Raw genomic sequence first — 288,358 nt, 5'->3', positions numbered from 1 at the left:
CCTGCATGAAGTGGAACATCTCTCAGGTCCACGCGGACGTTAGTTTGGTATTCTATAATGTCAAGGCAGTCGTGCCCTGGATTCTGAGGAGAGTCTCCTTCCCCTTTCCAAAGAAAGGCAGCTGGATTTAAACAATTGTTCGTGACCAACATGAGATCATCCTTTTCTATTAATATTACCTCATATTTCAAAATCTGCGAGTCTGTCAACCATCGCCCAGCTTTTTGGTTTAGGATCGTTCTCACTTGGTGTGGGGTGCTTACTATTAGGGGTCCCCCAAATGTAAGCTTTCTGCTTCCCTCCACCAACAGTGCAGTGGCAGCCACAGCCTGCACACACTCAGACCATCCCCGGGATACTGGATCCAACAGCTTCGAAAGATGTGCTACTGGCTGTTTCATTCCTCCCCACCTCTGGGATCATACTCCCAAACCCGCTCCCTTATCTACAGTAGCAAAGAGGTGGAAAGGTTTATCTAGAGAAGGTAAGGCTAACATGGGGGCATGGATCAGATCTCTTTTGAGTTCCTCAACTAGTTCTTTTTCCTCATCATCCCAACTAAGACATTTTGGTTCCTCCTCCAATAGTTTGAGATATTTTTTTTTAGTCTTTTGAGCATAGGAATCAATCCACAGCCTGCAATATCCCGTTAGACCCAAAAATTTACATAACTCCTGTTTAGTCCTGGACAGTGGCATCCCCACTATTCCCTCTATCCATTCCGGGCTTATCTTTCACTTTCCCTCACTAACTAAATGTTCCAAGTATTTCACTTCTCGCTCCACATATTGTAGTTTTTTCTTAGATACTTGCAGTCTCTGCTGGCCCAGGAAATTAATAATTTGTTAGTGGCTTCTACTACTCTTTTTCTTCTTTTTCCTGTTACTAAGAGGTCGTCTACAGACTGCAACAGGGTAGTCCCCTTGGGGCTGCTAAATTTCTCCAATATTTGTTCTAACATCTGTCCAAATAAATTCGGGGATTCCGTAAACCCCTGGGAGAGCACAGTCCACCAGTGCTTATACCTAGTGTTTGTACAGGCATATCTAGCTTAACTGCCTCTCCTTACAGCACTTTATCTAGTCGCCTGTAATATCTACCATTGTTTTGCAGTCCCGTTTCTTTCTTGCATGCACTTTCAGCTAATACAAAAAACAATTATGCATTTCCTCCACATAGTTTCCATTCTTGTTGACTCAGCTCTTGGCTGAAACAATTACACACTGGTGTGAGTTCATTTACTTTGTATAAGTTGCTATAATTGCAGAAGTAACATTACTTGACCTATATCCCACAGCACATGCACAACGTTGTCAGGCATTAGCACATACACAATCTTGTTTGGCATTAACACATGGAGTAATAGTGTCATAGAGACGTACAGCATGGAAATTGACCCTTCGGTCCATCCCGTCCATGCTGGCCAGATATCCCAACCCAATCTAGTCCCACCTGCCAGCACCCAGCCCATATCCCTCCAAACCCTTCCTATTCATATACCCATCCAAATGCCTCTTAAATGTTGCAATTGTACCAGCCTCCACCACACCCTCTGGCAGCACATTCCATACATGTACCACCCTCTACGTGAAAAAGTTGCCCCTTAGGTCTCTTTGATATCTTTCCCCTCTCACCCTAAACCTATGCCCTCTAGTTCTGGACTCCCCAACCCCAGGGAAAAGACTTTGTCTATTTATCCTATCCATGCCCCTCATAATTTTATAAGCCTCTATAAGGTCACCCATTAGCCTCCGACACTCCAGGGAAAACAGCCCCAGCCTGTTCAGCCTCTCCCTATAGCTCAGATCCTCCAACCCTGGCAACATCCTTGTAAATCTTTTCTGAACCCTTTCAAGTTTCACAACATCTTTCAGATAGGAAGGAGACCAGAATTGCATGCAATATTCCAACAGTGGCCTGACCAATTTCCTGTACAGCCACAACATGACCTCCCAACTCCTGTACTCAATACTCTGACCAATAAAGGAAAGCATACCAAATGCCTTCTTCACTATCCTATCTACCTGCAACTCCACTTTCAAGGAGCTATGAACTTGCACTCCACGGTCTCTTTGTTCAGCAACACTCCCTAGGCCCTTACCATTAACTGTATAAGTCCTGCTAAGATTTGCTCTCCCAAAATGCAGCACCTCACATTTATCTGAATTAAACTCCATCTGTCACTTCTTAGCCCATTGGCCCATCTGCTCCAGATCCTGTTGTAATCTGAGGTAACCCTCTACGCTGTCCACTACACCTCCAATTTTGGTATCATCTGCAAACTTACTAACTGTACCTCTTATGCTCGCATCCAAATCATTTATGTAAATGACAAAAAGTAGAGGGCCCAGCACTGGTCTTTGTGGCACTCCACTGGTCACAGGCCTCCAGTCTGAAAAACAACCCTCCACCACCACCCTCTGTCTTCTACCTTTGAGCCAGTTCTGTATCCAAATGGCTCGTTCTCCCTGTGTTCCATGAGATCTAACCTTGCTAATCATATAGATCACATCTACTGCTCTGCCTTCATCAGTCCTCTTTGTTACATCTTCAAAAAACTCAATCAAGTTTGTGAGACATGATTTCCCATGCACAAAGCCATGTTGACTATCCCAAATCAGTCCTTGCCTTTCCAAATACATGTACATCCTGTCCCTCAGGATTCCCTCCAACAATTTGCCCACCACCGAGGTCAGGCTCACCGGTCTATAGTTCCCTAGCTTGCCTTTACCGCCCTTCTTAAACAGTGGCACCACGTTCGCCAACCTCCAGTCTTCCAGCACCTCACCTGCGACTATCGATGATACAAATATCACAGCAAGAGGCCCAGCAATCATTTCTCTAGCTTCCCAGAGTTCTTGGGTACACCTGATCAGGTCCTGGGGATTTATCCACTTTTAACAGTTTCAAGACATCCCGCACTTCCTCCTCTGTAACTGGACATTTTGCAAGATGTCGCCATCTATTTCCCTACAGTCTATATCTTCCATATCCTTTTCCACAGTAAATACTGATGCTAAATATCATTTAGCATCTTCCCCATTTTCTGTGGCTCCACACAAAGGCCATCTTGTTGCTCTTTGAGGGGCCTATTCTCTCCCTAGTTACCCTTTTATACTCAATATATTTATAAAAACCCTTTGGATTCTCCTTAATTCTATTTGCCAAAGCTATCTCATGTCCCCATTTTGCCCTCCTGATTTCCCTCTTAAGTGTACTCCTACTTTCTTTATACTCTCCTCAGGATTCACTCGATCTATCCTGTCTATACCTGACATATGCTTCCTTCTTTTTCTAAACCAAACCCTTAATTTCTTTAGTCATCCAGCATTCCCTGTACCTACCAGCCTTCCCTTTCACCCTGACATGAAATTACTTTCTCTGGATTCTCATTATCTCATTTCTGAAGGCTTCCCATTTTCTAGCCATCCCTTTACCTGCGAACATCTGCCTCCAATCAGCTTTCAAAAGTTCTTGCCTTATACCATCAAAATTGGCCTTTCTCCAATTGAGAACTTCAACTTTTACATCTGGTCTAGCCTTTTCCATCACTATTTTAAAACAAATAGAATTATGGTCGCTGGCCCCAAAGTGCTCCCCCACTGACACCTCAGTCACCTGCGCTGCCTTATTCCCCAAAAGTAGGTCAAGTTTTGCACCTTCTCTAGTAGGTACACAGGCATTAACACACGCACAATGCTGTTTAAAATGTACCCACATTGCATGCAAGATTGCCGGATTTTTTTGTTCATTATCTTCACCCTTAAATGATTTGGCATTCCAACTACTTTTTTTCAGAAGATAGCCTGTCAGGTGACTAGTCTTAGAGAATTTCCTCAATAGGGCATCTATTCCTCCAAGATCGGACAAGAATTGAAGATAAGTCTCTAGCATTCTGCTGTCAGTCACACCTGATAGAGAAAGGAGCTTTTAGGGAAGGAAAATCTCCCATCCTTATCTGAGCTGTCCTACATGTGACCCCAAGCCCACAGCTGGAGGGTCATTGCAGTAGCAAAAGCAAAAATAGCAAAGAATGTCAACTCCAACCCAAGCCTGCCCTTATTGCATCACATTCTCAAACCACCAGCATTATGCCTTCCGTCTTACCCACATCACTAAACCCACCACACTGAGGAGTAACGGCTGACTAACTGCAAAAGAAGGGTTTTCAGGGGAAAGCATCAAACATTCTACACCCCACCACCTGTCCACCTGACTTTGATTGTCTATGGTGACAGTGGGCCATTTTCAACCATTCCCAGACTAACCAAGACCTCTTACAGCAGCCTTACAGAAATGATAGAGAGTTGTGAACATAGCCCAGTCCATCACACAAACCAGCCTTCCTTCTGTTGACTCTGTCTACACTTCATCACCATGAAGCAGGAAAGCAACAACATAATCAAGACCCCTCCCATTTAGATTATATTCTCTTCCACTCTCTTCCATCAGGCAGAAGAAACAAAACAGATTTAAGAACAGCTTTTTCCCCGCCGTTATCAGACTTCTGAATGGACCTCTCATATATCAGAATTGGTCTTTCTCTGCATCTTCTCTTTAGCTGTTATGCACGACATTATGCATTCCAATCTATTACCATGACGTACTCATGTGAAGCATGATTGGTCTAGCACGCAAAACAATACTTTTCACTGTAACTTGGTACATGTGACAATAATACATCAAATCAAATCTGTGTAGCTAGTGAGTCACCAAAACCACCCTGGCTGCATCTGTGGTGTAATCCACATACATCAAGTCACATTGTTGAGGAGAGTCCATTGACTGCCCGTAATGGAGGGAATTAAAGAGTTCCCACTAGCCACTGACAAGGTTATTGCTTGGCTCTGTGACCATGCAGTCCCTCTGAACTGAGGAGTCCAGGCATACACTTTTATACAGGAAACTCAAGATTCGAGTTAACAGCAACAATTTGTATTTTTATGAAGACATTAACATGATGAAATATCCCAAGATGCCTCAAAGGAGTGCTAAAGAGCTAACAGGAGCAGTGACTAAAAGCTAGGACAATGTGGAAGATTTAAGGAAAGTCTTAAAGGAGAAAAGAGAGACACAATGACTTATTCCAAGGATTAGAATCTGGGCAGCTGTAGGCATAATCAGCAATGGTGGTGAAGCAATGGAATCAGGAGACTTAAAGGACCAGAATTGGAAGGACATCCATTTTGTTGGCAGTTCAGACGATGACTGCGCATATTAATTTTCATTTCAGTGTGGAAGCAGGTCACGTGGTTCATTCCAACCCTTCGTACAGCATCTCACCCAGACCTACCCCCACCGTCATCTCTGTAACCCAGCATTACCCAATCCACCAACCTGCACATCCCTGAACACTATGGACAATTCAGTACGGCCAATCCACACAACCTGCACATCTTTGTACTATGAGAGGAAATGAGCCCCTGGAGGAAACCCATGCAAATGCCGGGAGGATGTACCATCCCCATACAGTTACCCGAGGCTGGAAACAAACCTGGCTCCCTGGTGCTGCGAGGCAGCAGTGAGAAAGGAGAAAAGTGAGGACTGCAGGTGCTGGAGATTAGACTCGAAAAGTGTTGTGTTGGAAAAGCACAGCTGGTCAGGCATAACCCAAGGAGCAGGAGAATTGATGTTTCGAGCATAAGCTCTTCATCAGGAATTCATTATGAAAAGCTTATGCCTGAAATGTTGACTCTCCTCCTCCTCAAACGCTGCCTGACCCACTGTGCTTTTTCCAGCACCACACCTTTTGACACTATCCACTGAGCCTCCATGCCACCCCTTTCGGTCTGGATACAAGTGTGGTAGACCAAAAAATTCTCATTTTGATTCACATCCTGTACAAAGTCAACAAAAATGAGCAGGACAGCAGGAGAGAAGTTGCAGCTGGCTGCACCAGCCCAGGAATGTGAAAGGGAAAACCCAGTCAAAATTGATTGGCATCTAGTGATCCATCTCTGCATATTTCTTACGTGGGCGTTGAGTGAGGACAATTTTGGGCTTAATGGCTATAATTTCTGTGGTCTAACAGCCTGTTTCAAAACTGAATAAAGAACAATTCAGCCCAGGAATTCACCTTTCAGCCCTCGAAACCTGCACTAACATATTTTGCCCTTCTATATGAAAATTGTCTTCACTTACACACACACACGCACGTGCGCGCACACACACACACACACACACACAGTCTCTCTCTTTTTCTCTCTCTCTCTCCCTCAACCCCCTCCCTCACACGCACGCACACACAAGTCTGTGGGCCGAACTTGTATTTGCAGATTTGTATTTGCAGATACAGTCTATTTTGTTAAAAAGTGCACAGTCTGTCGGTGGTCAGTTCACATAATAATTTATGAATTCCTACTTTGGAAATAGAACAGGTCTGACACAAGGTTGGAATACAGCCTCAAACCTTTAATGCTTTGTCTGAGCTGACCTGTCACCTGTTTTTATAAAAGGTCAAAGGGCCTGTCTCTGTGCTGTAGGAATCTATGACTCTAATGTTCCATCAGCAATGTTCCAGAGAGATTCTTGCTCCCAGCCTGTTGGTAATGCCAATTATGGGCAGTACATTGACAATTCAATATCAATGCTGACAAAAGATAGCGAGGCTGCTGTTGCATTACATAGCATGGTACATGGGAATTAAAGTATGAATTAGGGGCTGAAGTAGGACATTGAGCATTTCACATTTGTGTCAGCATTCAATAATGAAGTTTGATTTATATTGGAGAAACTGTGGACTGCAGATACTGGAGAACAGAGTCAAGAATGTGGTGCTGGAAAAGCACAGCAGGTCAGGCAGCATCCGAGGAGCAGGAAAATCGATGTTTCGGACAGAGACCTTTCGTCAGGAATGAGGTCTGATGAAAATCATATGCACAAAACATCAATTCTCCTGCTCCTCGGATGCTGCCTGACCTGCTGTGCTTTTCCAGCATCACACTCTCAACTCTAATCTCCAGCGTCTGCCGTGCTCACTTTCGCCTGGTTAACCTGAATCAATCAGGGAGCCTTGGCTTACAGATATAAACAGGAATTTTCCAACTCTATTTTGATTTAATCCCTGCCCTCCCCTTCACTGATCACACAGCATTGCCCTTTGAGGTGAAGGGCACTGCTTGTCACTGGCCGCTCGGGTGTTTTCCTATTTTCCTGGTGGTGGAAATTGAATAAAGATTTGTACACTTTGTGTCTTTCACTGCGTCTCACACCTGCACACACACACCATGGGTGCTGGGGAAAAAATAAGCACTACTGCAGTTAGGCGGTAGTGTCGGGTATAAAAAAAAGCAAATTGTTGATTACACAGAAAAAAAAGAGAAAAATTATATAACCAAGACATTTCCCTGCCCACCCCTTCACTGTTTGATCACACAGCATTTCCCATTGAGGTGAAGGGCACTGCTTGCCACTGGCCACCCGGGTGTTTTCCTGCACTGACTGGTGATCACAAGGGGGCAGTTGGTCCAACTGTTCTTTGAATCATTGGCTAAGGTTGCCTGGAGGTATATGTACTGAACTGCTGGGGATAGTAGATAAGCTCCTTTGGGACAATGCTACTTATTGTACCTACACTATCACATAAGGCCATATCTTCTTCACAGGAAGAATTTTAGATGACCCATCTTGTTTTTAATCTATTTGCATTGAAAATATGGAGTGGAAGGAAGTACACTCATTACTGGGTGTGTGACACTGAGAATTTGTACAGTAGGCCAAGCATGTCTGGACTCTTGCACTGAAGCCAGGAATGTATTTATCTTCAAAAGTGGATTTGCTATATGCACTTTGATTATTTAAGTTGTCTATCCTGTATTTTTTGATAATGGGGAATAAATTTCAATGTGAAGCTGATCTCACAGTCTTGCCCCAACTCGCTCCTGACCTCACATACAGGTCCAAGGGGGACATCTCAGTAAAATCTTCATTCTTTTTCTATGTTATACACTGTAAAGGTTCTTAAGGGGTTAAAGACCATGATATATTGGCAAAAAAAACAAACAGGAAATTCAGAGGGGCTCTTCAAGCTACAGACTAGCTTTGAGATGGCTGGTCACAGCCCATGTACAGTGCACCCGTAAGTAAAGTATGACTTGGTGATGGGATATTGGCTTTTGTGTAATTATTTCAATGTATCAAAGTAGTAAACCTCTCCGGAACTATTTCCAATGCATTTACATCCTTTCCTAAAAAACTGTGCACAGTCCCATTTACCAGCACTTGGTCCATATCCCTCTAAACCCTTCCTATTCATATACCTATCCAGATGCCTTTTAAATGCTGTAATTGTACCATCTCCTCTGACAGCTCATTCCATACACGCACCACCCTCTGCATGAAAATGTTGCCCCTTAGATCCCTTTTATACCTTTCCCCTCTCACTCGAAACCTATGTCATCTAGTTTTGGACTCCCACACCCCAGGGAAAAGACTTTGTTTGTTTATCTGAAATATGCCCCTCATGATTTTATAAACCTCAATAAAGTGCCCCCCCCCCATAAAGGTCATGTGACCAGCAGGCCCAGCTGATGGCAAGGCTTGCTGTAGTAGGGTCTGTAGCCATCCTGAATCTCCTCAGACATTGGGTTTCTGACCTATCAATGAAGTGGAACCTCTACCTGAGGAGCCGGTGTGCTGGGGTCTCCTGTTAGCTGCTCCACCCTGCTGATCTTGACAAGCTGCAAGTCTTCGAGCTCCATAAGATATAGGAGTGGAAGGAAGGCCATTCAGCCCATTGAGTCCACTCCACCATTCAATCATGGCTGATGGGTATTTCAAAGCCACTTACCTGCACTCTCCCTGTAGTCTTTAATTCCTTGCAAGATTAAGAATTTATCAATCCCTGTCTTGAAGACATTTAATATCCTGGCCCCCACTGTACTTGATGGCAATGAATCCCTCAGGCCTATCAATCTCTGGCTGAAGAAATGTCTCCACATTTCAGTTTTAAAAATTGACCCCTTCTAATTCTAAGGCTGTGCTCATGGGTCCTGGTATCCCCGCCTGATGGAAACAATTTTCCAGCATCCACCCTTTCTAAGCCATGCATTATCTTGTACGTTTCTATTAGATCCCCTCAACCTTCTAAACTCTAACGAATACAATCCCAGGATCCTCAACCATTCAATTGGATGTTAGCTTCTGTAGAGAAGAAGTTAAAGCCAAGTCAATTGACAACCCACCTCCATCAAGGCCATAACGTTTATAGGTAGAAAGTAATGCCACCTCTCCTCTTCCCTTCGGCTGGGTGTCAGGCTCTCACTGGTTTACAGAAATAGAGGATCAACCTATTAATGTTTTTTTTTAAACAAGAAAAACCTCTTGTATTAATAAATATGAATGGCAACAATTAGATTCAAGTTACATTAATTAGTAAGGGCAGCATTGGTACAGAGACCTGTGCATTTTAGGTTTGTACTGTCTAAGATCCTAAGATAGTCAAAGTTTGGGAGAAGTTTTTTAGCTCGGGTGCTCAGTGTTGTGGTTCTGTTCACCGAGCTGAGAATGTGTGTTGCAAATGTTTTGTCCCCTGTCTAGGTGACATCCTCAGTGCTTGGGAGCCTCCTGTGAAGCGCTTCTGAGATCTTTCCTCTGGCATTTATTGTGGTTTGTCTCTAACGCTTCCGGTTGTCAGTTCCAGGTGTCCACTGCAGTGGCCGGTATATTGGGTCCAGGTCGATGTGTTTGTTGATAGAAACAACAACCAGGGAATTCCTAGAGGCATGGCACTCATCCACAGATGCTAAGTGCCATGCCTTTAGGAATTCCCTGGTTGTTGTTTCTATCAATAAACACATCGACCTGACCCAATATACCGGCCACTGCAGCGGACAGCTGGAACTGACAACTGGAAGCGTTAGAGACAAACCACGATAAATGCCGGAGGAAAGATCTCAGAAGCGCTTCACAGGAGGCTCCCAAGCACTGAGGATGTCACCTAGACAGGGGACGAAACGTTTGCAACACAAATTCCCAGCTCGGCGAACAGAACCACAACATCCTACGATAGTCAAAAGTTGTACAGCATGGAAACAGACCCTTTGGTTCATCTCCATGCTGACCAGATATCCTAAATTAATCTAGTCCCATTTGCCAGCACTTGACCTGTATCCCTCTCAACCCTGCCTATTCAAGTACGTGTGCAGATGCCTTTTAACTGTTGTAAGTGTACCAGCCTCTACCACTTCCTCTGGCAGCTTATTCCACACGCACATCATCCTCTAGCTGAAGAGAGTTGCCCCTCACCTGTCCCCTACTATTACACCTACTTATATCAGGACCAATTTTAACCCCATTTCCATGACAGAACCCATGCAATGGGAAGTCAAAATAATCCCAGCTTATGCCTACTAATGACATTGCTTTACAATCCATAACAATTTTAAAATTAAAATGGTTATTTACAATGGCAACTGCCAAATTCTTTATTTGCATAAAATAAGCAGAGATCACTTGAGTATGATTAACCACTATACAAAGGAATTCAAGCATTCCCTTTTCATATAAAAGCAATGGGGCCCTGCTGTTAGACTGGAGTAGGCAAGGTCAGAAGACACCAGGTTATGGTTAGGTGATGAAGGAGCAGTGTTCTGAAAGCTTGTGATTTCAATTAATACTGTTAGACTGCAGCCTGTCATCTGACTTCTGACCATAAAAAGAAACAAATTGAACACTCTGAAATTTGAAAGTTACTCAAACTATCTTTACAACGTTAGAAAGGTCACACGACACCAGGTTATAGACCAGCAGGCATATTTGGAAGCACTAGCTTTCAGAGCACTGCTCCATCATCAGGTGGTTTGGAGTACAAGATCATAAGATACAGGATTTAGTGTAAATGTTTACAGTGTGATGTAATTGAAATAATATTGAAAGAGACCTGGAATGTTTGTTAAGTCTCTCATCTTTGAGAATGATGTTAGTTTCAGTTCTTTCATATGTAAATCCCAGAACTTTAAAGTTCCAGAGCTTGTCAATACTTTACTTAAGATCACTTCAGATTAAGTTTCGCTTTACTCAGCAGATGTGCTGTCACAGCAGAATCTTTTTAGTTACCCAAGCCCACAAGATCCAATGCGATGTCTTAGTTCATTCATACTGATACTGAAATAACTGCACAGAGGCTGCTATCCCATCACCAAGTCACCTTTTATTTATATGTGCACAGTACACTGGCTATAGCCAGCCAGCTTAGAGTCAGTCCCTGACGTGAGGAGATTCTGAATCTTTTTATTAATAAAATTACAAAACAGTTTTTAAAAAACACAGTTAACATTTACAACTGTATACAGAGAAACAGCAATTTTACAAGGGAAAAGAGCAGCAAAGCCAGGCCCCAAACCCCATCATACAACCAGTTTACAGGGAAAGGAGGACAAACCTCAAATCCCAGTTTCAAATATGAAAAGACAGCAACAATGACATTTGTACATGAGGCAATACATAAAAAAGTGCAGGCAATACAGACCCAGCAAGCCCCCGCCCCTCCCACCTTCCGACCACTCTAAGGCAGCCTGCCCCTACACACCTTCTGGCTCTCGGTCCACCCCATGCCCCTTCTAGTTCATGGTCCACCCTGGCACAGCCCACCCCGGTACCCACCCAGGGTGACAGCACTGAGGACAGCTACCTGCCTTTTGGCTCTTGGTCTGCCCTTACATACCATTAGGCTCTCACCCACCCCGATGCACCATCCGGCCAGTGGGCTACCTTGACACCTTCTGGCCACCTCTAGGACAGCGCATCCCCTTCCCTGGGATGACAGCACACAGGGCAGCCCACAACCCTTCCGGATCTCAGCCTGTCCCTACGCACCTTCTGGCTCTCGGCTGCTCTGACACCTTCCGACCACCTCTAGGACAGCCCACCCCGATTACCCCTTCTTGGGACAACAGCACTCAGAACAGCCTACCCGCCATCTGGTCCTCCAGGCAACTGGCATCAGGATGGCCTACCCACCCTCCAGCTTTCAGGAGGGCCTACCAACCTTCAGGCTCACAGGATGGCCTACCACCCTCCAGCTCTCAGCTTTCAGAATGACCCATGAGCCTCCCAACAAGGTCTGCCAGACCCAGGGACATGCAACAGTGCAGGTGATAACCCAACAAGAAACATGGTAGAGTTAATTGTGAACAAAGAGTCCTTTCTGGCACACACAGAGTCCAAATAGAGCCATTAAAAAAAAGAGTCCACTCCAGTTTACAACATGCATTGTCAGAAGTGGAGTCCACTCCAACTGGAGAGTCAATCACTAAAAACAGGATCCACAACCAAGGACAGAGTCCACTCCCAAGGGAAGCAAATGCACACCTCGCAGCACACAGGTGTTCAGTCTCCATGGAGCCCTGGCACATCCTTGGAGAGCCAGGGCCACTCACAGGAATGCAGTACACTTTAAAGGTGGTAACTCACAGGGGTTCAGGCCCTCCTGAATGAAAAGGTCTTCTCCAAAACTCCAGGATACAGCAAGTGCTCACCTCCCAGCACACACAGGTGTTCAATCTTCAGAGGCCCAGTCCCAGGGCTCAATTTCCTCACAGGAACAGCTCCTCTGGTAAAAAAAAATGTACGTCTTCTACAAGGGCTCAGTCCAAACACCAGAAGTGAAGACATCTGTAGAAAAGAAAAAGAGAAAACTAGAGTCCAAGGGCTAAGCCCGACCATAAAATTAACATCTTACTTTTTGAGAAAAGGACAAAGAGAGAAAAAAAGTAACACATAGGCTGTAACCAGCCAGGGAAACAACAATCCCCTAATGAGAATTGAGTCACACCAGAAGCACATTGTGTGCATCAGGAGTTTAGAAATCAGTCCTCACTAAAGGAATACCAGTTAACAAATTGGCTAAATAATTCAGGAATCAGGTTTCCACCCTCTTAAAAAAAAAGCAGAACCCGACTACAACAGTAACACACTGACTTAGCTTAGCCAGGACAAAATCAGTCCCTGACATGATGAGATTCTGAATCTCATGTTCATATATGTCAGGCAGGGCTTCGTGTTGTCCCAGCTTAACAACCCCACTTAAGGACAGTCAATAAGATCCACCTGGTTCCAATCACTACATGGACATACTTTGCTTCTCTTCCTGAGCGTTTGTATTAAAAATATACTGTTCACTGTGACATTAGTATGGGGTTCAAAGTGATTGTTCAGAATGTTACCAGTTATTTTATTTGGTTCCTCAGTCAGGTCAAATATGCAATATAGCTTATTGTTTCTTCCCAACACTGACCACAGATGTTACTCATTTTTTTTTCTTTGATTCTGTAGGAATGTCAAAATTCTGTCATTAGGACAATGAGAATTTCCAATTCACTCAAATGTCCCTTCTGCCAAGTGCTGGAAAATTCAAAGTCGTAATGACTCATCCTGGACAAAATAGCAGACTTGAAATTGTAATTATGCTCTGTCTTTCTTTTACAACTGCCTGCAATGAAAATCCACTCTGCCCTGGCCACATGCTTCTGACACTGTGTTCCTTGTGGTGAATCAAACAGACACAGCCCAAAATTTTTATTTGCATAACATTACATTAGAGGACACACAGGTATGCCAAGTCATGGCGTAGATAGTTATTTATCAGAATACACTTGCTGTCTTGTACAAATGAGGAGAAAATAATTTTAAGACAATGGAATTTTTCCTTAAATACACAGACTTGGACCAGCCAATGTCATGAGGGCAGAAACTATGAGCTGAATTTAAGTTGTTGCGTTTCCTTATTATTAACAAGGTGAGCGCATTTTTATCCTTTGAGGTGAAGTCAGCGTTTAGGACAAACATTTTCATTTGTCTAAGGTGTTTTTGCAGGAGCATTATCAGAACATTTGAAACATAAGGTGACATTAAGGGGGAATTTTAATGCAGACGGCGGGTTGTTTTTGGGAGTGGAAGGAGCCCAGAAACAACCTGTGAGTTTATTGAGCAGCCAGCTCAATAAACCTGCGAACGTATTGAACAAATCAAGATGGCTATTAAGTCTTTAATCAATTAGAATGGAGGTGCAGGTTTCGATTGATTAATATGCAAATCCCTGCCCCAAGATAGCTTCAGAATAAAGGCAACACCTTAGACCAGATGATGCATTTTAGGTATGAGGCCATGTTTTAGTCTGTTTGTACCTCATCCAAGAGTCAGACTGGTTTTATTTCCAAAGTAAGAATTTATAGAGTGCCACACTGACTGACCGGTTACAACTTGTATGCTTTATGTGTGTGTATACGTGTGTGTGTGCGTGCATATGCATGCACAAGTGTATATTGGGGGAGAGAGTGTGTGCATGCAAGAAGGTGTGTGTATGGGGGTGGGAGATAGAGAGACTGTGTATGTGCACATGTACGTGCTCTTGAGAGAGAGGGGGTAGCGTGTGTGTGCTTGAGAGGGAGTGTGTGTGAGTGTGAGGGAACATATGTGTGTGAGAGCAAGCGTGTGAGTGTTTGCAAGAGTGTGTGTGCTTGACAGACAGTGTCCGTGAGTATGAGGAAGTAATTTCTGTAAGACTGTGTGAATGCCAGAGTGTGTGTATGAGACCTGGCATGGCAGATGGTGAAAATTGAATTCAATAAATATCTGGAATTAAAAGTCTAACGATGACTCTTGTCGATTGTTGGAAAAGCCCATCTGGTTCATTAATGTCCTTTAGGGAAGGAAACTGCCATCCTTACCTGTTTGGAGCTACATGTGACTCCAGGCCCACAGCAATGGGGTTGACTCATAACTGTCCTCTGGGCAACTGATAGCAGGGAATAAATACTTCCTGGCCAGTGATGCCACATTCCATGAATAAATAAAACAGATTCTGCTGGTATGCTGTAAAAACAACATATAAAAACAAAAATTGAGATTGATGCTGTTGTGATAAATGATTGCATGAAATAGTGTCAGGTGCAGGTTGCAATCATTTACTTTGCCAACTTGTTGGGAAAGTTCTCCTTCAGAAAGATTCTGAAACAGGCATCTACCCAATCAAGAAATCAAGTATTTCTACATTACTTGAATTCCAACATGGTCTGTTATAGACTTACATTAAACAAACTATCTCTGTTGCAGATATCGAAGAGGCAAGGAGTCTGCTCCACCTGGTCTTGTCTATCATCCCTATCTCCCAGTTGTTGTCTTAATCTCTCCCCGGCAATCTGCTTGCTATTATTGAGTTAACCTGGTCGCCTTGTAAGGCCAACATTCTCAAGGCACCATGTTGTTGACCAGCGCAAAATGGTACAGATATCATGATGCATTCAGCCCATTGTTAAGACAAAGGATCTCAGAGGTTACTTGCAGATCAGGTGTGAATGTTGCCAATCAGCATTGTTTAGATTAATTCGGAAACCATTTTTAATATAAGCAAATGGAAAAAATGAACTTTTCAAATGAATCCTTCTAGTTAAAGTAAATAAATTCCTCAGTGGTCTCTGATATAATAACTTAGCCACATTTAAGATCTTTAACCATCATAATTGTTTCTTTCCCCAGTTAATTGCTGGGGGATAATTCATATTTAATATGTCGGATATAGGTTTGCTCGCTGAGCTGGAAGGTTCATTTCCAGACATTTCGTTAACCTTCAATGGGCCTCAGACGAAGCAATGCTGAAAATTCCTGCTTTCTATTATTAAGCAGGAATTTTCAGCATTGCTTTGCCTGAGGCCTACTGAAGATGTTACCTAGTAGGGTAACGAAATGTCTGGAAGTGAACCTTTCAGCTCAGCAAGCAAACCTATATCCAAAACCTCAGGCTGAGCTACAAATCTTCTCAAAACTCATGTTCCCCTTACATTGCTGTACCTGACAATAGACAATTGACAATAAGTGCAGTTGTAGGCCATTCTGCCCTTCGAGCCAGCACCACCATTCATCATGATCATGGCTGATCATCCACAATCAGTATCCTGTTCCTGCCTTATCCCCATAACCCTTGATTCCACTATCCTTAAGAGCTCTGTCCAACTCTATCTTGAAAGTATTCACTGGCCTCCACTGCTTCTGGGACAGAGCATTCCATATATCCACCACTCTCTGGGTGAAGAAGTTTCTCCTCAACTCTTCTAACTGGTCTACCCCTTATCTGTCCTCTGGTTCTGGACTCACCCATCAGCAGAAACATGCTTCCTGCCTCCAGAGTGTCCAATCCTTTAATAATCTTATACGTCTCAATCAGGTACCCTCTCATCCTTCTAAACTCAAATGTATACAAGCCCAGTCTCTCCAATTTTTCAACATATGATAGACCTGCCATTCCAGGAATTGACTGCGTGAACCTTGGCTGCACTCCCTTGGAGAACATTGCATTGTCGAAAGTGCAGCCTTTCGTTTGAGATGTTAAATCAAACCTCACCTACCTGCTCATGTAGATGACACCATTTTGAAAGGAGATCAATATTCATCTCTCCTTCCACCTCAAAACAGATTAAGCTGGTCATTATTTCATTGTTGCTTGTCGAAATTTTGTGCATGCAAATTGACTGCTGGGACCATAATACATAGGCCTATTTGGCTTATTCAATGAGGTCATGTTTCCTATATTACGGTCATGACCATATTTCAAAACTTCTTTATTGTCCATAAAGTGCATGTTAAGGTGGCCATTAGAAGCATTATGTAAATGCAAGCCTTTCTTTTTCCAACCCAATCAACACATTACTGGGTCAAACATCAAAGATCATACAAAGGATGTGAGTGGAATGTCGACAGGCTGAATAATAGGACTCTGCAAGTTATCAAGAGTGCCAGATGGTGTGAGTAAAGTGTAAACATTTGGATAGTAAGTGAAGGGATGACCTATAATCCAATTAATTGAGGCAGAGAGATAATTATAAAAAAATTAAAATAAGGCACTGTTGGGTGGCCTCAATTGTGATCTGGGTTCATGTTGTGCTATATGTGACCCCACCATGCTGTCATGTAAAATCTTCCTTCCTGTCCTGTTATGACACCATCACCTTGATAACCTGTTATGATCTCTCCACCTTAATTAGTTTGTACAGTTTTGGATTACTTGTTATTTTGGTTAGACCCTCAGCAAGTGACTTCTATACCTACCATGTGATTCCAGTGATTTGGTTTATTTCCAGCACCACCTTATTTTTACATTTTCAGAATTATCTCACTTAATTGGATTGTAGGTGATTGCTTCACTTGTTATTCAACTGTTGACAAATTACTCACAGTGTCTGGCATTTTGGAACACCTGCAGAGAGTTATTATTCAACCCTCCTCTCGGCCCATTTGTGCAATCTTTTGATCTATATGCCCTTGATCTCGCTGCTAATAAATTCTGTATCTGTGTGCTTCTCTCTTACTTCACCTGATGATGGGGCTATGCTTCGAAAACTTGTGATTTCAAATAAACCTGTTGGACTATAAGCTGGTGTTGTGTGACTTCTCACCTTATCCACCCCCAGTCCAACACCAGCACCTTTCCATCATAACATGTTACTGTATTTCTTTCATGTTCTGCCATGCACATAGATACATCCACATCATGCAAGCTGAAACAAATAGGAAAATTTATTTGAAGGTTAGAAATAAGCAAAATGGAAATGAAGACAGCAAATACATTTAAAGCAAAACGCTGCAGGAAATCTAAAACAGATTCACAAGTAAAAAGTTATGAACAGGTGGGGAGAGGTGGGACAGTTCCCCTCTCTCCCTAGAGTCATAGCATCATAGAGATGTACAGCACAGAAACAGATGGTTCAACTCATCCATACTGATCAGATATCCTAAATTAATCTAGTTCCCATTTTCCAGCGTTCGGCCCATCTCCCTCTAAACCCTTCCTTTTCACATAGCCATCCAGATGCCTTTTAAATGCTGTAATTGTACCAACCTCCACCACTTCCTCTGGCAGCTCATTCCACACACGGACAACACATATTGCCCCTTATGTCCTACTTCTGCTTTGCTGGCAACAGCTCATTTTTATAATAGGATATGCTTGGCTATTCAGTTAGTGTTTAACTGTTTGTGTGATGTGACTATTGAATATGTAAGCAGACAGGACTTTTAAAAAGAAAATTGGATTCTATTTCTTTGTATTTAACAGAGTCAAAAATAAATAAAATGCTCCAACTTGTGCACATTTTCACACATTCAGTTTCACAATTTCATGCAAAAAAGAGTTTTCAAAGTAAAGGGATAGATTAAGAAATAATTTCAAAGTCCAATAAAGATGAAATAAAGAGGATCATTGGTATAAATGATCTAGTGATACCAATATCATTTAGATATAGACAGACAACTTATCAATTGTTCTGGAGAACAGCAGCTGCTGTAATGAGTTCTTCAAAAAATGTTTCTGCTTTGCAGTACACACATTGCCAAAACCAATGGACAGTGTTCAAGCTCATAGGTAGAGAGTGAGAGGGAAGCCAATACTGGGATCATCTGCTCAATTCCAGACTGGCTGTATCTCCTTGCTGCTTGAAGCAAGTAAGATTGGTTCTGTAAAACCAGTTTTAAACAGGTAACTAACTAATCAATCCACCTCTAATATTTACAGAAACAGGTGAAGTTAAAAACCATTGCTCCAGCATGGGGAGTTCACTGTTCACACCTACTTCTGTGCTATTAAATCCTCTAGTCCTCTCTTTAAATTCCAACTGAGGATACAATGTATCTAGCAGTCCATCAATTTTGAGTGTTGGTAAGTCCGTAGATAATAGAAGACATGAATTCCTGAGATCTAATTGCCTAACCCTGTCCATTCAAGGAAGGTCATTCCACACAGCGTCATTTAATTAAGGACTTTTCAGAATCTTGAGTGATTTTATCGTGCCCGTCTCTACCATCTCCACTGGGAAGGCATTCCAGGAACTCACCACCCTCTGCATAAAGAACTTTCAATGTATATTTCCCTTAAACTTCACCCCTCTCACCTTGAACTCTTGACCTGTCGCAATTGAGTCCCCCACTCTGGGAAAAAGTTTCTTGCTATCCACCCTGTCTACCCCTCTCATGATTTTGTAGACCTCAATCATGTCCCCCCTCAACCTCTGTCTTCCTAATGAAAATAATCCTAACCTACTCAACCTCTCTCCATAGCTAGCACCCTCCATACCAGGCAACATCCTGGTGAACCTCCTCTGCACCCTCTCCAAAGCGTCCACATCCTTTCAGTAATGTGGCAACCAGAACTGTACGCAATATTCCAAATGTGGCTAAACCAAAGTCCTATACAATTGTAACATGACCTGCCAACTCTTGTACCCAATACCCCATCCGATGAAGGAAAGCATGCCATATGCCTTCTTGACCAATCAATTGACCTGTGTTGCCACCTTCAGGGTAGAATGGACCTGAACACTCAGATCTCTCTGTACATCAGTTTTCCTCAGGGCTTTTCCATTTCAGGGATCTTCTGAAATAAATCACCTCGCATTCGCCTAGATTGAACTACATTTGCCATTTCTCTGCCCAACTCTCCAATCTATCCATATTCTGCTGTATTCTCTAACAGTCACCATTCACTATCTGTTACTCCACCAATCTTAGTGTCATCTGCAAACTTGCTAATCAGACCACCCATACCTTCTTCCAAGTCATTTATGTATATCACAAACAACAGTGGCTGCAGCATGGATCCCAGAGGAACACCAATGGTCACAGTTCTACATTTTGAGAAACTCCCTTCCACAATACTCTCTGTCTCCTATTGCGCAGCCAGTTCTCTATCCATCTAGCTAGTACACCTTGGATCCCATGCAACTTCACTTCTCCATCAGCCTACTGGGGGAACCTTATCAACACCTTACTGAAGTCCATGCATATGACATCTACAGCCCTTCTCTCATCAATCAACTTTGTCACTTCCTCAAAGAATTCTATTAAGTGGGTAAGACATGACCTTCCCTGCATAAAACCATGTTGCCGATCGCTGATAAGCTCATTTTCTTCCAAATGGGAATAGATCCTATCCCTCAGTATCTTCTCCAGCAGCTTCCTTACCACTGACATCAGGCTCACCAGTTTATAATTATCTGGATTATCCTTTCTACTCTTCTTAAACAAGGTGACAACATTAGTTATTCTCCAGTCCTCCAGAACCTCACCATACTTAAGGATGCTGCAAAAATACCTCTTAAGGCTCCAGCTATTTCCTGTCTTATTTCTTTCAGTAACCTAGGGTAGATCCCATCCAGATGTAGGGATTGTCCACCTTGATGCCTTTTTGAATACCCCAACACTTTCTCCTCCTTATGCTGACTTCACCTAGAGTAATCAAACATCTATCCCTAACCTCAACATCAGTCATGTCCTCACCTTGGTGAATAGTGACGCAAAGTGCTCATTAAGAATCTCACTCATTTTCTCTGACTCCACACATAACTTTCCTCCTTTTGGGGACTGGTATCACAAAGAGAATTTTGCAGCAGGTTACGAATTCACAATTGACTCAGGAGGCAGCTCAGGAACTTCCAGATGTTTGATCCTCCTTAGAAAGGCAACAGTAATATATGAAAAGAAACAACGAAATTTCTCTGAAAACCAACCCTTTCTCTAGTTACCCTCTTGCTCCTTATATACAAGTAAAAGGCTTTGGGATTTTCCTTAACTCTGTTTGCTAAAGATATTTCATGACTCCTTTTAGCCCTCTTAATTCCTGTTTCAGTTTGGTCCTACTTTCCTGATATTCTTCCAAAGCTTTTTCTGTGTTCAGTCACCTAGACCTTATGGATGCTTCCTTTTTCCTCTGAACTAGTCGAAGAATTTCACCTGTCATCCATGGTTCTGTAATCATGCCATTTCTATCCCTCATTTTCACAGGGACATTTCTGTCCTGCACTCTAATTAACCTCTCCTTAAAAGCCTCCCACCTCAAATAGCTGCTCCCAATTCACATTCGCCAACTCCTGCCGAAGTTGGCTGTAGTTGGCCTTCCCCGAATTTAGCACTCTTCCTTTAGCACCACTCTCATCTGTTCCATGAGTACTCTAAACCTTACAGAATTGTGATTACTTTTGCCAAAATAAACCCCCACTGAAACTTCAACCACCGCACAAATAGGAAAGTTTACTTGAAGGTTAGAAATGAGCAAAATGGAAATTAAGACAGCAAGTAATCAGTAATACAATAAAGGCAAAACACTGCTGGAAAACTAAAACAAATTCACAATGCTGGAGAAACTCAGCAAGTCTGGCAGCGAGATGAATAAAGTTAATGGTTCGAGTCTGGCATGACTCTTCTTCAGATGCTGCCACATAATGCCATAATATGGCCATCCTAACAGCTTGCTGTTTTGATCCCTTTAAAACTTGGTCAGAGATTTTCTCCCAGTAAAGGCAGTTGTTTTGCTTTATAATGCCTGGCTTTCTAATGATTAATATATTGTGTGTAAATGCCAAAGTCTAATTCAGCTTCACCAAGAGATTACAAAAGGACACCTTCCAGTAGACTGGCTCCATGGTTAGCACTGCTATCTTAGAGTTACAGGGACCCTGGTTCAATTCCCCCCTTGGACAACTGTATGGAGTTTATGCGTTTGCTCTAGGTGCTCTCATTTCCACCCAAAGTCTAAGGATGTGTAGATTAGGTAGACCGGCCATGGGAAATGAGGGGTGGGATACTCTTTGGAGGTCAGTGGGGGCCAATGGCCTGTTTCCAGACTGTAGGGATTCCATGACTGATCCACAGTGCAGTACAAGGAGTGAACAGGGCCACTCTAGTGCAGGGAAAGCCAATTGATTTATTAATGCTTTAACTTTTGACACTCCAGATCAAAGCTTTCACACTCAGCATGCCTCTTTGCACATAACCCTAAATCTTTGTCAAGAGATAGATAAATAGACCATAAATTATTGCTGTTAAAACTCAACAGGTCTGACAACACATGTGGAGAGAAAGTGGAGCTAACATTTCACGTTCTGTGACCCTGCTTCAGAACTGCTTTTGACTTCCAGCATCCACAATTCTTTGTTTCTTTTTCAAAAGATTACTATTGCTTTTCTAAGGGGTATAAAACAATCGTTCCTGAGCTGCCTCCTGAGCCAGTCGAGAATTTGGAGCCTGCTGCAAAATTCTCTTTGTGACACCAGCCCCGATCAGTCTGTTTTACATCACCATGTTACATTCACACAAATAACACAAGCTCAGGCTTTAGCCAAATGTATGTGATTTCAAATTTCAGATAGGTCTATTAACAAGGGGGAGCTGCTACTCTCTCTGATGCTAAAAGTGATCTCTGGATAGGCTTGGCCTAAGGCAGAGGAATGCATATTAAAGTTTTCAATGTTAAATGTGTGAGATACTTGTTTGTCTAACATTCTTGAGAGACAAAGATTATAATCCAGTTTGTTTGAAGTGTTATGTTATACTTCAGTCTTAATTGTCATTAGCTATGACCATGCCATTGATAATGAAAGCAGCCTGATCTAACCTATCTTTAAATGTCTAAAATTAACACAAGGATAAAATTGCATGTAAACAAAATGATTTTTTTTTGTTTTTGTCATTCATTCATGTAAGGTGAACATCATTAGCATTTATTGCCCATTCCTAATTACCTAGAGGACATGTAAGCCAGAGCGGGTAAGGATAACACCTTCCTTCCCTGAAAGGCATTAGTAACACAGATGATTTTTTTTCCCTGGGTTTCATGGACAGGAAGTGAGATGGCCAGAACAGAATTCCAGGGACCTAGGTTCAATTCCTTTCACCCAGACCCCTACTCTATGTTTACCCCACACCAATGCACCTAACACTATGGGCAATCTAGCACAGCCAATTCACCTAACCTGCACACCTTTGGATTGTGGGAGGAAAACAGAGCACCCAGAGGGGTCCCACACAGAGAGAATGTGCAAACTCCACGCAGACAGTCGCCCAAGGCAATAAATGAACCTAGGTCCTGGTGCTGTGAGGTAGCAGTGCTAGCTACTGAGCCACTGTGCCACCCTTTCTTTGAATATAAAATATCCTATGGCAATGTTGTTGGATTATGTTCAAATCACGATCAAAATTGACGAGTGGTGAAAATAGCCTCCTTTATTCAGCAACTACAAGTAGCACAAATTCAAGATGGCAATAGAATCCTGAAATACCATCCTTACGGTAATCTTATTATACACGAATCTTTTCTTTATTCGTTTAGAAATTGATTGGGCTTATGCTAATGATTTGGTATTTTGGACTGTAGCATGAATTTCAGCCCCTCAAAAGTAGTATCCATGTAATAGTCAACCTTAAAAAATTTCTAAAAAAATTCAACCTTCACACAAGTACCACCCTCTGTGTGAAAAAGTTGCCCTTTAGGTCCCTTTTAAATCTTTCCTCTTAAACCTATGCTCTCTAGTTTTGGACTCCCCTATCCCACAGAAAAGACTGTGTCTATTTACCCTATCCATGCCCTCATGATTTATAAACCTCCCCTACCTTGGGACTACTCACCCTATCCATTTCCCATGATTTTAAAGAACACTATAAGGTTCACCTCTCAGCCTCCGAAGCTCCTGGGAAAATTGCCCCAGCCTTTTTTGCTTCTGCATATAACTCAAACCCTCCAAGCCTGACAACAAACTTGTAAGTCATTTCTGAACCCTTTCAACTTTACCACCCACTGAGTAAAAAGAATTCTCCTCTCGCATCTCCTTTAAACTTACCCACTTTTATCCTAAACCTATATCCCCTAGTAATTGACATTTCTACCCTGGGAAAGAGTCCCCAACTAACCATTCATAGAACATAGAAGATAGAACATTACAGCGCAGTTCAGCACCACCCTGTGAAAACAATCTGAAGCCCATTCAAGCAACACTATTCCATTTTCAACTCTTACGTCCATCCAATGACTATTTAAATGCCCTTAAAGTTGGCGAGTCTACTACTGTTGCAGGCAGTGCGTTCCACATCCCTACTACTCTCTAAGGAATGAAACTACTTCTGATATCTATCCTATATCTTTCGCCCCTCAATTTAAAACTATGTCCCCTCGTGCTAGCCATCACCATCCAAGGAAACCTGGGAAAACCTCCGTTATCTCCGTGCCTCTCAAAACTTTATGAACTTTTATCAGTTCATCCCTCGTCCATCAATGTTCAAGTGAAAACAAAACCAAGTTTGTCCAATCTCTTCTCATAGCTAATACCCTCCAAACCAGGTAGACTGTTTCCATACCCTCTCCAGAGCCTCCACATCCTTCTGGTAGTGTGGTGACCTGAACTTGACACATGGTTCCAAAATAAAACCAATGTGGTCTGGTTGCTGAGAATCAGAAACAAAAACAGAAACTGCTGGAAAAATTCAGCAGGTCTGACAGCATCTGTGCAAAGAAAAAGGAGTTAACATTTCAGGCCCAGTGACCCTCCTGCAAAACTTATTTTAGCGAGGAAAATGTTGGCATATATGCTGAAGATGGGGTGAGGAGGGGTTAAACAATGGTTGGAGATGGAGCCCAGTGAGAGAGAGAGAGAAAAGCAGCTGGGCAAACAAAAGAACGGGTAAAGGTCAGCCTGGGAGAATTGAAGAGCTGCTAATGGGGGCAATTAGTGGTTGACAACGGGGTGGTTGTGGTAGCAGCCCATGTGATGACATGGCCGGGTGTGCAGGGGTTAGGGTAAGGACATGGGATAAAGTGCTCATGTCCTAAAATGATTGAACTCTGTATTGAGCTCAGAAGGTCTCAGGGTCCACCAATTGGAAGAATTATTTTATATGTTAGAATCCCTACAGTGTGGAAACAGACCATTTTGGCCCAACAAGTTCACACCGACCCTCTAAAGACTAACCCACCCAGACCCATTCCCCTACCCTACTTCCCTACTTTCCCCTGAAACTGATGCACCTAACCTATACATCCCTGAACACTAAGGGGCAATTTTAGCATGAAAATGTGTTGCTGGTTAAAGCACAGCAGGTCAGGCAGCATCCAAGGAACAGGAAATTCGACGTTTCAGGCCAGAGACCTTCATCAGAAATCCTGATGAAGAGCTGTGGCCCGAAACGTCGAATTTCCTGTTCCTTGAATGCTGTCTGACCTGCTGTGCTTTAACCAGCAACACATTTTCAGCTCTGATCTCCAGCATCTGCAGACCTCACTTTTTACCCCAATTTTAGCATGGCCAATCCACCTAACCTGCAAATCTTTGGATTGTGGGAGGAAACCGGAGCACCCAGAGAACACCCATGTAGACACGGGGAGAATGTGCGAACTCCACAAGGACAGTTGCCCGAGGCTGCAATCAAATCCAGGTCCCCAGCACTGGAATTATTTTCTTATTTTCCACTTGCAACTCCAGGCCCTTCATGTGGCAAATCTGGAACTTCAGCTGAATATATTCCCTGCATATGAGGTCACCATGGAGACCAGAAGTTTCCCACATATTGCAAGAGCAGCACTCCACGGGTTCTCCTGCCATTGTTAACCTGATCGACTTACATAACTGTATCAACTACAGTCAATAATCCCAGAACTGATTATAAAACCTTGCCCACTCATCACCAAGCTCAGGTTTCTCACTCCTGCTCTCGATTCATACCTCACTACAACTAGAAAAAGTACTTTATCGCTCTCCAAACACCACTCACTCGGTTATCAAACCTGGTTCCTGAGCTTAGTGTGGGATGGGGGTGAGTGAGCCCACTGTGGGGGGAGAGTGATTGTCATCTGTGGGGAGAGTGAGCCCAGTGTCGGGGGAGAGTGATCATCTTCTGTGTGGAGAGTGAGCCCAGTGTAGGGGGAGAGTGATCCTGCTCTGTGGGGAGAGTGAGCCCAGTATAGTGGGAGGGCGAGCCTAGTCTGTGGGGAGAGTGAGCTTTATGTTGGTGTGGGGTGGGAGGTTGGAGGGGGTAGGGGAGGAGACTGAACTCAGTGTGTGGGGAGAGAGTAAGCTCAGTGTATGGGGAGAGTGAGCCCAGCTTGAGGAGGGGGAAGTGTCAACACTGCGTGTTGGGAAAGTGAGCCTAGTGTTGGTGGGGGAGTGGGAAGTGAGCCCAATGTGGGGGAAGGGGGGGGTGGATAGTGAACCCAGTGTGGGGGGAGAGTGAGTCTAGTGTGGGGAAGGGGGTGAGTAAATCCAGTGTGTGTGGGGAGAGTGAGCCCAGTATTAGAGAGGAGAGAAGTGGGGTGGGAGAGTGAGCCCAGCATGAGAAGGTGGGAGTGTGAACAGAGAAGAGGGGGAGAGAGTGAACCTAGTGCAAGAGGTGGGGGGGGGGGGGGGTGAACCCTGAGGTAACCCTGGAGTCAGCGTAGTAGGCCCAGCGATGAAAGGTGGTGCCTGAGGATCAGCGGCTTTGCCTTGTACTGGCGGCAATGAAGTGAAGGTGGGAGCATCAAACGTGACAATAGTCTTCAACCTTGGTATGCCCAGTGTGGATTGTGGCAATCAGCCTCGCGGGGAAAGGTGATATCTGAAGATCAGCAACTTCAACGTTAGTTGAGTCTGGAGTAAACATCAGTGAGGCAATGGTGGTCCTGAGCCCAGAACTCGTCTGTGGATGAATGTCTCTTTAAGATATATCTTTTCATTTTCTCTTATTCTTAAACTATCAAATTGGTGCCGGATTTTGGCAACAAATGAAAGCTTTTCATGTGTTTTATTGTATTTCACTGCAAAACATATGACAATAAATCATTCATTCATTGAAGGATGACATCTGATGGTTTCAGGCGCTGGTCATCAAGAGCACAACTACAATTTACTAACTTTGTTCACAGCACTGCAAATACACAAAGATAACTACAAGAACATTCCGCTAGTACGTGGGTGGTGTCCCCTTTGAGACACAGATTATCGCTGTTTGTTCACCCAACCATCACAGAGGCTATCGACAAGTTAGATTAGCAGGAGGCATACAGCTTTGAAAACAATTGTTACACCTTAATTTTATAACAAGGTGCAACAGTGCATTGGTGTATTGGTTGACTTGGAAGTAGTCTGCTGATATGACAATCACATCAAAAGAGACAGGTCCCTTGAGAACGCCACTGACATTGCCAATTCCGGTTTGAAAGTCACAAATAGAGGATAAGAGCATTAGTTTAAATGCCAAGTGCAGTTCTGGCTGCCTATTTTGGGGTGTTTAGATTGAGCTGTATTGCCCAGGATGAAACAAGACTTGTGAAACTTTAATTTTCAGAAAATAATTTAAGATATTAGGATTATGTCTATTGGAGCAGAGAAGACTAAGAGTAGTTTAGAAGGTTTTTGGCTGAGTTGTAGCATTCCCAGCTTTGTGTTAGGAGCTTATACAGAGGAACCTCGATTATCCGGCATTCAATTAGCCGAATATCAGAATAATCCGGGAAGATCGCAAGGTCCCGATGCTTAGCTAAACAATGTTATCCAGCATTCGATTAACCAAATGAAATACTCTCCACCCATGTTCTTTGGATAATCAAGGTTCCTCTGTAGTTCAGAATAGCTTCAACAAACAAACTTGGAGACTGTCTTTAAACATTTGACAACAAAACTAAAAGTCACTAATAACTCAATTGTGTGGGAGGCAAAGTGGACTGAAAATAGCATCTCGCTTCTGGGAAATGCCACTTGTGTTGGGAGTGCTTCATGGCAACATGAAATGTCTTGCTGGTAAACTGCTAGTGTGATGCAAGACTGTATGTCCCAATGACTGGTTAATGAAATCAAAACACATGTTCCTCTGGATGTACCTGGGAGGTTGAGTACAGAATGTACTCATGCCCACACTTGCAATATGCAACATCTACTTTTTTATGAGGTTCTGGGATTAACAGCACTTGCAAAAACAATCTCAAGTGTGTTATTAATCTGCACTAACAACCAATTAAAAGTAATCGGTCCAGCTCAACAATGCTCGTGAGAAGTGATGTGCATGTAAGTGCAAGGATCCAGTCTCTGAAAACAAAAGGGAGATTTTCAAACCTTTGCCTTTTCAGAGTTATCTGGAATCCTGAGGCGCTGGTAGTTTCCTGTGGCTTTCTCCATGGCTTTGCCTCAGCCAGAACCAATTTGCAAACCAATCAGCACTCCTTTCTTCCTGTTGTATAAATTGTTGTGTTTTGTTTGAAAGATTGCATTCTTGTTTGTGTTCTGATGAGTGCAATATTAAAAGCTTTGGCACCTCATTTTTCTTTTCAGGATATCAAATTTAAATTAATGATCTTTTGTTGTTGTCTTCTCTGCTGGAGAAAATAACGTTTCCTTGTTCACATCATTAGATGTTGGTTTAGCTCAGTTGGCTGGATTGTTGGTTACAGAGCAGTGTGATACCAACAGTGTGGGGTCAATTTGCATCACTGGTTTGAGGTTACTGTGAGGGACTCTCCTTCGCAACCTCTTCCCTTACCCAAGGTCTGGTGGTAAAAACAATGGCTGCAGATGCTGGAAACCAGATTCTAGATTATAGTGGAGCTGGAAAAACACAGCAGTTCAGGCAGCATCCAAGGAGCAAGAAAATTGATGTGTCGGGCAAAAGAAGATCTGGTGGCCCTCAGGTTAAATCATCACCAGTCACTTCTCTCTAATGGTCTGGTAAGACTATGGTGATGCAACCAAATTAAATACCTTTAATTAATGGAGTGCTGGATAACATAGTTTAGCCAAACATCAGGATCTCGCGATCATGCTGGATTATTCCGATATTCGGTTCATCTGGATAAGCTCCTAACATAAAGCTGGAAATGCTACAACTCAGCAAAAACGCACTCTGTTAAATTATACGCCAATAAGTACTTATTTTCACAGAGGGCCGAAGGGTCCGTTTCATGCTGTACATTTCTATGACTCTATGACTCTAATAGACTATGAAAAGCTTTTGTAAATATGAATTCACTGCGGACTGAATTAGACAAATTTGTGACAATCGTCTCACGATACCAGGTTACAGTCCAACATGCTTATTTGTAATCACAAGCTTTTGGAATGCTGCCCCTTTAGCAGGTCAAAGCTTGTGATTTCAAATAAACCTGTTAGACTATAACCTGGTGTCGTGTGACTTCTGACTTTGTCCACCCCAATCCAACACCGGCACATCCACTTCTTAACAAGTGAGAATATGCTTTCTTAATAAGATCACATGCGATATACCTGATTTTATTTTTCCCTATGGTTTTCCTGGTCTTACTTGATTGTCTACAGGGCTCAGAGAGAAATTGCTGATTGATTATTCCGATTTTGGATGGAGACTTTTCTCCAACCTTCCACTTTGCAATTTAGGAGAGGGACTGCAAGTGGATTAATGATGTACAATGGCTGCATTCTGTTTAGATGGGAAAAAAAACTTGATGAATCATTGTGCCCAAGCGAGCCCCTAATCTGCCTGTCCAAACGTTCTGGCGTGGCTTGTTGCATTTCCCCAACAAATAGTCAATGCAGCAGAAAGAAAGGGGAACAGTTTTGTCCCTGAGCTCATTGTTGCTTGAAATTTACTTGGCACAAACATTTTCTGCCAGATGAAAGAGGAGAATAAAGAAAACTAAAAATATGATTATTGTGACAATGAGATTGTGCACACAAGAGGCACTGTATTTCAAGATGGCGCCGACACTAGGTAAGTCTTTCTGAGGTCTCTGCAGCAGATCTTATTCTCACATTCTGTTCTGCACTTCTAAACCTAAATTCTAAGTGTGTAAAAATTACTAATAATGTTTTTTAAATCTACTTACCTTGCTAATGTTGATCTTGCTTCGTGCACCTCCTCTGCAGCCGTAACTCTGTATACCTCATTCTGTCTCAGAGCCCTATGATGTGTACTTTGTTGTTTGCTCTGATCTGCCTCGACTGCTCACAAAACAAAGCTTTTCACTATACTTAGGTAGAGTCATAGAAATGTACATTCCCTTCGGTCCAACCCGTCCATGCCATCCAGATATCCCAACCCAATCTAGTCCCACCTGCCAGCACCCGGCCTATATCCCTCCAAACTCTTCCTATTCAAATACCCATCCAGATGCCTTTTAAATGTTGCAATTGTACCAGCCTCCACCACATCCTCTGGCAGCTCATTCCATACACATACCACCCTCTGCGTGAAAAAGTTGCCCCTTACGTCTCTTTTATATTTTTCCCCTTTCATCCTAAGCCTATGCCCTGTACTTCTGGACTCCCCCACCCCAGGGAAAGGGCTTTGTCTACTTATCCTATCCATGCCCCTCAATTTTGTAAATCTCTATAAGGTCACCCCACAGCCTCCGACGCTCTAGGGAAAACAGCCCTAGCCTGTTCAGCCTCTCCCTATAGCTCAAATCCTCCAACCCTGGCAACATGAATATGTATCTACAATAAATTAGATCAAATCAATGCAAGTGTGCTCTTTGTTGCTGTCTTGGGAAGGTTGGACAAATGCAGTAAAATGGAAAGTTAATGTGTTTGTTCAAATATGTGTCCATATTGTCATCTATGGCACACAAAACTTTTCCATCATTCTCTTAGATTCTGGCTGACTTAGTCCAACTTTCATCATCTCTAACAAAAGTGCTGTAGATCTTTAAATGACACATTTTGATTCATTTCTGAAAAACCAAGCTCTAAAGAAGAATTGGATCAGACTTGAAATGTTAACATGAAGGAGTTAGATACAGTTCTTAGGGCTAAAGGACTCAGAGTAAGGGGCGAAAGTGGGTCTGAGTTCTATAATGCATCCAAGGAGCAGGAGAATCGATGTTTTGGGCATGAGCACTTCTTCAAGAATCTACCATTCCTGAGGAAGGGCTCATGCCTGAAATGTCGATTCTCCAGCTCCTTGGATGCTGCCTGACCTGTTGTGCTTTTCCAGCAACACATTTTCAGCTCTGATCTCCAGCATCTGCAGTCCTCACTTTCTCCCTGAGTTCTATAATCACCTGTAATTATACAGAATGGTGGAGCAGTCTCAAAGAGTTGAATGTGCCACCCCTGCTCTTATCTTCTGTGTGTCTATATCTCAAGCTCCAAAGTTATCTCACATCAGACATCAACTGACTTCAACCAATTCCAGATGGGCTCCCAAGAAAGCATTTTTGTTTATCTCGCTACCTTACCCTACAAGAAACAGATTGCTATTCATTCTGCACATATGACTTGACCAATCAGCAGCAAGAATGTTAACATATATTGGCCAACCACAGAAACACAATAGACTGCTTAATCAGGATTAAAATTGCCTCCATTTTCCCATCCTCCACTAAGTCTTCCAAGCACACTGGAACACCTCCAGCAAAATCCCCTCCAAGCCACTCACCATCCTGACTTTGAAATATATCGCAGTCACTTTAGTGAAGCCAAAATCCTGGAATTCCCTCTTTAATGGCATTGTGGGTCTAACATGGACTGCAGCAGTTCAAGATGGCAGCTTACCACTGCACACCTCCCCCTCTTCCAGTCATTCCTTCAGACTGTAGGCACAGTGTTTGTCTGAAATATTGAGGCCCATCAGTTCTCCTCAGAAACTCTTTTTAGATAATAGGTGCTCTTTTCAGAGTAACTTTCTGCATGTGGTAGAATTAAAATAGTCTCATTTTTCTGGTATCTGTATTCTGTTGCGAATGCCTCACTGACTCATCCTTTCACCCAACCTTTCCTTCCTCTTGCAAAGTACAGAATTCAAAACCACCACTTCTCCATTTCATGCAACTGTTTACCTTCCCTGTTGGCTGGACATTAACCTCAGAGTGACCTTTGTTTCTTACCTATTAAAAATAACGCAGGGAATTCACTGCGAGTTTTATATTGCTGGCAGTTATGTTGGGTTTTTGTTATGACTCAAAACCCATCCTACAAGCCAATGATATATTCTGGTGGCTTGTTACACTGTGGGAACAAATCAGTCATAGCAGTTAGGGCCTTACATTGTTTCAACTCATATTAGAGTCAGAGAGTCATACAGGCACAGCCTCTTAGGTCCAACTAGTCCATGCTGACCAGATACCCAAACTAAACTGGTCCCACAGCCTGTGCTTGACCCTTATGCGTCAAACATTTCTCATTCATGTAGTTATCTAACAATCTTTTAAACATTGTAACTGTACCCACATCCATTTCCGCTGAAAGTTCACTGCACACATGAAAAAATTGTTCCTCAGTCTTTTTTAAATCTTTCTCCTCTCACCTTAAAACTATACCCTCTGGTTTTGAAATCCCCCACTCTACAAAAAAAACACTTGAGAATAACTCTATCTATACCCCTCATGATTTTATCAACCTCTATAAGGTCACCCCTCAACCTCCTATGCTCCAGTGAAAACAGTACCAGTCAATCCAGCCTCTCCTTATAACTCAAACCCTCCACTCCCAGCACCACCCTAGCAAATATTTTCTGAATCCTCTCCAACTTGAAAATATTCTTCCTATATCAGGGTGACACAGTACTCCAGAATAGGCTTCGCCAATATCCTTTGCAACCTCAGCACATTTTCCCAACTCCTATACTCAAAGGTCCAGGCAATGAAAGCAAGAGTGCTCAAAACCTTCTTAGCCACCTGTCTATCTGTGATGCAAATTTAAAAAATTAAGTGCCTGTTCTACAAAACTACCCAAGGCCTTACATTTAATTGTTTAAGTCCTGCCCTTGTTTATTTTATCAAAATGCAACACCCTTGTATTTATCCAAATTAAACTCCATTTGCCACGCTTCAGCCTGGTCCACCCTAGTCTATCTATCCAAAGACATGCCATCCACATCTTTAATTATTCTTAAAGACCTTATCAGGTCACAGACAATTCTACACTGATTTAATTAGGATAAGGCAATTAAGCAGAGGTCTTTAAGCTTGGAAGTATTCCAGAAACTCTCCCACAGAACAATTTCAACATTACTATGTCATTTACCATGAGAGAGAATACATCAGGGCTCAGGGCTCTGCACAATCGGGGGATCTGTGGCAGAACAAAATGGTGTCTCTCCTTTATGTCTGCAACTTGGCATTTTCAATTATTTTCTCTTTTCCTGATGAAGGGCTTTTGCCCAAAACATCAATTTTCCTACTCCTCGGATGCTGCCGGACCTGCTGTGCTTTTCCAGCACCACTCTGATCTAAACTCTGGTTTCCAGAATCTGCAGTCCTCACTTTTGCCCATTTTCAATTATTGTCAGGAGAATTTGAAGGAATCCTCTATGTAAATGTTTCTGTAGCTAGTCCATTCACAGGAAGTGGTGGAGCCCAGAGCCAAATGGAATCAACATAATCATCCCGAGGACATGTACCTATGGGTGGCACAGAGGCTCATCTACGGTATCCACCGAGCTAGCCACAGAATCCATGGTTGACTTCAACATTCAAGTTCCAGCAGTGGGCTACAATCCCATTAAGGTTGGAAGAACACTCATCCAATGCAACAGCTCCCTGTTACACTGAACTACCTACACTGACTGGGTAAAAACAATGACTGCAGATGCTGGAAACCAGATTCTGGATTAGTGGTGCTGGAAGAGCACAGCAGTTCAGGCAGCATCTGAGGAGCAGGGAAATCGATGTTTCGCGCAAAAGCCCTTCATTAGGAATACAGGCAGAGAGCCTGAAGGGTGGAGAGATAAGTGAGAGGAGGATGGGGGTGGGGAGAAAGTAGTATAGAGTACAATAGGTGAGTGGGGGGAGGGGATGAAGGTGATAGGTTGGGGGGGAAGGATGTAGTGGATAGGTGGAAAAGAAGATAGGCAGGTAGGAAAAGTCATGGGGACAGTGCTGAGCTGGAAGTTTGGAACTAGGGTGAGGTGGGGGAAGGGAAAGTTGAAGCCCACATTGATGCTCTGGGGTTGAAATGTTCCAAGGTAGAAGATGAGGCGGTGAGGGAGCGGAGGTGAAGGAGGCCGAGGACCTCCATATCCTCAGCAGAGTGGGAGGGGGAGTTGAAATGTTGGGCCACAGGGCGGTGTGGTTGATTGGTGCGGGTGTCCTGGAGATGTTCCCTAAAGTGCTCTGCTAGGAGGCGTCCAGTCTCCCCAATGTAGAGGAGACCGCATCGGGAGCAACGGATGCAATAAATGATATTGGTGGATGTGCAGGTAAAACTTTGATGGATGTGGAAGGCTCCTTTAGGGCCTTGGATAGGTGTGAAGGAGGAGGTGTGGGCACAGGTTTTGCAATTCCTGTGCTGGCAGGGGAAGGTGCCAGGATGTGAGGATGGGTTGTAGGGGGGCGTGGACTTGACCAGGTAGTCACGGAGGGAACGGTCTTTGCGGAAGGCGGAAAGGGGTGGGGAGAGAAATATATCCCTGGTGGTGGGGTCCGTTTGGAGGTGGCGGAAATGTCGGCGGATGATTTGGTTTATACGAAGGTTGGTAGAGTGGAAGGTGAGCACCAGGGGCGTTCTGTCCTTGTTACGGTTAGAGGGGTGGGGTCTGAGGGCGGAGGTGCGGGATGTGGACGAGATACATTGGAGGGCATCTTTAACTACGTGGGAAGAGAAATTACAGTCTCTCAAGAAGGAGGCCATCTGGTGTGTTCTGTGGTGGAACTGGTCCTCCTGAGAGCAAATACAACAGAGGCGGAGGAATTGGGAATACGGGATGGCATTTTTGCAAGAGGTAGGGTGGGAAGAGGTGTAGACGGAGGAATTGGGAATACAGGATGGCATTTTCATCTTCCAACTCAGAACACTTCAAACCCAGGAAATCAATGTGGACTTCAACAGTTTCCTCATTTCCCCTTCCCCCACCTCACCCTAGTTCCAAACTTCCAGCTCAGCACTGTCCCCATGACTTGTCCTACCTGCCTATCTTCTTTTCCACCTATCCACTCCACCCTCCTCCTTGACCTATCACCTTCATCCCCTCCCCCACTCACCTATTGTACTCTATGCTACTTTCTTCCCAACCCCACCCACCTCTCACTTATCTCTCCACCCTGCAGGCTCTCTGCCTGTATTCCTGATGAAGGGCTTTTGCCCGAAACATTGATTTTACTGCTTCTCGGATGCTGCCTGAACTGTTGTGCTCTTCCAGCACCACTAATCCAGTACCTACACTGACTGCTGGTATATCAGAATGCTTGCTGTTTTGAAAAATGGACTTCTAAAACTTTGTTTATTGTTTCTCTCACAAGAGCAAAACTCCAGCATTCCCAACAATCACCTGGACTGTCCATTCACTGAGTAATGCATTGAAATAAAGAGCAAATCCTTAACTTGGCTACTCTGGTAAGGTCATTGAATTTCCTCCTATGATGCCACACAACTAATCTGTCTGGATACCCATCAGAAGGGAAAAGGAGTATCCCTTCCTAGCCTTATTTTTTCCACCAGAAGCACCATGGGGAGGACACAAAATTGGGCTTCTGTCAGCATATAAAGAATGGCCTAGTGGTATTATCACTGAAGTATTAATCCAGAGACCCAGATGATATTCTAGTGATGTGGGTTCAAATCCCACCATGACAGATGGTAGAATTTGAATTCAATTGAAAGTCAAATGATGACCGTGCAACCATTGTTGAAGAAAAGCCCCTCTGGTTCACTAATACCCTTTAGGGAAGGAAACTGCCATCTTTGCCTGTTCTGGCCTCCATGTGACTCCAGACCTGCAGCAATGTGGTTGACTCTTAACCCCCCTCTGGGTAATTAAGGATGAACAATGAACACTGGCCCAGCCAGTGACTGCTTTGTTCCGTGAATGAATAAAAAAAAAACAACTGCTGACCACCACTAATAAGTCAACTCTCCTTTAAGAGGTGCTTTAAATACATGACAGGAGTCAGAGAGTGGTAGAGCCATACAGTATGGAAACACAATGTTCCCACACTCCCAAGGGATAAGCTTCCATTGAGCAGCATGATCTGTATTGACACCTCACCCACCAGGTGTCAATGGAGTCCAACTATAAAATGGACCAGGCAGTAGTGCATGGTACCATTGTTCAGTCCACTACCTGTCCATACATTCACTGTTGAGTGAAGATGTAAAGTGTCTGAGGTCCAATCTCAACTTGGAGTTGACCTGATTGAAACATACAAAATCCCAAAGGGGTTCGATAATGGGTAGTGGGCTGTTCTGCTGCTCTGGCACATGGTTACTAGAGGGAAGACTTCAGCATTGATAAGAGGAAAAATCTCTTCTCTCCAAGCGCTGTGAATCTTGGAGTTCTCACCCCAGCCTCTTTGAACACTCGATTGTTGAATCTATTTAAGTCTGAGACAGACAAATCTTTGACCATCCGGAAAACGAGAGATATGAAAGCAGAAGAGAAGGTGAAGCTGAGTCAGAAGGTTACCTCAACTGCAGTTATGGCAGAACAATCTCAATGTTCTGTTTGCTCCATTCTGGCTCCTATTTCACAAGCTCTTCTGTTCAGAACATCCCAAACGTTGAGGTTAGCACAGCTGTGGGAAGACGTTACAATAAAAAGAGGTTAAAAAGTGTTTCACTTCTGCTTTTTCACTTTCAAACGCAATGCCTTGGACTTAAAATATAATGGGAGAGAAACACAGTGGGAGACAGTAACTCACAGTCAACCACAAAGTCATAAAATTAGTACATTCTTCAGCCCTTAGAGTGTTGTGTGGAGAGATTGTCAGTGCGATAAATTCAACTTTCTCACACCGGAGGATGAGACCAAACGAATGACAAGAAAGTATCTCTCTATTCCCAGAACCACTGAATCGTAGAATGTTCCAGAAAGAAACCGTTTGGCACATCATGCCTCTGCCCGCACTTTGAAAGGTCCTTGTTCTTTGCTCTTTCCCCATAAAACTGCAAAGTTCCTCTTTTCAAGCACTTTTTCAACTTCCTTTTGAAAGTCACTCTTGAATGTTTCACTTCAGGCAGTGCATTGCAGATCACAATAATTTTGTAAAACCATTGCTCCTCATCTTCCTTCTGGTTCTTTCATCAATTACCTTTATCCTTTGAAACTATTTTTAGCCTGCTATATAAAGTGTATGGTAAACCTATATGGACACGGCAAATTGCACTGCTCATAAACATTGTATGGCTATTACAGCTCCTTTTCTGCTATACACTGGAAGCCTCACCAGAAACGCGTTTAGAGTCATAGAGTCATAGTGATGTACAGCATGGAAACAGATCATTTGGTCCAACCTGTCCATGCCGACCAGATATCCCAACCCAATCTAGTCCCACCTGCCAGCACCCGACCCATATCCCTCCAAACTCTTCCTATTCATATACCCATCCAAATGCCTCTTAAATGTTGCAATTGTACCAGCCTCCGCCACTTCCTCCGGCAGCTCATTCCATCCACACACCACCCTCTGTGTGAAAAAGTTGCCCCTTAGGTTTCTCTTATATCTTTCCCCTCTCACCCTAAACCTATGCCCTCTAGTTCTCGACTCCCCGACCCCAGGGAAAGGACTTTGCCTATTTACCCTATCCATGCCCCTCATAATTTTGTGAACCTCTCTAAGGCACCCTCAGCCTCGGATGTCTTCAGTCACAAGATACACAATTCAAACCCAAGAAAGTGGTTAGCACTGCTGCCTCACAGCGCCAGAAACCCGGGTTCAATTCCCGCCTCAGGTGACTGACTGTGAGGAGTTTGCACATTCTCCCCGTGTCTGCGTGGGTTTCCTCCGGGTGCTCCGGTTTCCTCCCACAGTCCAAAGATGTGCAGGTCAGGTAAATTGGCCATGCTAAATTGCCCATAGTGTTAGGTAAGGGTCAAATGTAGGGGTATGGGTGGGTTTCGCTTCGGCGGGTCGGTGTGGACTTGTTGGGCCGAAGGGCCTGTTTCCACACTGTAAATAATCTAATCTAATCTGACAAAATTCCTTCTTTGAGTCACTGTCTATTTTAGCTTGCTTGGAACAGTTGGGGAATCAGACCATCAGCATTCAAAGCCTGGATGTGATTAATTCCATTATTAAACTCTGAACATGACTTTTCAGAATGTTCAGGAATACCATTTTTTTTCATTTTAGGTTATAAACTGGATTGGAACCTGGATACTGTTATATGGCTGAAATACTAGGAGTATTGAGTGATTTAAAAGTCAATTGCAGTATTTTCTAACTCTTTGGAACTACTGTGATTTCAGAGCAGTGAGGTTGTGACTTTATCGAGGCAGAGTGGCGCCAGGACTTTTTAAATTGAAGAGAAACTGTCTGGCAACAGCCCTCGGATTGGTCAAGCTGTAGTTTGCTACAAACTTGTAGGAGGAGGGCAGCTAGGGATGTCCAGAGGTAACAAATAGGAAATATCTCTCTGCCTTATTTTTATGTGCGTGCAAGTCAAACAAAAGGGTGGCATGGTGGCTCAGTGGCTGGCATTGCTGCCTGACAGCACCAGGGACCTGGGTTTTATTCCAGCCACAGGCTACTGTCTGTGTGGAGTTTGTACCTTATCCCTGTGTCTGTCTGGGTTTCCTCTGGGTTCTCCAGTTTCCTCCCATAATCCAAAGAGGTACATGTTAGGTGAATTGGCCATGCTAAATTGTCCCATAGTGCTTAGGGATGTGTAGGTTAAGTGCATGAGTCAGGGGTAAATGTAGAGTAATAGGGTAGGGGAATGGGTCTGGGTAGGTTATTCTTTGGAGGGCTGGTGTAGACTTGTTGGGCCAAATGGCCTGTTTCCACACAGTAGGGATTCTATGATGAAAAGCAAGAAGTTTATAAGAAATAATGTTAATACAAATAAAGACCTAGGTCTACCTGATCAACTACTAAATCAAAGATTGAACATTGTTCAGCAGTCAACAGTGCGTCATCACTGCTGAAATCAAAAGGAACCACAAGAAATAATCTTTCACTTCACAGTCTGGACTTTTGATCAACAAAGTTTTGATTTCCCTGTCTATATTTTCCCACATTTAATCTACTAATGTGTCTGCCTTTTGTCTGTCTTTTTTGTGAATGTGTATGTGCGTTGATAGTTTAAGGGAGTAAAGTTCAAGTTGTTATAGTGATAGATTAGTAATCCTTTTTCTTTTTCTTTTATTTGCTCAAGAAGCAGTGTGTTTGTAATAAATAAAATTATTTTCCTATTAATCATGAAACCTGGTGTAAATTATTTTGTTTCCTGGTAAATGGATCACCTTGATGGTTTAAGTTGGATATTTACACATTTGTGAGAGCTTGCTGATTAATGAGCCTTGATTATCCTTGCACTCATCCCAATTGAAATGTGTATCGTTTGATTTTCAAGCCGTATATGTCTGCTGATATTTTAGCTATATAGCAAAGTCTGACTTTCTTTCCAGTTTATAGATCAGAATGTGAAAATATGTGGTCCCTCACACATCTCTGTCTGAGGTAGGACTATTGATGGAGCTAACAGATGATTGCATTGCCTGCCTGATCTGCCTGAAGTATGGGCTACTGCTTGCAGAAGGGGTGAGACAAAGGTTATATCTTGGAAGGTATTGATACATAAAGATTTAGGTACAGTACATAAAGAGAAAATGTTTTCAGTGGTTGAAGGGTCCATAATCAGAGGACAAAGATTGAAGGTGATTGGCAAGGAACCAGAGGTGATAAGGAGAATTATTTTTTTCAATGAGTTGTTAGAACTTGAAATGTACTGCCTCATTGGATACATATTTAATAGCGACCATGAGCTACTCTCTCATTAGGGAGGAGACAACTGAGGGTGGTTTATCTTGTGGGTAACCATGCCTCAGGCAAGGTTGCAAAGGGTGGTCCTTTATAGTAACCTCAGCTAGTGTGGGAATCAAACCCAAATTATTGGCTCAATAGTACCCGCAAACAAACCATTGCTTACTTTATCTATAAGCATACACCAATCCAATGGAAGTCAATGGCTGAATTCTCCGAAAAGAGGATAGGAGAAATTGCTGAGTATCCCTTGAAATTAATTAGACAAGCACTTGAAGGAGACATAGGGCTTTGGGAAAGAGTGAATAATGAAGATAACTGGTGTTGGGTTTTCTTTTGACTGACCTTAATGGAGAATGATTTGGCATGGATCCATGTCAGAGGCAGGGGTTGTACTTTATTCAGTGTAAGAAAGAGTCAACATTCCATGAGCAATAGTAGCAAGGCACATTGTATTGCCTGTTACACTCTGGTTAGTAATTCAGTGTCCATGTGGCTAGCCAGGATGGTTAAACATCCACTGGCATCATCCACATGATTTCCTTCGCCAAAATGGTTTTCTACTAGGGTTTGTCTGCTAGACAACTCAAAGCTCTGGGACCGTTATCAATACACGTTTTACTGCTCAGAAAGTTTTTTGATATACTTTCTCCACACAGCACAGCCATAGAGACTGGATTTAACCAAATTGGCAACTTGTAATAATTTATCCTGTCCAGTTACAACACAGTGCCGTGTAATCACTTACCTGCTCAGATCCCTCATCCCCATCTGTTTTCCTAAGCCTGAAACCTTATCAGTTTATTTTTTTTTCAAACTTTCCAACACTAGTGCTTGAATACACGAAGATATTCTGCTGTCCTTGGGTGCCTATCTATCATGTCTGGGATTCAAGACACTACTGTTATTCTTTGTCTCTTTATCAGGGTCTCTGGAATTTGACCAATGTTATCTTTTAAGTCTCTGTCTCTGTTTTTTTCTCTCTCTCTCTTTTTCTCTCTCTCTCTCTCTCTCTCTTTCTTTCTCTCTTTCTCTCACACACACACACACACACATAGGCAGTACTGTTACAGTTTTCCTTCTTATTTTTGGTCAAGAAAAGCTAAATTCGTGATTTTTATTTCCCTTTATTATTTACTTCACAACCATTTTCTAACAAGGGCAAAGCAGAACAAGGTTAAGAAAAGTACAGTATTTATTGTAACAACTAGTGAAAACTATAATTATTATCAATTGTCCTTGGAAGACAGTGAGAAATCTGAAGTAGGAAACTCCCAGGATTCACACGCTCGTATTTGGCGGTTGACATGGGTGCTGACCCCTTGCTCCCAAGGCAACATCAATCTTTAGTGAACACTGGTATTTGTTCACATAGTAACCAACGTGTGACTGGGTTTTCATTGAGTGTTGACTGGATAATTTTCACTGACTAAAAGTATGGTGAAGGCAGACACAATTGCACCTTTTAAAAAACCCCTCTGACCTTTAGCTCAGCTATTCTCACTCTTCCTTTGCTTGCTGAACACGCCATTCCAGCCTGGATTATTGCTCCATTTTAAAGTTTCCTGGTCCATCATGGATTTTAAGCTTTACTTAAAGAGTCTCTATTCAATCACCACCAAACTGGGACCTTATGGAAGTTCATAAAATCATGAGGGGCATGGATTGGGTGAATAGCCAAGGTCTTTTCCTCAGGGCAAGGGAGCTCAGAACTAGAGGGCATAGGGTTTAGGGTGAGAGAGACAAGATTTAAAAGAGTCCTAAGGAGCAATTGTTTCATACAGTGAATGGTGCGTGTATGGAACGTGCTGCCAAAGGAAGTGGTGGAGGCAGATACAATTTCAACGTTTAAAAGGTATTCAGACAGGAAAACATTTGAGGGAAATGGGCGAAATGCAGACAAATGAGTCTAGTTCAGATTAGGATCCCTAATCAACATGGATGGGTTGGGCCAAAGGGACTGTTTTCATGCTGTATGACTGCTCTCCTTCAGAACTAATAATTCCTCTTCTCCACGGCATTGCTAACTGTTCATTTGCATAGTCTCTCTTACCAGATCTGAAACTAGGTATTATTTTTTCATAGAATCCCCAGTGTGGAAGCAGGTTATTCAGCCCATTAAAGTCCACACTGATCCTCCAAAGATCATCCCATTTGGCACAAACTCCCCTTACCCTATCCCTGTAGCCCTGCATTTTCCTTGGCTAATTCACCTAGCCTGCATATTCCAGGGTACAATGGGCAATTTAGCATGGCCAACCTACCTACCTGTACATCATTGGAATCCTGGGCACCCAGAGGAAACCCATGCAGACACGGGGAGAATGTGCAAACCCCATATAGACTGAGTGTGGGACCGAACTTGGATCCCTGACGCTGTGAGGTAGCAGTACTAAGCAATGAACCACTATGCCAACTCTTGCTGAGGATTATCACGAAGATTTTCACCAAATCTTCAGCTGCTCCCTGCTACTGACTGTTCTATAGGCTTAAAGCTGAACCTGAGGATTTCACACTGTTGCTCAGGATGTGTTGTATGACGAATGCAGAAGAAGGATAAGTTTTGGTTGAAAGAACATAGTGTTGCAATATAAAATAAGGAATTGAATTGAGTTTAATTTATTTTATTGTCATGTGTACCAAAGCACAGTGAAAAGCTTTGTCTTGCAAGCAGTACAGGTAGATCACAGAGTTAAGTAGCATAGATAGTAAATAATAGCTAAACAGCGGCAAAAACAAAAACACAGGTACAGGTGAATGTTAAGAGCTTGTGAGTCCATTCAATATTCTAACAACGGTAGGGTAGAAACTGTTTTGAAACTGGCTGGTGTGTGTGTTCAGGCTTCTGTACCTTCTCCCCGATGGTATAGGTTGTAGAAAAACATTGCCAGGGTGGGATAGAGCTTTGAGAATGCTGGCGGCCTTTCCTTGACAGCGGGCCTGGTAGATGGATTCATAGATGGGAGGTTGGCCTTTGTGATTGTCCGGGCTGAGTTCACCACTCTCTGTAACCGTCTCCGATCTTGAATGGTACAGTTGTCATACCAGGTAGTGATACATCCAGACAGAATGCTCTCAATGGCACACCTATACAAGTTGGCAAGAGCATTCGCCATCATACCAAACTTTCTCAGCTGCCTGAGGAAGAAGAGACGTTGTTGGGCTTTTGTAAACAGTGCTAATCTATACTGTGTGCAGGAGTGCAGAGATCCAGGTGATAAGTCATTAAAGGGACAGATTGACTGAGCAATTAACAAAGCATACAATATTCCAGACTTTATGAATAGGGAAAGGCTAAAAGGCCAAGGAGGCTATGCCAACTTGTGTAAGACACTGGTTAGACCTCAGCTGAAATATTACGTACAAAACTGCCAAAATTCAACCAAGGCTTTACCCTGAATTACTCATTTCTATGGCAATAGATGTCTGATAGATTTTTTAGGTTAATAAACCTCAGGCTTAAAAATCCAACAGACTTCAGGAAGGATATGAATACATTGGAGAGAGTGCAACAGAAGTTTACAAGAGTGGTCCCAGGGATAAGAAACCGCAGCTATGCAAATAGATTGGGCATGGGTGGCTCAGTGGTTAGCCCTGCTGCCTCACAGGGCCAAGGACCTGGGTTTGATTCCAGCTTCGGGTGAGTGTTTGCATGGAGTTCTTCCTGTTTCTGCTGGGTGCTCTGGTTTCCTCCCACAATCCAAAGATGGATTGGCCGTCTAACTGCAGAGTTACATGGATAGAGAGGGGTGAGGCAGAGTGGGGTGCTCTTTGGACTGTTATTGTGGATGTAATGGACCAAATGGCCTGCTTCCACACTGATTCTATGATCTACAGCACATGTAGGTAGTTTGGCCATGCTAAATTGTCTTGTTAGCTATGTTTTTTTTGTGAGGTTGCAGAAGTGGGTCTAGGTGGAATGCTCTTTGGAGCGTTGGTACAAACTGGATGGGCTGAATGGCCTCTTGCTGCACCTTAGGGATTCTACGTATGGACTGTTATTTTTGAAGAGAAGGAAGTTATGAGGAGATTTGATAAAAGTTTCCAAAATCATGGAAGTGTAGACAGTGAGGGACTATTCCTTGTCATAAAAGGGATGAGAATGAAAGGGCACGGAAACAGTTTTTGAGCCAGGAGACAGTTAGATTGCACTGTCTGAAATTGGAATGGAGTCAGATTCAGTTGAGGTATTTAAGAGGATATTAGATGATCATTTAAATTGTAAAATATTCAGGATTATTGGGAGAAAGCAGAAGTAATGGCACTAAACAGTGTTCATTCAAAGTGCAAGTTCAGACACACAGGGCTGAATGGCCTCCTTTTGTATAGTAAGAACTCAATGATTCTGCGACAACTTGCCAAAATTCAACCAAGGCTCCATCCTGAGTTACTCATCGCTTGGACAACAGATGTCTGCTTTTCTTTTTAGGTTAATAAACTTCAGGCTATCAAACCTTTCGACTCTGAGGTTTGGTGATAATTGAAATGTCGAATGAAGTTGAGGATATGCTCCTCAGACTCACCGTCTACAGTCTCCCATCACAGAGAAGGCCTCTTGCTGTTTTTCTAGCTTTCACTCTTCTAATTCTGGCCCTGCTGGTACACACAGAGCCCTTTGAAGTGTAACTATTTGACCTGATGAAGGAGCAGCGCTCTGAAAGCTAGTGCTTCCAAATAACCTGTTGGACTATAACCTGGTTTGGTGTGATTTTTAACTTTGTCCACCCCAGTCCAACTCCATCTCCTCCACATCGTAACTATTTGAGGTGTTCTTAACCCAATTTCTCCAGGCCAGCATTATAATGGCCCCACACCTGCAAATGTAATCTCCACAGAACAAAGAGTTCTCTCTGAAAATATTAATATAGACCATGGACTAAATAATTACGACACTTTTACATTACCCCGTAACCTGTGCTGTTTGAATAGATCTTTAAAACTCCCTAACCTTTTCCCTTGTATTTCCATTTCTTCAGGTTCAGCAATATCTGAGGAAGACCTCCATTGTTATTCAGCATCTTTTTCACAGCATGTAGGCCATTAATTTAACCAAGATTATAGTGGGATGATGTCATTAGATATCTTGTGGTGTAATAGTAGCATCCCTATTTCTGAGCCACGATGTCCAGGTTCAAATCCCACCTGTCCGACAGATGTGCTGTTACATGTCCAACCAGGTGTGTTGTTATGAAAAGAGAGCTACACACCCACAACTCTTGTGGTGCTGTGGTAGCGTCCATACATCTGAGCCGAGTGGCTCTAGGTTCAAGTCTCACTTGTCCCCAAGGTATGCTGTGACACATCCAACCATTTTCAGAGAATCTCTATAGTGTGGAACCTGGCCATTCCACCCATTGAGTCCTCACTGACTCTCTGAAGAGCATTCCACCCAGACCCACCACCCCTACCCTATGATCCTGCATTTCCCATGGCCAATCCACCTAACCTGCACATCTTTGTGGGAGGAAACCAAAGCACGTGGGGGAAACCCATGCAGACACAGGGACAACTTGCAAACTCCACACAGACAGTCACTCAGCTGGAGTTGAACCCAGGATCTTGGCCCTGTGAGGTAGCAGTGCTAACCATTATGTCACCGTGCTACCCAGTTTGATTTTTCTAAAAAAAAAGTTACACTTTTATGACTCCTGTGGTCTAGTGGAAGTATCCCTATTTCTGAGTTAGAAGGCCTGTATTCAAGTTTCCCCGCTTCAGAGGTGCATAATAACATCTTTGAACAGGTTTAGATAAGAACATAACAACCATTGGAATTTCTTATTGACTCATTATTACATAGTACGGAATCATATAATGGTTACTGCACAAATAGAGGGCATTCAGCCCTTTGTATCTGTGCTAGCTGTCAGCAAGGGCCACTCAGACAGTCTCACAGCCCCCCAACCCTCGATCATCCTATGCTATGTGTACCTCTATTATAGCCTGAACAGTCAACTTGAATTCTATAATTTGAACAGATAATAGCTGACTGAAAAAAATAGCCAAAAGAACTGAGGACACTGTAAATCAGAAACAAAACCATAAACTGCTGGAAAACTTCAGGAAGTCTGGCAGCATCTGTGGAGAGTTAATGATTTGGGTCGAGTGACCCTTCCTCAGAACCTGGCTGAAAGTTGGTCAGATTTTATTGTGTGTGAGATGTTTCAGCAGCTGCTAATTTCTACCAAATGGAAGATTTTATTTATTTTGCCTTTTGGGGAATTTGACAGCTCACTGTCCAACCACTAGGCATGGCGTTTTCCTGATCCTTCCAATCATCACTGGATTGTGACCCCAAAACTACATCCTTCTGGGGTGACTCAGCCGCTCATTTCTGGCCAGGACACACGATCTGAACTTCTTCAGTAATGTGGAACATGCTTTAAATCAGCTTGCTTCCTTCTATGACGAGATCGAGGAGGGTGGTTGAAGCCAATGGAAAGACAAGCTTTCCCAATGTGCTCATAAATCACTTGAGGAGATGATCTGCAATAGAGACTTTCCAAGAAGTAGTTATTTCTCTGGAAATCACAATGCACGGCTTGGAAGTCTTAATCTAATGAAATCAACAAGCAGAAATTCACTGGCTGCACACATTTCTTGGGTTCAGAGAAATCATAGAATCCCTACAGTGTGGAGACAGACCATTTGGCCCCACAAGTCCATCCCAAAGAGTATTCCACCCAGACCCATTCCCCTACCCTGTTACTTTACATTTCCCTTGACAAATGCACCTAACCTGACACATCTCTGAACACTGCAGGCAATTTAGCATGGCCAGTTCACCTAACCTGCTCATCTTTGGACTGTGGGAGTTAACCAGAGTACCTGGAGGAAACCTGGGCAGCCGTGGGGAGAATGTACAAACTCCACATAGACAGTCACCTGACTGGAATCAAACCCAGGTCCCTGATGCTGTGAGGCAACAGAGCTAACCACTGAGCTATCATGCTGCCCATGGTTGTGGACGTTATCATCAAGGAACAATCAGAAAGGCTGGCCTATGCCCATTGGAACCTAGAAGAATGGGAGGTGACCTTATTGAAAGATATGAGATCCTGAGGACACGAGATGGGGTGAATATTCTTGTGGAAGAAACAAGAACCAGAGGTCACAGTTTACATATTAGGATTTAGGGTGGAGATGATGAGAAATTTTCCCTCAGGGTCATAAGTCTTTGGAATTCTCTTTCTCAGAGAGTAGAGTGGGTATGTCACTGAATGTGGTTGACTCCTAAAGTGCCTTCTGGGTAATTAGAGATGATATGTAAATGTTGACCTAGCCTGAGCCGGCCATATCCTATGAATAAAGAGGGGAAAAAAATGAAGGCGGGTGGATAAATTCTTGAGTAAATGGAGAGTTGAAGGATACTGGGTATAGGCAGAGATCTGGATTTGAGGCCACAATAGGATCACCAATTGGGTCCGCAAGAGGTCAGAGAGGGATGGATGTAGAGATCTTTGAGGACTACAGATTGGAAATGGTTAATAGGTCAGTCAATCTACGACCAGGTCTGCAATGTTGAATTGGCAAAGCAGGTACAGAATGGTCAACGTTTCCGAATTGGTTGGTCATATTACTACACTATGTTCAAAAAGCACTTCTTGAACTCCAAAGCAACAACTTAACATTTTGAAAGGTTCCACTTGAATCAGAGATGGTGGCATAATAATAATGATATCATGAATGGTAATCAAATGATGCTTTGGAGACACAGGTTCAAAATCTCACCATGGTATCTGAAGGAATATAACAATACAATTATTAAATTGTGGAACTGAAAGTTAGCTTCAGTAATTATGACCACGAAGCAATCTTTGATTGTCATAAAAACTCATACTGCTTTATAATGTCCCTTAATGGAAGGAAATCTGCCACATTTAGCTGGTATGACCTACATGTAAGTCCTGACTCATGGTAATGTAATTTTTTTTAACTGCACCCCCAAAATGGTCTAGCAAGCTAGTTAAGGTACAGTCCATTAGGGATGGGAGATAAATACTGGCCTTGCTAGAAATGCCCCAATCTATAAAGAAACAAGTTAAAGAAAAGGTATCTTTAACTTGATAAAGCCGTACAAGGTGTTTCACAGGATGGACAATCAAACAAAATCTGACCCTGTTGCACCAGGAGATATTGGTCAAAGAAGAACATTTGAAGGAGGATTAAAGCAAAGGGAGGTAGAGTAGTTTAGGAGGGAATTCCAAAGCCTAGAGCACATCCAGCTGAAGGCATGGCCATCAATGATGAAGGGGCAAAGATGAAGAGTCTGCAAGAGGTCAGAGAGGGATGGATGTAGAGATATTTGTGGACTACAGATTGGAAATGGTTAATAGGTCAGTCAATATACAACCAGGTCTGCAATGTTGAAGATGCCCTTAATACCTTCTCTATGACTTCCAAAGAACATCTGCAAGTTTCAAAGGCAGCGTTATGGTTGATCTGGCCTCCCTTATATCTGTCTTAGTCAATCCTTGAACAACTTCTGTTCAATAGTTTTTATTCCATAAATTGATTGATAGCATATTTTGCTTAACATCTCAAAACAGAATCATGCCTTGCTTTGGAATTCAAGTACTGTGGGTTACACTGACCTTTAGGTGGATTAAAAACTCAGGGATTTTCTGGCTTACCAAGTAGGGATGTAGACAGTTATACTTCAATGTTGGATGTTTAGGGATAAGCTGGGAGAGAAGCAATGAAAGAAGCTATTACCCGTCTACTCTGCAGATCATATTGAGTGCATTCACTGATACTGTTTCATTATAGACGGAGGCTATTTGGTCCAATGGGTGAAATGAAATGTAGCCTCCAGGAATGGGGAAACATGACAGGCAGGGCAATTAATGACTACATTACGGCAATGTCTTGATTTGTGATGAGGGATTAAGATTAAATTTGCTATGATATAGGGGCCAGACTGGCCTTGCCTGATCTGGTGGCAGATTTGTTTTTTCTATGCATTTGCAACTCTTGAATGTATGTTTATTGAAACAGTTTCTCACTCCACACCAATTGGAAGGATGGGCACCAACAGCAAGAATGATTGAGAAGTGGGGAGAGGTGGGTGCATCAACAACTACAATGGGAGCAAGCCCTTGAAGAAGGAAAGTGGTCAGGGTCAGGGCATGTGGAAGGATTCAACAGGAACTTGTTGCATTGAGTGAGGTTGCATGGGGAGGGGGGGGGTCAGTTCGGGGAAAAGTAAAGTGAGAGGACTTTTTGCCTACACCCACTATGGTCTGTACAATCCTGACATTGCCAGCTGAGGTGTGACAGTCTGCTCAGTGGAGCTGCAATGATTGTGGCAGGTATCCTCCGACGATCTGAGACCTTGAAGAGGCTAGTCCATGAGGTACAGAGAATTCTGCTCCACTTCTACTGCAAGCTATAGCAGAGCGAGTGATGAGGGAGTGTTCATCCTGGCGGTACCCTGAGAGAAAGAACCAGAAATGCAATTCGGAAACCTCCCTGAAGGGAGGGGGACCTTGAGGGAACAGCAGGTATTTCATTCCCTCGCAGCCAGCCGTTGTTGTATAGAGCCCACTATGACAGCAACAGAATGCAGTCCAGAAACAATATGGGTTGTATGTTGGACCCAGAAGTTACAATGGGCAAAACCACATGCTGATATCGCTCAGGCAAGGGAGAACATACAGCGCGTGTTAATTCTTCATGCACAAAGATGGCACCTCCAAGATACATTCCCCTAATTTTTGCTGCATGTCCAACGGGCTTCTTGCGGCAGTGGCCAGAGGCTTTGGAAGATCCCACCATCACCCACCTTCTCTACAACCTCCATTCAGGCATGCCGTGATTAGAGGCAGGTAGGGTTTCTTGTGGGAGGGCCACACAAACAGCTGATGAAGGGCTTTTGTCCAAAAAACGCTGACTTTCCTGCTCCTCAGGTGCTGCCTTACCTGCTGTGCTTTTCCAGCACCACAGTCTCCACACAAAGAGCATCCCCTGGAGGTGTATCTGCAGGGAAGGGCTGTCTCTGAACTGAATGGCTGGCCTCTGTCTTGGCTACTCTTGTGACATCGCTGAAAATGTGTTGCCAGAAAAGCCCTTCTTCATGCCCAAAACGTCGACTCTCCTGCTGCTTGGATGCTGCCTGACCTGCTGCGCTTTTCCAGCAACACATTTTCAGCTCTGATCTCCAGCATCTGCAGTCCTCACTTTCTCCTACTCTTGTGACATATTGTATTTTAGGCTATCTTTATTAACTCACTCTCCAGCTTGCTATATCCATTAAGACCTGGTTCCCATTTGTTTATTCATAACCCTTTACTAACCTGTTATTGATTATGACACAGTTTCATTCATTCATTCATCAAGCCGCAATTCTGTAATATGCAAATGTAAAAGCAACCCTTTCAAACCCATGACTGCATTTCCATACCTTATTAGCATACAGAACAATACTATCACCATCAAGTCTCCACGAAACATTATAATATTAATCAGCCCTTACTAACCATCTCCTGCACCTGAACAGATTAAGTATCTCAGCAAAAGTGAGGACTGCAGATGCTGGAGAGAGTGTGATGCTGAAAAAGCACAGCAGGTCAGGCAGCATCCGAGGAGCAGGAGAGTCGACGTTTCGGGCAAAAGCAAAAGTTTCCTGATGAAGGGCTACTGCCCGAAACGTACATTTTCCTGCTTCTCAGATGCTGCCTGACCTGCTGTGCTTTTCCAGCCCCACACTCCTGATTAAGTACCTGTTAAATACCTTTTAAACAGACCAAATGTCCCTTTAAGAAATTAACGGACAAAACAGTGCTTGCATGAAATTGCAGGAATGAATGAAACTCATACCAACAAATAGTAAATAAATCTCACCTCACAGCTGCGAAAATCAGTTTAATCTTTTATTACGATTTCTAACTTATTTAGAGCAGAAAGGCCTAGTGAATAAGAGTTATACCTGAAACATCAACTGCTCCACCTCCTGATGCTGCCTGGCCTGCTGTGTTCTTCCTTTATTCCTGATGAAGGGTTTTTGCCCGAAACGTCGATTTCGCTGCTCGTTGGATGCTGCCTGAACTGCTGTGCTCTTCCAACACCACTGATCCAGAATCTGGTGTTTCCAGCATCTGCAGTCATTGTTTTTACCTTGCTGTGTTCTTCCAGCCTCCTGCCTATCTGTTTAGTATTTTTACTAACATTTACTAATTTCAAAGATAAAAGGGCTAACATTTCCTAATTATGCAAGCAGACCAGACAGACATCCCATCCAAAGTAGCAGCTAGCATTTAATACATTTTAACCCACCTCCTGTCTCCCAGTTCAGAAGCTCTGCAAACCTTTGTGTACTATAGATTTTTAACAAGTTACACTATAGTAATGAGATTTTAATGTATGTAAGAACTGTGTATAAAGGGACTCTTGTAAGAACCGTATTTCAGGATTCTATGGTCAGCTTGAACTTGTGCTGTGATTGCTGAATACAGAGACTATTGCTCACTGACTGATTTCAGTCATAATTTGAACACGGTCCCACACTCCAAGATGCAGTCAAAGGGACTAAGACAAGATGTAGCAGGGGAGCTGGGGTGGAAGAACAACATTGGTATGCAAAAACAACAGCAACCGCTCTTCAAAAGAAATCGGTTGGCTTTAAATCATTTTGGGATGACCATTGGCCATTAAAAGAGCACCATACAAATGCATATTTTCCTTCCATTTGACCCAATTAGTCCATGTCAGTATTTATCTTCCAAACACACTGTTCCAACATTCCGCCTCCCATTTTGCTTTTGTCTACCTTCCTTATTTAGTCTTCAAGACTGAAGTACAATTTCTGCCTCAACATCTTGAGGCTAAATTCCACACAACTCTCCAGAGTCTGCTTTAATCCTCCCTTTCTATCCAAGGGCTTTGCAATGGTATGGCAGCTAAAGCAGATCAACTGCTAAGATCAGGGCCTTAAAAGTTGGCTAGATGTCTGATTTGCAAAGTAGAGTAATATTGAGCAGCACAGTGGCTCAGTGGTTAGCACTGCTGCCTCATAGTGCCAGGGACCCAGGTTCAATTCCAGCCTCAGGTGACTGGCCTGTAAGGAGTTTGCAAGTTCTCTGTGTGTGTTTCTTCCCACAGACTACAGGGCAGGTGGATTGGCCATGCTAAATGCAGGGATAGAGAGAGGTGAGGCTGGGTGGGATGCTCTGCAAACAGTCACTGCGGATGTGATGGGTCAAATGGCCTGCGTCCACACTGATCCTATGATTAACAGCACAGGTTCACTTCCTGTACTAGTTGAAATTGTCATGATGGTCTTCCCTTGCCTGAGGCACAGTGACCCTCAGGTTAACCTTAACAGCAATTGTCTCTCTGTAATGAAAGAGCAGCCCTATGAACCTCTATAATGAATTTACGTGATTTAACTGGAGGTGTCAGTGTTGGATTGGGGTGGACAAAGTTAAAAATCTCACAGGTTATAGTCCGACAGATTTATTTGGAAGCACTAGCTTCCAGAGCACTGCTCCTTCATCAACTTCCAAATAAACCCGGTGTTGTGTGACTTTTAATTTACCTGCATTAAGCAATGTTGCCATGTACTGGAGACCATGGACTTAGTCAAGAGATTATTCTCGTTCTCTCTATTACTGTTGGAGAATGATGACTTCAGTGTTGTCAGTGCAAACATATGGCACTCAACCCAAGTTAAGAATAAAATATTATTTAAAACTCAGAAGTTTTCCGGGCACCATAAAGCTTTGATCAGAAAAAGTTCTAAACAAGTGTGTTGATGTTACATAATAAACCTGATACCTGCCTTCCAGGCATTGTCCAGAGCTCATAACATGCCCTGTCGTGGGGTGAGACCAAAATAAAAATGAACACTGTGTTGTGAAAGACTCCCAACTGGTTAAGCAACAAGTTTCACCCACAGTAATAATGGCCTGTTGCAATGGCCTGAAGCAGTGACAAGCACGAGACAGATCCACCTCTACCAAGAATCTGTTGTCGATGTTCCAGAAACAGAATAGATCATTGCATGGGAAGTGAACTCACCCCGTGTGCAGTGACCGATCGTATCAGTGAATATGATGAGTTTCCACCAATCACAAAGTGACCTGAGGGAGTGTGACAGGTGCACAGTGGCAGATTTTCAGTTCTCAGGCTTACAATATGTAGACTTTTGTTTTTTTTTAAAAAAAAGAAACAACAGCAGTATTATTATACAGTCCTAGAGCAGGTGGGACTTGAACTTGAACTTGCATCCCCTCGCTCAGAGGTTTGGACACCACCACTGCACCGTACAAGCCCTTTTCTGGCCAGGCTTAAAGCTAGCTGGTTGATTCAGAAACCGCATCGATCCACAAGTCAACTGTAAAGAGCAAATTAAAATCGGGAGCATTGTCAAATGGTCACTGAACAGCCAAGCTGATCTTTGAGATAGGATGTCTCATTCCACCTTATAAGAATCATGACATTTTACAGGGAGGGGGTGATCATTTCTCTGAAAGGTGCTGTCCATTTACCTTCCCCTCTTTGTCTCATGATAGCTACACTAGCTCTCTATTTCAAGTATTAATCCATTTTCTTTACTGCATGCTCCTACAAATGCTCAGGTTCTCTTACGTGCATGTGTCGGGTGCATTAGGCATGGATAGATTGAGACTTGGTGGGTTGATCCATCCCAAACCCCATTCTTCCTTCTTCCTATAACACTTGATCCCCTTACTAATCAAGAAGCTATCTATCTCAGTCTCAAATACACTCATTGACTTTGCCTCCATAGCCTTCTGTGGCAATGAGTTCCACAGATTCACCACTCTCTGGCTGAAGAAGTTCTTCCTCATCTCAGTTCTAAAGGGACGTCCCTTCGCTCTGAGACTGTGTCCTCAGGTTTGACTTTCTCCTACTAGTGGAAACATCTTCTCCACATCCACTCAGTCCAGGCCTCTCAGCATTCTGTCACTTTCAATAAGATCCCCTCCTCATCCTGCTCAACTCCATCAAGTACAGACCCAAACTCCTCTACTGATCCTTATATAATGAACCCCCCCTCCCAATCCGGTAAACCTGCTTTGGGCCCCTTTCAATGCCAGCACATCCTTCCTTAGTTAGATATGAGGCCCAGATAAAGAACCACATGCAAACTGGATCCCATAAGGGGAATCAACTTTGGAAAGACACAAGGTCATCCAGAGGTTTTAATGTTTGGGGACAATAGAGTCAAGTGCCTTCAGGACAAAACAAAAGAGCACAAAGCCAATACCTCCATCCAATGCTGACTTCATAAAATAGTATTTGCAAATGGTTATGCAAATCCACACTTGGCCTAGCATCACACATCCATGTGACATCGACCTGGATTGTGAATAACTGTTTGTTTCACAGAACATTCCTCCATTGGAGAACTCAGGCACAAAAATCACCCTTCAAAACAACATTGTGTTGAATGTGACAAACACTGAAGAGCCTGGGCGACTGGATATGTTTACACAAATGCAAGTCCTTTATTGAGTCGTGTCGTGAACAGGACTCATAAGGCTATAGACAAGCCCATCACAAGCAATTACCTTTCGTAACATTAATAACAGTTGTACAAGATGCAGAATTAAAGACTACAATTACCTTTTGTGGTGTAATGGTAGCATCCTTGCCACTAAGCCAGGAGGCCTGGGTACAAATCCTACCAGTTCCAAAGGTGTGTTATTGTTTCTCTGTCAGGTTGATTTCAAAAATATCTATAGCTACTTCTTCCAAAACAGATGGATAGCAACGTCCCTGAGCAGTTCTCTCTCTCAAACTTATTCCAAAAAGTCTCATGGATTCATGGACCTTCTATCGGAAACTTACAGTCCTCCTTACAAAATAGTGAGCATGGAATGATTAAATCTCATATAGAGTAAATAATTCCTTGTTACCCAGAAAATTGGCTGAGATCTTAGCTATTTTCAATAGAGTAAGGGATTCAAAGACTCATGCTATTTTTACTCTAGCTAGACATTTCAACTCACGGTGCCCACGGTGCTATGTCTCAATTCATCTTTAATACTTTTAAAATAAAATCCTCATAGTGTGGAAGCAGACTATAATTAACACTCCAAAACCATCCCACACAGACACATTCCCACTACCCCAGGCTAATCCACGCAGCCTGAACATTAAAGGACACCCAACCTGCACATTCTTGGACTGTAGAAGGAAACCAGAGCACCTGGAGGAAATCCACACAGACATGGGGAAGGATTCACAAACTCAAGGCTAGAATCGAACCCAGGCTCCTGGTGAGGTGAAGTAGCAGTGCTAACCACTGAGCCACCATGCCTTTGCTTATCATGCAAATGAAGCACATGAGCTAATATTACATCATTTGACTCGTCTGATTCTGCAGATTGCTCAATCTATCAACAAAAAGCAACAGGGCCGTCATGTGACCTCAGCAACATGGTGGACTCCCATCAGACCATCAACCTAACGGAGATGGTGCGCCTGATCAACAATAATTGAATTCACCTCCTGAGCCACATGTTGATGCTCCATCATGGGTTTCTGTAAACCTTTAAAAGTAACAATTAATGAGCATTTGTGCTATTCTCAAAACTCATAACCTACAAAGCAAAGCCACTGCATTCACTCTTCTGAAAGTAATTCCATTTACATCAAATAAAATTATCCTTTGAGTTGGACAAAAGCAAGAGCTTGTATTTATGTAGCACCTTGTACTTCTGAGTTTGTTACAGCAAATGAAGTATAGTTACTGTGTAATGTAGACAGCACAATGAGCTCCCAAAAACCACAATGTCATAATCAGATAGCTTACGATGCTAGTTGAGGGATAATTATTCATCAAGATACTAACAAGAACTTTCCTAGATAATCTAAAACATTCTCATGGGATCTGATAAAAGAACCAAGACCCATCCAAAAATAAGCACCTCTGATAGTACAGCGCTCCTGTAAAATTGCACTGAGGGAGTCAACTGGTTCGTAGGGTCACTGAACCCAGTTGAACCCATAATGTTCTGGATAAGATGTAACAACTTTGCTCACTGCACTACAGTTAATATCTCCTCCCTACCTTTTATCTTAGCCTGCTGGACACACTTTCCTCATTCCTGATGAATGGCTTATGCCCGAAACGTCGAATTTCCTGTTCCTTGGATGCTGCCTGACCTGCTGTGCTTTTCCAGCAACACATTTTCAGCGCTTATTTTACTTCTTCCTGACTGATAATTGTTTTAACCTTTATGACAATGAAGGAGAGCAAAAGCTGAATTAAGGTATCGAGATATTTCACAACTGAACACACCAGCTTCACCTCAAATGTTCCCTGTACCTCTAATGTTTGCTACATCAGAATGGGAGCACAGAAGCTGACTGTAAGTGGTCAGGGGGCAGGCGTGCTGAGCTGGATTGCCTGCCTTGGGTCTCAGGGACTTTGGTTCAGTTGAACGAAAGGCTGGTAGAACCTCCAGATTGCACAATCACACCTCCTCACACTCTGACCACACCTTGAGCCCTCTCATGACACTCTGTGGCACGTTAGCCCCTTGTGCCACCTCCACTGCCAGTACCCACTCTGGGCAGACTCTTAATGATCTAATATAGATTGCATACATGCGCAGTGATATGAAAATAAAACCTCCATTCAAGACACCCATTTAAAGTGTTAAATCCCTTCAAGTGTTTAGGTTGTCATAAGAACAAAGTTCTACTCAGTTACCATATCAAAGACAGCTAATCCTTTAACAGTATCTTTAAACTGTCATTCAAAATATGAACTCAATCCTGCTGTTGACGCTTTTAAAATTCTGCAGATCGATCTCTTTCCTCACTATCTCCCTGGGTCCCACCCACCCATCTCTTTCCTCACTATCTCCCTGGGTCCCACCCACCCCCAGCTTACTAGTTTAAATCCTCCCAAGCAGTTCTAGCAAATTTCCCTGCCAGTATATTAGTCCCCTTCCAATTTAGGTGCAATCTGTCCTTCTTGTACAGGTCACTTCTACCCCAAAAGAGATCCAATGATCCAAAAAAGTGAATCCTTCTTCCATACACCAGCTCCTCAGCCATGCATTCATCTGCTCTATCCTTGCATTCCTGCCCTCACTAGCTTGTAGCACTGGGAGTAATCCAGATATTACTACCCTTGAGGACTCCCTTTTTAAATTTCTGCCTAACTCTCTGTAATCTCCTTTCAGAGTCTCAACCTTTTCCCTTCCAATGTCATCGGTTCCAATGTGGATAATAACCTCCTGCTGGCCCCTCTCCCCCGTGAGAACATTCTGCACCCTCTCTGAGATATCCATGATCCTGGCACCAGGGAAACAACACACCATTCTCCTTTCTCTCTGCTGGCCACAGAAATGTCTGTCTGTACCTCTGACTACAGAATCCCCTAACACAATTGATCTCTTGGAAGCCGACGTTCCCCTCGTTGCATTAGAGCCAATCTTGATATCAGAAACTTGGCTGTTCGTGCTATGTTCCATTGAGAATCCATCACTCTCTACATTTTCCAAAACAGCATACCTGTTTGAAATGGGTATATCCACAAAAGACTCCTGACCTAGGTGCTGACCTCTGTCACCCTTCATGGATTTAATCCATCTATGTGACTGTATCTGAGACTTTCCCCTCTTCCTATAACTGCCATCCATCACATGCTGTAGCTGTTGCAAATTCCTCATCGTTTCTATTTGTCTCTCCAACCGATCCACTCGATCTGATAAGATTCACATCCAACAGCATTTATGGCAGATATAATCCATAGTAACCCTTAAACTCTCTTTAAACTCCCACATCTGACAAGAAGGCCATTTTTGCTCCTTCACAATCTACAGACCCAGAAAATAACACCGTCTTATTCCTCTACAAACACTGCCCCAGGTTAAATTAATAGCTATGGCTTATATTTTAAGTTTAATCAAGAGACTTATCTCCAAAAATATATAATCAAGAAAGAATCCATTATACTCACTATTGCAGCCTTTCTCTTGGACAGACTTCAAACAACACTTAACTTATCTGACTCTGTGCTGTGAACTTCGCCCAACAGCTCCTCCAAGATTAGTTGGGAATTTCACTGTTTGTTAATTTTCCCAGATGCACTCCAATGTCCAGTGATACACGAATTCAAACAGCAAAGGCTGAAGGAACAGTGATATGGGGGTTCCCAGTCAGGATGGTGTGCAACTTGGGCTGGAACTTGCATGTGGTGTTGTTCCTTCTAGATGGTAGTGGTCACATGTTTGTAAGATGCAATTGAAAAACATCTGTAAATTATTGCAGTATGTCTGCAAAATGGTACACTGTGCTTCTACTGTACATTGCTATTGAAGGCAGTCTATGCTGAACAAATTGAATGGGATGCGAAAGAAACTTTTTGAGTGTTGCTAGAGTTGTACCCATCCAAGAAAGTAGGGAGTAATCCATCATTTTCCTGACTTGCGCCTTGTAGCCGATGGACAGGCTTTAAGGAATCGGGGGAGCAGTAGTCATTGTAGAATTCCAAGTTTTTGACCTATTTTTGTAGCCACATTTATATAGCTGGTCCAGTTTAGTTTCTAATCAACAGAAACCCGTGGATGCTACAGTGGCGGATTCAGCGATGGCACTGCCATTGTACATTAAGGCTGGTGATTTGATTCTTTCGTGCTATTGCTACCTCTCAGCTCAAGTCTGAATGTTGTCTAGGTTTGTCATTTGGATGTGCACTGCTTCACTGTCTGAGAAGTACGTATGATGCAGAACATTGTGCAATCATCAATGAATAGCCCCATCCCTGACTTTACAATGGAGGAAAGGCCATTCATGAAGCAGCTGAAGTTGGTTGGGTCCTGGGTACTATCCTGAGGGCCTCTGCAGGGATGCACTGTGTTTGAGATGGTTGACCTCCAACAAACAACTCCCTTAAAGGGGAAATGGTGGCCTTGTGGCAAAGTCATTAACATAGTGATCTAGAATCCCAGGCTAATTTCTATGGGACATGGATTCCAAACCCATGATGGCAGATGGTTAAACTTTAATTAAATTACAAAAAGCTGGTCACTGTTGATTACCATTTTGAAAAATACACCATCTGGTTCGCTAATGTCCTTTAGAGGAGGAAATCTGCCATCTTCACCTGGTTTGGTCTACATGTGACTCCAAACCCAAAACAATGTGATTGCCTCTTAACGGCTTCTGAAATGGCACAGAATTAGGGAAAGGGGAAAATGTGCTGACCTAGCATGTTCACAACCAATGACTGAATAAAAACAAACAAGGGGCCATCATTTCCCTTTCTGCAAGTCTGGCTCCAGTCAGTGAAGAGATATCCCCCCGGTCCCCCTTTGCTCACTTGAGTTTGGCTCTCATACTTGGACCAAGGCTGCAATGAGGGCAGGAGTGGAATCAGCTTGACGGATCCCAAATAGAGCATCAGGAAGCAATTTGTTGTTGAATGAGTGCCAGTTGCTTGCACTGTCAATGATACCTTCTGATCTTTCTATGATGCTTGAGAGTAGGTAATGGGGCAATAATTGGTTGGGCTGCCTTTGTCCTCTTTTCTTTTAGTAAACAGAAGGTATCTGGATGGATTTTCATGTTACTGGTGAAGCAGCTGAATTTGCCTTTATATGTTGTCTAGGACCTGTAGCTGCCAAAATATTTACAACCACAGCCTTATGTGAGAGTCAAATTATGCAAAGAGCTCAGCTAAAAATTTGCAAATAACAACTGTACTTGTTCAAAGTAATTTATTTCCTATTTTCTATACATCCTTTATTGGTCAAAATATTGAGTACAGGAGGTCATGTTGCAATTGTACAGGACATTGGTTAGGCCACTTTTGAAATATTGCGTGCAATTCTGGTCTCCTTCCTATCAGAAGGATGTTGTGAAACTTGAAAGGGTTCAGAAGAGATCTATAAGGATGTTGCCAGTGTTGAAGGATTTGAGCTGTAGCGAGAGGCTGAATAGGTTGAGGCTGTTTTCCCGAGAGCATCGGAGGCTGAGAGGTGACCTTATCGAGGTTTATAAAATCATGAGGGGCATGGATAGGATAAATAGATAAGGTCTTTTCCATTGGGTGTGGGAGCGCAGAACTAGAAGGCATAAGTTTAGGATGAGAGGGGAAAGATCTAAAAGAGTACTAAGGGGCAAGTTTTTCATGTAGAGGGTGGTGTGTGTGTGTGGAATGGGCTGCTATAGGAAGTGGTAGAGGCTGGTTCAATTTCAACATTTAAAAGGTATCTGGATGGGTATATGAATACGAAGGATTTGGAGGGATACAGGCTGGATCCTGGCAGGCTGGGACTAGATTGGGTTGGGATATCGGGTCAGCATGAACAATTTGGACCGAAGGGTCTGTCTCCGTGCTGTACATCTCTATGACTCTATAACTGCAGATGTAGAGAGGATATGCTTAGGCATTCAAACTGCGCAAACAATAACCTCATTAAGAAACACCACTGACATGTGGCCAGACCACTCCAAACAACATCTATTCACCTCTGTCAACCTTTTATGGAAAAGAAACACATTCTTTGCTGTCTATGGAGAACTAGTATCAATTTCTCTGTAATACGATTGTAGAGTAACAAAACCATCAGCCCACTGGAGACTATGGTGTTGTGGCTTTTGTCTATTTAATGCTGTGAGTTGTATCTGATAAGAAGACAGATATAAATTATGCTCCTTTTGAACCTCAGTAAAGAAGCACTTGGATTGTCCAACAATAGCTGCTTACATGCATGCGGAATACCAGCACTTGAAGCATTGCATCTGGACTCCGAGTGTAGAAATTTTATGCCTGAGTATTTGCTTGGAACTTTCACCGGGTATATGCCAGTGTTGTAGTTGCATGGGAATAGCTTGGCACAGCTGGTTTTCAAACACACGCCTTTGGAGCTATTGCTGGAATATCATTAAGGCCTCCAACATTGACAGAATCCATTCCCTTCTGCCACGTCTTGAATTAAATTGGCTGACGGCTGGCATTTGTACCTCACCTCCTTGTCAACCTCTCCCCTTGCCTGACATGTGGTGACCTTCAATTTAAACCACCACTAGTCATCTCTCCTTCTCTCTCTGATGAGAAAACAGCCCAATGGTGTGATAGGACCATGGCACATTTTACTCTGCTTTGCCTTCACATGAGTCTGTATGTCAATGCTCCTAAGGGTTCTGCCATTTACAGTATAATTCATGACTGACTTTGACTACCAAACCACATCAACTCGCATTTGCCCAGATTAAATTCTATTCACCACTTCTCTGCCTAAATCTGCATTTTATTTATCCCACTGTATCCTTTGACAACTATCCTCACTATTTGTAACTCCACCAATTTTGATGCCCATCTGAAAACTTACTAATCAGACCACCTACATTTCTCTCCAGATTTATTTATATATATTACAATAAACCAAAGTCCCAGCACTGACCCCTGTAGAACACTACTAGTTATTGATCTCCATTCCGAAAAGCACTCTTCCAAAGTTACTCTCTGTCTCCTATGACCAAGACACCCGGAAGCGGCAAGAACAAACCACTATAAATACCGGAAGAAACATCAAAGCAGCGCTTCACACGAGGCTCCAACAGCATTGATGATGTTCCCTAGCCAGGGAACGAAACGTTTGCAGCAAAAACTTCCAGCTCGGCGAGCAGAACCACAACAATGACCAAGACATTTTGTATCCATCTAGCCAACACACCCCAGATGCCATGAAACTCTACCTTCTGTATCAGCCTGCTATGACACACCTTTTCAAATGCGTTACTAAAAGCCATTATACAACATTCACTGCCCTTCCCTCATCAATCAGTCTTGTCACCTCCTCAAAAAACACAATTAAGTCAGTGAAACATGACCTCACCCACACAAACCCATGCTGCCTATGACTAAAAAGTTAATTTGCTTCCAAATGTTAACAAATCCTATCTTCTCCAATAGCTTCCCCACGATTGATGTCAGGCTCACCAGTCTGTAATTACTTAGATTATCTCTGTTTCTCTTCTTATAGAGAGGAACAACATTGGCCATTCTCCAGTACTCTGAAACCTTACCTGAGGTCAAAAAAGACCCCAAAATATCTGTTAAAGCCCAAGCTTTTTCCTCCCTTGCCTCCCACAGTATCCTGGAATACATCCCAGCTGACCCTGGAGATTTGTCCTTAACGTAGCGGCATGGTGGCTCAGTGGTTAGCACTGTAGCATCACAGCACCTGGGACCCAGGTTCGATTCCAGCCTCGGACGACTATCTGTTTGGAGTTTGCATGCTCTCCCCATGTCTGCGTAGGTTTCCTCCCACAATCCAAAGATGTGCAGGCTGGGGTGAATTAGCCATGGGAAATTGTCCACAGTTTCAGGGATGTGTAGATTAGGTGCATTAGTCAGGGCTAAATGTAGAGTAATAGGGAAATGGATCTGGGTGGGATACTCTTCAGAGGGTCAGTGCGGACTTGCTGGGCTGAAGGGCCTGTTTCTATACTATAGGAATTCTATGAATCTGCAGGGGTTCTTTAACGTATCTCAGGACATCCAACACTTCCTCCTTCATTATATTGGCCTGCCCAAGAGTATTCATACACCTTTCCCTAACCTAAACATCCCTCATGTCCATCTCTTTGCTGAATATTGTTGTAAAGGATCGGTTTCAACCTTTGGTAACTAGCTGCCCAAACAGAAACTTTTCACTTCCTTCTTTTCTGAAACTATATTCGCACTTCCTATATTACAAAGCATCAAGGAGGACGTTTGGTTATATAAATATTTACAAATTAGGATGGAGTTATTGTTAACAAAACAGATACGAAACAAGAGGCCACATGCCTGAGTAATACATGAGGAATCTGTTTTTTTTTGTTTGGGTTTTCCACCAACTATTACTTCAAAGGTTGAGGGTCAATTAGCTCAGTCCATGAGATGGCTGGTTTGAGATGCCAACAGCATGGGTTCAATTCCTGCAGTGCCTGAGATTACCATGAAGGACTCTTCCTCTCAACCTCTCCCCTCACCTGAGGTGTGGTGACCCTCAGGTTAAACCACCATCATACATCTCTCTCTAAAGAGGAGCCAGCCCTATAATCCAAAGGACTATGGTGAGTTGGCTTTTACCTTCAAAAATAGCACTGTGCTTTGGAACGAGATCAGAGCCTATATGGCTTGGTCTTGATTTTATGCTCAGACACCCAAAGTGTTAAGGTTCCCACCTGGATCAATACTGGAGAGCAGGCACACTGTCAGCTAAACTTGCAGCGTCAGTCCCCAGGTCTATCTTTTGGTTAGGGAAATGACGCCTTCCATATAAACTCACCATCTAGTATGCCAAGTGGCATGTCCATGGCGATTTTCAGATAGTCATAGAGTGGTACAGCAGGGAAACAGACCCTTCAGTCCAACTCATCTGCACCAATCAGATATCCTAAACTGATCTACTCCCATTTGCCAGCATTTAGAGTCAGAGTGTCATTGAGCTGTACAGCATGGAAACAGATCCTTCCGTCCAAGCCAACCAAATAGCCCAACCTAATGCAAGGTCTGTGAAAGTTTGTGTAGCTCAGGTTGAGGTTGAGGGTGTAGGTTTGCTCGCTGAGCTGTAAGTTTGATATCCAGACGTTTCATTACCTGGCTAGGTAACATCCTAGTGGCGACCTCCAAGTGAAGCGAAGCTGTTGTCTCCTGCTTTCTATTTATATGTTTGTCCTGGATGGGTTCCTGGGGTTTGTGGTGATGTCATTTCCTGTATGAACCACCCTCTGCATGAAAAAGTTGCCCCTAAGGTCTCTTTTATATCTTTCCCCTCTCACCCTAAATGTATGCCCTCTAGTTCTGGACTCCCCAACCCCATGGAAAAGACTTTGTCTATTTATCCTATCCATGCCCCTCATGATTTTGTAAACCTCTATAAGGTCACCCCTCAACCTCCGACGCTTCACTTGGAGGTCACCACTGATGATGTTATCTAGCCAGGTAATGAAACGTCTGGATATCAAACCTACAGCTCAGTGAGCAAACCTACACCCTAAATCCCAACTTAATCTAGTCCCATTTGCCAGAACTTGGCCCGTATCCCTCTAAATCCTTCCTAGTCATATACCCATTCAGATGCCTTTTAAAAGCTGTAATTCTACCAGCCTCCATTACTTCCTCTGGCAGTTCATTCCATACATGCACCACCCTCTATGTGAAAAAGTTGCCCCTTAGGTCCCTTTTATACCTTTTCCCTCTCACCCTAAACCTATGCCCTCTAGTTCTGGATTCCCCCACTCCAGGAAAAAGATCTTTGATCCATACCTTTCTAAATCTTTCCTATTCCTGTCTCCATCCAGATGGCTTTTAAATGTTGTAATTGTACCCACCTCCAGCACTTCCTCTGGCAGCTCGTTCCATACACGCAGCACCCTCTGCATGAAAATGTCACCCCTCGGGTCCTTTTTAAATCTTTCCTATCTCTTTTTGTCATTCACATAAATGAATTGGATGCGAGCATAAGAGGTGCAGTTAGTAAGTTTGCGGATGACACCCAAATTGGAAGCGGACTGGACAGCGAAGAGGGTTACCTCAGATTACAACAGGATCTTGATCAGATGGGCCAATGGGCTGAGAATGTGGCAGATGGAGTTTAATTCAGATAAATGTGTAGTGCTGCATTTTGGAAAAGCAAACCTTAGCAGGACGTATACGCTTAATGGGAAGGTCATAGGGAGTGTTGCTGAACAAAGAGACCTTGGAGTGCGGGTTCATAGCTCCTTGAAAGTGGAGTTGCAGGTAGATAGGATAGTGAAGAAGGTGTTTGGTATGCTTTCTTTTGTTGGTCAGAGTATTGAGTACAGGATTTGGGAGGTCATGTTGCAGCTGTACAGGACATTGGTTAGGCCACTGTGGAATATTGTGTGCAATTCTGGTCTCCTTCCTATTAGAAAGATGTTGTGAAACTTGAAATGGTTCAGAAAAGATTGACGAGGTTGTTGCCAGGGTTGGAGAATTTGAGCTATAGGGAGAGGCTGAACAGGCTGGGGCTGTTTTCCCTGGAGCGTCGGAGGTTAAGGGGTGACCTTATAGAGGTTTACAAGATTATGAGGGGTATGGATAGGATAAATAGACAAAGTCTTTTCCCTGGGGTTGGGGTGTCCAGAACTAGAGGGCATAAGTTTAGGGTGAGAGGGGAAAGATATAAAAGAGACCTAAGGGGCAACTTTTTCATGCAGAGGGTGGTATGTGTATGGAATGAGCTGCCAGAGGAAGTAGTTGAGGCTGGCGTTATTGCAAAATTTAAAAGGCATTTGGATGGGTATATGAATAGGAAGGGTTTGGAGGGATATGGGCCGGGTGTTGGCAGGTGGGACTAGATTGTGTTGGGATATCTGGTCGGCATGGACGGGTTGGACCAAAGGGTCTGTTTCCATGCTGTACATCTCTATGAGTCTATGACTGTACAGGAGCACAGTGCAAAATTAACAATGTCATCACAGGCAGTGCCATCCCAGGCACATAAAAAAAACAGAATTAACAGAAACAATATATCAGATACAAAACCAAAACAACCATTTTAGATACGAAAAAAGAGAATTTAAAAAAAACACAGAAGCAGAAATACAAGATACAGAGCCAACAAGAAAGGGAAACATCTGCATCTTAAAGTTTTATTTCCATGAGGTAAGTGGGCCTCCATCCCCCAAGTCACAAATCACACTAACTTGTTACCATTGCTGACTCCTGGAACTGAGGTAAGTAAATTTTAAAAACTATAACAATTGGACTGAATAATACAGCAAACATCTCGGTATTTTGAGGTATATAATTTTTACTGGTTTGTCGAGAGGGATGGTTCATAAGACATCGGTTATAACAATGTTTGCTGCACGTATGCAGACAGTGAAGGTTAGTAAAGAAAAATATAATGTATCAAGGTGAAAATGAGATTAGTATTGCTGTTGTCCTGGATTGGTTAATGAATCTTGTTTTGAGGGGAAGATATTGAAACTTGAAGTTAGACTCAACAGCTGTGCTAGCTTCTGAGGTTGAATATTTGGAGGTTGCTTCCACAGCTGGACTCAGACCCTGGGAGTGAGGGTAGGCTCCTTTGTTTCAGGTTAACAGCACTGCGGGTTGTGGCAATAGCAGCCTGGTTGGGTGTATAGTCATCTGGGGGTTGACCTGGATACTTTCCTCTGTGACTCCCAGTATCAGTGAGAGAAAACTCAACCCTTACATTCTGTTGACGATTCTTCAGTTGCTAGTCGTAGCTGGAGACATCTTTGCAGTACCACTGAAGTATCTCCACCCAGATAAAACCTAAAATGGCTGCCATCCCTAAACTGTTGAAGTGCGCTTCAGTGCTGGGTTACCTCAAGTCTTAAGAGCAAACCCATCTATTCATAGACACAATTAATGATCCACGTATCTCAGTCATAAACTCAAATACATCCCATTCTTTCAGGATTTTGGTAAGATAAGAAGAGTCACTTACACCTCCAGGGAAGTCATTGTCATTGAGTTTCTCGTCAGCGTCTGTGGAAATGGTCATTGAATTTTAAAAAGATTTTGCGATCCTTCTTGAGATTGAGACAGTCTGGTTCCAGTCACTGTTCAATTCTCAAGGGAAGTCAAATGACTTTTCAGAACTATTTAGTAAGACTCCTTGTGTCTATTTTAAAGATAGATTAGCTTCCTTTAAAAGTTATATAATATTATAATTCTCTGATCATGTCATCTTAGAAAATTGTTTCAAACTCTTTTTGTCTCTACGATGTTAAGAATTCATTTGGTTCTTAGGGCAAAACTAGCAAAGTCTCTGATTTAAATTTCTGCAGGCATTTATTCCAATTTATACTTAACAGCATCTCAAAGATACAGAGGCAATCGATGATTTGATTGCAATAGACTGTGAAGGGTTCAATTCATATTTATGAGGTCTTTATCCATCTGCACAACTTGCCACACAGAATTGGCATCGTTCAGTGCTAAATGGAGGATAAACTTCATAAAGCAGAATTATGGAATCCCTACAGTATGGAAGCTGATCATTTGGTCCATTGAGTCGACACCGACCCTCCAAAGAGCATCCCATCCAAATGCACTCAGACCCACCTCCCTTCCCTATCTCTGTACCCCTGCATTTCCCATGGTTAATCCATCTAGCCTGCACATCCCTGGACACACTTGGGCAATTTAGCTTGGCCAATCCACCTAACCTGCACACCTTTGGACTGTGGGAGGAAAACAGAGCACCCAGAGGAAACAAACATAGACATGCAGAGAATGTGCAATCTCCACACACAGTCGCCCGAGGGTGGAATCGAGAAGTAGAATGAGTAATAGTAAATGTCTGTACTAAGTTCCTTGCTCCCCAGCACACTGTGTCTGATTAAATCCCTGTTTGTTGGTAAATCCAGCTCTATTATTCCAGCAAGTACTGAGGTGTCATTGTAAATCAGGTACCTCTATTACCTCTCAGGAGGCTATTTGTTAGTGTTGCTCAGCGTTTACATTGAGACATAGGAATCGCATTTTAAACTGCTATAAACCTCATATGGCAATGCCATTGCTTGGATTCCCCTTGACTTTAGGGACTCGTGAGACTTCATGAGGCTCACAGCAGATTAAAGACCTATCAGCTTTCAGCAAGCAAGAGTGCAAAGGATGTACTTATGAGCTTCAGCGCAAGCTAATGAATAGATGTGAACATAAGACTGAGAATGAATGACTTGGAGAGGCCGGTGTTGGACTGGGCTGTACAAAGTTAAAAATCACACAACACCAGGTTATAGTCCAACAGGTTTAATTGGAAGCACTAGCTTTCGGAGCATCGCTCCTTCATCAAATGGTAGTGGAGGGCTCAATCCTAACACACAGAATTTATAGCAAAAATGTACAGTGTGATGTAACTGAAATTATACATTGAAAAATTGATTGTCTGTTAAGCCTTTCATCTGTTAGAATACCATGATAGTTTCACTTCTTTCATGTGTAAATCACAAAACCTTTTTTTAAAAAGTTGCATTCTCAGGTTAGCTGTTAACAATGGGGATTGCTAGACAATAGCTAGAGAATGAATGAGTGAGAGATAGGGAGCGAAGGGCAGTCACAAAAGAATTTAGCTCTTGAGTATTGTTAATCCCACAAAATCTTCCAGATTTAATACAAGACCTCATTGCAACTAACACACAAATAGCTACTTTTTGAATTATCACACTATCATAGACTGAAAATATCTATGCTTCCTGACCTTTTTAAACATTCAATGCCACTTACAATCCAGAGTTTATTACTTCGTCAGCTATTTATATTACTTTTTTTAACAAAAGCCAGTTGCAATAATACATTTACAGTTTTGACAAGGAATTACTTAAGCAAACAATAATTTGCATCTATAAAGTCTTTTACTGCCTCATTATGTCCCAAAGTGCTTTGTAGCAACTGTTGCAATTTGCAAATGATGTCAGCTATAAGATAGGACCAACAGCAGCCAATTTGCACACAGGAAGCTCCTATAATTAGCAATGTGATATTGAGCAAATGACCTGTTTCAGTAGTGTTGGCTAAGGAATGCATACTGGCCATTGATTAGCATACATCCCTTTGGACATGAGCACAGAAGATTCTGCAGAGTTTGAAGGGAGTGCTGAACTGTTGATGCCAGTGGCTTTTGGCCGTGAAAATATTGCCTACTGTTTCTCTTGAAATTGTGTCGTGGGATCATGAATTACACAATCATAGTTTAGCATCTCCACTGAAAGACAGGCCCACTGATAATGTCACACTCCCTCATTACTGTGGTGGCATCCTAGCCGTGAATTTTGTGCTGATCTGCTGCAGTGGGACTTCAGTGAGTCACCGTCTAATTCAGAGGCAACAGTCCACCCCAAGTGAGTCACTGCTGTAGCATTTTGGAATCATTTTGCTTTGAAATCCAGGGGTTCCAAATGGAACTTCTGCAATGATTTGAAAGGCAAATATTACCCTCTTACTCACTGCTAGCACTCATTTGTGGGACTGAGAGCCTTTCTATTTGACTAGGGATTGCCATGAAAGTAACTGACCTAACAAATAGACAATGTCTGCTTTGTAAAAGAATTAGGGGAGAAAATTTTTGGCTTTAGACGACAAACAAATGGAAGCAGTACAGTTTTAAATTTATAAAGTGCTTAAATGTATTATTACTTGGTATATGATTGATGCAGAATTTCAGGAACCCGACAGGAATTAAGTTTTGTTCTAATTTATCTCACAAACATGAACGGTTAGAAGATAAATGCAATCCACAGAGTGTTAGACTGAAAGGTACTGTCTATTGTTTTATTGCAGAAACCTAGATGAAATTAGATAAATAGGCAAATTCCACAAGGGTAGGGCCACATTTGGGTAATAAAAGCTTCTGGATCGTCAGAGGATGGAAATTCAGAGAGGCAAGAATGTCAATGCACTGAAAGTGGAATGAATCCCATTTTAAACTGGGTTCATCATCTTTAGCTGACTTGAATGTGAGCGTGAATACCTGTGCACTGGGTTAGAGAAAGAGGATCCATTCTGATTACTATTCAATAATGTGTGGAATATATTGTGCTAGCTTCAGACTACAATAGAATTCAGCTTCACTTAAAGTAGTTACATTACAAATACCTCCACATATCTCAGTGTTATGATGATAATGCTTCTGTTTTACTAGTCCAAGGGGCCAATTTAATACAAGTTATTGTTGAAACTTTCAGCACTTTTGTTTTGGAACACATTCTTTTTCCCTGGATTTACCAGCATTATTTGTCTCCACTCTATTGGTAGCTCCAGCAGTAAGCGGTCCTATCCCAGGACTTCAGCGTGTAATCTAAGCTGAGGCCTGAGTGAAATGCTGAGGGAGTGCTGAACTATCAAAGGTGGTGGCTTTTCAATGTGGTTTCAAAGTGAGATCCTAGCTGCTTGAATGTTAAAGATTCCATGTCATTATATGAAGGAGAGCAGGCAGTTAGATTAGACTAGATTACTTACAGTGTGGACAGTTCTGCTGTCTTAACCAACAGTCCTTCATGAACACCATCAAAAGCAAATTAACTGTTTGACCCCTAATCCTGTGCATTAAATTGTATTTGTCAGAATGGTTGCTATGTTAGAGTCATACAGTTATACAGCACGGAAACAGACCCTTTGGTCAAACTTATCCATGGTTTGCCAAACTACACTGGTGCCATTTGCCTTCACTTGGCCCGTATTCCTCTAAACCTTTCCTATTCATGTACCTGTCCAAATGTCTTTTAAACATCGTAAGCATACCTGCTCTACCACTGCCTCTGGCAGTTCATTATTTATACTCACCAACCTCTGTGTGAAAAATTTGCCCCACAAGTCCCTTTTAAATCTTTCCCTTCTCACCTTAAACGTATGCCTCCTGGTTTTGAAATCCCCAATCCTAGGGAAAAGACCTTGTCTAGTCACCTTATCTATGCCCCTCGTGATTTTATAAACCTTGGCTTACTTGGTAACAAACCTTGTTTCAAAAGTAATTGACTATGAAAAATTCTTTTGAAACATTTGGGAAACAATGCTATTATTGAATTTAAAGATAAAATCTAATCATTTCAGACAGTAAATACTTAATCTCACAAGATTATCTTAATAATGTTACACTGAAGAATACACAATGTGGGGAAGAGACAATGGACTGGCTTTAAGGATCTGTTTGCTGTTCCCTGTTCTAACAAACTGTTGCCATCTTATCTCATAGAAACATTGAAAATGGGAGCAAGGGTAGGCAATTCAGCCCTCCAAGACTTCTCTACAACATGATTCAACATGATCATGACTGGCTGAAGATCTTGTCATCAGCTGCCCCTCGATTTGAAGATGATTTTTACTGAGGGTTGCAGGTCTCAGTCCTGTTGAAGGGGTACACCTAAAACGTTGACTTTAGTCATAGAGTCATAGAGATGTACAGCACGGAAACTGACTCTTCGGTCCAACCCGTCCATGCTGACCAGATACCCCAACCCAATCTAGTCCCACCTGCCAGCACCCGGCCCATATCCCTCTAAACGCTTCTTACTGATATAACTATCCAAATGCATTTTAAATGTTACAATTGTATCAGCCTCCACCACTTATTCTGGCAGTTCATGCCATACACGTACCACCCTCTGCGTGAAAAGGTTGCCCCATAGGTCTCTTTTTATGTCTTTCCCCTCTCACCCTAAACCTATGCCCTCTAGTTCTGGACTCCCCGATCCCAGGGAAAAGACTTTGTCTGTTTATCCTATCCATGCCCCTCATGATTTTGTAAACCTCTATAAGGTCACCCCTCAGCCTCCAATGATCCAGGGAAAATATCCCCAGCCTGTTCAGCCTCTCCCTATAGCTCAAATCCTCCAACCCTGGCAACATCCTTGTAAATCTTTTCTGAAAATTTTCAAGTTTCACAACGTCTTTCTAATAGGAAGGAGACCAGAATTGCAAGCAATATTGCAAAAGTGGCCTAACCAATGTTCTGTACAGCCGCAACATGATCTAAGCTTTCTCCACCTCCTGATGCTGCCTGGCCTGCTGTGTTCTTCCAGCCTCCAGCTCGTTAACTATGGGTCTTCATATGGCTGAATTGGTCAGTTCTCAATCCTTTTCCTCACATAGAACAGGAGGTCCCATGGGGATATTGGTTTCTGGAGGGCAGGAATTTGTACATTGTCTTTCCTCCTCTGTCACTATTAAGACAATTGAACTCAAAGCATGATGTAGGTCAGTGGGCAAGTTGTCAACAGTTTGAACAAGTTCCTGCTAGCCATTAACCTCAATGCTTCCAAATTTAAAGAATGATGAAGGCAACAGGTTGAGGGGGGGGTTGGAGGTGTGAAATGATAAATTGGCTTGTGGATGACATGAAGATTGGCCAGGTGGTTGGTAGTGAGGAAGAATATTTTAGGTTACAGGAGGATATAGATGGATTGAGCAAATCGGCAGCTGGATAGAATTTAACACTGAAACATGTGAGGTGATGCACTCTGGAAGAGGTAACAAGAGAGTACTCAATGAATGGCAGGCTACTAGGAAGCTCAAGGAAACAGAGGGATCTTGGCATCATCATGTTACTAAAGCTTGTAGGATAGGTTAATAGTGCAATTAGGAAGACACAGTGAACATGGGGGATTTCTATATGCAGGTGGACTGGGGAAATCAATTTTGCAAGAAAAGGAATTTGTGGAAGTCTATGAGATGGCTTTTTGGAGCAGTTTGTGATGGAGCCCAGTAGGGAATGGGTAATACTGAATTCAGTGTTGTATAATAAGGCAGGCTTGATAAGGGAGCTTAAGGTGAAGGAACCCTGAGGAAGCAGTGCTCATAACATGATTGAACATACTCTGCAATCTGAGAGAGAGAAGATAGAATCAGAGGTAACTATATTTCAGCTGAATAAAGGCAACTACAGAGGCATGAGAGAGGAGCTGGGTAGAATTGACTGGGAGAGGAGCCCGAGTAAAAAATGAGGTCTGCAGATGCTGGAGATCACAGCTGCAAATGTGTTGCTGGTCAAAGCACAGCAGGTTAGGCAGCATAGGAGCCCAGCAGGAAAAGACAGTGGAACAGCAATGGCAGGAGTTTCTGAGAGCAATTCAGGAGACACAACAGGGATTCATCCTGAGGAAAAAGAAGAATGGTACAGGGAGGATGAGGCAATATGACTAAGAAAATCAGGGAAAGCATAAAAGCAAAAGAGAATGCATATAAAGAACAGTGGGAAACTAGAGGATTGAGAAACTTACAAAGGCCAACAGAGAGCAACAAAAAAATAAGGAGGGAAAAGATTAAATTTGGACATTGGGCTGCTGGGAAATGACACAGGAGAGATAGTAATGGAGAACAAAGAAATGCCTGAGGAACTGAATAATTACTTTGTGTTAGTTTTCATGGTGGAAGACATGAGTAATTCCTCAAAAATTCAAGAGTGAGGGGGCAGAGCTGAGTATGGTGGCCATCACCAAGGAGCAGATGCTTGAAAAACAGAATGACCTGAAGGTGGATAAATCACATGGACCAGATGGACTACACCCCAGAGTTCTAAGGCAGATACCTGAAGAGATAGCGGAGGCATTAGTGGTGATCTTTCAGAAATCACTAGAATTAGGGAGGTTCCCAGAGGACTGGAAAATCGCTAACATAACACCTCTGTTTAAAAAGGGATGGTAGATGGAAGGAAATAGATGGAAAAGTACAGACTGATTAGCGTAACCTCAGTAATGGATCTGATCCTGGAATCCATTGTGAAGGATGAGATTTCTGAATACTTGGAAGTGTATGGTAAAATAGGGCAAAGTCAGCATGGTTTCATCAAGGCTAGGTCATGCCTGACAAATCTGTTAGAATTCTTTGAGGAAGTAACAAACAGGTTAGACCAAGGAGAGCCAATGGATGTTATCTATCTGGACTTCATGAAGGCCCTAGACAGGATGCCACACAGGAGACTACTGACTAAGATAAGGGCCCATGATGTTGGAAGCAGGGTGCTGGCATGGATAGAAGCTTGGCTGCCTGGCAAAAAGCAGAGAATGGGGATAAAAGGGTCCTTTCTCAGAATGGCAGCCGGTGACAAGTGCTGTTCCACAAGGCTCAGTGTTAAGACCACAACTTCTCACTTTAGACATTAACAATTTAGCTGAAGGAACTGAGGACATTCTGGCTAAGTTTGCAGATGATACAAAGATAGGTAGAGGGACAGGTAGCATTGAGGAGGCAGGTCGGCTGCAGACGGATTTGGACAAGTTAGGAGAGTGGGCAAAGAAGTGGCAGATGGAGTACAATGTGGGAAAGTGTGAGGTCATGCATTTCAGTAGGAAAAATAGACTATTTTCTAAATGGGGAGAAAATTCAGAAGTCTGAAGTGCAAAGAGACTTGGGAGTTCTAGTCCAGGATTCTCTCAAGGCACACTTGTAGGCTGAGTTAGTAGTTAGGAAGGCAAGCTTAATGGTGGCATTTATTTTGAGAATATAAAAACAGGGATGTACTTCTGAGGCTCCATAAGGCTCTGGTCAGGCTACATTTGGAGTATTGTGTGCAGTTTTGGGCCCCATATCTCAGGGAGGATGTACTGGCCCTGGAGCATATTCAGACGAGGTTCACGGGAACGGTCCCAGGAATGAAAAGCTTAACATATGAGGAACGTTTGAGGACTCTGGGTTTATACTCAATGGAGTTTAGAATGGTGAGGGGGGGGGCCTAATTGAAACTTACAGAACACTGAATGCCCTGGACAGAGTAGATGTTGGGAAGATGTTTCCATTGGTAGGAGAGACTAGGACCTAAGGGCATAGCCTTCGAGTAAAGGGAAGACCTTTTAGAACGGAGATAAGGAGGAACTTCTTCAGCCAGAGAGAGGTGAATCAGTGGAATTCACTGCCACAGAAGTCTATGGAGACCAGGTCATTGAGTACATTTAAGATGGAGATAAGATAGGTCCTTGATTGTAAAAGAGTCTAGGCTTACAGGGAGAACGTGGGAAAATCGGGTTGAGAAACTTATCAGCCATGATTGAATGGTGGAGCAGACTTGATGGATCGAATTACCTAATTTCTGCTCCTATGTCTTATGGCCTTACAGTCTTATATGGGACACAACTTTATCAGTCATGGCATAGATTATAAGAGCACAGAGGTTATGTTGGAGCTGTACAGAACTTTGGTTAATCATACTGGAGGGAGTACAAAACAAAATCACCAGGATACTGCCTATGATGTAACATTTCAGCTATGAAGAGAGGTTGGATAAATGCAGGCTGTTTCTTTAGAGCAGACAAAGTTGAGGGTGGGACCTGGTTGAGGTGTGTAAAACTAAAGGGGCATACAGGGTGTAGAGAAAACAGCTGTCTTTTTAGTTGGAGAGTCAATAACAAAGGGGGCATAAATTCTAAAAGTAGGAAGTTTGGAGGGGATTTTGAGAAAAAAAGATTTTCACCTGGAGGGCAATGGGAACCTGGAGTACATTGTCTGGGAGCATAGTTGAGATGTTTAAACAACCTTTAGAAAGCACTTGGATGAACACTTGCAATGTCATAACATTCAAGGCTATGGGTCTACTGGGAGAAAGTGTGATTAGTGTCAATGTTAAGTAGTTATTGTTGGTGCACACCCAATGGGCTGATGGTCCTCTTCTGGACGATATGACTCTATGATTTGAATATTCCATTATTACATACATCCTGTCTCCTAAAGATCAGAACCACCATAGGCACACAATCCCTCTTAAATATCAACAGATAAGAATAATGGTTTTAGGTGGTTATATGTGCAACACACATGGATATACACCCATGGACATAGACACATGGATACAGACACATGGATATACACATGGATATACACCCATGGATACAGACACATGGATATATACATGGGTACAGACACATGGATACACACACATGGATATACACATGGGTACAGACACGTGGATACACACACATAGATACAAACACATGAATACACACATGTAGATACAAACACATGGATATACACACACATGGATACAAACACATGGATAAACATACATGGATATACACCCATGGACACAGACACATGGATACAAACACATGGATATATACCCATGGATACAGACACATGGATATACACACATGGATACAAACACATGGATACACACACATGGATATACACACATGGATACAAATACATGGATAAACACACATGGATATACACCCATGGACACAGACACATGGATACACACACATGGATACAAACACATAGATATGCACACATGGATATACATCCATGGATACACACACATGGATATACACCCATGGATACAAACACATGAATACACACACATGGATACAAACACATGGATATACACACACATGGGTGCTCACACCTATCACGGAACTTCAGAGATGAATTGTTAATGTATTATTGATGTACTTAGTGCTGCTAGACACTAACATTCTGCTCAGTTTGAAAGAAAATAAATAGAAACACTGACAAAGAGTCTGAAGATAGTAAGAGAATTAATGGACAGAATTCTTGCCTTTGCAGGATGGTGGGAGTGGAAACTGTGGGAGAAGGGAAGTGAGGACTGGGAAAATAATGGGGAGGGCATTCCAAAGGCTGGGAACTTTCCAAAGGGCAATCTGGAATCCACATCCAACTGATCTACACTTTGTGGGGTAACTTAGCAGGCAAGCCAGCATTCCATTGGCATCAGAATGAGGTCTCACTCCATGTGAGTGTGCCATTACATCATGTCAGGATGGCCGGGGAGAGGGGGTGGGGAGGGGGGAAGAAAGGGCGTCACAGCTGAAGTCTCCATGACTAAAGAGAGGGGCAGCTGACTGGGAAACATTAACAACTGATATAGGGGGTCCCTCTCCAGAGATGCTCACTTAGCAACTCTGAGCATTGAGCTTAAAACTTATCCCTGCAAGGGACAACTTTCCCTGCAATTCCACGCTATTATTAACCACTTCCACTTCTTTTGCTCCCATGTTTTGTTTGTGTTTTTTTTTAACTTTTTGTATTATCAGCTCACTTTGCCTTGCGTCATCGTTCCTTTTGTTAATTAAGCTCTCCCATCTGCACTCATCCCTCTTCACCCAACTCAACCCCAATACCAAGTTATCAGAGACAACTGCCTTTTCCTTCCCTGTTAGCTCCTTATCTTGCATCCTTACTTGATATAGCTATTCATCTCTAACTTCTTCCAGTTCGGCTGAAAGCTTAATTCATTTTCTCTCTCCAATGATAATCGCAGCCCGGCTGAGTGCTTCCAGGGAGGGTATTGGCCAAATGGGGTTATAACTGGATTGTTAATCCTTGTAATATTCCCGGAACCTGGATTTGAATCCTTCTATGGCTTATGTTGAAATTTGAATTCAATTTTATAAAAATCTGGAATTAAGAGTCTAAATGATGACCATTAATTCATTTTTGGTTGTTGGAAAAAAGCATCACTTACCTCCTTTAAGGAAGGGAAATTTGCCATTCTTACCTGGTCTGGCCAACATATTAATCCTGACCAACAGCAATGTGGTTGACTCTTGATTGCCTTCTGAGCAACAAGAGATGGGCAATAAATTCTGGCCTAGCTAGTGATGCCCTTGTCCCCAAACGAAGAATAAAATTTCGGTTTCTGTGCCAAATATCCAGCATTATTCCCAGTACCTGATTTTTGAGAACTGAGTTCCACCTGTCCAGACATAGTCATTATTGTACAATTACACAAGAACATGGCAAGTCATTGTAGCAAGTGACAGCCTGAATTCTATGGAAAAGGATGGTATAATATGACTGGATTTAGCAGCCCAGAGACCTAGGCTAATCTCTGGGAACATGGGTTCAAATCTCACCATTATAGTGGGTGGAATTTCATTTCAATTAAAAAAGCAGTAATATGAAGTTCGTCTCAGTAATAGTGACCATGAAAATGATCTATTGCTATAGTTGTCTAGAGGTCCAGGATGATTTACTGGAGATGTAGGTTTGAATCCCACCTCAGACTCTCTGCGCAACTACACATTGCCATCGAAACAGGGAGGGGTCGGAATCAAGACTATCACACATCTCCATCTGGATTGTGCCATTTCAAAGGAAGTCTAGATAAAGATACAATGGTGTTTGTGGAGGCTCATCTCGAGTAGCCTCGTTGACATGGGACTCTGCGCTCTACAGTCTGTTCCTCAGGACGCACACTGAGACAAACAGCAACTGCGCTTGGAGGACCATCAACTCTGTGAAAGACACTCTTTGGTCTGCCCGAAACTTGTTGGTCTTCCAGAGTAAGGAGTTGACCCCAACCGAATTTTGCAGACTGACACATTCCAAGGTCCAGGACTACATACTGAGGGATGCACTAAAGTTTGGGGCAGCTGCCGTCAAGACTCAGTGGAGAAAGACCACTGTCTGAGGTCTTTCTGCTGAGGTTAAATGGGGTTCTGTTCAGTTATTGGATCCTCACAGTGCCTCAAGTTTATGTAAATATAGTCTTCTATAAGTAAGAAATGCTTTGGGTTTGTTTGTTGGATAGAGTCAAACTCTAATGTTTGTTTGCTTCTCCACATGCTACTGTACAGAACCAAACTGCTTTAGTGACGATTTATGTTTATAAAGATATTTTTTGAATAAATTACAATTCTGAAATTTTAAAAGTGCTGGTGGAATTTAAATCCAACCAGGAAAATTTAAGCTACAGTTTGTAATGGTGACCATGAATCTAACCATTTGTTGCTGTCAAAACCTGTCTCATTCATTAATTTTTTTACCTGGTCCATCTCCAAATTCATGGTAATGTAGTTGACTTATAACTGCTCTGTTAAATGGCTAACTAAGATATCCAGTCAGGAAGGACAACACATGTTGACTTTGCCAATAATGTCCACGTCTCATGGAATAATAAACAAAACCAAACCTGGCTTCATTGGTTCAAATAATTAGAACATTTGTATCAATTACTCTACAAACACACACAGTGTAAAGTTTATGGATAATGAAGTATTTTGTTGGAGCTTCGGAGGGACCAGCTCAATGTTAATGGCCATAAAAAAACATCTGGTTCACTAATGTCCTTCAAGGAAATCTTCCATCCTCACCTGGTCTAGCCTATATATGACTCCAAAACTACAAGCAATGTGGTTGACTCTCAACTGCCCTCTGGGCAATTAGCGATGGCAATGAATACTGACCTGGTCGATGACACTCACATCCTGGGAAAAAAATACACCACAATACAAGGCACATAGTCACCATTCAATACCAGATTTCTATTGAACTCAAGTCTCACTATATGCCATGGTAGGATTTGAACCCAGGGTCTCCAGAATATTAACATGGGGCTCTGGATTACTAGTCCAGTGACATTACCTCCCTTTTTACATTCCTCTAGTCCGCCCTCTCTTGATGATATTTTCTAACCAACCTGTTTAGAGATGTTACTACAACCCTTAGAAGCACATGGGGCTTGACCCAGGACTCATCATTCAGAGGCACCACCCTGGACTCAAAGCCCACAAATCTTTGGGAGCAAGATAATTAGTTGCTAAGAAGGCTAATCTCATTATTGGGGCAACAAAGGATTGTCAATAAAAGCAGGCTTCCTGAGTTCAAATTTCACCTGCTCCAGAGGTGTGTAATAACATCTCGGAACAGGTTGATTAGCAAAAGAGGTTAATTTTTAAAAATAATTTAAATGTAGACCCAGATGGGGCCCCTCTTGTGGCTCAGTGGTACTATCTCTGCTCCTGGACCAGGAGACCCAAGTTCAAATCCCACCTACTCCAGAGGTGTGCAATAACATCTCTAAACAGGTTGACTAGAAAAATAGGTTAAATAACGGTGGCACAGTGGTTAGCACTGCTGCCTCACAACGCCAGAGACCCGGGTTCAATTCTCGCCTCAGGCAACTGTCTGTGTGGAGTTTGCACATTCTCCCTGTCCTCTGTGCGGGTTTCCTCTGGGTGCTCTGGTTTCCTCCCACAGTCCAAAAATGTGCAAGTTAGGTGAATTGGCCATGCTAAATTGCCCATAGTGTTAGATGAAGGGGTAAATGTAGGGGAATGGGTCTGGTTGGGTTGCTCTTCAGAGGGTCGGTGTGGACTAATTGGGTCGAAGGGCCTATTTCCACACTGTAAGTAATCTGATCATAAAAAGAATTGAAAAGCTGACAGAGGTGGGGCCCACTTATAGCACAGTGATAGTGTCTGTGCTCCTGGTCGGGGAGGCAACGGTTCAAGTCTCAATACCATCTCTAAAAGCAGCTTTGTCTGCAGCAACTCTGCATTCTGTGAATAAAAAAAAAGGTAAAACTGAAATCAAACATTATAGGTCAGTATTTATACTGAAAATGTGTTGCTGGAAAAGCGCAGCAGGTCAGGCAGCATCCAAGGAACAGGAGAATTGACGTTTCGGGCATAAGCCCTTCCTGAAGAAGGGCTTATGCCCAAAACGTCGATTCCCCTGTTCCTTGGATGCTGCCTGACCTGCCGCGCTTTTCCAGCAACACATTTTCAGCTCTGATCTCCAGCATCTGCAGTCCTCACTTTCCCCTCCAGTATTTATACTGGCTTGATGAGCTAGTTAAAATGTTACAGCTTTCGGAAACACAGCTGCTAAAAGGCAAATGGACTTTGGTCAACTTGACTGATTAATTTGGTGAAGTCATGGGGAAGGCTGATCAGGGCAATGCAATTGAGTGTATGAACTTTCAAAAGATGAAATACCATGTAATAGACTTATTAGCAAATTGAGGTCAAAAGAACAGTTATATTTGAAATTGACTGAGCGGGCAACAACAGAGAAGACTGGTCAACTGACTCTTCTTAACTGTAGGAAGAGACATAAAATGGTGTTGCCACTCCAAAAGCTAGTGCTTTCAAATAAACCTGGTGGACAATAACCTAATGTTGTTTGATTTTTAACTTTGTACACCCCAGTCCAACACCAGTGTTGGGGCCATTACTATTTTTGATATGCATTAATGGCCTTGACCCTATGATATGTGGATACAAGACAAAACTTCAAAGTTTGCAGATGGTATTAAATTCATAAACAATGAGGAGGATACAAATAGGTAGACTTGGAATGGTGAAATAAACAAAAACATGGCAGGTGAAAATTAATGCAGATAAGTGTGAGATGACACATTTAGGAGGTTAGAAATGGGCACAGGGCACCTCACACCTTCAATGCATTATCTGAAATAACATGGCACCTATTGTTAAAGTTCACTTGAGAATGTAACTTTTTTAAAAAATCTGCGGTTTACATATGAAAGAAACCAACATGGTAATTCTAAAAGATGAGAGACTTAAACAATCCAGGTCTTTTTCAATATATCATTTCAGTTGCATCACACTGTAAACTTTTGCTATAAATTCTGTGCCTTAAAATCTTGTATTCCACGATCACCTGATGAAGGAGCAGCACTCCGAAAGTTAGTGCTTCCAAATAAACCTGTTGGACTATAAGCTGGTGTTGTGTGATTTTTAACATTGTGATGCAATGGTAATCTTCTGATCTCTAGAACAGATCCACATTCAAGTTCCACTTGTTAGACAGTGCTAGGTGCGTAAGTAATGTGACCAAATCTGTTAAATCCTTTCAATAAACCTGTCCAGCAGTGTGTCCTGCTCATCCACCGTCCAGCACGAAATGTCAAATCACTGCAATACTTTCCCATTTACAGAAATAAGGAACAGGGAAAAGATGGGCAGACAATTATAAGGAGCTGCAATGTACACAAATCGTTGAAGGTATCAGGGCACATGGGGAATATTACTGAAACAGCAAAAGGAACATCAGTGCTGGCCACATGCTCCTTCTAAGCGAGTGACATATAATTGACTTCAGGGAGAGTCCAGAACTAGAGGGCATGGGTTTAAGGTTAGAGGGGCAGCTTTTTCAAGCAGAGAGTAGTGCGTGTATGGAATGAACTGCAAGAAGAACTTCTAGAGAGAAAAAAAAACTACAGATGCTGGAATCCAAAACAGACAGGCAGGAGGCTGGAAGAACATTCAAGCCAGGCAGCATCAGGAGGTGGAGAAATCCACATTTCGGGCATAACCTTCTTCAGGTCCTGATGCTGCCTGGCTTGCTGTGTTCTTCCAGCTTCCTGCCTGTCTATTTTGGATCTATCCCATGTGGGGTTCTCGATCTAGCTTGCAAAGGATACTATTCCCATAATTATAGAATCCCCTATAACTACCACTTGCCTTTTCGCTCGCCCCTCTTGAATGGCCTCATGCACTATGGTGCCATGGTCAGCTGGCTCATCTTCCCCGCAGCTCTTTTCCTCATCCACGCAGGGAGCAGGTACCTCAAACCTGTTGGACAAGGTCAAGAGCTGAGGCTCCTCCACTGCTGAACGCAGGATCCCCTTACCTGCCTCCCTCACAGTCACACCCTGCTATCCCTGATCACTGATTGAAATTGAAGGATTTATTCTCCCAAGTGTGACCACCTCCTGAAACAGTTACAAGGAAAAAGAAGGCTCTACTAACTCTTAGCCTGCAGGGAAGATTGGAAACTGGTGGAGTCCCTTATAGAAAGACTGCAATCTCTATCTTTTGAGCTTTATTTTTTTAGATTAGATTACTTACAGTGTGGAAACAGGCCCTTCGGCTCAACAAGTCCACACCGACCCTCTGAACAACAACCTACGCAGACCCATTCCCCTACATTTACCCCTTCACCTAACAGTATGGGCAATTTAGCATGACCAATTCACCTAACTTGCACATTTTTGGACTGTGGGAGGAAACCGGAGCAAACCCACGCAGACACGGGGAGAATGTGCAAACTCCACACAGACAGTTGCCTGAGGCGGGAATTGAACCCGGGTCTCTGGTGCTGTGAGGGAGCAATGCTAACCACCGTGCTGCCCTTATTTTCCTGACTTACACGATGCAAATCTGTAACAAAGTGTAACTTTTCTCTTTATTTTCTCTACATTTTGTACTTAAGTACTTTGTACCTAAGATGGTGCCATGTATTGCTGGGATGTTTCACTGAATTCCTGTTCTTTTGTGACTTTTGTGACATGTGGCATTAAACCTAATTCTAATTCTTTAGTATACAATGCAAGAGGTCAGCAGAAAATGTCAAATATAAAAGTGCAACCTCTCACACAAGATGACTACTTGCTGTTACAGTGTTAAACACTGGATAGGACTGAGCCAGTGTGAAAGTGTTGCATGGAAGAAAGACTTACTGTTACTGCTGTGCGTGGTTGTCCCTTGGATACTGTAAACTATCCAAGAACATCTCCCTTGACTTCTTCACAGTCTCTGTTCAAACCGTTCCCCTATCTTGCTGCAGATCTTTGCTTTCTGCCACAGATGGCAATCAGTGTCTCTGCTACTTGTCATAGATAACGATCTCAGAGACAGTTCTCAGCTAATTTCCTTACCTCTATCTTCACAAATCGCAACACTCCCTCACACGCTTGATTCTCCCTCATTTGCAAACAACCAATTTGTGTGTCTTTACAAATTCACCCACTAACGTTACTGTTTTACTGCATCATGTTTTAATTAAGCTAATTTTTCTCAGGTACAGAATCACAGAATCTCTACAGAATGGAAGCAGATATTTGACCTCGGATCTATACCAAGCCTCCAAAGAGCATCTGACCCAGACCCACCTTCCTGATGAAGAGCTTATACCCAAACATTGACTCTCCTACTCCCCGGATATTGCCTGACCCGCTGTGCTTTTCCAGCACCACCTTTTTCAACTCAGACTCTCCAACAACTGGAGTCCGAAATTTAACTCAAACCCACTGTTCTACTTATCCCCCGTAACCCTGCATTTCCCATGGTTAATTCATCTAGCCTGCATATGCCTGGGCACAATGGGCAATTTAGTACAGCCAACCCAATTTCCATTTATTTGGACTGCAGGTGGAAACTGGAGCACACAAAGGAAACCTAAACAGGCATGGGGAGAATGTGCAAACATTGGTTCATGGCAGAATTAAATATATTTCTATAGACAGGGGCATCAAGGGGTGGGCCAGAGAGGAACCTGGTCACAAACACCTGCAAGCTGCCTTCCAAGCCACCCACCATCCTGGCTTGGAAGTATATTGCTATTCCTTCATTGGGTCAAAATCTTGGGATTCCCTCTCTGAAGCCATTGTGGGTATACCTCTAGCATATGGACTATAATGGTTCAAGAAGGCAGCTCACCATCGCCTTCTCAAGGGTAGTTAGGGGTGGACAATAAATCCTAGCCCAGCCAATGATGCCCACATCCCACAAGTGAATACAAAAAGGACCAGTAGTCTCTCTCAAATGGAACAAAATGCAATGACCCATTTTGGACTATAGCTAATTGTCTTATCTCACCTACTGTTCTACAACTTGTGACTTGCAGTTTGACCTTGCTGTGAAAGTCTGTCACCACAATGATTAAGCTACAGGAAATGAGTTTAGTGAGCTCCCCTTATCCAAACTCAGCATCTGTGGCAATGCTATAATTCCTGGAAATAAAGGGTAATATTCACAGCGTATTCTACAGTGTAACCATTATCAATCTATACTGATGGTTCTTGACCATCTAATCACAAAACATACCGTGCAGCCATTATAACAGCAACTATCTGCGCCTTATCGAGTTCGAAACAGAAAAAATGTACAGCGCAGGAGGACACCATTTGTTATCGGTACATCCACCACAATGTTCAGTTTCCCAAGTTAACACTTTGAGAACATTCCCAACTGGAAAAGAGTTAGCCAGCATAATCCTTCTTTCCAATTCCTGAAATAACGACACTTCCAGAGAATATTCAAGTTTTTTTTAAAATGAGATGGGTATTTCTATCTCCCCCACCTTTTCAAGCAGTCAGTTCCAACTCAGTACCACCCTCTGGCCAAAAACCTTTCTCCATAACTCCTGTCCAATTCGTCTATCATCATACTTTAAATCTACATCCTTGGTTATTGAGGTCTCACCTCAAGCAAATAGATCCTTCTCATCCACTGTCATTTTGGCCCTTCATAATTCTATCACACACTCCCAATACAATTAATGTTTCCAATAGTTACATATTCAATCCAGGGAGAGAAGCAAAAGCATAGGTTGAATAGATATTAACGGTGGATTCACGCTGTTGGAAAGTTATTGGTACATTTATCATTTTCCTTCAGTTTATATGCTGCCTCACAACCCCAGGGACCTGGATTTGATTCCATTCCTAGGTGACTGTCTGTGTGGAGTTTGCATATTCACCCTGTGTCTGCATGTGTTCCCTCCAGGTGCTCCAGTTTCCTCCCACAGTCCAAAGATATGAAGGTTAGGTGGATTGGCCACGCTAACTTGCCCATAGTATGCAAGCTAGGTGCATTGGCCATGGGAAATGCAGGGTTACAGGGGCAACATAGCTGGGTGGGGTGCTCTTTGAGGTTGGTATGGGCTGAATAGCCTGCTTCCGCTCTGTGGGAATTCAATGGTATTTCCACGCCAATGCTTTGCAGACATTCCTATTCTTGGTACTGATCAGTGGTTTTAACCACAGTAGACTTTGAGTGTTGCAGCGGTGGATTGACAGGCTCTCTGAAGCACAATAGTAGTGCCCCACCCTCTAAGCCAGCAGTTCAAATCCCACCAAGGTGTGTCATAGCCTGCCAGTATGGTCTTTTTAATTTCAAAAACATACTGTATTTGTAAAAAAAAACTCTCTGTATGTCTACACTGTGACAAAAGCGGTTTGATTCTGTACAGTTGCATATCAAGTAAATAAACAAAACCAGAAGACCAAAAATGCAAAGCCCTCTCTTACCTATGAAATACTAATACAAATACTTGAGGCACAAAGGGAGTCCGATAACCGAATGGACCCCCATTGACCTTCAGCAGGAAGACCTCAAGCAGTGGTCTTTCCCCACTGAGCCTTGGCAGCAACTGCCCCTCAGTGTATCCCTCAGCAAGTCGTCCTGGACCTTGGAATGTGCCAGTCTGCAATACTCAGTTGAGGTCAATTCCTTGTTCTGGAAGACTGCAAAGTTTCCAGCAGACAACAGAACATCTTTCAGTGAGTTGGTGGTCCTCCAGATGCAGCCGATAGTTGTCTCGCTGTGGGTCCGGGGGAACAGACTGTAGAGCACAGAATCCTGCGTCACAGAGCTGCTCAGGACGAACCTCGAGACAAAGCACTGTATCTCTGTCCAGACTTCCTTTACAAAGGCACATTCCTGCAGGAGATGTCTGACAGTCTCGACCCTCCGCAGCCACTGTGGTGGCGCAGACTGACCGGGTGTACATAAAGGATCTCCAAGGGCGTGCCCTTACCACCAGCATCTAAGCGATGTCTTGGTGCTTGTTAGGAAGTTCTGGGTTGTTAAAGGATAAATTAGATTAGACTTACAGTGTGGAAACAGGCCCTTCGGCCCAACAAGTCCACACCGACCCGCCGAAGCGAAACCCACCCATACCCCTACATTACCCCTTACCTAACACTACGGGCAATTTAGCATGGCCAATTCACCTGACCCGCACATCTTTGGACTGTGGGAGGAAACCGGAGCACCCGGAGGAAACCCACGCAGACACGGGGAGAACGTGCAAACTCCACACAGTCAGTCGCCTGAGTCGGGAATTGAACCCGGGTCTTCAGGCGCTGTGAGGCAGCAGTGCTAACCACTGTGCCACCGTGCCGCCCAAAACTGTGAAATCAGGCTCAGGTATTGTTTTATAGTTTTCACTATATTCATTTACTACCTATGGCATGCTTCTTTAGTTTGCGATTTCCAACTTTGCTTTTGACCCAGCATAAGAAATAGGAACAGCAGTAGGCCATTCAGCCCCTTGAGCCTGCTCTGCCTTTCAATAGATTCATGGCCTTGCGTCATTGTTAATCATTTACATCACTTCTGCCTTTCACCCTCCTGTTCCCCTCTCCAACACCAACCATCTTTTCTAACCTGATCTGAAATTGAAGTAGGTATTCTCATTCTGATCTAAAAGCAGAAAATGCTGGAGAAACTCAGCAGGTCTAGCAGTAACTGTGGAGAGAGAAAAACAGAGCTGTTCTGAAGCAGAATCATACTAGACTTGATAATGATTCATAGAGTGCCCACAGTGTGAAGCAGGTAATTTGATCGATCAAGTCCACACCAAACTCCAACCCACACCACCCCCTCATTTCCCTTGGTTAACCCACCTAACCTGCCCATCGCTGGACACAACAGGGCAATCCACCTAACCTGCCCATCGCTGGACACAACAGGGCAATCCACCTAACCTGAGCTGAAAAATGTGTTGCTGGAAAAGCGCAGCAGGCCAGGCAGCATCCAAGGAGCAGGAGAATCGACATTTCGGGCATAAGCCCTTCTTCATTCCTGAAGAAGGGCTTGTGCCCGAAACATCGATTCTCCTGCTGCTTGGATGCTGCCTGATCTGCTGCGCTTTTCCAGCAACACATTTTTCAGCTCTGATCTCCAGCACCTGCAGTCCTCACTTCCTCCTAAGCCACCTAACCTGCCCACCACTGAACACAACAGGGCAATCCACCTAACCTGCCCACTGCTGGATACAACAGGGCTATCCACCTAACCTGCACACCTTTGGAGTGTTGGAGGAAACCCACGCAAACCACAGGGAGAATGTGCAAACTCCATGCAGACAGTCACCCGATATTGGAATTGAACCTGGGTTCCTGGTACTGTGAGGTAACAGTGCTAACCACTGAACCACCCTTTCTTCAAGGAATGCTGCCAAACCTGCTGAGTTTTTCCAGAATTCTCTGTGTCTCCTTCAGATTTACAGCATCTGCAGTATCTTATCCTTCTGATGCTAGGCATTGACTTGGAATGTTAACTTTGTCTCCTTGCGAATATTTTCCAATACTTTCTGCTTTTAATTCAAGCTCTGATTTGCAAAGCTTTGTACAAACATGGACACATACTGTGGTGTCCCTTTCAGGCAAGGATTATTCCATACCTCCAAATAATCATGCAATATTTTTGACAGGTGACAGTATTTGTGATGTTCCCCAGCTATCTCTATTTCTGATGTTCCTCAGCTGTCTCTATTTCTGTTGCCGTTGAGTTCTCTCTGATTTTGACCAAAAACCCGACTCTGTTTTATTTCCCCATGTCAAAGCAACTCTAGATTCCTTTCTGCAAAGATTCAGAAACTGACAGTACCACCAGGAACCGCCGAGACAGGATTCTGAGCAATGACTATACAGTTTCATGCTGGTAAGAAAGCAAGCGTTTCTGATCCCCTGAAAGATTAACTACATCCTGACAGTTATTCTAAGAATGTGGTGGACGTCCCATGTTACAGTGTGATACGTTAACAACAGATTGCAGTAAGATGTGGTAACGTCAGAGTTGTGTTGCCATAACGTCCAGTTTTATTTCAAAATATTGCATTGCCTGAGGGATAAATGTTGGCCAACCTATGAGAAGAACCCTCCCACTTTACTTCAAATAACTCACATCTAAAAATAGGCAGAAGGTCACTTATTTTAACATCTTTCTCAAAGTCAGTAGCACAGCAATGAGCCACTACCTGTGTGAAATTTGTTCTTTGAATGGTGGACTAGTTCTGAGAGGTGGAATGGTCTCTTCTGAGAATGGCCACGGATAGAAACATAGAAAATAGGAACAGGAATAGGCCATTCAGCCTTCGAATCTGCTACGCCATTCATAGTCATACAGTCATAGAGATGTACAGTACGGAAACAGATCCTTCGGTCCAACTCGTCCATGCCGACTAGATATCCCACCCCAATCCATTCCCACTGCCAGCACCTGACCCATATCCCTCCAAGCCCTTCCTATTCATATACCCATCCAGATGTCTTTTAAATGCTGTAATTACACCAGCCTCCACCACTTCCTCTGGCAGCTCATTCCATACACATACCACCCTCTGCGTGAAAAGGTTGCCTCTTAAATCGCTTTTATATTTTTCCCCTCTCACCCTAAACCTATGCTCTCTAGTTCTGGACTCCCCCACCCCAGGGAAAAGATCTTGTCTATTTACCCTATCCGTGCCCCTCATGATTTTATAAACCTCTATAAAGTTATCCCTCAGTCTCCAATACTACAGGGAAAACAGTCCTAGCCTATTCAACCTTTCCCTTTCGCTCAAATCCTCCAACCCTGGCAACATTGTGTTAAATTTTTTCTGAACATTTTCAAGTTTCACAACATTCTTCTGATAGGAAGGAGACCAGAATTGCACGCAATATTCTAAAGGTGGCGTAACCAACATCCTGTACAACCACAACATGACCTCCCAACTCCTGTACCTAATACTCTGACCAATAAAGGAAAGCATACCAATCATCTTCGTCACTATCCGATCTACCTGTGACTCTACTTTCAAGGAGCTATGAACCTGCACTCCAAGGTCTCTTTATTCAGCAACACTCCCTAGAACCTTACCATGAAGTGTATAAGTCCTGCTAAGATTTGCTTTCCCAAAATGCATTTATCTGAATTAAACTCCATCTGCTACTCCTCAGCCCATTGGCCCATCTGATCAAGATCCTGTTGTAATCTGAGGTAACCTTCTTTGCTGTCCAAATCACCTCCAATTTTGGTGTCATCTGCAAACTTACTAACTATACCTCTTAAGCTCACATCCAACTCATTTATATAAATGATGAGAAGTAGTGAACCTAGCACCGATCCTCATGGCATTCCACTGGTCACAGGCCTCCAGTCTGAAAAACAACCCTCCACCACTACCTTTTTCCTTCTACCTTCAAGCCAGTTCTGTGTCCAAATAGCTAGTTCTCCCTGTATTCCAATGAGATCTAACCTTACTAAGCAATTTCCCATGGGGAACCTTGTCAAACGCCTTACTGAAGTCCATACAGATCACGTCCACCGCTCTGCCCTCATCAATCCTCCTTGTTACTTCTTCAAAAAACTCAATCAAGTTTGTGAGACATGATTTCCCATGCACAAAACCATGTTGACTATCCTAATCAGTCCTTGCCTTTCTAAATACATGTACATCCTGTCCCTCAGGACTCCCTCCAACAACTTGCCCACCACCGATGTCAGGCTCACCGGTCTATAGTTCCCTGGCTTGCCTTTACCACCCTTCTTAAACAGTGGCACCACATTAGCAAACCTCCAGTCTTTATGGCACCTCAACTGTGACTATCAATGATACAAATATCTCAGCAAGAGACCAAGCAATCACTTCCCTAGCTTCCCACAGAGTTTGAGGGTATACCTGATCTGGTCCTGGGGATTTACCCACTTTCATGCGTTTCAAGACAACCAGCACTTCCTCCTCTGTAATATGAATATTTTTCAAGATGTCACCAACTATTTCCTTACATTTTATATCTTCCATGTCCTTTTCCACAGTAAATACTGATGCAAAATACTCATTTAGTATCTCACCCATCTCCTGCAGTTCCACACAAAGGCCACCTTGCTGATCTTTGAGGGTCCCTGTTCTCTCCCTAGTTACCCTTTTGTCCTTAATGTATTTGTAAAAACCCTTTGGATTCTCCTTAACCCTATTTGCCAAAGCTATATCATGTCCCCTTTTTTGCCCTCCTGATTTCCCTCTTAAGTGTACTCCTACTGCCTTTATACTCTTCTAAGGACTCACCTGATCTTGTCTATACCTGACATATGCTTCCTTCTTTTTCTTAAGCAAACCCTCAATTTCTTTAGTCATCCAGCATTCCCCACATCTACCAGCCTTTCCTTTCACCCTGACAGGAACATACTGTCTCTGGACTCTCGTTATCTCATTTCGGAAGGCCTCCCATTTTCCAGCTGTCCCTTTACCTGCGAATATCTGTCCCCAATCAGCTTTCGAAAGTTCTTGCCAGATACCATCAAAATTGGCCTTTCTCCAATTTAGAACTTCAACTTTTAGATCTGGTCTATCCTTTTCCATCACTATTTTAAAACTAATAGAATTATGGTCACTGGCCCCAAAGTGCTCCCCTACTGACACCCCAGTCACCTGCCCTGCCTTATTTCCCAAGAGTAGGTCAGGTTTTCCACCTTCTCTAGTAGGTATATCCACATACTGAATCAGAAAATTTTTCTTGAACACACTTAACAAATTCCGGTCTATCTAAACTCTTAACACTACGACAGTCTCAGTCTATGTTTGGAAAGTTAAAATCCCCTACTATAACTACCCTATTATTCTTAAAGATAACCGAAACGTCTTCTGACTGTTAGGGAGTTTATGATACAATCCCAATAAGGTGATCATCCCTTTCTTATTTCTCAGTTCCACCCAAATAACTTCCCTGGATGTATTTCTGGGGATATCCTCCCTCAGCACAGCTATAATGCTATCCCTTATCAAAAAACGCCACTCCCCCTCCTCTCTTGCCACCTCCCCCCCCCTCCTTTCTGTCCTTTCTATAGCATTTGTATCCTGGAACATTAAGCTACCCGTCCTGTCCATCTCTGAGCCACGTTTCTGTAATTACCATGATATCCCAGTCCCATGTTCCTAACCATGCCCTGAGTTCATCTGCCTTCCCTGTTAAGCCTCTTGCATTGAAATAAATGCAGTTTAATTAATCAGTCCTACCTGGTTCTCTGCTTTGTCCCTGCCTGTCCTGACTGTTTGACTTGCTTCTTTCCTCAACTGTCCCAGTCTCAGGTTGATCACTTTCCTGCGTATCTCCCAGGGTCCCAACCTCACCCACCACCTTGCCAGTTTAAATCCTCCCCAGCAGCTGAAGTAAATCTCCCTCCCAGTACATTAGTCCCCTTCCAACTCAGGTGCAATCCAACCTTCTTGTACAGGTCACTTATACACCAGAAGAGATTCGAATGATCCAAAAATGTGAATCCTTCTCCCATACATTACCTCCTCAACATGCAATCATCTGCTCTATGCTCTTATTCCTACCCTCTCTAGCTCGTAGCCCTGGGAGTAATCCAGATATTACTCTTGAGGACCTCCTTTTAAAATTTCTGTCTAACTCTCTCCATTGTCCCTTCAGAATCTCACCTTTTCCCTTCCTATGTTGTTGTTTCCAATGTGTACAGTGACACCCTGCTGGGCGTCTTCCCCTTTGAGAACATTCTGCACCCTCTCTGAGACATCCTTGATCCTGGCACCAGGGAAGAAACACACCATTCTGATTTTTTGCTGCTGGCCACAGAAACATCTTTCTGTACCTCAGACCAGAGAGTCCCCTAACACAATCATTTTATTTGAACCCGACATACCCCTCATTACATTAGAGCCCGTCCCAATACCAGAAACTTGGCTGCTCGTGCTACATTCCTCTGAGAATCCATCACATTTTCCAAAATGGCACAATTGTTTGAAATGGGAATAGCCACAGAAGACAGTTGCATTACCTGCCTACCTCTCTTATCCTTCCTGGATTTAACCCATCTATGTGACTGTATCTGCGGCTTTCAATATGATTGAGGCTGATCATCCAATTCCGCTTTCTCCACATACCCTTTGATTCCTTTAGCCCCAATTCTTTCTTGAAAATGTTTTGACCTCAGCCATTTTCTGTGACAGAGAATTCCACAGGCTCACCACTCTCTGGATGAGACATTTCTCCTTGTCTCAATTTTATAAGGCTTACCCCATACTCTTAGACAGTGATCCCTAGTTCCAGACCATCTAGTCAATGGGGATATCCTTGATATTTATCTTGTCCGATCCTATTCAAATTTTATAGATTTCCATGGGATTGGCACCCACCCTCATTCTTTGACACTCCCAGTGAATATAGTCCAAATCTTTCTTTAAATGCCAGCCCTGCCATCCTAGGAATCAGAAGTAGGCAGGCAGGAGGCTGGAAGAACACAGCAAGCCAGGCAGCATCAGGAGGTGGAGAAGTCGACATTTCGGGTGTAACCTTTCTCCAGGACTCTTACAAGCAGGAAGCCAAATTACTTTGTAACAAAGCCCTAAAGCCCTCCCTGATGAGAATGTTTTGAGTTATAATTCAAATGCAGTCAGTAGCTATTATTTTCCTTGCAAATCTGACTTTTGACTTCCTCACTGCATTTTATATTGTGTACAGTCCAGTTTAACCCATTTTATACAAGTCAGTCTGGTTTTTAAGCAATCCACAACAACATTCTTTCTTGCCTTGCATGACTGCTAATTGCAGCACAGGTGGAGATCTGGCCAGACGGCTCTCAGTGACAGTAAGTGTTTCTTGTGTGAATGCCCCAATCATCCCACCATGTCTTCATTCCCATCAGCCAGACTTAAAATCTGCATTGCTATCCAGTCACTGTTGTCAAGTTAGCACATGTATACAGGAACAGTAGGTGGCATGGTGCCTCAGTGACAAGCACTGCTGCCGCACAGTGCCAGGGACTCGGGTTCAATTCACCCTCGGGCGACTATGTGGAGTTTGCACTTTCTCCCTGTGTCTGCTTGTGTTTTCTCCAAGTGGTCCGGTTTCCCCCATGGTCCAAAGATGTGCAGGTTCGGTGGATTGGTCACGCTAAATTGTCTAGGGATGTACAGGGTGGGTGGGCTTGCCATGAGAAATGCAAGGTTATGGTATGAGTCTGGGTGGGATGCTCTTTAGAGAGTCGGTGTGGACTCAATGGGCTGATTGACCTCCTTCCTCACTGCAGGGATTCTATGAAAAATTGGCTCACAGATTCATTTGGAAATCAATTAATACCTTGCATTCTTGTAATGTGCGGAGAAGGAAGGGGAGAATACGTAGAATCATAGAATCCCTACAGTGTGTAGGCAGGCCATTTGGCCCATTGAGTCCACAATGGCCCTCCGAAGAGCATCCCACCCTAAATCTCTAATGCTGCATTTCCCATGGCTAATCCACCTAACCTACATGTCCCTGGACACTGTGGACAAATGGGCAAAGATAACTTTGGGCATTAGTTTGGAAATGAATGCCTTGTTTGCTTTTGCTCTATAATATATAATGAGAATGGTAGAACCCTACATTGTAGAGGTAGCATTTGGGTTGATACACTCAGCCTGTGTTGTCCATGAATATCAAAATAACTTTGCTCCCATCAACCCCCATCACTGGGAGCACTGCCAACATTAAAGTTCTGATCGTTACATGTCATTTCTTGCTTATTACACTGAGGAGTGGTGTGGTTTCTTGAGCTGTCAAGTTTAATTAGTGTAACAGAACATCTTTATTAGGAAATAGTTCAACAATAGAAAAACTGGTCTGCTTTTAATATAATGCCATTGTTTAAGAAGGTGATTAAATCAATGGAGATCTCAAGCTAAGACTCTGCTTTTGTAAATGAGCACTGTTGTTGATTTTTTTTTAAAGTTACTTTGCAATGTTTACCCTCTGGTAGTTCAAAGCTGGCTGAACAATTTTCTAGTTACCCTTTTAAACAACTGTGCAATAATCCTCAAATCTGCCAGAGGTTATTTTATCTTGCTTTTGTCCACCTACATGTCTGTAATTCTTGCATGGTTAGCCCTGTTCTGTTTTACTTGGCTGTCAGCCCAGACCGGGTGACATCACCTGCTATTTCATCATTTCAGATTAGTACACAAGTATAAATTGCAGTGAAGAAGTCAGAAGTCAGATTTGCAAGGAAAATAATAGCTACTGACTGCATTTGAATTATAACTCAAAACATATCTCTGGTGAGGGAGGGCTCTCGGGCTAGGTTAAAAAGTAAACTGGCTTCCTGCTTCCCTATAGTAAGAGTCCTGAAGAAGGGTGACACCCGAAATATCGACTTCACCTCCCGATGCTGCCTGGCTTGCTGTGTTCTTCCAGCCTCCTGCTTGGCTGCTATAGTAAGCGGCTGACACAGGCTCTGTACTGAGTTAATGTAACTGTACTACTGTTGCTTTGAGGCGTGCAGAACTCTTAACTTACTCTGTGAGGCGCTGCCTATTCTTGCGACTTCCTTGCCGGTAGTGAGTGTTTACTACACACTTGAAAGCTTAGCTTTGCTTTCGCAGGGCAAAGGATCTCTCCATCTGTGTAGAATATCCTTGTTGCTTTGACCGAAGGTATGCAGCAGCATAGGAGGATCATTATGTGAAAAGAATGCACAGTTGTTTGCATCTAGAAAGGTAAGCACAGTCCACTGTGTGTTTGTGTTCATCATTCTTCACTTTGTTGAAATGTATGCTTTAATAAGTTCTCATGCGTGTTTGAAATTAGCAATTCATTAAAAAAACAAAATGCCTGAGTGAAATAAAAAATGCAAGGAAATTGCACCCGCTTCTGTGCGTATTAATTTGCTTTCCTGTAAATCTTATAGCTTCCGGAAAATGAAGTTATTTCAGTCCGGAAAAGTAGCTAGAATAATAATCGTTGCACACTACAATGGAATGGGCAGAACTGCACTGAAAGGGATTTCATAAATCAAGGTCTCTCTCACGTAAACAAAATGACTATACGAGATCTCGAAACAGGGTAGCGTGGTTAAAAGGTAGTCTCGTTTCCTGAGCCCTGATAATCATTTAAGGTTTGCTCTCAAGACCTTTCTAAACAATTAACAGCGACAAGCCTAGTCTCTCTGTTCCCTTTTGAATTTAAATATCAATCCATTTCCTTTTTTACCAACACGAATCAAGTCTGGATTCACTCGCTCGATTGCAAAAATGGTTACAAACGGTTTCCCCTTAAATTATTCTAAGCAATCATAGCTCCTGAAACAAAACAAAAACAGAAATAGCTGTGAAGACTCAGCGGGTCTGGCAGCATCTGTGGAGAGAAAACCCACTGGATCCAAAAAGCTAACTCTGCTGTCGCTCCATAGATGCTGCCAGAGCTACTGAGATTTCACAGCAATTTCTGTTTTTGTTTCTGATTCCCAGTTTGTACAGTTCCTTCGGTTTTTAATCATACCTCCTGATCATAATCGAAGAACTTCTACATGGCTTACATTACAAATAACTTCTTAATTTCAAAATCTTGGATAATCTTAAATGACTGTCTATAGTGAAATGTGTATTGAGATTGCGCACAGTTTAGGAATATGGAGGTAACGTTTTGCGTTGCAATTCCTGGAGTTAGAAAACTCAAAGAAGGTTGAAGACAAGTATTGTTCCAGATGTTGCAGTCAACATATCGGCTGGTGGGATTTGTCGTTATTTATACATAAGTGGCATAGCTACTTCAGGCAAGGGGACGTGCCACTACTCAGTAGTTGCTGCCAGAATTGCACCATTTCACGCCTGGCTTTACAAATATGGCTTATCATTGTCTACCTCACTAGAGAACGGTTCTTACACCGTTACTAGAGGCTACATACATCATGGAGGGTCACATGCTATAATTACAAGCAGAAGGACCCTATTAGTAATATGGCAACCAATAATTACGTTCAATCAACCTCTCTGGCACTGAAAATTAACTAGTAAAATTGTAGAATTTCACCTCTTCACGTGTTATTTGTTATTGGAGATTTCTTTAAAAGGTTAAAGTTTTACTTCTCTTTCTTGTCTCTTTCCTCTTGATCCAATTCTGCCTTTTATGTGTTTTTTCTAGACCTGATTTGTCACTAACTCCACTCACTCGAATTTAACTTCCTCCTCAGTGCATGTTCAATTGCTGTCTCAATCTTTCAATTTGATGAAAGGGAACTACTTTTCTGAGATCCAGTTGCCCATTCCCTTGCCTGCTTCGGTACAGATAAGATTCACAACTTGCTAAGCAACACATTGGACTGCTTGAACAAGCTGAGACCAGCCTCGCTAATAGCAAATGGCATTAAAGGCTCTGCTGTATTTAATTCTGTGCTAAATTTGTTTCAGAAAGCAATCTGTGCCACTTGAATCGCAACCTTAACGTAAACAAGTTCGAAATCTAATTTACTCCCCGAATAAAAATCGGAGTCGGTTTACAATAAAAGGCTCAATGGTCAAGTAAAGTCAATACACCAGATTTCACCAATTTATATTCCTCATCTAAAGAGTTTACCAAGGATAGGGGTCTTGTGGCACAGTGGTTGTGTCTCTACTTCTGGTCTGGGTTCAAATGTAATAACTGCTGAACAAGTTAATTGGAAAATATCTGAAGTTTATTGGAATGCAATACTGAACTTCTGTTGATGGCTCACCAGGTGTTGATTACTCATGTCGAACATTACTGTCAAAGGTTTCTGGGTTTTCATTGAACCGCAGCTTGAATTCTTGGAACTGTAGAATCGTTTTGCACAGAGGAGGCTATTTGATCATTCAGTACATGCTAGCTCTTTATGGAACAATCCAATCTAATCACATTCCACTGTTTCATCATCCAAGCCCTGTTAACTGGTTGCCTCAGGAGAATTCCCCCTGTAACAGCGCTCTGGGTGTATCTCCCAAAGGCAGACCACAACGGTTCAAGAAGATGACTCACCACCAGCACCTTCTCAAGGGCAATTATGAATGAACAACAAGTGTTGGCCCAGCCAGCATCACTCCTCATCCCATGAAGCAAAGAACCCATCCAATTTCTTTCAAGAACTTTTCTTTTCGCACTCTACCTTGCAAAACAAGCAACATATAGATACTTTTCTTGAAGACCTGCTGGATCATCTCCTAAGTAAATATGGCACCCTTTCCCATTCTTTCACTCTTCATCTGGAACAAAACCAGAGATCTTGATGGAGGCAGATTAAAAGAAGAGAAAAAATATATGCTGATTATGTAATACATTTGAGTGGTGTGGTAGAAGTTGAATATATGCTGAATGTAACAGACAAAGGAGGAAGTGTATCTGAAGAGATAATTGTTCCTACTAAGTAATTCTACTTCCTCCTCAGATTCTGAGTTAAGCAAGAACTAGCAGAGCACATTCAAAGCTGTGGTAAGTTTAACTTTGTTCTTATAGTTAGAAGAAATTGCAAAATTTTTAATGTACTCTGACTAAGATGCTGAAGAGAATAATTAGCACTGGTGTATATGTAAATGCATTGACAGAAAATTGCTAACTTCATTGAACTCTGGCTAAAATATCTAAGAGAATAATTAGCACCAGCATATATATAAATGCAATTCGAAAAAAAAATTCCCTAGGTTTATTGAACTCTGGCTAAGATATCCAATAGAATAATTAGCGCTGGTATATATATAAATGTTTTAAAATGGAATGGAATAATTTGATGCAACTTAGAAAATGAATAGTAACGAAGGGTGTCATAAGTTTGGTCATGTCGCATTCTCTATTTATATTATCAGATGGTACAGACCTGCCTTTATGCCCAAGCGCAATAGTGACATCTAGAGGCTGAGCACCATTTCTGCGGGAAATGAAACAGACCAGGATCCTCCCTGTTATCCTCAATTCCTCATTCAGAGAGCAGCCCAGTCAGAAATATTAGCATTATTTACTGTGATCACTAAGTTAATTTATTGCAACTGAAGCAATTGGCTCTCGAGAGCAACTAGGGATGGGCAATAAATGCTGGCTCAGCCAGTGACACAAGTGAATAAAATATTTTCATAAAGGTGGTCGAAATAGCATAAGGTTCTCACACTTAGGATAAGAAAAATAAATGTTCCAAGCTGATTGTTTTTACTGTGTCATTTCCTGCGATTGTTGGGATCAGCTTAACCCTTAATATTTCACATCAAGGTTGAATAATAGCCTGCTGAGCTCACTAGCTCTGTTTCCTCGTGACAAGTGTTGAAATACAGATTAAAAAGGTTTTAATCATGTTATATAAATGCATGAGTTGCCTGTTCCTGAGGGAAGAACAGTGACATGTTAAGTTGAGACTTAAGTTCTTGTGCAGTTCTTGTCCAACCAACCGAACCACCCCGTGGCGCAACACTTTAACTCCCCCTCCCACTCCACCAAAGACATGCAGGTCCTTGGACTCCTCCATCGCCAGACCATAACAACACGACGGTTGGAGGAACAGCGCCTCATCTTCCGCCAAGGAACCCTCCAACCACAAGGGATGAACTCAGATTTCTCCAGTTTCCTCATTTCCCCTCCCCCCACCTTGTCTCAGTCAAATCCCTCAAACTCAGCACCGCCTTCCTAACCTGCAATCTTCTTCCTGACCTCTCCGCCCCCACCCCCACTCCGGTCTATCACCCTCACCTTGACCTCCTTCCACCTATCACATCTCCATCGCCCCTCCCGCAAGTCCCTCCTCCCTACCTTTTATCTTAGCCAGCTTGGCACACTCTCCTCATTCCTGAAGAAGGGCTTATGCCTGAAACGTCGACTCTCCTGCTCCTTGGATGCTGCCTGACCTGCTGCGCTTTTCCAGCAACACATTTTCAGCTCTGATCTCCAGCATCTGCAGACCTCACTTCCTTCTTGTTCAGCAGCAAGCTTTATTGAACGTAAGTATAGGATGGTTAGAGAGCACCTTGGCTGGAACCACTTCCAGGTTTTTGTTATTGACAGGATGAGAGTGTCTTTGGCTAGGCCTACATTTATTGCTCTGCCCTAATTGCTCAGAGTCAACCACATTGCTGTGCATTTGGAGTCACATGTAGGCCAGATCAAGTAAGGATGACAATTGCCTTCCCTGAAGGGCATTAGTGAACCGGATGGGTTTGTCCAACAATGGGATTCATGGTCATCATTAGACTACTAATTCCAGATTTTTATTGAACTCAAATGCTGTGGTAGGATTTGAACCCAAGTCCTCAGAACGTTACCTGGAACATCTCCCCAATGTGATCAGATATCACCAAGGTATGCTCCTTTTACACATGCACAGTATCTATAATTAGAGTAAAGTTTCCTTGATTCTGCATCTCCCCCAAGAACCTTTCCAGTTTCTTTTTAACATTGGATATTGAACTCTTCTATCTGAATTCCTTCCTCACCTCTACAACTATTTTTTTTTGCTTGAGGAATGGTGGCTCAGTGGTTAGCACTGCTGCCTCACAGCACCAGGATCCCAGGTTCGATTCTGGCCTTGGGTGATTGTCTATATGGAGTTTGTACATTCCATGTCTGTGTGGGTTTCCTCTGGGTGCTCTGGTTTCCTCCCACAGTCCAAAGAAGTGCAGGTCAGGTGAATTGGCCATGCTAAATTGCCTGTAGTGTTAGGTGCACTAGTCAGAGAGAAATGGTTCTGGGTGGGTTACTCTTCAGAAGGTCGTTGTGGACTTGTTGGGTCGAAGGGCCTGTTTCCACACTGTAGGAAATCTAATTGGAAAAAAATCTAATTTTCAACAACATTCTCAACAATTTTCCAGGAAGTTTAGGCTGGACGTGGTCTGTTTATCACTCCCAAGGGAGGTGATCACATTAGTGGGGTGAATTGGCAGCTTCTGACAATGGCTTGTTGATGGGCTGTGATGCTGATGAAGACATTGATGTCACAGTGGTGAAGGTCAAAGAGCAAAAAGAAAGCTCCAGGACTTGGAAGATCCCTGTCTCTTGATAGAGGGGCGAGGAAATCTGGTCATTCTGTATTGCTTCCTGATCTGGATGCACCTTGAAGATCAAGAAAAGAGCATAAAAGGCATCCTGAAGACAGATATGGAGGTGAGCAAGTGAAGACTTTTCCACTCCAGTACAACTTTCTCCATAGGGAGTGCAACACCAACTGCTGCAGGGAGTACAGAAAATGACCTCTTCACAGCTCTGAGAAAGTAGAGTTATGCTATTGCAAATATGATGTGGAGGTGTCAGTGTTCGAATGGGGAGGGTGCAAATTTAAAAATTATACAACACCGGGTTATAGTCCAACAGGATTATTTGCACTTCCAACCTGGAGTTGTGTGATTTTTAACATTATAAGTATGGGTGGTGATTTGGTCTGTAGACTTCCATGACTCCTGATGAAGGGTTCCTGCCCGAAATGTCAATTTTCCTGCTCCTCAGATGCTGCCTAACCTGCTGTGCTTTTCCAGCACCACTCTAATCTTGACTTTCTTGAAGGGTCAACCTCAGCATCAGGAACTGTCATGGCAAGAGGTTCAATTGGTGCCAGGAAGGACAAATGAGTGAAAATGGTCCTCAGATTATTTCTCTACAGCAGCCTCTATCAGATTCTTGCAAGTCTTGTTGAACTTTGATCAGACCAAGGCCATTTTGATTCTCATCTGTAAGCTTTTCCATTGTATTTGCGTCAATAAAGTGTAATTTCTTCACCAAGAGAATGGTGAGCCTGCAGAGTTCTCTGCCAAGAGTGTAGTCAAAGCTCAACATTGAATATGTTTAAGAAAAAAATGTGGTATGCCTTTTTGGGCTAAAGGGATTAAAGGGGGAGCAGACTGAGTTGGATGATCAGCCATGATCATACTGAATGGTGGAGCAAGCTCAAAGGGCTAGGAGAAAGTGAGGACTGCAGATGCTGGAGTGTCGGAGTTGAGAATTGTGGTGCTGGAAAAGCACAGCAGGTCAGGCAGCATCCGACGAGCAGGACAATCAACATTTCGGACATAAGCCCTTCATGGCCTACCCTTGCTCCTGTTCTCTATATTTCTATGCTCTGTAAGTGTGGATTGAAACATCTCTCTCGTGTGCCCCTGGCATGCGGTTGGAACTGCATTGCTGCCTGAAGATGACTTACTTGAGAGTTAGGAATCGCTTTGCCCCTGGTCTTTTTGGCTGCTGCTTGTAATGGTTACTACATGTAATGTGTTCAGTCAAGTAACCATGCAAATGTATTGCTTCCACTGGGATTTCTCATAAGAGTTCCCATCAATGGCACTTTAATCAAATCAAAGGATCCTCTGTCTCTGTCATAATATCCTTGTTTTCTAGTGTTTTGTGAAGAAACAAATCAGAATTGGCAACATCTTGCTTCAGGGCATCATTGTCCTTGGAGTATTCTGTTCCTGCCTTGTTTGGCCATTCTTCAAAGCCAGATGTATCCACCAATGATCCTTGGGATGCGCTTCAACAGTCTGTCTGACTGGGCAACGAGCCAACCCCAGTCTCTGCTACAAATGTTGCACGAAAAATGTTCATAATTCTGTGTGGCAGTTCTATTTAATTTGGCTTGGAATAATACACGGAGTCTTCACAATCTCTATTCCATGATGTGGAGGTGCCAGTATTGGACTGCAGTGGACAAAGTTAAAAATCACACAACACCAGGTTATAGTCCAACAGGTTTATTTGGAAACACTAGCTTTCGGAGCGCTGCTCCTTCATCAGGTGGTAGGTGAAAGTGAGGACTGCAGATGCTGGAGGTTAGAGTCGAGAGTGTGATGCTGGAAAAGCACAGCAGGTCGGGCAGCATCCAAGAATCAGAAGAATCGTTGTTTCGATCAAGATCCCTTCATCAGGTGATAGGTACCCACCTTTTTCACTGATCTTAATGTTGCCTGAACTCCAAGGTTGAATGGAAGACAATCTGAAGACTTCAATTCACAACCATGGAGAAGCATTTGAAACAATTAATACACCTCTCCTAGTGTCCAGTTCAGAAAGAATTTGCTCGGCCATTTACCATAATATCTCCATTTGCCATAACACCATGCAGATATTCCAGGGTCAGTGATCTACTGTCAGAGGTGCTGCCTTTTGAACGAAACTCCTTGACTGCCTTACATGTGTAAAAGATCCTATGGCACTAGTTTGAGCAAGACCAGGAGAGTTCTCCCGATTAATATTTCTCCTCAGCAAAACCAAATCTGCTCACCATCATGGGACACCCCACTGCGTGAAAATCAGCGGCTGTGTTTCCTGCATTGACAACCATGATCAAACTTTTTATAAAAGGATTTAATTGCCTGTCAAGTTCCTTGGGCGTGTTGGAGGGAATTAGACAAATAGAATCTTCAGTTTGTGTGAGTCGTAACAAGGTGGTCTTTATTCAACCTTGTGGTAAAAAATGAGGTCTGCAGATGCTGGAGATCACAGTTGAAAATGTGTTGCTGGTTAAAGCACAGCAGGTCAGGCAGCATCCAAGGAATAGGAAATTCGACGTTTCGGGCATAAGCCCTTCATCAGGAATGATGAAGGGCTTATGCCCGAAACGTCGAATTTCCTATTCCTTGGATGCTGCCTGACCTGCTGTGCTTTAACCAGCAACACATTTTCAACTTTATTCAACCTTGTACCAACACAGTGTGGGAGAGACCTCAGAGTCAAGCTCCAAGACCCTCGGCCATTTAACGCTCAAAACAACAGTTTTACATGTTTTTGCCTCACAATGGTAACATCGGTGCAAAATAAATTTATTCAGTCATTTCCTGCAAAAACAGGATGCAGTTTATTTTCTTGTGAGTTCTCTAATTTCACAGGACTTCCACATCTGTGATATCTTCTGGGCTTAGCTGTCCCCACCCAAGCACCCAAGCTTTCCCTTATTATTAATACTCGCATGACTATCTTGATCAATTCCAGTGGCCTCTGAACTTTATGAACTGCTCACTGTTCCCTTACAGTTAAAACCATCTGAGCTGCACTATTTCTTTATAAGGATGTATTTCACTTTTAACCCTACTCTCTATCGCTTGTCCAAGTTAATTTTATTTGTTCTGTGTTCTGTAGCATTCAGTTTCTGTTTTGGCATTTCTCACTTTTTAACACTCCTGTCCTCCTTGCCCTGCATCAGAGGGCATCGCAAAATTGTGAAATATTCATTTTTTTCATTCTCTAGCTGGTCCAGCATTTGCTGCCCATCCCTCAAACCGAGTGGCAGCTTGGCCATTTCAGAGGATGGTTAAATGCCAACGTCATGGCTGAGGGTCGGGAGTCACATGTAGGCCAGACCACATCAGGACAGCTGATTTATTTCCCTAAAGGGCCCTTTTGAACCAATGGATTTTAACCACAGTTAATAACAGTTTCATGGTCACTGTCACACAGTCTAGGTTTAAATTCCAGATTTATTAATTCAGTTTAAATCTCACCAGCTGCCCTGGCAGAATTTGAACCCATGACCCCAGGGAGCATCCCTGGACCTCTGGATTACAGCGGTCCTCTAACAATGCTAAGTACAGTAAATAAAAGTTATTTCCTAAAGATGCAACAATGCTATCAAATATTACATTGACCAAGCCACTTGGCCAATATGTGGATCCATAAAATCTTAAGATATAGAAGCAGAAATAGGCGCTTCAGTCCATTGAGTCTGCTCCACCATTAATGAGATCCTGAAAATCCTCAACCCTATTTTCCTGCCTTTTAACCCTTGTCAGTTAACTCGATAACCTTTCTGAATAAACACCAGTCTTTCTTTGCCTCAAATATGCTTAACTGTCCAGCCTCGACAGCCCTCTTTGGTAAAAGCTTCCACAGATTCATTGCCAACTGAGCAATGTCTCGTCTCTGTCTTAAATTTGTGATCCTGTTTTCGAGATAATGCTCTCTGGTCCTCGATTCTCCCCAAGGGGAAAGTCTATAAAAGCAACGCAACCCTTCCCACAATTCTCAGGATCCTAAAGTAGCCAATTTAATAACGTTCTGTCAAGATTTCCTCTCTCGCCCTTCAGAGCAGACCAGAAAAACATATAATCAGACAAGGCCCAGATATTTAAGATGTCTACCTTGACTTATGAACTAAATGTCCTATTTGGAAAAGAGAGGGTTTTACTATGAAAGCTGGGTTAGATTGACGGTGCTATATTGGAAACTGTGCGAGAAGCTGTGGATGATGGATTTTGTCACTGACTAAATAACAGCTACCTCTTGCCTCTCATTGGGTGCTGCATGTCCATTAATGAAAGCTATACGAACACAATTGGCTGCTTTTCCCTTAATTGTTCACCAGTTTCTTTGGGGCTGTGAAATGGAAATGGTTAGGGTGCATATTGGTCACACGTATTCTACAAGCCCTGTGCATCAACAGAGTTGTGAAAGCAGCCTGCTTGATGGGCACCCCAATCATCACCTTAAATACATACACCCCACTGCACATTGGCAGCACAGTGTACCATCTAGAAGGTGCACTGCCAAAATTCACCATGGCTCCTTTGGCATCACTTAGCAAATCTGCGACCTCTGCCAGCTAGAAGGTCAAGGGCAGCAGGCTCATGGGAACATCACCACCTACTTGGAAACGTCCCACTATCACCAGAACAAATACCTCCCTTGCTAACTGAACCTGCTCCACTTGGACTGCAGCAGCTCAAGAAGGTGCCTCACTATCATCATCTCCAAAGAAAATTAGGCTTTACCAGACACAACCACATCTTAGAAACCACTGTTAAAAAAAACTTTTGCTCTCTAGCTCTATCCTTACCCTTCAGGTTAAAACATACCATTTTCATAGAACCCCGCCAATACAGAAGCAGGTCAATCAGCCCATGCCACCCCTCTGAAGAGCATTCATCCCACCTTACCCAATCCTTGTAACCCTGCATTTCCCATGGCTAATCCACCAAATCTACGCATCCTTGGACACTCTGAACAATTTTGAGTCAAAAGGTGTGGTGCTGGAAAAGCACAGCCGGTTAGGCAGCATCTGAGGAGCAGGAGAGTCGATGTTTCAAGCATAAGCTCCTCCTGATGAAGAGCTTATGATGGAAACATCAATGCTCCTGCTCCTCGAATGCTGCCTGACCGGCTGTGCTTTTCTATCACCACACATTTTGACTCTGATCTCCACTAGCTGCAGACCTTACTTTCTGCTACAATGAGCAATTTAACACGGCCAATCCACCTAACCGGCACATCTTTGCATTGAGAGGGAAACTGTGGCACTTAGAGGAGGCCCACGCAGACACGGAGAGAACTTGTCCACATAGTCAGTTACCCGAAGCTGGAATTAAACCTGGTCCCCTGGTGCAGTGAGGCAGCAGTGCTAAGCACTGAGCCATCGTGATCTAGCTTTTGGTTGTCCTTCCTATTTTCAGTTCATCCTCCAATTCTCTTTAATCCTCAGAGAAAAGACTCAGAGAGTCATAGATAAGCACAGCGTGGAAACAGACCCTTCAGTCCAACTCGTTCTTGCCAACCAGATATCCTAACCTAATCTCAGCCCATATGCCAGCATTTGGCCCATATCCCTCTAAACCTTTCCCATTCATATCCCCATCCAGATGCCTTTTAAATGCTGTAACTGTACCAGCCTCCACCACTTCCTCTGGCAGTCCTCCATATACGCACCACCCTCTGAATGAAAAAGTTGCCCATTAGGTCCCTTTTATATCTTTCCCCTCTCAACTTAAACCTACACCCTCAAGTTCTGGACACCCCCATGCCAGGGAAAAGACTTTGTCTATTTATCCTATCCATGCCCCTCATGATTTTATAACCCTCTGTAAGGCCTCCGATGCTCCAGGGAAAGTAGCCCCCAGCCTATTCAGCCTCTCCCTTTAGCTCAAAACCTCCAACCCTGGCAACATCCTTGTCATGATTTGGAGATGGCAGTGTTGGACTGGGGTGTACAAAGTTAAAATTCACACAACACCAGGTTATAGTCCAACAGGTTTAATTGGAAGCACTAGCTTTCGGAGTGCTGCTCCTTCTTCAGGACAACCACCCGATGAAGAAGCAGTGCTCCGAAAGCTAGTGCTTCCAATTAAACCTGTTGGATTATAACCTGGCGTTGTGTGATTTTTAACATCCTTGTAAGTCTTTTCTGAACCCTTTCAAGTTTCACAACATCCTTCTGATAGGAAGGAGACCAGAATTAAGCCTCTTTGAGTGCTCAAGGTGCCCTATATCTCCTCGTCATTCAATTTTCCAGATTTAAACAGTTGAAAAGCAAGGTGAAGGAGATGTATGGAGCTGCAGAAACACAGCTTCTCATCAGCACCTTCTGTTGTAGGCAGCAGCACAGTGTCATTGAATAAGTGTTTGCATCAGGCCGCTGCCTGAGGCAATTGACAATGTTTCACTTCTCTTGCAGCTGCTCCAGGTTTCTCCTACACGTCTACATTTATGACTGTCAGCAAGTCATGAGACATGAGTCACCGAGTATTCGGATCTGCTTATTTGAATATTTTCACAAGGCCAGATAGAGATCATTGCTCTTTTGTGTAGAGGTATGTTTGATTACATGTAATAGATATCGACAATGTAAATTCACACTAAGGATTTGTGCGAAACATTTGCAATTCGAGTGCTTTGCAAAAATCAGCAACTCACTGAATAATTTGTGCTTCTCGGCTATAGGGAGCAAAATGATCCAAAGATGACAAAATATGATCGATCCTTAGGAGACCCTGAGAGATCAGAAGCGGAAAGGGTTAGCAAGAAGGACCCTCTGTGTTTATGTAAACCAGAAGTATCTTTAAACAAGGTGTACAAAGATGTGAGAAAAACAAGCAGCAACAGGTGGACAGAAAAGTGAGGGTGATGACAGGATGTGGTCTGATTGAGAGAGGGCAGGGTAAGGGTAAGTCCGATTCTCAAAGAGGGGAGGTCTAATTGGAGGAGTTGAAATCAAGATTGAACAACACATGAAACCAGAGATGTAGAAAGGGAAAAAAATACTGGAACCTCTCGACCTGAAAAAGTAACGCCACGGATAGAAATACACTGTTGAAAATATTTGCAACTTTTTCCATGTTTGTTTTGGATTTCTGCCATCCAGAATCATTGTCATCGGAAGTTGAGGCACCTGCTTAGGTTAGACTAAAGGTAAAAAGTGAAGTCACTATAGTCTTATGACACTACAGGACAACTGTCACCTTAGAGAGAGGTGACTGGTGGCAGCTTAACTTGAGTGTCACCACACCTCAGGCAAGTGGAGAGGTTAAAAAAGAGAGTCCATCATTGTAACCTCAGCCAGTGTAAGAATTGAACCTGAGCTAACCAACCCCCAGTTTTAGATTAAGTTAAAAATCATCTAACACCAGGTTAGTTTGTTCAATATGTCGTATCAGTTGCATGACACTGTGATCTTGGTCTATAAATTCTATGTTGAAAATGTGTTGCTGGTTAAAGCACAGCAGGTTAGGCAGCATCCAAGGAATAGGAAATTCGATGTTTCGAACATAAGCCCTTCATCAGGAAGGGCTTATGTTCGAAACGTCGAATTTCCTATTCCTTGGATGCTGCCTAACCTGCTGTGCTTTAACCAGCAACACATTTTCAACTGTGATCTCCAGCATCTGCAGACCTTATTTTTTACCTATAAATTCTATGTCCTACGATCCTGCCCTACTAGCTATCTGACAAAGGAGCAGTGCTCCGAAAGCTAGTGCTTCCAAATAAACCTGTTGGACTGTAACTTGGTTTTGTGTGATTTTTAACTTTGTCCACTGCAGTCCAACACCGGCATCTCCACATCACAGTTTTAGGTTGGACTGATGAAACCTTGAATGATGAAGAGCTGACAGATATAGTAGGTAACTAGCACTTGTTAGCAAGTTTACAACATTTTGTCTTTGCCAGACACAGCTATTAAATCAGAAGTGCAAATTTCCTTCACCTAAAAGATTACAAATCAATAATTAAAACAGTCAAGCTGTATTGATGTAGCCACTTTGATGGAAATGGATGTGGTCTATCATGTTTTGCTCAAAAGCTTAAGCTTCGTTTTACATGCCATGTCTACCCAACGATCAAATGTTGACATAATCATCATAACTTAAGTTAGTAAAAGGTTCCTGCTCTTCAAGATAACCTGATTACAAACCCTGGTTTGTTTCTCATCTCAAGAAATCTTTCCCAATTTCCCAAATCCAAGTTGACAGAAGTCTTTGAGAGGATTTGTCTCTTACGTTTTCTTACTAAACTCTCCTCATGCCCCTCTGGGATTCCCTCACATATGATTAACCCCCATCTTACCAAGTGCCATCTCATAACAACTCACCACTCAGCAGATATCCCAGAATTCACCGGCACCCCTTGCACACACTGTCATCTTTAAAAGCCTGGTGTGCACCTGGACAAGCACAGTCGGTCCAGAACTTTCCCGCAGGGTTCCTGACAGTGGCCCTGGACATGGCAGACATGGGGAAATATCTATCTCTTGGTGTTCCTGCTGAATGGATGGTGCCAACATGGGACTTGCTTTTCACCAAGCACCAGCACAGGAGGCAATGCCACCAGAGTATGGCCAGCCTGTCTCATGGTTAAAGCAGGCTTAGTCATCTGAAGCATTGCCCAGCATTGTAGAAAGAAGGTCAATGACCTTCAACAGTCTGCCAGGATAAGTTCTACCATCTTCCCTCCCATACCTTACACACAATGCTACAAAATCCATTTCCCCACAAGGCTCACACTCTACCACTGTCACTGTTGGCTGCAACATCTCCCCCCCCTCGCTCTCACCCAGCTCAACCTCTAACCCTGCATGCCCTGCGTGCTGCCTATTCACTCACATGGGACACCTGCAGTAATAACTGTGCCACCCACCTCTATATCCTCCATTACCTACCCCTCTCTCATTCCTTGAGGAGAATAGCCCACAAGAAGTCCACAGAAAGAGCCAAGGTGGTCAGTAGGCCATCCAACATTCAGATTCCCAACCATTAAAGAGGATACGGCCCTGATTCTGACCGTCCTGAGCAGGACCTGGACTGGTATTGGAGGCTGTTCTTGACTTACAGTTCCAGGGTCCAATGAGGGAATGGCTGTTCCCATTACCTTGACTAAGGCCAGCTGTTAACTGTGACAAGCTTCTGTCTTTGTGCTTGCACTTAATAGGCAAGATATGGGACTGGTATCTAGGCTGAGGGTGACAAAGTGCCAAAAAATAGTGCACAGCGTGGATGCTGTGAGCATCCAAGTAGTGGTAGAATGATTGAGCTATACTCAGAGATGCAGCCAGGTTCACTCCCTGAGCTGTGTGTCCCTGAGCACACAATGTCCTTGCTGCAGCAATACAAGAGTTTCCAGTACGTCCCCAGACACAGCATTGTAAAGAAGAAGCATCCTGTAAGTGGATTGACGATGTGCCATCAGCGTTCTCAGAAAAAACTCATGAACATGAAGGTTCAGGTGGCTTGTGCCTTTTCTTACAGCCATTAGATATTGATGCCTGGTTTCCAATGGGGGGCGGGGAGGGCAAGTGGTGAGTTAAATCCGCCCACTCTGGTTTCCTCAAGTCATCAAATGTGTTTGGTGAGTTTGATACGATGTGAGGTTGATTACTAATGAGACAGTCTGGAAAGGTGTTTCACAAAGCGCAATGACCATCAATTCATTGCTGCCTAACGAGAATCTTGCCACATTGCACGTAAAAGACAGAAAAGGTGGCACAGATTCCTCCCAATGTTGAGAATGGCCTCGCTAGATTAGATTACTTACAGTGTGAAAACAGGCCCTTCGGCCCAACAAGTCCACACCGACCCGCAACGCACCCATACCCCTACATTTACCCCTTACCTAACACCATAGGCAATTTAGCATGGCCAATTCACCTGACCTGCACATCTTTGGACTGTGGGAGGAAACCGGAGCACCCGGAGGAAACCCACGCAGACATGGGGAGAACGTGCAAACTCCACACAGTCAGTCGCCTGAGGCAGGAATTGAACCCGGGTCTCTGGCGCTGTGAGGCAGCAGTGCTAACCACTGTGGCACCGTGCCACCCACAATTGTCACCAATTCTGCTAGGTGAGAGTGAGGACTGCAGATGCTGGAGATTAGAGTCAAGATGTGGTGCTGGAAAAGCACAGCAGGTCAGGCATCATCCGAGGAGCAGGAAAGTCAATGTTTCGGGCAAAAGCCCATCATCAGTTCCTATTGATCACTGCCCAGTGCTCTTCCTGCCCACTTCATGTGGAAATATACATAGAAGCATCGAATGGTGACAACATAAGAGGTGTATTCAGCTCATTATGATTCTGCTAGCTCTCTGAAGGAGCAACTTACCTTGTGACACTCCTGTCCTATTCCATAGCTCTGTACATTATTTATTTTCAGTTCTAACTCCCTCTTCAATGACTCAATTAAACCTGCTTCACCCACGTTGTCAGGCAGTGCATTCCAGACCTCAAACCTTTACCGTGAGAAGATGTTTTTCTTCAAGTCACCACTGCCTTGTTTGCCAATGACCTTAAATTTGTGATTGCTGGTTCTTGACTCTTCCGCCAATCGGAACAGTTTCTCCCCATTGACTTTGTCCAGACCCCTCATGACTTGAAACATCTCCAGCAAATCTCCTTTCAAGGAAAGCACTCATCTGCTCCAACCTGTCTTCATAACTGAAGTTCTTCATCCCTGGAACCATTTTAGACAATCATTTCTGCCCTTACTTCAGAGCTTTCACATCCTTCAGGTTTCAGTGGTAAGGCTAAAATTTGTTACCAATCCCAAAATCAGTATCCTTGAACCAAAAGGCTTGCGAGGCAACTTCAGAAGACAAGATGGAAAGGGTGGGGAGGCACATATAGACAAGATCACTTGATATTTGCAAATTTCCTTCTGTATAAGGTATGAGTGAAAGTTGTATTTTTACAAGAATTGATGAGAATTGTCATGGTCACTATTAACTTTATATTCCAAACATATTCATCAAATTTAAGTTCCACCAACAAATTTAAGGTCATTGGCTTAAATCCCACCAGTTACTATGGTGGGATTAGAATCTATGTCTCAGAGTTTTAAGGTATGCCATCGGTTTATTAATTCAGCCAGATTACCACTACAGTGTCATCTTTTGGTAGTTCATAAACACTGCAACAACAGCATTAACTTCATCCAGCTTCTGTTACCTCATCAGAAATCTCAAAACAGTTAGTACAAAACATAATTCGCCCTGAACAAATTTGTGGTGACTTTCCTCAGTTAGCCCACATTTCTGCAAATACAGAATCATGAGGGGAATGGATAGGGTGAATCGAGTTGGACTGAAGGGTCTGTTTCTATGCTGTATAACTCTATTAGCCTAGGCCAGTATCTCATTACCAGGTCACCCTTTATTGACACATAAACGGCCCTTGACTATAGCACTGCCTCATACAGAGTCGGGCATTGGAGGGTCAGTGTTAAACACTGACCCTTTTTATATGTCAGCCAGGGCTCCCTGAATGGACAGCCTCAAACAGGGAACTCATATTCTATGATGTCCAAGTGGCTGATTTCATTACAATGGAGGAGAGGCAATGTCCTAATGGTACTATCGCTGGCCTGTTAATCCAGAGACCCAGATAATGCTCTGGGGACCTGAGCTTGAATCCTGCCATAGCAGATGGTGGAGTTTGAATTCAGTAAATATCTGGAGTAAGAATCTAGTGAAGACCATGAATCCATTGTTGGGGGGTGTGGGGGGGAGCCCATCTAGTTCACTAATGCCCTTTAGGGAAAGAAACTGCTGTCCTTCCCTGGTTTGGCCTACATGTCACTCCAAGACCCACAACAATGTGATTGGCTCTTAACTGCCCTCTGGACAATAAATACTGGCCTAGCCATTGAGGTGGAGGTGCTCATCCTGTGAATGAATAAAAGGAAACAGAATCACTACAATAATCACCTCTGCCCCAAACTCTCTTGAAGTTTTGGTATGCTCCTGTTGTCTCCTGTGAACACTGATGCAAAATACCTATTCAATTCCTCCGCAACTGTTTTGTTCCCCATTACTACTTCTCCAGCTTCAATTTCCAGCACTCCAACATCCACGCTTGCCTTTTTGATATCTAAAAAAACTCTTGAAGTCTTTTATATTATAAGCTGGACGAGGAGTCGCTTTCCGTGGGGAAGCAACAGGAGGCCATTCCAGCCTGACAATAGACACTCTGGCCAGAGATGGCTTAACAGAATAATCAAGAATTGATTTTAGCTTCAAAAAACCCCAGAGAGTTTGAAACTTTCGGTGCCGCTTTGGAGGGACCTGATTGGGTCAGAAGGAAAGTGGGTTAGCTTGTGAAATTTCAAGATGAGGCATGTTGGTTAGACATCTGCAGGGTAGTGAAAGACTGAGAAAGCCTACGTTTTCGGTTTCATGAATTTCCATGTCACGGTTCATAGGACAGGACTAATGAGAGCAGTCAAGTCAAACTTAAAGATTTGTTGTGGAAGGATACCTGCTATAATATGACAGTGTTTGGGAATAGATACAACTTCCTGTGGAGTGTGTATGGAGCAAGCTGCCAGAGGAGGTGGAGGAGGTTGGTACAATTACAACATTTCCATAGAATCCCTACATCATGGGAACAGGCCATTCGGCCAACAAGTCCACACCGACCCTCCGAACAGTAACCCACTCAGACCCATTCCCCTACCCTATATTTACCCTTGACTAATGCACCTCACCTACACAAGCCTGAACACTACAAGCAATTTAGCATAGCCAATTCACGGAACCTGCAAATCTTTGTATTAGATTAGATTACTTACAGTGTGGAAACAGGCCCTTCGGCCCAACAAGTCCACATCGACCCGCCGAAGCGCAACCCACCCATACCCCTACGTTTACCCCTTACCTAACACTACGGGCAATTTAGCATGGCCAATTCACCTGACCCGCACATCTTTGGACTGTGGGAGGAAACCGGAGCACCCGGAGGAAACCCACGCAGACACAGGGAGAACGTGCAAACTCCACACAGTCAGTCGCCTGAGTCGGGAAATGAACCTGGGTCTCGGGCGCTGTGAGGCAGCAGTGCTAACCACTGTGCCACCGTGCCGCCCTTATTGTGGGAGGAAACCGGAGCAGCCAGAGGAAACCCCATGCAAACGTAGGGAGAATGTGCAAAGTCCACATGGACAGTTGCCTGAGGCTGGAATTGAAGCCAGGTCTCTGATGCTGTGAGGCAGCTATGCTAACCACTGAGCCACCATGCCGAGTTTCTGCACCAATTTCTGTTTTTGTTCCAGAAGTTTCCGGTACTGGGGTTGGGCTTGAATCCAATTGGTTACATGTAGCTAGTAACTTAGCTATTGGATAGAGAGGGAGGTAGTGTCACAGTGGTGTCATCAAGCGAGTAGGGAATCTAGAACTCTAAGTTAGTGTTGTGGGGCATGTGGGTTCAAATCCCACCATGATAGATGGTTAAATTTAAACTCAATAAAAATATGGAATTAAAGGCTAACTGGCTTGAGCAACCATTGTTGCAAGGACACATTGAATGCTTTTGCTTTTGTGCTATGCCTTACTTCCCTTGTCAGCCATGGTTGCCCCTTCTCCTTTGTATGTTTCTTCTTCCTTGGGACGATTTCTGCTGTGCCTCACCTTGAGGGGTGACCTTACAGAAGTTTGTAAAATCATGAGCGGTATAGATAAGATGAATGACAGGTGCCTGTTCCCTTAGTTGAGGTTTTCAAGACTAGGGGACATTTTTTAAGGTGAGAGGAGAAAGATTTAAAAAAAGATACAAGGGGCAAATTGTTTTTACACAGGTAGTAGTTTGCGTGTGGAATGAACTTCCAGAGGAAATGGTGGATGCGGGTACAGTTATAACATTGAGAAAACATTGAGGTAAGTACGTGGATTAGAGATGTTTGCAGGCGATGGGATAAAAGCAGGCAGCTGGGACTAGTTTAGTTTTGGATTATGTTCAGCGTGGACTGGTTGGACCAAAGGGTCTGTTTCCATGCTGTATGATTCTATGACTCATTCATTTGACTAATATCCTTTCAGGAAGGAAATTTGCCGGTGACTCCCGATTCTTATAGGGATGAGCAATAAATGCTCAGCCAGTGATGTGAACGAATAAAATATACTGCAACAGAATAACGCTACTCCCATTATTATTGAACAATTTATCTTTCAACTCACAATGAATAGCACAAGAAATCCAACACAAGCTAATATTTTATGAAACCAGAAGCCAGAACAGGCTATCTGAGCTTGCTCCACCGTTTCATGTTCATGGCTGATCAGGCAACTCAGTGCTCTAACCCACCTCCACCCTATACCCTTCACTACTAGGATAATCTTTTCAAATTATCACTTTTCCAAAGATGTGTAGATTAGGGATTGGTGGTGCTAAATTGCCCATTACGTCCAGGGATATGCAGTCTAGATGCATTAGCCACGGGAGATGCAGGTTTACAGGGGGAGGATTGGGGAATGAGTCTGGGTGGGATGCTCTTCAGAGGGTCGGTGTGGGCTCAGTGGGCTGAATGGGCTGCTTCCACACTGTGCAGGGATTCTATAATTCTACTTGCAGCAAGTGATCAGACTTCATTCGTGAGTCACTGGGGCAGTTTGTCAGTCAGGAGGGTGGGAATTCCCAGCAGGCTGTGTGGCCAGTCAAAAAACGAAGTGATCTCCAGGAGGGAGTCGAAGAGTGTGGTGCTGGAAAAGCACAGACGGTCAGGCAGCATCCAAGAAGGAGGAGAATCGGTGTTTCGAGCATCAGCTCTTCATTGAGGGTTTATGCTCGAAATGTCGATTCTCTTGCTCCTAGATGCTGCCTGACCTGCTGTGCTTTTCCAGCATCACACTCTTCGACTCTAACCTCCAGCATCTGCAGTCCTCACTTTCTCCTGATCTCCAGGAAGGGTATAGTTTTAATGAGTGATATTGTATTCCATAAAGAATTGCCATTAATAATTTAACTCAGTAAGAGTCTGTTGTCAGAAGTAGTCTGACTGAGTCATCGCCCTTGCCAATCTGGCTCTGGAAGTACTGTTACCTCAATTCACACAAATTTCAGCAACAATTCAGTCCTTCGAGCATGCTCGACCCTTCATTAAGATTGTAGCTGATCCGTTGGTGTTCTAAATACGCCATTCCTATCTTTCCTCAACAATCTCTCATTCCCCTGACTAGCACGGCAGCTCAGTGATTAGCACTGCTGCCTCACAATGTGAGGGACCTGGATTCGATTCCATCTTTGCCTGTGGAGTTTGCACATTCACCCTGTGTCTGTGTGGGTTTCCTCCCATTGTCCAAAAATGCACAGGTTGGATGGATTGGCCATGGAAAACTGCCCATAGTGTGTGGGCTAGGTGGTGTAGTCATGTGAACTACAAGATTACAGAGGTAGGAGGTTAGGTCTGGGTGAGATGCTCTTTGGACGGTCGGTGTGGACTTGGGCTGAACGATCTGCTTCTATACTGTAAGGATTCTAAGAGGATCTATCTATCTCCACTTTAATAATATTCAATGGTACCTCCTTCACCAGCAGAGACTTCCAAACCCTTGCAAATCCAAAAATGAAATATGTCTCCTCACCTTGTTTAAAAGGTGACCCCTAATTTTAAAACAATGCCCTTTATTGTGGACTCACACACAACAGGCAACACCCTTTCCGTGTTCAAGACCATTCAGGATCTTATCAGTCGTCACCCCTCACTCTTCTAAACTCCAGTGAAAACAAACCCGCTCTGAGCAGCCTTTCACCGTAAGAAAACTAATTCATTCCAGGTATCAGTCCAGTAAACCTCCTCAGAATCACCTCAGTGCATTTAAATGCAACCTTAAAGAGGGAGACCAAAAGGGTGCACAATTCTCAAGATGTGTTCTCACCAATGCCCAATATAATTGAAGCATAGCACCTTCATTTTCATGTTCAGTTCCTCTAATACTAAAATATTGCATTCTGCTGGCAGCCTTGATCATTTGCTGTACCTGCACAGTAGCTTTTCGTGACTCATGCTCCGGAAACACTTACACCCCTCTGCACCTCGCTATCATGCTCATTTTAAATAATTCTCTGTTTTTCTTGTTTGGCCTTTGCTTCTGATTCATTGAATCAATCCTGTTGGAATTTTATGTATCAGAAGCCTGTTAAGCCTGCAGGTTATGTTGGTTCCTCTCAAGAATCCATTCCAAAGTTAATCCATTGAAGTAAAAATAAAGGAAAAGAAATAAAAGAAGGAATACCAGATACAGAACAACTGTCCCTCTATATAATTCCACAAAAGGGAAATTGCAATTTTGTCCCATGCAATTTCTTTTATTTCATAAATATACTTTACTTTATAAAACTATCTTTGGCGACATTTAGAGTTCACTGAAGTAAAGTCAGAGTCATAGAGATATACAGCACAGAAAAAGTCCCTTCAGTCCAACTTGTCAATGCCGCTCAAATATTCTAGCCTAATCGAGTCTAATTTACCAGCATTTGGCCCATATCACTCTAAAGCCTTCTTATTCATTTAACTATCCAGATGCCTTTTAAATGCTGTAATTGCATCAGCTTCCACCACTTCCTCTGGCAACTCATTTCATACACGCATCACCCTCTGTGTGAATAAGTTGCCCCTTACGTCTCTTTTATATCTTTCCCCTCTCACCCTGAACCTAAGCCCTCTAGTTCTGGACTCACCCACCCCAGGGAAATGACCTTGTCTATTTATCCTATCCCTGCCCCTTGTGATATTATAAACCTTTACAAGGTCACTCCTCAGCCTCCAACATTCTAGGGAAAACAGCCCCAGCCTTTTCAGCGTCTCCCTATAGCTCAAATCCTCCAAACCTGACAACATCATTGTAAATCTTTTCTGAACCCTTTCAAGTTTCACAACATCCTTCCGATAGGAAGGAGACCAGAATTGCATGCAATATTCCAAAAGCGGCCTAACCAATGTCCTGTACAGCAGCAACATGACCTCCCAGCTCCTGTACTCAATACTCTGACCAATAAAGGAAAGCATACCAAACACCTTCTTCACTATCCTGTCTACCTGTGACTCCACTTTCAAGGATCTACGAACCGGCACTCTGAGGTCTCTTTGTTCGGCAACTCTCCCTAGGACCTTACCATTAAGAAGTTCAGTTCTGTACAGAAACTTGAGAAGAAAGAAACAAACAAACATTGAAGTTTGACTTTATCCAACACAGAAACCAAAGGCTTTTCTTGCACAGGATTAGACTTACCTATCCTTGAGGCACAAGGAACATTCAATAATTGAACGGACTCCCCTTTAACTTCGGCAGAAAGTCTTCCCCACTGCAACTTGGCAGCAGCTGTCCCAAGCTCTGAGGTTTTTTTTATTTCAAGATAGACTTTATTCATAAAAAATGTCATTATATATACATAGTCACAAGCACAGTTCGGTTTTACAGAAGCTTTGAGATGTCCCCTTCCTCCTTAGTCAGGAATCAAGGAGACACCTTTGGGATTTTGCTCTCAGGCCATCAGGTTCCTGTAGTTCCATATGCAAAATAGTTTGAGATATTTCACATAAGCTATCTGTACAAGCTGAAATAGAAGTGGCTGTCACACTGTTTTTTGTCTGTGTGCAAAACCACTTCAATGTGTGATGTCGGATGAGAGGACTGGTGACAACTGAAATGAAACAAGTACTAAAAGATTCCATTGGTTCTCAGCTGGTCACATACTGAGGCATGCTATTGCTTTCTACTTCCTGCATTTCAAAGATATTGGAGCATATAAGCCATCATACAAATATTTGGAAATTTTATTTACTTTGCATGGTTTGAAAACAGTCAATACCATATAATTTGGGGAGACAATGATCTCGTGATATTATCGCTGGACTGTTAATCCAGAAACCCTGGTCATGTTCCAGGGACACAGGTTCAAATCCAACCACAGAATTTAATAAGTATCTAGAATTATGAGTCGAATGATGACTGTGAATCCATTGTCAATCGTCAGAAAAAAATCCATCTGGGTCACTAAAGTCTTTTAGGGAAGGAAACTGCTGTCCATACCTGGTCTGGCCTACACGTGACTCCAGACCCACAGCAATGTGGTTGACTCTAAATTGGGATTAGGAATGGGCAACAAATGTTGGTTTAGCTAGCGATGCCCTGCAACATCCTGTGAATGAATAAAAAAGAATATTGCATGAAGAAAGACTTGCATTTGTATAGCACACTTCCTAACTAAATGATGTTGCAAAGTAGAGTGGCTGCTCACAATGCAATCTTTTTCACATTGGCATGACCAAACGCAGACAAGGTGAAACATGTCCACTCTGACTGTAGAAATGATCCTGATCTCCCAGTTGCTTACCATTTAACCCTGAAGAAGGGCTACACCTGAAATATTGATTCCTCTCCACCTCCTGATGCTGTCTGGCTTGTTGTGTTCTTCCAGCCTCCTGTCCGTCTGTGTACCTTAGATTCCAGCATCTACAATTTTTTTTGTCTCGCCTATTTCAATAAGCCATGGTGTGGAGGTGCCAGTGTTGGACTGGGTGGACAAAGTTTAAAATCACACAACACCAGGTTATAGTCCAACATATTTGGAAGCACTAGCTTTCGGAATGCTGCTCCTTCTTCAGGTAGCTTCATCAGGTAAGCCACCTTGCTGTCATGCTAAAACTCCTGTCCTCGGCCTGCTACAATCATCGAATCATAGAATCCCTCTACACTGTGGAAACAGGCCCTTCAGCCCAGCAAGTCCACACTGACCCTCCGAAGAGTAACCCACCCAGACCCATTCCCCTACATTTACCCTGAGTGATGGACCTAAACTATGGGCAATTTGGCATGGCCAATTTGCCTGACCTGCACATTTTTGCATTGTGGAGGAAACCCACGCAGACACAGGGAGAATGTGCAAACTCCACACAAACAGTCGCCTGAGGCGGGAATTGAACCTGGTCTCTGGTGCTGTGAGGCAGCAGTGCTAACCACTGAGCCACCGTGCTGCTAATATTTGAAGGGCTTTTGCCTGAAACAGCGATTCTTCTGCTCTTCGGATGCTAACTGACATGCTGTGCTTTTCCAGCACCACACTCTCGACTCTAATCTCCAGCATCTGCAGTCCTCACTTTTGCCCTGTCTAATGCCACCTAACCTGCACATCCCTGGACACTATGGGCTATTCAGCATGGCCACTTCATGTGACCTGCACATCTCTGGGCTGTGGGAGGAAAGTGGAGGTCGAGAATGTGGTGCTGGAAAAGCACAGTAGGTCAGGCAGTATCATTGATGCTTCAGGCATAAACCCTTCATCAGGGAAGGTTTATGCCTGAAATGTCGATTCACCTGCTCCTCAGATGGTGCCTGACCTGTTGTACTTTTCCAGCACTACACTCTCAACTCTGATCTCCAGTCCCTACTTTCTTCCAATGTGGAGGAAGCCAGAGCACCCAGAGAAAACCCACACAGACTCAGGGAGAATATGCAAACTCCACACCGACAGTCACCAATGGCTGGAATCGAACCTGCACCCCTGGTACTATGAGACAGCAGTGCTAACCACTGAGCCACTGTGCTGCCTCACAGTGTTCCATCAAAGTACAATGCAAGTTCAGGGAACAACAGTTCATTTTCCACTCAGGTTCCTTACAGCTTTGCGGTCTCGATATTTAAATCAATCACTTCAGAAACTAACCACCGACATCTGTTCTCCATTCTTCTTACATTCTCTTTCCCCTCCCCCACTGGCTTGCCTTATTTGAGTGTTTACTGAGCTCCTTGTATAGAGTTTAAAATCACACGACACGAGGTTATAGTCCAACAGGTTTATTTGAAAGTACTTTCAAATAAACTTGTTGGACTATAACCTGTCGTGTGATTTTTAACTTTGTCCACCACAGTCCAACACCTCCACCTCCACCTCATGGCTCCATATATAGAGGTCACCTATCCCTTTCCTTTCACACCTTAATTTACACCAATTTTACTTTTTTTTCTCTTTCATCACCATTAACAACCACTTTGCCTTTTGCACTCCTCTGTCTCTCTCAAAAGTATACAAAAAAAAACAACTTTCCAACATCTTTCAGTTCTGAAATACAGCCATATCAGTCTTGAAAAATTCTCTCTCCTGCCAGATCTGCTGAGTTTCTCCAGTTTTCTCTGTGTTTGTTTCAGAGTTCAAGCATCTGCCTTTAATCAGAAATTCCAAAGAGAACTGCGGCCAATGAATTACTTTCTAAATGTAGTCAGTATTGTACTGTAGGAAAGTGGAAACTCCCACAAACAGTAGTGTGACCGTGACCATAGAACCCCTACAGTGTGGAAACAGGCCATTCGGCCCAACAAGTCCACACCAACCCTCCGAAGAGTATCCCACTCAGACCCGTTCCCCGATGTTTCCCATGCCTAACACACCTAACCTACACATCCCTGAACACTATGGGCAATTTAGCATGGCCAACTCACCTAACCTGCACATCTTTGGACTGTGGAAGGAAACCAGAGCACCCAGAGGAACAGACACAGGGAGAGTATGCAAACTCCACACAGACAGTTGCCCAAGACTGGAATCGGACCTGGGTCCCTGTCGCTGTGAAGCAACAATGCCTCATAACTTTTATTTAAGCAATGCTGTTTGAGGGAGAAATATTAGCCAGCACACCATGGAATCCTATGCATCCCTGAGGAGGTAATGGTCAAGGAGTATTATCATTGGGCTAATAATCCAGAGACTTATGTGATGCTCTGGGGACCTGGGTTCAAGTCCTGCTGTGGTGCAACTTGAATTCATTAAAAATATGGAATTAAAAGTCTAATGATGACAATGAGGCCATTGCCTGGGGGATAAAACTCACTGGGGTTTTCAGATTTCAGAGCTGAAATCTTAGACCTTACCTGATCTGACCTCCATGTGTTTCCAGGCTGGTTGACTCTTAACTGCAAATAAATGCTAACCCAGCCAGTGACACTATAGAATAATGAAGAAAGTCAGGGTCTCGGCTTAACATGTCATCTGAAAGACATTTGCTGCAGTCCACTGGGGCTACTGCTCTGGAGTTTGTACTCGAGTATCAGAAAAAGTCATGAACATCTTTGGAGGCAACAATTAGATTACTTACAGTGTGGAAACAGGCCCTTCGGCCCAACAAGTCCACACCGACCCGCCGAAGCGCAACCCACCCATACCCCTACCCCTACATTTTACATTTACTTCTTACCTAACACTACGGGCAATTTAGCATGGCCAATTCACCTGACCTGCACATCTTTGTGACTGTGGGAGGAAACCGGAGCACCCGGAGGAAACCCACACAGACACGGGGAGAACGTGCAAACTCCACACGGTCAGTCGCCTGAGTCGGGAATTGAACCCGGGTCTCAGGCACTGTGAGACAGCAGTGCTAACCACTGTGCCACCGTGCCGCCCACACAATGTTTCTCACTGAGTCACAACCACTTTATAAATAAATTGCGGTAGTAAAGGTAATATCAGTAAAATTACATTTTCCAGACAATAGCAAGCAGAATTGGTGCTCAACAATGGATCGCTGTATAACACAGTCTCCAATTCATTGTGATCCCAGCACACAATGCTCATTAGCACCAGCATTACCTCTGTCATTTTTAATCATCTGAATTGTGGGACTCTGTAAAAGCCAAGATGTTACAGCACCTCTAGTCTTCAGCTTTAATTGGTGATGCTCAAAGGGGACAAGTCCTCTGGAGTGGTTTACTAATTGACCATGACCTATTGATGGTGCAATCATTAGAGAACCTCCAAGCATATTTTATGAAAAATACACTAATATTCAAATGCTTTAATGGAGACTGTTCATTGCTTGCTACAGAGCTTCTATCAACACTCTCAGATTAGATTAGATTAGATTTCCTACAGCGTGGAAACAGGCCCTTTGGCCCAACAAGTCCACACTGACCCTCCGAAGAGAAACCCATCCCCCCGATATTTACCCCTGACTAATCCACCTAACACTACGGGCAATTTAGCATGGCCAACTCACCTAACCTGCACATCTTTGGACTGTGGGAGGAAACCGGAGCACCCAGAGGAAACCCACGCAGACAGAGGGAGAATGTGCAAACTCTACGCAGATAGTTGCCCGAGGCGGGAATTGAACCCGCAGTGAGGCAGCAGTGCTAACCATTGCGGATACTGTAAATCAGAAAGAAAAACAGAAATTGCTGGAAAAGCTCAGCAGGTCTGGCAGCATCTGTGAAGAGAAATCAGAGTTAACGGGTTGAATGACCCTTCCTCAGAATATCTGACCAGTACTGTGAGAGGTGCCACCTTTCAGTTAAGATGTTGAAACCAAGATCCTATCAAGTGAAATAACCCATGGCATAAGTTCACAGATGCTGCAATGACCTTAACAATACCACAAAAACAGATCATAAATGCACTGTTGTTTATGGGAGCTTGTTGTGAGGATATGCAGAGGGTAAGTGGAACCACACTTACAATCCTTGGAATGTGTTACAATTCTTCGAACCTTGTTGTGCCTCACAAAAGTGTATTTACTGAAGAACTGCTAGGGTTGTGTTTTCTCAAATGACCTTTGGTACGGACAGTGACTCAACTTGGGACAGTTGCTCAACAACCTGTGAGACAGTTGTGCCTTTAGCTTTAGCTGTTCCAGACCTCCTGGTGATTAAACAGATTTGAGTGGGAGCGTCAAGTGGAGGAGACCAACTACTTGTGCTATTAGGGATTAAATTCAGTTCTATGTCAACCAGATAACAACCAGAAATTCCAGAAACCAATCCGGGGCATAGAAGGATCAACACAAAGACATTTGCAGTGCAGTCAAAAGAAGCAAGGCGGCAAAGAACACTCACCGGCATTGTTTTTGAAGATTCCCTACAGTGTGGGAACAGGCCCTTCGGCCCAACCAGTCCACATCAACCCTCCGAAGAGTAACCCACCAGACCCATTTCCCTCTGACTAATGCAGCTAACACTATGGGCAATTTAGCATGGCCCATTCACCCTAACCTGCACATCTTTGGACTGTGGGAGGAAACTGAAGCACACCTATGTAGGCACCGGGAGAATGTGCAACCTCCACACAGACGGTCGCCTGAGGCTGGAACCGAACCTTGGACCCTGGTGCTGTGAGGCTGCAGTGCCAATCACTGAGTCATATTGCCATGAAGATGTGGTGCAAGGTTATTGAGAAGTGCTACTGGAACTGAGTATTCAAAAGGGGAGACAGAAAGCAGGAAAATACCGGCTAATCAACTTAACATCCCAGAGAAAATGTTAGAAATTATTATCAAACAATTTATAGAATGGCACTTGGATAAGTTTGAGGAAATTAGGCAGAGTCAGCGTGGTTTCGTGAATGGGAGATGTTTAACCAATCTATCAGAGTTCGTCAAAGAAGCAACATGTCTAATGGATAAGGGGAATCTGGAGATATATTGTCCTTATGTATCTAGGAGGCATTTCATCAGGTGCCACATCTAACTTTATTGCAGAAAATGAAATGTTATGGCGTTGGAGGTAACAAATTGGAAAATTAGGAGACTAACATAAAACAGAGAGCAAGCACGGCTTTTTTTTTCAGGTTGGTAAGATGTAACAAGTGGTGTGCCATCGGTAGCTGAAAATGTGTTGCTGGAAAGGCGCAGCAGGTCAGGCAGCATCCAAGGAGCAGGAGAATCTTCAGGAGAAGGGCTCATGCCCGAAACGTTGATTCTCCTGTTCCTTGGGTGCTGCCTGAACTGCTGTGCTTTTCCAGCAACACATTTTCAGCTCTGACCTCCAGCATCTGCAGTCCTCACTTTCTCCTAGTGTGCCATAGGTATCAGTGCTGGGACCTCAACTATGTAGAATTTATACAAATGCTTTGGATGAAGGGTTGGGAGATAAGGTTGCCATATGTGATGATGACACAAAGGTAGGGGACTAAGTTGTGAAGGGAGCCTACAAGTGGATAGATTGAAGGAGAAGCCAAGAGTCTGACAAATGGGGATGATGTGGGCAAAATGTGAAATTGTTCATTTTGGCAATAAGAATAAAAAGAAGCATATTATCGAAATGGTGAAAAATTGCAAAGCTCTGAGATGCAGATGAAGCTCGGTGTCTTACTGCAAAAGGCTAGTATAGGCACAGGAAATAATTAGGAAGGCTAATATTACATTATTGTTTATCATGAGAGGAAATGAATACAGTGTAAGGAGGTTATAATTCAGTTATGCAGGGCACTAGTGAGACCACAGTTGGGGAATAGTGCACATATTGGTCAGATTAAGGAAGAATATAAATATGTCGGAAGCATTTCGGAGAAGGTGTACAAGCTTAATACCCAGAATTGGAGGGCTATCTTTTAAGGAAAAGATTGGACAGGCAAGACTTGTGTCTATTGGAGTTTTGAAGACTGAGAGATGATTTGATGAGATGCTGAAGTGTCTTAGTAGTTTGGATGGAGAGACGATGTTTCCTTTTACTGGAGAATCCAAAAATAGGGATCACTATAATAATAGAGGGTTGTATATTTAAAACAGAGATGAGATTTTTGTTTTCCCTCACGGAAGACAACAACTCTTTGGAAATCCCTTTCTAAATAGGTAGTGGAAGTAGAGTCTATGAATATTGTTAGGGTAGAGATTGACAGATTCTTGGTAAGCAAAAGGGATGAAAGGTGGGGCGGGGGTTGAGGTTGGGGGGAGGCAAGAATGTGGATTTGCTGTTACAAATTTGATCTTGTTGAAAGGAGGAGCAGACTCAGGGGGCTGAATGGCCTACTTCTGCACCTTGTTCACAATTTCATATCAAAGAGAGTTGAAATGGACTGTTCAGTGTAGACTAGGCAGTGTTCCATTATAGAACTTCGAACGTTACAACGCAGTACAGGCCCTTCAGCCCTCGAGGTTGTGCCGACCTGTGAAGCCCATCTAACCAACACTTTTCCATTATCATCCATATGTTTAACCAATGACCATTTAAATGCCCTTAATATTGGCGAGTCCACTACTGTTGCAGGCAGGATATTCCATACCCTTACTACACTGAGTAAAGAACCTACCTCAGTCCGATATGTACCACCTCTCAATTTAAAGCTATGTTTTCTCATTTAGCCATCACCATCCAAGGAAAAAAGGCTCTCATTGTCAACATATAGTCATAGAGTCATAGAGATGTACAGCATGGAAACAGACACTTCGGTCTAACCCGTCCATGCTGACCAGATATCCCAACCCAATCTAGTCCTACCTACCAGCACCTGACCCATATTCCTCCAAACCCTTCCTATTCATATACCCATCCAAATGCCTCTTAAAATGTTGCAATTGTACCAGCTTCCACCACTTCCTCTGGCAACTCATTCCATACACGTACCACCCTCTGCATGAAAAAGTTGCCCCTTAGGTCTCTTTTATATCTTTCCCCTCTCACCTAAAACCTATGCCCTCTAGTTCTGGACTCCCCGAGCCCAGGGAAAAGACTTTGCCTATTTATCCTACCCATGCCCCTCATGATTTTGTAAACCTCTATGAGGTCACCCCTCAGCCTCCGACACTCCAGGGAAAACAGCCCCAGCCTGTTCAGCCTCTCACTGTAGCTTAGATCCTCCAACCCTGGCAGCATCCTTGTAAATCTTTTCTGAATCCTTTCAAGTTTCACAACATGAGACCAGAATTGCATGCAATATTCCAACAGTGGCCTAACCAATGTCCTGTACAGCCGCAACATGACCTCCCAACTCCTGTACCTAATACTCTGGCCAATAAAGGAAAGCATACCAAACACCACCTTCACTATCCTATCTACCTGCGACTCCACTTTCAAGGAGCTATGAACCTGCAATCCAAGGTGTCTTTGTTCAGCAACACTCCCTAGGACCTTACTATTAAGTGTATAAGTCCTGCTAAGATTTGCTTTCCCAAAATGCAGCACCTCGCATTTATCTGAATTAAACTCTATCTGCCACTTCTCAGCCCATTGGCCCATCTGGTCCAGATACTGTTGAAATCTGAGGTAACCCTCTTCGCTGTCCACTACACCTTCAATTTTGGTGTCATCTGCAAATTTAATAACGGTACCTCTTATGCTCGCATCCAAATCATTTATGTAAGTGACAAAAAGCATCTTTCCCCTCTCACCCTAAACCTATGCCCTCTAGTTCTGGACTCCCCGACCCAGGGAAATGACTGTGCCTATCTATCCTATCCATGTCCCTCATGATTTTATAAACCTTTATAAAGGTCACTCCTCAGCCATTGATGCTCCAGGGAAAACAGCCCCAGCCTGTTCAGCCTCTCCCTATAGCTCAAATCCTCCAACCCTGGGAACATCCATGTAAATCTTTTCTGAACCCTTTCAACTTCCATAACATTATTTTGATAGGAAGAAGGAGACCAGGATGGCACGCAATATTCCAACAATGGCCTAACCAATGTCCTGCACAGCTGCAACATGACCTCCCAACTCCTGCACTCAATCCTCTGACCAATAAAGCATACTAAATGCCTTCTTCACTATCCTATCCACCTGTGACTCTACTTTCAAGGAGCTATGAACCTGGACTCCAAGATCTCTTTGTTCAGCAACACTCCCTCAGACCTTACCATTAAGTGTATAAGTCCTGCTAAGATTTGCTTTCCCAAAATGCTCTAATCCTCTGATCATCTTGTATGCCTCTACGAAGTCACAACTTAACCTTCTTCTCTCTAACGAAAACAGCCCCAAGTCCCTCAGCCTTTCCTCATAAGATCTTCCCTCCATACCAGGCAACATGGTAAGTGTCCTCTGCACCCTTTCCAAAGCTTCCACATCCTTCCTATAATGCAGCAACCGGAACTATACGTAATACTCCAAGTGTGGCTGCACCAGAGTTTTGTACATGACATCATGGCTCCGAAACTCAATCCCTCTACCAATAAAAGCTAATACACCATATGCCTTCTTAACATCCTATTAAGCTGGGTGGCAACATTCAGAGATCTATGTACATGGACACAGAGATCGCTGTGCTTATCCACACTACCAAGAATCTTACCATTAGCCCAGTATTCTGTATTTGTGTTACTCCATCCAAAGTGAATCACCTCATACTTTTCTATATTAAACTCTGCAGCTTATCTACGTTCCTTCATAATCTGCAACATCCTTCGGCACTGTCCACCACAAATCCACCGACTTTAGTGTCATCTGCAAAGTTACTAATCCATCCATCTACATCTGCATCCAAGTGCTTTATAAAAATGACAAACAGCAGCGACCCCAAAACAGATCCTTGCGGTACACCACTAGTAACTGAACTCCAAGATGAACATTTCCCATCAACCACCAGCCTCTGTCTTCTTACAGCTAGCCAATTTCTGGCCAAACTGCTAAATCACCCTCAATTCCATGCCTCCGTATTTTCTGCCATAGCTTTCCGTGAGGAATGTTATCAAACACTTTGCTGAAATCTATATATACCACATCAACTGCTTTACCCTCATCCACCTATTTGTTTACCTTCTTAATAAGGTTTGTGAGGCACGACCTATCCTTCACAAAACCGTGTTGACTATCCCAAATCAAATTATTCCTTTCTAGATGATTATAAATCCTTCTCTTATAATCATTTCCAAAACTTTGCCCACAACAAAGTAAGGCTCACTGGTCTATAATTACTAGGGTTGTCTCTACTCCCCTTCTTGAACAAGGGGACAACATTTGCTAATTTCCAGTCCTGTGGCACTAATCCTGTTGACTTAAAGATCAAAGCCAAAGACCTTGCACTCTCCTCCCTAGCTTCCCAGAGAATCCTACGATAAATTCCATCCGGCCCAGAGGATTATAGTGAAAGCAGAGTTGCAGATTAAACAGAGATTATGCGCAAAGCGGCCACATAGATTGCGTTTGGTGCAGGAGGCCACATCAAGAGAGGCAAATACAACATGTAACCTTGAAAGAAGTCCAAGCAAACTGCCATTTCATAAAACAGAGACCTGTGGATGCTGAGATCAGAAACAAAAACATGAATTGCTGAAGAAACTCAGCTGGTATGGCTCCATCTGTGAAAACACAGTTAACATTTTGAGTCCAGTGACTCTTCACCAGAACTTAGGGGCAAGGAGATGAAAGGAGAGGTCGACATCAAAAGAACTGCAAGGGATTGGGGTCATGTTAGGGGCAACTTGGAGATGGACTGGGGTGTTGCCGAGGCAGCGATTCTGGCAGAATGATGAAAGGGGAGGGCAGGGGAAGATGCACATCTCGTTTGAAAACAATTTTGAGGGAGCTGGAGCACACCATTGTAAAGTGTGCTGCAGTCCAACCACACCTTTCTCAAGAAACACTGGTAAAGTGGGAATAGTAGGTGCAAGGGAGGACTGAAGATGCTGGAGATCAGAATCAAGATTACAGTGGTGTTGGAAAAGCACAGCCTGTGAGGCATCAACCGAGGAGCAGGAAAATCAATGTTCCGGGCAAACGCCTGAAATTCCTGATGAAGGGCTTTTGCCCGAAACGTTGATTTTCCTGCTCCTTGGATGCTGCCTGACCTGCTGTGCTGTTCCAGCACCACTCTAATCTTGAAATTGGGAATAGTGCCAAGCAAATTCCCAGCCATTGAAATACAAATCTGTTATCTTATAATGGGTTATAGGGTTTCTATATTCTCTTGCAAAATAATCTGGATATCCTTATCCAAATACATCATGCTGCCAAACTCTGTAGAACGTAATTGTTTTGAATCACTGCCATTTTAGAACATTTCTTAGATTAGATTAGATTAGATTCCCTCGAGAGTGGAAACAGTAACTTTGGCCCAACAAGTCCACACCGTCCCTCCGAAGAGTAACCCACCCAGACCCATTCCCTACATTTACCCTTGACTAATGTACCTAACCTATATATCCTTTATTTGTTCCATTGGTTTCCTGTTACCTGTCTATGATTCACCTTTCAAAGAGGTGTGATGCTACCAGAGGATTTGGGGAAACCAGAAGAAAGATTAGGGCTCAACTAAAGTATTATGAGGAGGAAGCGTCACATTTTTAAAAACTTGCAGTATCTTATAATATACTCACCACCAGTTTATCAAAGAATCCCTACAGTATGGAAACAGGCCCTTCAGCCTAATAAGTCCATACTGACTCTCCAAAATGTGACCCACCCTGACCCATTCCCCTACAACTACCCTTGACTAAAGTACCTAACCTACACACCTCTGAGACTATGGGGAATTTAGCACGGCCAGTTCAACTAACCTGCTCATCTTTGGATTGTGAAGGAAACTGGAGTACACCCACACAGACACGGGGAGAATGGTCAAACTTCACACAGACATTTGCCCAAGGTTGGAATCAAACCCAGGTCCCTGATGCTGTGAAGCAGCAGTGCTAACCACTGAGCCACTGTGCCACAGTCTAAGACTGAGTGTGGGAGAGGAACTGGGGAGAACTAATGGAGACAACATATGAAGACAAACTGGATGGACTGGACTTGTTCTCACTGGAACTTAGAAGAATGAGGAGGGATCTCATAGAAACATATAAAATCCTAATGAGATTGGACAGGCTAGATGTGGGAAGAATGTTCCCAACATTGGGGAAGTCCAAAACTAGGGGTTGCAGTCCAAGAATAAGGGTACAACTCACACAACACCAGGTTATAGTCCAACAGGTTTATTTGGAAGCACTAGCTTTTGGAGCACTGCTCCTTCATCAGGTGGTTGTGGAGTATAAGATTCTAAGACATGGAATTTAGAGCAAAAATTTACAGTATGATGTAACTGAAATTATAGATTGAAAAAGACCTGGATTGTTTGTTAATTCTCTCATCTGTTAGAATGACCATGTTGGTTTCAGTTCAGTTCTGGGTTTTACAATCTTATACTCCACAACCACATGATGAAAGAGCAGTGTTCCAAAAGCTAGTGTTTCCAATTAAGCCTGTTTAACTATAAGCTGGTATGGTATGATTTTTAACTTTGTACACCCCAGTCCAACACTGGCATCTCCAAATCAAGAGTAAGGGGAAAGCCATTCAGGACTAACATGAGAAGGAATTTCTTCACTCAGAGTTGTGAACCCTTAGAATTCTCTCCCAGGAAGCTGTTGGGGTCGGTTTGTTAAATACATTCAAGAGGGGGCTGGACATGGCCCTTACAGCTAAAGGGATCAAGTGGCAGAGGGAAACTGAGATTGCATAATTAGCCATGATCATATTAAATGGCGTTGTAGGCTCAAAGGGCCAAATGGCCTCCTCCTGCTCATATTTTCTACTATTCTATAAAATGGGCAGGTGAAAAAGGACAGGGATAAGAGTTGAGAGAGAAGTGGACATCCTACAAACAATGGAACCAAACCAACTTTTAATATTGATTATATAAAATTAAGGGGCAGAATTATAGGTTAATTGAAATATTGCAAATGTTAGATATCTGAAATAAGGACAAAGAGAAAGCAGGAAGTAGTCAATAGGTCAGACAGCATCAATCAAGATGGAAGCAAGGGTGACAATCTAAAGTTGTTCAATGTGATGTTGAGATCCAGGGTGATGATAGTAGGATGTTCCTTGAGTTTCACTGGGACACTGCTACAGGCCAGTGACAGAGAGGTCAGAATTCCCTACAATATTGAAACAGGCTCTTCGGCCCAACAAGTCCACACCAACACTCTGAAGAGTAACCCATCCAGACCCATTTCCCTCTGACTAATGCACCAAACACTATGGGCAGTTTAGCATAGCCAATTCACCCTAACTTGCTCATCTTTGGATTATGGGAGGAAACCAGAACTCCCAGAGGAAACCCGCATGGACACGGAGAGAATGTGCAAACTCCACACAGTCGGTCGCCCAAGGCTGGAATTGAACCTGGGTCCCTGGTGAGGCAGCAGTGCTAACCACTGAGCCATCATGCTGCCATTCAAGGTAGAGAATTAAATCAAGACAAGTAAACTGAAACTCGGCATCACACTGCAGACTAAACAGAGGTGTGGCATCAAGCAGTCACATAGGCTGCATTTGGTCTTCCCTGTGCTGAGGAGGCCACATCATGAGCAGCAAATACAACGTGGCAACTTGAAAGAAATCCAAAATAATCGCTGTTTCATAAGTCAAAGGACTGCGGATGCTGGAGATCTGAAACAGGAACTGCAGGCGAAACTCAGCAGGTCCGGCAGCATCTGTGCAGAGAAAGCGGAGTTGACTATTTCGAATCCAGTGACTCTTCAAGGGAACGCGGGGCCAATTTCTGTTTTTGTTTTGAATTGCTGCTTCTCTTGGAAAGAGTCTGTGTGACCTCAGGCATAGTGAGGGGTGAAGAGGCTGACACAGGAAGTGCTACAAGCAAGTGGAGTTATATTAGAGGCAACTCGAGATGGATTAGTGTGTTGCAGTGGGAACTGTTCCCACAGAATGGTGAGAGGGAGGGCAGGGGAAGATGTACATCCTCAGGGGTATTGTACTGAACTTAGTAAAGGTAATAAGTTGGTGATTTTGTTGCTGTTTTATTTGGCAGGGCCACTGTTCTGCGTTACTCCTGACCTGGGTATTACCAAGAATGGGGCCTTCTCCTTATAGCTGTTCTGATTTGATTTGATTTAATTTAATTTGACTTGATTTGATTTATTGCTGTCCTAAGTACAGTGAAATGTTTTGTGTACTGTGCAGGCAGATCATATCATACAAGGACATACAGACCATAGGGTGATTAAATGGAGTAAGGCATACAAAGTTACGGTTTCATGGGAGGTTTATAAAAATAAGTAGATGTAAGAGAACATTGTTAGTAATTTTTACAGACTTGGAATTTCAGAAGTGTGGAATAATTGTAAGGAATGTGAGAATAAGATCTGCTGTAGAGAGTTTGCAAAGCGTCACCCAGTGTTGGCACTACCCTGAATGAATTGGCCATCGTGTCATTTGTCTGGTTTTATGATCTCACACGCCTGGCTTGTACATAAAACAGAAGACCATTGTTACACCTTCTAATTTACCAGTTGCCTATGGCAGACTGATGAGTAATATGTAGCTATCAGGACTAACTCTTCTAATTCTAGCAAATGACAAGGGTCCACTGATTAACCAGCAATAAATCCTGTCTAATTGGTAATTCCTTAGAATCATCCTTATCTTAACTCACACAATCAACAATTTCTAATCGTCACCATTTAATTTTTGCATGTATGGTTACATATTATGTGATAATGATTATTATTAACAGACTAATCAATGTGTTGCCTGATGTATTCATAACTTAGTTATTTCCAAGTTTTATATCACTGACCTTTTAAAGTGATATCACATTGCTGCAATGTCATCAAATGGAGATGGTAAACACTTTTGTCAGACACGATTACCACATCAGTGTGGAGCTGGTAAAGCACAGCCAGTCAGGCAGCATCCGAGGAGCAGGAGAATCGACATTTCGGGCATCAGATCTTCATCTTTCCTGATGCAGAGCTAATGTGCGAAATGTTGATTCTCCTGCTCCTCGGATGCTGCCTGACCTACTGTGCTTTTCCAGCACCACACTCTGGACTCTGATCTCCAGCATCTGCAGTCCTCACTTTCTCCAGGATTATCACACTGACTAAACAAAAGCATGAATTAGTGGAGTTGATACAGAGCTGACCCAGGAAGAATAACAATTGAATTATAATATAATAGAACAAAGAATTGCAGATGCTGGAAATCTGAAATTTAAAAAATGAAATTACTGGAGAAATCCAGCAGATCTGGCAGCAACTGTGGGGAGAAAGCAGAGTTAATGCTTTGAGTCCACTGAGTCTTCACCGGAACTCGGTGCAATTTCTGCTTTACACATTTTACCCAGAGAGTGGTTCATGTGGAGGAAGTGGGGAATGTGGGTACAGTTACAATGTTTAAAAGACATTTAGATAAGTATATGAATAAGAAATGTTTGGAGGGATATGGGCCAAGTGCAGGTAGGTGGGACTAGTTTAGTTTGAGGTTATGGTTGGTAATGGACTGGTTGGGCCAAAGGCTCTGTTTCTGTGCAGTATGACTCTATAACTGCAGATGCTGGAGATCTGAAACAGACAGAAATTGCAGGAGAAACTCAGCAAACATCTGTAGGAAGAAAGTAGAGTCAATGGTTCAAATCTGGTGAGTTTTCATCAGAAATGTTAGTAGCTAGGAACTATTAGTATTTATGCTGAAGTTGAGTTGTGCTTGGGGCACGTGGGGTGGAGAGATAAGTGGATAGCTAGAGACAGAAAGATAGAAATTAAAAGGGGTATGTACAAGGAGGAAATGGATAACAGGCCAGGACCGAAGAAAAGCTGAATAAGAGGTAATCAGAGTTAACAGTGAGAAAATGGGTACGCTGTACTGAATGCAGCCCAGATAATGTGATAATGGGCCCAGGAGATAATCTGATAATGGGTGACTGTGCTAAAATCAACCCATGTCATAACAGGAAGGGGTGGGGGGTGGGTAATTTAGGATGGAATCAGGCTCTAAAGTTAATGAACTTAATGTTAAGTCCTAGAGGCGGCAGGGACCCTAAGCAGCAAATATTTATAATCACGAGAGGCATGGATAGGGTAAATAGACAATGCCTTCCTCGAGTGAGAGATGAAAAATTTAAAAAAGACCTAAGGGGCAATTTTTTCACACAGAGGGTGGTGTGTGTATGGAACGAGCTGCCAGAGGAAGTGGTGGAGGCTGGTACAATTACAACATTTAAAAGGCATCTAGATGGGTACATGAATAGGAAGGATATGGGTCAAGATTAGAGTGGTGCTGGAAAAGCCCTGATGAAGGGCTTTTGCCCAAAATGTTGATTTTCCTGCTCCTCGGATGCTGCCTGACCTGCTGTGCTTTTCCAGCACCACTCTGATCTTGACTCTGATCAGCATCTGCAGTCCTCACTTTCATCTTAGAGGGATATGGACCAAGTGCTGGCAAATGGGACTAGATTAGTTTAGGATATCTGGTCGACATGAACGAGTTGGAGCGAAGGGTCTGTTTCCATGCTGCACAGCTCTATGTCATTGGCATCAATAATGATAATACATACTATACTCCGTTGTGCGCACTGATGATGGGAGTAATTATCTGCAGCTGTAGACAACACATGCTTCTTCTCAAATGCCATTTGGTCACTCAGTTCTAAAGGAGGATCACATAATCTGCTTTCTTCCCACATATGCTTCCAGACTTGTGGAGTTTCTCTTATCAATTTCTGTTTTGGTTTGAGGAAATATCAGGTTCATCTCCTCATACTGTACAATTACATCATCTGTCTCCTTGATGATGGAGCTTGACGATGTTTCTTAAGCAATTTATCTCCATAAAGAAAGAAGATAGAATGCCCAAAATGGCGAAACAGTGCATTCAAACCATTGAGTCCACACCAATCTTTTGAAGGGCATCATACCTAGATTCACCCCCTACCCCTGGCATTTCCATGGCCAATTTATCTAAGCTACACGTCTTTAAGCTGTGGGAGGAGATGAGGAAACCCACGCAGACACAGGGAGAATGTGCAAGCTCCATAGACAGTCACCTGAGGCTGGGATTGAGCCCAGATCCATGAAGCTGTGAGGCAGTAATGCTAACCACTGAACCACTCATGCCACCCAGGCCTAGTGTTTTTCTAAGTCTGGTTAAAGCACAATAGGTTAGGCAGCATCCAAGGAACAGGAAAATCGACGTTTCAGGCAAAAGCCCTTCATTAGGAATAGAGGCAGGGAGCCTGCAGGGTGGAGAGATAAATGAGAGGCGGGTGGGGGTGGGGAGAAAGTAGCATAGAGTACAATAGGTGAATGAGGGTGGGGATGGAGGTAATAGGTCAGAGAGGAGGGTGGAGTGTGGACGCAGGTTTTGCAATTCCTGCGATAGCAAGGGAGGGTGCTGGGGGTGGGGGGAGGGGTTGTTGGGGGAGTGGACCTGACCAGATAGTCATGGATGGAGCGGTCTTTGCGGAAAGGGGTGGGGAAGGAAATATCTCACCTCCATCCAAGGAAACTTGCACCCACACCTCTTCCCTCACCTCCATCCAAGGCCCCAAAGGAGCCTTCCACATCCATCAAAGTTTTACCTACTCATCCACCAATGTCATTTATTGTATCCGTTGCTCCTGATACAGTCCCCTCTACATTGGGGAGACTGGATGCCTCCTCACAGAGCGCTTGAGGGGACATCTCCGGAACACCCGCACCAATCAACCCCACCGCCCCATGGCCCACCATTTCAACTCCCCCTCCCAATCTGCCGAGGACATGCAGGTCCTGGGTCTCCTCCACCACCGCTCCCTCACCACCAGACGCCTGGAAGAAGAACGCCTCATCTTCCACCTCGGAACACTTCAACCACACACACACACACAGCCACGTACAGACACACACACACACACACACACACACACACACACGCATACAGCCACACACAGACACATACACTCACACACATACAACACATACAGCCACACACACACACACACACACACACACACACACACAGACAGACACACACACACACATACAGCCACACACACGGACAGACACACACACATACAACACATACAGCCACACACACGGACAGACACACACACATACAGCCACACACATACACAGCCACTCACACATACATACACAGACACATACACAGCCACACACACATACACAGACACAGCCACAGCCACATACACATACAGCCACACACACATATACACAGCCACACACACACACACATACACAACCATACACATACACCTCCTGATGAAGGGCTTGTGCCCAAAACGTCGAATTTCCTGTTCCTTGGATGCTGCCTGACCTGCTGCGCTTTAACCAGCAACACATTTTCTACACACACACAGACACACAGCCACACACACACACACATACAGACACATACAGTCACACACACAGACACGCACACATACACAACCACCCACACACACACACACCAATCCATTCACACACATACAGACACACACACACACAGCCACCCATACACACACACATACAGACACACACAGACACACAGACACACACAGACACAAACACAGGCACACACACAGCCACCCACCCACTCACACAGACACACACACACACCCATACAAACATTTTTTAACTGCAACTTTTTGACAGGCTCCACCTTTGCCCTGTGCAGGACAATGTTGGAGAGATTATCTGGGGAAGGGTGGGTTTAGAGTGCACTCCTGTGTAGAACCCCAGAGAAAGTGTGGAGAGAGAGAGCGCGCGGGAGGTCAGTCATTTGGAGACGGTACCTGGGCTCCCATCTCGACAGCATTTTTGTAAGCAGAGTTCATTTTTAATCATTGTAAACAGAAGATATGATCACTGTTAGAAACACCTCTTTGATGTAATGTTTCCACCAGGACCTTGAGATCGCCTTCAGATAATCTGAAATTCGGATAATTGATATTTGGATAATTGAGGTTCCTCTGTATTTTGGACAATTGTATTAGTCTGAGTTCAAGTCTACTCAGAGCTCTGAACAGTTTGTAACTATTATAGTTAAACAGTGGAGTTAACAAAATTGCCAGTTGACAACTGTCTCCCTATTTTGTCAAATTCTACTGTAATTTAGATGCTTATATGAGTCAGATACGTTAGGGACATTTAGCAACTCTTGTTTAGGCACATACATGATAGTAAAATGAAGGGCATGCGGGCTAGTTTGATCTTAGCAGAGGATAAAAGGTCGACACAACATCGAGGGCTGAAAGGCCTGTACTGTGCTGTACTGTTCTTTGTTCTATGTAGTACTTTGCAATTTGATAGTTGCAAAACCAGACATTAAACATAGTCCAGAGACCTATTTTGAAGTAGTACTGCTATATATCAAGGAGACACATGAGATAATAATGATTAAAACAAGGCCTCCTAGCTTCAATAATTCATTTGTTTTGTTGCCAGCTGTTCGAATGTTTCGAAAACACCAAATCATTTTGCACGACAAGAGACGCCATTGACAACAGAAATTGTTAGAATAGACAATAGATAATAGGTGCAGGAGTAGGCCATTAAGCCCTTCAAGCCAGTACCACCATTAATTATGATCATGGCTGATCATCCACAAATCAGGATCCTGTTCCTGCCTTATCCCCATAACTCTTGATTCCACTATCTTTAAGAGCTCTATCCATCTCTTGAAAGTATCCAGAGACTTGGCCTCCACTGCCTTCTGGGGCAGAGCATTCCATATATTCCAACTTGCTGGAAGGACTAAGTAAGCTTGGCAGCATCTGTGGAGAAAAAGCAGAGTTAACACTTCAGGCTCAGTGACCCATCTTCAGGAGAGAGACTGTCAATCACTTTTTGTTTTTTGTATTCTAGAGAGTTGGTGTGGACTGGTTGGGCCGAATGGCCTGTTTCCACACTGTAGGAATTTTATCTACCTATTCTATCTAAATGAAACTGGATGGATTACTTGGTGTTGACCTAGGCATCGAAAAAGACAACAGCAGTAACAGCCTTGTTGACCTTATGAAGTCCTCCTCACTAACATCTGTGGGGCTGGTGCCATATTTGGGAGAGCTGTCTTGCATACGAGTCAAGTAACAGTCTGACACAGTCGTATTCATAGAATATTACCTTACAGACAATATGCCATATACTACCATCTCCGGATATGTCCTGTCCCATTGGCAGAACAGTGGCAGCACTGTGGTAAACAGTCAGGAGGGAATAGCTCTGGGAGTTCTCAATGTTGACACTGGACCCCATGGAGTCTCATTGCTTCAGGTTAAACATGGTCAAGGAAACCTCCTGCTGTTTACCACACACCGTGCTCATGAATCAGTATACCCCCATGCTGAACCACACATGGAGGAAGGATGGAGGATGCAAGGGTACAAAATGTACTCTGAGTGAGGGATTACAATGTCCACCACCAAGAGTGTTTCAGCAGTAGCACTACTGATTGAGCTACTTGACCACATTCTTACCAGTGTGCTGGCTGCAGATACATCTGTCCATCAACAAATGTGACCACTGCACAGTCATTGTGGAGATGAAGTCCCACCTTCATATTGAGAATACCTTCCATCGTGTTGTGTGGCATTATCACCAGGTTAAATGGGACAGACTGAAAATAGATCTGGCAGCTCAAGACCGGGCATCCATGAGATGCCGTGGGCCATCGAAAGCAGCAGAACTGTACTCCAGCACAATCTGCAACCTCATGGCCTGGCATATCCTCCACTCAACCATTATCACGAAGCCAGGGGATCAACCTGTGTTTGCACATTCTCCCCGTGTCTGCGTGGGTTTCCTCCGGGGGCTCCCGTTTCCTCACACAATCCAAAGATGTGCAGGTTAGGTGAATTGACCATGTTAAATTGCCCATAGTGTTAGGTGCATTAGTTGGAGGGAAATGGGTCTGGGTGGGCTACTCTTCTGTGGTTCGATGTGGACTGGTTGGGCTGAATGGCCTGTTTCCACACTATAGGGAATCTAACCTAATCTAAATTGCCCATAATGTTAGGTGCATTTGTCAGGGATAAATATAGGATAGGGGAATAGGTCTGACTGGGTTACTCTTCAGAGGGTCGGTGCAGACTTGTTGGGCCAAAGAGCCTGTTTCCATACTGTAGGGAATCTAATCTAATCTGATCTAATGGAGAGTCCAGGAGGGCATGCCAGGAGCAGCACCAGGCATACCTGAAAATGAGGTTTCAACCTGGTGAAGCCATCAAATAGTCAAGAGTGTGGTGCTGGAAAAGCACAGCCAGTCAGGCAGCATCCAAGGAGCAGGAGAATCAACATTTTGGGCGTAAGCCTTTCATCAGGAATGATCAGGCTTATGCTCGAAACATTGATTTTCCTGCTCCTCGGATGCTGCCAGACCTGCTGTGCTTTTCCAGCACCACAGTCTCAATTCTAATCTCCAGCATTTTTAGTCCTCACTTGCTCCTAGAAGCTACCAAACAGGATTACTTGTATAACAAAACAGAATAAGCAGCACGTGATAGACTGAGCTAAGTGATCCCACAACAAACAGATCAGATATAAGCTCCATCGTCCTGCCACATCCAGTCATGATTGGCAGTAAACAAATGAACAATTCACTGGAGGAGGAGGCTCCACAAATATCCCCATCCTTAATGATGGAAGAACCTAGCACACCAGTGCCAAAGATAAGGCCAAACCATTAACAGCAATCTTCAGCCAGAAATGTCAAGTGGATGGTCCATGTCTGCCTCCTCCAGTGGTCCTCAGTATTACAGATATCAATCTTCTGCGAACTCAATTCACTCCATGTGATGTCAAGAAATGACTGGGGACACTGCAAAGGCTACAGGCCTTGCCAACATTCCAGTAATAATACTGAAGACTCGTGCTCCAGAACCTATGTTCCCCTAGCTAAGCAGAACAGTTCCACTTCAATTATAACTCTGGCATCTACCTGATAATATGGAAAATTGCCCAGGTATATTCTGTACATAAAAAAGCAGGGCAAATCCGATCCAGCCAATTACAGCCCCATCAGTCTTCTCCCAGTCATCAGTAAAGTCATGAAAGGTGTTATCAACAGTGCTATCAAGCAGCACCTGCTCTGCAATAACCTGTTCAATGATGCCCAACCTGGGTTCCACCAGGGCCACTTAGCTCCTGACCTTATTAAAGCCTTTGTTCAAACATGTTCAAGAGAATTGAATTCCAGAGGAGACAGAGAAATGATGTCAAGGCTGCATTCAACCAAGTTTGGCATCAAGAAGCCAAACCTGGAATCAATAGGTATTGGGGACAAACTCTCTGCTGTTTAGAATCATACCTGGCATGTAGGAAAATGCTTCTGGTTATTAGAGGTCAGTCATTTCAGCTCCAGAACTCTCTACAGGAGTTCCTCAGGATAGTGTCCTCAGCCCAACCATCTTCAGCTGCTTCATCAATGACCCTCCCTCCATCATAAGGTCAGAAATGGGAATGTTCGCTGATGATTGCACAATGTTTAGCATCATTCAACACTCCTCAGATATTGAAGCAGTCCATGTTCAAATGCAACAAAATCTGGACAATATCCAGGCTTGGGCTGACACAAATGCCTGGCTATGATTATCACCATGAAGCGACAATCTAACCATCATCCCTTGATTTCAATGATGTTATCATCACTTGAATTCCCCACTGTCAACATCCTGGAGGTAACCATTGACCAGTAACTTAACTGGACTTGCTACATAAACACATTGGCTACAAGGGCAAGTCAGAGGTCGTGATTAGTGGGGTGAGTAAGTCAGACAGCACCTCCCAAACCTACAAACACTTCCATCCAGAAGGACAAAGGGCAGCAGATACATGGGAACACCACCACCTTCAAGTTCCCCTCCAGGCTACTCCCTAGCCTAATTTGGAAATGAATTGCATTCCTTCACTGTTGCTGAGTCAAAATCCTGGAATTCCCTCCCTATTGGCATTGTGGGTCAACCCACAGCTGGTGGACTGCAGCAGTTCAAAAAGGCCTCACCTTCTCAAGGGCAATAAATGCTGGCCAGCCATCAACATCCCATAGATTAATAAAAACAAAAGCATCTCTATCAGTTAGTCCACATATGGGATTTAATGTTTGGCTCCAAAATGGGATCAAATACAGTGATAGAAGGAATGAAACAATGATACCAAACATCCAGAGACAATATCCTGTGAGCCCACTTCCTGGAAGATTGGAATGTGGAAGGATGCACAGTTAGCGACTTGGAAGATTTCCCCTCCACAGCAATGGCTCAATGGCTGTGACAATTTATTAATTCAATGTTTTTCAAGCGACTAAGCGGGTACCATTTGAGGGAGGTGCCCTCTCTCTCCTTTACCTGCGAGAACAGGCTGTGTTTCATTCTAACCCACAAGACCTCCTCAGGGCCCTTTCACTTTGAGAACCCAGTTGCTACCCTCAACTGGATGGCAAGGGTGACTATTATCCATGAGTAGGCTAATTTGGGGAAACTTCACTGCCAACTGGAGGGAGCAGGTGATGACCTCATGGCATTATCACTAGACTATTAATGCAAAAACTCAGCTAATGTTCTGGGACCTAGGTTTGAATTCATTGTTGGAATTTGAATTCAATGAAAATCAAAACTATGTGGAATTAAGAATCTACCGATGACTGTGAAACCATTGCTGATTGTTAGAAAAATCTATCGGGCTCACTCAGGGAAGGAAATCTGCCATCCTAACCTGGTCTGGCCTATGTGTGAGTCCAGACTCCTATCCGTATGCAACACAACTTGATATGGAACTGCTCTGAGCAAGACTGCAAGAAATTACAGAGAGTTGTGCATGCAGCCCAGTCCATCATGAAAACCATTGACTCCGTCTATAGTCCTTGCTGCCTCGGGAAAGCAGCCAACATCATCAAAGACCCCTCCCAGCCCAGTTATACTCTCTTCCACCCTCTTTCATTGATACAAAACATTGAAAACACATATCAACAGATTTGAGAATAGCTTCTTCCCCGCTGTTATCAAACTTACGAACGGATCTCTCATACATTAGAGATGATCTTTCTCTAGCACCTTCTCTGTACCTGTAACACTATATTCTGCAATCTGTTCTATTATTCTGATATACTTATTGGAGGTATGAGTTGGCTGGTTAGCACGGAGAACAATACTTTTCACTGTGTCTTGATACACGTGACAAGAATAAATCAAATCCAACCAAAGACCTACAGCAATGTGGTTGACTGTGAAAAGGCCTAGCAAGCCACTTAGTTCAAGGGCAGTTAGGGATGAGCAATAAATGTTGGCCTGCCAACCACTCCCACGTCCCATTAGTTTATTTAAAAAAAAACACTGATAGTCGCCAAAAGACGTTCCAGGTGCCTCACACACCACCTCACTCTTTACCTCTGAGGGAACTGGAATAGCAGAGTTGGGGATGGTGGTTGGTGGGGTGGTGGTAGTGGGAGTGGGGGCAGTACGGCCAGCTATCGAGGGGGTTGGGGAGAGCTGAATAGACATTCTGGGAGTTGGGGGTGGTCAGGGTGAGGGAAGTGGCTCAAAAGGCTCTATCTCAGCAGAGTGTGTAATTTCACCACTGACATCTGTGCAGGCAGCCATTTTGACAATGACATCACACATCCCCTCCAAAAATGTAACTGAACCAGGATGGCTATGTTCTCAGCTTTTAAAACATGTTGCATCGATGGAGTGTCAGCAGACCAAATTTGTGGGATTTGTGTTCACAGCTGTGGGACGCCATATGAAAATTATCAAGCCACAGGCAGAAAACGATTATTGTAAGTTGAATAAGGTCGCATTTTGGTGTACAGGGATTTATGCCATCTGTACACAAGCACCTTTGCACCAAAGGTAATTAATTTTCTTCAAATGATGTCTGATCCAAAAAAAAAGCCTGATATTGCATGCTGTTTAAAGTAGCAAACGTGAAACAGGTTGGTAGCACATTGGCTCAGTGGTTAGCACTGCTGCCTCACAGCACCTGGGTCCCAGGTTTGATTCCTCTCTCAGGAGACTGTCTGGGTGGAGTTTGCACATTCTCGCCGTGTCTGCATGGGTTTCCTTTAGGTGCTCTAGTTTCCTCCCACAGTCCAAAGATGTGTAGGTTAAGTGGATTGGCTGTGCTAAATTGCCCATAGTGTGCAGGGAAGGGCAGGATGGCTGGGTTAGCCATGGGAAATGTACGGTTACAGGTATTAGATGGGATGCTCTTCAGAGGGTAGGTGTGAACTTGATGGGCTGAATGGCCTGCCTCCATTGTAGGGATTAGAAGATATAGTGAATATCTGATTCCCAATTAGCTTGATCCAGATGGAGTCACTGCGTCTGATTAACATTTATTCAATGTGTGATCTAACCTTGATTTATATTACAAAACACTGATTTATGCTCACTTGCATTTACAAGGATTACCAGGAGATAATTATCTCGCCTCATGCTTCTCTACATATCTTCTCATGTTACTTAGGTTTTTATAACCCATTTGATTAGAAACTCTGCCTGCTTAACTCTATTGATCTTGGATTACAAAATCAGACATTTGGTGTTCATTCATCCTTATCCCTGTGCTAACCACCCTGAAGGACCCTGAGCTCTTTGAAAGTCCATTGTTTTCAAGAGCTAATCACACACTTCAGAAGTGTTGATGCCCGTCTGCCTCCACTCCTGTTCGCACAATGTCCTTCTTTGTTCCTTGGTAATTTGCCATATCAGCACAGGGTTTAGTCTCTAGACATCTTCACGTATGCAACAAATTGCTGTCTACATTCAAAAATTCTGAACAATTTGTCTGCTTGTCAGAGATGTCCTTGTTACAATCTCATTGGAGCCAGTACAATCACAACTCACATTTCTCCTTCGCAGGCACAGATATTTTAACTGGCATGGGAATTTAATTGTTTCCCCATGTAAAGTTAATTTGCTTTAGCATAATACAAAATAAACATGTTACATATAACATTGGTAAGTGAAGGCCAATGCTTCCTTGCAGGCTTCAAAGTGCAAAACTATCATTTTCTTCTTTTTTAAACTTCAGTGTTCTTAAATGGTTGAGATACTTTTGAAAACTTTTCTCAAACTATTTTCTAATCAAAATTTGGAGATGCTAGTGTTGGACTAGGATGCACAAAGTTAAAAATCACACAGCACCAGCTTATAGTCCAACAGGTTTATTTGAAAGCACTAGCTTTCGGAGCGCCTCTCTTTCATCAGATGGAAGGAGCAGCACTCCGAAAGCTAGTGTTTCCATAACCTGGTGTGTGATTTTTAACTATTTTCTAGTCACCTGTGCAGTGATGTTATTATTTGCCTCTGAAACCGGTGGGACTCAAACCTGAGTCTCCTGGTTCAGAAACAGGGACGCTATGCCCTTTGAGATACTTCCTAATCTTTTTAATGCTTCATTAAATCTACTTTTCTAATCAAGTTGTTCAGAGATGTTATCACACTCCTCTGGAGCAGATGGGACTTGAACCAGTGTGAGTATCCATTGCTTGCACCTGCTGCTTCCAAATTGATGTAATTGTACCAGGTACAAAAGAAATATGCTTTCACATTGATAACTGACATCCCCTAAATCCAACTTTAAACCTCAAATTGCATTAAGGAAAGGACTGCATTCAAATATCACCTTTCATAATCTCAGATTATCTGAAAAGGTTTTTATAGTTAATTAATTAGACTCATGCTGTGCCAGCAAATACATGAGGCAGTTTGCACAGAGTTATTCAATAAGGAACATATCTGTTTCGTAAGTGCGGGTGGAGAGATAGATGTTGACTAGGAATTCCACAGCAACTCCACTCTCCTGTGAGTACTACCTTGGGATCTTTTACTTTCAGAATCACAGAATTGTTACAATGCAAAAGGAGCCCATTCAGCCTATTGTGTCTTCACCAGCTCTCTGAATGAACATCTTGCCTTCTCCCCATAGCCCTGCATATTGCACCTATTCAAAAAAAATCGTCTAACTCTATTTTGAATGGCTCCACAACACTGCAGCAATCAAAGAATAGAATAAAATCTCTTCAGTGGAAATAGGCTCTTTGCTGAAAATGTGTTGCTGGTTAAAGCACAGCAGGTTAGGCAGCATCCAAGGAACAGGAAATTCGACAAGACTACACTGATCCTACGAAGAATATCCCACCCAAACCACTACATTTATCCCTGACTAATGCACCTTACCTACATATCCCTGAACGCTACAGGCAATTTAACATGACCAATTCACCTAACCTACACATAGAGCTATAGATTTGTACAGCATGGAAACAGACCCTTCGGTCCCAACCCAATCTAGTCCCACTTGCCAGCACCTGGCCCATATCCTTCCAAACCTTTCCTATTCATATAACCATCCATGGACTGTGGGAGGAAACTCACACAGACACTGGGAGAATATGCAAACTCCACACTGTGAGGCAACAGTGCTAACCACTGAGCCACCATGCAATTGCAGACAGTGACCACTTGCTGCATGCAAGTATATCCTCATATCACTTTTGCTTCTCTTACTAAATTATGCTAAGACTGTAGAGGAGCAAATTACTGCAGATGCTGGAATCTATACTGAAAACAACAAATGCTGGAAATCACAGCAGGTCAGACAGCATCAATGTAGAGAAAGCACGTTAACACAGAGTTCTAGGTGACTCTCATGACACGCTCTGATGAAAAGTCATCTAGACTTGAAACATAAGTTTGTTCTGTCTCCATGGCTGCTGTGATGTCCAGCATTTGTTGGTTTCAGTACTCTAAGTCTAGCCCTTTCCAGAACAGTTTCAGTTCTGAAGAAGGGTCACCAGACTTGAAACATTAACTCTGTTTTCCATCCACAGATGCTGTCAGACAAATGAGCTTCTCCAGGAATTTCTGTTTGATTTTGTTTCAAATTTCCAGCATTTGCAGTTCTTTGTTTTATCTCCATGCATGAAGCCTTGTGAGTTTGCGAGGAGGGTCATGGGATCAGAATGAGAATTAGCATTCCTAACATTCCTTGTTCATTTAAAAGACCACTGCAATTAGTAACTCAGCAGAGATCAATATGTCAATTTCCTGATGCATTCCAGATTACAGTATCTGCATATTCACCCAATGGATTTAAAGACGCCTTTGTTTAAAATTCAGTCAGAAGAGTCACTGGTCACAGAAATACTGCCTTTAGGCAAGGTTCAAAATCACACAACACCAGGTTATAGTCCAACAGGTTTAATTGGAAGCACTAGCTTTCTGAGTGCTGCTCCTTCATCAGGTGGTTGTGGAGTATAAGATCGTATGACACTGAATTTATCACAAAAGTTTACTATTCACAGTAAATTATACTATTCCATTTTTGCTATAAATTCTGTGTCTTATGATCTTATACTCAACAATCACCTGCCCCAAAAGCTAGTGCTTCCAAATAAATCTGTTGAACTATAACCTGGTGTTGTGAGATTTTTAACTTTGTACACCCCAGTCCAATACCGGCATCTCCAAATCATGCTTTGAGGCACAGGACATTCGCTTTCTTTTAATACCTGTGAAGTCTGAGATCTGAAGCATCAATGCCAATATAGTTGTATATAGACTTTTACATTAGGTATCCATCTGCAAAAGTAACCTCATTTTAGCACAACCGTAGGAATTATATGTAGTTGGTACATCTTATCCTAGGCTGCTGGCATTCCTTTAGAGGACCGCATGTTTGGAAGGAGAGCAGTTATTGTTTATGATTGACTGGTAATTTTAAGAACCATGGAACTGTAACATTTGCAGGTAGTTTTCAATTCATTTGAATTGGGTTTTACACATCAGATCATTAAATAATTGGCTCGATTAGAGATAGGTAACAAGCGTGGGACTCACATCTCAAAAATCAATACCAAGTCCATCCAATTTGCTGCAATTTCTCATTTGAGAAAGTTTATTGTGTAAAACAATCAGATGTCTTTTTGAGGTCTCCCTAAATAACATTTGTGTGGGTTCCTGACATTAGTTTTCTATATTTGCTGAATTACCAGCATTCTAAATCAAAGCAAATGTGGTTGCTGCAGTGATAATGCCACTTTCCTCTGAGCAACTGGTATCTTTCAAAAAGTGGGATGTGGGGTTCCCAGGAGAAAGTCCAGATTCACAAGAAATTCCCAAGAATCTGTAAACAGCCCCAGCGGATCAATGAGACAGAGAAGATTGAAATCCCTGCCATCATGTCCAGTTGTATGGAGATCACCCTTTATATGCCATAAGTGAGGGTTACGCATCTCAGACTTTGTCAGAAGCCACACGACACATAGTTATAATCCAACAGGTTTATTTGAAATCTCAAGCTTTCAGAGCACAGCAGTGTTCCTAAAGCTTGTGATTTAAAATAAACCTGTTGGACCATAGCCTGATGTTTTTTAGATTAGATTAGATTACTTACAGTGTGGAAACAGGCCCTTCGGCCCAACAAGTCCACACCGACCCGCCGAAGCGCAACCCACTCATACCCCTACATTTACCCCTTACCTAACACTACGGGCAATTTAGCATGGCCAATTCACCTGACCCGCACATCTTTGTGACTGTGGAAGGAAACTGGAGCACCCGGAGGAAACCCACGCAGACACGGGGAGAACGTGCAAACTCCACACAGTCAGTCGCCTGAATCGGGAACTTGTGAGACTTCTGGTTCTATTTGTAACACACTTATCTATGAGACAGAGGTTGAGGGCTGAAGAACTATTCCAGGATTTGAACACACACAGGAAGGCTAATCTTCCAGTGAAGCACTGAGGGAGTACTATGCTACTGACAGTGCTGATTTTTAAATGAGAAATTAGCTTGTTGCCCCATTTGTCCTCTAAAAGGTAAAATTGCCACAGTCCCAGAGACCGTAAGGGCTGCTCTCTGATTAGGGGTGGTCAGTGTAACCTGGGGGTCATGCCTCAGTCAAGAGGACAAGGTTGAGAAAGTGTAACCTTCATAGTAAACTCAGACACTGCTCAACTTCTAAAATAGAGATGAAAGATGTTGTGACTCAATTCTGATGTAGAGCAGGGAAGCTGTCTCCATTAATCTTTATCCTTCAACAAACAGGTTATCTGGTCATTATCACGTTGTTGCTATGTAAACTTTGTGTGCATTACAGTGGCTGTTACATTTTTTTAACATTACACAGAGACTACAGTTCAAAAGTACTAAATGAATGGAAAGCATTTTGTTACATTGTGAAACGAGTAGTGATATAAATACTGGCAATCTTGCAATATTCATATAAAATGTTAATAATATGGGGAGATGGTGGCAAATTGATCATGTGACTGGAATAGCAACCCAGAGACACAGACTCATGCTCTAAGGATATTAGTTCAAATCCTACCAGTGCAGGTGGTGGAATTTGAATTCAATGAATAAACCTGATATATAAAGCTGCTCGCAATAATAATGAACATAACAACTATCACCATTTGTTGTTAAAACAAATCTGGTCCACTAATACAGTTTAAGGAAGGCACTGTGACATTTGTGTCGAGAGTGTGGAGCTGGAAAAGCACAGCTGATCAGGCAGCATCCAAGGAGCAGGAGAACTGACATTTTGGGAATAAACCCTTCATCAGCTCATTCCTGATGCCGAAGCGCGATTCTCCTGCTCCTCGGATGCTGCCTGACCGGCAGTCGATTCTGATCTCCAGCATCTGCAGTCCTCACTTTCTCCATTTTTTCTCTCTACCTGGTCTATATGTGACTCCAGACTCCTGTCCTCGAGTTGACTTCCAACTGCCCTGTGCAATGGCCTAGTAAGCCACTCGGTTTGAGGGAAGTGAGGAAGACCAACAAAATCCACATTCCCTAAAAGAAGTTTACAAAATATTATTGATAACTAAATCCGAGTGTGTACTTCAGCTGCACATTAAAATCCAATCGCTATGTACTAATATCAGTTCGGAGCTGCTCAGTTGGGGAATTTCAGTTGTAAAATCCATGTTCTTCTTTTGAAGGGAAATGAAATCAGATTCACTGGTTTGCCTTTTATGTGAAATCTGACATTTTTGAGGATCAAAAAATCATTTACTATAAAAAAGTAAAATCACCACAATCCCATCCTATCATCAGAGAGAGACAGCTGGTGGTGAGTTTAATCTGAGAGTCACCATGAGAAGTTGAGTAGGAGACTCCTTCATAGCTGGTGCGGGAATTGGACCCGAGCTGTTGACTTCACTGTGCATCGCAAACCTGCCATCCAGCCAACTGAGCTATCTGATGAATCATTTAGATTAGATTAGATTACTTACAGTGTGGAAACAGGCCTTTCGGCCCAACAAGTCCACACCCATTCCCCTACATTTACCCCTTTACCTAACACTACAGGCAATTTGGCATGGCCAGTTCACCTGACCTGCACATCTTTGGACTGTGGGAGGAAACCGGAGCAAACCCACGCAGACACGAGGAGAATGTGCAAACACCACACAGTCAGCCTCCTGAGTCAGGAATTGAACCCGGGTCTCTGGCGCTGTGAGGCAGCAGTGCTAACTGCTGTGCCACCGTGCCGCCCACATTTAGACTCAAACATTAGCTTGCTTTCTCTCCACGTGTGCTCCCTGGCCAACTGTGATCTCCAGCATTCTTTCTTTTCAGTAACTGATTTACTACATGTGTCAATTAAACACTTACATTTTCAAGTCATAAATACTGGAGTAGAAATCAAATGAGTACTACACCCAAGCCAAATTGTTCCTTTTATATTCATTCAGTATAAAAAGCACCTCTATTAAATTTCAAGCATGCAGAAGGCTTGGCTCCAAATACTTTTACATGGAATACTGGCTGTCTGCCACATTCTACCCATTGTGCCTTTTCGAAGACACATAAGATGTCACTTTAATTATCCAATACAAAAACAGGCAGATAAAGGATACTGCAGATTTAGCATTTTATGCTTGAATTAGGAAATTGAACTCCAAAACTGCCAAGAGTTGTTGTAGAAATACAATGTTATGAATTCCTGCATACGTACAATATCATAGGATGAAGAGCTTTTGCCCGAAACGTCGATTTCGCTTCACTTTGGATGCTGCCTGAACTGCTGTGCTCTTCCAGCACCACTGATCCAGAATCTGGTTTCCAGCATCTGCAGTCATTGTTTTTACCTAACATCATAGGAGTTTGACTCAAGGTAAAAGACAATTCAACATGTAAGAGAAACTGGAGGGTTTACATTGTAGGAATGAGAGAACATGGGTGAATAACATTGACAATAATTTGAGCGATGATTGTTTAGTCATAGAGTCATGGAGTTATACAGCACAGAGACAGACCCTTCAGTCCAACTTGTCCATGTTGACCAGACATCCCAATCTGACCTAATCCCATTTGTCAGTATTTGGCCCCATATCCCACGAAACCCTATTCATATAAGTGGAGGCAGGTAACTATTGTGTAAACATACTTGGAATGTTGCTAACCAGACACCAGAATGGATTGAGCAATAAAAGCAAAGTACGGCTGACGCTGGAGATCTGAAATAAAAACTGTGCTGGAGAAACACAGCGGCTCTGGCAGCATCCGTGCTTATGTCTCCAGAGGCAACGTTTGAGTCAAATATGACTTCTTTGAAAAAGGACACGGGCTGGTGCTCGTAAAAATCTTATAATGATGTGAATTTGTAAAGAAATAAGTAAAATTTATCTTCAGCTTAACTTCGGTTATGTTATTCTTAGACTTAAGTATAGGTGTCAAAATCCTAAAGATTAAAATAGCAGTGAGCACAACTCTTTGAAATGTTCCATAAAGTTATAAATTTGAATGTAAAATCATTGCGCTATGGTCTTAAAAGGGATAGTTTACTAACCATTATATATCTTTTTTCATAGTGTCAATATCAAAAGGGTAATTTGCTAGTTGTAAATTAGTAAAAGTTGTGCATTCTCAAACAGGTATGAATACATTGATTTCCCGCAGGTGATCACTTCCACAGTTGACCAGTATCACAGTAATTGATCTTATAGTGAACATTAAAAGTATAAGAAAACCTTAAATTGACCTGCTTTGACATAACTCTGGGAAATGAACCTGCACCTTCTAACCCAGAGGTTGGGACACTGCCATTGTGCCACAAGATCCTTTTGAACCTTAAAAGGAGGTATTTTTATGCAACCTGTTCAGTCACATGATATCACATGCGTGGGCCAATAGGAAGTCAGACCTTCCAACTTGGAGGTTGGGACACAACCACTGTACCACAAGATCCTGTAACAAAGACAAAGAGAACCGTAGTCAGCAGGATTCAAGCATACACTTGAATTTCTAACCCATCACTTTAATCACTTAGCCAAGACTATGTAAGCTGAGTGAAGCACCCTCTCTAAACTGCTTCTAATGCAATTCTAGATATTTTTAATCAATTTGTTTAGCCATAGGTCAGGGACATGTGGGACCATCTAGCCTAGAGGTAGGGGTACTAGAAGTAGGATCCTTTTGAATCACAGTAGTCACCTTTGTCAGGCAAGGTGCACTTCTGATTGGCATGGCAGGTGCTGAAACTTTATTCATTTTGTACTTCCTGACCCAATAATGAAGAAGTCAATCGGTCGACTGTGTGTGGAGTTTGCACATTTTCTGTGTGTCTGCGTGGGTTTTCTCCAGGTGCTCTGGTTTCCTTCCACGGTCCAAAGATGTGCAGGTCAGGTGAATTGGCTATTCTAAATTGCCCATAGTGTTAGGTGCTTCAGTCAGAGGGAAATGGGTCTGGGTGGGTTGCTCTTCGGAGGGTCAGTGTGGACTGGTTGGGCTGAAGGGCCTGTTTCCACACTGTAGAGAATCTAATCTAATCTAATCTAATTGTTTTAGCCATACTTCAGCACTAATGACAACAGCCAACTCCATGGCCTGAGAGTCTGTGTGGCACGGATACATAATTAATACATCTACAAAGTTACTGTGAAAAGAGGTCCTCTGGAAGACATTGGCTGAAGGGTGGTGGGAATGGATTCAATGACAACAGCAGAGTGACCAGATAAATTGAAAAGCTTGTTCTATCACCTCCAATAACCATGAAAGGTTGGATGGCCTCCTTCTGTGCTGTACCAGTCTATGACTCCAAGTCTTTGAATTGTTTGCATGCTGATATTTTTAAGGCCTGTCCAATTTGCTTTAAATTTATGCTTTCTTTTGTCAAATCACCTAGCAAAGTTCTTTTAAGTGTGACCTTATCCAACTTTAATTTGATGACTCATTGAGTGTTCAATGAAGAAATTGCAATTTGCATGGTATGACAGAATGGACATTGCCCATATTAGAACTTTAAGGAAATGATAAATTTATTTCAAAAGTCAAACAAAAGACCAACTACTCCAGAAGCACATTGATCATTAGATTTGTGTAATACAGTATGAGCAAATCTGTTGTATTTTAATGTGCACTTGTCAATAAATGCAAGCTATTTTACATAAATGTTTTGAGCAGTGTTTAATAATCTGCCAAAGAGATAGCATAGCACATGACAGCAAGTAGGTAATTGTTACTCATAGGTCACATGCTATCTACAAGGACATTCGATGCCCTCACAGACAGCACTTGTATAAAAAGCAACGTCATAGGGAATGAAGTCCACTGCAAAAGGTGGTATGAAGGAGAAAATGGTATTACTAAATGCTACAAGTTTTACAGTGCTCATTGTCATGACTGTTGGGTTTTACTGATTTTCATTATGTTGAATCTTGTGTAGATGTCAAAGGTAAATAGAATCATTAGCAATTAAATTCAGAGCAGACAAGTATTGGTATTCAATTATATTGTTGTTGCTGCTGGATGCCTCTGTGCCTTAAAATATTTGTTATTTGATCTCCCTGCTTAACTCAACTTATTGGATGGACTACTATTATTTTGTGAGGTAAAAACAATGACTGCAGATGCAGGAAACCAGATCCTGGATTAGTGGTGCTGGAAGAGCACAACAGTTCAGGCAGCATCCAAAGTGCAGCAAAATTGACGTTTTGGGCAAAATCCCTTCATCAGGAATAAAGGCAGTGAGCCTGAAGCGTGGAGAGATAAACTGGAGGGTGGAGGGTGGGGGGAAAGAGGCATAGAGTACAATGGGTGAGTGGGGGAGGGGATGAAGGTGATAGGTCAGGGAGGAGGGTGGAGTAGATAGGTGGAAAAGGAGACAGGCAGGTAGGGCAAGTCCAGACAAGTCATGGGGACAGTGCTGAGCTGGAAGTTAGGAACTAGGCTGAGGTGGGGGAAGGGGAAATGAGGAAACTGTTGAAGTCTTGCGACCAGTCAAATAAAGTGAGTAGAGGTGGCTCTGTTGATCATATTCTTGTCTCTGAGACACCAGGTTCTATGTTCAAGCCACACAAGTCACAGTATCAGAGGTGCTACTACAAGTTCAATTGATGCATCATTGGTTTTCTCTAATGTAACCAGATCTTATTTGATGGAGAATATTGGAGTTAAATACATTGGCGTTAAAGCCAAATAGGAGTTATCTGTAAATCAGTTGCCAGAGGGAATGGTGGAGGTAGACACAATTACAACATTTAAAAGGCATCTCAATGGGTACATGAATAGGATGGATTTTAGAGGGGTACAGGCCAAATGCTAGGACTAGATTTATTTAGGATATCTGATCAATATGTACAAGTTGTTTCTGTGCTGTATAACCCTATGATTAACATTTACCCAACTGTTGATGTCACAAAGATTATCTGGCCATTAGCATCACTATTTGAGGGTGTGTGCGCAAAATTGGCTACTACCTTATAAGCATGCCTGCAGTCAAGAAAACTTAACTGGCTGTGAAGTACTTTAGAAACAAAAGTAAATTGCTGTAAGAGATCAGCAGGTCTGGCAGCATCTGAGGAGAGAAATCAGAGTTAATGTTTCAGGTCAAGTGACCCTTCAGCTTTTCTAAATTTCAGTTTTTGTTTCTGATTTACAGCATCAACAGTTCTTTCAGTTTTTGTTAAGCACGTCCCAACGTGCTCAGAAGTACTACACAAGTGCTGTTAAATGCAAATCTTTCTTCCTTTTCTATAGATTAACATTTTTAAAGATGGCATGGGAGAACACTCACTTTCAGACATCACCATTGGTTCATGTTCATCTCAACACTGTCAGTACTTGTCCCCACAGTACCCAGTACTCCAGTCCACAACCACCAGTTCTGGTGAGGAAAGAGTCAATCCCAACAATATGACATGGCAATAGAGATGCTAGTCAAAACAAACTGGAGCACTTAGTCAATCAAAAGGCAGATTTCAAATGTAATGTGGCCCTGTGCAATTAAGGTCGCAAGCATAGTTCCAGCTTGGTCTCATTTGGAAGGTATCACAAACTGCAATGTGAAGCTACTCTTCAATAGATTTACCCTGAACAAGAGCAAGGCCTTACAAACACCACCACTTGCAAGTTCCTTTTAAGACATGTACCACCCCAACTTGAAATTATATGGTCACCATTCCTCTAGTCACTGGGTCAGAAATCCAGAAGCCCCTCCCTAACAACCCTGTGGGTGTACCCACTTCATTGTCTGCAGTGGTTCAGAAGATAGCTCATCACCTTCTCAAGGTGAATAAACACTGGTGCAGTCAGCCAGCAACATCCATAAGTTAAAATTAACAGCCAATTCCAAACATTCCACCAAGTGGAACATCCACTTAGTCATACTTTTCATTTAAGATCAAGTATTCACTGTTTAATATACAGTAATTACTTTTCAACATATGGTAACCTCCACATTGAGGGCAAATTTAGAGTAAGTGATTGTTTGGCGAAACACCCTCATGCAGTACACAGGCATGACCTCAAAAATCCCAACATAAATCACTTTAATCGGCTACCTGGCTTTCACCCTGACCTTTCTGTACATGACCTGTCACAGTATTGAAATGAACTGCAACTCATCTTTCATTGGGACATTCAAGACTACATTCAGGCCATTGCAATTTGTACCTTCCACATCTGCAATCCTCACTCTCAAGTATTTCAGAGTCAATAAATTAGTCAACATTACAACATAGGAAACAGCAAGACAGAGTGCAGGAAGAGACATCCCCCTACCCATCTTTTTTTTAGAAAAATTAGTCAGAGCTGTACAGCACAGACACAGACCCTTCAGTCCAACTTGTCTATGGCTGACCAGATATCCCAACCCAATCTAGTCCCACCTGCCAGCACCCAGCTCATATCCCTCCAAACCCTTTCTATTCATATACCCACCCAAATGCCTTTTAAATGTTGCAATTGTACTAGCCTCCACTTCCTCTGGCAGCTCATTCCATACACATACCACCCTCTATGTGAAAAGGTTGCCCCTTAAATCTCATATCTTTCCCCGCTCACCCTAAACCTATGTCCTCTAGTTTTAGACTCCCCAACCCCAGGGGAAAGACTTTGTCTATTTATCCTATCCATGCCCCTCATGTTTTTATAAACCTGCACAAGGTCAGCCCTCAACCTCCAACACTCCAGGGAAAACAGCCCTAGCCTGTTCAATCTCTCCCTATAGCTCAGACCTCCAACACTGGCTACATCCTTGTAAACCTTTTCTGAACCCTTTCAAGTTTCACAACATCTTCCCAATTTCACAACATCTTTCCAATAGGAAGGAGACCAGAATGGCACACAATATTCTAATAGTGGTCTAACTAACACCTTAGGCCTCCTTCACCACCACTCCCTCAGCACCAGACACCTGGAGGAAGAACACCTCATCTTCCATCTCAGAACGCTTCAACCCCAGGGCATCAATGTGGACTTCAACAGTTTCCTCATTTCCCCTTCCCTCACCTCACCCCAGTTCCAAACTTCCAGCTCAGCACTATCCCCATAACTTGTCCTACCTGCCTAGCTCCTTTTCCACCTATCCACTCCACCCCTCCCCTCCCCCCTGACTTATCACCTTCACCCCCTCCCCCACTCACCTATTGTATTCTATGCTACTTTCTCCCCACCCACACCCTCCTCTCACTTATCTCTCCACCCTTCAGGCTGTCTGCTTGTATTCCTGATGAAGGGCTTTTGCCCAAAATGTCAATTTTACTGCTCCTCAGATGCTGCCTGAACTGCTGTGCTCTTCCAGCAACACTAATCCATCACCATGATTTGGAGATGCCGGTGTTGGACTGGGGTGTACACAGTTAAAGATCACACACCAGGTTATAGTTGAACAGGTTTGATTGGAAGCACACTAGCTTTCAGAGTGACGCTCCTTCATCAACCCTCCACAATCACCTGATGAAGGAGCATAGCTCCAAAAGCTAGTGTGCTTCAATTAAACCTGTTGGACTATAACCTGGTGTGGTGTGATTTTTAACTGTGTAATCCATAACCAACACCCTATACAGCCATAACAAGTCCTCCCAACTCCTGTGAAGGAAGAAATTTTTCTCCCTAGAAAGATCCTGCCACAGGAGAAGAATCCTTGAGCTAAGTAGGTTTCCAGCATCTGCAGTCATTGTTTTTTTTAACCTAAGTAGATTCTTGACTAGTTAGGGAACCAAGGGAAAAATACAGAAAAGTAAATGGAACAAATGTCAAATCATGACCCCAGTGAACAGAGCAGCAAGCTCAAAGGGCCGAACGGCCTGTGTCAATTGCTAAAGGCTTTACACCACCTGCCTAGCAACTGACTCCCATGAATTTTGTCTTAAAAGCCTTCACTCTAAACGAATGCCTTCAGCTCACAGAAAGCAGCACATACCACACCAACTGTGAAGGTACTGTGCATTGGTGCGTTTTTATAGTGGGTTGGCGCTCACGTGATAGGCGGTGCCTCTCGAAAGGCAGCCACGCCCCCCACATCACGCTTCTGGGCCTAGCCACGCCTCCTTCCGCCGTGCGGTGCGATCGAGCCCGTGACATAACCACGCCTCCAACTCGGAAGCCCCACCCACTGCCGTGGCGGTCCGATGCACACGTGACCCCCTCCATCCTCTCCCGCTCCCCCCTCCTTCCCTGCTCTGCGCGAGCGCTCCCGCCTACGGAGAGATTTGAAAAGTGGGGCCGGTTAGCGCGGGCCGGCTCCTGCGTTCAGCAGCACGAGCGGGCTGTCCGCCTCAGTGCGGTGTGTGAGAGAGAGAGAGTCGGGAGCTGCCGCACGGAGTTAGAGCGGGGGGGGCAGCAATGAAGGAAATAAACATTACATTCGGTTACCGCGTCTAGATTCACGGCGTCGTGAGCGAATCAGTCGATCGTAACGGAGAGGTGAGCTGAGGGGAGGGGGAGATTATATGCTGTATACATTATATATGTCTATGTTATTGCATTTGTGTGGTGGGCGGTGATGTTAAGGGATGGGGGTGTCTGGGGGCGGCTGTCAGTAACCAGAGGGTCTGTGGCGTGGTGTCAGTGAGAGTGTGTGTGTGGGGGGAGGGGGGGGTCAGAGGGTGTGTGTGGGGGGGGGGGGGGGGTCAGAGGGTGTGTGTGGGGGGAGGGGGGGGTCAGAGGGTGTGTGTGGGGGGAGGGGGGGGTCAGAGGGTGTGTGTGGGGGGAGGGGGGGGGTCAGAGGGTGTGTGTGGGGGGAGGGGGGGGTCAGAGGGTGTGTGTGGGGGGAGGGGGGGGGTCAGAGGGTGTGTGTGGGGGGGAGGGGGGGGTCAGAGGGTGTGTGTGGGGGGAGGGGGGGGTCAGAGGGTGTGTGTGGGGGGAGGGGGGGTCAGAGGGTGTGTGTCTGGCGGGTCGGTGGGGGTGGGTATGGGGGCATGTCAGGGTGTGGAGGGGTTCTGTGTGGGGGGGTAAGTGGGTGTGAGTGTGGGGTGAGGATCAGAGGGGGTGGGTGTGAGGGGGAAGGATCAGAGGGGGTGGGTGTGAGGGGAGGATCAGAGGGGGTGGGTGTGAGGGGGAAGGATCAGAGGGGGTGGGTGTGAGGGGGAAGGATCAGAGGGGGTGGGTGTGAGGGGGTGAGGATCAGAGGGGGAAGGTTCAGAGGGGGTGGGTGTGAGGGGGAGGATCAGAGGGGGTGGGGGTGAGGATCAGAGGGGGTGGGTGTGAGGGGGAGGATCAGAGGGGGTGGGGGTGAGGATCAGAGGGGGTGGGTGTGAGGGGGAGGATCAGAGGGGGTGGGGGTGAGGATCAGAGGGGGTGGGTGTGAGGGGGAGGATCAGAGGGGGTGGGGGTGAGGATCAGAGGGGGAGGGTGTGAGGGGGGAGGATCAGAGGGGGTGGTTGTGAGAGGGGAGGATCAGAGGGGGTGGGTATGAGGGGGAAGGTTCAGAGGGGGTGGGTGTGAGGGGGTGAGGATCAGAGGGGGTGAGTGTGAGGGGGGAGGATTAGAGGGTGTGGTGGTAGGCTGAGAGGCTGTGCGTGTGGGGGTTGCAGAGGGAGAGTGGGGGGTGGGTTAGCGTGTGGGGTCAGGAGGTTGGGGGGTGGGAGGGTCTGAGAGAGTGGTGGGGTCAGAGGTGTGTGTATGTGTTAGGGAGGTGGGTCAGAGGGTTGGGGCAGGGGACACCAGGGGTGGGGGTGGGATGGGGGCAGAGGATGCGTGTGGGGGTTGTGGGTGGCGATCGAGTGGGTGTATGCAGGGTTCAGAGTGTGGGGAGGGGTCAATCACTCAGGGGTGGTCCGTCAAGGTGGGGGTGTGGGTGGGAAGGAGGTCAGAGGATGTTTGTGGAGGGTCAGAGGATGGGTGTTAATTATTTTTTAGAAGATTTGTAGCTCAGGTTGAGGTTCTGGATCTAAGTTTACCTGCTGAGCTAGAAGGTTCATTTTCAAACGTTTCATCACTATATTTGGTAACATCATCAGTGAGCCTCTGGTGAAGCACGGGTGTTTTGGCCTGCTTACTGTTTATGTCTTGGTCTCTTTTGGTGGGTGATATCGTTTCCAGTTCTTTTTTTGAGGCGGTGGTAGATGGAGTCTACATTGTGGAGAGTGGGGGTCAGAGGGTGTGTGTGTCAGAGGCGGGTGTGCATGGGCAGTGGGGACAATGAGTACGTGGGAGGGATGAGACAGCGTGTGTGGGGGATGGCGTAGGGGGTTGCATGGGTGAGGGATAGGGTGCCCATAGGGGGTTTGCATGTGTGGAGGAAGGGGTTTGGTTGGGGGGGGGGGTGGAGTTGTGTGGTGTAGGGGTGTGAAGGTGTGCAGTGAGGTGTTAGGGGTTGAGAGCGGTTGGGGAATTGTGTGTGTTGCATGGGTTTGATTCAGAAGGTATGAGGGGGTGCTGCTGTAAAGTAAGTAGAAGGTTGGGAAAGTGAAGGATGTCAAGGCTGGAGTAGGCAGATTCTTAATCAATAAGGAAACATAGGGTTATAGGGAAAGGCAATAAAGTGTAATTGCAGATCAGCCAACATTTCATTGAATGGTGGGCTAGATGGCCAACTTGTATTCCTTTGGTGCATGGTCATACATGGAGGGATTGAAGAGGGGAAGGGCAGATGTTGTGAAGGATGATTGGATTTGGAAATTGGTAGTTGTGAGGGTTGGATGGTGGTACATGGTGATGGGACTTAATGGAGAAAATGTCGGGGAAGTGGAGGCGTAGAGAGTGTGCGGGAGATGCCTCCAGATTGAGTGATTTTAGGTGCATGAGGTTTAGGAGAAACAAGTGGGTGGTGGAGCAGGGAGAGGAGAGAGGATGGTTATGGCGAGTATGCATGAGAGTAGCTGTTTGATGGAGGGGAGGAGCGTAGAAAGAATTGAAAGGGTGTGGAGATAATGTGATTGGATGGTGAGGGAGGTGGAGTGGGTCAAGGAAGGGAAGAAATCGGAGTAGTACTGGTGAGAGAGTGTTGTTGGATTTTGGGGTGTGGGGGTGAGTTAGGTTGAGAGGGATTCACTTATGGTATTGGATAGGCTTGGTGACATCTTGGCACCTCCAAGAGTTCAGCCCTGACCCTGGTCATTGATCTGTCCTCTCCCTCCCTCTAACCTGCTGCCACAGTGTACTAATGAACCAGTATAATTTTCATAAATTTTGCTAGAATGTTTCTTCAAACAATGCTTTTGCTTTTCATCTTGTGTCAAGGAGTAGAAAGTTATTTTGTTATAGTCTCCTATGTTGCATAGTCTACATATGCGCTCTATGGTTTGTGACTTTATTTTCTTTATAAGTTTGCACTTTTTAGCAACATTTAAAGTTTCTTACAGGGTTCCTATACTTCATTGCAACAAATTTGGCATTTACAACTTACGATGTGGCCCACTTTGGTCCAAAAATTACTGAATCACATAGTGGATAGGCTATAGGTTAGCAAATAGCAAGTTTTTAAAGTTGCAAAAAAGTTTTTAATGTTCCACAGAAAGTTGGAGAATTTGTGGTCTGTTTATCAATGCAGTAATTTTACTTTGTTTTTTCAAGAGGAAGGTGCTAAAACCACAAGAAAGGAAGGAAATTTGACATGTGTTCTTCTCGACTTGTCATAAAATGTATGTTGCACGTCAGGAACTACTTTTGCATTTCTAACATTTACTCGGATGCTTATATTTTTGCTTTGGAAAATACTTGCCTGGGGGCAGTGTAATTTTATATATCTTTTTGAATTGATTGCTGGAGAGTTTTGGAACTCAAAGACCTTGTGTTCCTACATGAGGAACCTCTTATTAATCTAACACCTTTATTGTATCCTGGAGGGTTTTCTCCTGGAGCAGTTAGTTTCATATCATGACTAAATTGGTGAAATTCTGCTATCAAACCAGATGGAGAGGAAGGACTTGAAGTAAAACAGGAAATATTCTCAGCCCAGGAAGCATCAGTTGGGAAGGGGGGGTTGGGGAGGGGTCATTAGTATCCCAAGTTGTCATTTGCATGGTGATTTTTGTCATGGTTCTCAAGGGTTTCTACTGAATTCATTTCCTTTCATTGTTTTTGTTTGATTTGTATCTGGGATAGTTTGGGTGCGTGGCGCCCTCTAATGGTCACTAGTTTCTGTGTTCCTGTCAGAGTGAAAACTGTTCACAGGGACGAGTGTAAGGAAGAGTGTTGCTGAACTAAAGTACTATTTTACTATAGAGGCAAACATCAAAAGTTTGTACAAAGATGTTATGGCTCAGGAAGGCGAAGCTAAGTAGGAACACTGTGTGAAAAGACATGAGGCCCCTTTTCCTTACTCAGTCATAAAGTGGCTGATGTAAAACAGGCTTGCAATGAAGCAGACAATGACAAAAATGGTTCAAGATAGGATGTAATTCTTTTACATCAGACAGATCTTTAACTGTATTCAACATTAAGATGTTTTCCCAAGCACTATGGTAGGAGTTAATGATTTCTACCCAGTTTCTATGCATGAGTGTTCAATGTCATGCTGATGTGTTTTGTTTTGTGTAGAGTTTTAAGATAAATGTTTTGTATTCATAATAATAAAGCTAATTAGAGGAAAAATTAACATATCACCTTTAATGTGGTTACGTTTTTCCAAGGTGCTTCACAGGACCTTTATGAAACAAAATTTTACACTTTGCCACAGAGTGAAAATACGATAAAAGTTCAAATTTTGGGGAGGTAGGTTTTAGGATATATTAAAAGGAGAGAGAGATGTAGGAAAGCTGAGACAATTTTTTTTAGTAACCGATGGCATAGTAATGGTGAAAAATGGAAATGCTGAGGAATATAGTACTGTTTTGTGTGAGCAGAAACAAGTGACAATTGATAATTGTTATGGCTGCTGACTAAAAGTCCATGGTGTAAATATCGAGGAACTTAGTAATGTAGAAGCAAGATTCGGGAGGTTATGGAATGGAGCGTTTGAAGTTCCATTGAAGGCAACTAAAAATGTGACCCTGAAATATGACAGGCTTTCACGTTTGGAGATACTTGCAGAAAGGGTTTTTGGAATAGGAGAGAGCATAGTAAGTAGGGTTCCAGTGTCCTGACCATCTTGTAGGCTGATCCCATAAAGTACCTTGCCTTCCTCTTTCCCAGGTTCTCTGGTGCAGCCATTCTGTTAGCAACCCTAACTGAGAAAATCTGAAATCATTGGAAATTAATGATTAATGCTGGAAGAATCTAGTTCCGAAGAGAACGCTGAAGTGTTTTCCTTCAACCTCAGTTGAGGTTGTTTTGAAGTCAGTTTTTTTTTAGATTGATTCCCTACAGTGTGGAAACAGGCCCTTCGGCCCAACCAGTCCACACCGACCCTCCAAAGAGTAAGTCACCCAGACCCATTTTCCTCCTAGTAATGCACCTGACACTATTGGCAATGTAGCATGGCCAATTCACCGTACTTGCACATCTTTGGACTGTGGGAGGAAACGGGAGCACCCGGAGGAAACCGCGCAGACACAGGGAGAGAATGTGCAAACTCTATACAGACAGTCGCCCGAGGCTGGAATCAAACCTGACACCCTGGCACTGTCAGGCCGCATTGCTAACCACTGAGCGCCAGTTGTGGGGGTAACAGAAAATATGCATAAGCAACAAATGAATTGAGACAGGAGTGGTGATGAATGATGGAGTCTTTAGAACGATTATAGAATTGAAAGCTCAGCTAAGGGTTAGTTAGCACCCCAAGATTGAAAACAGTTTTGTTTCGTGTGCATTGCAGGTCAGGGGAGGGAGATTGTTCCTTTGCCACTGATTCAGAGTTTGCATTTTCATGGATCTTCGATGTTTACTGTGTAAGAAATTGCAACTTATTCATGGAGGGATTAGTACATTCATGAGGTTGTTGGATCTCATAAACCTACATGTAGAATCTGGCATCTTCAGATGATTTCACTATAGAGACGAGAAACAGCAGAAGTAGTTCACTTAGGTTGCAGGATGGGGAAGAGAAACTTGCTTTTTCTCTTTTGGAGGTAAGTCCTACTATCCTGGATGCTGACTTATCCTCTACACATGAAAACAAATGACAATTTTCGTAACATCATTACCTTCAGAGTGTGATTCTGCACTAAAAGATTGGGATCTTTGCTGCTGATGTAATGGAACTCCTGTCTTCTGAACATTGCTTTTCAAATTGATCTTGGCTTTGTATATTGAAGTTTTAAACTGAGCCTTTCAATTTTGAATAGCAACATGATCGTGACTGAGACTCCACAATTTATTTAGTGGACTGTTGTTTGATCCTTCAACAATTTTGTTCCATTGTGAGAAGTTACATATCCACTGTTGTGAATTAAAGAAATATGCATATAATAAGGGATTATAAGATTGAGTTATTTCCAATAAATTAAAGGTTAAATATTCGAAGTGATTTTTAAAAAAGTAACAGAGATCACAGGACTGCATGTAGGCACTTAAAGCAATAAGATGATTGATAAGAGAGATCTTTATTACCTAGCCTAATGCAAGAAATCGCCATAACCTTAAAAAAATCATATTCACAATTAAAGAGAAATTGACTACCATAGCTGTAGTAAAATTAAAGACCAGACTGTTTCATTAACAATTATATAAACTTCCCTAGAACTTTAAACTTAGTTTCTCATTAAGGAAGCAAAACTGGATTTGGAACGTAAAGGGGTGGAAGCTGATAACAATTAGGAAACCACCCCTCTATGTAAGAAATTAGCTATGCAGCCTCAAAGAACAACATAAGTGACCAGTTGAATTTGTTGGGTTTGCTTGAGTGTTTGTGCTGAAGGTATGGCTATTGATGTAAGGAAATGATAACCTCCTTAATTGAGAGAGAGCCATCTCATTAACTTTACAGTCTTCACTTTAGGATCATGGTCAATGTTTTTAATAATTGGGTATCCTATCTAAAATTTATTAACAATAATTAAATTTTAAAAAACAATTCTCTATTAGAAGTAATATTGTATTTTCTCTCCTTTTTCTCTATAATCTGGATGAAACTCAATATTTGTAGGATATAATACTTGGTAGCTCCTTTTATTTTGGGAGAGGCAGATCAGGCTTTTTAGCATCTTGGATTTTTTAAACCTAAATTTGAAAGACATGCTTAATCTGGAATTGTGCCAGCAGTGAGTAGGAATATAACGAACCACATTGTATGCATTTCTCTGACCTGCAAATTGAATTCCCCGTTAACTTGTTGGTTAAAACCAGAAGAAATTGGGTCACCTGCAACATTTAGAAATCTTTGATTTCAAATTTTAAACAGAGCAGTGATGGGTCAGAATTGTTTGTTGGATTAATCAATTTGTCAATTAATCTAAAAGCATTTTTTAGTCATGGACAATCTAAATCTGTTATGGATGTTTTCATTTGTCTTTGGTATTTATTGTGCTTCACTATTTTATTTCATAAACATGCTTTATTCATAAATTATATGTAAGCAGAAAAGTACAGCACAGGGCTGTACTTTGTCAAAATTCACCTATATTTGCACACTTGCCATGAATACATTGAATGTTGGCTGGTAGTATATTTTCAAAATGTGGATTGTGGTGAACATGAATGTACTTGGGCAAATCACTATTAGACCATTAAATGCAGAGATATTATAAAATAGTTTGTTTTTAAAAGGTGGGGGGGATGAAATATTGTGAGTTATGATAAATCTGAAACAAAATAAAAGTGCTGGAAGATTATGGGTCAGTCAGAACAAATAAAATCTAGCAAAGCTATGACACTTCAGGAACCTAGTGGAAGAAAATACAAACTATAATTTTAATTGTCTCTTTCACTGTGTTGCCATTGTAGCTTCTGCATTTTCAGGAGAAGGAAGCAGATAGGGTGGTATAGATATAGATTTATAGTGTGGTAACCATTAAAAATCATATTGCTTTCTGTGTTTCTCCAATTTTCATGCTTGCTTATCGCCATGCACATTGTAATCTATTTACACTTTTCCACATCTATTTGGGATTCACCTGCATATACTTTTCCCTTGTGCCATTCAACCATCATCTGATTTATCCAAACCTCTTTGCAGTTCTTTCTAGCAGTTTTCTGGCTTTATTAATTCTTCGTTTATATTATCCCTTGTTATGTTCATTTTTTAATTTGTGGACATCTGGTTAGTAAATAAATGAGCAGTCTTGAGTGAATGCTATCAAAAGAAAATTGGGGTCATGTTGCTTTAAGTGGTTATCAGGTAAGATCATAAAACATCAGGTAGGCATACTTAATTTAAAAAGAAATTGAGATATGACATCTTCAGTTGTTTCAACAGTGCCGGTATGGAGAGATTTATTTCGTGAGTGGGGACCAAATTAATTTTAAGACATTTAATATACCTGAAGTGGTGTCATGGCTATTTTCTTTCATTAGAAAATGTGAAGAACTTTAGATGAGATTACATTAGATTAGATTACTTACAGTGTGGAAACAGGCCCTTCGGCCCAACAAGTCCACACCGACCCGCCGAAGCGCAACCCACCCATACCCTTACCTAACACTACGGGCAATTTAGCTTGGCCAATTCACCTGACCCGCACATCTTTGGACTGTGGGAGGAAACCGGAGTCCAAAGATGTGCGGGTCAGGTGAATTGGCCATGCTAAATTGCCCGTAGTGTTAGGTAAGGGTATGGGTGGGTTGCGCTTCGGCGGGTCGGTGTGGACTTGTTGGGCCGAAGGGCCTGTTTCCACACTGTAAGTAATCTAATCTAAAGTTCTTCACATTTTCTAATGAAAGAAAATAGCCATGACACCACTTCAGGTATATTAAATGTCTTAAAATTAATTTGGTCCCCACTCACGAAATAAATCTCTCCATACCGGGCACTGTTGAAACAACTGAAGATGTCATATCTCAATTATGAAGAATACATATCCTCAAGCAGACCTGTAGTTTATTTCCCTTGCACAATATGTTGCCCTGGGGATAGATGGAGCTTTAGACACTTTTGGTTTTGATTTATCTGGATATTTGTTAGTTGCAACTTGGGCAACTTGATGAGGGAAGGTGGCCAAAGTAATTTGTTAATCTAGCAGTTTGCAAAGGACTTTCTCAGGATGCTCCTTCATTTTATCATATAGCCATTAAACTACCAAAAGTGGTGTTGTGAAGGCCAGAGAAAAACCTACAAGTAGGATGAAGCAGCAGACCGTGAAATACAAGCAATTAATATCAAGGAGAGCAAGGCCAAGACATTATGGAAGGGGTGGAGGTGTTGCAGGAAACTAGACATTAATGTTGGTGTATCATGACAAATAAGTTGGAGTAGCCAGTACATCAGGACTGGAGGAGACTTAAGATAATTGAGAGGAAGAATAGAAACAGGGCTAGCTATTTTTATGTTTAAATATGGCTTTGAGGAACTTGGTAGTGTTCTCGTACCTTTCCCAACTGGGTGTTAAGCTCTTCTGTATAAATTAAGTATCAGCAGTAATGGGGTCGCAATATGCATTCAGATTTGAGAGGCTAATCATTCCATATTGACTTTGTTCAGAAATAAAACAGAATAGCTGGATCATCACATTCAAAAAGCTTTTAAAGTTATTTCTTCAATTCTGTAAGATTTTGTCAACTGGAGAAATGTTATCTATGTGAAATTGTTTACTTCTAAGACTTTACCTATTGGGACTTTGACTTGGGGTGTGGGTTTAATGTGTATTAAGTAAAAGCTTTGAGTTAACAGCAAAATGCTATAGTGAAATATTTGTTAGGGACTTTTCAAGTGGCAAAGGTTTGATAACTAGTAGTTAATTTCCCTAGATATTTTGCGTCTTGTTGAAATTGAGTTGTATTTCAAATGCTAGTTTAAGGTTGCATTTGGAAATCATTAATATCAAGAACAGTTAAGTTTGTAATTTATAACATTTGCTCTGACCAATGTACAAAAGATTAAAAGCCCAGAAATAACTTTTTCGTTTAAAGTTGGTAAATTACTGTGACACATGCTTGTTTGGAAAAAGGATGTTAAGATAAGGGCTTACGAGGTCTTTAAGCGCGTATGAGAATGTTTTAACTGGAGACCATTAAATGCCCTTTTTTGTCCCAGTATCTTTTCTTCAGTTGGCTTTTTGGCTTTGCATCCTATTTTGAATGGATAGATGTGAAGGGAGGGATTATGTTAATAAGTCTGACACTTTTTAGTGCTTTTGTCATGGCACTGACATCATTGATTTGGAACTAAATCAAGGAACAATCAGTCGTTGTGCCAGATTGGGGTATCTTGGCATTCACTTTTTGTTTTCAATCCAAATTAAACACGTTTATGTTAATTAATTATAAATGTAATGCATTTTTTTCTTTATGCAAAACAATCTGGTTTCATTATTGGCATCAATGCAAACCATTGTATTTTGCCATTACAGAATTACTTTATTTCCAAAGAACTTCAGCAATGGCATCACTTTTTAAAATTGAATGAGAAAGCTTTATATTTTGTATTACCTTTTAAAAAGGTGAACCTTTTGTTTTCTTTTTAAGAGATGAGATCTCTCTAATTGCTTTGTTAAACGTTTAAAAATCATTGTTTGCCAAAGGTTCCATTTCTAAGCTCTGAGTTCAGGCTCTTGCTGTTGAATATTGAAAGTGATGATAGTTTCAGTTTTACAGTACACTTTTGGAGGAAGAAAGAAATTATAGTTTGGCTGAAAATAAAAGTATAGAGAAAGAAACCGTAACCTTTAATAATGTTCTGGTTCATTGTTCATAACTTCTGTAGTCAAGGCAACCTTTGTGATTTGTATCAAGATATACATTTGCTTATCTTACATTTTTTAAACCTGCTTGATATATGATTAAATCACTAGAGTTAGATTAATAGTGAATGGTGGATAATAAATATTTACAACCTGCGCTGATAGCTGCTCTTCAAAAAGCGTACTTGGCAGCTAGTTATTGGCTGATCCTGCGGTGATTGTCACGAGTCTGATTCCTTTGCCAAATAGGCAGCATGCAGCATCTAAAGGCTTTTCAGTTGCTATTGCTTCTGCTTTAGTACAGGTCGTAGATTGAATTTCCAGAAGTTTCTGATGAGCTGACTTATTTGTGCATGTATTATTATTTGGGGAGCTAATGGATTATATTAGTGAAGGTCTATAATGGTATGTAACTTTGCTATTTGTGATCTTATGATTATTGTTTATAAACCAATAGAAGGCTAATCTAAAGTTTAAATTTTGCTGCATTTTGGAATGTTTGCAATAAACTGGACAACCAAGTGCCCAAAGTATTTGTTAAATAACTATAAAAATTAAGATCAAAATAGCTTGTATTTTTATTGTTGTCTTGAGCTGCATGACGTATACTGGAGCATTTTTATAAATGAAGATTGATTTGTTCATTTATAAACTTGGCTGAGAATACGTTGAGTATTGGAAGACCCCATACTTGACACTCTTGTATATAATATGTTAAGTCTATATTTTTTCTTCTGTGATTAAGCACTATAATATTTAGAGTCAATGCTAAAAGTTGCTAAATGTAATTGGTCATCTATGCTTCAACTGAAGTTCTGAAAAATCATGTCATTTCCAGAGGACACAAAGTAAATTCACAGTCCGTCCTCCTTGACAGCAAAGTGCATTTGGTGAACGTGCCTTTATCAATCTGTTCTGCAGTGAAAGGTTTAGCTTAGGATTTGTGTGCCACTTAGTGGTTATTTGGAAAAACTGCATCATGGAATGTAAACCTTTTTATAAACAGGTTGTGAAATGTTTGGGTTCAGTTTGAGATTGTATTTTTTATTAGATTATTTTTATTGATTTTATAGCATTTTATCTTTACTTCACTGTCTTGTGCGATTGCAAAAAATGTTTCCTTTCAGCAATCTGTATTCAAATGAAGTAGAAAAAAATAACTCGACTGAAGATCGTTCACTTATTTGAGTGAATGATCTCAAATTGTCTTACAGCATAGCGATACGTAACAGTTTTGTAATCAAGCCAGTTAGCTTAGATTCTAAGAGGTTTCCATGACCACATCAAAATATTTTTGAGTCTTGTAATACTTAAGACTTGTAGATGCGAACCTAATGTGAAGCTTTTGACATTTCATGTAACAACACCATTGAGTATAGATTCACAATTATACACTCAATCTAGTCTTGACTGCACTATATTTTGCAAGTACTCTGCATTTTTGTTGTTAATATTTCCAATTCAAATGAGTCTTTATTGGATTCAAAGATCCAAATTCAAAAAGTCTTATATTGAGATCCCAGCTGTTGATAGGCCTTTAGCATTTTATAGAAATGCTCTAGAACAGTTTGTTCAATGCTTAGACTCAGTTCTTTATTTTTTAAATGGAATGTCAATTGTCCAATAGGCACACATCTCTGCAATGCTAATGAATAACTTCAATGGGAGAGAGAATTATTTCATTACTACCTGTGAACAACATATCTTAAAACGTCTGGGTGGATTTTAACAAAACTTGGTGTGTGAGATATGACCCATGGAAGAACTGATCACTTTTGTGAAGCTAGCATTGGGAGATACAGAAAATTTGACTGTTTTTAAGAGTCTTCTGTATGTGCAATTTGTCTCAGTTGCTGTGGGTGGAGTTTGTTGTAATTGTCGGTGTAAGCAGAATTTTCAGAGCCGATTGTTGGATGTGCCTTCAGTGAGATAGTAGAAGGCCTTAAATATTTCTTTAGCCCTTAAATATTTGTTTAGCCTTATAGTCACAAAGTATCAACCTGGACGAATAGCCTTAAGAAAATCATGGAGTTAAGTGTGGTGAAGGTAGGAGGTCTGCTGAATACCTTCTTCATTTGTTATGAGTTTGTGATTCCTATTCAGTCCAGTTTTGAGAGACAATCCTTGCTAAGCACATTTTCCCCCATAGGTTCATATGAAAAGCTACAAAGGGGATGACTTTTAACTTATGATTTAAAAGTAAATCTTTTCTATTTAAGCATGAGTGTTTTTATGTTGCAAATATGGTGATTGTAAGGCGATAAGAGAGAACGTGAAATTAAGTAAAAGGCATATAATAGTTGTGCATATTTGTTTGAATATTTGACAGCCTGCAATTTTGAATACATTGTTTAATTTCCGCGTTTTACCATTTGTGCTTCAGAACTTTATATAAATCTAGTCGGCAAGTATGTTAAGAACTGTAATAGGTTGGTAGTTAAACCAGCACCATTCATTATAAAATACAAATGAATTGCTTTTGACTGTCCACTAAGCAGTAAGGACAGGTTCATCATGTAAATAATTCAGGTAATCAGATTTTTTTAATGGAATTAAGGCAAATTTGTTCACTAGAGGATTAACATGTTACCAATTGAGCAGGTAATTGTGATTTTAATTTATGGTTTAAGTTATGGTAAATTGTATTTTGTTTTTATGACCAGACACACCAGATCTGTGTCTGGTCCTCACTAAACTTTATTGAGAATTGAAGCCATTTCCGTTTAAAATCTGTCATTCATTATAATTCTAATAAAGTCAATAAAAGTGGCAAAATACAAATAATTGTTACAAAGAGAATGGATTGGATCTTATTTATGTTAAAGGTTACAAAAAGTCAGAAAAACCTGAGTCTTTTGATTCACTGTTTTGAATTATTGAAAAGATATTTTGAAGCTTTTCATTTTGCACTTATGACAATTGATTGACACCAAGTTAAGAGAGAAACCAACATTTATACTGAAGAGTGTTCTAATTGTTTGGCAAATGCTCTCTGATAGAGATGTTGACTTGGAGAATGCGCTAGTTAATAAGTGACAGCTAATTGCCAGGCTTTGTTTAAATTTGCTAACCTGTGGTTTAAAATTCAGAAACTCTTACAAATTGTCCTGATGAATACAAAATAAAAACTTTGACAGCATGTCTCTCTCCAGCAATGATTGAATTCTGTACTACCAACCAACAATGTTACGAATTATGTTGAGTGACTAAATCCCCTTGTGTTACTATTAAGAATTCTAGACAAATGTCGATTCCAGTAGACCATGTTTGGGTTTATTCAAAACACTGATGCATAGGTAGTCCCTGTGTTGCGTCACGCACTGTCCATCTTGCACGTACTGCTCCAGTAAATGAGCAGGGCTAATGACTGTCCTGGTAGTTGTTATAATTGAATAATTACCAATACATGTTAGTTCATATTATTGGGATTTCTTGTTTTGTTTGTATTCTTCTATATCATCTGACATTTTGCTGTCTATCAAGTAACATCCATTGAAGTTAAGAAATAATATTAAAAATCTCTCTGAAACAATTCTATAATTGTACAGGCTTCCACTTTCCATTTTAGTGTGTGCATTCTACAGTTATTTTCACTGATATGCGTTTTTAAAGTATCACAAATCTGTTTTAATTTTAACTTTCTATTCTATTTCTTCTGGTTAAGGCTCTTTCCCTTTACCTGGAATTAAAAGTCTTGGACCATCATGATGGCCAATAAAAGAAGTTTTGATCGCATGGACTCGCTTATTTGTAGTAAGATGCCACGATTGGAGAATGATCAGAATGGGTTATCAACAGGACTTTATAAACCCAGTCCCCTATCTAGTTATGCTGCTGAAAATCCCCTCAAGTACACTGGATCTTATTTAGCATATCATCTTCAAAATCGTGATGGAACAGATTCACAAGGCATCTGGAACCAGGCCCGACCATACGTGCATCATATGGGTGGTCCAAACACCCAGTCACCACCAGGTCAAGTTTCAAGTCTCAACAATCGCTCATATCAGACAGAACATGAAACTGTATCCCGACCATTTCAGCCATCTGTGAACGCAAATGATAAACTTGACTTGGTCAAAGATTTAATGAATGTTCGATCAAAATGGGTCACTTTCGTTGAACGGCAGAAGAATTTGAGAAAAGGCCAAAATCTCCCAGCTGTGCTCTGCTCTTCTGCAGCTGGAAAACACAGTTTACATTCGTCTGCTTTATCTGCAGTTGGTAACTCTGCAAATGTAGCATTCCCACAACCAGTGTATAGGAATAGTGTCTGTTGTTCAGGAGCTGGTTTCTCTTTGGAAAATTCAACAGATCATTTTTATAGAAAAGCACAGGAAACTGAATGGAGGATGCCACCTCCTGTTACTTCCAGTTGTTTAATTGTGAATAACAGTCAGCTGATGCACAGTCAGCAATATGCTAACCCGCTTGCGAAAAATAATTCATTGCATAGTGGATCTGGCAATATACAGATTAGCTCTGTGGGCCAAATCACCAAAGAAACTGGGAAATCACCTGGAGTGCGTTCACCCCTATGTCGAGGATATGGAACTTACACTAGTAGTGTTCTACAAGATCCCAGATATCCTGTGCTTTCATATGAAAACTCTAATGGAACTGTACCAGGTCATAGCAGCACATCCATACATAGCATCCAAGACTTGCAGAAAGCTCCCTTACATCCATTTGGGACAACTCAAGGGCAACAGATGCAACCACCTTTGTATCGTGATAAGCCATCACCACCGAAATATCCAGTGCCAATTCAACCAAAGGTTTTGCACTCTCTGAACACTATATCAAACCAGCAAAGTGTGGGTAGTTACTCATTGTTACATCCACATAGTTACAAAGCCCAAATGGGAAATTACCCAGTGCCAGGGGCAAGTGGGCGGATGCCTGTACCCAGTTCCCCTTATGCAAGCCAGCTTGTTTCAGAGAATCCTTATGCACAACCATCTGAATCTTTTGGGTATGCTGCTCGTCATCCTCCTCCACCAGAGCAACAGAAAAATATCTCTGTGACTGGTCCTTTGATTCATCCTGTATCACAGCCTGCAACACACTCAACTGAGTTTGAGCAACAGAGTCCTCCTGGAAACAAAGTTGCTTCATCTCTCCAAGATCCAACTAATGCAAAGCATCTTTCACCAGACTTGTTGCGTTTCAGGCCTCGCATCGTTGCGCAAATAAATGAACGGTGCTACAATTCATTAAATACTCTTTATAATACGGAATATACTGGTCCGCAGCAGTTGGTAAGCAAACACAGTGCCTTCCACCCTGTACTATCTGGCAAACACTTGAAGGGGCCATTTGAGAGACCTGCTGGCTCTCCAGGTGACCAAAGACCAAAGGATATTTATCTGCAAGAACATAGCCCAGGCATCCACATTTCCCCTAAAGGTGATCAAGGTAGGTCTATATTCAGTAAAGAACCTGAGATCCTGAATAATAAACCAATAGAAGTCAGATTGGATAGTCCACAAAAAAGCTACACTGTAAGTCCAACCAGAAAAACATCTGTGATTAATTTCTCACCTGCTTCCTCCCCTGCTTCTAATGAAAGCAAGAGAGCAACCCCACCTCCTTCCCCTCCTATGCCAGTCATAAACAATGTGTTCAGTTTGGCACCCTACAAAGCCTACCTGGAAGCCACTGGTCTGTTCTTCTCAAAATGTTCAAACTGCGAACTAGATTGTGATAAATCATGTTCATGTTCTTTGAAAAATAAAACTCAAAACAGCAGAAGTGATAGTGCCATAGATCTGGATTCCAGTACACTTGGCCCTAAAAGACTGGCAATAGACAGCAGTCAGTTGCAACCCAAGAATGGCGAACTGAAAACAGGTGATGCTACTGTGCGTTTAGAATCTACAAATGAAAAAGGTGCATCTGAGGATGAGCTTAGGAAAACAGTAAACATGAAGAACTATTTAGATGTTCAGCATCCGGAGATTAATCTTTCTCCTAAATTCAATAGGCTTGATAAGGGCCTACCTCAGCAAAGTAGAAATAGTGCATGGTGTATGGTTCACAGTGGTGATGGAAAGCTTGGGATGAACAAAATGGAAGATGAAATGGCCTTGGACCTAAGTACGAAATCAAAAAGTCCACCTTTGAATGTTATTCAACATGCTCTGGTTTCTGGTGAGTCTGGAGAAAAATTGAAAAGTACAAATGAAATATCAAATGAAAAAGAAAATACTATAGAATCTCAGAGTACTGAAGAGAAATGTGAAAGCACATGGCCATCTGAAGAGCATGGAACGAAGGCAGTTGTTGCACCTTCTAATGAATCCAGCAACGTAAATGACCATCTTATTATAGAAATGAATAAGTATAAAATACTGAGACCTGCCCCTCCAAAGGTTGGTGAAAATAATTCAACTCTGCCATCTGAAGACATTACTAAAGCTAAAAAAATTAGTTTGATTGGATCAGTTGATCCCTCTGCCTTAATTTTGAGACCCCTGAAACCTCTGAAGCGAATATTACCTGATGTGGTTAAATCAATTATGAATTCTAATCCTGAACCTAGCAAGATATCTTGTGAAACCAAAGTGGACTCATCCTGTAATGGCAAGTTAATGCAGAACGAGAATGACACTTATAATTATTTTGTACATCTTCATCAGTCCCTATGTGACATGATAACCCAGTCAGTGGCTGAAACCTCTGAAGAGGTTTTGTGTGCATGTTTGCGGGACATTGAAGAGAAGGAAACTCCAAAATTGAGGTCTTCAATAAAGTCAAAAAATGGTACAAGAAGCTTTGAAGCATTGAAGATGTCAAAAGCAAAAGAAATTTGGCGCAACTATGGCCACGTCCAGCAGACCCTACAAAAATTACTTTCCTACTTGGAAAGTTATATTTATTCCAGAACATGCCCATTTCCCCACGTAATAAGGGCTGGCACAATTTTTATTCCAATATACTTAGTGAAGGAGAAATTATTTTCCAGCCTCAAGGGAGCAACAATTGATCAAGTTTTCCAGGAGCACAAAATAGAACTAAGACCAACAACCCTTTCAGAGGAGAAGAAACTGCAGACAGAGTTACAGCTTCAAAGGTGTTCTTCCAGACTAATCAAGCTGCTTTCCTTAAAGCAGTTACCTGAAATCTATCAAGATCTGCTGGATGTTCTGTGGCATTCTTGTGTGAAAATTCGTCTTGGTGAGTATGTTTAAACTTTAATGTGTGCAAAAAAAAAGTTCTTAAGGGCCGTCTAATCTTGAGCAATGATCTTATTCTTTGTAACTTGAAGATTTTTGAAAAGTCCGTGTGCTAAAATAAGGGTTTTTTTCACTTTAATGAACAATCTATCTCTTTACATAATTATAGCCCAGCATTTTAATATCACTTCTAAACCAGCTACTAAACTTGCCTCTCATTTTTCATCACACTTCCCAAATGTCCAGTTATTTGCCTTTGTAAGAATTAACTTGTTAACTCTGCATACTGCACATCATTGCAAAGTGCACATTTCCTATTTTTTCCTGATTAAAAATACTAATATTATATCTTCTAGAATAAGTTTATTAAACCTGTCATCACTAATGATAAACTAATCTTGTTACTTTTCTTTTGGTGCAGAAATACTATAACAGCCGTCAAACAGTTAACTTGGAAACTGGAACTGACCAGCCTTCTGAAAAATAACCCATATAGAAGTTTTCCACATAAACCCATATGTTGTAAAAGCTTGTCTTATAACTGTGGTGCAGGTTACTTTTGAACAGACAGTATTAAATTGTCCCTGTTTAAAATATTTGTTCCTACTTTAATTCCTTTTGATTAGAAAAGACTGGGCTTTCATGTTTTAAGCAAAAAAACAGTAGTGTCAATTTTTTTATGAATGGGAAAGAATGTACAATTGTTTACATTACAGGTTATCTTTGAATTGGGTGACCACTTTGATGTTTACTTTTCCAAAATGAAACACATTTGGTCATGAGTTGCAGTTTGAAATGAAGTGCACATTTCAATGTGATGGCCTGATTGAGTTTTTATGGATCTGAGTGAGAGTGAATACCACCCTCCAGTGATTCAATTTACTCTTTTGCTCACTGGGCAGCATTTGGGTAGAGGACATAGGAAGGAGCTAGTGCTGCTTTGGATATATAACACATTCTGTAGGTGATGAAGAGACATTTTCCTACAACTGCTTTTTTTTTCTTTATGCAGTATTCCAGACTGCTGGTGCTGCACCATCATTTTTGTTTTGCCCAGTAAAACAATGGTTCACTAAGTGCCACCAAAACTTTGGGCTAGTCCTTTGAGAGTAGAAAGTTGATGTTGTGAGTAGTTGTCTCTAAGAATGGTGAATGTTTCAGTTTTGTGTTACCAAGGTGAATATTATTTCTTTAAGAAAAAGTGCTACATCATTTCAAAACATTATACTTTGTAAGTTACTTTTTCAAGTTCTCAAAATGACTACAGCTTGCTGACTATATAATTACTGGGCCAAAACCCCGGAACTTCCTTCTGAAGAGCATTGTGGCTGTCCTTACACCAGAGATTGCAGTTGTTCAAGATGGCAGCTTGCCAATGGGCAGCACAGTGGCTCAGCAGTTAGCACTGCTGCCTCACAGCACCAGGGTCCTGGGCTCGATTCCAACCTAGGGCAACCGTCTGTGTGGAGTTTGCGCATTCTCCCTGTGTCTGTGTGGGTTTCCTCTGGGTGCTCCGGTTTCCTCCCACAATCCAAAAATGTGCAGTTAGGTGAATTGGCTGCGCTAAATTCCCCGTAGTGTTTAGGAATATGTAGGTTAAGTGCATTAGTCAGGAGTAAACATAAGGTAGGGGGAATGGGTCTGAGTGGATTACTCTTCAGAGGTCCTGTTTCCACATTGTAGGGATTCTATGATTCTAATGCTTTCTCCAGCACAATCAGATGAACAGTAAGTGGCATCCACATCCCATGATTGAAAATATTTTTAAAAAAAGAACATAGAAGTAGGATCAGGAGAAGATCATACAGTATATCAAGCCTGGTCCGCCATTTGGTATGATCATAGTTAACTTTAGACTTTCCTACCAGCTCTCCAAATCATTTTTTGATTTCATGAGAGATCCAACATCTGCCCATCTCAACCTTGGATGTATTCAAGAAGATTAATCTGAAATTTCCAACTCCACTTAGCTACCTGCAGGATTGTTCCTAGGATTTTGGTAGCATATATGAGCTAGCTGTCAGCATTAAAGTGTATAATAGTTCTAAACTTTTTGTTTTGTTTACCTTTATTATTTATTTTCAAATTTTCTTTGTGTACTCCCTCACTGTCTCTGTCATGCTGACTTGTGTCTCAGTCTAAATAATGTTTGCACGAACCGGAGTGGATTATTTAGTCACTCAAACCCTGTTCTACCCTTCCATTAGATCATAGCTGATCTGTAATTTTAACGACTATACTCACTTTTGCCTCGTATCTGCTTAATATCTTCAGCTAGCAGGAAGCTGTCAATCCCTCTGTTGATTTTCAGCTGGAGTTATCGAATGCTATTTGTGCGAGTTCTAAACCTGCACTAATTTCACTTCTGAAATATCTAGCTCTTTTTTTTTAAAAGATTCCCTCCTACTTATATACTTCCTAACCAATGGAAATAGTCCTCTCTTGCTATCTTGTTTCATTTAATATTTTGACCATCATAATCTTACAAACTCAACAGCAGTATATCCATGATCACTCCTCTTTGCTGAATTCTTAGGATTCAAGTATCCATTTGTTCAATTGCCTTCTGGATGACTTATCAGATGCCTTCCAGAACTGTACACAAAAACATTGCTTGAAGAAGCTCTCTTCCTCCCTCTACAAGGATTTCAGTGAGTCCCTCTCTCACTGCACCCCCCAGGTCATCTCCTCTGCACAGAAGCTCACCCTCACCTTGACCTCCTTCCACCTATCCCACCTCCATCGCCCCTCCCCCTAGTCCCTCCTCCCTACCTTTTATCTTAGCCTGCTTGGCTCTCTCTCTCTCATTCCTGATGAAGGGCTTATGCTCGAAACGTCGAATTCTCTATTCCTGAGATGCTGCCTGGCCTGCTGTGCTTTGACCAGCAACACATTTGCAGCTGTGATCTCCAGCATCTGCAGACCTCATTTTTTACTCTCTACTTTAGTAACCTATTTAAACAATTCAGTCAGACTTGTCAAATGTGATCTACCTTTTTAAAAAATGGGGACTCTTTTGATCAACTAAAAGTTAAGATATTGAGTAATTCTGTTGTTAGTTTTGATTCTGGTGATTTCCAGATGACTGATGTTAGGTTAACTGAGCAGTGATACCCTGGTTTCCTTTTGTCACATTTCTTAAATATGATGGCGCAGGCAATTTTGCAATCCGAATGAACAGTTACTGAATTGAGAGAACTTCGTAAACTATAATATTTCAGTGTTCTCACCTATTTCCTTTAATAGCCCAGGATTGATGTTAAAGTACCTATTCGAGACAGCTCAGGGAATCCCTAATGGACTCGACCTGTAAGCCTCTCTCTTGGTTCGTCCTGGAGATCATACTCTGTGGTAGTTTGGAATATAAAACTCTTACAGACAGTTTAGTTTAAATTATTACCTTTATTTGCCAATGGCCCCAGCGTTACAATATAACACAGATACCTACAAGCCAGGCTTGAGCTAAGGTTTTAAAACCATTAGCAGAGTAGCAGAGCCAGCTCTTATTCCTAAGAGTGCTCCCTTTATTGCTGCAAACAAGCTGTCTTGAGATAGAAATTGGTACTGAGATTTCAAAAATGCCACATGTTCTTTATCAGGTATCAGCAATAAAATGGCAAATGTTTTTAGAGGAAGAGAAATCGGTCTGAGCATGCTTGACTAATTAAGCTACATGCACATCAGAGTGATCAAGCCAGGCCAAAAGTCCAATTGCCTTGGCTAGATAAGCTTCCCTTTTAACAGTACATCATAACGAGGGACTAGTCTACACTATGTGGAAAAGGTCATGAAGTAACCTCACTCAGCGAAAGTGTCTAATACCATTGTCCTACAGCATGGCTTTTTTTGAAAATCATCTTAGATTACCAAAACGCAAATTACATTCATAACATTCCTAGAACTCGAACACACAAACATTCAATCCAGGATAATCAAGTGTATGCTCAAATCAGGCCACAAAGAGTTCACCTTTCCACCAGCTTCCATCCTGTATCTCGCTGTCATGTATGAACATTTTCCAACTTTCTTACTATCTCAGTTTCAGCCTTTGTTTTCCTAGCTTTTTAAGGGTAATGAGGCATTCACCTTCCAGAACAGTCAAGATTAGGGAGCTGAGCTCATAAATCCAAATCTGTTCAGTGTGGTATACATGAAAATGTATCAGGATTGTTCTATTATGTGCACATTCTACTCAGCTTATTAAATTAAAAGTTATTTTCCTATTGAGTTTTGTTCAGAGTCTTCAATATAAACCAGAAATTGTTATCCAACATCCAACTGTAAAATATGCGCAGTTTCCACGAGTTTCTTCATTAGTGCCTCACCCTTACATGAACATTTGATGATTCTCAAATGTTAATTTGGCTATCTGACATGTTGACCTGTTCTCCAACTATAGCTACTGATGCAAAATAATTAATCAATATACCCACCATTTTCTTTGACAAATATCAACTTTCAAGCAACTCACATCACTGCTGACATCCCTTCAGTTTTATATGTACACAGTTATGTTTTTGTTATGTGTTACAAAGCTTCAAAGTTTTATTTTTAGCTTCTAGCTGTTTTTGTGTCCTTTCTACTTGCCAGGATCGGTACTTTCTTGTGTATCTTTTTCCTGCTTTTACACTTGTTGTTTGTTGCCTCATTTAGCCATGCTTTTTATTGCTAGGTAGTGCTGTTGTCCCTTGTGGTATAAACTGGATCTGTATCTATAATATTTTTGAACATTTCCTACTTACCAGTTTTATCCATTAGTTCACTGTGATTATTGTCTGCTTCAATGTAGTGATTCAGACTTAGTTAATCCAGAATCTCCTCCCTGATTTGTGGATCCCCTCTTTGGAATTTTGTATTGGAGTATGATTGTTATTAGGTAGATGTTCATGCATGGTTAGGTTGTTCATTAGTTGTTTCAAAATTGAATCCCTGACTGTTAGTACTGAGATGGATTGTTGCAGAAATCCATTCTAGATATACTCAAGAAATTCACAGCTTTTCTTATGTGTAGTAGCCTGTGTCCCAATCTTTATATGAAAGATAAAATTCTACATTAAAACCACCTAGCTGGTTAATATTTGCAGTTCTACAGTTTACCACTTTGCCACTCCCAAAGCTGCACACTCACTCCATTCGTACATCCTTTCTCTACAGTAAAATAACTCACTGCCTGCTGTCTTTTGATTGTGTTCACTCATTATTTAGTAGGGCGGCACAGTGGTTAGCACTGCTGCCTCACAGCGCCAGAGACCTGGGTTCAATTCCTGCCTCAGGCAACTGACTGTGGAGTTTGCATATTCTCCCCATGTCTGCATGGGTTTCCTCCTGATGCTCTGGTTTCCTCCCACAGTCCAAAAAATGTGCAGGTTAGGTGAATTGGCCATGCTAAATTGCCCGTAGTGTTAGGCGAAGGGGTAAATGTAGGGGAATGGGTCTGGGTGGGTTGCTGTTCAGAGGGTCGGTGTGGACTTATTGGGTCGAAGGGCCTGTTTCCACAGTAAGTAATCTTAAAAAAAATCTTTTTAAAAAGTAATTTCTTGCTAATCCTTCTGGGTCTTTTAAAACTTGGTGCATGTAGACTTCAAGTCCCGATTATCTTAGTCATGTTGCAATAAAGACTGTAGTGCTATGCCTTTCTTTTCAACGTTATAAAGAAGCTTAGTTGTGCTGCTATTCAGATTTAATATTCATGCCATATTTCTTAATCACCTTCCACCTCAGCATACCTAAAGCTCAATTTCATGACTGTTCCTCTACTGTTACTGACCTATATTATCTTTTTACATCAGAACCTCTCTACCCTGTACCCCGTTCCACTTATTAAAGCATGTGAGGCACTTGCTTTCCATCTGGCTCAATAGTGCAATTCCTTCTGTCCCAACACTGGTGTCACCTTCCATTGAAACAGAACTACATAATTCCTTTAGCTATCTGCTCAATCTTATCCATTTGCCAATTCATAGGTGTCTCAGTAATATTTCAGATTATTAACTCTTGAGGTGCTATTAATTGTCAGCCTCTGGGACTTCAAATGCCTGGAGTGTCAACAGCATCTGAGAGAAAAATGACAGGTTCGACAGAATTATAAGAATTGAAAGAAAATAGTGCACAAGAAAGTCACTTTAGAATTCTTAAATTATTTGTAAAAGCCTAACCAACTGACTTGGACTAATGGCAAAGAGTTGCAAAATATTGAAATGTGAGCATTTACACATTTTTTTTGCACATCATTGTGATAGCTGTCTTGATCTGGGCTTCTGAGGTAGCATTTTGACAGCTCCTTTTGGCAATCTCCAGCAGTTTGATTTTTACTTAGTTTACTCCATTCATTCCTCATTTACTGCAGTTTGTGAATTTCAAATTCCTGTAAATAATTGGGAACTATCTCCATAACATTTTAGAGTTTCCAATACTTCATGTTTTGAAGTGTTCCCTCAGCCATTTTTCTCTGAAATGTGAGTTTTATTCTGTGCCACATTTATCATGTCATATCACTCAGATATGTGCTATCCTCCCTCCCCTCACTTGTCTTGATTGAACTGTAAATTGCCAGCCCTGTTATTTGCTTAGTCAAAGAGTGTCAAAATTTCCATCAGAGGCTATCTTTGTTTACAGATCCTATGTTGTTCTTTGAATGTGGCATGTCTATCTGTCTTTCCCACTGCTCCCAGTTAATTTCTTCCTCTAGTTTAAACATTCAATCCAATGCTCTAATCCCTAGTTAGCTTCTGTTCAGTTTGTTCCTTGATGCCATTCAAGGGTAATTTTATGCCCTGGGCCTGTTTCTTAAAAAAAAATTGGATTGCAACTAGCAAGTCACTTCATACAAGATGCATTACATAGTTCTTACAGACTCATTCTTTATCGAGTGTTGGATGTATTTGATGCCCAGGAATTACTGATTAGACTGGACTACTATCTCCTACATCACTAATCTTACCCACTGCTAGTGACCATTTATTCTGCTTTACTTTTTGCTGTATTCTTCATTCATCTCTCAACGTTATACAATGTAATTATGTCCTTATTGCTTTATAGTTGCTGTCAGTGTGAAATAGGAGCTGGTGTTTTGTCTCTGTCAATGTGGTTTATATGGCTTCTAGTTTACCTACCTTCCTCTTTTTGAAGACAGTGACTGTTAATGGGAAAATTCTGTAGCTGTCTGTGGTAGTTCAACATCTTGGCTATATGGCAGTCACTCAAGTGCCCATCTTAGATTTTAGATGGGCTTTGGGGACAAAGATTGGATCATTGCCAAGACTTATTTAGCCCTCATCCAATATCCGTACGTTTACTTTGCAGAGAGACATTGGGCAACAACAAGGAGCAGAAACCTGCCAGGCCTGCAGCTTGAGGCTGACAATGCTGCTGTCCTAGCTGAGATCGGAAAACTGAGTTCAGACCAGAAATTGAATCTAGGATCATCTTGATCTATTTAGGTCTATCAAGCTGTCCAGTGAGTCATTAAGGAGCAATGAACATTTATTAAAACCTTCAGAGGAAGGTGCTTAAACCTATTCTTCCATCTGTACTCTTTATAGCTAACTTTTGCAGCTGTATTTTGTACAACACAACATTGCCAACAGGAAATTCTAATATACTGTAGATTCCTGGGTAGGGGTTATTTTGTTTAAGCCAGTTGGCTTTTAAAGGTGGATTATTATCTAATTTGGGAGTTCCTATCTTGCCTTGGAGGTTCAGTAAATCACATTGCTTTATGACCAGCTAACATTTATCTGATGGCTCTGATTTAAGCAGTGTATTGCTTTTCTAGGCAAGGTAAAAGTCACCTTTAACTATTCCTGCCAGGCCCAGTGTCAGCAGCAGTAGGTCAGACATCCGTTTTACAACCCTCCTAATTTACCTAGTCAATGGAAAAGGTAAAACTGGCAACTGGCCTAATGTTGTCAACTTCCTGGCTGGTGGAAATTGATTAAACAAACCGTTGGTATTGGTGTTGTAACTGCTTCACATCCTATTCTCTTCAGTCCTGATTTTACGTTGGAACATAGTTTCCATGATTGGGCACTCCCAACGAAATATATTGACACATAATTTCTCATGTCTGCATGGCAGTCTTCCTTCAGTTTTGGAATCAAAGTGAGCTGCATTTGTGACCAACATTAAAGTATGTAACCTTGAAGTATCTGCAAAAATGGTCAGACTAAGTTACTAATTATTGCATAATAAAAACCAAAAGAACTGCAGATGCTGTAAATCAGAAACTGAAAAGCTCAGCAGGTTTGGCAGCATCTGTAGAGAGAAACCAGAGTTAAAGATTTGGGTCGAGTGGTCCTTCCTCAGAACCTTCACTTGACCGGAATATTAATTCTGATTTCTGTCCACAGATGCTGCCAGACCTGAGTTTTTCAAGCAATTTCTGATCTTTTTACTAATTATTGTAGGTACTTTGACATCAGTACCCAAGTAAATATGCAGTGTGGCAAATTAATCTAGGCTCTTAACTTTTAAATTCCCATTCCCCTAAAGTGCCACACTTCACAAGAGATGATATATCAAGGAGCATTGCTTTGTGTAATTCAAAGAATGAGACTATTCTTATAGCAAATTTCTTATCATCTGCAAACCTTGTTCTAAACTGGGAGCTTTTGGTCTTGGATTGTTTACATTTATAATGGTTTAATGTCAAACTCTCATCCTGTTATTGGGATTATCAGGTTGAGGTTTTGACATCTTAGTCGCAAATTGGGTGCATTTGTTTCTCATTTCAAAAATTGCTCTATGGGGATAATAAAAGGTTGTATGTACTCACCTTTCCTTTGCATGAAGCAAATGTCATTAATTGGGGCTGGCACGCTGAGTTTGAAATCTGCTTTTACACCTTGCAGTGATGAGTATATGATACAAACTTTGGAGAATCCTAGAACCTTTTGTCAAGATTTGATGATATCCGTCTTAATCTTTTATTACGTCTTTGTATACAAGCCTGAATCTAAATTCAGTTTGGAATTTGATAGGTTTTATGTCCCTCAAATTGAAAGCCAGATATTGATATTATTACTGCCAGGTAAAGAAATCAGATTTTGTCAAACACAGCTGTCATATTGGTTATAGGCCAGCAATTTGATACTTAAAAATATTTTATACTTAGAAAACAATATTGAAGCAACCTAGTTGGAATATTAGACTTAAATCTTATATTCATAGTTAAAGATCACTATAAATAAATTTATTTTTTGCAGATCTACCTTCACATGTTGGTCTAGATGCTCCAGTGCAGGTATCTGTTAACCAGTGTTTTGAATCCTGTAGCACTTTTTTGTTTTCTTTCTTAAACATTTGATTGTGTGTTTGCAATATTAACAGGGCAATTTTCTTTGCTTTTAATCAAGGTGAACAAAGTGATGAAAACATGATGGAAGCAACTCTGAATCCAGCTGATAAGAATGCTAATGAAAATCATTGCGCAGAGCCTAGTTCTGTAGACATCAGAAACGAAACAGTAGCAAACACTGCCTGCTCAAAAGGGAAGCCTAACAATGGAATCACAACAGCCAGACATAATGCAAACCTTAAGAAAAGACGGAGGAAGATCAGAGCTACAACATCATCCATAAACTGTAACTCTAAATGTACTGATTCAAGCAATAGTTCACAATCTATAGAGACAATAAACCCAAAATCTGTACACCATTTAGAGAAGAAATCCTGCACGCAGATTGATCAAGATGCTGGTATAGTACGGTCAAGCAAAGTGTCCCAGTCAGGACCTAGAAATTTACAGAAAAGAAGAGGAGTTTACAATGAGAAGGCTCTCATGAAAGGCAACTTTGAAAGGAAGGGCACTACTTTGGTGGTTCGACTAAATCGAGTGACTGTTAATGAGGACAATAAAGGGACAAACGTTTCCTGCAGTAGAAAGATCAAAAAATCTCAAATGCCAATAAATAAAAAGAATAATGGAGCACTGAGGCCAACTAGAAGCACATCTAAAGTTCTACATCTTCGTGGCTCAATTGTGCGGTTAAAGTTTCAGAAACCGAGGCAAACTGCTCTGCGTAGAAATTTAGTGCTGAAGTCGATTGTTGCTGCGAGAAAGCCTATATTAACACGTACTTCTCAACGACTGGATCAGAAAATAACTAAACCCCTTTCTTGTAGAATACGCCAAGGCAAGAAATACCCAAACTTAGTGGGAAAACGTATAAGACATCTGTATGAGGAAAAGGATAAATCAGAATCCTGGTATAAAGGTGTAGTGGTTCGAGTGCATGAAAAGCACCAGAATCCTTTACAAACTGTGTATGAGGTTAAATATGACACTGAACCTGACTGGCAGTACTACCTTGAACTCTTGCAGGATTATGAAAAAGGGTGGCTAAGGGTTGATGACTGACTTGTAAAATTAAGCACTGTGCTACCTTCTTTGTTTCCATATCTCTAATGGTAATCACACAGGCAAAAGTAAAATAGAATTGTATATGCCATCCAGGAAAGCAATTCATCAGGTCTTCATTATTTTGTTTATTTAGCAGGGCAATAAAAGAATCCAGCAGTTCCCACATTCTCCTTAAGATTTAAGTGCAGCATCCTTCAAAATTACAGTGCAAAGTTTTAGAGACCAATTTGTGTGTGAGGATTTTTGCATTGCAGCACGGCCAAGAGGTAGCATTGTCAGTTCTCATTACAAAGCTAGAAAATATTTTGAATACTATGATATCAATAACTTTTAAAAATGCTGGAATGGAATTCAATGCAAATGTTTCCCTAATCAAGTTAACTAAAGATAAAAGGTCTCTATGTCCCAAACTATTTCATTCAACAAAAATCAGTGATGTACCACTCATCCTACAGTAATTTCTGAGCTAAGTATCAATATTTTCTAGGTAAAATTGTTTTGCACTGTTCTCTCCATTTTCTGGTTTTGTGCTGATTCCTTTGTTCATGTATGCTAGCAGCTGTCAGTCTTTGGCCCTGCTGCGATTCTTCATGTGTCAGCCAGAAGCAAGAGTTGGTGTGATGTTTGGCGTGGAGCGCCTTACAACTGTATCCAATTCCACTGCTGCTGGGTGCCTTTACAAGCATTTCTTAAGTGAAATTGTTGGAAAACCTTTGAAAGCTATAAGCCTGGATCATCTTTTGTTCTATTCCCTAGCCAATGCTAGAGGTCATTTGGGGACCTGTCAACCACATCCCCAGTGAGAATGAGCTAACTCAGGACTAACTTGGACTATGATTTATAATTAACAGATGGTGCATAACACAAACTGGCAATCGTTGTGCAAGTGTTTTTACAATGTCTATTCTTGTGTGATAGCCATTCAAATTCAGTTCAGCAATTTGAATATGCAAGTTGGATTTAGATATAAAGTTAGTGTAGAACTTTCAATACTACCAGCACAATTGTTAATTGCTTCCCTCCCTCCTCCCTGTGTACTGTCCGCTTTCATCTCCTAAGTGAGAACCTGGGTGTGAGCAGAAGCAGTTCCATGCAAAACCTGTGCTGCTTGTTGGTCCTCTGCTATTGAAGTATTTATCAAGGATGGGTGACCAACACTATATAGGAGGCCTTTTTTTTTGATTCAACGTTTAATCAAGTTTAAACCATTTTTTTTGTGGGGCAGTGATTCCACAAACAATTAGCAGTAAGTATTTTTAAATTCTGTCCTCTGCCCAAAGAAACCTTTATATTCATGATGAGTTTGACAAGTGTGTTTATCTAAATTGTTACTGATGTACAGACTTAAGAAATTGGGGCATTGATAGCACAAATTGCATTAAGTAGTGTAGCTACACTGTAGTGTTTTTGTATGGACTTTTTGTAATAAGAAAATTAGCTAATTAAGTTAAAGTTGTTACATTTTCAATTTTCATCTGTTGATATTGAAATACTACATGAAATTGGGAGGTGAAAGAAACAGTGTTGCTAACTCCTTTCTGTGTATACTTTTGTATAAAGATTTCAAACCAGTTCAACTTTTTCTTGATTCTTTTGTGGTGTGAATTTATCTCTCATCTCTCATTTTGTTCCTGTTATGGTTCGATGCACTTCAGCTCTTGTGGAGGCTTACTTGATGCAAGGTTCATCTTCTCGGAGCCAAAGGCATTGCAAAGACTTGTTTAGCTGGTTTAAGAAATAAGTGGAGTTCTGCATGCAGTTTTACAAGATCTGCATCAATGATTTCTGCATGCTGTAGTCTATAATAAGACAGTGTTAAAGAAAGTTTATCACTGCTAGAAGCTAAAGGACCTCTTTTATGTGCCTCACTGCCTTTTTCTGTCGGAGGAAATGGTAGCAGCAAATGTGTGAACAAAGTCTCCGTAATCAAATGATAATAAGAGTTTAAGTCAGTATATCAGGAAAACACTCTTTTTGCGTCTCGAGTGCTTTAATTCTACTTATGGGCTCGAAAGGAGCCTCCATTTAACAACTCAACTGGAAGATGACCCCTCTGTCAATGCAGTCTTTTACAACTTGTTCATTTTTCAAGGTTTAAACCTGTGATTGGACATGAGTATGATACTACTGAGAATGGAAGATACCTCACCTGGTTAGGATAAAAGAAAAAGATCAACTGGAATCTTAAACTTCTAATAAATATTGACTTAAGTTTGTGATTTCTCTCTTAACTCTTACAAATTGTTCCATTCTCAAAGTCTTCTACCTACTTTCATGAGTATTGCCAATATTTGGAGTCCCAAAATGAAGTCCGCAGTGGCATGAGCCATACCGTTCTTGCAAAAGCATCAAAACTTGCCTCCCACTGCAACTGTTTTTGAACACACTAATTTTTACTCACTGGCACCTTTATCTGACTTTGTTGCTTCCTGGGTGTGCCTGAGCTGCTGCTGCTTCTAGAATGACATAATGTTCTGGTGGTAGTTGTGAATTAGGATGTTTTCAAATGATGGGTGTGGCTGACTTCTTCCTCTAAGACGACACCCTTTGGAATGATCACATACAGGCAAATTTATGAAGCCAAGTAAGCATTACTGCGTAAACAGCGCAAAGAGCATATACAATGAGGCTTGCTGCTAGCTTTACCTTCAACCTTGCCATTTACCAGAGCCTGTCAAACATCTATGGTCTTTTCCTTGTTATATTGTCCTGCAGGTGGCTTCCTGCAAACTTGCCTGTAGAATATGATCAGTATGAATGCTTGCACCGTAAAACATTTCCCATGCTGATGAGCAGAGTTGATACATTGTAACTTGAAAGGCAGCAGCGGTGAAGAATAGCCAGAGCCTTTGTAGCCACCTGAGAGTTGGTGGCATAGATACTATGACATATGCTTGTTTTCCTTGAGAAAATCATGCAAAATGACATTGTAATACCCATGTGCTGAAAGAAAGTGAATACAGAAGTGGATGAAGACTGAAGAATTGGCAAGTGTCTTGATGTTCCTTGGTTAACCTACGTGGGAACAATGGGAATAGCCTGCAAGTTTGCTCTTAAGTGTTTCCTAGTTTCTCTTCAGATTGCATAAATCCTTCCCTCCAAGCCACTCGCTATCTTGGAACTGTTGCTAATGTAAATACCTGAGATGCCTAACAGCACTCTCAAGGAGCACATGCACGCTGCAACAATTCAAGAAGATAGTTCATCACCTACCACCTCTAAGTCAAGTTGGAGTGCGTAACAAAGTCTGGCCTAGCACCATCCTGTGAATAAATAGGTTGCTCTTCAATGTTCAATTATTCTAGCCTTTCTATCAATGGAACTTTTGCAGATACATGTGGGACATCTCTTAACTTCTTATTGCTACAAAACTAGTTATTGTTCTGTGGAAAGATGTCTCCTACTTTCAGTTGATGTCCCCATTTCAATGCTAAACCTTAGAACTTGTTACCACTGGGTGTGGTAATTCAAATCAGCAGTGGTATCACTGCCTGGCCCACTCTTTTTTTCACCAGGAAGGCCCAGGGGAGGAAAGTGCAGCATGGTTACAGTGGTCTCACATCGTTGGGGTTAAGTCCCTCCTACTGCTAAGTAGCGACACCATTATGTCAAAGACAGTGATTCTCTTAAATCCTTTCTCCACAAATCAATCTGGTACTTCCTATTCCCACAGGAAGTAAAATGTGCTCAACAACCCAAGATCACGTTTTGCTAAATTTCAAATTAATCTGAGTTACGATGGCAGTTTTTAAAGTGCGTTAAAGTTTTGAAACTGCTAATACGGCCTACAGATCAGGCCTTTTTTTAAGGGTATTGAGCCTTGACACCTGAAGTTGCACCCTGAAGTTCTTCTGAAAACATGGGCTAGTGCAGGCCAACATCTGGTTTTGCAGTTTTCATAGCTTTTTACACAGTCATTTTGGCATCAGACTCCTACAGTTTTCATCTTCCAACTCATTTTAGTTTCGACACATGAAACGCTGCAGCTGTGAACAAGTGACATTTATATCATGATAAAAACACATTTGTTAGAAGCAACTGAACTTTGTTGAATGAAAGTGTACCTCCAATGCAAGCAGGAACACTCTTAATTAACTCATGCTTTTGCCTGTTGATGTCTTGATTGGTAAAGAAGATTGAAAACAGGAATGCTTTGCCAAGAAGTTGATAAATGGAATGCATGAATAGCTATAGGGTCATCCTTGAACAAAGCCAGAACACGCACATAATCAAATAAAATATATCATTTGGGCACTAATAATGTGGAATTAAATATAAATATTGCTGCATTAGCCACCAATAGAGGAGATCCAGACCACACCATCTTTTTTCTGTGGTTTGAGCTAACTTGGCTTCACCTACACCTTGTACTGTAAATTTGTAAGCTTCTTTGATTCCATTGCTCAACAAGAATTTATCTAACATTGCCTTTGAAAAAAAATTAGTAGCTTTGCTTTCTGTGTCATCCCAAAGTCTTTATACCCTCAGAAAAAAAATCATCTGTGTCTTGAAAGGGAGGGCTATTATTACTTTTAAGTCTCCCCTAGTTCTCGACTGTCCCACAAGGGGAAACACCCTTTCCATGTCAACCTTGTCAAAGCCAATCAGGGTCTTAATATATTTCAATCGTTATACCTCACTTTCTAAACTCCAGTGAAAACAAGCCCAGCTGTCCAATCTTTCCTCAGTTATGTAATATTCACTCATTCACTTTGTGTCGCAAGCTGGGCCAGCATTTGTTCTTCACCCCCACTTCCCTTGAGAAGATGGTAGTGACCTGTTTCTTGAACCACTGCAGTCCATGAGCTGTAGATATATCCACAATGCTGTTAGGGAGGGAATACCAGTATTTTGATGCAGCAACAGTGATATACGTCCAAGTCAGAATGTTGAATGGCTTGGAAGGGAACTTGCAGGTGGTAGTTTTCCTGTATATCTGTTGTCTTTGTCCTCCTTGATGGGAGTGGCAGTTGGTTTGGAAGGAGCCTTTAGTGAATTTCTGCAGTGCATGTTGTAGATTGTACAGACTGCTTCTGCTACTGAGTGGCAGCGGTGAAGGGAGTGGACATTTGAGGATGTGTTAATACAGTATTTTATACACATCTTATTCCAGGTTTCAATTTACTAAACTTTCTGAGCTTTCATTGCATTTATTTTCTTCTGCAATGTACTGCTCACCATATAGGAGATACAGTCTCATCAATACCCAATATAACTGAAGCATAACATACTTTAATGTTATATTCTTCTTGTATGAAACATAAATCAGTGGCCTCCAAAGTCTTGATTACATGCTGTGCCTCCATACTACCTTCTCATGACTCATACTGTAGAATGTCTAAATCTGTCTCCACTTTGGAATTCTGAAATTATTCTCCACGTAATTCTCTGCTTTCTCATTCATCCTGCCATGATTCAATGACAACTGCTACATCTATCTCAGCACACCTTTGACAGTAAGTCACCAGTCACAATCTGTTATCAGAACAAGTCCATTACAATTGAGGCATGGTTCAAAGGCTAATGCATGTCCAAAAACCTCTATATATGACTGCAGCAAAGGAATATTAAGATCAAATTCCTTCATTCAGCTGATTGTACTACTTGATACCATCATAAGAAATATCAGTTGTTTTTTAAAATCCTCACATCGGCAGAGGCAGGGAAAACCTGAATTTTGTGCAAAGCTGAAGAGTTACATTCAAGCCAGTTAAAAAAGGTGAAACTAAACTGCTGGAAGGCTTCTTATTCTAACCTATTGATAATTTAGACCTTGGATCCTTGTGAAACCCACTTTATATTTGACCACTGTCTCATCGCCAAAGCTCTTGAGCATATTGATGTCTCACAGTCTTCTCTGTAAACCCATAACTTCATTTTAGAATTCTTACAATTAAGTTATCCTTGAGGCTGAAATCTCTCCAAATTCAGCATATAGGTTGGGCTGATCGCTAAAGACCTGTAAGAACAGAGTTTGAAATGGAGTAGTCAAAATAAGGAATGACTGCCCTAATAATTTGGATAGGTAAACAGAAGATGTTCTTTCCATTCCATGCAGATAAAATGCAAATCTGGCAAAAGGACTTGCATATTAATCAGGTTATTGCAATGGTAGGTAAATTTACTGCAAAGCGTTTGGAACAACCCAAATAATATCCACAATATGGATGTCTGAGGTAGTCCAAACCATCTTTTATAGTGTAGTTAACTCGAGTAGCAATTTGTGTATCATGCACGTTTTGAAACATGGTGTTTCAATGTCTGAAATTAAGTTTGTCTTTAATACATCATTGATATTATGATAACGTACAACAGGTACATTACCAAAAGGACTAAATATTTTTTATCCAGATTGCCTCAAAGTTATGGTGATCACCTTTGGTGTTGAACTTTATGGTGACTAAAAGTCTAACGTTTCTTAGACTACAGAACAGTTGCATTGATCAAATTTAATAGAGCAATTCCTTTCAGAATTGTTAGGTATTCAAGTTCTTCTGTTGTGATGTTAGGACTTGCTTCAGTGACCTCCAGCAAGATACTTCTTTGGCTTCTTGCTAGAAGTGTCTGTAATTCTTTAAACACCCATAGCACTGCTCCCAAAGTCCAGCTGAAAGGATATGTACAGTGAAATATAAATGGAGCATAAACAATATTTGTTAGCATGAGTCATCAGACAAGTGAGTGAAATCGTAATTAAGAACATGACCCCTGGGCTTGATATAAGCTGAAATAAAACAACAAGATGTTTGGACATTCAAAAGGCCTGCCAACAATTTGTTTTCAGGATATTTGGCAGTAAGTCCACCTCTGACTCCCTGAAATCTGTCCATCGTCTACAAGGCACAAGTCAGGCGTATGATGTAATAGTTCCCAATTTCCTGGATGAATACAGCTCTAATAACATTTGAGAAGCTTGGTACCATTTAGTACAAAGCAACGTTCAATATTTCACATCCTTCACTATTGATGCTCAGTAGCAGCAGCTGTGTACCAGCTACAAGATGCACTGGAGCAACTCACTAAAGTTGGTCTGAAAACACCCTCCATACTGACAGCCTCTACCATCCATAAGGACATGTACAGCAAAAATATGGGGCCACCACTCTCAGCAAGTTTCTTTCCAAGTCATATACCATCCAGATTTGGAATTATATTGCCATTCTTTCACTGTTGCTGGGTCAAAATCCTGGAATCCATCCCTCTCTAACAATACTGTAGGTGTTCCTTTACATTAAACACTGCAGTAGTTCATGAAGACTATATGATGTAGAAGCCGAAGTAGGCCATTCAGCCCTTCAAGACTACTGTTGTTTAATGAGACTATGGCTAATCTGATGATCCTCAACTCCACTCTCTGGCCTTTTCCCCAGAAACCTTGATTCCTTTACTGATTAAAAATCTGTCTTGAATATACTTAATAACCCAGCAACTACAACTCTGCAGTAAAGAATTTCACATTTTAAGAGAAGAAATTCCTCCTCATCGCTCTCGTTAAAGGGTAATCCTTTATTCTGAGTTTGTGGTCCTAGAGTCTCCCACAAGAGTAAAAATCTACTTTCTACATCTACTTTGTCACATTCCCTATGAAACTTATATATTTAAATAAGATTACTCCTCATTCTTCTCAACTCCAATAAGTACAGCCACAACCTACTCAACCTCTACTCATAAGACAATCCCTCTCTGCCTGTAATCAGCCTTGTCAACCATTTCTGAGATGCATCCAAAGCTTATTATCTTTCCTTTAATAACAGCCACAAAACTGTTCACTGTATTCCAGCTGTGACCTGATTATGCCTTGTACAGTTTTAGTGAACCCTCCTTCCTTTTAAACTCCATTCCCTTTGAAATAAAGGCCAACATTCCAATTGCTGAAGTTGTATGATAGATTTTTGGGAGACTTAGGCATGATGAGTCTAAAATCCACCAGTAGTATAGTTTTCTGCAATGTTCCTTCATGCACCCACTCTATTTTTCCTGCCAAAGTATATAATCTCTCATTTTCCCACATTATAATACAAGAATGCAGCTCTCTGCCACCGTATCCAGGGTAACTGGGATAGATAATACATGTTGGCAGAGCTAGCAATACACACATTCCCTTGTATGAATAATAAAGAAACATTCTGCAATGAAGTGACTTACTTTTCAAGGACACTTATAGTCAACTCTGTAACTAAACTGAATCAGTGCTATTCCCTGAAGAACATAAGTTAGCCAGTTAGGGTTTTGTTTTGTATTGGCAGTTCAACAATACCTTGTCCACTCATTTCCCTATGTTCATAGACAGATCATTGAATTCAATTCCATATCTTGAGATTTTTAATTTATGATTTCTGAAATCTTAACCCAATATTATCACCTCCATAATGGTACCAAACAAACTTCTACCAAATGCCAAAAAAGGATTTATTAAGATGTTTGCCTGTCTGTTGAGTCTTTCTTGAGCATGAAAGAAACGACTCCGAAAATTTACATAGAGTCATAGAGATGTACAGCACGGAAACAGACCCTTCGGTCCAACTCATCCATGCAGACCAGATATCCCAATCCAATCTAGTCCCACCTGCCAGCATCTGGCCCATATCCCACCGGTCTATTAATATACCCATCCAAATGCCTTTTAAATGTTGCTATCATGCTAGCCTCTATCACTTCCGCTGGCAGCTTATTCCATATACGTACCACCCTCTGTGAAAACGTTGCCCCTCAGGTCTCTTCTTTATTTTTCCCCTCTCCCCCTAAACCTATGTCCTCTAGTTCTTGAGTCCTCCACCCCAGGGAAAAGACTTTCTCTACTTATCCTACCCATGCCTCTTATGATTTTATAATATTGTCAATGTGAGCATTTTCACCTTCCCTTGGCTTTTATTTCAATTTTCCAAAAGTTTGAAGGTTTCTTTCATTCTTTTGTAGATCAATTCTAGTCCAGGGCATTTTTTTTTCCTGGATATATAAGCCACAGTTTAGAAAACAGATCAAATTCATCTAAAATTGCATGTGGAGCCAATGTCCTTTTTGCAAACCACATCAAAGAGATGAATGAAAAGAATTTGTGTTCTAAACTGTCTTTAAACTACTTAAATTATCTCAATTCTGAAATTAAATCCAAAGCCCAAACTACATTCTAGCAGTTCTTCAAGTTCATCATACCATGTGATCAGATTAAGTTGAGGATCTAGTATAAAGAAATGTTTTATTTGTAATTGAATGCTGTGTTTTTACCAACTTTTCAATCCCTCAATTGCTTCATGGCTCATATATCATGAAAAAACTATTGCTTTTAAATCAAAAATACTTTGCATTTCCTTGTTGAATGAGCCACTTGATTACATTTCTCAAAAGCATTCTTTCCTCAAAGGAGCCCATTCAGGTATTGAACAATACCTCAGTATTATTCGGATGAGTTTTGCGGCTCTTTGACAAATCTTTTCAGTTTTCCTTTTTCTCATACCATGCTTCCATGACCTGCTAATCTTCTGCTGCGCCTGCAATTTCATGCTAACTTCCTTGCTTTGGCTATGTTGTAGAATCAGTTGACCTTGCCTTTATATTTTGTTTCACAAAAGCAATGAAACCGGTCTTCGCTTGGCAGCAAGCTGGCTTGAGTTTGGGAACTCACCGGTCTATTGAGCTGAACTTTAACTTCTGTGCTTAGAAACTGGGCAGTAAAATAGGGTTTGACTTCCATACATTGGCTTTGGACTTTGTTTTGGTGGACCATAGGCTGTAAATCCACTGCTCTGTGTCCTTGAAATTTGTTCTATGTCCCTTTAAAAGCTGAAGTTAAGCAAATTAATGCATTTGAAGTAATTTTAGAGCCCATGAGAAAGAAAGGGACATAGAAACCATTGCAGGTCATTTATTCTCTAAATCTAGTTCTATTACTTAATAACAGACGATCTATATGTTGAGTTTATTTTCCATTTACCTGTTGCTCATTTCTTTGGATTGGATCTATGTGGTTCATTTTCTTGGGTCTTACTGTTGCACTGTTATCACTGGAGACATTGTGTCCAATATGGATTTTCTGCCTGCCTGAATGACTACCAGTAGACTCTTCACACAATTCAATGCATAAAATTGCACCTTTTCAAAACTGACCATCAACTGAAGAGTCCAGCTGTCAGTTTAAGTCTTGCTGTAACTGGGCTTGTGTACTCCCAAGCAGGGGCATCCCACCGCCTCTTTTTGCACTCCTGGTACTTGCTTGGGCAGTTGTAACCACACTTGGACAGAAGCAATGTTTAAGGACAAAGCCAACAGTCAGGTCCCACAATGGGAAAGTGTGCAGTCTTGGCTCCGATTTGGGTCTACTCCATATGTTGGCAGATTGACTGGGGACACAGGTCAACAAAACAGATAAAGAACCTGCATTCACAATCAAAACCCTCATTGTATTCCAAAGCCAGTGTGGTCCCAGTTTATTTGATTCACTCTAGAGATATGGACACCACTGGTTGGACCAGCATTCATTGCACATTTCTAATAGCCATTGAGATGGTGGTGATGAGCTATCTTCTTAAACTGCCACAGTCCATTTAATATAGGTACACCCACATTGCCATTACTAAGGAAGTCCCAGGATTTTGACACTATTACACTGAAAGAAGGACATTACATGTCCAAATTAGGTTGGTGAATAGCTTGGAAATAAACTTGCAGGTTACGGTGGTCTCATGTATATGTTGTCCTTATCTTTCTGGATGGTAGTGGTCTTAGATTTGGAAAGTTCCTGATGAAGGACTTATGCCCGAAACGTCGATTTTCTTAGGATGCTGCCTGACTGGCTGTGCATTACCAGCACCACATTCCCGACTCTGATTACCAGCATTTGTAGTCCTCTCTTTCTCCTTTGGAAAGTGCTGCCTAAGGGCCCTCTCCTAAGCCCATAACTACTTTAAATCAGGGAAGAACTGTAGCACCCTCGGTGTCAAGCTCACAGAACACAATGGCTGGGAACTGCTAATATTGGGTATCAGCAGATGTGCTGTCAATAGGAAGTGTAAAAAATAGTTTCACATTGTCTATTAAAGGCAGGATGTTTTGCCCACAGTCATTTGCCTTTGAAGAATTTTCTACAAGCATGTTTGTATACAAATTAATCCTTTGTCTAGAAATCACAGAGTTCACCTGACCATTGGTAGCCATCCTTCACGCACATTTTAAAAGTCAATTTCTAAAGTGCCCATATTGGATGGAGTCCTTATCTTGGAAGTTAGAAATATAACATTCATACTGCACATGACAAAAGAAATAAAAATTCAGTTCAAAACTTATAACCCCTACATGGGCCAAAGGGGAATCACTCATTAATCTCCTTGTGAAACTTGTGGATTATGAATTCCCTTGGTAAATGGCAATGCACTGCCCAGATGGAACTCATCACCTGAGCACTTATTGTGGCGCAGTGGTAATGTCTCTACTGTGGCCCAGGAGACCTGGGTTCAAGATCCCACCTGCTCCAGTGGTGTGTAGTAACATCTCTGAACAGGATGATTAAGAAAATAGGTTAAAATTAAGGAAAAAAATTAGCCGATCCAGGTAGTGACTAGTAGTTTTAAAACAAAACACCAAACGGACCCAGTCTCCCTCACTTTTGATGGTGTTCTAATACCCTCAATGGACCCTTGTGAATATTTAATTAGCGTCATGGGTGCTTTATTGGTGGTGGTTAGTGTTTTAAACACAAAACAGTCATGGTGATCTGGTGGTGGAAAAGTTGTTCAGTTGTGTGTGATAACTTTTCTGGATTCATATTAAAAGAAGCAGATCAACGTGGTTAATAGTTAAGAACACATGGTGATTTAGTGGTGGGAAAGTTCTTTGATTGTGTGTGATAACACTTCTGGATAATTTTTAAAAAATACCATTTAGTGTTCAACAATAAATGATGATCATTTCAACATCCCTGAGTTATTTCAGAAACAATTAAAATAGAAGCAAATTTTCATCGTAAACTGAAAATCATTGATGTTTAAAATTTGGCAAACTCTTCTTTGCACTAATCTTCCTCCTGCAAGAAAAGTTGGCTGGATTTTAGCACTCACATTTTAGAAAACATTTTGGTCCAAAAAAAAGTGGTTAATACTGGTGCTGAAATGAGATTTGTGTAGTGCAATAGAAAAATGGAACAGGCTTTTAGAGTCATAGAGTATGGAAGCAGACCCTTTGATCCAACCGGTCCATCCTGAACATAACCGCAAACTAAACTAGTCCCACCTGCCCACTTCTGGCCCATATCCCTCTCAGCCTTTCCTATTCATATTTATCCAAATTGTAATTGCGTCCACATTCACCACTTCCTCAGGAAGTTCATGGAGAGTGGAGATAAGAGGACCATTGGACTGCATTGTCTGGACTTTGGACCATTTGATCACAGTATGAGATTTATGGACTGTGGGAAGAAAGGGCCAGTGGAAAAAGTGCAAGCTTCAGAGACAATGTTGCATTTAATTAAATGAGTTTGCATGCAAAGGCAGAAAAACAAGAGAGAGACGGACATGGTAATGGACATAGAACCTGGAGCACGGTCTAACAAAATGATGAAGGAGGTGGGCTGGTGAGGAATGGGTGGCTGCAGAATATTAACCCCAAGATAGAACTTATTGCAGAAAATGAAAAGGAGAACCATCAGCAGGAGGCAAGGATTGCAAATCTACCCAGAGAGTAGCAATAGTCTATGTCAATAGGAGTCCTAAAGCCAGAGGGTAGATTTTGCTTATCCAACAATGACTTGCATTTATGTAGAAACTCATAGAAGCACTTCATAGGAACTTTACCAAAGAAAACCTTGTCAACAATTCATATAAGGAGATATTAGGATAGGTAACCAGAAGCTTTGTCAAAGAGCTAGGTTTTGAAAAGGAAGAGGTTAAAAGATTTAGGGCAGGAATTCAAGAGCTTATTTGAGAGTACAGTGACTAATGGCCTACTGATTAAAGCCTGTTTACAGATGTTAAGTGATTGCACTTTCTTTATTTCTTCTATATCAATAAGATCACTACACAACCAGACAGAATTCCCTAGAATATTGACATAGCCCTCCTAACACCTGCAGTGCACAATGATTTAAAGGGACCTGAGGGGCAACCTTTACACACACAGGGTGGTTCACATGTGGAATGAACTGCCAGAGAAAATGGTAGATGCAGGTACAGTTACAACATTTAAAAGACATTTGGATAAATACATGAATAGGAAAGACATAGCTAAAACTGAAAAAAACTGCCGACGCTGTAAATCAGAAACAAAAACAGAAATTGCTGGGAAAGCTCAGCAGAACTAGCGTCTGTGGAAAGAAATCAGAGTTAATATTTTGGGTCAAGTGATCCCTCTTCAGAACTCTTGGGAGCTAGGAATAAAGTTGCCCATTCTGAGGAAGGGTCATAGAACATAGAACACAGAACATTACAACACAGAACCCTCGATGCTGCACCAACCTGTGGAACCAATCTGAAGCCTATCTATCCTACACTATTCCATTTTCATCCATATGTTTACCCTATGACCATTTAAATGCCCTTAAAGTTGGCGAGTCTACTCCTGTTGCATGCAGTGCATTCCACACCTCTATTACTCTGTGAATAAAGAAACCACTTCTGACATATGTCCTGTATCCATCACCCATCAATTTAAAGTTATGTCCCCTCATGCTAGCCATAATCCACTGCCCTGTGTAGGATGCTTAAGCAAAAACAAAACAAAGAGAATTCCCAAATGGAATCAAGACCTGATTTTGCATTGTGTCATGTAATGCAGATTTGTATCTGAAATATTGCTGACTCAGAGATCAGTTTGCCTGAAAGAATCTTCAGGTAATAACAGCATATTTCCAAGATAGCTGGGGGAGGAAAAATTTATTGATCAATGTGGTCTCCTGGAAGGTATCATCATCACTTACCTCAAAACATTAACTCTGATTTCTCTCTGCAGAGACCTGCTGAGCTTTTCTAGCAATTTCTGTTTTTGTTTCTGATTTACAGCATCAGCAGTTCTTTCAGTTTTCGCTATGTCTTTAAGTTAAGCAGAGGATAAGCACATTTCCTGATTGGCTGTCACTCAGGGATGAAAGGTTGTACCACTGGATATACCTCCAATTGTCTGGCATTCAACCAGCAAGGCTCATGAGGCGAGGATCAAAGGCCAGAATTATCACAACCTCTTTCCTGTCTGTGTAGGTGTTAGTAATAGTGGCCTTGGCCCCGGAGAATCATAGGGGAGGGGTAGAGAGAAAGTGATAAAGACAATTGATGATGTGTTTAACCTGAGGGTCATCATGCCTCAGGCAAGGGCCATGATTGAGATTATGGGTTGCTCATGGTAACATCAGCCAGTGTGGGAATTGAACTCACTGCCCTGTGTAGGATGTTTAAACAAAAGGGGGTTTGCCCAAACGGAATCGAAACCTGATTTTGCATTGTGTCATGTAATGCAGATACGTATTTGAAATGTTGCTGACTTAGAGATCAGCTCACCTGAAAGAATCTTCAGATAATAACAGCATGTTTTCCAAGGGGGAGGAAAGATTTATTAATTAATGTGGCCTCACTGCCTCCAGAGGAGAATTTTCCAGGTTTATCTAAACTTGCCTAACTCTTTTTTGCTTCCCAGAAAAATGACATTGAGGGGCCAGAACAAGACTTGGTTGTCTGCAACTTGTAGATCGCACAGACATAATGAACATTTTTGGCCTTTGCTCATCCTTTTCACATGCTCATCTCTGAGAAGCTCCAGAGATGCAGCCCTCCTTTAGTAACACAATGTCCTTGAGTGGGACTTGATGGGTTGAAGTCATGTGAGAACAATGCAAACATCAGACCAACCTGATATAACAGGACTACACACATGCTGGTGAGTAATTTTGGTTCTTATCTATTAAGGGTTATTATAGTGCAAGTCCGAACAAACTTGCTAACACCCCTGTGTCATGCTGGAAAAGCACAACCGGTCAGGCAGCATCCAAGGAACAGGAGAGTCGACGTTTTGAGCATAAGCCCTTCATCAGGATCTTATGCCTGAAATGTCGATTCTCCTGCTCCTTGGATGCTGCCTGATCAGCTGTGCTTTTCAGCATCACACTCTCGACTCTGATCTCCAGCATCTGCAGTCCTCACTTTCTCCTTGTTAACAATCCTGTGCAATTTATTCTTGCCCAATTCAAAGAAATGTTGAGCATCTGAACATTTTAACATGATGAACAGCACTTAAAAGCAGCATACCATGAGATCTTCTGAACAAAGCAAGCTACTTGTACTTACCGCCCAACTGGGACACTATAATGAAGAAGGTAAACTTGTAGGTTTGTGAGGGACTTTGGCAAAAGTATTGGTGCCATCAGCAGTGGCAGGAGTTGGGAAAGTGTGGGTTTCATTGTATCTCCCAACTGAGAACAGAGGTGTTTATGCATATTCACAGAGTGGGTGAGGAATCTACAAATGAAAAGTTTGCTGAAAGCATTCTGAAAACTGTACCTGACACATGCCGATCATACACTGTGTCACTTCCACATTGATCATTGGCTAAGTGCTGACTGCAAAGGTTTAATAAATTTAGCCCTGACATAAATTAAGTAAAACAACTGAATGTAATCTGATCGAAAGACACACTTTCACCACTGCCAGGTAAAATACCACTTTATGCACTTCCTCTCCAGTGAAATGATTGGAAAATAAGTCATTCGTTTACAAAGAAACAAAAAGGAGATTCTGTCTGAATCCTACCAGCTGCTGTCATGAGAGACAAGGCAAAATTTGCCAATATAAATTGGCCATTAATGCTAATGGAGCGATATGGTTGCTATCACAAAGAATATGGAGAATTATGGAAATTTGCTTTACTAAATACATTTACCATAACTTTATTACATTCAGCAATAATTATAGTGAGGATACATGTTTGATTTGTGGCAATTGCTTCAGGGAAGCATATACACACTCATATAAGTCGTAGAGTGTTACAGCCCTTCAGCCCATTGAGTCTGTACTGACCTACCTACATAAATCCCACTTTCCAGCACTTGGCCCATACCCTTGAATGTTATGACATTTCAAATGCTCATCCATGTACCTTTTAAAAGTTGTGAGGATTTCCACCTCAACTACTCTCCTCGGTAGATTCCAGATTCCACTACACTCTGGGTGAAAAAGAAACTTTCTTCAAATCCCTTCCACGCCTCCTACTCTTCACCCTAAAATTATGTATAGACGTTGGAGCGATTTCTCTCCCTTTGATGAATATCTAGTATCACTGGTAATGGATGGAGATTTGTTTTAGTTTAGTGAGGGGTCAAAACAATACAATATGAGCCCATGGAAAATATTCCCTGGTGCCAAAGTGTTAAGGAGATACGAGAATTATTTTGATTTGGATTACACTATGCTTTATGTCCAAGGAAACACAGTGACACGTCTACATGAGAACTTCATCACATCAAAGCATTTGCTTTCCACTTTGCCCTATCACTAAAAGTTGGTTATAACTTAGGGATTGATCTAAACCATAGACTGTCTTGTGGAAGTGAAACTGTCAGCTACGGAAGACTTCACACCCAGAGAACTGAGCTTAAGCCACAACGTAAATGCATCTTCTGCAATGTGGGTCAAAAGTTCAAAGATGGAAGTGGATTAGCCCCTCCTTATCTACATGCAGTATGAACGAACTCATGTTGTCCAAGTAAAACACAATAAAAGGCAAAGGTAGAATATGATAAAAGCAGGGTTCACTGTGATTCAGCAATTACCAGAAATGTGATGACACTGAAAAATTAGAACTATTTGGAACACCAAGTAGAACAAATTTGAAATAGTCTACGCAAATAGGCTTCTGAAATCCAAAATCAACTTGACAATGATTCAAAAACAGAAATTGCTGCAAAAGCTCAGCAGGTCCGTCAGCATCTGTGGAGAGAAATCTGACCCTTCTTCAGTCACACAATCTGAAACACTAACTCTCCTTTCTCTCCACAGATGGTGCCAGACCTGCTGAGCTTTTCCAGCAATTTCTGTTTTTGTTTCTGATTTACAGCATCCATTCTTTTGTTTTTTTATTGATAAAAGATTCAGTTTCTGGGGCAGTTATACAAAGAGAGTACCTTTGTTCTTTCCATCACCAGCCCCCACTCTGCAATAGTATTCCCCAGCCATGTAACAGATACAAAAGGAGACAGAATAATATAAGCAAAGAGATCAGCAAAAACAAGCTGTTCGCCAATACCAGACTGAGATGATGTGCAACAAAAATAAAAAGGAAGTGAAAAAGAAAACATAGCAACCTTGGCAAAAACCTACCACTAAATGTTTAAAAAAGAGGAAATACAGAAATGCAAGTTAATTTAAAATTGTTTCTTTCCTCACCCATTTGTTATGCTTGACTTGATTCTTCAAACCTACCTGTTGCTGACCTCCTACATTCTAGCCTCCATAAACTGTAGGTTGTCTAAATGCCCCTGACTTGTCTTTAAGCTTGACCTGTCCAGTCTGGTCAAGCCCACCGAGGCAAAAGTAGGTGCTGGAGATGCTGGAGATTGGAGTCAAGATTAAAGTGGTGCTGGAAAAACACAGCAGAGATCAGGCAGCATCCGAGGAGCAGGAAAATCGACGTTTTGGGTAAAAGCCCTTCATCTGTAATCCTGTCACCCTTCTGGAATGGCTCTCACTCAAGCAAATTCCTCTACCTTACCTCTATGGTATCCTGACTCTTGAAACATCCTCCAGTACCCAAACCCTCAGAAGCATCTGCCTCTTGCGGGAAGGATTTAGTCACCCTGCTGCTGCTGGTCATGTCTTCAGCTGACCTCCCTAAGCCTCTCTATGTCCCTTCCCATTATCTTCTTCTTTAAGACTTTCCTTAAAAACTATGTTTTTGACAAATCTTTTGGGCATCTTCTCCAGTATTACCTTGGGTGATAGAGAGTTACATTTTTCTTTACAACACTGGAATACTGCATGCAGTCTGGTCTTCCTACAATAGCAAAGATATTGTGAAACTTGAAAGGGTGCAGAAAAGATTCACAAGGATGTTGCCAGGGTTGGAGGGTCTGAGCTATAGTGAGAGGCTGAATGGGGTGGGGCTATTCTCCCTGGAGCATTGGAGGCTGAGGGGTGACCTTATAGAGGTTTATAAAATCATGGATAGGGTGAATAGTCAAGGTCTTTCCCCCACTAGAGTAGGGGAGTCCAAAACTGGAGGGCATAAGTTTAAATTGAGAGGGTAAAGATTTAAAAGGGACCTAAGAGGCAACCTCTTTTTTATGCAGAAGGTGGTTTGTGCATGGAATGAGCAGCCAGGGAAAGTGATGGAGGCTGGTACAGTTACAACATTTAAGAGGCATCAAGATGGAATATGAATAGGAAGTGTTGAGAAGGATATGGGCCAAATTCTGGAAAATTTATTATATCTGTAGAGCATGGACGAGTTGGATCGAAGGATCTGTTTCAATGCAGTACGACTCTGATTCCAAAGCACTCCTGTGATGTGTCTGGGTACATTTCATTGCTGTACAAGTTGTTGTGATTAGCATCATTCTTCTCGCTTCCATTCTTTGCTGGCTCTTCAACACAGACATGCTTGTGTCTAGAAGTGATCAGATTCTACAATCCAATCCAGAACCTCTCAATGACAATTTCCAATGTCTGTCGGTGGTTATCTGACAACACACACGAGGTTACAAATTGTCAGTTTTGCTTCCTCCAAACAAAGTACCTCCTCGATTAGATGGAAGAAATTAATGCAACACCCAATGTGGCAACATTCAATATGGTAACCAGCTCTAGGATGCCAACTCTGGTTAGGAGTTAAAAGCCTAACCCTTTGAAACTCTGGCCTACACTAATCTTAGGCCTGTGATCACTTTTCCTAAAGACAGGAGTCCACGCCAGTGTCAATAAACATGACTAGATTTATGAATGAAATAAGCCTAAATATTTTCCAAACCAACAGAATTATGATCAATTCACAGGAATCCAAGAAAGTTTCTCACTAGTAAAAGAGTTCCAAACTGAGTCATGTGTCGTTTCAATGCGCTAAATTTCAAAATGTCTGGGTGGAAGACTTTATTGTAATCACCATTGCACCTTCTCCACTCTCCTCTCCCCACTGTCTCTCCATCTGTCTGAATCTAAAGTGAGTGGCCTCTATTTTTTTGGCTACTCAAACACACAGTTCAACCCTCCAGAAGGCAAACTGAAAAATACACCCCGTAGTTTTACATCAGAACCTAAGTTGCATTTACAACTTTATCAAAAATATTTCCTTCAATGCTTTCTGACTGTGTAGGATTGTGACTATCAGACTGATTCATGGCATAGCCATTCTGTTGTTTCATTATCGTCAAGTTTTTGACTTCATTCGATAGTGATAGAAGCCATTGGTGAGATTCCTGGTTTCATTCCAAATTTGAGTGACAGGAATGAAGAGGATTAATTGGTCTTCATGTCATTGCTAACAGTGTGGCAGCTGCGTCCACTTACATTTACACAACTTAGCACTAATTACTGTGTTACCTTCTAACACGAGGCAGAATACCATTGGTTATATAATCCTTGCAAGGTGTCTACAGGGAGTAAGTGTTTCATTAGACAGTGAAATCAGATGGGATATCATCATCCTGACACCAGTGGAAAAATAGTGTCTGGTGTGACTGTCAGAGCTGAAATAAGTCTTTTGCATGTTTGTCTGTCTATCTATTAAATAAGCCTTCCAAACAAATGGTTATGTACGTTCAAACAAAATAAAACAAAGAACTATAGACATTGGAGATCTGAAAAAAACAAAAACACAAATTGCTGGAGAAACTCAGTAGGTCTGGCAGCATCTGTGAGAGAAAACAGAGTAAGCGTTTCGAGTTCCTGTGAACGTTCTTCAAACCTTCTCATCTTTAAAACCATGAAGGCATTTCAAGGTGCTTTTCTTTGAAGTGCTTTCACAATTGCGCTGTGATCTGATTGCAAGACGGGAGAACAGTAAATATCAACAAGTGTGCCCAAGTAAGTGTTAACAAATTGATCTGGAAATTCAGCCCAAGGCATCAATATTTGACTTGGTGACATTTCTTGTACTCAGGTGCTAAAAACTCAAGCATCTCAAATAACCATTAGCATTCTGCTTTTCGTACATAAATGTGCTCGTAATATTTCATCAAACACTTTGTACGAATTAACACAAATAAATATTTATCTTGGGAGTAATTCTGACAGTTAGATCTTTTAACCCTTTTAATTTTTTTTCTTTCATTGCTGTTCTTTGACTCCTTGCTGTCAGTCTCTGTATGATAACTCTTTAATGTTTCTCTTCTCCCCTGCCCAGGTCAAAGACACAAGCTATGGATCTTACGTGTCTACAAACACCTCACCCAAGCTAGCATTCCTTGGGTGTCAGCCTAGAACAAGAACATTGGCAAGCAACGTAACCAAGAAGCACATCAGAAGGAAATGTGATCCCAAACTCAATCTTTTAGATGACATACTTTCGCAAACTAAAATAATTTTCTTGCTTTACCAATTCTATGCCGTTTCAGACTTCCTCTGTCAAGGCTATAAATCTCTACCACATTTTACTCAAAATTCAAAGAACAAAGAAAATTACAGCACAGCAACCCTTCGGCACTCCAAACCTGCACTGATTCAGATCCTCTATCTAAACCTGTTGCCTATTTTCCAAACATCTATCCCACTGCTCCCTGCCCATTCATGGATCTGTCTGAATACATCTTAAATGACCCTATCATGCCTGCCTCTACCACCTCCGCTGGCAATACATTCCAGGCACCCACCAAGGTCTGCATAAAAGACTTTCCACACATATCTCCCTTAAACTTTTCCCTCTAATTTTGACGCGTGACCCCTAGTAAATGAGTCCCCCACTCAGAGGAAAAAGCTTCTTGCTATCCATCCTGTCTATACCTCTCATAATTTTGTAGACCTCAATCAGGTCTCCCCTCAACATCCATCTTTCTAGTGAAAATAATCCTAATTTACTCAACCTCTCTTCATAGCTCGTGACCTCCATACCAGACCACATCCTGGTGAACCTCCTCTGCACCTTCTCCAAAGCTTCCACATCCTTTTGGTAATGTGGTGACCAGAACTGTACACACTATTCTACTATTATACTCTGATGTTAAGGGTCAGTCTCCAACCTCAGTGAATGCTCTGCATTTCTTGTTGGCTGAAAGAGGACACCGTACTTGAAACATGGTCTAACAGGGGCACGGTGCAGCTTGACTAGAATTTAAAAATCAACATTTCTAATCGACTCAGTTCACAATTTATTGGTCTGTTCATTGGACATGTTATGCATAAAGTTCACTAAGAGCCTGAGATTTCTCTCTATTTCACTCATTACTTCAATGTCATTTGTGGAGTACATCTGCTGCTGATTTTCTTTTCCATTTTATATGCAAACATTTGTAGTCAGCCAAACTATACAATTTATAGATTTACATTATAAATAATGGCTGCTTTTCAACTTTCACTGTGAGTGAAGGAAATTAGGTTCCTCTTTCAGGATGAGTTGACTATCTATGGATAGTAAGAATATTCCGTTCAGCATCCAACTAGACTGGTGTGTGGGTCAGAGAGTTTGGAGAAGTCATTTTCTTCATGACAACGCAACAGCTTTTGCTGACAATTTTCTAATGAGAGGCACAAGTTTATTGAATTTTACAATTAACCAAAATTGGATCTTAATCTTCAATTGCAGGGCTCATCATTCAATGTCATCATCATAAGTCCATTGTGAACATATTCCCAATTATTCAATGTGATCCCCCATTGGTCTGCTCAAGGTAGTTCCCTCACACACGTGCTGGCACAATAACTTTAAGCATTAATTTCTGTTACAATCCTTTACAGGTTTTAGCAGAAAGTGCAACCTTGTGAAAACACACAAATGCAAAAAACACATAAAAGTTCTCTGCAAAAGCAGAGTAGATTATCAGCCCCCTCAGTCATTCTGAAAGATCACAGCTGATCTTTCCCTTAAGTCCACTTTCCTCACATACTTTCTAATCTCAATTCGTCAGTGTTCAAAAATCTATCATCCCCAGCCTTGAATATAGTCAGTGGCTGAGTCTTCCACAGCCCTCAGAGACATAAACATCTAAAGATTCACAAATGAAAATGTCTCCGCGTCACGAATGGCTAATGTGCGATGGGTAGTATTGTGGAGAAAATGCAATGGAATTAATGTTTAATGCAATAGTTAATAGTTGCATTGAGATATAGAGACACACAGGAATCTCGCCTGGATTTAATTAGCCATTTCATGGTTTTCTTGTATTCGCCACTGGGTGACTGGTCCACAGGTGTTATCAATCTCCAGGAAGCTGATCCAATCAATTATTGTATACATATCTGAGCAGTCAATTGTAGTTGGATAGTTGGCATTGGGGAGCATCAATACTGCAATCAACCTTATCCACAAGCTATGTTCACATTTGTAGCTCTTCTGGGAAAGATTGGTGATAGCCATCAAGAATGCGACTTCTGACCTGTTTTCCCCTTTCGTAGACAAGGGTGACATAACTAACATTGATTAAAATTCACCAGTTTTCATCAAGAAAGTGATTAGTTTGTAAATCCCATTCTGTGAGTAAATACGAATTTGAATGATCTAACACAGCACGTAAAAGGTAGAAGATTAGAAGGAATTGCTCTGTTCTTGCAAACAGCCAACCCAAACACAATGGATCAAATGGTTTCAGAACAGATTACAAAAAAAATGATCTTTTTCACCTGTATTTTTGTTCCAAATAATCACTTCTAGATTATTATTTACCATTACAGAAGAGACAACCAAGATGCCAAGTTCCTTCATAATAACCTCCAACGTACAAGAATAAAAGAAATCACAAATATCTGAAAAACAACAATATCAACAGTTATCATGGCTAATTGTGGATGTCAAATTTTAGACATTTGGTATTGACATGGATCGAAGATGTTGGCTTCTAACACAATGTGGTTGAATTTCTCAACTCTGTAACCTTGTATCATTTCCATAGGATTCAAGATGGCGCCAACACAGGGTGACTCTTTGTGAGCTCACTATAGCAGATCTTATTTTCACATTTCTTTCAATCGTTCTGCGCTCTTAAAACTCAATTCTAAGTATCTTGCCTTTTTGTGCATCTTCTTTGCAGCTATAACTTTGTATTCCTCACTCCATTCTCATCCTCGTCCTATGATCTTTGTACGGTATGATCTGCCTGTGCTGCACGCAAAACAAAACTTTCCACTGTACCCAGGTTCGTGGCAGTAATAAATCAAATCATAATGTTCAACTGTTATCAAGAACTGAGGAATCGAATAATTAAGTCAATAATCATTTTAATTGTAAGGCTCAAGGTTTTTTGTTTTGTACATATTGGCTGCTCGACATTATGATCAGAAGTCAACATTTTGTACTTCTGAAACATAGAAAATAGGAGAGGTACTCCTGCTGTTCAATATTATCATGGCTGATCATCCATAGGCTGCTTCCACCCCATAACCTTTGATCCATTTAGCCCGATGAACCGTATCTAACTCCTCTGTTCAATGTTTTGGCCTTAATTGCTTTCTGTGGGTTCTTGTAAGAAGCTCATCAGGCTTTGACATCTTAAAGTTTCAACATCCTCCTGTTCAACTCTTGCTTCCTATTTCTTTGAAAGCAGTAATGGTGGTGCAAAGGGCTCAGTGAGGGGGAACAGGTGTTGAAGCAAGGAATGGCTTTTGTTTTCATTGTAAAACCAGAGAAATGATCCAGCCTTTTAAAACTGTGAAAGCAGTAGGTGCCATGAGGTGTGACAAGGTGACATTTTCTGAGGAACTAGAGCATACCAAACAGGAACTGTGATAATAACTTAAAAGGAGGTCATGACGTAACAACTTCACAAACAGATTGAAACTCTACTTACTTCAGAGAGTTGCCTCTAATGGCAAGAGCAGTTCATACTCCACAGGAATTAGGAGTAGAAATAAGCCACTCAGCCCTTCAAGTCCTGTCTGCCATTCAGTAAAAGCATGAATGAAATGATTTTATTGGCACTTGTATTTGGGAAAATACAGTCAAAAGTGTTTTGTCAACACAATCTGGTGCCATTTTAGATTGCAAAATGAATAAAAAGAAATTATTTAAATAGATTTTCATGCCTGTTAAATTGACAGAAAAATATAAAGGGAAGAAAATAAGAAATAATATTCAAATTTACAGTCTTTTTTGTAAAGCACATCTCCGAGTTTTCTTACAGTCTCCAGAGTTTCTCTAAGGTTTTCCAGTCTCCAGACCCCAGTGGGTCCCATTCCAGGTCCAGCTAATACCGAGAGTCCCTGGTTCCACTACCTCGCCAACATCGCTATCAGTTCCCGCTCTGGGCCGACCATACAGCCAAAGCTGCAGCATCGCTAACATCGCTGGGATTTCCCACTCTGGGTCTATCATGCAGCCAAAACTGCAGCTTCCACCTCACTGACATTGCTAGCGGTCCCTGCTCTGGGCCTACCACACAGTCAAAGCTGAAGCCTTCGCCTCACCAACATCTCTAGGAGTCCCTGCTCTGGGCCAACCATGCAGCCAAAGCTGCAGCCTCGCCAACATCACTAGCAGTATCGATCTGGGCTACCACACAGTCAAAGCCATAGCCTCCACCATCGTCAGTAGCAGTCTCACTCTGGGCCTACCACATTGGCCAAAGCTGCAGCCTCCACCTCAGCGACACCACTAGCAGTCCCCAGTCTGGGCCCACCATGCTGCCACATGTGCAGCCTGCACCTCACCAATATCGCTAGGTCATTCTGGGCCTACTGCAACCATGAGCCACGAATGGAAACGCCACCATTGCCACGAGTCCCACTCCAGCCTCCTCTGCCACTGACAGGAAGGTGAAGGAAAAGAAAAAGAAAGAAGACAAAATGGATCGAGAAAGAAAGATTCCGCCAACCTGGATCAGACGGGCTCAGGAACCCAAACGCTACCTCCCTAGCTGGCACCTCACCTTTGGCTGATCTCATTATTCCACGTTCCTGCCTGCCATAACAACCTTCCACCCCTTAGCTCATCAAAGATCCATCTTCCTGTGCTTCAAAAAGATTCAAAGACTTTGCTTCCACTACCTTGAGTTCTAAAGACTCACCACCCTCCGTGAGAAAAGAAAATTCTACCTCAAATGAGCGACCCTTATGTTAAATCAGTAGCCACTAGTTGTAGATTGTCCTATAGAAGGCAACTTCCTTGCCACACCCACCTGGTCAGGATCCCTCAATTTCTTACAGGTTTTAATGAAGTTGCTTCTTATGCTTCTCAGTTCTAGCAGATACAAGCCTAGTCTGAGCAATCCTTCCTCATAAGACAACCAACGTCCGCTCCAAGTATTCGTTAAGTAAAATTATTCTTAAATTAACTTGTTAGGAGATATTATAACACAGCTCCGTGACAGATGAGACTTGAATGTAAATCTTCTGGCCTAGAGATAAGAACACCAACCACTGCAGCATCACTGAGAACTAAAAACTAGCAGTGTTGGGATTTTACAACCTCACCAAACTCAAACCAAGTCTGGCAAATTGGTGTAGGTCCTGTCTATGTAAAGATCTGTCCCAGCATTGCTCAGCTTACAAAAAAATGCAGGTACACTGCTTCACACTACAAATTTCATTAACTGCTAGACACATGTTTTAGATTAGATTCCCTACAGTGTAGAAACATGGCCTTCGGCCCAAAAGGGCCACTCCCACCTTCCGAAGAGTAACCCACCCAAACCCCTTTTCCCTCTGACTAAGGCACATAATTGACAATTTAAGCATGGCCAATTCACCCAACCTGCACATCCTTGGACTGTAGGAGGAAGCCAGAGCACGCGAAGGAAACCCACGCAGATACCGGGAGAATGTGCAAACTCCACACAGACAGTCACCCAAGGTTGGAATCGAACCCAGGACGCTGGTGCTGTGAGGCAACAGTGCTAACCACTGAGCCACCATGTCGCCCCAAATTCTACAGTCTAGGTACTTGCATGTTACCGTGCACTCTCAAAGTGATTTCACAACAAACACTATTGAAAAGCGTGTACCAACAAAGCTAACCAATTATTGCTTGAAGCATGCGTGTGTAGTTTTGAATCTTGGGTTAGAGTTGCCTGAGCTTTCAGTCTACCAGTTTTGCAGTGCAACATGAATGTCCACAGTCGCTAACTTGTATGGACTGCCCTGTGGTACTGAGACACTAAAGAGAAAGCCACACATACATATGTCACAAATATAGTTTTACATTTATTGTACAAGTGCAATTTGCTGGACAGTCTATTCAGCAGGAGCAGCATCAAGGCATACCTAAAAATGAGGTGTCCACTTGGTGAAGCTACCAAACAGGACTACTTGTATGCCAAATGGCATAAACAGCAAGTGATAGACAGAGCCAAGCGTTCCCATGACCAATGGATCAGATCTAAGCTCTGCAGTCCTTCCACATCCAGTTGTGAATGGTGGTGGACATTTCAACAACTCACTAGAGGAGGAGGTTCCACAAATAGCCCCATCCTCACTGATGGAGGAGCCCATCATATCAGTACAAATATAAAGCTGATGCATTCACAACAATCTTTAGTCAGAAGTGCCAAGTGGATGATCCATCTCAGGCTCCTGCAGTGGTCCCCAGCATCACAGACACCAGTCTCCAGCCAATCCGATTCACTCCATGTGATATCCAGAAACATTTGGAGACTCTGCATACTGCAAAGGCAATGGGCCCTGAGAACATTCCGGCAATAGTACTGAAGACATGTGCTCCAGAACTTGCTGCTCCCCTTGCCAAGTTCTTCCAGTACAGTTACAACACTGGCATTTACCCGACAATGTGGAAAACTGCCCAGGTATATCCTGCTCAACCTGGCAAATTACAGCCCAATCAGTCTACTCTCTATCATCAGTGAAGTGATGGAAGGGGTCACCAACAGTGCTAATAAGCAGCACCTGCTCAGCAATAACCTGCTCGGTGATGCCCAGTTTGGGTTCTGCCAGGGCCACTTAGCTCCTGACATCATTACATCCTTGGTTCAAACATGGACAAAAGAACCGAATTCCAGAGGTGAGATGAGAGTGACAGCCCTTGACATCAAGGTCGCATTTGACCGAGTGTGGCATCAAGCAGCCCTGGCAAAACTGAACTTAATGGGTAACAGGGGCAAACAATCCGCTGGTTAGAGTCATAGATTTGAACTTGGGGTGGGGGAACACCGAAGGATTACAAACCCAGCACCTTAAGAATAGAGGATGGGAGTCATACCTGACACAAAGGAAGATGGTCATAGTTGTTGGAGGTCAGTCACCTCAGCTCCAGGACATCTCTGCAGGAGTCCCTCCGGGTAGTGTCCCAGGCCCAAGAATCTTCAGCTGCTTCATCAACGACCTTCCCTCTGTCATAAGCTCAGAAATGGGGATGTTCGACAATGGTTGCACAATGCTCAGTGCCATTCGTGACTCCTCAGATACTGAAGCAGTCCGTGCTCAAATGCAACAAGATCTGGACAATATCCAGGCTTGGGCCGACAAGTGGCAAGTAACATTTGCACCACACAAATGCCAGTCATTGACATCACTAATAAGAGATACTCTAACCACCACCCTTTGACATTCAACGGTATCACCATCACTGAATCCTCCATTGTCAATATCCTTGGGGCTACCATTGACCAGAAACTCAGCTTAACTCACCTCACAAACATAATGGCTACAAGAGCAGTTCAGAGACTAGGGATACTGCGGCGAGTAACTCGCCTCCTGACACCCCATAATCTATCCACCATCTACAAGGCACAAGTCAGGAATGTGATGGAATACTCTCCAATTGCCTGGATGGGTACAGGTCCAACAACACTCAAGAAGTTTGACACCATCCAGGACAAAGCAACCTGCCTGATTGGCACCACATCCTCCACTACTGGCGCTCGTAGCAGCCCTGTGTACTATCTACAAAATGCATTGCAGAAACTAACCAAAGATCCTTAGACAGCACCTTCAAACCCACGACCACTTCCCCATAGAAGGACAAAGGCAGCAGGTACTTGGGAACCCCACCAGCTGCAAGTTCCCTTCCAAACCACTCACCACCCTGACTTGGAAATATACCGCCATTCCTTCACAGTCGTTGGGTCAAAATCCTGGAATTCCCTCCCTACCGGCATTGTGGGTCAACCCACAGCAAGTGGACTGCAGCGATTCAAGAAGGCAGCTCACCCCCACCCTCTCAAAGGGCAAATAGGGATGGGCTATCAATGCTGGCCAGCGATGCTCAAGTCCCACAAATGGATTTTAAAAAAGGTGCTGGAGTATCATATAGCACATGGAGCCTGCTCCGTCATTCAATAAGATTATGGCTGAACATTTACATCAATTTTGTTTTCCACCTTATGGGTCTGTCATGCCCCCAAGTCAAAAAGGAATCTCAGTCTTCAGTATACTCTGATGTGGAGGTGCCGATGTTAAACTTGGGTGGACAGCAATCTAGGTTTCTTTAATATATTGTATCAGCGTATGACACTATGATCTTTTGCTATGTACATTCTGTGTCCTATGATCCTACTCCACTAGCTCCCTGATGAGGGAGCCGCACTCTGAAAGCTTATACTTCCAAATAAACTTGTCGGGACTATAACCTGGGTGTTGTGTGATTTTTGACTTTGAATATGCTCAACTGAGTGTGTACCCACAGTAGGGTTGCCAACTTTGATTCTACGTATTCCTAGATATTTTGAGACATGATGTATCAGCGGTTAGCACTGCTGCCTCACAGTGCCAGGGACCCGGGTTCAATTCCCACCTCGGGCAACTGTCTGCGTAGAATTTGCACATTCTCCCCATGTCTCCGTGAGTTTCCTCCGGTTTCCTCCCACAATCCAAAGATGTGCAGGTTAGGTGAATTGGCCATGCTAAATTGCCGGTAGTGTTAGGTGGATTAGTCAGGGGTAAATATAGTTGGGGGTGGGTTTCTCTTCAGAGAGTCAGTGTGGACTTGTTGGGCTGAAGGGCCTGTTTCCAGACCGTAGCTAATCTAATCAATAAAGAATCTCATCAATGATATCTCGTCATCATTGTTCTCCTCGCACCTCCAAAACATTTTTAATTAAATGAAAAAATATTTTAAGACGTTAATTTTAATGCCCTCACAACCTTTCTCCATTTTTAGTTTTCTCTGTGTATTAACATTAGTGGAAGTGTCCAGGGGATTTACGTTCAATTCCTGGGGACTCCAGAGCAATCCTGGGGGGTTGGCAAACCATTGAGAATTCCAAAGACTCACATACCTCGGAGTGAAATGATTTCTGCTCTTGGTTCTAAATAGCCCATACCTTATCCTGAGACTATGACTCCAACCTTAGGATTATTCCTCTCAGTATCTATCCTATCAGGTTCTCTTTTTATTTAAATATACATTTCAATGAAAGTAGGGTAAAAATGAGCCTATCTCCTCCTCTGAAAGGCTCCTCACCCCATGATTGAATCTGGTGAACTTTTATTGCATTTCTATAAGTATAAGCAAAGGAGTCCAAAACCGGACATAGTACTGCAGGCATAGTTTCACCATCACATTGTTGCTCTTACACTCCCACCACCAGGTATGAAAGGTTTGAGCGATAAAGAAAGGCTGGAAAGACTTGGACGTTTCTCACTGGAGGGTAGGAAGTTAACAGGTGAAATTTATAAAATAATGAGGTGCATAGATCGCATTAATGATAGCTGTCTTTATGTTAGAATGGGGGATTTCAAAACAAGGTGGCACATTTTTTAAAGTGAGAGAATATTTTTAAAAAGACAAGGGACAAGCTTTTTATACAGAGGGTAGTTCATGTACGGAATGAATTTCTTGAGGAAGTGATGGATGTGAGTACAATTACAATATTTAGAAGATATTTGGATAAGAACATGAACAGGAACAGTATGGAGAGATATGGGCCAGGAGCAGGCAAGTGGGATTAGTTTAGTTTGGGATTGTGTTTTTCATGGACTGGTTGGATGGAAGGGTCTGTTTCCGTGCTGTGTGACTCTATGCCATTTGTCCTCCTAATCACTTGCTTTACCTAGAAAATTATTTTAAATCCATCTGCTCAAACGTACCTACAGGATTAAGTGAAACTTGAACCTCAATATTCTGATCCAGTGGTAGGGTCAACACCATAAGACTCACACCTGTTAGTCTGTGTTAACTTTCCAATTATAACTTTAGGTACATTTAAGTCATCATTGGACAAGCATATGGATGTACATGGAATAGCGTGGGTTAGATGGGCTTCAAATTGGTATGACAGGTCAGCGCATTTATCTCAAGAGGGTTGGAATATAAAAGCACCGTTGTGCTACTGAGACTTTATAAAGCTCTGGTTAGGCCCCATTTGGAGTCCAGTGTCCAGTTTTGATCCCCACACCTCAGGAAGGACATACTGGCACTGGAGCGTGTCCAACGGGGATTCACACGGATGATCCCTGGAATGGTAGGTCTGACATACGAGGAACGGCTGAGGATCCTGGGATTGTATTCATTGGAGTTTAGAAGATCAAGGGGAGATCTAATGGAAATTTACAAGATAATACATGGCTTGGAAAGGGTGGACACTATGATATTGTTTCCATTAGGTGAGGAGACTAGGACCCATGGACACAGCCTTAGAATTCGAGGGGGTAAATTCAGAACAGAAATGTGGAGACATTTCTTCAGCCAGAGAGTGGTGGGCCTGTGGAATTCATTGCCGCGGAGTGCAGTGGAAGCCAGGATGCTAAATGTCTTCAAGGCAGAGATTGATAAATTCTTGATGTCACAAGGAATTAAGGGCTACGGGGAGAATGCGGGTAAATGGAGTTGAAATGCCCATCAGCCATGATTGAATGGCGGAGTGGACTCGATGGGCCGAATGGCCTTATTTCCTCTCCTACGTCTTATGGTCTTAACACCAAGGGCTGAAGGGGCTATACTGCGCTGTAATGTTCTACGTTCTGTAACCTAGCAGTTAAAAGTTTTATTGAACTGCTACCATGATGTGGGCTTTGACTTGAGTAGGAGATTTGCATCTGATGTAGCAATTATGTATTATGTATTCCCCTAACAAGAACTTGAGACAAGTAAGATGGCATTGAAAGATTCAACTTGTTTTTAATTGTACAGCCTATACATTACAAGCCCACTCAGTCTTTGACTACAAACAGTAGCCTATATTAACTACCAACAATACTGTAATTGGGCTTAGAGCGTTATGGACCAAATGCTGGCAAATAAGACTAGATTAATTTAAACTATCTGGTCAGTATGGCCAAGTTAGATCACAGGGTCCATTTCCAAGCTGGACAGCTCTACGTCCCACGCTAAGAGAAAGACTGAGCCCTTTATATTCTCAGGTCATATGCTATGACGATTTCAGTCCCTTAAAGCTATACTAAATCCTAACAGGACAGAACTCAACATTTATGAACCTCTAAGTTTGTCAAGCTGACCTTTTCAACATTAAACACACAAGATCATTGGCAGGGGGAGGAAGAATTAGAAAAAACAAATGGAGCCGGAAATAAAGTAGAAGATGCATTTTTACATAATTCTATTGTGTGGAAGGGACCATTTTGAATCAAGTTAATCCATTCCCAGACTAACTAGTAAAATGAAGGAACCAATTGCTTCACGGACGAGTTAAATGTCTACAACAATAAATAGAAATCTTAAACACATTTGAGAAAATGTTGGAGAAATAGGGACAATGCAACTTAATGTGGGACTCTCCTAGAGACTAACCCAATGGTAAATGCACCTTACACACTGTAATAGCCAATGGGAGGGGGTGAACAGATTGAATCCATTAATCCAATTGTGACCAGCTGACGGGAACAAAATAAATGGCGGGAGGTTTCAACGTTTTACTTAATTTTTTTTGTAGGAAGCTGGAAGCAGATGGTTCTCTTTTAGGGTATGGTGGGACTTTTGTTTTAATCTACTGCTTTTCTCATTTGAGAAGTTAGTTTTTGCCTTGAAAATGAAACGTTGAGTTGTATTCTCCATTCATCCCCACCAGTTGTGGGAAACAAATTCCTTAAATTCTGAAATGATGGTTTAAATGGGGAGTGTTCGCCTATCTCGAGTAGGCAGCTGTTGAAATTTGATCTTAAACTTCGATAACGTTTATGTAAAGTTTCTAACATTGATTTATTTGAAACAGTTGAGTCTTTAGTCGGAGAGTAAATATTTTGTTTCTCTCTTCCCCTTATATCACGCTGCAGGTTTAAAGAGTGGGTTATATCACTCAACAACAGCGTGTTAAGCTCCCAAGTATTGTTAAACTAAACTCCCTTAGCCAGTTTTTGGAAGCTTGTCTCCTACAACGCTATGTCAGTTTGTTCAGTCATTTTTATGAAGTTATACTGTAAAAACAAAGTTGTTTCATTGTACTTCCCCCTTGTTATAGTTTTCCCGTTTTTAACTGATGTTCCTGCTCCCTTCCAGGTTTCGAATAAAAGGCAACTTCAGATTCTTACTTTTCTTATCAACTTTAATTTGAGTTTGCAAAAGCTTTCCAGATTTTGCATTGTACCAACTCCTCTTCCCCACTGCTAAAGCCATAGTCTTGACTTTATTATGTTACGGCCCCTGTAGTTATCTTTGCAAAGAGTGGGTACTCCGAGAGATCCTGGGAACTAAAGTTTCAATGCGTGTAGGTACTGAAAGGCAAATGAGTGCAAGTAGTCTGTTAATTTAACATGGTAAATAGGGAAGGATCAGGCTAATTTAATTATACTTGGTTCGATATGTAATTGGCTGGTGGTAGGTTGTTTGAAGCTATGAGAAACAAAGCTCACTCACTTCAATAATTTCAGTCTGAGGCACAATCTGAATCAGTAGTGTCCTTTATTTAACTCTTACAAGAGGGTGTGAAGTCCACTGTCTGTGTCTCTGTACAAGGCAAGGGACTCACCCACCAAATTCAATGAATACTCTATATAATTTAGGGTTCCTATGTTTTTTTATTTCGCTTTCCCCCATTTGCATCCTCCACTTCCCTAAGACTGGCACCCATTACTCCTGTTTATCTCTTGTCTTATACAGCCTTGTCTGTGACAAAATAGTGATAGTGTAGGGGGAATGGGATGCTCCTCACAAGGCAGTTTGACCTCATCCTGCTGTAGGTCATTGTTAAGCATATCCTTTGCTTACCATTATCTACTCCCTCCATCTGTGCTGCCCCTCACAGCATCTTATCATTAAGACCCTTTTAATTGGGGTTTGTTCCTGTGTTTCTGTAAAAGTGGGAAACAGATGTTTGTACAGGCGTATCTAGCTTAACTGCCTCCCCTCACAGCACCTTATCTAGTCGCCTGTAATATCTACCATTGTTTTGCAGTCCTGTTTCTTTCTTGCATGCATTTTTTTAGCTAATACAAAAAACAATTATGCATTTCCTCCACGTAGTTTCCATTCTTGTTGACTCAGCTCTTGGCTGAGACAATTACACACTGGTGTGAGTTCATTTACTTTTGTATAAGCAATTTATAATTGCAGAAGTAACACTACTTTACCTATATCCCACAAAGCTTTTGACTATATTTAATCATTACCTTCATTGAGTACAAGTGTCTTTTTCTGAAGATCTAGCATGTGAGAAACTTGCTTTTGTGTTTTTAGCTCCTGATGGGTTGTATTTTATTGTGGATAACTTGGAATTTCAAGCACATTGGACAGGATGTGTTGTCCAGCAACAAGGGTCTGAGGAAAAGGAGTATATTCCATACCAAGCACCTCAAACTAGGCAGGGAGTGTGCAAATGGTTAAAACTTGGTTTTAGTCTCATGATGTATTTGAAACTCTAGTCATCCTGATGCAACAGGTTGGTAAGGCTAAATATTTGTATGTGACACTTGTTACTTGTGTTCCTGGTAACCACTGGCCATATCTGTGTAAGTAGCCTGCTCCTGTATCTCAATGAGCCATTTTGGTAAACTTTAGTGGCTTCTTTCCCATAGGCTAGGTTTTTCCAACGGTCAAAGATTTAGAATGGTTTTGAGATTTTTTTTACTTCTGGTTCAGTTTTTGTAAATGTAGGATCAATAGGTTGGGCAGCACAGTGGCCATGGTTGACACCACTACTTCTCAGCACCAGGGACTTGGGTTCAAGTCCATCCTTGGGTGACTGTCATTGTGGAATTTACATGTTCTCCCCATGTCTGCATGGGGTTCCTCCCACAGTCCAAAGATGTACAGTTTAGGTGCATTGACCATGCTCAATTGTCCATACTGTCCAGGATGTGCAGGCTAAGTGGGCTCACCATGAGAAATAGTGATAGTGCAGGGGGAATGGGATGTTCTTTTGAAGGGTTGATGTGAACTCAATGGGCCAAATAGCCTGCTCCCACACTCTAGGGATTCTACAATAATTCTCAACTCTTGGTGTATGAGCTTTTTTGATCTGAGTTCAGTACCCTGACCAACTGACCCTGTATTGTCTGTGTGCGAACATAGAGGCTTGCACCAAAGCATGGAGCCAGTTGCTGTTTCTATGCCAAAACGCAAATGGGACCTAACCAGGAGGCAGGAAAATGTTTCACTTGTCCTTGTAATTAAGGTATTTGCAAATCTTCAATATAGTGACTTTTCAGACTAGCTGTAGGAAATTTTAGATTGAGCATTTGAACATCATTTTGAGTACTCCAGCCTCAACCTCTTGACGGTAAACTGATAGTTAACTTTACAGTCCAGTTTTATGAAGTGATTGTAGTAACATTCTCTTTCATGGTCCTTCTGTCATAACTAATGATTTAAATCTCAACTGCAAATTGTAGGTTTATGTTGCTTTAATCTTGGGCTTCTGGCCAAACTTCCATCAAGAAGATTAACAGAGCAGGTGGTCCCAGATGGAACTAATAATGTCTTTCCGGATTTAATTTCAACAATCTGGCCAGATGTAAAATGCTGCCTTTTTACAAGTGATTTTAACTGTTGGATTTGTAATTACAAATGCATCATAAACTAGCTTTTCAATTGTTTACTGAATTAACCTAGTGTTTGGTTCTTGGTATTTTGGACAATCCACAGATGGACTAATTTCTTTGGAGAAATGATCTGTGCAGCAGCTTAATGTTTGTTAAACGCTCTATTATTTCAGCCTTGTGGAGATTGGGAGCATAGTCTCACTTTGTAAAATCACTACTGTGCAGAAAAAGGCCATTCAGCCCCATCAAATCTGCACTGACCTGAAACTATCCCACCCAAACCACCCCAATCTCTAACACTGCATTTTCCATGTCTAATCGACCAATTCTGCAGATCCCTCGACATGATGAGGCAATTTCCCATGGCCGATCCACTTAAATGCACATGTTTGGACTGTGGGAGGCATCCCACACAGACACTGGAAGAACATACAAACTGTGTGGGTTGTCTGAGGATGAAATTGAGCCTGGGTCCCTGGCACTGAGGCAGTTATGCTCACCACTGAGCCACTACTGTCCTATCTAGTATTTCCCTTCCTATCTCATATCTAAAAATTGCAAAATTGTGACATTAGCTACTTAAAATCAAAGCACGTACAGGAGCATTTGGCCTAACTGGCATATGCTGATGCCTATATGGCCATCACTTTCTAGTTTTTTCCTTTCATGCACTTCTCTAATTTCCTCCTCCAAACATGTCTTTACCAGTTGTCTCCACTACTTCTATGCAATTACCAAATTCTCATCCTACTGGTGCTGGGAAGGAAATTTCTCCCTGCAGTATGGTTTTTATCAATGGCTGCCTTGTATTTGTCATTCCTAGTTTGGAAGTCTCCCAGGAATGGGACTAATTGTCTGTCCAGTCCTTCCATGCATCAGGCCCTTTCAAGAAAAACATTCTTAATCGTTTTTCACTTTTTTTTTAATTCAAAGGTCTCCTGAGAATGGTTTGCAATGGTTGAAGAGCACTTGAATAAAGCAAACATGAAGTGGCAGCATTATCCTAAAATATATTTTCCTCTGCTTACCATACTTGTGACTATAGGTAAGCATTTTGTGACTTATTGACTCTGGTTGATGTGTAACATTGCAGTTAATGGGCAGCCCATGTAATGTCCAATGAGGAATTGTTCACAATGTTTCTAAAATGTCTGTGGTTGGTGGCTGTCCTACTGAACTAGCAGCATGTTAAATGTTGCATCTGTTTTTTCAGCTTTTATAGCTAAGCCCCTTAACTAACCAGAGTTGCCACTTTTCCAAATTTGAGACTGAAGGCTTCAGTATCTTTCCGTTCTGCAGAAGTGTTCAACTTGTTAAATTGACTTTTGGGTTGTGGTGTCACTGGCTTGCCAGCATTTACTGCCCAACCCTACTTGCTCTTACACAATTAGAGCTGAAAATGTGTTGCTGGTTAAAGCACAGCAGGTCAGGTAGCGCTGCCTGACCTGCTGTGCTTTAACCAGCAACACATTTTCAGCTCTGATCTCCAGCATCTGCAGACCTCACTTTTTACTCTTACACAATTAGCTCAATAACACTAGTCTGTCTTGGATGTAGCACTCTCCCCCTGAGTTTGAAGCTTGTGTTTAAACTCAATGTGAAAATGTTTGCTCACCCTAGGCAGGTGTGGTGCACTGCATTGCTGGTGGTGTCTTGAGAATACAGCACTTTCTTTTTAAAAAGTCCAGTCCTGCCCTATCCTCATGTGCTCACAAACATTCACATTGTTTAAACAGCCTCAATGGCTGATTTTCATTTTAGCCCTTATACCTAAAAAGCAAATATCTGAGCTAATACTCTTATCTGAAATAAGAACATGAAGTCAGCATCTATGGACAGATGGTTACCATTTTTTGGCCTATGATTATCGGGTTTAGAAGAGGTTTACAAAGATGTTGCTGGGAATGGAAGGTTGGGTTAGGAGAGGCTGGATAACCTGGGACTGCTGGACCATACATGGTTAAGGAGTGACCTTATGAGGGCATAGATAAGGTGAATGGCAGGTGTCTTTTCCCTAGTGTGGGAGTTTGGAGACTAAGGAGCCTATTTATAAAGTGAGGAGAATGTGTTTTGAGTGGCTTATATGGAATGAACTTTCAGAGGAAATGGTGTAACTGTATCCACATGCAATGTTTTAAAAAAAATTTGGGTGAGTTCATGAATATGAAATGTTTGAAGGGATATGGGCCAAGTGCAGGCAGGTGGGGCTAGTATAGTTTGGGAGCATGGTCAGCATTGACTAGTTGGACCAAAGGGGGTGTTTCTGTGCTGACTGATACTGTCCCTAGACTTGAGTAGGTTTAGTTTTTTGCAGCTTGCAGGACTTTAGTGAAAGCAAGACTTTCAGTTATGTGGCCACTCTACATCCCAGATTACTCTTTAAGCTGACGTATTTTCTGAAATGTCATCTAATATGGCAGAGGGATGCTGAAGCAACAATCATATGAACAATGTAATCTGACTGATCTTGCGATTGAGGGGAAGGTATTTGTTAGGACACTGAGGTATGATCTTGCTCTGAAACTGTCCCATGGGATCTCTTTGTCTCCCAATCATTTGAGTTGAAACATGGCACCTTAACAGTGCAGCAATGAGAAATCACTGATTTAAATGTAGCTGTATTTCCAACATTTGTGTGATTAAACTTTAAGGCACTATATTAGTTGTGAAATGACTTGGAATATTTGGCCACAATGATGTGAAGCACTTCAAGCTGCAGTTTAAGAAAAAACATTCTTTGGATATCTTTAGATCCATGTAACATGACTAATGGATAAGGAAGTCAGTTGTACTCTGCTTGATCCAGGAGAGTGCTCTTGTATGGTAGCTGAAAATGTGTTGCTGGAAAAGCGTAGCAGGTCAGGCAGCATTCAAGGAACAGGAAATTCGACGTTTTGGGCATAAGCCCTTCATCAGGAATCAACATTTAACATGATCCCACTTTACAAATATATGTGCAATGGACAGGTCAGAATGGTAGGGATTATTCTGACAAAGGGATACAAACATAAATTTAGAATGTGTCACTAGGCCTTTCAAGTCTGCTTTACCTTTGAATATGGGACCTTGCTCACCTAATCACTCTCTTCTCTACCTCTTTTCACTGCCTGCCCAGCTAGGCAAAATTCTCTAATTCTGGTTTGAATATTCAAAACTCCACACTCTTGAGGAACAGCTCAATGACAATCCCTTGATGTGGGAGAGAGCTTGGAGGGGGGAAACTATTTGGGTGGGTGACTCTCTCATCCTGACAAGACCACCTGGGATCTTGTTCAATCAAGTCCCCTCTACTCTTCTTAACCCCCCAAGCCTTGAATGTTTTTAAAAAAGCAAGCCTTGACCTGCCCATTCTCAGTATTGTCCAGTAGAACTTTTAAAGTAATTCCAATAAATTTACATCCCACACTTTAAAATTGGGTATGAGCAATAGTCTAAACTACCAACTGCATTATTTCACTTGTTTTGTAATGTTGCACTCCCATTCTCTGCATTTGCTTAGATTGTCATTGCATCGTTCATTGTGTTTGGGAGAGACTGTCTTGTTAGGACTAAACATGCAAAGAAACTGCAGCTGTAAGTCAAGCAACTTGTTTTAGATATTGTCCATTTCCTAACTAATCTTTCTCACTTAAATTTCGATGTTTGCAAGAAATTGAGATGTAGACTGTCTCTTGACCAACAACTGTGATGCTTGTGATTTAAAATGGTTGATTGCAACTATCTTGTGTCTGTATGATGGGTTTTCTTGATGTGGTGGGAAAGGAATAAATCTTGGTCCTAAAGCTACAACCCAGTTTGGGGAAAAAGTGCACAACAAAAGTTCTTGAGCATCTCCATAGTGACCTGTCACTGGGTTGCTTAGAGGACTTTTTTTTTTACAGATCTGTTTTTTTTGTTTCATAATATAGCAGTGGTTTGGCTGTCCTAGATGTTGAGGAAAGTAATATTGATTGATACATTGGTTGAAAGTTATGAATGGGGAAGAGGGATGATATTGGCATATGTTACTATCCAACAGGAGATGGCTATAAATTATCACCTGCAGAAAGCCAACATTTGAATTGCTTAGACACAAGTATGGTCTACAGTTTGCTAACATCATTGACATGTGTAGTGCTGAACAAGACAAAACTAATGTTCTCATCTGTTCATGCTGGTGTCATTGCTGTAGTATGAACCATTGATTTCTACCAGCCTTTAATGTCACTGACTCCATTTCTTCCCATGTTGCAATTCCTGATCTGTTGGAATATGAGACTAAATTTTTCTTCTGGGTAAAGTAACCCTGACTAGTTGCTGATTTCCCCATGCTGCCTCTTGTTGCTGTAGGCAGACTATCTTTGACTGCCTGCACCTCAGTACATTCACTTGGTTGTCTTGCTTCTTTCTAAAAGGTAGTATGTGAGAAATCTGTGAACTTCTATCAAATGACAGGTGCTTGAATGATTCTCCCATATCCCCAGCCTACCCTATTACCAATTAGGCTATATATCACCATCAAAAATGTGTTGAGCCCCTGTCTATTGGCATGGTTGTAATTCTAACTAATTTTTAATTCTTAACTAGTGTTCTCTTCCTGCTACCTCACCTTGTTCCTTTTGTTCTTGCCCAACCTTCTACATTTGATCTTCCTACTTGTTACTGTTCCAGGTTTGAGATTCCTCAAGGTCAGCATTGGCCTGTGCCTCCTTTTTTTTGTGTGCACTTCTCTGTAGCAAGACCAATTACTCCACTTACTCAGGACTTAATGACCTTCTTTGCTTCTTCTCCTCCCCCCCCCCCCCCCCCCCATCGCTTGGAGTTTGGCAAGGATCTACTGGCAGTCCTTAAATTTATTCCCCTGAACACCATTCGCTGCTATCCATGACCCCTGTGTTTACATCTCCCTAACTGGGAGATGAAATTTGCTCTTCGCCTCAGTGGCCCATCTGCATGCTTCATCTAAATAATGATTGTGTGCTCCTAATCACGGTTCCCTTCACAATGAGCTTATTTCAGCTGTGTCTTAAACACTCCTACATGTTATCATAACACTCCATCAGCATCTCACCCCACCACTTTTGGTTCCCTCCTGAACAATACTGGTGACTCTCTCATCCTATAAACATTTGATTAAAAATCAATGTTTTTAAAAAACCAAAGCTTTGGCCTATTTTCCATTTCACAAATGCTGTCTGACCTGATTTCCAGCCTAAGCAATATTTTGCTTTTGTGGAATGTTTTCCTTCATTTCATTACAATTCCATCCTCTGTCCAGTTCCTTTTTTTCCCTTTAATGACCTTTGATGGCATAGTGTAGTGTCATCCTTCAGGTCAGTGCAGAGATGGCTTCCAAAGTTCTAACTTCACCCCTCCCAGTCATACCATTGTCTTTTTGCTCGTTACCCTGGCCAATTTATCTCTCCACTCTTGAGGCTCCCAGCTTTTGCCCAAAACATTGTTTTTTTTTCTTCCTCCTTGGATGCTGCTTGACCTGCTGTGCTTTTCCAGCACCACTCTAATCTGCAGGACCCACTTCTACCCTGGTTCATTGTCAGCTTGGTAATGGCAAAATCAGGTATTCAGATACTTGAACCATCCAGGCCTCAATATGGGTGTTCAAGCTTTCATAAATGTCACTTTTGATCTGTAATAGAAGATCAAATTCTGTTCAAGTTATTAGACATTCCTTCTCCCCACTCTATATAGGAGGTCTCTTTGGAACACCAGTAGATGAGGACATCGTGGATCAATTGTTGTCGGTAAATACTCCAGCTGAAGTGCACACATCAGAAGAACTTTCCATAACTCCTTCGCTGAGTGCAGTTTCAAGTATATCTACAGCAACAGGTGATTGGAAACCAGAGTTTCCACATACTGGTCGATCTCTAGCAGCTACTGTGGGTATGAGCATTGACAACCATGAAACTGGACTTCAAAGTGAAAGAATGGAATCTGTATCTGAAGAAGCATCCACATCTAACAAACGTTTGCTTAAGAACTTGGTAACTGTTCAGCCAACAGAAATGGTTTCAAGCTACTTTGTTCCATTCACCAGGAAAGCACAGGCCAAACATATTGATATGATCTCTACAAAACCACGCCTAATGGAGTCTTCAACTGGTCCAACAACTGAAATATCCAGTGGAGATGGAAAACCAGCTTGGCACAGAGAACTGACTGCTCCCATGATGTCTTCAACCCAGTCTCCCATTAGCTCTGTGGGATTAACATTACCTAGTGTACCAGGTAATTTGCCAAACTCCTCAGTTCTTGACCATGCACTCCCTGTTGAAATGCAGTTGAGCACCATCTCTTCAGCACATGCTGAGTCTAGTGCTGATAAATTTGTATTGGTGGAACAAACAGTCACACCTGGATCAGAGTCCACAAATGAGTCAACTCTTCCTGTGTTTAGCATAGAATCTACTGTTGCAGCTAATGCAAGCAGTATTACCTCAGCTTTATTTATGCAGCTGTCTACCTCTTGGTCTAGTGACTCCACTAGATCACCCAATAATGCACAGGGTAATCACTGGCAAGCAACACATGCTTCAATGGATGGATACACCACAGCCCCTTCCTCCCTTGGGATTAATGATCCATCTCCAGATGTTTCAGAGGATGGTCACTCAATTGCTTCCTCCATTGGGAGTAATTCGCTGTCCTCAGATGTTTCAGAGGATATGTACTCTACTGCTCCCTCCATTGGGACTAACGATCCATCTCTAGATGTTTTGGAGGATGTGTACTCTACCACTCGCCCTTCCATTGGGACCAATTGGCCATCTCCAGATGTTTCAGAAAATATGTACTCCACAGCCACCTCTTCCATTGGAGCTAACTATTCATCTCCAGATGTTTCAACTGCTTCGTCCATTGGGAGCAATTGGCTGTCCTCAGATGTTTCAGATATGTACTCCACTGCTACCTCCATTAGAACTAACTATCCATCTCCAAATGTTGCAGAGGATATATACTCCATTTCCATTGGGACTAACTATCAGTCTTCAGATGTTTCAGATGTGTATTTCACTGCTCGCTCTTCAATTGGGTCAAATTGGCCATCTTCAGATGTTTCAGACGATATGTACTCCACAGCCCCTTCTTCCATTGGGGCTAACTATCCATCTCCAGACATTTCTGAGGATGTGTACTCCACCCCTTCCTCATCCATTGGGACCAATTGGCCACCATCTGTTTCAGAGGGTGAACACTATACTTCTGTAGCTACCACTTGGTCGTCATCTACCTCTGTGGAAATTTCTACTGCACTGCCTTATGGACAACCATCTCTTGGTGAAGATATTGCCACAACTAGTGAGTTTCCTGGTGACTTGGTGTATTTCTCCAGAACTTCATCTACTCCCAATTTTCAGCCTAGTGTTTCTGGAGCTGAATCTGTTTCCAGCACTTGGGAGCAGAGCATTTCTGAGGAACTGTCCACTTCCATAGACAGTACAAGCTATATGGCTCCTCAAACCAGTTCAATTATTGGCAGTTACTTGAAAACCAGTGACCCTGGCATGCAGCTTTTTACAATGGTGACAACTAGTGGACTTGAACCTGAAGGCAGCAGTTTGACAATAGAATCCAGTCAGACTGCTTCATACACGCATAGTTCAGTCATCCGCAATCCCCTTCAATTGCAGTTTGAAATCCTGAATCAAAACTATACAGATACTTTGAGTAATAAGTCTTCAGAAGCCTACAAGGAGCTGGAGGCAATAGTGAAAGCAACTGTAAGTATGTAGATTCACTTTTTAAATGAGCACTAATTTAAAACTACTTAACCAAAGTTTGGAAAGACTCCAATTAACGAATCTACAAGCTCTAAGTTCCTATGGAATAGCATCCAATTCTGGTCACCCAGTTGTAGGACAGATATTACAAAACCCTCTGCTTTAGATTTACCAGGATGTTGCTAGGAGTGGAGGGTTTGAGTTATAAAGGCTAGATCTTTTATATACTGGAGCGTAGGCAGTGGAGAGGTGATCTTAGGGAAGGTTTTAGCATGAGGGATATAGATAGCTGATGGTAGGTGTTAAAACTCAAAAGGCTGGGTGACTTCAAGACCTGGGGCGCATTAAGGTGCGAGGAGCGAGATTTAAAAAGACGCAAGGGGAATTTTTTTCTCTTGGTTTGTGTAGAATGAGCTTCCAGAGGAAGTCCATAAACTTGTGGTGATTGTGGGTCAACAATTACAGTATTTAAAAAGATATTTTGGGTAAGTAAATTGGAAAGATTTTGTAGGGATAGAAGCCAAATGCAGGCAAGTGGGACCAGTTTTTAGCTTGGGATTATGGTTGGCATGAACTAGTTGGTCCAAGGGGTCTGTTTTCCAGGCTTTCACTCTAAATGTCCCTTCACAGGGCACTTATCTTTAATGTACTTGAAGCTGGAATGAATGCAGTTGACTGCTACTTTTGGTGAAAAAAGTCAATGTTGTAGTATAATCAAATCACTTTGAAGGATTGCTTACCTTTTGTCATTTTTTCCATAAAATGTGGGTTTGACCATTGACTTTTAAACTATTATGCTGTAGCTCTCCATGGGATCGAATGAATTTGTGTATTTACTTTTTCTTTTTACAAGGTGAAACCAGAAAGGAAGGACTTTATTTTTGTCGTGGGTGGCAATGCAATCTGAACTAAATTGGCTCTTTCTACCTTTTTTTTTTTTTGCAAGAGCAGAATTAGGGTAAATACTACAGATGTAAACTGTTGGGCGGTTGAGACAAGTGGACCTAATGGGTTAACTCTGCTAAATGTCCAAGAAATGGACTGGATGCCCTTGAGATGCTATTTCACTGAATCAGTCAAGCAGAAATTTAGACACTGCCTAGCACCATTTTCCTTACAATTTTGACAATCTATTGTCCCACCAGAATTTCAAGAGGGTTGTATTTTTGCATTGTTCCACTGTCAAACTCACTACATAGCAATTATTTCTTGATACAAGATAAAGTTGTCATCTTTCAAAAAGACAATGGTACTGCTCTCATTGGAGAGATGACTAGTGGTTTCACCTGAGGGTCACTCTGCCTCCGAGGGGTGAGTTTGAGGGGGAAGTCAGTCATGTTCACTTCAGTTGGAGTTGAGGGTCAGTTAGCTGGATGGCTGGTTTGCAATGCAATTCAAGAGATGCCATTTGTTTCAGCTGGACCCCATATTTTCTGCTCGCTATGGTGACAGCTTTCTCGAAACCAAGATCCTCAGTTTTGCGTAAGTAGGAATTACTTTCATTCCTTTTGAGTTAGATTCTTGGAATCCGAATACAAATGACTGGCTTTTTAACCTAAGTAGTCTCATCTTTTCTCCAATGATGCCTACTTTCTTTACTTTTGCAAACAAAATGGAACCTACCAATGTGTAGAGTGATAGCTAAATGTGCATTTAGTACCACAATGTCAATTGCTCTGCTTCATCAGACTGGTGCCATGTCTGTTGTCAAATGGGTTCAGCTGACTAAGCAGCACTCAAAGCTTGATTTTCAAGTAAACCTGGTGTCATGAGTTTCAACTTGTCCACCCCAGTCTAAAACTGGCAACCCCACATTATTGCTTCATCTGAACATTTTCTTTTATTGAACATAAATCATTTGGTTGTTAAATCATTTCTATCTTTAAATACTGTCCTTTACATTACAAGATGAGCAAGATAGATGGTCTAATGTATATATCCCAGTCAGACCACCTCCGTTTAGATTGAGGGATGCTGATTTACTGTGACTGCTCATTAGTACCAGGTAGAGTCCTGAATTTGGACCGAACCAGGATTCTGGATTCCATTCCATGCTGGCCTTAAAGATGCGGTGGGGCTATTGCATGGTGATAACACTGAAAAGGCAACCCCATGCCTCCACCTCCAATAACTACTAAAAACTAGAGATGTTAAAAATCCTACAACTTGATGTTGAGTCAGCCAAAGAGATGGATAGCACAGAAACAGACCCTTCAGTCCAACCTGTCCATGCTGACCAGATATCCCAACCCAATCTAGTCCCACCTGTCCATATCCCTCCCAATCCTTCCTATTCATATACCTGTCCAGATACCTTTTAAATGATGCAGTTGTACCAGCCTCCCCTATTCCTCTGGCAGCTCATAGTACATGTATCACCCTCAGTGTGAAAAGTTGCACTGGAGATCTTTTATATCCTCACCTCTTACCAAGTCTATGCCTTCTAGTTCTAGAGTTGCTTTGCATTTGCTTTCTCAAAGCAACAATGGTTTCCTGGGCTAAAGCAATATTAGTTTAAAATTTCAATTTGTGATCCTGAATGTGTTCAGATTTTGAAGCTGGTGCTGTCCTGGCTTCAATCTGTCCTTGCCTGGTGTTTATTGGCCACTATTGACAAGATGGTGTGAAGCCACCCCAGCATATTACACCCACAATGAGGAGGAGAAACCTCCTTCGGGGTAGAAGGGAGGATCCAAATAGAGGTGATTGAGCAGAAACTCACCCCTAAACTATAGGGGAAACTATTATCCAAAGGACAAGGGCAGGGAGTGTTTTGTTCGGTTAATCAATTGCCAGCGAACTTGGCTAAACGTCGGGACCTTGCATTCTTGTTGAATAGCTCTATACAAATAATCGAATGCTGGATAATCAAGGTTTCTCTGTAATGTTTGGGACTTGCTTACAGATATGAAACTTCTTAACACTCTATGTTAAATCAAAAGGTGATCTTAGTTCTACCATTCTGCATAATGGGTTATTTGCCTATTCAATGTCTAACTGAATCAAAGGGTGAATTGTCCTGACCATGTCACCAATAAGCATGCTGGAGTTAATTTTGACAAGCTGAAAGACTTGAATGATGCCACTCCCAGTGCTTAATTACAAACTTAGAAATGCCTCTGTCATGATGCACAGGAATGGGTCAGTTAAAGTGAAGAGTGAGTTGGTCTTCCAGAATGATGCGGTTCTACCAAGTAGTTCAGATGTTGTTCGAACAGTGCTCACACACGTGTACCGTAAAGATTTGGTTCCAACTGATTTGGAGATTGATATCAACTCTGTGGTTTGCAATGGTGAGTGCTTTTTAATTATGACTGAGATGCACTGCACATAAATGTTGTAGCTGTCATGTTGAACTCTTAACTTAATGGGTTAAACTCCACTTCAGATGAAGAAAGTGGCCTTGCAGCCCACTTACCTAGTGAGGAATGTTGGAGCAGTTTAAAATTTCAAAGCCTCTTGGATCTAAGTCCATTATATGGGAATACAAAATTAATGGGACTGTCATAAAATGGCAGTTTTGAAAACTTAGATCTTGGCCTGTCAATAGTATCATTAGATTTTGACTATCTGGAGCAAAATAGATTGAAAGCCTGAAACATTCAACCTGTGGATGTTGAAGTCTCCTGCCTGAATTAACCCTTTTGATAGTGAAGAGAACAGACTTGTTGATGTATCTGTGTATATGCTGGAGCATTCTTTTTCTGTTGAGAATTTAACCTTGCATTTTGAAGTTGCTTGAACGTGGAGTCACAGATGCACAGAAAAAGGCCTTTTCAGTCCAACTCCACGCTGACCAGATATAGCCTCAATTTAATCTGGCCCCATATCCCTCTAAACCCTTCCTATTCATATACCCATCCAGATGCCTTTTAAATGTTGTAATTGTACCAGCCTCCACTATTTCCTCTAGCAGCTCATTCCATACACTCTCTCTGCATGGAAAAATACCCCTCGGGTCCCTATTAAACCTTCCCCTCTCACCTTAAAGCTATGCCCTCTAGTTTTGGACTCTGCTATCCTGGGGAAAAGACTGCCTGCTTACCCTATCTATATCCCTCTGACCTTAAACCTCTAAGGTCAACTCTCAGCCTCCAGGGAATACAGCCCCAGCCTATAACAAATCCTCCAACCCTGGCAACATCCATGTAAATCTTTTTGGAACCCTTTCAAGTTTCTCAACATCCTCCCTGTAGCAGGGAGGCCAGAATAGCATGTGGTCATTCCACTTTTGGAATACTAATGTCTTGCACAGCTGCAACATGACTTCCCAACTCTACTCCATGCACTGACCAATAAAGGCAAGCATACCCAACACCACTGTCACTACCCTATCTACCTGACTCTACTTTCAAGGAGCTATGAACCTGCACTCAAGTCTTTGTTCACAACACTCCCCAGGACCTTACCATTAAGTGTATAACTCCTGCTCTGATTTGCCTTTGCAAAATGCAGCACCTCACATTTGTCTAAATTAAGCTCCATCTGCCACTCAGCCTATTGGCCCACCTGATCAAATCCCATTATACTGAGGTAGACTTTTCCTGTCCACTGCACCTTCAATTTTGGGGTCGTCTGCAAATACACTTGTCATATGACCTCATTCACATTGAAATATAAATGCAATTTGGCATATTTGTTGAGAGCAATTTATAGTAATTCTTTAGTTCACTTTCTCGCTTCAGAAATCTGAGTTTTCTGAAGTCCGTGCCTTTGTGCTTTAAATCTTACCCAACTCTTTTACAAAAGCATACCAATGCTCCACAAAATTAATCCCATGCTCTTGTTGGATGTTTGAATGCAGTGCTTCAATGCAGAAACATCCTTCTGTTGCATTGCCCTTCAACAGAAGCAACAACATTTTGGTGCTTGCCTTTAGATCAGTTACTGGTCTACTTTAATGTAGGCTCATTTTATTACTTTAGTGTAACAATGTTCTGACCCCTTTGTGGAATCAATTCTCAATACTATTGACAACTGTTTCAAAGTTATTCTGAGAAACATTTTTACTATTTTTTTTCAGGTTATAGTGTGGCAAACCTGCTGCCTGAGAAAATGACAATTGAATTCACAGCTTTGAGCACAGGGTTTGGTCCATGGTTGGATGACTCTGCATTTTATCCAGAACTGCTTGAACATCTGAAGAGTTTGGTATGTATTTTACCAAATCCTAACAAATCTAATCTGGTTGTTTTTTAAAAGGTTTGCAGTTCAAAAACCCAAATCTGGTGCTTGAGTAATGTGCAAGTTCAAACTTTTTTGCTGTTTTGTTAATGTGGTTGCAGTAAGGTGTTGTCTGCAAATGGTTTTTGTGAAATTCAAATTTTTAGTCAATATCATGCTACTTTATTTATTATAGAACTCTAACTTAATGTTCAAATCAATTACCCAATGAAGATGAAAAACACTTGAGTGACAAGTTGAATTTCCCAAGCTCTAATCAGCCCAGACTAGCAACTTTCAGACATGTTGCAATAAAATAGTCAGACTGAAACAGACCCTTCAGTCCAACATGTCCATGCTGACTGGTGTTTTAAATTAATCTAGTCTCATCTGCCAGCACTTAGCCCATGTCCCTCTAAACCTTTCCTACGCAAATACCTGTCCAGATGCTGCCTTAAATGTAATCATTCCAGTCTCTACCACTTCCTCAGACAGCTCATTCCATACATGTGCTACCCTCTGCTTAAAGGAACACCCTGGTCCTTTATAAATCTTTCCCTTTCTTATTCAACCTATGCCCTCGGTTTTGGACTCTACTGTCCTTAGGAAAAGACCTTGTCTGTTTATCCTATCCATGCCCCTCATTATTTTAAGCCTTTTTAAGCTCCAAGGAAAATAGCTCCAGCCTATTTAGCCTCTCCCTTTAGCTCAAATCCTCCAACCCTGGCAACATCCTTAAATCTTTCCTGAGTCCTTTCAAGTTTCACAACATCCTTCTGATAAGGAGACTAGAATGGAACACAGTATTCCTAAAGTAGCCTAACCAATGTCCTGAACTACTGCAACATGACCTCAGACTCTTGTATTCCATGCACTGAATAAATAAAATAAAGCATACCAAATGCTGCCTTTATTACCCTGTCTACCTGTGACTCCACTTTTGAGGAACAATGAACCTGCATCCCAAGGTCTTTGTTCAGCAACACCTCCAGGACCTTGCTATTAAGTGTCTCAGTCCTGCCCTGATTTGCCCTACCAATATACAGCTTATTTTTTTAGATCAAACTCCATCTGCACCAGGTCAATTGTGTTGAGGTAACCTTCATGGTCTGTCACACCACCAAAATAACTAAGCAATGTTTTTTTAATTACTTTCCATTGTGGATTAGTCTCCTAGTTTACACTGTTCAGTTCTAATGTAATGGAAAAGGTTATTGAGGCACTAAAAGGAATGTGGAGAGTGTATCCATGGTTGACACAACTCACTTAAGGATTGTTTAGGGAAAGAATCCAATGTTAGGCTAAGATGGGCTTTTGTGGCCATTAATCACGTTGGCATTCGTTAAACTGATCACAGCTTTATCCAATTGAATTGAGATTCTCCCTTTCCACAAATTAGATTTGAATGTCTTTGGGTGGTTTTGTGAATGGTTCAATAGCAATCAGTGATTCCATACCCATTTTTAACTTCCCATGAAGTACTTGTTTGTGGTAACATGTTGTCAGGTTCAAACAAATTCTTCACATGGTATCTTGGGTATGTAAAGGAAGCTAAATGTTACCAACATTGAAGTATGCTCAATTTTTCATTTAAAGCCATTTTAAATAAGACTGTGCCTTTCTCTTTACTCGTTGAATTAAAATCTTAAAGACGTTGTGAATACTTTGGTAGAAATTCCTTCCTGTAGTCTTTTTCAATCAAATTTGTCTTTTTTTTTAAAGGTTGTGGAAACCCTGGAGGAAAAGTATCTGGTCCAGGAATTCGATATTACAAGGGACATGTGAGTATGTTTGCAACGGAGCAGAATGAATTTTGTCCAAGGTATGCAGCCAAGTTTTAGATACTTTGTTGAAGACAAACCTTTAAAGCAGTGAGATGTGGGTTAAATGAAAGTTTAGCTCCAAAGAGCGCACCTCTTGGCATGTGCTTCTCAATTGTCTTGTAATTTTTATTTTTTTTTCTTGTAAACTGGTAACTTCCCTTCAAATGATGTCAAACATCACTCTTCAGGAAATGCCTGCTTCTGAAATGGAATAGTCAGTCCTACAGCACAGAAACAGACCCCTTCAGTCCAACCAGTCCAAGCTGAACATAATCCCAAACTAAGCTAGTCCCACCTGCCTGCTCCTGGTCCGTATTCCTCCAAATCCCTTTGCTATTCATGAACTAATCCAGATGTCTTGGATGTTAAGTGTACCCACATTCAGTACTTCCTCTGGAAGTTCATGCCACACAAACCACTACCTGTATAAAAAAAATAAACATTTACCTGTCCTTTTTTTCTAAATCTTTCCTTTTTGAATGTGCCCCATAGTCATTTACCTCCCCTGTTCTAGGGTAAAGACATAGACTATTAACTCTAAGATACCCCTAATCTTAACTTCTACTTAGGTCACCTCTTACACTCCAGTGGAAAAAGATCCCAGCCTTTCTTTTATTACATCTGATAATTTTAAGCACAGAAACAGACCCTTTAGTCTGTGTCCATGCCGACCAGATATCCTAATCTAGTCTCATTGCTAGCAGTTGGCCCATATCTCTCCAAACCCTTCCTATTCCTATTCCCATCCAGATGCCTTTTTTAAAAGTTGTATCAGCCTCCACCACTTCCTCAGTCAGCTCATTCCATATATGCTTCACCTTCTGGAAGTTGCTCCTTGGGTCCCTGTTTTATATCTTTCCCTCGCCCTAAACCTTTGCCCTCTAGTTCTGATGCGCCCTCTGTTCTATCAATGTCCCTCATGATTTCATAAACCTCTATAAGGTGACCCCTCCGCCTCCAACACATCAGGGAGAACAGCCCAGCCTGCTCAGCCTCTTCCTGTTGCTCAAGCCCTCAATCCTGACAACATCCTTTGTAATTCTTTGTAATGTCCTGACAACCCTTTCAAGTTTCTCAACATCTTCCCATTGGAGGGAGGCCAGAATTGAGCACAATATTCCAGGCAACATTCTGGTAAATCTCTTGAACCATCTCCAGCTTAATATCCTTCCTGAGCGACCAGAACTGGACACTATCATCTAGAGGATGCCTCACCAATATCCTGCACAACCTCAGCATGTCCCAACTCATACATACTCAATTTCTGAGCAATGAAGGAAAGTGTTTAGAATACCCCTAACCACCCTGTGATGCAAACTTCAAAGAATTATGTACCTCCATCTCCTGCAACACTACCAAAGGCCCTACCAACCAACAAGGGTTGGACTTGTACAATTAATGGAGCAAAAGACAATGTCACCATCTAGATTGAATTCCATCTGCCGTTTTTTAAGCCCACTGACCCATTTGATCAAGATTGCTATGTAATCTAAGACAGCAACTATTTTCTATGCTACGAATTTTGGTGTCGTCTGCAAACTCATGAACCAGGCCTCTTCTCATCCAATAATTTTATGTAAATAACAGTCAAAAGTGGACCTAGAACCAATCCCTGTGGAATTCTGCCTGCAGCCCTCAACTACCACTGCCTCCTGCCTTTAAGCCAATTCTGTATCCAATTGGCAACTCCCCCTGACCCAACATTTTTTTCTCCACAACCACCTGATGGAGCAGTATGCTGAAAGCTAGTGCCTCCAAATAAACCCATTAGGCTATAACCTGGTGTTATGATTAACTTTGTATGCCTCCAGTCCAACATTAGCACTTCCAAATAGTTGCTAATTAGGCTACCATGTACATCCTTGTCTAGGGCTTTCCTAAAAGACACATGTCTACTGCTGTCATCAATCTTTTTAGTAACTCCCTCAAACTCGAGCTTGAGACGCTATATTTCCTTGCACAACCATGTTGACTGTTTATTTTTTTGCCTCTAAATGTCCATAAATCCTATCTTTGTGTAATCACTTTGCACAATTTACCCACAATTGAAGTTAGTCTCTGGTCAGTAGTTCCCTGGTTTCTCTTTAAAGTACAAGATTAGCTGCCCTATAGTTAGATGCAAATATTTCTGCAAAGGGTTTCATAATTTCCTCCTTCCTTCCCACAACATCCTGGGATAAATTGGATCAGATCCTGGAGATTTGTCAAACTTTATAATCTCTCAAACATCTCAAACAACCTCTTCTGTAATGTGAACTGGTTTTATTTCTCTTCATTCTCTAGTAGTCTTTCTTTCTCCAGAGTAAAAACTGACGCACAGGATTCACTTAGTATCTCTCCAATCTCCTGGGTTTCAATGCCAGAAGATGACCTTGATCTTTGAGGCCTTACCACTTTTCTAGTTGCCCTCATGCACTTTGGAAAATCTTTGGCAAATAAGGTTAAGGATAATCCAATGCCATCTCCTCCTCTGCTTTCCTGATTTTCATTCTTAAGAATAGCCCATATTTTTTTATTGATTTTGAGATTCAATTGAACTAGATTGTCCATAATCTAAGATTCTCTAACCTTTATTTTTATTCATCCATTATTCCTTAATCTTCCCAAACTTGCCCTTCATTCCTAATAGGAACATAATGCCTCTGAACTCAATCTGATGCCCTTTACCTATGAACCATCTACTCTGATCAACTTTTGATGCCACTTAACATGAAAAGTTGCCTTACTCCAATTAAGAACTTAACTTTTTTATGGGAGTTAATCACTTTCTATAACAACTTTGAAACTAATAGAAGTAGGTTTGCTCAATCCAAAGTGTTCCCCCACTTTTCTTTCAGTCACCTGCCCTGCCTTATTGCACAAAAGGTCAGCAAATCAATTGTATCAAAAATATAAAACTTGGTCAGGGACTCCAGATAAACTACATGCAGATTGACTTAATTTTTAATCAAATGCTGCTCTGGCATCCATTTTAAGGTCTGAGATTTTTTATGGCATCATAGAATTCCTACAGTGTGGAAACAGACTTTTTGACCCAAGTCCACACAACCTTCTGAAGAGTGAGCCATCCGGACCATGTCCTACCTGTTTAATCTACACTTTTTTTTGGCCTGACTAATGCACCTAACCTACACATCCCTGAATGTGATGGGCAATTGAGCGTAGCCAATTCACCTAACTGCATACCTTTGGGCTGTGGTAGGAAATAAGAGCTGCTGGAGAAAACCCATGCAGACAGTGAGAATGTGCAAACTCCACAGTCACCCAAGGTTAGAATCAAACCTGGGTCTGTGGTGCTGTGGGGCAGCAGTGCTAACCACTGAGCTGCTGTGCTGCCCTTGTTAAAGTAGCTAGTGCTTCATGAAAACTAAAAAATTGATGTATTGTGGCTAGTATTTTTTTGTTCAGCTGTGCTGGCCTTCAACCTAGAAGCAGTCAATGTAAAAGAAAAATGGAACTTATTTATGAAGGTTGAACCAAGGCATTTACACTTGAATCATCAAAGATCAGATGTAATTTCCTTGGATAATGAGACAATTGTGTGGTTTAGCAACCCTTGACCTGGAAACAGTATAAGCAGGAAGTTGCCACATTATGGTCATTTGAAGAATAACCAGCAGACAGCTGGAGCGTGAAGATGTTCACTCAAGTTCAGGTGCAGTGAGTAAGAGTACAAATTTAGCAAAGTGTTCCAAAAAATTTGTATCCAGGTGAAATATGGACTCCAAACCTCTTAACAGCAATGAGTGAACTAAAAGGGCATGAAACTGGAAATGTAGTGTTAAATTCAGCTTTTCACATGTCTATGCTTTTTTTTTTGTTTTGTAATCTTATCAGATGCAATGTAACTTTGGGGTGTGGGTAGTCAAATTTTGGGACCCCAAACAACCCCACTACTCAGGCTGACCACTTCAGCTCTCCTCTTCTCTCCTTGTCTCTCCCCCCCCACCCCCCCCCCCCCCCCCCCCCCCCACCCCTGCCCCTCCCTCAGATGTACAAGTCCTGGGCCCCCCCCATCACCACCAAATCCAAGCCACCAGACTCCATCCTGGGATGGCAGACTGGACTGGCTAGGACTATATTCATTTGAGTTTTTAGAAAAATGAGGACAGGTCTCCAAAGCAACCAGATTGTAACAGGACTACACTGGTCATCAGGAACATCTTTCCTGAATTTACTGAGTCTAGAACTAGGTGTTGAAGGCTATCTAGGACTGAGATGAGAAATCTCTTCACCCCAGGATGTGGTGAACCTGTGGGATTAGATTAGACTTAGTGTGGAAACAGGCCCTTCGGCCCAACAAGTCCACACCGACCCGCCGAAGCACAACCCACCCATACCCCTACATTTACCCCTTACCTAACACTACGGGCAATTTAGCATGGCCAATTCACCTGACCCGCACATCTTTGGACTGTGGGAGGAAACCGGAGCACCCGGAGGAAACCCACGCAGACATGGGGAGAACGTGCAAACTCCACACAGTCAGTCGCCTGAGTCGGGAATTGAACCTGGGTCTCAGGCGCTGTGAGGCAGCAGTGCTAACCACTGTGCCACCGTGCTGCCAAAACATTGAAAGTTTTCAAGGAGTTGATTATATCAGCTTAAGGGGTCAAAGGGTATGTGGAGAAAGTAGGAATTGGCACAGATTCTCCACTGTTTGTCAACTAGCACAGCAGCTCAAAGGGTGGGATGACCTACTCCTACTCCCATCTTTTTGCTCCCCCACCCCCAACAGAAATTAACATCAGTAGATTTGTAGTTCTGATTTTTTTTCCCCCTCTAGTGATTCCTTTTTTGGGTTTGTTAACTGCACAACTGAAACCTTTTGACACTAACAACAAAGAACAGATCATCTTGATCTTGAATCTAAAGCCAAACAATGAAAATACAAATGAAAGGAAATGTCTTGTTGAAGACTAATTAGCTTTTTGACCTATACACACTTGTGAATTAAAATTGTCTAGTAGTGGGAGTTACAAATCTTGCTTTTTGAGAAGATTGGCTTAAGTTAATTTTGGATCCCATGTTGAAGGAGGCTTTCTAGTTTTGAGGAGCCTAAAGATGATATTGGTTTCATCTGCCTTTTCCTAGATTAGTGATCATATTTTGACATCCTGTTGCCATAACTACCATAAATGTCCTGCCTCTGTCTTGTTCTCTAAAAAAACCATGAATGCAATAAGCATTCTGGACAAATTTTAGCCAGTGATTCATCAGGCATTAATGAACTGTTCCATCAATGGTTACCAAGTTTTGTAATGACTACAAATGATCTATTGTTGATCACTCAACCAAATGGCCGGTATTTCAGTGGTAGAGCATTATTCACTCAAATTGTTGGGTGAAAACCCAGTGTGCAAAAACTTATTTGGCATAACATTAGTCCATTAACTTAAGTTCTGTCCTGTCTGTATGCATCTGTTTAGAAGGACAGGCTGTTCACCAAATGCCAGGTTGGTTTGTTCTGTCATACCAGCTTGAGGTTAGCTCGTTTCCAAATGCATTGTGGAGTTTAAATTTATTCCAATCATGTTCATGGTGTTTAAATTGTAGTAATAGTCTAATGTAGAAGGAGCTGTCATAATTAATTGACCCTCAATTTTAGGTCTCTCATAACTCTTTAGAACAAATGAGTGCTCAGTTCAAGCAAATTGGTCCTTGGTTTGGAGAACTGGCAAATACTGAAATTTGGCTGCTTGTATTTAATTATTTGCAGACGTATCCAAGGAGATGTGAACATCCTGGGAACAGCACTACTGATCTCCTCTTCTGTACACATGGAGGCTTTGCAATTGCTAACCAGCCTTGTTAATGATTCTGTGGATCTGAGGTCTCTGAAAGTAAATGGTAAGTTTCATGATTTTAGCAAATTTGAGACTTCATTAGGTTGCATGTGATTGAGATTTGTGTATACAATCCTTTGCAACCAATGCATCACACTTGGCAAAATGAAGTAATCAATGACTCTTTCTTTCCTTATCTAACATTTTAAAGTATAAATTTTGAAGCCTTCAGCCAGTGTAGAGTAGTTGGTATCTGGTGTATATTCATGCTCAAACATACAAAATAAGCAGGAAAAGTAGACACTTCATACCTGTTATTCAGTGATCATGGTTGATCTTCAATTTTGAATTCCACATTTCTATTTAATTGTGGATTTTTGTTAGGCTGAGGACCCTCCTGTTAAATCCCCCTGCTTCCACTGACTTAAGGTGAGGGCTAGTATCTCAACCCTGAAAGATGAGCTGTTTCTGTCCTGAAATGCGCACAGTTCTAGATAGGACATGTATTCATGGGCTTTTCCCCACCCTGCTTGGCAAGACCACTTCAGAGTCTTGTACGTTTTTGATCTTTCCTCTAAAATTCCAGCTGAAATGAGCCCATCCTGTTCAGATTCTCCTAGAAGAGCAATTGCTCACTTCCAGATATCTGAACTGCTTCCAATGCATTTTGTATTCTTCCAAAGACCAAATTCAGCACTGTGTAGAGACCACACTTGTAGTAATGATCTGCATGATTGAAACATAAAAGGAAGATGTTTTATATTCAATTTCCCTCCAACAAGAAGATGGCATTCCATTAGCTACCTTGATTTAAATGCGGTACCTCCAAACCAATATTTTGCACTTCTGCACTAAATGCTATATTCAACTTTCAGTTCTGTTTAATATGGTCTCTTCCTGCCAAGTGAAGAATTTCATGTAGGATTTACATATTTTAATGTTTGAGTTTGCATTTTGAACTTGACATCTGGGCTTTGTCCATATCTATGAAAAATTCAATGATTTAACTTTTTTGATTATTTCTGGAGCCCCTAATTCTCAAATAATCTGCCTTGAATATCCATGATGCAGCCTTGACAGCCCTTTTAGTAAAAACAAGATAAGGTCACTACCTTCTGAGAAAATTCCATTTCTTTTAAATGTGTAAACGGAGGTTAAGCCTTCTAGTTCCAGACTCTCCCAGAAGATGGGACAATCTTTCTGCATCTATCCTGTCAAGCCCCCTAAGAATCATTTTGTTTCAATGTCCTCCCTCATTCCTCCACTCCAATGAGAAGAGGTCCAACTTTTCAAAACTGCCCCTCTGTTCCTGGATAAACCTATTGAACCTTCTCTGGACTGTTACCAATGCCAGGAAATCTTTTCCTTATTCAGGTAGAAGCTGTCAGATTTTAAGGGATTTAAAGCCAAGGTTAGCTAAGATTTTCTATGTAATAGAGAACTGAGTACTGTCAATGCCTTTTGGATTATAGATTCAAAATGTGGCTTCAAAATATTAACTTGTGTACAACTAATCTTTTTCTTTGTATTCTTGAGTGAATACACTCTTGCTTTTTATTAAAACTTGCAGCCTTGTCTTTGGTTCTGTGAAAAACACCTGACTGAAACAAATCAAGCCAGATTTCAATCTGGAATGTGACTTGTCCAGTAATACCAGCTGTGATCATATTTTTTTTCCCCCATTGTCATCTTCCACATTCTTTCCAGCCTATCACTGTTTGTTTGTAAATTTTTAGCTATCACTTTCACTCCTCATCTAATAGTTTTAAAAAGTTGAGGTCATAGTGAAGTTTGAGAACCCATATGTAAAAAGCTAGTTTTATTGGCTTCAGTGATTTGAGTATTGGAACTCTAGGGTTAAAGATCTCCTATTGGAGTGACTCGCTGTTTAATTGTGTACCTGTCCTTTGATAGGCTGAGACTGGAAATCACAGCAGGTGTCTGGCTACTTCTGAACTGCCAAAATCATCTGAAGCCACATGTTTTGTTCCCAGCACTGAGCAAAGATGTTTTTCTGAATAAGACTCAGCCCTGGTTAAAATCTTATTAATGACCTCTTCCTTTTAACACACACTTCCTTACCCTATTAACATGTGAAGACCAATGAGAACAGTACTAAGGCCTATTATCTACCTCCCTTTCCTAGTAACATTGTGAATAATACAGTAACCAGCTCCTGCAGACAATTTGATATGTCACAGGAAAGTAGCAATCACTGGTCACTGAGAAATACCTGTTCTAACAAAAGCAATCTTACAATCAGCCATGTGGTGTTAAGAGCTTAGTCACACCCAAACAAGGTGTAAAATATACTGCTTGCATGTAATATTCAGAGATTCATTTGAGGGGTGTCACCACAGAAGGCTACAAGACTCCTTTTGATGTCGCCCAGAATCTCTTGCTGGCTGTTCTGTAAAGTGTCCACCTTTGGAACAGAAACTTCTCATCTGGAGTTGAGTGAACACTCCCACCGATTCCAGTGGGACTGGACTCTTCACATCCTGCTTGTTAAAGGCACTTGAGACCCTAAGAGGGAGGAGCAGAATTAAGCCATTAAGTCCGTTATCTGTTCCACCATGCAACCATGGTGAGTCTCTTTTCAACCCCATGCTCCAGCCTTTCCCCTGTAACCCTTGGTCCTCTTATCAACAGAATCCACATCTGACTTGGACACTCAATGACTTTGCCACCAGCCTTCTGTGACAATGACTTCCACAGATTCTCAATGCTCCAGCTGAAGAAATTCCTCTTTGACAGTTTTGACAGTTGTCCCTTAACAGGCTGCTCCTGTTCCCCTGGATGTACATATTGTCTTGACTGCCAGCCTTATTTGCACCCATGCTGCTACATTCCTCCCAAATCATATGGGAGGTAATCTGTGTTGGACTAGAGTGGACAAGATTAAAAATCTCAATACCAAGTTTAGTCCAACAGGTTTATTTGGAGACAATAGCTTTTGAAGTTCTGTTTGAGGGGTGAGATTTCCAGTCCAATGAAACCCTTTCAAGAATTTTGGAAAATTGCCACATTTTTAACCTCCTCAGCAACTTGTTTTAAGACTGTAGAATGCAGTCCAACTCCTTCAAGAGACTTTTTTTTGCTCGGAATGAATGTGTTGCAAAGTTCAAATTGGAATTACAAGTAAATTTCCCACTTCAGCTGGAACAAAATGGGAAGAGATGAGGTGAAAATATAGTTGGGAGCCTCATGTGCAGGCATGGGGCCACAAAGTATGTTGAGCCTTACAGAAGGAAGTCGTCTTTTTAGGATGTCTAGTCACGTAATGTGGTTCAATGTGAACTGTCATACAATGCCACATGAATAAAAGCAGTATGTGAATTAAATGAAAGATTGCAGAACTAGAGTGCAGCAGAATCTGGGAATGCTGCAGAATAGTTTGAATTTGGATGTAGCAAGTGATTAAAGGTGAATGGAAAGTTGCAGGAAGAATAGAACACTAGCTTTTATTCAGCTGTGCAGGCTAACATGAGACCTCTGGATTGTATGTTTTTTGGTTGCTTTTCAAAAGAAGCATTGTTTTTATAGACTTCCCCTCATTTCCTGTTTCTGGGTTGAAGGGCTACACCATGAAGATTGGTGGACCTATTTTGAGACTAAACTTGGTTATTACAAATGAGGGAAAGAAAATGCTCTTACAATTTTCATGTTTATGGGATGTGAATGTTGCTAACTAGGGCAGCATTTTATTGCCCAACGCTATTTGTCCAGAGTCTACAAGATTACTGGTACTGAAGTCATGCCAAAGATGGCAGAATCCTTTCCCTAAAAGACATTAGTGAACCAGTTGGTTTTTTTGACTATTGATGGTTACATTACCATTACATGGCTATAGGATAAACTTAGTGATTAGTTGAGATGAAGGGCTTATGCCCAAATGTCAACTTGCTCTTGCTCCTCTGCTGCCTGACCAGTGCTTTACCAACACCACATTCTCAACTGCAATCTTCAGCATTTGATGCCAGGGACCTGGGTTTGATGCTAGCCATGGGCAGCTGTGGAAGTTTACACATTGTGTGGATTTCCTGTTCAGAGATGTGCAGGTTAGATGGGTGCCCATGCTAAGTTGCCCATAGTGTCCAGTGATGTGTAAGCAAGGTTGGTTTCCTGTGGTATATGCAGGGTTAAAGAACCAATAGATTTAATGGTCTAGATGGCTGCTTTTCAGAGGGTCAGTGTGGACTCTGAGCTTAAATGTCTGCTTCCCCACTGTAGGGATTCTGATTTAGCTGAGCAAGTGAAAACTCACCATCTGCTATGGTGGGGGCTTGAACCCATTTCTTGAATATTGGGCTCAAGCTCTGTATTACTATTCCAGTGAAATTATCACTCTGCCTCTATCACTGATTCTAAAATGTTCTTTCCAAATTTATTGACTGGCTGCTATTTGGTGTTGGCACCAGTTGAAAGCTGGGATACAATTGAAAACCATGCACTGTGGGCTACTTGTACTAGAGACCTTATTCTTGTCTAAAGTTTAGTAACTTGTCCAACTAAATTGCAAACAGCATGAGGGTTGGCTGCTCTTTCTTTAAGCGGCTGTCACTGGCTCAACTTTCTTTCTGAGCACTTGAGTCACCAATCAAACATATACAATGAATATGCAGCAGTTGACTCACCATTTTGTATAAGGGTAGTTGACCTTCAGCCATAATAGCCTCCCCTGCAGACTTTTAGGGGAATGGTTCTTGGGGCAAATTGACTTAAAGAACTGATGACCTGTAGAACAGTTTTGCTTGTGGTTTCAGGTGTATAATTGGATTGCTTTTGTTTCTTGGTGACCTTGTGTATTTGATTAACTCATGTCAATAACCAGTGTTGTGGCTGTCTCACCTGCAGAAAGAGACTTGTGTGTGGAAATTTGACCAGGTAATAGTGGTGCAGATGTTTTATTGGCTATAATTCTATATCCTTTTTACATGCCAAATACTCCCAATATCTATTAAAGCTTAGAAATACCTATTGATACCTAAGTGGAAAGTTAACTTTACTAGTGCATTTGAATGCTGCTGTAATCTCTCCTCTCATTCATAGGGTCTGGTGTCAATGTTGGAGTCCTTCCAATTTCCTTTCTGATCACCAACCAGAAATACAATTCTACACTCAGAGATTCACGATCTGCATATTTTTGCAGCCTCAGCAAAGCTGTGACCCGAGCAGTAAGTTCCTTTTTATCGTGGTGTTTCCTTTTTTCTGGTGTTTTTGAAGTTGTAATGTCTAGGGCAATGCTTCCCTTTTATCCTGCCACACATGCGCTGTGACTGATGCAAAGGTACCTGTTCTGCTTTTGCTAACTTTTATCTGATTTTTAATCTGTATTTATAAAAGAATAAATCAATGTAGCTGGAGAACTGCTTGCATTGTATAATGTATGTAGCTTTTTAATACTTTGATCTTGTTGACTGGGCTGTGCAACATATTCAGGAAAATGCTGAACTTTAAGTGTTTTTTGCTCCATTTTAGTCTAGAAAAATGTGCAGAACTCTTATGCATCCCTGAAGCACTTCAGTTAGATTCTAAATTAGGGTGTAGTCATTTTGTAGATAAAGTTGGCAGCTGACTTGATTGGAAGCTGGCATCTTCTGTACATTGTTCAGAACTACACAAAAAAAGCAATGGCTTGGGTGGGATCTTTCAACATGTAGTATTGAGCTTGATAACAATACATCTGACTTGTCTAAGGACTTTTCCACATTCTGCTGCTACTAGTATTAAAGGTAAGCCATGTGGTTTGGGTAGTACTTAGTTTTAGTATGTAAGGATCTGCAAATGGAGGGGGAGAATCTGGGAATTGGTTTACTGTACACTTAGACATCCAGTATTTTGCTATCTTCTACATAGTGGGAGACTAGCTTGCTTTCTGTGTAGACTGTTCCTGACACCACCTTGACAGAATACACTCTTGTTAAATGCTTGTACACAGGAGTTAGCTGCTGGGTTATGTGGTAGAGAGAAGCAAGCCACATGTTACCTCAGGCAATGGGTTGCTGTGAAATTCTGGTCCATTTAAACAGGAGATGGCCAAGTTTGGGTGTGGTTAACTTTTGCACTAATTTTATCAGTTGATCAATCTCTAAGATCAAACCCTCCAATTAAAATATAGAACAGTACAGCACAGCAGTCCACTGTGCTGACCATTGATCCATAATTCTCATTTTCCAGCATTTTCTGCAAAATTCATTACACTTTACCATTTCTGTATTCAGTTGCACTTTCTTTAGTCCCATTTCCCCAAAGATTTAATTTCTTCCTAAAGTAGTCTGACCATCTCACACTGTTCTGCTTTCTGTATTGAGCTGACATGTTCAGTCTGTTTAATTGGTTGTGCTATCATTCTAGTAATCCATTCTGTCTAAGACCCTCCTAGGAGGATGGCTAGGGTGGTGGACAAAGTCTGAAGTTACAATGGAATAACAGCAAACTTGGTACAAGGGGCACGGACTCCAGTACCCACCTTACTCCATATGCAGTTAAGTCTTGTTAACTGAACCTAGTTAAATTTAACTAGGTTAAATTAAATTTAACATAGAAGCATAGCAGAAGTAGGCCATTTGACCTCTTACTATTCAGCCATTCATTGTGCTCATGGTTGATTTTCCAGCTCATACTTTTAATCCTGTCTTTCCCCCACATCCCTGTTCACTTAGCTATGATGGCTATATCTGCCTACTTAAACCCATGTCTTGGTCTTAACCACTTCCACAGGCTCAATACTGAGATTAAAAAATTTAAGTCCCAAAAGTTTTACCCTTTAGCCTTCACCCCAGTTATGGATTCTTGCTCTTCTATGCATTCCACCCACCCCTCCAAAAGTACATTTCCTGCATGTAATGTCTAGTGCTGGTGAAATCTGAAAGATAAGATTAACTCCACCCCCCTTCCCAAACAACTCTTGTAAAACTCCAGTGAATACAATCCTAACTGACACAATCTCTCCATGTCAGTTTTACCATCCCAGGAATCCTATTTGGTTAAACCTTCACTGCACTCTCTGCAACAATTGTCCTCTAAGGACACAAATCGTGCACAATATTCCAGGTAAGGCCTTACAAATGCCTTGTATAATTGCGACAAGACATCCTTGTTTCTGTACAGGAACTTGTGATAAGTGTTGCAGATCTGATTGGCTGTAATGCAATTGACCAATAGTGGACACTGTTTGGGTAGTGTGAACTTTCTACAGCATGAGGCTGCACAGTTTGGTTGTATTATACTAAAATACCTGTACTTGAATCTTCCAGCTATGAAAGCCAACCTGCATTTTACCTTTTTGGTAGCATAATGTCACTGCACAACAATCACATGCTAATCTTGAGTATGAATTCAAATCACACCATAGTGTTTTGTGAAACCTGGAATTTGAGTTGGTCTATTAAGTCAATTTTTAAAAAAAAAAAATCTCTTGGAGGAAACCTGTCATCCCTACCTGTCAGTGATGCCAACATCTCATTTGAAGTTTTTTATGGAATCCCTATGTGAAAACAGGCCCTTTGGCCCAACAATCCAGAGTAACCTACCAAACCTATTCCCTTGCCCTGTTACTCTACATTTACCCCTGACTCATGCACCCAAGCAACACCCCCCTTAGCTTACACATTTTTAGTTGGGTAGGTTTTGCGTAGCTTAGAACCCCTCAGTTATTTCCTCTGGTAAGGTGTAGGTTACTTTTAGCTGTCAGTTTAGTCATTCAGATGTCACATGGGATGGAGCCTGGACATCAGATTCTAATGGATACTGTCCCATTAAAACCAACGTTATCTTTGCTTGCCTGCAAACAATTGACAGTAGTTATACAATTTCTACTTGTGTAGACTCTATGGGCTGAGTGGCCTTCAGCCCCATAACCATTCTATGATCCTTATCTGTTGAATGACTTTTTAGTTACAGATGATCTTGCAGCCAAAATATGGCCACTTTGTGCAAGCAGTGATCAAACAATTTGGGTAAGTGAAATTTCCCTACCAAGCGATTTGTGTAATTGTTCAGTACTTCATTTGTGGCTTAATCTTTAAATTGTGCAATAACAAATAGCTCTTCCTGTGTTTTATCTGTGGAGTTTAGACTGTGGTCTCTGGCCAGCAGTCATGCCTGATCTTCCTTGAAATGGGGAAAGAATATTTTCCAATTATAGTTACACTGCAGATGTGGGTGTTGCTACCTGAGCTAGCACTTATTATCATGCACTTGCCTCTTTTGAAGGTAATTGTAAGCTGTCTCATCGAACTGATGTCAGTACACCCACAATGCCACTAGGAGGGTTGTGATGCAGCAAACTTCTAATTCTTGTGTTTCTGCTAAATGGAACACTAAATTCAGGTGCAAGGCATAAGTTTTATAAAGTCACAAGGTGCATCGAAAGAGAATAGCCAAGGTCTCTTCCCCAGGATTGTGCAGTCCAATCCAAAAGTAGACTGCATAGATTTCTGGTGAGTGGGGAAGAATTTAAAAGGACCTGACGCACAACATTTAAGTGCCGGGTGATGTATGTGTATGGAATGAGCTGCTAGAGGAAGTGGAGGAGGCTGGTACAATTACAACATTTAAAAGGCATCAGGATGAGTATACAAATGGGCAAGGGTTTACAGTGATATGGGACTAGATTAACTCAGGATATCTCTTTAGCATGGAAGAGTTAGACTGAAGGGTCTGTTTCCATCTTTTACTGCTGGCTCAATAGAAGTAAAGAAAGCTGTCCCAGTGAGAATGATTGATTGGATTTTTAATTATACAGATCACTGTACAAATCAAATCTCAATTGTTTTGGTCAGGAGTTTGAAGCAATCCGTCCTCTTTTTTTTCTTGTACTTATCTAATCTGTCCATAAACTCTTGCACCCCACCTTCCCTCACCTCATGTTTAGTGACTGTCACACTCTAGAAATTGTCCTCTAAACTGAGATTTGTACTTTAGATTTCAATCTAGTGGCATGAGTGATCGTGTTGAGATGGATCCATATTTTAAGCCTGTGCGCAGTTCCTGGAGTGTTAATAAAAGTTTTTATATCAAGAGCTTAACTATAGAGTTGAGACATTCTGCATTAGCTTACCAGAATGTAGGATGTTATATTTTTAGTTCAATGTTTTTGGTTCCGTTTGATGGAGAGTTGTCTGAAGTCAAGTGTAACTGTTGTCCCTTCTAGAAGAAGTTGCTCAAAGCAGTTAAGGGAATGCTAATTGTATGCAAAAATCTTCCAGACCAGGAATGTTTGCTTACAACTCAAAGTTGAAAATCTTTAAGCATACAAGAGAAGTTTTCAAAGCTCAGGATGGGAACTTAGCAGTTAGATTTAACTTTTTTATTAGATGGAATAGAAACATTGTAATTTGATTTTCACTAAAGTGGTGATGCTAGAGTAGTTAAGACTTTAAGGTATGTGCAATGTTAACTTGTACACAGTGCTTTTCTTTGATCTGTCTCCATTTTTTATCGTTGAAACCAAATGTGTGCCAGTCCTTCTCACGCAAATACATGTTAAATTCAATTTAACATATCTCAATTTCAAAATGAGACTACTTCAGGAGTGGGTTCCTCTATGTAACATTTGTTAGTGGTCTTTTTGATCCCTGTGTGCAGCTTGTATAGTCAGCTTTATAACATGTTCTAATATCAACTTTTTGTTTTCTTTCTTTTTTTTTGCTCTACTCAATGCCCCATCAAACCAAAGGAGAGGATCAGTGTTTGTGACAAGCGATCTAGTATTTTTCAACAACCCGCCTTCCAGTCATGAAGTTTTGGATTTGTTCTTCAGTTCTGTTAATTCCAGGAGTGTGTTGGCAGGGACTGACTTTGCAGTTGATCCTTACTCATTCTTTGTTGGAGGTAAGGTAAGCTTAAAAAGCTGCCTGAGTACAGACTAATGTTTGTTTCTGAACCTAGGAATTGAATTGGAGGAATGGATTGTCATGATGGCTAGAGTTTTTTATTTGGTTTCAATTCTGTTTATTAACTAATCAGTAGTGATGTGAATGTCTTCACCAATTAAGACTTTTTTATTCCTCATTTCCTCCCAGGAACCTCCAATCTATCTGAAATGTAAAAATTGCAAGTGAAACACTGGTAATCATGATTTGGAGATGCTGCTGTTGGATTGGGGTGTACAAAGTTTAAAAACACCTGATGAAGGAGCAGTGCTCCGAAAGCTGGTGCTTCCAAATAAACCTGTTGGACTATAACCTGGTGTTGTGATTTTAAACTTGAGACACTACATCTGTGGAGAGAGCTTGTTTTGACTTTGACTCTTCAGAATGTAGTGAAGTAATTAAGCAGATATCCTCTATACAGCTCACATTGGTGAACTTGACCAGATCAGGGGGTAACTTTGACTTTTTCACCATCCAGAGTATATAAGGTGTGTTTGGATAAGGCATTGATTTTGGAAAGGGTTGAAGTTGCATTCAGTTCCATCCAACTGATGCCCATCTTGGGCATTGAAGGGGCAGACTGGTCCCTTTGAATTAAGTACAATTAAAAGACCAGAATCCAGCAATGTAACTTGCCTTAGACAAGATTGTTTTACTACAAGTTTTGCCTTTAGTTGACTCTGGTTTATTCTACCACTGCTTCAGTTAGCCCTTTGATTCAGCAATTTGGTCAATTGTATTACTGCAATAGTTGAAAGGATTGGTGACATTACCCCAACCACACATTGCCAGCCATGTGTACCACAACACACACAGCATTGAGTACGTTGTAAGAAATTACAGTAACCTTGGTTTTGTATTGGTTTAAAAAGTCTATATAAAACTTTTCCTGCCACTTTCTTTGGGGACGGGGGAGGTGGAAGAGAAGCAACCAGCAAAATTGCACCTTATTTATTTCCACTACAAATTACATTTTGGATACAGGTAACAGAAGCACTTGCTAAAACTTGTAGCTTCTGCAGGTAAATAGTTCCAGATACCAAAAAAACTTTCTGCAAAACAAACTTTCCAACCCATTCTCTGCATTTTGATCCTTAAATCTTAACCCCTTTATCAAGAGCATGGGCTGGACGGACCCCATAGTGATAGTTGCCTCAGTGTGATCACAGACTTTCACTGTGACCCAACCAAATCTTGTGCCCCCCCTGCCCCCAAGAAGCCCAGGGGTGAAGCTTTAATCTTCAGCTTGGTTTGTATAGGATGACCTACAGGCAGCTGAAGCTGTCAGTAGCTGGGATCATACGTGTGACTGTATGAATGAACTCTTACCTCTGAGCAATTTTGAATAAATGCCTACCACTCATCCTTTTTTGATTTTGACAAATGTACTGGGGCAGCTGCTTTGGTCCTTTCTCCTGAAGGCGCAGATTTCCTGCTGGTTGTGTAGATGCTAGTCATGCCCCTCATTGTCTTTTTTTTAATAACTAAAGCAAGCAAAGACCATTCAATAAAAGATTGAGGTTTGATCAATGCTAAAGCTCTTTTCCCCGATATTAATTCTATAGAAAATCTTTTCTCTCCAGTATGTTCAGTGCCTTTTCTACCACTGAAAACTAAGCAAGATAATTCCACCCATTTAGTCACCCTCTGAAATGTTTCCTCATCTCTTCCATTCTGAATGACCTACCCTACTGTGTATCCATAATTCTAGGCTACCCAATCAAAAAAGTCCTTCCTGCATGTCATTTCTGGTCCTGTTTGTTTCAATCTGATTTTTCTCCCAACCTTTTCAGAATTTTGGTTCTACTGGGTCTGTCTACTAATGTCTCATCATAGGACAGTCCTGACATCCATGATATGAGCCTTGTGATCCTCCATTCCACTCCCTCTGGCAACCCCCTCCTTTTTATGTAAGGAGACCAAATCTCCATGCAATACCTCTAGTCTCTCCAAAGCCCTTGCCCTACTTCTGAGCTCCAATGTTCTTGCAATGAAGGTCAATGTGCACTCTACCTTCCTTGCAGCTTGCCCCCCCTAGCCTGTCTACCTTCTTTGATCCGTCTGTTAGGTGCAACCTTAATTTAGAAAGGTAAGCAATGGGCTTCATTGCAAGCAAATTTCAAAGTCCCTTTGCACAGTAGCAAATGTCACTAGTGGCAGCTGGAAACTACAATCTGAATGCTGTTTTTCATGCACATAGAGGAATCTTGTGCAGTGGTAATCTTTGGGCCAGGGGATTCAATCCTACCTGTTCTGTAACAGCATCTTTGAGAAGCCTCTATTTGAATAGTGTTTGTGGACCTATCTGGTTATGGGGTCAAATGGTCTACACATCCTCCTCAAAGAAATTTGAGTACTAGTTACCTGAGAAATTGACTTTTTTTTTCTTCTTGCATACTTAAATTCAATGTTGTCTTAACCTGAAGCATTGGCTAAACCAAGCAAGTTTCCTGCCCCACTTTCTCCCCCACCCCCACAAAACATCAAGAAGCAACTGCTAATGCAGTGGTGATGACTTTGAATTGTTCTGCTGAGTTGACAATACAGGGTAGTGGGTCCCAGAGGGCACTACAGCTAATAACTGCTATGGTACCGTTCTGGGGCTTTGAACGTAATCCCCTTGGGGTTATGCTGCCTCCATGGAACTAACTGCCTTGTGCCAGCAACTGATGTTGCCATGGTTTAGCCCTGTCATGTGACCATATTTTTAATAATACGATGGAATTCTCATAGCTGTCTTTGTAGGTTCTAGTGTGACTTGCTACTCAGTGTGTAGTCTGCAAGTTAACTGAAGCATTTGTTTTGATGCGTCATAGCAGTTACTGTTGGTGTGACACAGGAGGAAGGTCATTTGGCCCACTCATGTCTGAGAATTTATCTTCAGCCAGCAAATTTTAAAGTAGACTAACTTTCTATTCTAATGCTCAGGATCTGATCTTTTTGCTTTTATGCTAACCCATCTGGTTCACTCATCTTTTGGCAGAAAAGATGCCATTCTTTATCCAGTCTAGCCTATGTAACTCCAGACCCATAGTGTGGTTGACTCTTCACTCGTCTCTTAAATTGAGCTTGAGCTACTTAGTTCACGATCACTTGAGGATGGGCAACAAAAGTTGACCTTGTCGATGCTTCACTATTCCATGAAAGGTTACGAAGTCTCCTTGCATCTGAGAATTGTACTCAATTGGTAACTCTAGTTCAATTGACTGCCACTCCCTTTTAACGTGATGGAAAGTTTTCTATAAAGCAATTCCCATAAGTCTTGAATTGCCATCTGGGGTTTCTAATGTGTTTTCTTCAGATTTTAATTGTTCCACTTTGGAGCCAGCATGTACCCTGAGCAGTTAGTGGCTGTCTTGTAAGACCTTAGACATTACCTCAGCACTGTTTTGGTGTCTCGGCTTTTAAATTGCTATCTTCAAACTCTAGTCTTGCCGTTACATCTGTGTACTCAACTATTTAGCTGAGAAGCCTCTGGTTCTTGGACTGCAAATAAGAATTGTTTCAGATAGTATTGCAGCTGTACACAATCTTTCCTGACAGCATTTTCCAGGAATTCCATGGAATTTGAAGGAAATGTGGAATTTCTAATTATACAGAACATGGGATGTCAGCTCCAGAGGGCTCTAACTTAGTCCAGCATCCATCTTTGGTTTTTTGGCAATGACTCCATTTGTTCAGTTGCAAACTCCATGGGATTAAAATGCCTCTTGCCTGATGGTCATGTGTACAGCATGGAAACAGACCCTTTGGTCCAACTTGTCCATTCTGACCAGACATCTTGTCCCATTTGCTAGCTTTTGGGCCATATCTCCCTCAACCCTTTTCTATTCATATAGCCATCTGGATGGGTTTTTTAAATGTTGTAATTGTACCAGCCTCATTTCCTCTAGCATTGCCATACCACCCTGTGCATGCCCCTTCAATTCCTTTTTTAAATCTCCACTTACCTCTTGTCCCTCTAGTTTTGGGCACCCCCATCCACCTTGAAGAGACCTTGTCTATTCACCCTGCTCATGCCCCTCTGATTTCATTAACCTCCTATAAGGTCACCTGTCAGCCTCTGACACTCCAGAGAAAGCAGCCCCAATCTATTCAGCCTCTACCTATAGCTCAAAACCTCAAACCATTGTAACAACATCAAATCTTTGAGGCCTTTAAAGTTTCATAACATCCTTCCTGTAGCAGGGGGACCAGAACTGGTTAGGCCACTTTTGAAATGTGCAATGTCCAGTATGGCTATATGGCTTCACCACTCGATACTTGATGCACTGACCAATAATGGCAAGCATACTAAATGCCACCTTCACTATTCTATATCCTTGCTCTATTTAATTTTTGGACATTGGTTCAGTGTGTTTGTTTGCTATCCACTTGAAGTAACTTGTGGGGCCTCAGATTTGCTGCAGATCTTTCCTTGCCCGCACAAGTGTCCCTCTGAAGTCTCCTTTCTCTCCTGCAAAATTACTTTCTATGTTGACCACCATTTTCTCCTTTTCCTTGATAAGGACCAAGTCACAGATGAGGCAAGACTGAGCAGGCTGTCTGCTATCTAGTTCATGACATTTTGTAATGTAATCTTACAATACAGCTTTTTTTAATCCTGTTCCTTTCCAACCTGCAGCCATTGATTTGTACTATTCTGCCTGAGCTGATAGGTGACCAGTTGTTCATTCCATGCTCTAACTTGGAAAAGTCAGAAGTTCTGATGCATGCAGCCTCAAATTTATCTCCATTATATTCACCTTGAGTGAGAACAAAGTTGCTGCTAAATGTTGCAGATGCCAATTTGAGGAAAATTTCCTGTTCTGGGTTTTAAAAGGACAGCTCCCTCTTTAGATTGGTATTGATTTAGTAACATGGCAACATTACTGTCTATGGGATGTGTTGACTTGTCACTCTAGTTCCAAATCTAACTGGATGGCATTATTGAAAGACTCCCAGTCAACCCCCCTCCTTCACTTTCCTCAACCTACTGTGATCATACTATGGCTATTCGTTAGCCCAGCCTCTACATGGTTTTGAGAAGTGCTGTCTGAAGGGGCTATCTTAGTTTATTTTATTCTCAATGTGGGTATTGCTGGCCAGGCTAGCACTTATTGCCTGTCCCTACCAGCCCAGAGGGCATTTGAGTCAGCCACATTGCTGTGGGTCTGGTGTCACATGTAGATCAGACCAGATATGGATGGCAATTTCCTTCCCTGAAAGAAATTAATGAACCAGGTAGGCTTTTCACCTGCTATTTCAGTCGTCATTGAAGTCTAATTCCAGGTTTCATTGAATCCAAATTCCACCATCTGTGCCAGTCCCCAGAACACTCCCTCAGCCTCTGTATTAATAGTCTAGTGACCATATCAGGCCAACACCCCTTCTGAATTACTATTACTAGAAACTGTGCATGCAACTGCATTAGTAGTCGTTTTGGTCCACATTTTAAAAAAAAATTTAAATCCAATTTCCCACAGGATTCAAACCCATATCTGATATACTAGTCTATGGTTCTGGGTTCTTTGTCCATTGACAAGGCCACTATGTTGCAACCACAAGAATAGTTCTTGAGTATCCAGGGTTACAGGGAGAAAGCAAGAGAATGGGATTGAGAAACGTATCCGCCATTGAATGGTGGAGCAGATGTGATGTCCTGAGTGATCTAACTTCTGTGCCTTATGGTCTAAGAATTGCTAAAGCCATTTATTTTGATTGATCTAGAGATGTGGTTTATCAATCAAAATGTTGATTCCTGATGTGCCTTACAATTTGATACTAATTGTAGTTCATGCTAAGGGAATAAATGCTAAGTGTTTTTGTCACTTGTCATCCATCCAATCATGCCCTGATCAGTCAGTACTATAACACTAGCTGGGGACCACTGTGTACTGTTGCTACATTTATCCCTGTGGTATTTTGCTTGTCTTGGTTTTTTTTTTTGGAAGCAGTGTGCTATCTCCTCATGGGAATGATTTTGTCGAGCACAGATTCTGAAATCAGTGGAAAGGCAGATGTGCTGCTTCCTCATTGGTTGCCTGGCAGCAGCATCAGTTTTTACTGACACTAACCTCATCAGTTTAATTGATCCTCATAGCACGCAACACAATTAACCTTTTACTGTTGCATTTTCCTTTAAGCAGTGCAAACAATAACTTAAACAGTTGTGACAATCCCTGTGCTCAGTAGATTGCTGTCTAAGTAGAGCAGGAGTTTGTCATTCCATTCGCATAACTGGCCTATCCTGAGTGCTCAACCTTAAATACCTTGGAAAATCTTTGAACTTCAAGAATGTTCACTTGTACAAAGCCTCCCCAACACTTGACTGCAATAGACCAGAGAACTAGCTAGGAGTGCTAAATATTGGTCAAGCTCTGGCAGCAAGGACTGAACAGTACAAGTTGAATAACTCAGTGGTGATTGCAATAAGAACTGGCGAGAGTAGTTCTTAATAGCAAGTGTGCTGTTTGGCCATTGTCTCAGCTTCCAAGGTGTGGTGACCATGGGCATTCAGAATTTTAGCACTGCCTATCACAACCTTGGACAAAGCTTTCCTCTAAAATAGTCTAGCAGGCATCTCTCTTCCATTTGACTATCTAAAGGAGGATGTGCTAGTTACCAAGACAATCTCCAAGCCCATCTGTAAGCATGTGCTCTATATCCAGAGAATGTTGTAAAATGCTGGATGATAATTTTAATCTCCAGACAGTCTCCAATCTCTAGAGTCTCAACACTCATCTATTTAGAGATGGATAAACCTGAGCAGGCTCACTACTGATACTGTACATCCTGGGAATTCATGTCTTTGTCTTCCAAAAGCCCCACTGAGGGAGTGTTGGAAGAAATTAACACTTTTTTTCAACCACTCAAAATTAGCCTGCCTTGCCTGTTAGAAATGAGCACACCTCCCCACCCCTGTCTCCTTTTATTACATGGTACATCTTCAGAAATAGGTTTTTGTGACAAACTTTACTCTGGGCACTTGACTGAGCTTCCAGAAGGTATAGCTGTTGTAGAGTAGTACTGTTGATTTGTGTTCACTACCATTTTGATCCTGCTGAGGTCCTCCATTCAGGTCTTCCTTCCCACCCACCCCCCTGTTAATGATTTTACAATATTCTTTCAATGTGCTTCAATGTCCAAGCTGTGCTTATTTTCCACGATTGCTTTGACCTTGGATAGGAGTTGGGATGACATGTTGAGATCAGCCAGGATGCTGGGGAGGTCTTTTCTGGATTACTGTGCAGTAATGATTGTCCTGTTATAGAAGATATTAAGCTGGAGAGGGTTCACAGATTTACCAGAATGTTGCCAGGAATGAAGGGTTTGGGTTAGAGGCTGGGATGACTTTTCACAGGAGTGGGCACAGTTGAGGGGTGACCTCCAAGTTTTGTAAAATCATGAGGGGTATTGAGCAGGTGAATGTCTCCCTCTAGTGAGGATCCCTCAAGTGGGGCTTTCCCAGATGAAGCAGCATATTTTAAGGTGAGAGGAGAGTTTAAAGACATGGGGCAATTCTTTTAGTGGCTTGTGTGGAATGAACTTCCAGAGAAAGTGGAGGATGTCGGTATAGGTAGAATTGTTTAAAACCCTGTTTTGGATTAGTAAATGAATGGGAAACATTACTCCTGGCCCACATCCCTGTTAGGCAGGTGGAACTAATTTAGTTAGGGTTTACATTTTGGAGTAAAGGGTCTGTTTCAGTGCTGTATGACTGACCTTGATGCTTAAAAACTGCACTGTCATGGGCTTGTTTGTAAAAGAACAAGCGTTCTCCTCGGTGACTAGTGAAAATCTGACTATTACTGACCTGGATGAGCAGCCTTATTTTGTGTTGTAATCTGCTCAAGGGCCATGATTTGGAGATGCTGGTGTTGGACTGAGGTGTACAAAGTTTAAAATCACTACACCAGGTTGTAGTCCAACAGGTTTAATTGGAAGCATTAGCTTTCGGAGCAACGCTCCTTCGTGTGATTTGTGGAGGGCATGATCGTAACAGAATTTATAGCAAAAATTTGCAGTGTGATGTAACTGAAATTATACATTGAGTCTGTTTTAAGCCTTTCATCTGTTATACATTGAAGTGAAACTATCACTGTATTCTAAGTCACAACACCCTTTTTAAAGGTGCATTCTCAGGTTGCTCAAGGGCCATGTATGTAGAGGTCCTGAGGTTGACATGACAGCAGATTGGTCCTTTGCATGTTCATTGAGTTGGATTCCATATCCTGGAGCATCTGGACTGGTGGTATTAAAAGATGATCGGGGATGACATTTCATCTTAGCACGTGCTATGGAAAAAGTTTAACTTTTAGACTTGTCCTAAGATGCTATAATTGCAGGTGGTGTTGGACTCCTGGCCAACTCTACACAAAAGCCATCTTTTTTTTTGGACTAACATTTTGTTGGTGTAACTAAACTGCTTCACTTCAGGTTCAGGATTGAAATCGCAACACCGGGTTACAGTCTGACCGGTTTATTTGGAAGTGCTGGCTTTCGGAGCACTCTTCACAGGTGACCTGGAGTAGGACCACAAACTGAATTTGTAGCAAAAGATTGTCTTGCAAGTAAAATTTCATATTTAACAAACCTTGATGGTTAAGTCTCATCTTAGAATGGGTTACAGATTTCAGTTCATTACAAGTTCAGAACCAAAACTTAACTCAAAGATGAAAAACTTTATTATTATGAAGTTTGTTAATCATTCTTTTGCTATAAACTTCAGGTCCTACTCTACCACCTGAAGGAGCAGCACTCTGAAAGCTAATGCTTCCAAATAAACCTGTTGCACTGTAACCTGGTGGTGTGATTTTTAAATTTGTCTACCCAGTTCATCAACACCTGCTCCTTGTCACTTTAAGATGTTACTGCTTTTTGTCATTTTGTTCACTTGGTGTCACAGTGCCCTCATCTGGTTCTCTAGTTTCATTGCAATGTTTAACTCACTAAATTTGTTTTGTTGTAAATTTGTATTACTTTGCTGAATCTGTGGTTTAACTTTATAAAAGATTTCCTAACCAAGATAAAGCACTTGAAATGTAGTGAGTGCAAGTTAAGTTTAGATGTTTGGCTTAATCATTCATATGTAGGGGTTGCAGGAAAAGTGGGGAATTGATGCCAAATTATGCTTGTTTAGGGAGAGGCCTGACATAATTGGCTCTTTGGCTACAGCGGAAGGCCGGACTGTATTTGAGGTGCAGTATTAAAGTGATTGAAAGAGCCAGAGGCGAAGGCTCACCATATGGAATGGATTCCTTTTGTCAGTGCCTTGAGTAGATTCAATGATATCCAGAATTGGAAAAGTTGGGGGGGGGGGGGAAACTTGCAAGTCCATGGGCAAGTGGCAAGTCAGTGGAACAACTCCTGTCACTTTTTCTCCCCCAGAGTTAACACACATGCTGTGGGCTGCATGTACTACCCCTGTTTCCCTCCATGAAATTTAATCTCTTGAAATGCACTGTGCTGATACTGCCTTCTGTTTTGTAAATGCAGTAGGGACTTTTTGAGAGTAGAAATTGGTTTTGATTTTAGAATCCCTATGGTTTGGAAGGAGCCCATTTGAGTTCACATTGACTGTCCAAAGAACATCCTACCCTGCTACCTCATGTTCCCATGGCTAATCCACCTAGCCTCCCCATCCTGGACCCTATGGGCAATTTAAGCATGGTCATTCCACCTAACACTCCCACTTTTGGACTGTGGGAGGAAACCGAGCACCCAGAGGAACATCATGCCGACATGGAGAGAATGTGCAGATTCCACAGTTGCTGGAGGCTAGAATAAATCTGGTGCTTTGAGGCAGCAGTGGCAATCATAGTTACCATGCTGCCCAATCTAATCTCAATATCCCCTCAAATTGCTGTTAAGCCTGGCTGCACTGTGCACTAATGCTAAGTGAAGATGTTTGTACTTTGAGGAAATGTAGGCCAATATTTTGATCTGTCCTTTGAACCTTGAATGTAACCATCTCCTCCATTTCTTACTTTAGTGCATCATTCTGTTTTAGTTGGAAGTTTCAATGTTTGTTTTTGACTTTCTTGATTCATTTAGTGACCTTGCTAGCAGGACCACAATAGAACAAATTCTCTGCTTTCAGAATCTTGGAATGGGCTTTCATCAAATCACCATACAGGTCCTGGTTTTCTCCAGGCTAGGTAACCTGGTCTGTCAAATCATCCTGGTATGCTAATTTATCATTCCAGTAAACCTTGAAATGCTTTGGCTATCTCCCTTTCCTCTGGATCTAATGTTCAGTTGTAGTCTGGTCTAACCAATGTCTCTGCTTTTTGACTGTCGTCCTCTAGAAATGCACTTCACTGCTTTTTTTTAACTTTGTCTCCATATAATTACTTTAATCCTTGGTTTTCTCTGTCTCTAAATGTGGCTGCCTTACTTGTCCTATTTTTATATTTTGAGCTCACTCCTACCTTTTTAGTAGGGGATGGATCAATTAGTGTTCAAGAATAAAATGAGAATGTTGTGGGTGGTTTTGACAGCTGGAACTAATGTGAATGCAGGTGGAAGTGTTAGCAAGGCTTTCGGTGCGGACTAGTCAATGTATATTGACCTAAAGCTGCCTTAGGAGGAAGCTCTTTGAGTCACCTCAGCTTTGTGGCTAGTGTTAGCTACAAGGAAGTATCTTGGAAAAGCTGACTCATTGAGCAAATTCTGTCACCAAGCTGTTGACTCTGAATCCCTCCACTTGATTACTGAATCTGAAGTGCTGGCAAATCGAAGTTTTTTTTACTCTTGGTGTTTTTTTTTGGAAACTTCTTTCCTAGGTGCAAGACTAGATCGGCCGTATAAACGCATCCACTTCCCAGGATTTGGAATTGCCATCATCCTGTTGTGTGGCCTGGCAATCGTCTCCCTCCCAATCCTGGCTTTTCTTGTGAGTGCATGGAATTCCAATGTAGTGCTTCATTCATCTACATAAGATCCGGTGCAGTGATGTGTCAAATGAGATCTTGTTCCCATTAACTTAATTTTAAATTGATATGGCATCTTGACCTAGATGTCTGATTTTTTTTTTTAGCTCAGTTGGCTGGGCAGCTGGTTTGCAGTTTTGAGTGATGCCAACAGTGTTCAATTCCTAAACTGGCTGAGGTTACTGTGAAGAACCCTCCTTGACCTCTGCAGAAAGCAAACCCAGATCCAGACAAATGATATGCAGAACCGGGGTGGGGGAGAGAAAATGGAAGAGAAGGATAGATGTGGCTTTGGGGTCCATACAAAGTATCTTCAAAAGCAGCGTGGTTGCAATAAGCTAACCTGTGAAGCCTCTGGTGGTGATGCGGGCAGGTGAAGCCCTGAACAGGACTCTAACAGTGAAGAAGGGAAAAAAATCAGGCTCCATTAATGAGAATGGTGCCAATGTGTGATGATATACTTAACTTTCATGGTATTCTATTGAACGCCCTTGACAAATAGCTCCTATCAAGGTATAGTGGCCCTTTGGTGACACCACTGCCAGTCATCTCTCTGCAGGCAGCCCTATGGTATGTTAAGACTGGGACTTTATTTGAATGCCAGTTATGTTATATAGACACCATCCATTGTAAGATGGACAGTGTCATGGAGTTTTCTTTACTCCCAAGTATACAGCTAATTTCTGATTTTAAGTGAAACCTGTTGCTCCTTGCAAGTGGGGAATATAGGGGTATGCTTAGTGCTAGCACAGCTGTAAGTGGAATTGTTGCATGCATATGCAAGCTGTATTTTCTACAGCTTGGAATCGGGTTGCCCATTGCTCCCTCTGTCAGACTTAACTACTAAAACTGACAATAAGTGGTCCTAAAATCTTGAATGCCTAAAGCTGAATGCTTGTTGAGACCCCATTTTCATATAAACAAGCAACATGTTGCTAGAATATGGTCACCCAAAAAATCCTGCTATGGATAATCTGTCCACAAGGGTGAGTGCTACAATGTTCAGTTAGGGAGGACTGTTTGTGAAATCACCTTCAGATAATATCCAGAAGAACACCTAAATCATCCTTAACCTCCAATCCAAAATAGTCCTGACTTAAAATTGTAGTTTTTGCAGGGTAGATGGTTTTGGGCCAACCTGTTCAGTGATGCAGTTGCACACTTGAACCTTTTAAGGGTCCACGCCAACTTAACCAGACTCTTAACCATTAGATATGTGATCAGGTGGCTAGACCTTCCCCCGGGGAGGGGAATCCAAAACTAAAGGGCAGAAGTTTAAGCTGAAAAGGAAAAGTTTGAGATCTGAAGGGCAACCTTTTTCCCCCAAGGGTAGTGCATATGTGGAATGAGCTGCCAGAGGAGGTGGTGCAGGTGGGTACACTGTTCTAAAGGCATTTGGACAGACACAAAGATTGGAAAATTGAGGGATATGGACCAAATGCAAGCAAATGTTCAGTTACGGGAAGCCTGGTTGGCATGGATGGGTTGGACCAATGGGTCAGTTTCTGTGCTGTATCACTCAAACTGAGGGATAGAATTTGTCAAGTTAAATAGACAGGTGTCCCTGACTTGTGTATTCCAAATTAAGGGTTCAATGTAAATATTTGCTTATACTGGTGAACAGTATACTGTATGTTAATTTGCATGTGAAGTTACTTATGTACTCTGTAACCTGGAGACTGCTGTAAATGTGTTCCAGTGCAAAACATTTATCACCAAAATACTTTGAGGTCAAGCCCACTTCATGGTGTTGATGAGGGGTCAGGTTTGAATCCAATGATCAGGATTAAATATAGCATTGAGTTGCTGTTTTTGAACTAGCTTCAAATCCTACTTTTTTATATTTATTAAAACCAAATTGAAATGTGTTCTCTTGTGTTGGGTTTAGTGCTGGAAATACAGGTTCTGTGCAGCTTGTCAGAAGAGCTTCACATTTGAAGCCTGGGATGTTGAGCGTGAGAATGCAAGTAACATACCACTGCCTGAGGTGAGTTTTTTCAATTCTTCCACTGCAAAAGTACATTTTTACTCTTAATTAGACATGGTGCAATTGTTCCAAATGCTTTGGCTTGGGACACACCCAGTTGTGTACATGTGGGTGGCTGAGAGTCCTCCTCCCTTTTCCTATTGCCCTCCATTAACCCTTCATGGAGCGAATACTCTGTACAGTAAAGCTCTTGCATCCCTGTGTCCTCCAGAACTGGGTGATATAACTTAGTTTGGCCCCAGCTAGTGTTAATCTTTAGCTTGTCTAGCTCTTTTGTTAGAGCACCATGCAGTTCCTGTATCTGTCTCATGATGTCAAGACGATTCACCAATAGTAATTGTGTTTTTTCTGTATTTCTTCTGTACTACCTAAGATATTGGGGAGAATGAGGGCTAGTAGTAATTTCTGAAGTGCAAACAAATTTTTCTTTAGAATTTAGATTTTGGGACAAATGTAACATTCCCTTGTCACTACTCAACGCCTGGATTTTCTATGTGCCTTTTAAACTTGGAAACCTTCCAGAATGTGCTGACAATGAATTTCCTTAGGATGTCAGTAAGCTTGAGTCAGAATTCACGACACCAGGTTATAGTCCAACAGGTTTATTTGAAATTTCCACTTTCGGCGTGCTGATCCTTTGTCAGGTGAAGTCAAAGACTGTTCCACAAGCTGTTTTCAAATCAGTTGAGCTATTGACCCTGATGTTGAGTGACTTCTGACTTTGACTCCAGTCCAACATCAGTGTCTCCACATTAAGCTTGAGGTCACCCCACCTCAGTCTGTAGGTGATCAGTAAACTGGTGAGCATTTCCAATCTGGTTCAGTTTCTACTGTAGGCTTACTATAAAAAAGACCACTTTTAATAGAGAGCTGGATTTTAAAGTAAAGTGCTATTGCTACTGATCAATTTGCTCACTGTGCAAACCTAACTTTGAATATCTAACTTCTCCTCCACTTGCGACTGTTTCTGAATCCCATTCTTTAATTTGGGTATAATCCAGTGCATCATGTTTCCCGGCTTGCTGTCTGAGTGCTTAACTGGCATAACTGTTGCTGGAGAACATGGCTCAGTGCCAGGGATCTGGACTTGAGTTCACCCTTTGGTGTCTGTCTTTGGAGAGTTCCCACATTCTCCCTGTCTGTGGGTTTCCTCCCACAGTCAAAGGATGTGCTGGTTAGGTAAATTGGTCATGCTAAATTGTCCAGTGTCCAGGAATGTGCAGGTTAGAGGGATAGGATGAGGGCCAAGAAAGAGTCAGATGTTCTGAAGGTTGGTGCAGACGTTCAATGGGCTGAATGGCATCTTTCTGCACTGTATGGCTTCTCTAACTGACTTAATACACTGCCAGCAGAAGGTGAGGTTGTAAATGTATCACTATCTGCAAAATCTGAGTAGTAATCTGGAAGGTTAAATACCAGATTTTCTCTTGTTGATCAATTGATACATCATAGTTAAAACCCTGAGCTGGAAGATCCACTTCTAGACCCAGCAACACCCTTCAAACTGAACTTTAGGTAAGCTGGTGAGTGCAGATGTTGTCACAATTCACTAGTGATGTCAATTTAAATTTAATCCACCACCTTCACAACTCACTCGCTCCACTGGTGCACATGGGCACTTCCACCCCAACCAACCCATTTACTGCTAATAGCAAGCGTCCCCAGTGTGAGGTTATCTCCTCCACTGGGTTAGTATCTGCGCCATCCACTTTGTATTTCAAGAACAATCCAGGATTGAGGGTTTGACAATGAGAAAATGCAGGGAGGCTGTTTGAATGAGGGGTTGCAATCTCTGGATGATCGGCCACTGGTACAAATTGTCAACTGTCTCTGGGATCTGTTGGATGGATAAACTGGCTTCTACCTGAACTGTAGACACAGGCCTGATTAAAACTGGGCTTAGTGTCTGCTGCTTTCAGACCTGTCCTATGTGATCTGACCCAATGAGGCTGTTCCTTCAGCACATGCTCAGTAGTGATTTGAGTAATGGTCCTGTTGACTCTGCACCAGTAACATTGAGGGTTTTTGGAATTCTATGCTGAGCTGTGGCTTCTGTTAATGAAAGCTGAGACTTTTGGGATGCAGGCTGTAAGGAATGAGGCCCATATTGAAATATGGAATAGGAGAGGGTGATCAGTAGATGTTTAAACCACTTGGACTGCATCTGCCCTTTGAGCTTTACTCTTCGATCTGAGGGCCCATGTGTGGCATGGTGGTAGTGTCCCAAACTTTGGACCAAGAGACCAGAGATCATGTCCCACCTGCCCCAGACATGTATAATTACATCTCTGAACAGGTTGTTTAGAAAAATAGATTAAACAAAAAAAATTTGTCTTCTGACCAAATGAATGTTCATTCTGCTTTCTCTCCAGTAGAGTATTTCTGGGTATAGTCCATGCAATAAATAACTTTCACTTTTTTTAATATGTGCTGCCACTTGTTTTAAGTTTTTTTTCTAAGCAATTTATTCATACAGCAGTTGGGACTCTAACCCAGGCCCCTCCTTCCAGAGATAGAGAAGTACCACTGTACCATGAGGGATTTTCCATCCATGCTCAAACTTTTTTTATTGGCACAACATTTACTTTCCAATTTGGCAGCATCAAGCCAAATTCTGCTCTGCTTTCTCCTCCTGTCTCTCTTTCTTCACCTCGTTTGTCAGTGAACTCGAGTTTCTTTCATCAAGGCAATACTTTGCCCTGGATGGCTGTGAATTTCTTTTGATTCCTGGTTGGTGTAGACTCTCAAAGGATTGATTTATAAAGTAAAAATGAGGACATTATCAAGAACTAGTTAACTCTTCACTTAATTTCTGCAAATAGGTTGCACTTCTCAATATTTTAAGATTTAGTTCCCCACTAAAAGTGCTGTGGATGCTGGAAATCCTGAACAAAAATAGCAGGAGAAACTCCAGTCTGGCAGTATCTGTGGAGAGAAAGCAGAGTTGGTTTCTGATCCAGTGACCAACCTTCAGAGCTAGTAATCACTGGACCCAGAACATTAGTGTTGCTTTCTCTTCACAGATGCTGCCAGTCCTGAGTTTTTCCTGCAATTTAGTTTTCGTTCCATTTTGCCCTGCAAAAAATGTTTTTTGTCCATAGTTTCTCAGCTTGCACCCCCTCAGAACACTGGATGCAATGGCCTAGTGGTACGGTGCTGAACTGTTATTCCAGAGTCCCAGGTAATGTCTGGGGACCTGGGTTCAAATCCTGTGGCAGCAGATGGTGGAATTTGAATTGAGTAAAATCTAGAACGAAGAGCTTAATGATGACTCAATTCACTAGTGAACCAGATGAGATTTTTCAACAATGTCCTTTTTTTTTAGGGAAGGAAACTAACATCCTTACCTGGTCTGGCCCATGTGACTCCAGACTGACCACAATGGTTGACTCTTAACTGCCCTCTGGGCAATTGGGGATGGGCAATAAATGCAGGCCTTGGTGCTGCCCTTTGGACACCAATCATTTGGCTCTAAATTGTTTTGGTGCTCATTACATTGAGTTGTTTTGGCACCTTTGTCATATCGTGAATAAATAATTCAATGAATTTAAAAATTAGATTTATTTCTTACAATGCTTAAAAAGCACCATGAGAATGCCCATTCACTCTTTACGTGGTTTTTAGTGAATGTGACCTTTGCACTCATTCCTTAATTCACATCTCCAATTTTTTTAAAGATGGGTCGCTTTTGCTACACTTATCAAACTCATAGATAACAATCGTGTGAAAATTTTAGTTTGTCTCTTAGAATGTTTTCAGGCATTTCTGGAAATAGAAAGAAAATTGTATTCCAGCTTTCCAATGTGAAGACAGATGGGCTTAAATATCAAGGCAGTAGATGACTATTAACAATTGTTTAATGAGAATATTACAAAAGTAGGTTATTGGTCATCCTCTCTTCTTTAACCAAACAAGACTTTTTATTCTGTATTGGCAAGAAAACAGCTCAGTGCCAAAATAGTGTAAAGTCAAAACAGCAGGGCCAAATGATCAGTGCCAAATAGTCCCATTCCAGCCAGTGATATCCTCTTTGTGAATAAAATAACTGACCTCTGCACAGCATGAGGAAAGTGCACATGCACCCACTTCAAGTCAGCACTCACAGTAAAGGCATTGCTATGAAGATTGCACCCAGAGTCCACCATATTTAAGGAAAATATGGGTTTCCCTTAGTTTGCATTCTTGTGAAATGTCCTGATGACACTTGCCTGAAACCAACTCTCCTGCTCCTCTGCTGCCTGATCTACTGTGCTTTTCCAGCACTAACTCTTGACACTGATCCCCAGCATCTGCAGTCCTCCTTTCGCCTACAAGTTAATGTTACATAGTGCAACAGCAAACACTTTTTTTAAATTCAGAGATCTGGTTTGAACAGCTTCCTTAGTTAATTACTAAAGTTTGGTCAATGTTGATTCTGATTTTGGTTTAAATTTTACTTCCCAAATTTTCTCTCTTCAAATGAACTCTCACCCTCTCCCAGGATGCAGTGTTAACCAACATTCTTAACACTGGGGTTTTTTGTGTTCAAGTGCGTCAACTCTAGTTCAAGCAAACCACAGCTCGTGCATTGAAACTTGTGCAAGGGTTTGTTTCATATCATCAGGGCTTGCTTTAAGTTTTTTTGTTGTTGTTCTAACTCCCTTATGCTAAGGAGACTTATCTGCTTCTTGTGTATATACAGGTGAATCGGGAAAGTTACAGACTCCGTGAAGCAACATATGTCAACTACTCCTTCAACTCCTAATCCCTTCTACCAAAGATCTGGTGATGAGACTGAATTTGTTGTGATTTAGTTTTACTGTTTCCTTGGAAGAGGAATATTTACATATTGAGCTAGGTCCAGCTTAGAGTTGAAGTTAAATTCTGTCCCAGACTTTCCTGATGTTTGTCTTTTTTAAAACTTGGTGTCAGAATGTTGGTCATGGAAGCTATGGGGGTTCTTTCCTCAAGTGTGGAAGCACTCTAGATGAAGCATCCCATTTTCAAATGGCTATTTGGGAGTTTGTTTCAGAAATGCCACACTGACCAACTTCAGTTGATGCTTAGATTTAGTTGTCACTACAACAAAATGGAATTGAGTGAAAATGGCTATGTTCCCTGGTGACCTTGTCTAGATGAATTTTTTTGTTGGTAGTCTGGACTAAGTTTTTTTTTTAATTGGGTGAGCATAGCCGTTTCATCTGAGACCATACATTAAACACTTGACTGGCTTTAGACTTTCCTGTTTGGATGGCTATAATCCCTTCAGGAAAAAAGGCTGTACCCACTTATGCATGGCTGAGCAAAAATGTTTGTAGACCAATGCACTCTTTAAAATCAATCTTTATGCTGGTCTTGAATTCCAAGCACCTCCACGAAAGCACTATGGTAGTGGTCATTAATCAGCAGCATCTGCATTTAACTCTGGTTAAACACCCATCTAAGGAGACGGAAGTATTGCATTCCAATCTGTGCAGATGTTTCAGTGCATGTGGTTATGTAGTCAATAAATTGTGGTCTACATTGTCACAAGATTAGTTACAAAACAATCTGACTTCCAATGTAACTTAACTAGCCTAAAGTAATCTGGTCAGTGATATTTTGCTCCTGTAGATATTTTCACTTGTGTTCTGTCATGTTCATGCACTGCACTTGGTAGGTTGTCTTTTCAAAAATAAGATCATTGTGAAATTGACTTGATTTGAACGATTCTCACTCCCTGTGGCTTTAAATCTTGTCCCATCTTGTTCTTTTGAGCACTGATTTTGGATATTCTTGGTGTAATTGGGATAAGTAGGAGCAAATGTGTGTATTCACAAGTGCTGGGATGTTTTGGGAAATGCTACATCAGAGAAAATATTTACTTGTATTTGAGTTGGCAATGCCAAAACTGGCCCTTTAAGAAAAAAGAAATTGAGGACATGACTCCATCTTCACAACTTTGTTTCACATTTTAAGTGTTTTCAGTGCACCAGTATAGTCTAATATAGATGAGTCATTCCCTCTTAGAATAATTGAGACAATCGAAAAACAAGCCCCTCCAAAAGAAATGGAATCCTGACCTGATGTGGCATATTTTAAGTTGCCCTACCCCTGAGCAAGAACTTTAACTGAAGCATGACTTGCAACAAATTTCAGACTTGTTCTGCTCCTCGTTACAAAATGACTGCTGGTCACCAACTGCAGTCCTCAACAGAAACCTTGCACTTTTTTTTAAAAATAGCTGATTGTTTGCTCCCTTTCGGCTAACTACATGTATGTCTTTATTGTCTGGTTTGAATGTTTTCACAAGAAACAAGATTTGGTGTTCCTAAAGCTAGTGAAGGTTGTGGTTTGACATTTTACATTTGGATATAAGGCAGATGCAGTGACAACTTCACTGGACAGGTTTGGTTTGTCTTCCAAGTTGAGTATGCAGATGGTTGAGCATTTGCTGTGACAGTATCTTAAAAGGATGTGCTGTTTTTGGGTGGGTGGTATAAGGAGCTGTGCCAAGTATCAGTGCTACTTAAATGGAATGCTTTGTTCAAAGCCGTGCCAAAAGGCAACTGTTGTTTTTTGCCTGTAGTGGCTAATGTTGTGTAATAACTGACCTGTGTACTGTTGCACCAGTGAAATGTAAAAAGATGTTATTACAGGAGTATAAACAATATGCTTTATATCTTGTACAAAAACCTGTGGAGGCAAGTCTCCAGTCTAATCTTTTTGTAAACTTTTTAATAAATGGAACTATCTTTTGTTGATATAGTTTGCTCTTGCTAGATGTTTGTTTTTGCTGTCAATACTACACGAGTAGATTGCTGCATTTCCATTGATTCCCTACAGTGTGGAATAGGCCATTAGGCCCAACAAATCCACGCCAAACCTCGTGTCCTATCCAGACCCATTCCCCTACTTGTCAAGACATGCCTCTGACTAATGCAGCTAACCTACACATCTCTGAACACTATGGGCAATTTAGCATGGCCCATTCACCTAACCTGCAAATCTTTGTTCTATTCATGTATCAATATACAACATGTGAAATACTTAACATGTTTATGCAACCATTGTGGTGTTAAAGGACTTGCATACATTTGAGCATCATTGTCCACTGACTTTCTCCAAGTTTTGGACATGCATACCAAGACTAATCTATCCAGCTGGGCTACCTTGCTGCATCTCCACTTCTCTGCCTTTTTCCCCCAAATGTGCCATTTGCCCTCTGAAGAAGGCATTTGGTATGCTTTCTTTTATTGGTCAGAGTATTGAGTACAAGAGTTGGGAGGTCATGTTGTGGCCAAAAAGGACATTGGTTAGGCCACTGTGTGAATATTGCGTGCAATTCTGGTTGTCTTATTGGAAGGATGTGAAACTTGAAAGGGTTCAAAAAAGACTTGACAAGGATGTTGCCATGGTTGGAGGATCTGAGCTATAGGGAGAAGCTGAACAGGTGGGGGTTGTTTTTTTTTCCTCTAGAGTATCAGTGGCTGAGGGGTGATCTTTATAGAGGCTTATGAAATTGAGGGGCATGGATAGGGTAAATAGCTTCCTTGGGGTGGGTGAGTCCAGAACCTTGGGGAATAGGTTTAGGGTGAGGGCAAAGATATAAAAGACATAAGGGGCAACTTTTTTCATGCAGAGGGTGGTATGTGTATGTCACTACCTAGCCCCTATTTCTCAGCTCCCTTTTTTCCAACCCCCAAGTTCTGAGGAAGGGTTTAGCTTGAAATGTCAACTCTCCTCAGATGCTGCCTGGCCTGCTGTACCTCTACCTCTTCCAGCAGCATGCTTTCACAACTATGGATGTGAAGATGCAATGTGGTTGATTTGTAACTAGGGTGGATAATTAGGAGTAAATTACTGCAGATGCTGGAGATCACAGCAGGTCAGAGTATAAGCTAATGCTTAGTCTGAGTGACTCCTCAGCTGTAAGTCATGTCTGCTATAAATGTTAGCATGCTTTCTCTCCATGGCTACTGCCTGACATGTTGTGGACCAAAAACTTTCTGTGCTGTACATATCTGACTCTGATAGCAACTTTTCTTCTTTGTATAAGATGCTGACCTTGCCCATGATGCCTACATCCAATGGGCTTTTTTAACTCACTCCACTCTCTGACTAAAGGTTGACCAGCAGTTAGTCTCTTCTGTTTGGATGCCTTCCCATAGGAAAGCATAAACCAATCAAAAAGGTTGCTCAGCCAAAAGAATTTTATCAAAGACCAATTTGCCACTCATGAACAAAGTTCATAACAATTCTGCTTAATCCAGTTATTGATTGTGATGCGCTCATTGCTGCACCCCAAGTTACCAGTTAAGCAACAAGCTGCTTAATTTGGCATGTTCTGAAGAATGTTTGCCAAATGAGGTTTGCTTTGTCTACATGCCTCTGAACGGAGGCTACTTGTGTAACATACATCAGCTAGAGCTGTTGGATGGTAACAAATGGGATGATTCCTGAATCCCATATCCCACCTTTAAGTCACTTGAGACTTTCATGAGCATGAGTCTGTAGGAGTAAAAAGGCTCAAATCCTACAAAGTAATATACTTTCAGCAGGAAGGGGGCCCATTTTCTCATGGGGAAACATCTACAATTTGGGCCAGGTACTGGTTATTGAAGTGGCAGTGTAGGGCACTGAAACAGGCTAGTTGCTTAGAGGTGCTGCAAATGTGTTGCTGGTCAAAGCACAGCAGGCCAGGCAGCATCTCAGGAATAGAGAATTCGACGTTTCGAGCATAAGCCCTTCATCAGGAATAGTTGCTTAGAGGATTGATTTATTGTGGTTAGACCACAACTGGAGAGCTGAACAGAAAATAGGTGAGGTCATACATCCCTTTTGTGCTTGCTCTGCCATAGATGCTTATTCAGCCAATTGTAAAACTAGAAGTAAGGAATTTTAAATAAGTGAGGGGAATGGATCAAAGCTGGAAAGGTTTGGTAAATCAGTAGGGTAGGACAGATCATGAGGGCCCATACAAGAGTACATTATTATGGGTGACTTTGATTTTCCACCTCTACATGAAGATTAATGGTAGAGGTAGCCATTAGGAAGAATTCATAGTGTATTCAGGGCAGGTTCCTAGAAAATTATGCTATGGGTCTAAATAGATTGTAGGAATCTAATGTGGAAACAGGCCCTTCACTCCAGCAAGTCCACACCAACCCTCCAAAGAGTAACCCACTCAAACATGTTTCCCTCTGACTAATGTACCTAACACTGGGTAATTTAGCATGGCCAGTTCACCTGACCTGCACATCTTTGGACTGTGGAAGGAAACCAAAATGGAGGGACCCATGTAGACAGAAAATGTGCAAACTCAACACAGTTGCCCAGTGGGGGTGGGGGGGGGCAGGCAGGTGGTGGGTGGGGGCGTGCTGAGGTTAATAGTCTACTCCTGATCCAAATCCATGTGTTCACTTGCATGCTGATATGTCCAAAAGGCCACTTTTTAACGCTTGCACAACTTAATATTTTAGTAACTTAATGTTTGCCTCAAATGTGCCATCCTGGTGCATTTCCTTTTCCAAATTACATTAATCCCTCAACCCTACTTACCTCCCTGAAAGGCCATTTGATCCTGGCTACAATGAGATGTGATTAGATTAGAGTTCCCTACAGCGTGGTAACATGTCCTTTGGCCCGATATGTCCACACTGACCCTCCGAAGAGTAACCCACCCTCTGACTAATGCGCCTAACACTATGGGCAATTCGCCTGACCTTCACCTCCTTAGATTGTTCGAGGAAACCCATGCAGATGCAGGGAGAATGTGAAACTCCACACAGACAATTACCCAAGGCTGGCATTGAACTTGGGTCTGTGAACCTGGCTGTGAGGCATCAGTGCTAACCACTGAGCGCCATGCCTCCTCTCAGTACTCTAGGATTCCCCCCGATGTCTCCATTCCCCTAAACTTGCATACATCAATGTAATCATACCCATGCTCACGAGCTTTGGGGAATAGCTTGGAACCCAGAATAAAATCATTAGAATCCCTACAGTGTGGAAACAGGCCATTCAGCCCATCAAGTTTGCACTGATCCTTTGAGGCTCATCCCACCCAAACCCACCCCCTACCCTAGCCTGCCCTTCCCATGGTCAATCCACCTAATGCACAACACCAGACACTATGGGGCAATTTAGCTTGGCCAACCTGCACATCTTTGGAATGGACAGATTTTACAGTCCTGAGTGTCTGCTCTTAAATTTATCTTTAGTGCTTGAAATTTAAACAAACATAACTTTGGCCAGCAATTCTGCTGCAGAATGTTCTACACCTGTTCAACCATGTCCTTTCCCTGAAACCAGGGGAGCAGCACACCATGCTAAACTTGTACTTGCCAATCCAACAGAGGGGAAAAACCTGTTTGAAAGAAATGACTGCAATACTTGGGGGGGGAAAAAAACAAACTAATCATATTGGACCTTTGCTTGCAAGCACACAAGACATGTTGATCCAGTATCTCAGTCACCACTTGCCTTTTCTCGGTTCTTGCTGGGAATTTGGTTGCCCATGTTGCTATGGATTTGCTTTCGATGGCAACTCTTGTCCTCTGATACGTTGTCACTCTCAGCTGTAGTCAGTACAGGTCAGGAATCCTTTGTCGAGAAACCTCAGGAACAACCCATTTTCAGATAAGGATATTTTTGACTTTTGGGTCCACTATAGTCCTTCCAAATCCATTGGGCTGTTTGGAAAACAATTTAGTTCAGTTTGAACAGACCTTTAGACACAGTCTTGCCATAGCATCATGTAGCATGGAAGCAGGCCCTTCGGTCCTGGCGAAGGGCTCCTGCCCGAAGTGTCGGTTTCTTTGCTCCTCAGATGCTGCCTGACCTGCTGTGTTCATCCAGCACCACTCTGATCTTGACCCTTTGTTCCAACCCGTCCATGCTGACCAGATCTCTCAAATGAAACTAATCCTGATGTGGAGGTTTGCTTAATATATCATTTCAGTTGTATGACATTGTAATCATTTGCTATAAATTCTGTGTCTTATGATCTTACCCTCCACAACCACCGGATGAAGGAGCAGTGCTCCAAAAGCTAGTGGTTCCAAATAAACCTGTTGGACTCTAACCTGATGTTGTGTGATTTTTAACTAGTCCCATTTGCCTGCTTTCAGCACATACCTCTCTAAACCTTTCCTATTGATGGACCTGTCTTTTTTATGTTATAACTGTACCTGCATCTATCACTTCCTCTGGCAGTTCTATTCCACATATGAACCATGCTCAGTGGGGAAAAACTTGGCTTAACTCAAATGGATGCAAGAGTGAAGTTGTTTTTCAAATTGCATGGATTAAGTATGTCTACAGGTCTGCTTCTGAAAAGACCTTTGGGTGTTAGATTTGCCAACATGCACTGAAAATGGATTTGTCAGTGCGTCACTCTTGAAGTTACACAATGGGTTCTCACTTGCTTCCTCCTCTGTCCCTCTGTTACTGTCAAGGCACCACCTAGTTGGGACTTGATTCCAGGAAACTTTCAGCCATGTGTATATTCAGCTGTCTCTCAAGCTCAGACACTGAGACTGAGCAACTGAAGGTACCTCCTTAACGTGAATTCTGTGATAGATCTCCATAACACAAAATGCAAGGTGGAAAGATTGAAAACAAGACTCGTCGAAGTCCAATACTGATGAATTTTTCTAATTAATGTTCCCCCAAGTGATTTACTTTGAACAGAATGTGAAGACCAGGTCAATTTAGCACATGGACAAAACATTGCCACAAATAGATTCCCTGCGAGGTTTTAAAAGAGGTATGGATATATATTTGAAAGCGATAGAGCGCTGGAGAATGGGACTAGCTGGGTAGCTCTTTTGGGAGACAGTATAGACATAATTGGGTCGAATGGCCTCCTCTGTACTGCAAATTCTATGATACCATAAAATGCAATGTGAAGAATGTGAGGGACTTGCCAGAATTGTTCATCAATTTGTAGCAAATTGCCCAAGAGCAAAGTTAAAACTAAATTCATTTTGTGATAATTGGTCAGAAAATGAAGCATATCTGTGAGGTGAATCAGTCTGCGTTCAGAACTAGTTCTGCCAGATCTGACTAACTAACTCCTCTGTCACTCACACCCTTCACTGAAGTTAGCCAACATTTCGACGTAAAAGCAGCTTAATCCGATCTCTTTGGTAACCTTTACACGATAGGATTAGTTATAGATGTGATTTTCGAATGATGTAAGTGTGATGCACCGCATAATAATTGAATTTGTAGATTACTGTAATTATCTCAGCTTCCTCTTAAGCGATTGCACCAAGGTACTAGTAAACTAAAAACGTGATATCCCAAATCTGAGCAGAATTGTTCAGCTAGCATAATCATTTGGGTATGCGTTCCACTCTCAGTTTATGAAGGTGGTTTATATTGTACCTTGAGCAATTTACAAGGAGTGTTTAGAATGATAAAAATTCAAAAAGTATCTCACAGAAATGCAGTCAGGTGAAAGAAAAATACATTGAGTCATAGAAAATGTTTTAGAATTGGGCTTTAAGGGGAATCTTAGAAAAGATGAGAATCTTTCAATGTAGGGTAGATTTTAAAATGAATTCTAAAGCAGAAGGTATAGAGGCTTGTGTAATACTACAGCACAGATTCCAGGCCCCTCAGACCTACACCTTTTAAGACAGTTACATGACATTTGACATACATGTTATGTCTGTGTAAAGGGGTCAGTGTAGTCAGGAGAAAGCGAGGACTGCAGCAGCTGGAGATCAGAGTTGAAAAATGTGCTGGAAAAGCACACAGGTTAGGCAGCATCCGAGGAGCAGGAGAGTTGACATAATCCCTTCATCAATGTAGTCAGTTGATTATGTGTCAAGGTGTAATGTATAATGACATCGATAAGGACAGACCCAATGTGTGTGATGTTTAGCCTTGTAACTAGTTATTATTGCAAATAAACTTCAAGATATCTAACTCAACAGAATCTGACTATCTGTGGTATATGTCATATGAGCTAATGTACATAGAAAACCATAAATGGCTTTGGATGATAGAGTTCTTGTGGGACTGCAACTAAAATCCACATTGTCTAAACAGAAAAGGGATTCCCCATTAACTTCTTAAACACTATTGAAATTTGCATGACACTTTTGTTGCATTACATCGCGTTCCCAACAGAAGTGTAGTCTTACATTTAAAGTTCCAAACACTTCCTGGATTTAGCATTAACACTGTCTCACCAAGAAAAAGCCCATTTATTCAATCTTCTAAAAATGTGAATAGATTCCCAGGAACAAGGTACCTTCAGATGATTCCTTGTCCTTTTAGTCTCAAGTTTCAGACCCATGAACTGCTGGCCTGACCTCAATAACATTCTTCTTGGTTGTTAATGTGAAAGTAGCCCTTTTCCTTGATGTAGCAGTATCTGTTGTGGGTCGTCTTCATCACATATTTTTGTCTGGTTGACTCTGAGAGTATGTGGGTCCATGTGAGCCAAGGTCAGCTTCCCTCTCCCTTGTGTTAGTCTGTGAAAACCTCCACTTTACTTTCAATATGTTTTGAGCTGGGCCCCCGTCCTAGCAGTCAAAGCCAAACAGATTTAGAATGAGGTGCAACTTGATTTTACTTTGAATGACAGGTGACATTTTAAACATAACCATCTGATAAAGGCTGACCTTCTAAAGAATGTATCAATTGCACAAATTAGTTTAACTCCAGCAAGATAAATAAGAGACAATGGCATCCGGTACTATTAATCCAGAGACCCTGGTAATGTGCTGGAGAAACTTAGTTCAATTAATGTGTAAGTTGGAGTTTAATGGCAATGATCATGTTGATTGTTGGAAAAACCCATCAGGTTCATTAATGTCCTTCAGGGAAGGAATCCTTACATGATCTGGCCTACATGTGACTCCAGACCCACAGCAATGTGGTTGACTTTCAACTGCCCTTTGGGCAATTACGAATGGTCAATATATGTTGGCCTAGCCAGAGACAACTCCATCCCTTGATTGAATTTTTAAAAATTGACATCTCAGGCAATCAATGTTGCCGCCTGGAAAAATATCTTTCCTGGATCCATAGGTTCCGAAACAAAGTCCTATTCCAGTCCTCTGGTCTGCTGGTCCTCAATGCTTCTAAGTTTGCTAAGAATTCCCTAGGATTGAGGGCCAAGTTGTATCCATAGCTCCCTGGGCAAAGGTCCAATGTGCCAGTAGGATGGGATCAAACATTCCCAGTCTGCTTCCCACTTTCCCTAGCTACGGTAATGAATCCTTCCTAAGCATAGCTAAAGAAGGGATATTTAATGGAACTTACCCATTTGATTGTAGTCACTGGTCTCCAAGTGCGTCACATAGAAGGAAGTTATGTTAATTTTGCATTAAGTTCTGTCCATAGAATCCCTACAGCGTAGAAAGAGTCCATTCAGCCCATCAAGTCTGCACCAATCCTCCGAAGACCATCCCACCCAAAATATAACATTGTCATAAAATTAGAAAGCATAAAATAAATTGTTAAAAATACATGAAATGTAATCAAGATAGATTTTTCATCAGTATGTGAGTCAAGAATTATGTTTTCAATTTGAAATAACTTGCTGTCACATTGTATGCTTGATATAGAATGGATATTATATGCAGAACATTGATTAGCTTAGTTGGCTGAAAAGCTGGTTTATGATACAAAATAATATTAACAGCATAGGTTCAATTCCCATACTGGTGTGGTGACCCCCACGTTAAACCAGCAGCAATCATCTTTCTCAATGAGAGAGTGGGACTACAGTGACTTTATCTTGTTGTCAATATTAAGAGTATCACAACTCTGTTGAATAAAATACTATATGGAGACAAGTTGAATTTAGTTGCACCGTGAAGGCATTTTTTAACACACTTATTCAAATTTCACAAGTGCACTTTGGGAAAACAAATTATTTCTCTGTAGGTTACATATGTTGAGATCCAAGGTGATTGATATTAAGGAAGCTACTGGTTAATGCAATTGCCAGCCTTAGGTCAAACATTTGAGATCAGTCATTTGTGGAAACAAAGTCACATCAGTGCTAATGTGATACTAGTCTCAAAATTTGAACACTGACCACACCCATCAAATGACATTTAATTTAATACAAAGACTTGAAAGAACAGAGTTAAAATCACACAACAACAGGTTATAGTCCAACACGTTTATTTGGAAGCACTAATTTTCCGAGCGCTGCCCCTTCATCAGGTGGGTATGGAACTCCACAACCTGGTGTTGGGTGACTTTTAACTTTGTCCACCCCAGTCCAACATCAGCTCCTCCACATCTTGAAAGAACAGGTAAGTGGTAGCTTTAATATTTTCTGCCCTTGACTCAGATCCAACCATTGTTGACTTTGCTCTCGGATTCAGCAAGTGGCCTATCATTAAAGAAGCATAAGAGCAATTTTCATTCTAAGTCATTACAGATCATTCAAAAGAAGTCTAGGCTGCAAGCAAAGCACATACACAGCATAAAGAGATTGAGAACCTGCCAGACAGGAATGACCAGTCTTATTTCCTTCTGCCGGATTACTCACGCTTTGCCTCATTCTCACTATCTTAGTGACTGGGACCTTAGAAAGGCCACTTTATATCCAAAACAAATGAAATCAGAAACAAACAAGGAGATGAGATGGAGAAACTCAGCAGGCGTGGATGGCATCTGTTTATTGGGTGGCATGGTGGCTCAGTGGTTAGCACTGCTGGCAGGGACCTGCGTTCAATTCCCACCTCGGGCGACTGTGTGGAGTTTGTACATTCTCCCTGTGTCTGCATGGGTTTCCTCTGGGTGCTCTGGTTTCCTTCCACAATCCAAAGATATGCAGGTCAGGTGAATTGGCCATGCTAAATTGCCCATGGTGTTGGATGCATTAGTCAGGGGTTAAATATAAGGTAGGGGAATGGGTCTGGGGGGGGGTTGCCCTTCACAGGGTTGGTGTGGACTTGTTGGGCCGAAAGGCCTGTTTCCACACTGTAGGGGATCTAATCTATTCTGTGAAGAGAGAAACAGAGCTAATGTTTCGAGTCCAATGTAATTCTTCTTCAGAGCCTCTTAAAGTTGGCACCTGAAGACTGGGGTGTGGTGGAAGCAGCAGCAAGGCAGTGGTGAGCAAAGATAGACATCGTTTAAGCTATATCTTTTTATTTTTTTCCTCTAAAACCATTGAAATAGCATTATATTGTGGTGATAAATGAAAGATTTTCACTGTATTTCGCACTGTAAAATAAAACCACATCAAATCTCAGTCCTCACATTTCATAGAATCCCTACACTGCAGATTAGAGGCCATTCAACCCATCGCATCTGCTCCAACTTCCCAAACAGCACCCCACTCAGACCCACTGCCCACAACCTATCCCTGCATTTCCCATGGCTAACCCTGGCCGATCTACCTAACGTGCGCATCTTTGGACTGTGGGAGAAAACCGGAGCACCCGTAGGAAAGCAACACAGACACAGAGAGAATATACAAACTCTATTCAGACAGTTGCCCAAGGCTGGAATCAAACCTGGGTCCCTGGCACTGTGAGGCAGCAGTGTTAACCCCTGAGACACCGTACTGGAGACAGTCCTGTACTCACTGTCCAGTTAAGCATTAAGGAGACTGTAGAGCAGCCCAGGGAGAGGTATTAGAAGGATAGCAGCCCCAGAGGCTTTTGCACTGTCACATAGAACATAGAACGGTACAGCACAGAACAGGCCCTTCAGCCCACGATTTTGTGCCGACCACTGATCCTCATGTATGCATCCTCAAATTTCTGTGACCATATGCATGTCCAGGAGTCTCTTAAATGTTCTCAATGACCCTGCCTCCACAACTGCTGCTGGCAACGCATTCCATGCTCTCACAACTCTCTGTGTAAAGAACCCGCCTCTGACATCCCCTCTATACTTTCCTCCAACCAGCTTAAAACTATGACCCCTCGTGTTAGTCATTTCTGCCCTGGGAAATAGTCTCTGGCTATCAACTCTATCTATGCCTCTCATTATCTTCGATACCTCAATTAGGTCCCCTCTTCTCCTCCTTTTCTCCAATGAAAAATGTCTGAGCTCAGTCAACCTCTCCTCATAAGGTAAGCCCTCCAGTCCAGGCAGCATCCTGATAAACTTCCTCTGAACCCTCTCCAAAGCATCCACATCTTTCTTTTAATAGAGTGACCAGAACTGGATGCAGTATTCCAAGTGTGGTCTAACCAAAGTTTTATAGAGCTGCAACAAGATCTCATGACTCTTAAACTCAATACCCCTGCTAATGAAAGTCAAAACACCCTGTCTATTTGGGTGGCCATTTTAAGGGACCTATGTACCTGCACCCCAAGATCCCTCTGTTCCTCCACACTGCCAAGAATCCTATCCTTAATCCTGTACTCAACTTTCAAATTCGACCTTCCAAAATGCATCACCTCGCATTTATCCAGGTTGAATTCCATCTGCCACCTCTCAGCCCATCTCTGCAAATCACCTTAGAAGAGGGATTGCGAGGGCACCTCCACTCTGAGGAGCCCCCCCCCAAGGACTTCACTAATACAATCATCTAAGACAAAGCAGCCAACCCTCCACAGGATAGTCTGGAGGGAATTTGTTTATATAAAGTGTGGTTTAGATCTGGAATGCTCTGCCTGAAAGGCAAGGCAAAGTTGGCAAAGTCCTATCCGACCATGGAGACCTTAGAGACGCAACACATGACTGGCTGTGGGGCAATCTGAGACTCAGGGGAGCAGAGAGGTTGCAAAGGAGAGTCCTTCATAGTAACTGCAGGCAGTGTGTGTGTTTGGGGGCCTTACATTGTGGTACAGACCAGTTGTCTAACCAACTGAGCTAGTGTGGCAAATTTCATCAGTGCTTTCAGAAGGGAACTGAACCATTTTTTGGACAGATCTATGGAGGAAAAGGCAGGGGAAAAGAATGAGGTGATTATTGGTTTTTCCAGAGAACCCACAGCCAGGGGCAGGGACAGTAATTATAGGCCTGCCTGCTACTCCTAGCCTGTGCTTCACATCTTCCCTGACCCCAGCATGTGACCCACAGCCTCTAATCTGAATGTGACCCCACTCCTAATGCCAACATGTAACTCCACCCCCTAGTCCAGCATAAGACCCACAGCCTGTAATCTGAGCATGTGACCCCCACCCCCTGACCCCAGCATGTGACCCACAGCCTCTAATCTGAATGTGACCCCACTCCTAATGCCAACATGTAACTCCACCCCCAGTCCAGCATATGACCCACAGCCTCTAATCTGAGCATGTGACCCCCACCCCCTGACCCCAGCATGTGACCCACAGCCTCTAATCCGAGCATGCGACCCACACCTAACGCCAACATGTAACTCCACCTCCTAACCCTAGCATGTGACCCACAGCCTCTAATCTGAGCATGTGACCCCACCTCCGACCCCAGCATGTGACCCATACCCCCTGACCCCAGCATGTGACTCACAGCCTCTAATCCGAGCATGTGACCCCTCACCTAATGCCAACATGTAACTCCACCTCCTAACCCCAGCATATGACCCACAGCCTCTAATCTGAGCATGTGACCCCACCCCTGACCCCAGCATGTGACCCATACCCCCTGACCCCAGAATGTGACCCACAGCCTCTAATCCGAGCATGTGACCCCACACCTAATGCCAACATGTAACTCCACCTCCTAAACCCAGCATATGACCCACAGCCTTTAATCCGAGCTTGAGACCCCACCCCTAACCCCAGTATGTGGCCCCACCCATAACCCCAGCATGTAACCCCACACCCTGACCCCAGCATGTGACCCCACCCCTAACCCCAGCATGTAGCCCCAAACCCTGATCCCAGCAAGTGACCTCATCCCCTCAACCCAACATGTAGTTCCACCCCGACCCTAGCATGTGACCCCATCCCCTGAATCTAGCATGTGACCCCATTCCCTAACCCCAGCATGTGACCCACACCCCTGACCCCAGCACGTAACTCCACCCTCTGACCCCAGCATGTGACACCACCCTCTGACCCCAGAATGTGATCACACCCCTAACCCCAGCATGCGACCCCTCCCCCCACAGCCCATTCCACCTGAGCACAGCAGAACCCCCTCCCCATTAACCCCATGTCCATGCTATCAGGGCCAATGTGCTCCCTGACCTGTTGCCTCTCTGCAACAACATGACCGGACCAATAGCCTCCTTCTGAGCTGTGACCACCCCAACATAGAGTCATAGAGATGTACAGAATGGAAACAGACCGTTCCGTCCGACATGTCCATGCCGACCAGATATCCCAACACAACCTAGTCCCACCTGCCAGCACCCGGCCCATATCCATCTAAACCCTTCCTATTCATATACCCATCCAGATGCCTTTTAAATGTTGCAATTGTACCAGCCTCCACCACTTCCTCTGGCAGCTCATTCCATACACGTACCACCCTGCATGAAAAAGTGATCCCTTAGGTCTCTTTTATATCTTTCCCCCCTCACCCTAAACCTATGCCCTCTAGTTCTGGAATTCCCGATCCCAGGGAAAAGACTTTGTCTATTTATCTTATATGCCCCTCATAATTTTGTAAACCTCTATAAGGTCACCCCTCAGCCTCCGAATCTCAGGGAAAACAGCCCCAGCCTATTCAGCCACTGCTTATAACTCAAACCCTCCAACCCTGGCAAAATCTTTGCAAATCTTTTCTGAACCCTTTCAAGTTTCACAACATCCTTCACAACATAGGAAGGAGACCAGAATCGCATGCAATATTCAAAAATTTGGCATAACCAATGTTCTGTACAGTCGCAACATGACCTCCCAACTCTTATACCCAATGCTCTGTCCAATAAAAGAAAGCATACCAAATGCCTTCTTCACTATCCTATCTACCTGGGACTATTTTCAAGAAACCATGAATCTGCATGTTATCTTTCATTATTCTGAGCTGACCAATACAGTACTGTCGTTAAGTCAAAATCTTGAAACTTCTCTCGCAGCACTGAGGAGCTGCTAAATTGAACAGGTGCCAGCTATACAAGGAGGATCTATCATTAACAGCTCACGAGCAAGTAGACATTATCAGTGAATATCAACCATGCTCTATGACTCTGTAAATGTCAAGAACAAATAAAATGAACATAGCAAATTCTTCTTGCACAAAAGCACCGCAATTTGAACAATAGTTAACTTTGATACAGAAAGCAGTTGTGTTGTGCAATTACACTGAGTCATAGACCAAAACTAAATAAGAGTCCCACAGAAAATGCCTGAAATATTTAACATCAAGGAGATGAGAATGATCTCATCCATCCGGACCTCATTTTGTTAAAGATTCAATGTAGCCAATACAGAGCATTCTGTTGACTGAATGGCTAAAGACAGTCTGAGTTTTGAAGAAGGATCACTGGACTCAGAACATTAATCTTGTCTTCTCTCCATAGATGCTGCCACACCTGCTAGAGTTTCTCCAGTAATACCACTTCTTGGTGCATGTTATTCAAAAGGAATACTTAACTTTCTCCCACGTATACAGACAAAAGACAGAGTTGACTCAAAATCTTAATTAAATAAATCCTTCTTTATTTAACTCTTTAAGTACCAAAACTCAATTTAGAACGTACATCTGTTGCAATATATACTTCAAACTTCATCTAATATAATTTCAATTTTAACTCATGTCATTTCACCTCACTTTACCTTACTTCAACTTAATTCTCATTTAACTCTAACCCTGTAAGTTTGGTTTGAAACAAATACGATTCCGATTCGAGTGAAGTGACCAACTTTCCCCTCAGTGTAGACCTTGCCTTGTAGTTCCTTGTCTGCTCTGAAGGTAACATGCTTCTCAAATGTGGTGTCAGAGCCTCACCCCTGAAAATCCTTTGCTCTGCTAACTTCTATCACAAAACGTGATAATTCGTCTAGAACATTCTCTGGCACTCGACCAACAAATTGACCAAAATCTGATCACAATGATCGTTCCTGGCCAATGGGGTTTACCGGTAAACAACTCCCAGATGTTAGTCAGGTAGGCAGAAGTGGGTACTGCAGATGCTGGAGATTAGAGTCAAGATTAAAGTGGTGCTGGAAAAGCACAGCAGCATCCGAGGAGCAAGAAAATCCACGTTTCAGGCAAAAGCCCTTCATCAGGAATTTGGCCTAATCAAGAGCCGCAACATGGCCTCGAAACTCCTATACTCAATGCTCTGTCCAATAAAGGAAAGCATACCAAATGCCTTCTTCACTATCCTATCTACCTGTGACTATTTTCAAGGAACCATGAACCTGCATGTTACCTTTCATTATCCTGGGCTGACCAATACAGTGCTATTCCTTCACTGTCATCGAGTCAAAATCCTGAAACGTCTTCTCATTCCTGATGAAGGGCTTTTGCCCGAAACGTCGAGTTTCCTGCTCCTCGGATGCTGCCTGACCTGCTGTGCTTTTCCAGCACCACTCTAACCTTGGTCTCAGATGTTAGTACCAAGTCGTAAACTGCCACATTCCTTACTCCGTATAAGGTAATAGGAGTGCCAGGTTGTCCAGCAAACCCTCCATGACACCTCCTTTATTTGGTCAACTCAGGAAACTGCAGGTCACAGTTTACATGACAATTCACAACACAGCCTGGTTACAGATTTAACCAAGGTCAGAGTTTAAACCAGGTTGACCAAATTTCCCAGCATGCTCTATTGTAGCTCCCAATCAGCCTCATAGCCATTTCTGCTATGCTTCACCTGAGGCAAAGCTAAAGACAGTACCTGACTGAGTTAACCACGCACGTTGAAGAATCCAACAGCTAATCATCAGAATTGACATTAACTTAAAATACTGTATGGGGTGGGTGAAGGGCAAAGAGTTAACGATGACATTCGACAGCAGAATGGGAGAATAGATTGTATAATGTGAGAAACAAAGCTCACTCGCTTCAATAATTTCAGTCCGAGACAAGATCTGAATCAGTAGTGTCATTTACTTCACACTTGTCAGTGGGTGCCATGTCCACTGTCCACCAGGCAGGGACAAAACACACACCGAATTCAATGAATACTCGATATTTATATAATTTGGTTTCTATTTTTTAATTTCATTGCTCCTCCCCTGTTTACATCCTCCACTTCCCTAAGACCGGTACCCATTACTCCTGTTTATCTCTTGCCTTATCCGGCCTTGTCTGTGACAAAATGCTTATTTCTGGCCTCACAAGGCCGTTTGACCTCATCCTGCTGTAGGTCATTGTTAGGCATATCCTTTCCTTACCATTTTCTACTCCCTCCATCTGTGCATCCTCTCTCAGCATCTTATCGTTTAATTGAGGTTTATTCCTGTGTTTCTGTAAAAGTGGGAAACAGATGTTTATACCGACTGTTTGTACAGGCGTATCTAGCTTAACTGCCTCCCCTCACAGCACCTTACCTAGTTGCCTGTAATATCTACCATTGTTTTGCAGTCCTGTTTCTTTCTTGCATACATCTTTAGCTAATACAAAAAAACAATTATGCATTTCCTCCACATAGTTTCCATTCTTGTTGACTCAGCTCTTGGCTGAAACAATTACACACTGGTGTGAGTTCATTTACTTTGTATAAGTAATTATAATTGCAGAAGTAACACTACTTTACCTATATCCCACAATAGGATGGGCAAAGGGCTGCAATGATACTCAATAAGCTGCATGACTTTGAATAACATTTCTTTATGGGCTGAAGACAGCAGCTGCAGCTTGTTTTTCTGTAGACCATCTGTACTAGCCAGCAGTTTTATCTTTTTGTGTCTATTTGTTACACATTATAAGAGACAGAGAGCTTTGTTTCGAGGACAGAACTTCACCTTGGACCAGGATTGCAAACGGTGCCCAGAGCAAACCTAAACCCCCAGATCATCAGTTGATCGAGGGCTCTCCGACAGATAGAAAGGAGTGAGGCCTGTTGCTTTTTCTCCTTTCTTTTCCATTTATTACTCATTATTATCATTATCATTCATTATTATTATTTAATAAACATCCATATTTAAGCAAGTTGCTGTTGTCCAGTCTTCTCTTAACTATATTTAACCGAATCCGAAAATAACCTCTTGGATACACCCTGTGATTCAAGACATATGCTATGGACCTTTTGGTGAGGAATTCAAAAAGCCTTGAATATTATAAAGTTCAAAATCACCCAACACCAGGTTATAGTCCAACAGGTTTAATTGGAAGCACTAGATTTCGGAGCGCTGCTCCTTCATCGGGGGTTGCAACTACCTGATGGTGTGTGCTTTGTCCACCCCAGTCCAACACCGGCACCTCCAAATCGTGACTGTTATAGTGTATTTCCCAAACAGATCGGCAAAACAACTGGTGGATAGAAAGGTGATTTGGAAAAATTGCTTGCCTGCCATTTTTTTAGGAAAATGTCTTCTTTTCAAAGTGATCAAGCGATGCAAGGTTGTCAAATTGGAGAATGTTTTGTTCGACCCCTTAGAGAAACAACAGAATACTGTAGAAACTAACTCCGCTGACAGGTTACAATTTCACTGGCCCTGGATTGGCACATTTTGCCTGAAGCAGAACTAACCTTTTTACTCATTTCACTCAGCTGTATAATAAGATTCCCTGCAACTTCAAAACATAACAAACTCTTACAAGCAATCCGAATCGATTAACCAAGTTAAAACCACTTGGGTGGTAAGAAACTTTATGAAAAGCAGAAAGAACTCACATAGTTCTGAGGGTTTCAGCAGAAAATAAAGTTCTTTTTGAAGTGTAATAAATTAAACGCTGACAAATGCGACAGCTGATATTTGCATTATTGTGGAAGCCATTTTCTGGGCTATAGCTTCCCTCCTGGTTAAGAGACCATTTTGCTGGAGGGCCCCTCATCCAGGAGAAGAATAGGACTCGGCATGTAGTTGTAAGAGGCTGTCTCATGCATAGCTTAGGTCCCCCCTCACTGTGATGTATTGCTGGTGTGTGTAGCCTCATTTCTCAAAGGCACCTCTTCTTGTCAATTAGCTTCTCTCTCTCTCTCTCTCTCTCTCTCTCTCTCTCTCTCTCTCTCTCTCTCTCTCTCTCTCTCTGATATATTGCCAATGTGCGTTGTTCTTCTAATTAAGGGCATCTGTCCTGCATTTATCATGGATCTCTGTAAACAGCATGTGAGGTGATTAATTTCAATCCTGCTTACTTGTAGAATGTGTAGCATCTTTTAGGCCTGACTCTGAGAGCTGACCCCTGATTTGGTACCTCCTCGGATTAGATTAGATTACTTACAATGTGGAAACAGGCCCTTCGGCCCAACAAGTCCACACCGACCCGCCGAAACGCAACCCACCCATACCCCTACATTTACCCCTTATCTAACACTATGGGCAATTTAACATGGCCAATTCACCTGACCCGCACATCTTTGGACTGTGGGAGGAAACCGGAGCACCCGGAGGAAACCCACGCAGACACGGGGAGAACATGCAAACTCCACACAGTCGGTCGCCTGAGGCGGGAATTGAACCCTGGCGCTGTGAGGCAGCAGTGCTAACCACTGTGCCACCGTGCCGCCCACAAACTACTGTGCCACCGTGCCGCCCACTTATCCTGACATTTTGTAATTAATGGTCAGCCTGTGTTTCAGCCCATGTCTTGTTTTCTATATAATCTTGTAACTTTCTGCTGTACTTCAGACTCCTACCGAGCCACTGTCAGAATGGGGGATATCCCCATGATGCATCTTGCAATAAACTGGTTAATGCTCAAGGTCTGCCTCTCAAGATTTTCTTCAACAATTATCAAACAAGTTAATTTTGAGAAAATTCTAGACAAAATGTGAAATGCCTGGAATCGCAAGGAAGTGTTTGGTTTCTGTTTGGAGAATAAAGTTTCTCCTGTGCTTTTAAATAAAATAAAATGGTAATTGACAAGCAGCCACAACCTTAGTTGAAGTTCAAGTGAATGTATCAATTCAGTATTGATATAAAACTCACCATAGTCCTACTGCACTATCGGACAGCTTTTTCATTAGACAGAGATGACTGGTGGTGGTCTAACCTGAGGGTCATCATGCCTCAGGCGAGGTGAGAGGTTGAGACAGGAAGTCTTTCCCAGTGCAGAAATAGTTGCTGGTGTTACTCTGCATTGCAAACCAGCCATCTAATCAATGGGGACCAGAGCTGCACACAGTACTCCAGCAATAGCCTAACCAATGTCCTACACAACTCCAATATAACCTCCCAAATCTCCTTATCAATGCCTCAGTTAGTAAAGGCCAGTATCCCACATGCATTTTTGATGAGCCTTCAAGGACCAATGTACATACACACCAAGGTCCTGCTGATCCTCAGCACCACACTCGTCATGTACGCCCTTGCTTTGCTCGTCCGTTCCAAAATGTATAATTTGATGCATGGGTCATGTATGTTTCCTGATTAATGGAACAAACATGAACATATGAGACACATTAATGAAGGAAATGTGTTCTTATGAGTTTTTAATTTTGGAAACGTTGACATTTAATCATAAAGACCACAGTTAGAACAACCCTCAGCCTTCTTCCTTCAAAGTTAAAAATCATACAACACCAGGTTATAGTCCAACAGGTTTATTTGGAAGCACTAGCTTCAGAGCACTGCTCCTTCATCAGGTAACTAGTGAGGCAGGGTCCTTCAAGAGAGAAGAGATCCACCCTTGTCAATCTTTTCTGATACATTTTCTAGGATGCACTTTGCGTTCAGAGCACCTCCATAAGGGTGTACCTTTTGCCTCCAGGCAGTATTGCTACCCTTCATTCCAGACCTGCAGGAGTTTGTGTGCCTGGGGCAGTCAATTCTTGTCCTCCTTTGCTATACTTCAGACTCCTGAATTTGCTATACTGAAAATGTGTTGCTGGAAAAGCGCAGCAGGTCAGGCAGCATCCAAAGAGCAGGAGAATCGAAGTTTCGGGCATGAGCCCTTCTTCAGGAAGAAGGGCTCATGCCCGAAATGTCGATTCTCCTGCTCTTTGGATGTTGCCTGACCTGCTGCGCTTTTCCAGCCACACATTTTCAGCTCTGATCTCCAGCATCTCAGTCCTCACTTTCTCCTTGAATTTGCTATGGTGGCTTTAAGAGCAACTTTATGAATTTGCGATTAATCCTGGCTTGATCTGTACCTTAATGGCTGAATGAAACAAAATGAATCGGCAGTCCATTTTACACCCAATCACTCTATTTTCCACTGATAATCAGACTGAATGTAAAAAGAGTGAACTATGTGCTACAATCCATTCCCAAAGCTCTTGATTTCCAAAGTCCAAACATATGATTATGGACGAGGAAGGCCATTCGGTCCATCCAGAAAGATACTAAAGACCTTTACATTGTGGACAAAGGGGTAACATGGTGGCTCAGTGGTTAGCACAGCTGCCTCACAGTACCAGGGACCTGGGTTTGATTCCAGCCTCGGGCGATAGTCTGTGTGGAGTTTGCACATTCTCCCCGTGTCTATGTAGGTTTCCTCCCACAATCCAAAGATGTGCAGGTCAAGGTGAATTGGCCATGCTAAATTGCCCATTCTGTTCAGGGATGTGTAGGTTAGGTGCATTAGTCAGGGGTAATTATAGGGTAGGGAGCATGGGTCTGAGTGGGTTTCTCTTTTGATGACCTGTTGTGCCAAAGGGCCTGTTTCCACACTGTAGGGAATGATGCAGGTGTTAACAGTACCTTTATTAATAACTGCTGACCATAGGCAAAAGGAGTTATATCATAATGAGGTAGATCCAATAGAGCTCCAGCAATGTATACCCTCACTATTTCTGTTTTAATAAACATCCCTGTATCTGAGTGCAGGTTTCATTGCTGCATTTAATTGATCCATGTGGCACTTGGTTCTCAACCACCTTGAGGGAGACATCACCTCTTTAAAGTGATTTACCCTTATTG

The 288,358-nt window shown here is 42.1% G+C and overlaps 2 protein-coding genes across 4 annotated transcripts; both read left to right on the top strand.

Moving 5' to 3' along the window:
- The first annotated feature begins 93,330 nt into the window (after nt 1-93,330).
- On the top strand, nt 93,331-180,463 carry LOC132834740 (uncharacterized protein C15orf39 homolog). 3 transcript variants are annotated; one of them, XM_060853713.1, is made up of 5 exons: nt 93,331-93,815; nt 96,497-96,540; nt 105,455-105,590; nt 169,485-172,999; nt 180,301-180,463. In XM_060853713.1, exons 4-5 carry the CDS (start codon nt 169,525-169,527, stop codon nt 180,426-180,428), a joined length of 3,603 nt encoding a protein of 1,200 aa, XP_060709696.1. In that variant the 5' UTR covers nt 93,331-93,815; nt 96,497-96,540; nt 105,455-105,590; nt 169,485-169,524; the 3' UTR covers nt 180,429-180,463. The 3 variants fall into 3 exon arrangements, 2 of the variants coding, with proteins under 2 accessions (XP_060709696.1, XP_060709697.1); XM_060853714.1 differs by lacking the exon at nt 180,301-180,463 and adding an exon at nt 173,420-173,487; XR_009647243.1 differs by lacking the exons at nt 169,485-172,999; nt 180,301-180,463 and adding an exon at nt 150,234-150,562.
- Nucleotides 180,464-180,832: 369 nt separating this feature from the next.
- Nucleotides 180,833-184,893, top strand: LOC132834741 (uncharacterized). Its single transcript, XM_060853715.1, has 3 exons — nt 180,833-180,878; nt 182,202-182,239; nt 182,352-184,893. Exon 3 carries the CDS (start codon nt 182,372-182,374, stop codon nt 183,353-183,355), a length of 984 nt encoding a protein of 327 aa, XP_060709698.1. The 5' UTR covers nt 180,833-180,878; nt 182,202-182,239; nt 182,352-182,371; the 3' UTR covers nt 183,356-184,893.
- Nucleotides 184,894-288,358: the final 103,465 nt, after the last annotated feature.

The sequence above is a fragment of the Hemiscyllium ocellatum genome, chromosome 42 (assembly GCF_020745735.1).
Source record: "Hemiscyllium ocellatum isolate sHemOce1 chromosome 42, sHemOce1.pat.X.cur, whole genome shotgun sequence".
Taxonomy (NCBI): domain Eukaryota; kingdom Metazoa; phylum Chordata; class Chondrichthyes; order Orectolobiformes; family Hemiscylliidae; genus Hemiscyllium; species Hemiscyllium ocellatum.
Note: the sequence above shows the minus strand (reverse complement) of the source record. Positions and strands in the feature narration are given on the sequence as shown.

Excerpts from the sequence above, each read along its gene's own strand:
- LOC132834740 (XM_060853713.1), top strand. The coding sequence starts at position 169,525 with ATGATGGCCAATAAAAGAAGTTTTGATCGCATGGACTCGCTTATTTGT. Across the intron at positions 173,000-180,300 it reads TTGTGTGAAAATTCGTCTTG|AGAGACATTGGGCAACAACA; the intron begins GTGAGTATGTTT and ends TTTACTTTGCAG.
- LOC132834741 (XM_060853715.1), top strand. The coding sequence starts at position 182,372 with ATGATGGAAGCAACTCTGAATCCAGCTGATAAGAATGCTAATGAAAAT.